General features: G+C 32.5%; 6 protein-coding genes across 10 annotated transcripts in view; 2 read left to right on the top strand and 4 right to left on the bottom strand.

Moving 5' to 3' along the window:
• The window catches only part of LOC126880004 (polyamine-transporting ATPase 13A3-like), a 107,711-nt gene extending 55,625 nt beyond the window's left edge, over positions 1-52,086 (bottom strand). For both annotated transcript variants that reach the window (XM_050643513.1, XM_050643512.1), the window contains exon 1: positions 51,926-52,086. In XM_050643513.1, coding sequence (XP_050499470.1) covers positions 51,926-51,947 — 22 coding nt within the window. In that variant the 5' untranslated portion in view covers positions 51,948-52,086. The remainder of the gene's footprint in view (positions 1-51,925) is intronic.
• A 24,202-nt stretch (positions 52,087-76,288) lies between these two features.
• LOC126880008 (neprilysin-4-like) lies at positions 76,289-158,115 on the bottom strand. Its single transcript, XM_050643519.1, has 13 exons — positions 157,902-158,115; positions 142,769-142,930; positions 136,993-137,282; positions 133,403-133,663; positions 128,938-129,051; positions 126,880-127,139; positions 122,372-122,483; positions 119,751-120,028; positions 102,799-102,857; positions 102,689-102,737; positions 100,734-100,932; positions 78,738-78,893; positions 76,289-76,618 (listed from the first exon to the last, which is right to left on the bottom strand). The coding sequence occupies exons 1-13, from the start codon at positions 157,978-157,980 to the stop codon at positions 76,445-76,447; spliced, it is 2,193 nt and encodes a 730-aa protein (XP_050499476.1). The 5' UTR covers positions 157,981-158,115; the 3' UTR covers positions 76,289-76,444.
• Positions 153,260-156,048, top strand: LOC126880009 (uncharacterized). The gene is made up of 2 exons (XM_050643520.1): positions 153,260-153,483; positions 154,071-156,048. Exon 2 carries the CDS (start codon positions 154,562-154,564, stop codon positions 155,846-155,848), a length of 1,287 nt encoding a protein of 428 aa, XP_050499477.1. The 5' UTR covers positions 153,260-153,483; positions 154,071-154,561; the 3' UTR covers positions 155,849-156,048.
• Positions 158,116-163,738: 5,623 nt separating the features above from the next.
• On the bottom strand, positions 163,739-210,198 carry LOC126880010 (neo-calmodulin-like). 4 transcript variants are annotated; one of them, XM_050643521.1, is made up of 7 exons: positions 210,042-210,198; positions 176,996-177,114; positions 172,871-173,093; positions 172,251-172,394; positions 171,935-172,147; positions 166,881-166,937; positions 163,739-164,021 (listed from the first exon to the last, which is right to left on the bottom strand). In XM_050643521.1, the coding sequence occupies exons 3-7, from the start codon at positions 173,061-173,063 to the stop codon at positions 163,939-163,941; spliced, it is 690 nt and encodes a 229-aa protein (XP_050499478.1). In that variant the 5' UTR covers positions 173,064-173,093; positions 176,996-177,114; positions 210,042-210,198; the 3' UTR covers positions 163,739-163,938. The 4 variants fall into 4 exon arrangements, with proteins under 4 accessions (XP_050499478.1, XP_050499479.1, XP_050499480.1 ...); XM_050643522.1 differs by lacking the exon at positions 210,042-210,198 and adding an exon at positions 200,607-200,796; XM_050643523.1 differs by lacking the exon at positions 210,042-210,198 and adding an exon at positions 192,672-192,699.
• A 31,674-nt stretch (positions 210,199-241,872) lies between these two features.
• On the bottom strand, positions 241,873-245,634 carry LOC126880661 (uncharacterized). Its single transcript, XM_050644714.1, has one exon. It carries the CDS (start codon positions 245,632-245,634, stop codon positions 241,873-241,875), a length of 3,762 nt encoding a protein of 1,253 aa, XP_050500671.1.
• Positions 245,635-251,682: 6,048 nt separating this feature from the next.
• Positions 251,683-255,444, top strand: LOC126880662 (uncharacterized). Its single transcript, XM_050644715.1, has one exon. It carries the CDS (start codon positions 251,683-251,685, stop codon positions 255,442-255,444), a length of 3,762 nt encoding a protein of 1,253 aa, XP_050500672.1.
• The last annotated feature ends 32,914 nt before the right edge of the window (positions 255,445-288,358 follow it).

Genomic DNA, 288,358 nt, shown 5'->3' on the forward strand with positions numbered 1-288,358 from the left:
AATTACAAAAATGCCACAAAGAAATAGCTTCAGAATAACATTTATAATTTAATTGCAAATCAAAAAATAAATAAAATCGAAAAATTGACATTTTTGGCTGTGGGGGAGGGGGAATAGGGGAAGTGGACTAAGATTTCGGTGAGTCCTAATTTTTTAAAATCATATAGAACGTAAAAAAATAAAAAAAAATATTCAGGCTGTATCGACCTCAAAAAATATAATTAGACCGGCAAAAATCCTTACAAAACTTTAAAAAAACATGGTTTTTGGGGGGTTTAAAAGTGATTCGCCCAATTTTTGAATATCCTAATATACTCAGTTATTTTAAATTATACATAATCTATTAACAAAACCTTGAGTTGATCTATGTTGCAGTCTATAAAATGGAGAAAATCCCCAAAAGCCCCCTAAAAAACAGTTTTCCTGATTTTTCAAGATGGCGCACCTGACGGAAAAATCTAAAAAAAAATCAGAGAGATAGCTTTTGATAAAATACATAAAATGCAAAAAATTAGACCTGCAGCCCCCTCCAAAAAAAAGTTATAGGTTTTAGAAAAGTTAAAAAAAATTTGAGGTTATGTAGATTCGACCTATGGGTCCCCAAAAATGGACGTGTTTTGTAAAAGCCTCATCTACACGTGTGAATTTTTTGAAATTTTTAAATTAATTGCAACCCAACTAAAAAAAATTAAATCTAAAAATCTACGTTTTTGGCTGTGGGGGAGGGGTAAGGGGGGTGGCGAGCTAAAAATCCGCGTTATCTCATTTTTTAGTGGCATAGAACGTAAAAAAATTAAAAAAATTGAATACTGGGAGTGAGGGCATTTTGCCTATCTTAACGGGGGTACCCTTTCATCTCGAATATAATTAATAGCTGTACTTTATCTGTCAAAATGAGTGTCGTTATGTGCCGTGACAACAAATGTGCTGTAACATCAGGACAATGCTTAACACCTTAACTGCCGCATGGATGGACTATGGATCACCCACGGATAAAGAACACAACAAGGTACTTGAGCTATTTTTAATTTTTGAACTCTTACGTTTTCTCGCCAATTAGTAAAATTATTGAAGGCTTTTTTTAACAACTTTGCTAAATTTTTATTTGTTTCAATAAAGTAAGAAAGTAAGAATTGTGTTTCAATAAAGTTAGAATTGTGTTTAATTATTATATTTTCTTTACCAACCCTCTTATTAGGTAATCACGCATGAAAGTAGCCTACGGTAAGTACAGATATTTCAAATAATCGGCATTCTTAGTTTTATACTTTTTTTTTAAAGTAAGCATATATTATATTTTCTTTTCTAATTATGGCGCCCCCCGAGCAATTGTATAAGTAAGCATATATTATATTTTCTTTTTTAATTATGGCGCCCCCCGAGCAATTGAGTTTCAATTTTATTTAACATCTATTAAGAATCCACACCCCTAGGTCGCTGAAGACTTAGAGCTACCGAGGTACATCAAAAAGTTAAGTAGCACCAAGTATATTTTTATAGTTTGTTTAATTTGGCATTTAACGTGTCGAGCTGTTCTTCTTTCTAATCCTTTAATGTGCTACAATGTACGTAAGTACATTTAAGCAAAAAAGTGAATCATGTGTACGCAGCAAACTGTATTAATTCAGTTTCATTCTTCTTCTTCTTCTTCTTAAGATGCCGTGAATTTCTGCGTAGGCGTCCACCGTACATTGTCTTATCAGATGAGATGATAGATAGTCAGGATTAAATTATTCTATTTTTAGCAGCATTGCGAAGCATTTCATAGTGTGGATGCCTGTCCATGGGGGAATATTACGCAACCATGACATATTTTTACATCCTGGACCTCTCTTACCCTATATATTTTCTTTGTAGTTCTTTGTAATGTATATTGAAATTAAGAGTAGTTTGGTGGCTGAAACGTAAAACTAAATTCATCAATAATAATCGCAAAATTATTCACATATAATTTTTATTTTACATTGGGTATAAAATGAATGTAGAAGGCCCTATAACTAGTTCAGGCCAATTACTGTAGTAATAGTAAAATAATAGATATGCAACTCGGTGCAATTGAGAACACATGTTTTGGGTCAGATAGGGGAAGTTGCAAGGTCATTACTTATTGCTATTATAAACAAACGAAAGTGCAATGAAAGTACGAATAAAGAGGACATTTTAATATATTAAATTAAATTATTAGAAGAATATTTTAACAAATAAAAATAAAAATTGTTTAATTTATTAAGGTTTTTTATTTTCCAATTTTTACCCTTAGGTACCTTAGAATTAGCATGAAGAATTAGCACAAGAATATGAAGATATTTAATATATGAAAAGGAATACCTGGGACATACCTGGGTATGATCATCTCAAAAAAAGGAAATGTAGACGACATGATAGAAGAAAGAAACAACCTGGGAAGAAAATCAACATCCTTCCTAAATAATATTCTTGGGACCAATCAACAACAACTAGTAGCAAATGTAGCACATGTAACACAATTATTAAAAGTCTAATAACCTTAGAGATTGGAGAGAGTTACTAACAGTAAAGTAAAAAAAATCATGAAAGTAAATCTTACAATAGTAGAAGATATTGGTACGCAATAACTAAGATGGTATGGATATGTCCAAAGAATGCCCGAAGGTCGACTTCCAAAACAAATCCTAAAACGGCAACCTCATAGTAGAAGGAAAAAAGAAAGACTTAGTTGGGGAGATAAATTGGGCATGAGAGATAGAGAAATAGAAGAAAACCTACCGGGAATACCTGCTCGGTCCTGGACAGACCGAGGAAAATTGTGATTGGGTATCGGAAGGATATTACCAGAGAATGTAATTGTTATTTTATTGTTGTTTGTTATTTTATTTTTTTTCTGAATATTTTTACCTACTAATATTTGACCGTAATAGACTTCAACAAAGTTTTTATAGTATATAAGTCACACTAAGTTCTTAATTAGTTATGCCAATTTATAAAAGTGTATCGTTATGTTATTAGCAAACAGTATTATCATATCATTAGGAACAGTAAATAATGTCATTTTATCTACATTTAAAGCGTCACATGTATAGAGTATAAACGGTTCCATGACATCTCGTAACGCGACAGTTCGTAACCGGACAAATGGTAACGGACAATTCGTAACAGCGACAGTTCGTAACGGCGACAGTTCGTAACTATACAAATTTGTAACGAACAATTCGTAACGTCCAAATTGAATTATTCTGTTTATTTTTGTTAATGTGGAAACTAACTGTTATTACAGTTAGAAGACGCAATTATCATAACAGATAATTATAATATTTCCTTTACAAAATGTTTACTTAGAAAGTTGGGAATGTCTAAAAACGGTTGTCGGCTTAAAGATTTCACGAATTACTGCATTATTCCTTTGTCTAGGTATATGCAAAATGGAACAATAAGAGGGATAAACTTTTAAAAATATTGTTAAAAGTTTGTATGTATTTAAATATTTATTAGTATTAATAAAAAATTAGTACTAATCCCCGCCAAGTATATGAAAATACTGTCTTAACAAACTCAATGATTTTATTACCTACAAATACATTTGCAATAGAAACAATAATAAATGAACTAAAGTGTAAAAAGGCAACTGGTATTGACGACGTTAATGCAGAATGTTTGAAATCAATTTCACCATACATACTCGAGCCATTGGTTCACATTATAAATATATGTATAGAAAAAGGAATATGGCCTAAAGCCTTCAAAACAACAGTAGTCATACCAATATACAAAAATGAAGACAAAACTCTTGCTGCAAACTATCGACCTATATCTCTTATTCCGCATATTTCTAAAATCATATTTGAATTATTATTGAAAAATAGGCTTACAGCATATATCAAAAAATATAATTTAATTTCCCCTCACCAATTTGGTTTTAAGCAAAATACTTCCACCCAAGATGCCATTTTGAATTTAACATCTAAAGCATATGAAGCACTTAACAAAAATAAAGGTTGCTTATACGTATTTCTTGATTTGGCCAAAGCTTTTGACACTGTTAGTCACAATAACCTCTTACAAACCTTAGAGAAAATCGGTATAAGAGACAACTGTTTACAATTATTTAGAAGTTACCTCTCTGAGAGACAACAGGTAGTAAGGGTATCCGAAGTAATAAGCGGACAAAGAAGTATAACATATGGAGTGCCACAGGGAACAGTATTAGGTCCTGTCCTGTTTAATCCATATATAAATGGATTATTTTCATTACAAAGTACAGGGCACATAATTGGGTTTGCTGATGATACAGCTATTATTTATGATGCTGAGAATTGGTATGAATTAAAAACAAAAGCAGAATGTGATCTACAACTAATAAAAGAATGGTTTGACTACAAAATACTAACAATCAATTTTAAGAAAACTGTTTATCTACCAATATTTAACTCTAACTTGACCACTGATCTTTTCAAACCCCTTCAAATATCACATAATAAACAAAATTTTTATATTAAACCCGTAACAAATGTTAAATATCTAGGAGTTTTTATAGATACACATCTAAAATGGGACTTTCACATTAAATATATCATTAAAAAGCTACAGTTTATCCTGTATACGTTTAAACATCTTAAAAACACATACCTAATATATACCTTCGCACACTATATTACGGACTAGTAGAAAGTCATCTCCGTTATGGTATACTGGCTTGGGGAAGCGCCCTAAAAATACACATTCTCCCACTGGAAATCATACAAAGAAGATTTCTGAAAATTGTTATGTCTAAACCATACACCTACTCTACAGATAGATTATATAAGGATAGTAATATATTTGACTTGAAACAGTTATACTTTCTTTGTGAGTCTTTAAAATATCACACCATGAAAACAGACAACAATTTACCATCACATGAGCATGATACAAGAGGCAAACACCTTTATATGATTCCGAAAAAAAAGTCCTTCTGTCAAAGAAGTTTTCTATTTCTAGCCCCAAAAATATATAATCATATCTCCAATGATATCAAAAATACTGAGAATGTTCTTCTATTTAAAAAGAAATTAAAATCATTCCTGATGGAACAAACAAGAAATTTTTGTGACATCATTATAGTAGCTTAAATTTACATACATAAAAAACAAAAAAAAATAAATGAAACTCTAGAGTCACTACCAATTTTTATACCTATATTTCAAATTTTATATTGTTTTAAACTGATTTATTTTGCTTATTATTTTTATCATATTTAATAAAACATGCGTATATACACCATTCTTCAAAAATATTACTAACTAATTGAGCCTTACATAATTGTTTAAAAAAAATTAATTATTCGTGCTTTATTGTTAAACTAAGGGCCGGTTGTTCGAACGTTAATCAACATTGATCACTATCAAATATTTAATTACTGTCACAACTGTCAATGTCAACTTTGGTTGGGTTGCTGAAAACATAGTTAATTATAATTATGAGATTAGTTAATCAATTAACATAACAATTATTAACATAATTGATTAACTAATTTCATAATTGTCATCAATAATTATATTTTCGGCAACCCAACCAAAGTTGACATTGACAATTGTGACAGTAATTAACTATTTGATAGTGATCAATGTTGATTAGCGTTCGAACAACCGGCCCTAAGTATTTATTTTATTGTTTTCATTATATTATTTATTCTACGTATCATATTTACTAAAACATAACTGTGTATTTACAATTAAAAAAAACGTACCTATCTATTTATTGTATTATATTATATTGTATTATGTTGCTATTTATGTTATTTATGTTATTTACGTTAATATGTTATTATTTATTATTTTATATCATATTTACCGAAACAGGTGTATCCACACCTCTCGGAGACCTTCGGGTTAATTTATTCACTTTAGCTGTAAATATCTAAAAAGATTGTACCTATTATTGTTGAATAAATTATTATTATTATTATTTGTTCGTGTTTAAAGATTTTTAATATATTCTGAAACACAAAATATAAAATGTGTTAAACATGTTTATCCCGGTATTGATTCGTTAAATTTATAAATATAAATTCAATTGCCACTGTAATAACAGTTTCCACGTTAACAAAAATAAACAGAATAATTCAATTTTGACGTTACGAATTGTCCGTTACGAATTTGTATAGTTACGAACTGTCGCCGTTACGAAGTGTCGCTGTTACGAACTGTCGCCGTTACGAGTTGTCCGTTACCACTTGTCCGGTTACGAATTGTCGCGTTACGAGCTGTCTGGTCACGAGAGTAAACACAGTATAATGCACTTTTGTTATATTGTACATCATCATTTGCTTTTATACATATCTTTTATCTTCAATTTTGTCTATAGTGGATTTTTTCGTAGATTGTTTATTTTTATGTGTATACTGTTTAGGCAATAAATGTGTGTACCGTTTCATAAAAGTGAATAGAAGTTTATTTAATAACATTAGGGATAGAATAAGACTTACAAAGAACAATGAACAAAATATTAAGATATAGTGGAGAATACGGACTCTCTCTTAACAATAATAAAAAAAAAGAATGTGTGTGTACTTTGTACACATGTACGAAGTTATACTTCTATTATATGATTTCAACGAAATTAATATACTTTAAACAGTTTATTTATATTTTATTTAAATATTAAACTCGTAAAATGTATAAAAAAAATAAAAAAAGAAAAATTTGCATGGGGGATTGAACCCGCTTATGTTAGTGTGATTTGGTTTGAAATCGAAGCGCCTTAGTCGGCAAACACAGTGGAGGCGGTTTCCGCTTACGGTTAAACCGTGCGGACCCACTTTTAAACGTTTTCAAAATGAATGCACCTCTTTAAATGTACACGAACATAGTCTAAGCAGGTTCGCGCGGGCCAACCGCTTTAACCCGCCTGACCGCTTTTACTAGAATAAAAATTTAGCTTTTCTGCGCGGTTTAAATGTTTACTCGAATGAGAATTTAGTTTATTCCCTCTTTTTGTCGCGCGAGTTCAGTGATTTTACAATGAATATGTAAATATGTATTTATGTAAATTACACCAGTTTTTAGTTAAACGATACTCCACTTTCTCCAAAATATAATTAAAAGTCTCTTGAGTCATTCTCATATACTGGAAGAATCGTTCATTATCTTCTTTTAATTTTTGAACTAGATGATGATATTCTCCATAAATTATAGACCAAGGCGCATCTGTAAAAATATTAGTACATTTGGACGTTGAGAGGTGACTCAAATTTTTTTGCAGAAATTGCTTGAAAATAATTCAAATAATAATATTTGAGTTATCCTCCCTCTCAAAAAGGTCCGGAACATTGTTTAAATAATCAAAATGTCAAAAAATGAAGGAAAAATTCGATTTTTTTTCTCCGTTTTTTGATTATAACTTTAAGAGTATTCATTTCCGAGAAAAGTTGTATTGACATAAAAGTTGTGTAATTATATTTCCTACTATATAGAGTTAGTTGAAAATTTAAAAAATAGTCACCCTTGTTGCAAAATAGCAATAATTGGGAAAAAACTATACAAAAACAAGTATTCGCATTTTACGTTTTTCAACCATTTATGATAAACTTAGGACCCTAAAATTTCACCCAGAAAAACTATATGATACAGTTAAACAATACTGTAAATTTCATTAAGATCGGTTCAATAGATTTTGCAAAATAAATTTTGCAATCCAGCTTTTGCAAAAAAAAATTCATTTTTTCGAACTGTTACAGGACTGAAAATAAAGTAGATAGCAAGTTGAAATTTTTTTTGCTTATAGAAATGTACTGTACCTTTCATTTGCAATTTGCAAAACTAAAATCGATGAACCACCACGGCGTCAGGAATTTTTTTAAATAAACATTAATTATTAGTGTTGCGCGCAGGACACCGGATAGTTTGCTCTGATTGGGCATTCCACTGACCTTTGATAATTATTGATACATTTTAATTTTTATTACATTTCGATATAAATAAATAAATTTGTTTATTGCAAAATAAAAACACATACATACTCTATCCTTTGAAATAACACTTTTTTTAGCAAAAACTTTGTTTGTTCATATATTTTAACTTGAGAATAAAAGTTTATTATTTTTAAACACATACAATTGTTTAAAAAATATTTCACAAACAATAATAAAGTTAGTTTGATTTTTGTGGAATTAAAATATTAAAATACAACAAAATATAGAGTAAGAAAATAATATATTAGATGAAGATTGGAATAAATTTTGGTGGAAATCAACTTCATGTGAATCGAACACCGCTGTCCTGCGCGTAGCACCAATAATTAATGTTTATTTAAAAGATTCCTGATGCCGTGGTAGTCAATCGATTTTAATTTTGCAAATTGCAAATGAAAGGTACAGTACACTTCTATATACAAAAAAAAATTTCAACTTGCTATCTGTTTTATTTTCAGTCCTGTAACATTTTGAAAAAATGAATTGTTTTTGCGAAAGCTGGATTGCAAAATTTATTTTGCAAAATCTATTGAACCTATCTTAATGAAATTTGCAGTATTGTTTTACTGTATCATAGAGTTTTTTTGGGTGAAATATGAAGGTCATAAGTTTAGCATAAATGGTTGAAAAACGTAAAATGCGAATACATGTTTTTGTATGGTTTTTTTTCGCAATTATTGCTATTTTGCAACAACGGTGACTATTTTTTTAACTTTTAACTAATTCTATATTATAGAAAATTTAATTACGCAACTTTTATGTCAGTACATCTTTTCCGGGAAATGAATACTTTTAAAGTTATAATCAAAAAACGGAGAAAAAAATCGAATTTTTCCTTCATTTTTTGACATTTTAATTATTTAAACAATGTTCCGGACCTTTTTAAGAGGGAGGATAACTCAAATATTATTATTTGATTTATTTTCAAGCAATTTCTGCAAAAAAATTTGAGTCACCTCTCAACGTCCATCTCAAAACAGATGGGCCCTGGACTATAATCTTTCTCGATTAATAGGATGTACACCAACACTCTTTCTTTTCAGTTTAGTCAAAACAGAATCTAAAGCAATTATATCGTCATCGGAAGACGACATTTTGCTACAAGTAGTAGACGCAACTAACAAATTTGAACGATCTCTCTCGCTTTTACCTGTCTTCACTGTGTTACCATACAAGCGCGCGAGAACCGCGCGGTTTGCCCGTAAGCGGAAACCGCTTCCAGTATGTGTGCCGCCTTAGCATTTAGCTACGCCCGTCATGTGGAAAGATAGACCAACTGAACGATTTAAACTTTTTGACAGTTTTGAATTTAATCAAATCACTTTGATTTTTGCGGAATTAAAATATTAAAATACAACAAAACATAGTGTAAGAAAACAATATATTATATGAAGATTGGTAGACATTTTGTTGGTAATCAAATAATGTAAATCAAAGCATTACCTACAAGCTAGGTACCTACTTACATTTTACATTTTCCAAATAGGTACCTATGTAATTTTTTATTACAATACTGAAACATTTACAATTCCGTACCTGTTGCTTTTAAAAACTACTTAAAAAGTCACTACAATTATAAACTTGCTTTTGTCTCTGTCCTCACAACAATAAAAACTAATATACACAACATTTGTTTACCCATAACCGACATATTGAACAACTATTGACAGGTCATTGTAATTACCCAATCAGAGCACGTATAACACTTCAGCTGCTCCCAGGACTAAGATTTTTGATGAATTCGCGCACATAAAAATTTACTCCCAACGCGCCTAAAGAAGTATAACTTCAAAAATCAAAATTTATGAAAATTAGCTAGATCGACAATACAAACGAGAGAAAGTAAAAATATACATTCCTGTGAACGATAATCATAGTCCTGTCGCCAGGGGGGGTACAACGGCCTCCTGTATTCAGATGGACTTACCCAAGTTTTTTTTATGTATTTTGACCCGTAGAACACGAATTTTTTGGGTAACAGTTGATCCGGATGTCGATAAGATTGTTATAAACAAAGAAGTTGAGGAATTACATAACAGCGATTTCTCGCAAAACAAAACATGTTTTTGTATTTTTTGGGCCATTCTAACCAAAAAGTGTTCCTACAAATTTTTTCGTAGGATGCATAGTTTTCGAGATAAACGCGGTGGAACTTTCAAAAAATCGAAAAATTGCAATTTTTGTACCCGAATAACTTTTGATTAAAAAATAAAATAGCAATTCTGCTTACCGCATTTGAAAGTTCAAGTCAAAGTATATCGGTTTTAGTTATTTGCATTGCTAAAAAGTTATTATTTTATTGTTAAACAAACGTATAAACACCTAGTGCTGGAGTGATGTTTTCAATGATTTCTCATTTAAAATCGAACGAGTAGGTAGAGTAGGTACAAGTGCAAGCGAGGCTATTTCTACGTAGCATGCATGTAAACGCATGTATTAGGCACGGGAAACACTACGTGTTTATACCTTTTTTTAGCAATAAACACATAAATTTTTAGCAATGTATATATTCGAAACCGATAGAATTTGACTTGAGCTTTCAAATGCGGTAAGCAGAATTGCTATTTTATTTTTTAATCAAAAGTTATTCGGGTTCAAAAATTGCAATTTTTCGATTTTTTGAAAGTTCAACCGCGTTTATCTCGAAAACTGTGCATCCTACGAAAAAACTTGTAGGATCATTTTTTGGTTAGAATGGCCCAAAAAATACAAAAACATGTTTTGTTTTGCGAGAAATCGCTGTTATGTAATTCCTCAACTTCTTTGTTTATAACAATCTTATCGACATCCGGATCAACTGTTACCAAAAAAATTCGTGTTCCACGGGCCAAAATACATAATAAAAACTTGGGTAAGTCCATCTGAATACAGGAGGCCGTTGTACCCCCCCTGGCGACAGGACTATCACAGAAAATACCGATTATAGGTACTGCAGAAATAAGTAGACAAGGCGAAAACTGCAGGTTCGTTGGAAAAAATATTCCCATAAGATTTTTTTGCATAATCACATTCGTGAGATACCTCAGAATCAGGTTCAAGAAGTCGCCCACGCGAAAAGTGGTCCACATTTTTTTTAACAATTTTTTTTAATCAAATTGCAAAAATCAATATTTTTGGCCCGGACAATATTTTTTTTAGATTTTTCGGACCATTCCTGACAAAAAAGGTCACTTGTAATTTTTCTCTTAAGTTGATCGTGTTCGAGTTATAAGCAATTTAAAATTTGAAAATCGCGAAAATGGTAATTTTTAGGTTAAAAATTATTATTTACTCTGGGCTAATTAGCAAAATACAAGGAAAAGTTATTTACCAGCCATTTTATTGCTGGAATCGAATCTTATTATTGTATGTATTAATAATATAGTTATGCAAAGTCCGCAGATAGTGTGCTACTTTTTTTATAAACAAAATGGCGCCAGAAAATCGTGTTTTTTCAATTTTTGCTCTATAACTCCAAAGATTTTAACTTTAGGGCAAAAACACTCAAATAAAAATTCACCACAATTAAATTCTGCATAGAGACGTCTTTTTTCCGATTTACTTCGACGAAAACTTTCCCCGGAAAAAGCGGGTTTTTCCAACAAAATCTTTAATTTTCAACTAAACTTTTAGATAAGTAGTTGTTAATCAGTAATTAAATAACTTGGTAACGTAAAAGCCCTTTCCGTATATATTATAATTCCAGAAGTCTATGGAAATTGAATGAACAGTTTAGCAACAATTAAAATGTTAATTAAAAATTTACGGTCACTATAATAACGATAATAATTATGATGCATAAGAATACCTACGATTTTTTCATAAAAAGACACTATACCTATCTAATGTACTTTACAGAATTGAAATTGGACTATTTAAGCGGCCTCAGGAATATTTTAAAATTATAAACAATTTTTTGGTTTATAAACAAATAGAATATCTCGGGAAATATTAAACTAAATTAAATTGTGAAAACGGTATTCGAAAGACAGCGACAAAAGAAAAAACGTTTAATTATGACGAGTGGTTCCTGAGATACAACCGGTCAAAATTGAACGGAATTTACGGCAAAGATATAAATAATAGGATCATAATTTTCAAAACATCACCTTTTTATTTTTATCCTCTTTCTTCACACCAATTTTCATGTCTTTAAAATAATCACAACATATATTATTATAATAAAATCTATCGATATTACGAGTGAAAATTGCCAAAAATAGCAAAATTCCAATCAAAAATCAAGTTGGAGAAAATGTAATCTCAAAGTTCAAAATCGGTATACGTTAAAAAATGCATTTTATCGGCTTCCCATGGAGCAATTTTCTTCATTCTTTTTTTTGTTCCCAAGTAACTCGAGTAGAGCCACTTAACTAACGCATTATTAAATGTCAAACTTGCTTTTGTTTTGTTATAATAGATTAATTTATTTATACGAAAAGAAAACTACATATTTTTTCCAGTTGTAGACTTTTTTAGATAAACTTAAATGTACCTTTTAACGTTAAAAACACAAATATTCTCATTTGAAAGCTGTATAATTATTTAAACAAACTTTATTTAAACAAATTAAAAATTTTGTTATAATAAATAAATACATTTATTATAACAAAACAAAAGCAACTTTGACATTTAATAATGCGTTAGTTAGATGGCTCTACTCGAGTTACTTGGGAACAAAAAAAGAATGAACAAAATTGCTACATGCGAAGCCGAGAAAGAGCTTTTTTTTTAACCTATACCGATTTTGAACTTTGAGATTACATTTTCTCCAACATAATTTTTGATTGGAATTTTGCTATTTTTGGAAATTTTCACTCGTAATATCGATAGTTTTTATTATAATAATATATGTTATCATTATTTTAAAGATATCAAAATTAGTATGAAGAAAGAGGATAAAAATAAAATGGTGATGGTTCGAAAATTGTGATCCTATTGTTTATATCTTTGCCGTAAATGCCAGTAAACTTTGACCGGTTGTATCTCAGGAACCACTCATCACGATTAAACGTTTTTTTAGAAGAAGTGTCCTACCGCTTTTTTTCCAATACCGTTTTCATGATTTAATTTAATTTAATATTTCCCGAGATATTCTATTTGTTTATAAGCCAAAAAATTGTTTATAATTTTAAAATATTCCTGAGGCCGCTTAAATAGTTCAATTTCAATTCTGTAAAGTAAATTAGATAGGTACAGTGTCTTTTATACAAAAATCGCAGTTATTCTTATGTACCACAATTATTGTGGTTATTATAACGACCGTAAATTTTTAATTAACAATTCAATTGTTGCTAAACTGTTTATTCAATTTCCATCGGCTTCTGGAATTGTAATCTATACGAAAAGAGCTTTTATGCTACCAAGTTATTTAATTATTAATAAACAATTACTTATCTAAAATTTTAGTTGAAAATTAAAGATTTTGTTGGAAAAACCGACATTTCCCGGGGAAAATTTTCGTCGAAGTAAATCAGGAAAAACACGGCTCTATACAGAATTTAATTACGGGGAATTTTTATTTGAGTGTTTTTGGTGTAAAGTTAAAATCTTTAAAGTTATATAGCAAAAATTGAAGAAAACACGATTTTCGGGCGCCATTTTGTTTATAAAAAAGTAGCACACTATCTGCGGACTTTGAATACCTATATTATTAATACATATATACAAGATTCGATTTCAGCAATAAAATTGCTGGTAAATAACTTTTCCCAAAAATGGCCTGTTCTCCGATAATCTGCCCAGACTATTATGTATTATTCAAATGGACTAATAACCGACATTTTGAACCTCTGTAACTCAGAAATAATTGATTTCTGAGTCTTGGGACACTGACAACTAGGGCTTACAATACCGAGCCAAAATCTCAATACCGGTATTTGGTATTTAAAATTTCAAATACCGGGATCCCGGTATTAAAACCGGTATTATGAATAAAAATATACACGTTATATTTATACTATCCTCAGTTGTTGTATCGACTTGTTATTTAATAATGTATGAAACCTATTAAATTTTGTTTTAAATTGAGTAGATGTTGTTTATAACATTACATAGAGAGTAGGAATAGATAGATACAAAAAATGTGCAAATAGAAAAACTATAGGTATATTTGATTCTAGGATAAATTTTGCATATAATAGGATAGTACTTTTACTTATGTAATTTGCTATTTGTAAATTAATTTAACTTTAAAATATATTAATACAAAGTTTAACTTACTATGACAAATATTTTATATGGATTACTCTGTATTTAGACCGCTATATTTATATATTTTCAATTATTATTAATAATTCAGAAAATAAGTGAGTCCAATTTATACACCACAATACACAAAAAAATGAAAAAAGATCTGAAAATGTAAAAACAATTCTGATTAATATATCTTACGGCTTATTTATAAAATAAAGTAGTCTAATTTTAAAGATTTAAGAATTTTTATATAACTCATTTTATGTATTTGTATAGACGAGATTTAATAATTTGGTTGTAGAAGCTGATACAACCCTTCGCCTTAAATTAACGACATTCACGCTTTTATAAAGCGCTATACTTGACTTGTATGTGTAATAAACGTGTTTAATAAATATTTATTACAATGATATTGGTTGTTTATCTTCAAAAATAATTTCTTGTAATAGCAAAAAATATCTTAGAAGAAATTTTATTGTGCAGCAATTCACTTTTTATAAATTTAGCTAATACCGAACTACCGGTATTTTATTATAAATACCGGTATCGAATACCGGACAAAAATCGTCCGGGATCCCGGTATTCGGTATCCCGGAATTCCGGTATTGTAAGCCCTACTGATAACTTTTGATCAGCATGGCCAAAGCTACATCTCTGCAAAGTTTCAGCCAATTTAACTGAAACCACTTTTTATATAAGAAAATGACCGGGATCATTTTTCTTAAACAAAGAAAAACAATGTGGAACAGGTAATTGACAAATACGTAAAGATAAAACTAATTCAAGTATAATTAATTTAACGTTTATTAAGCAATAGAGAAATGAATGACAGATAAGACTTCAGAATGTAATCCCTATTCTTTTATTCATTAAAAATAATTAATAATAATGTCTCCCGTTTTATACCGCTCACGTAGCTTTGGGAGTATAGCAGGGTAGTCTGCTATATCTAGGGCCTACGGTATATAAGGAAGGTAACAGGGCCAGTGCTACGCTTCAACCGCCTATTATTACCCCTGGTTTTACCCAAGGTACTCATTTTATTCAGGCTGAGTCGACCTAGGGCCTATAAACATTTTAAAAATGTCTAGTTGTTCTTGCCGGCGGTAGGATTTGAACTCCGGACCACCGGCACGCTAGCCTAGCACACTACCACTCGGCTACGCCGGCCCAAAAATAATTGCCAATAATATTTATATTTGACATAAATCTTTATTATTTTAATAGTTAGAAGTTAGAAATAAAATATAGAAGACTAGAGAACGATTAGAAGGACCAGAGAAGGAAATAGAGCATATTATTTCCTATCGGTGCTACTTCAATCGAAACAGCTCTCAAAAGCAACTAATACTCTGAGCTAATTAGCAAAATACAAGGAAAAGTTATTTACCGGCAATTTTATTGCGGGAATCGAATCTTATGATTGTATATATTAATAATATAGGTATGCAAAGTTCGCAGATAGTGTGCTACTTTTTTTATAAACAAAATGGCGCCCGAAAATCGTGTTTTTTTCGTTTTTTGCTCTATAACTCCGAAGATTTTAACTTTACGCTAAAAACACCCAAATAAAATTCACCGTAATTAAATTCTGCATAGAGACGTGTTTTTCCCAATTTACTTCGACGAAAATTTTCCCCGGAAAATGCGGGTTTTTCCAACAAAATCTTTAATTAATTTTAGATAAGTACCGTAAGGTCTCGTTTTATGCGGTGGATACGTTCTACAGAAAAACGCATATAAAAAAATCGCATTAAAAAGACTTGACTTGCATTGAACAAGTAGGGATACGTTCCGTAATTTTCTAAAATCACATAAAACCAAAACGTTTGTCCACCAAAATTTCAAATAAAACTTTAAAAAAGAAAAAAAAAATAGACTTACGATATTGAGATGGCAAAAACCTCTTCTAATGAAAGGTAAAACTTTACGACACTCATTTGAAACGTTTCATACAGAAATCAAAATGTGCTGCATATAAAGCCGCGTCCTCAGTGGTGAATTTTTACGTGCGTATTGAACTAATTTTAATTTTTACGTTTTAATTTTAATATTTTATATATGCTAGAATATTCCACAGGGTGTTCCGAACTTTAAGAAAAAAACACAGTATGATTGTAACACCCGATATAAAATGACATGTACCTGTCTAGCAACAATATTACTACACCGATATTCTTAACTAATAAGGCTATAACATACTAAAAGAATCATTCCAATCGGACAACAGGTTTAGGAAATTCGAGACATCAACCATGTCCCATTTTTAAGGTGTTCGGCTAATTTTGCCGGTGTGTGTACTTGTTGTTATTTCTGTTTCTTTTATAATTTGTTTAAATTTAGCATAATTTTAAGTGATGCATAACTTTTGAAACTATGTGTAATGTAATACCATTCGAAATAGAAACACCAATTTTTAAGAGAATGTACACAATATTTGTTGATTGTTTATTATAAGATACTAATAGCCACAATTTTTATAAAAATATCAACTATGTAACTATAAAACAAGAACAGATAAAAACAAAGAGATTTATTTCTCTTAAGAAGAACAGTTTATGACCCGTTTGCCGCTAAGTGCTCAGTGCACTAAGTCAACATAGTGTTGTTTGCCATCAGCATGCAGTTAGTAAATGTGAGGTAAAAACACCCAAGTTTACATTGCGCTTTTTGCCTCTCAAATTATTTGAACATAGTGTTCTATTTTTTTGGTAATTTCGTTTTCGTGGTCATTAGTAGTAAGTGTAGTAGTATACCTCCAGAAAGCTCTTGGAGAGCTGAGTGAGTTAAAGCAATAAAAACAAAACAACACCATGTCGACATAGTGTAGTTTACCTCCGAGATCCAGAATTGCATTCACGACCTGTCTTTCACCGTGATAATATTCTTTAGTTCCTTTTATACCCAAAAAAGTGAATAAGAATATAAACTAAAAGTAAAAGATCATTCAGATTTGATTACAGAACAGGGCCTCCACTATGTGCTTATTGTATAACGAATTACGTATTTCGAATTCAACTTATTCTCATCAGAGCACCTGTGTAGAGGCACTCTAGCGAATTCGGAATACGTACCTATAAGCACATATAGGAGGTCCTGTCCTCTAATCAAATCTGAATCATCTTTACTTTTAGCTTTTAAGAAAATTTAAATTTCTGAAAATAAATAAGTATCTATTTTATGTGATACTTATATTATGTTGTTAAGTATTATATGGAAACTCACCCATATCTGAAAATACGTATGTTTATAATATTATTCAGTTGCACTTGTTCTTTTAACAACACTGCGTTTATTACATATACATATCAATTATGCTGTTCTTTTAGTGCAGTCACTGAAAGTTTTCACCTCCGATTTCGTTGAACCTCCATCGATTTTCATGAAAATTAGTAAGTAGTTAGAGGATACCTCGAAGAACAAAGGTGACATGATGCCAACTTGCGCTTTTACCCTGGGGGTGGATGCCATCCCTTCTCGAGGGTGAAAATTAGCTTATTAAAAATAATACCATAAATCGATAGATAGTCCATGTGGTGAGACCGCTCCTGTCTGAAAAAAATTTCTGATTCGGTTTCTTTGTGGATTCCTATTCAAAAATGTCCCCTTTAAACAAATCTGAAGGGTGCCGGGCGGAATTTTCGGGCAGAAATTGTTTAAACAATTTTTTTAAACAAATACAAAAGATCATGTTTTTTTGCTCTGAAACATATATTTTTAGATTTTTTGGATCAATCTAAACAAGAAAGGTATCTTGTAATTTTTCTCAGAAATTGATAGTTTTGGAGTTATAGGCGATTTAAAATCTGAAAAATGCGAAAATACGCATTTTCGAGGCTTAAAAACTCATATTTAAATTAGTATTTTTGAGGTTGCCAGATACTTAGATTGAAGACTGAACATTCAGCTTCAAGATTCTAAAGAGTGATCGCGTCTAACTTTAATTGATACCGTTGTTTTTTAATTATTAAATATGCGTGTTTATCCGATTTTTTTGCCGGTGCGGCGCGCTCCGTTTCAAAGATCTCCTATTTTCATCCGAAAAATATTTTTTCTAGATTCTTTGGGATATTCTATATAAATAAAATAAGTTTCTTGACATTTTCCTCAAAAGTTAATAGTTTTAAAGTTATAAGCGATTTAAAATCCAAAAATGCGTTTTTGTCATTTTTCGGATTTTCAATCGCTTATAACTTAAAAACTATTCACTTTTGAGAAAAGTGTCAAGAAACTTATTTTATTTAAAATGTCTTAAAGAATCTAGAAAAAATATTTTTCGGAGAAAAAAAAAAGATTTTTGAAACGGAGCGCGCCGCACCGGCAAAAAAATCGGATAAACACGCATATTTGACAATTAAAAAACAACGGTATAAATTAAGGTTAGACGCGATCACTCTTCAGAATCTGGAAGCTGAATATTTATTCTTCAATTTAAGTATCTGGCAACCTCAAAAATACTGATTTGAATATGAGTTTTTAAGTCTCGAAAATGCGTATTTTCGCATTTTTCAGATTTTAAATCGCCTATAACTCGAAAACTATCAATTTTTGAGAAAATTTACAAGATACCTTTCTTGTTCAGAATCACCGACAAAACTCAAAAATATATGTTCCGGAGCAAAAAAACGTGATCTTTTGTATTTGTTTAAAAAAATTGTTTAAACAATTTCTGCCCAAAAATTCCGCCCGGCACCCTTCAGGTTTTTTTAAAGGGGACATTTTTGAATAGGAATCCACAAAGAAACCGAATCAGAAATTTTTCCAGACGGGAGCAGTCTCACCACATGGACTGAGACGAACAAATTCTAAGCAAAAATTTTTATATAAAGTTATTAATATAAATTAATACTTTCTGAGTTATTAAAGATCAAAGATTTTATTTTTTCGTAAAAAAAGTACATGTTTTGAAGCTGTTTACACTTCAAAAAACTGAATACACACCTCACTTAAAGAACTAAACTGATGTTAATTCAAAGTGAGTTATGGGTAATAGGGCTTTTCATTCACAGTCATTTGTTTCGAGCTTCTGTCATGTGTCACATAATATTCATATATCTACGTCGTACGTTATTGGTATATACCAATGATACAAACCAAAGACGTATGACGTAGATATATTAATATTATGTGACACATGACAGAAGCTCGAAACAAATGACAATCGATGAAAAGCCCTATTGAATGTATATTTTTTTCGACGAGTACTCTAAGTAAGTATTCAAGCTTAAATAACGGGAAAACGAAGCATTTTATAAAATATACCCGCTAAACACTTATCAAAGTACTTCGGAATACCTACCAAAAGAGCTCAAGAAGTTAATAGCATCAAAATTAAGCAAGTTGTGATTAAAATAATAAAACCCTTTCGAATTTTTTAGGAAAAAGTGAAAAATAAATCATACGCCATTTCCACAAAAATTAAAATTTATAGTAATCCTTACAAAAATTTCTTTATATTAGCCTAAGTAATATTATCAACAATTTTAAGGAATTTAGAACGCATATTATTGAAAAAAAGATATAACTAAAAAAAATCAGATTTTTTAAAATTGACGTTATTTTCATTTTCTTTTGATAATAACTCCAAAAATACTCAATATACGTAAAAACTGATACAAAACCAAATTTTAGTTTTTTCTATATCAAATATTTTACATTTTTTACTATTATTGTAGTGTAAAAAATAATCGAGATAGAAACGTTTAAAGCTTAAATTTTGCTGTTAGAACCATGTAACCGGGGCCATTTAACCTTTTATTTTTTTAAAAAATAAAGGGATAAAAAGATTAAATTCAACGTGGTTTAATAGCCCTTGGAATTACCTTTCAAATGGTTTTTAGGTGAACCTGATATCGTAAAAATTAACGGAGTTATTTAAAAAAAAATAATAACATTTTTTGGAAAAAATTTTAAACGATAAATTTGGAAAAATTGTTGGAGCATAAATTTTAATACTATTAACTTGTTCGGGGGCTCATTTGATAGATATTTCTAAGTACTTTGACCAATGTTAAATAAGTTTATGTTATAAAATGCATAATTTTCCCGTTATTTAAGCTTGAATACTTAGATTTGGGTAATCGCCGAACAAAATATATAATCAATTACCTAGAACTCACTTTTAGTTAATATTAAAAGATTTTTCTAGTAAGAAGTTTATTTCATTTTGTATTAGCTTCAATTTTGGTATTTACAACTTTTTTGTAAAAACTTATAGTTTTTGAGTTATTTATGAAAAATCAGTTAAAAACATGCATTTCTCTCACGAAAAATTAAAATTTTTGATCTTTAATAACTCAAAAAGTTTTGATTTATTTTAATAACTTTATATAACAAATTTTGCTTAGAATTTGTCTCTTTATCGAAGTATGGGGTTATTTTTAATAAAATAATTTTCATCCCAAAAAGGGATGGCATCCACCCCCAGGGTAGAAGCGAAAGTTGTCACAATGTCACCCTTGTTCCTTGAGATATCCTCTAACCACTCACCAATTTTCATGCAAATCGATGGAGGTTCAACGAAATCGGAGGCAATAGCTCATATCCACCTTCAGTTACTGCACTATTTATTAGATTCATTTAAATATTTATTCACTCCAAGACAATGTACCAAAGTTTGCAAAATCAGAATTATAATAACAATTGATATTATGTCGTTGTCAGGTTAATGAGATATCTATGTGAGATGTCACAATAAAAAATAAATAAAATACGTGATAAAACGAAGGTATAAAAGTAGACATAGTGCAGACGTATTTTGTTATTTGTACATAAGCTATTTTGTTATTTTAGCCATAAAAATAAACAAATTGGTTTATGTTTATTAACAATCTCTAAATGGAATGTTTTCCTAAAATAGCACTACTTTACCTTATTTTATTATTATTTATATATCTCTTAGTGATATTAATATAATCTTTTTTTATTTATAATTAATATGATATCTTATAATCTTTTTGTTAATATTTGGTGAAATACCAAAACACCTAAGGAGACAAATAAACTCAAAACAACCAATTTGACTTCGTAAGTCTTAGGTTTTCACCCAACGTCACCGGAAGTTGAACCGGAAGTTAATATTTGAACTATTCCTGTAACTTTGCGTCGATTGATATACGATTTCCCCAATTTTGAATTATTTTTGTAAAACTTCTGGTCATTACCTTTTAACCGGAAATGACATCAAAACCGGAACTAAATACTTGAGCTCGACTTTTCAATACGCGATTATTGATATATCACTTTTGTACTATTACATTTTGTACTATTACACCACATTTGTCATTCAATATGTTTTAGTAACAGAGGAGTTATTGACGAAGATAGCAATAGAGAAGAATACAGAGAATTGAGAAAAATCATGAAAAGAAAATTTAGAAGCAAAACGAGAAAATACAACGAGAACAAACTGAAAGAAATAGAAGAAAAATTTCAAAAAAAAAGAAATAAAATCATTCTACCAGGAAGAAAAAAATGGAAAGAGGATATCAGAAAAACAACCCGTACATGAGAGATGATAAAGGAATGCTGCTAAATGAGCCGGAAAAAATAATGGAAAACTGGCAAAACTATTTTACAGAACTGCTAAATAAGAGCGAAGTACAAAAGGAAACAAACCCATGAAATTGAAGATGATCAGATAGTAATAGAAATATGTACCCACAGAACAAGAAATAGAGAACGAAATAAAGAGCCTGAAAAATAACAAAAGCCCAGGAATAACAGAAATATCGGCCGAAATGATAAATTCAGGAGGGAAAAGACTATAAAAAAAATATATGACCTGATAAAAAGAATATGGGAAGTAGAAAAAATGCCAGAAAAGTGGACCATAGCAAGGATATGCCCTATACATAAAAAAGGTGATAGAATGCTATGCGAAAACTACAGAGGCATCGTTCTACTAGAAATAGTTTACAAAATCTTGGCACAAAGTATAAGAAAAAGGCTAAATTAATATTCGGAAAAAATATTGGGAGAATACCAGGCAGGTTTCAGAAACAACAGATCAACGACGGACCAAATATTTGCCTTAAAAGAAATACATACTACCTGTTACGAACATAAAACAGTACTATACGCTTTGTTCATCGACTTTAAGCAGGCCTACGATACAGTAAACAGACAGCAGATGTACCTACGAACTGATGAAAGAATTGAGGATACCAAATAAAATTGTCAGGATGGTAAAGATGACGATGGAAAACACAACAAATGAAATATCATGGAAAGGGTATACATCCAAAAAGTTTGAAACCAAGGAAGGATTACGACAAGGAGACCCACTATCAACAACTGCATTCAATCTAACAATGGAAGGAATAATCAGGAAAAGCAGAATAAACATGCAAGACACGGTATTTAAAAACGGACACCAATGCATAACATTTGCAGATGATCTGACGCTATTAGCAACAAGCAAAATAGAACTACAAACGTTAATGAAAAACATAATAACAGAAGCCAAAAAATTCGGACTTAAAATAAACGAAGAAAAGACAAAGTATATGATAATGGGAGAGATTCAAAAAGAAAATAACATCATAGTACAAATAGATGGAGAAAAAACATACTCGTGCAAAAGGGCCAAAGAAATTATTTACCTGGGAACCAAAATATATGAAAATAGTCATGAAGAAGGGGAGATAAAGGCAAGAATAGTTTAAGGAAATAAAAAATATGGAGCATTACGCCCATTATTGAAATCCAAATACGTATCAAGAAAAACAAAAATAATAATTTATAAGACTGTTATCAGACCTACAGTAACATACGCATGCGAAATATGGGTGTTCAAAAAGTCAGAAACATACCTTTTAGAAAGATGGGAGAGAAAGATGCAAAGAGCAATATATGGAGGTGTGAAAATAGAAGGTCAGTGGAGAAGAAGAACCAATAAAGAATTGGAAGAATAGGGAACTTGCACATAAAAATATTTTTGCATAAAACTGTTAATTTATGTTTAAAAATGATAAATTCAAAATATTACGTCTTACCAATTAATAGTGTACGTACAACAACTGATTATAATTCCGCGCCCGAAATTACCATTTCAAACAACTTTAAAAGCGCGCGCTTGGGTCTGACGTCACCAACCATGATATTTACCACTGTTCTCGTTTGGCTACTGCCTACTGCCAGACGTGCACTCTGCAGATAATATCTTGTAAATATTTTCATGCATTCATAATATTATTTTTAGTTTAGGGAAATACATTTTTATTTTACAACATAGGTATCTCAAATGCCAAATTATATTATAAAGTTTGAACAAAATTAAATACCTACATTAATATCATATTTCTTAAAAAATGTAAGTACATAGATACTACTAAAAAATTACTTACAAAAAGAGAAAGAAAGAATGTTTTATTATAATATATAAATATATATTTAGTTTAAAATATGAATTTCATTCTCACATAAAGCAATAAAAAATAATTTATGGATGAAACTTTATTTTATCAAATTTTTATTCCATTTATTTTTAATAATTATCAGATCCAGATAGATGCGGGAAAATATTTACACTCCAAAAGTCTTGTGCTATACTAATCAAACTGTCGATAAGATCTGCGTCCTATTCTATCCAAATATAAGTAAATTTTGAATTATTTTTAAAGTGTGTATCTGGTACGCAAAATCAACACTTTTTTTTCAAATAGAAACATTATTTGCAACTGTACTTTTGCATTGTACATTGTAACATTGGTTATTTGGTTGTCTATTGCTTTTTAAATGTTTTAAATATATGTACTTCTGGTCGGAATATTTTGTAATAAACAAAACTAAAACCTATAATTTATAAATATTTTAAATTCATAACAAAGAAGAAAGAAAATAAAAATAACTTAAAAATAAACAACACTTTTAGTAATAAAAGTCAGAGTAACTAAAAACTATTGTTATAAACAATTTAAACGTGTTTTTTAATAATACTTATAATAGGTACCTACTTATTTGCCTCCTCGCATTTCTCCAATAGAATAACTTTCACTGCTTTTTATAAAATTTGCCACCTTGAAGACATCAACTACTGTAGATTGTCAGATTAACTTTTTGAAAAACCCTAGTCAGTCATATGATACATTTAAAAACTCTACTTTATAAAGTAGCACTCAAAATGATCAATTTCAGTTTGAAACTAAATATACTCATTATGGAACTATACAAGAACACAAATACCTTGGAATTTCCAATTAAATAATATGATTAAAATGGAATTAATACAATCCCCAAAACAACCTTTTTTTGAACTTTTATTTACAATCAACTTCTACATGAGAGTTTTAAGTTAATGTGAATGAATTTGTAAATAATTTCGAAATATCTTAGCGGCTTTGTTGTCGACTCATAGAAATCTAGCAGGTAGACGTGGGTCGTGACGTCAGACCCGTTTACGCACCTCTGACGAAATTTGAATTTTATAGCTTTTTCAATGTCTCGTAATAAGCCTATGGGTTAACAATATTTGTTTTTTTTTGCATGCATGCGTTTTATGATCATGTTACCTTATATTTTTTAATATTATTTTAATATTTAAAAATATATGCAAGTTCCCTATTATATCAAGAGCCAACGATCACGACGACGATCAAAGCACAGAGAATACGGTATTTGGGACACATCGAGAGAATGGGAAATAATCGAATGCCAAAAATGGTACTCTCACGGAGACTGAAGTATATATTTGATGGTGAAGGAGTGTATAAAGAGACTGAAGTGTAATTAAATAAAATTTATAAGTTATGTAAGTTATATAAAGTTATTTATTATTTATGTAATCAGAAATGTAAACATTTTAGCCCTAGGCCTACAAGGCCTGTTGCGCTTAATAAATAAACAGAGGAGTTATATTCGCAGACTAAGAGATGACGTAGATACATGCACGAAATCGGAAGTATATATGTATTTGTGCTCGTCTTGTTAAGGCGCGTCGAATAATATATCGCTTATATTATTTAGGCGACTTTAATACAGTACTTCCGGTTGCAACTCTAAAACCAGAAGTCCGAAGTCAAATTTCTCAACTTTAATACCATCCTCGGGCTATAAGTTTTCAATTGACACCTCACTTGTAATCCTAGGTATTTGGTATTTGGTATAATCACGGAGGAGTTGTGTTTACAAAGTCCCTGGGACAGACGGACATGGATAATTCAAAGTTTTCACATTTGTTCAAATTGGGTGAAAACATTCTAAGTTTCGACCAATCCTCTTCTTCTTCTTCTTCTTCTTCTTCTTCTTCTTCTTCTTCTTTTTGTATAGACATGAATCTGTCTGTTTTTCGATGTGCCTCTAGTAAGTTGTCGTTCCATCGTTTTTGTGGCCTTCCCACTGATCGTCTTCCTATTGGGGAACCGTCTCTCGCTCTCCTGACTATCCTATTTGTTGGCATTCGGCTTATGTGGTCATTCCATTCTATTCTTCTGTTTCTTACCTAGTTATTAATGTTATCCACCTTGCATCTCCGTCGAATATCTGTACTTCTAGCTCTGTCCCATCGACCAATCCTGTATACCAAAATTAAATATTCCGCAATGTTACTAATTTTGGATAATAGTAGACCATTAGACCAGACAGACGAGAAGGGTTCAAAAATGTAAAATTGTATAGGGTGATGCATTAAAAAAAGATAAGTTTGTTCCACCCTGTCAATATGGGCAGGCCTGTATATTTGAAAATATTTTTAAAGTATGGTCCTATCTGTGATCCAACATTTCCTAAATAATTTTTTATTAATATTTGTTTATCCATATTAATCTTTATGACAAATAGGCAATTGGACTATGACATTAGCACTAATGCGCACCCTATATATAGGTATTGTTTTGATTCTACTTATTTTCTTTATCTAATCATTTAAAAATTGTACTTACATTTATTTTTAATTATTAATGTAACAAAACTTTTAGCTAGCTCAAATTAATCAATTATCTCAGGGTTTTACGCCATCCAATCACAGAAATGCAAAACCAATACTCAGAGGAAGCTCATGGAAAAATAAAAGTCAAAAGTAAAATATAACCGTATATTAAAAAAAATTGTTTATACCAAAGAATTAGACACAAATTTTAATAATAGAATAAATTGTAAAACAAACAATCTGAAACGATTATGTAAACAAATGTAAAAGAATATGCAAAATACCGCAAATTAATTTAAAATAGAAAGTTATCCAGTATAGGTACAATAATGAATTATAGCTAGTAAACAAAAATTAATTTAAAAAATTACAAAATTGTTTATGTAAAAGTTTATGTTAAATTACACTGGAGTCTTTATTATGTAGACGTCGATGAACCAAAGAAAACCGAAATCTACGCAACGAAGAATATTGCTACAGAAAAATATAGATCTTAATACCTGGGTACAACTGCTACCATTTATCACTGAATTTAATTTTAACTTTAAAATAATTTACTTAGTACTTTTTGTTTACGGGGCCTATAAGACTTTGATTAACGAAGACCGACACTTTTTATTTCTTTAACAACACAAACTTCTCCTTTTAGCTATCGGGAATACACTGCCTTTTTTCTCTTTGCCAAAAACTGCTTGGCTCAACATCCACTTCCATCAATGCCATACCTTCAGTTCTATTGGTTAAAACAAATATCCCTACTTCTTTTCCAAATATTCCGATAACAAAAACGTCTTTCGTATACTCGCATTCACCCGCGAATTGTTCTTAGAACCACTTTCTATGAAATCTACCCGCATCTCAAGATTATAAACATCTATCTATCTATCTAATCAGCCCTAAACATCCATCCTTGGATATAGGCCTCCTCTTCCTTCTTCCATGCCTCTCTATCTTGGGCAATTTGCATTCATTTTGACCCAGTGTGTTTCTTCAGGTCATCTGACCATCGCATCTGTGGCCTTCCCCTTTTTCGTTTGTGGTTCCATGGTCTCCAATGTATTATCATCTTAGTCCATCTTTCATCCTTCTGCCGTAGGGTGTGTCCGGCGAACTTCCATTTAAGCTTTGCTACTTGGGTAGAGACGTCTTTCACTTTTGTTTTGTTACGGATCCATTCGTTTCTTTTCCTGTCTGATAATTTAATGTTCAGCATTTGTCTTTCCATGGCTCTTTCTGTCTTTGCTATTTTTTCCATATTCTCTTTTGTAAACGTCCATGTCTGAGAGCCATATATTAAAACAGGGAGTATACATTGATTGAAGACTTTTGTTTTTAGGTATTGCGGGTATTTTCTGTTCTTTAGAATATAAGACAGTTTTCCGAATGATGCCCAGGCCAACCTTATTCTTCTCTTTATTTCTTCGGTCTGATTTTCTTTATTTAATCTAGTGATTTGTCCTAGATATATATATATATATATATATATATATATATATATATATATATATATATTGTTATATTTCTTTTTGATATGAAAATTAAATTTTGATAATTATAAATAAAATTCAATTTAATATAAAATATTTTCAATTTTCTCAACCACGGGCATATAAATTTAAAACAACCTGTATACAACAAATTGTTATATGTAATTTTAAGAAGTGATTAGAATAAGCGTACGAAACTCGGAACAATGTGCTTAGATAAACAAAGTGAATGACGCGTACCATTATCGTTCTTCTCGGAAGGTCGATCATTAGCCTATGCTCAATAAAACTCAGTGAAATAGATGATAGTTCATTATCGTTTTTCGCGGAAGGTTTCGATCATTAGCCTATGCTAAATAAGACTCATTTGAAAGAGAGAATAGGTCATTAAAATTTGTAAATAGTTAGAAAGTATTTTAGAATGGGAATTAAATATTTTCTTTTGAAATCCATTAAGCATATTTAGAAAGATTAAAAATTGGTTTTGAGGAATATTACGAATGAGAGTTGGTGGTGGAAGATTGATTTGTGAATCTGGAAGGGATATTTAGAAAGTAGGGGAATGGATGACAAAGTGAGAGCAGAATGTTTTGAGCTGACGAGAAGTGAAGTCGAGTAGTAGACGGTAGTGTACGGAGAGTGAGAAAGCCGGTAGTTCCGTGAGTGTGGAGTATCTATCGTGGAACGAGAAGTAGGCCAGGTCGAGAGTAAAAGAACCTCCTTGAGCCAAGAGTGTCCCGGTAGCTGATAGCAGTTTCGAAAAAGGTAGAACACAGCATCACGACCGAAGCAGGAACGAGAGCCATTCGAGCTAGTTTTTCAAAGGAGTACATTACTGGAAGCCAGGACAAGGTTTGATCGCAGCCAAGGATAGCAGGAACGGGTTTTGTGTGAGGACATTTTCAGTTCACCAGGAAAAGGTCAGTCTCATTTGTTTGGACATGAATGTATGGGTTTTTCGTATTAAATTCCACATAAAAATTGAATAACATAATCAATAATATCAGAAAAGCTTCATCAAACTTAAATAGAGTTGTTGCTAATAACTCCTAAGAGTTAAATGTTAATAAAAACTTTCAATTGAAAACCAAAAGGAAATAAGATTCCCATTTGTAAATGTTATGTTTTAAGAATAATAAGAAATAGCAAATATTAAGCAGTGATTGCTTTTTAAATAAAATAAAAAATATTTTGATTATAATTGTAACCCATATGTGTATTTTTTTTACTCTTTTCTTTTCTATCCCGATTAGGAACCATTAAGAAATATTTAGAATCCACGAAAGTAAGTAATTAATTTATAATTCGCCCTGAGATTGAAAACATATTGATATGTGATCTGGTTAATTAATTAGATTAGTATTAATACATTGATTAAATTAAGTGACATATAAGAATATCCTCTCATATCAATAATCAAGATCACATCAATATATATATATATATATATATATATATATATATATATATATATATATATATATATATATATATATATATATATATATATATATATATATATATATATATATATATATATATATATATATATTCTTTTACTTGTTCTATTCTTGTTTGTGCCACTGTAATTACTAGTTTTTCTTGTTGATTGGTCATGGTTTTTGTTTTACTGTAATTCATCTTCAGTCCTATCTTTGTCGATTCTCTATCTAGTTCTTCCATCATTCTTTGTAATTCTTCACTTCTTTCTGCTATTAATACAATATCATCAGCATATCGTAAGTGATTATAAACATTTGTCCAAAAATCATAGAATTATTTTACCATTGTTAAAAGAGAAACTTAATAAAATACTGGGTAATTAAATAAAGAATAAATATTTTAAAAATGAACTATTTTAACGTAATACAAATTGACAAAATTTATGCATACAAATTATTATACAATTAGATAGTTAGATTTTCTTCTTCTTCCTCTCTGCCTTTACTTATTTACTACAGTATACACATAATATAATATATGAATATTCATAAATATATTTTTTCTTCAAACGTCAAATAATGATGACATTACTTATCTAACTAGATCCCTTGATCTAACTTTATCAAAGTTGCCTCCGCCGGCAGCAGTTTTTTTTCCATTTCTTTACGGCGGAGGGAAAAATGTTGTCATGGCAACAATATGAAACATGTCACAAAGCAGCAATACAAATGTCATTAACAACAATTAAACATCATTTTTATTTATAGTAATATTAAAAGTACAATTAGTTAATGAGGCATTTTCAAAATTGAAACCGTGCAAAAATGTTCCCGACTCTTGATACGCATTGGTAATTGTTGATGATACTGAATTTTTTCTAATAACTAACTCGGATTTTATCATAGAGTATCGTGACCACATTGTAGAAGATTTCCATTTATTTTCATTTTCCATTATATTAAAATATGCCAGTAAAACGTCTTCGGTAACTTGCCGTACTCCTCTTGTATCGCACCACTCTTGGAAGTGCTTGTACGCTAACCGATACTTTATTCCGGACTTGGAGGGCCCCAAACGTGCTACTGCATCATTAGCCGCGGACTCAATTTCGTTTAGGTTTTCCATTTTCGCACTAAATTTGCGCTTGCGGTTGCAACAACAATAAGCTGTCTTTAATAATTGCAAACAACTGTCAAACAACTGTAACCAGGGAGCCGCAAATCCCACCGACGACTTAATTATTTTAATTTCTAACATCTAGACGACTTTGATAGTTGTCACAGTTAATTTCGAGTAAAAATAGCGTATGGATTGTACTATTTATGGTTGAAAATTGCTACGTTTGAAGAAAAAATAGTATACTTTATTCGGCAAAGAAGCGACTTTTCTTGACTTGCCCTCTATTACGCGCCTCACTTCGTTCGGCGCGTAATATCGGGCGCGTCAAGAAAAGTCATGCTTCTCCGCCTCATAAAGTAATATACTATTTTCTTCAAACGTCAAATAATGATGACATTACTTATCTAACTTGATCCTGTCAAAGTTTGATGTCTCCGCCGGCAGCAGTTTTTTTCCCATTTCTTTACGGCGGAGGGAAAAATGTTGTCATGGCAACAATATGAAACATGTCACAAAGCAACAATACAAATGTCATTACCAACAATTAAACATCATTTTTATTTATAGTAATATTAAAAGTACAATTAGTTAATGAGGCATTTTCAAAATTGAAACCGTGCAAAAATGTTCCCGACTCTTGATACGCATTGGTAATTGTTGATGATACTGATGGTCGAGCACAACTTTCAGCAATCATTCCCGATGTTGGCGAATCATGAGGGTTTATCCCACCGACGACTTAATTATTTTAGTTTCTAACATCTAGACGACTTTGATAGTTGTCACAGTTAATTTCGAGTAAAAATAGCGTATGAATTGTACTATTTATGGTTGAAAATTGCTACGTTTGAAGAAAAAATAGTATACTTTATTCGGCAAAGAAGCGACTTTTCTTGCCTTGCCCTCTATTACGCGCCTCACTTCGTTCGGCGCGTAATATCGGGCGCGTCAAGAAAAGTCATGCTTCTCCGCCTCATAAAGTAATATACTATTTTCTTCAAACGTCAAATAATGATGACATTACTTATCTAACTTGATCCTGTCAAAGTTTGATGTCTCCGCCGGCAGCAGTTTTTTTCCCATTTCTTTACGGCGGAGGGAAAAATGTTGTCATGGCAACAATATGAAACATGTCACAAAGCAACAATACAAATGTCATTACCAACAATTAAACATCATTTTTATTTATAGTAATATTAAAAGTACAATTAGTTAATGAGGCATTTTCAAAATTGAAACCGTGCAAAAATGTTCCCGACTCTTGATACGCATTGGTAATTGTTGATGATACTGATGGTCGAGCACAACTTTCAGCAATCATTCCCGATGTTGGCGAATCATGAGGGTTTATCCCACCGACGACTTAATTATTTTAATTTCTAACATCTAGACGACTTTGATAGTTGTCACAGTTAATTTCGAGTAAAAATAGCGTATGAATTGTACTATTTATGGTTGAAAATTGCTACGTTTGAAGAAAAAATAGTATACTTTATTCGGCAAAGAAGCAATTTTTCTTGACTTGGCCTGGGGCTTCAATATCGGGCGCGTCAAGAAAAGTCATGCTTCTCCGCCTCATAAAGTAATATACTATTCCGTGTATTAACCAATCCAATCTGTATAATAAAGTAAACATTATTAAATAATATAAATAGGTAAGCAGTCATTTTCGTGATACATTTATAATTATTTTGTTATCTAGACTTTTACATATTTTTATTTAACTATCTCAACATATTTATAAAACCGTATTTATTATTTTAAATGCAATTGGGATTCACTTGGTTGTTTATTGTTTTCACCCATTTAAAAAAAAATGTGAAAACGTTGAATTATTTATGTCCGTCCGTCCCAGGGTAAACACAACTCCTCCGCCATTATACCAGATAAAATGACAATAAATGACGAGCCGAACGAAAGCCTATATCTCAAGAATGGTATTAAAGGTGACACATTTGACCTCGGACTTCCGGTTTTAGAATTGCAACCGGAAGTGCTGTTTTAAAGTGGTCGAATTAGTACAAGCAATATATGCGGTTTCATGACTGTCTCTCTGTCCATCTGCCTATCTGTGAACACAACTCCTCCGCCATTAGAACAGATATAATGATCGACTGTGAAATGTCGACTTCTAACCGAAAAATGGTATTAAAAGTGAGAAATTTAACCTCACTTCGGACTTCCGGTTTTAGAGTTGCAATCGGAAGTACATACTGTTTTAAAGTCGCCGAAATAGTACAAGCGATATATTATTCGACGCGCCTTAGCGAGTTGAGAACAAGTATATACTTCCGGTTTCATGCCTGTCTGTCCCTTCGTCTGTCTGTTCTAACCAGTTCTAACTGGTTTTAATGGGCAGTTCTATATTATAGACGTAAAAATAGTACTTGTGTCATATCAATCGTAGTCCATTCATTAACGGTAAAATATTGCAAAACCTTTAAATTTTAAAGAACCGCTTGGATTGACATGAAATTTGGCATACACACAGCTAACAAGTCAAAGAAAAAAAGTGATATTGTGCCGATATGTGCTTCTGCCCTGGGGGTGGTTTTCACCCCCTCCTGGGGGTTAAAAAATATTCGTCCAAACAAAGTCAGGAAATGGGTAAACTGGCTAATTTAAAGTAACTTTTGTTCTATAGAGTTTTTTCACTAAGTCAATACTTTTCGAGTTATTTGGCAGTGAATATGTTCATTTTTTCAACAAAATAACCACGCTTTTAGACGGTTTTTCGCAAATAACTCAAATTTTAAGTATTTTGTCGAAAAAGCATGCTTAGCAAAAATATAGCCTATAAAAAATTTAAAAAAATAGTGAATATATCACGTTTTTTTATTTAGTAGAAGCAGAGTTATAGCTAATGAAATATAGGTTCATATTCGTCAAATTCCAAGTGGAATACTTTAACGTGAAATAACCAAAAATGAAGAATATTTCGGGGAAAACTCATTTAAACTTATTTAAAGTGTTTAAAAAAAGCTTCATTTTTGTTTTATAAAAAAAATTTCTAGCATCAAAATTAAACAAGTTACGCTCAAAATAAAGTTAGTCCCTTTTGGTTTTGGTAAAAAAATCGAGAAAATCACCCCCTAATTAGTATCTTAAATGAACTTAATCATAACGACTTCACAAGTTTCTTGACTCGTGTATATACTGTTTATATGATCTGTAAGTTTCATCGGTTTAAAGTCCTTATTATTGAAAAGGCTGTAGTTAAAAGGGGTTGAACGAGTCACTGATCACGAATGTATGCAAATTTAGAAACACCAAATCTTGATCAATTTTTGTCTAACAGAAAACCAAAAAAATACATGATATTCAGAAAAGCAAATCTGACTTTTTTTGTATTTCGAGACTTTTGGTATCTCTAACAATTTTTAAGTTATTTTGAAAAAAAGCATATTTTTCAAAATTTAAATTTTTAAAAATTTTACTTTGAAACCAAATTTTTTCAAAAATAAACACTTTGAATCGATGAAACTTACAGATCATATAAACACAATATAAGTAAAATAATTTATGGAGCGGCAACGATTAATTTCATTTAAGTTGCTAATTAGGGGGTGGTCTTCCCGATTTTTTTTTGCAAAAACAAAAGGGACCAACTTTATTTTGAGCGTAACTTGCTTAAATTTAATGCTAGAAACTTTTCGTAAAAATAAAAATAAAGCTTTTTTTAAACACTTTAAAAAAGTTAAAATGGGTTTTCCCCAAAAAGTGCTTAATTTTTTGGATATTTCACGTCGAAATATTCCATTTGAAATTTGGTGAATATGAATCTATATTTCATTGGCTATAACTCTGGTTCTACGAGATCCAGAGACCTAACGCGTACACCATTTTTTTTACTTTTTTATAGGCTATATTTTTGCTAAGAACAGTTTTTTCGACAAAATACTTACTTTTTGAGTTATTTGCGAAAAACCGTCTAAAAATGTGGTTATTTTGTTGAAAAATGAACATATTCACTCGCAAATAACTCGAAAAGTGTTGACTTGGCGAAAAAGCTCTATAGAACAAAAGTTACTTAAAATTAGTCAGTTTACCCATTTCCGGAGTTGTTTTGGACATATATTTTTTCACCCCCAAAAGGGGGTGAAAGTCACCCCCAGGGCAAAAGCACACGTCGGCACAATATCACTTTTTTTCTTTGACATGTAAGCTATGCGTATGCCAAATTTCATGTCAATCCAAGCGGTTCTTTAAAATTTAGAGCAAAAACCGTGAAAGAATGGACTATCGAAGCGTATTGAAAAGTCGAGCTTGAATCTTTAGTTCAGGTTTTGACGCCAGTCCCGTTTAAACAGTTATGACCGAAAGTTTTTTAAAAATGACTCAGAATTAGTGAACAGGTATATTAATCGACGCAAAGTTACACGGAGAGTTCAAATGTCGACTTTCAGTTCTATTTCCGGTCACGTTGGGTGAAAACCTAGGACTTACGAAGTCCAATTGCTTTATTATTATACGAATATTATTTCCTTGATGTTGATTAATAGTAGGTTATTAGTGTGGTGATAACTACCTCATTATGTTACGAATTGAGATTATATTGTTAAAACTGTGGTACACCCTTTATGAACAGATACCTACACTACAAGTTGGAACGTATAAAAAATTAAAGTATATCTTAAAAGTTAAGCAATATTATGAGTTATCTAAACATTGCATGTATGTAAATTATATTATTATCGACAAATTAACAATGCTTCGATAATTGTGCATAATGCACTTTGATAATATTCACTACTTTACAAATACGAAAAATTTACGAGTTAACAGAAAATACCTGAGCTATACCTATAATAATACGACATAAACAAAAAATAACGTTAAAAATATTTAACGATTTCAAAAATATTTATGTAAAAAATAATGTAAAATAATAATATTGTTCAACACATAGAAAATTATACACATGTTTTGAAATGCAAGATAGCTCAGTTTTTCTGGCAGAACCAGGGGTGGATTAGCCATATGGGAGATTGCGAAAATTTCCGAAGCGCTTTACTATTTTGAAAAAAAAAGCATCTGTGGAAACTTGACTCACTATGTAAAAGTTAATTTAATTTAATTTCTTTGTAACTATAAAACGTATTAGCGTGCATTTCGAGTTCACCTTTATGAGAGTGGAAAATGCTTAAGAGGCAACAGTAGCGATCAACAGGTAGCAACAAACGCGGTCCAAGATTGCGGCTGTAATTTGGAATATTTTGTCGAGATATTTGGCACACATATTCGTAATATAATAAAGAATGACAGTAGAGAGCCCAATTTGAGAAGTATGTTAGTATGTGGAAATTATTCTATAACTAAATAAAATATTGCAAAAAAGAGCCTGTACCGCCATTAAGAAGAACAAAAAAATAAACATTCTTCAAATAAACTTTTTTTATCCCATGCCTAGATTTTGTGTCACATTGGATCTACTAAAAATCGATTTTCTATAGCAAGAAATCGAACATATTATAACTAATAACTAATTAGGCAACATAGAGAAATTGTCACTGTCGTTTGGACAAACCTGCGTCAGATGTTCTGTTATCTGTTCTGTTATCTTTATCGATATCTGTTCAGTACAGTACTGTATTATTTTAAGAATTCGTTATTGTTGTTTCATAGGAAAGTAGTGTTAATTTTTAATTATTAATTTATTATAATTTTGTGTAATAGAACTAAGTTGTTGGCCTAACTGAAAAAATATATTATTGTTAAATGTGAGCAAACACAGGAGAAAATAACTCGTACCTAGTAACCCGTCCTAGCAAAGCACACAATCTACGAGGTATCTTGTCGTTGGCAGTCAACGTGTTAAAAATAGTTCTAGTTCGTCATGTAGCTTTGAAGGCATCTAAATGTTTTTTAACTGGTTTTTATACATACATACATAATCGGTTGCCTCTTTTACCATTAGGTGTCGAGGATTCCTCCTTTATATAATACTCTCTGCAAATTTACGCCACTTCTTCCTATCTGCTGCTAAAACTTTTGCTTCTTGCCACGATGTTCCTCTTTTCTTGAGTATTTCGTTTACACTAGTGTTCCAGCTTTTCCTTGGTCTGCCCCTCCTGCTTTTACCCACTGCTTTGGCCTCCCATGTCATTTTTACTTGTCTCTCACCACTCATTCTTATCATGTGTCCAGCCCATTTTAACTTCTTTTCTTCAACTTTTTCGTTGAGCGATTTTACCTGTAATTCATGTCTTATATCTTCGTTTCTTCTTTTGTCTAATCTTCTTGCTCCCACCACTTTTCTTAAGTATCTCATTTCTGTAGCTTGTAATCTTTTTCTTTGTCTGTCATTAAGTACCCAGTTTTCTGCCCCATATATTGTAATTGGCATATATACAGTTTTATATACTGTCATTTTGGTTTTCCTCGATATTTCTTTTTTGTTTAGGAAATTTTTATACAGTGAATAATAAGTTCTCGTTGCCAATTTTATTCTGTTTCCAATTTCATCTTCTTGTGTACCTTTGTTGTTTAACATTATTCCCAAATACTTAAAGAGGTCTACTTGCTCGATTTTTTGCCCTTCGATTTCAATATTTACAGTTGCTTCTTTGTTGGCTATTGTCATTACTTTAGTTTTCTCCATATTTATTATTAAGTTGTAGTTTTTTAGTTCTTCAGCCCAGATTCTAATGTTATCTGCGAGAGCCTTTTCAGTTCTTGCAACTAATACAATGTCATCAGCAAATGCACAGGCTTCAATTTTTATTTGTTGCAAATTTCTATATCCTATAGCGCATTTTTTAGTTTTTTTCCAACACTTTTTAATAACTTCATCCATAACGGAAATAAATAACAGTGGGCTCAACACTCCACCTTGTCTAACCCCGTCGTTATTAGAGAATTCGCCGGAGATTAAGTTACTTGTCCTGACCTGGTTTTTTGTGTTGACATACAAACTTTTTATTACACTTACAAGTTCTTCATCTACTTCCTTGTTTATCAGGCTTTGCCATATTCCTTCTCTATTGACCATGTCCAACGCCTTTTTCATATCTAAAAACGCCAGGTACAGTGTATCGCTTTTTAACAGTGTTTTCTCAGTAATTTGCTGTAGTGTGAATATATGATCTTGTACGCTGTGTGATGGTCTAAATCCACTTTGTATATCCGCCAGTCGAGGCTCAACTATTTCTCGTAGTTTCTTTTCTAGTATAATTTCGTAGATTTTCAACGCTGAGCAGAGAAGTGATATACCCCTATAATTACTGCACTCTTTCGTGTCTCCCTTTTTGTGTATAGGCAGTATTATTGAAATGTTCCAATCCTCTGGGATTTTTTTGTTTGTCCACGCTAAATTTAGTAGGTCATGTAATTCTTGTTTACCCTGTTGTCCAAGATATTTCAATAATTCAGCATCTATTCCGTCGATCCCTGCTGCTTTACCAACTTTTAGTTTTTCTAGTGCATCTTCAACTTCTTCCATCTTTATTTTAGTTTCATAAACGTCTTCTTGCCCTCTTTCAGGTGTTTCGTCTGTTATCTGTGTGCAATTCTCTGCTGTTGTATTTTCATTGTTTAAAAGCTCCTTGAAATATTCTCTCCACCTTTCTATAATGGGCTCATCCTCAGTTATTATATTTCCGTTTCTATCTTTTATCTGCTGTAGTTTAATTTCCGTTTTACTTCTCATATTCTTTAATACTCTATAAAATAATTTTGTATTTTGGGTACTATTTTCTTCCATAGTTCTTCCAAATTCTTCCCAGGCGTTCTGCTTTTCTTGTTTTATCCTTGCTTTAACTTTGTTGCGCTGTTCCTTGTATTTATCGTACGCCTCTTGATTTCTTTTTTGTATGTACATTTTCCATAGCCTTTTCTTTTCTCTGACTTCTTTTTTAATATCGTTGTTCCACCAGCTTGTCTGCTTTTTATGATTATTTCTTCTGGTATACCCGCAAACTTGCCCTGCTGTTTCTAATAGTATTGCCTTAAATCTGATCCACTTTTCTTCCACATTTCTACTTTGTCTTCTCTTTTCAATCCTTGCAAACTGTTTTTCTGTTTTTTCTATATACTCATTTCTTGTTTGCAAGTTTCTCAGCTTATAGGTTCTTATTCTTCCGCTATAGTTTTTGTTTTGTATCTGTTTTCGGTCCTCGACTTTGTTGTTATTCTTGAATACTCCTTCTAGTAGATAATGGTCACTACCTATATCATAGCTTCTTTTCACTCTGACATCTTTAACTTTACTCCTTTTTTCTCGAGGAACAATTATGAAGTCTATTATTGATTTTTCATTTCGCTGGGGCATTGCTCTTGTTATCTTGTGTATTTCCTTGTGTTCAAAGAAAGTGTTGGCTATAACTAAATCATTATCTATACAAAACTCTAGCAATCTTTTCCCGTTTTTATTAATTGTGTGTTCTCCGTGCCTACCTATAGCTCCTTGCCATTTCATGTTTTCGTTTCCCACTCTAGCATTGAAGTCTCCCAATATTATGAGTGTTCCCTCATAATCTTCTACTGTCTGCTGTAGTTGTTCCCAAAATTGATTTTTGTCATTTGCTTTGTCACTTTCGCCAGGTGCGTATATTACAATCAAAGTTATAATATCGCTTTTACTACAATTCATTGATACTTTCAATAGTCTCTCATTGATGAACTCCCAATTTCTTATACCTTTTACTTTATCTTTGGGTATCAAACAGGCTACTCCTGCTCTGGCCCATTCAGTTTCCTTTACACCACTGTATATTAATAGATTTCCATCTCCTATTATTTGTGTCCCAGCTCCCTTTTTTTTGTCTCAGTGATGGCTATTGCAGCATAGTTTGTGTTGCTAAGGGTTTCTACTAATTCTAACTCTTTTCCACTTATTCCTCTAACATTCCATGTCGCTGTTCTCCATACTTCTCCTTTCTTATCTATAACTTTCAGTTCCATTTCTTTTTCCGTTTTCATTGCCGAATTTGTCGTCGTTTTGTCCGCCTCTGCTTTTATTAGTTTTTTGGATTAGCTCTGTTGCTCTCTTTTTCAATTGTGCCAGTTTCCATATTCCATTTCCATATTTCATCATTTATAATGATCTTCTGGTATTTAACTTTTACAACATTACCTTTTTGCCTCTGTTCATTTGCATATTCTCTTAGTTGTTTTTGAATCTCTCTTTCTTGGATCGTATAGTCATCATCAATAAAAAGTTTTCTTCCTTTAATATGTCTTAACTTGTTCTTATTTTTCATTATGTCTGCTTTATCACCATATGTACTCAATTCTAACTTGCACATTCTCTTATTCAGTTTCGTTATCTCTTTTATCTCACACTTTGTTCCAAGAAAAGTTTGCAACTGATTCTCTATATCTTCTTTTAGCTCTATAGTATCTCCTGCAGTTTCAAATCCGGTGATAATAATGTTATTTCGACGTTCTTTCTTTTCCATAGCTTCAAGTTTATATTCTAGCACCCTGATTTTAGTTTTCATTACTTCATTTTCTCTTCTAATCTCTTTTACTTCTTCCAAACTCTGCTTCCATTCACTTGTTAAATCTTTGACAATTTTTATTAATTCTTTACGCTCAGTTCTCATTTCTTTCATTTCATTTGCTATCTCTCTCATTCCGTTTGTTACTTCTTTAACCATCTCGCTCATTTCATCCATTCCGTATTCCTCTGATACGCCTATGGAATGTGTAATATGTGTTGCCTATCTGCTAGCGCCAACGATCATCTACAATTCAACCTTGCGGATAGATAAATCGCTACCCACAGATAAGACGCCACGTTATTTTGATTTCAGCCTACCTCGAATATTATTAGTCCTATTGTGTCACTAACACTCTCAGCACTTTGTTGTAGTATATTATTTGCTCACAGTTCACTCTTACAATTTCTAATTCTCGATATTTCCGAAATTCGGATGAAATATCAGAGCACTCAAAATTGCGTTGTTTATCAACACAGTGGCGTAACAGTCCTGATCAGATGTTCTGTTATCTGTTCTGTTATCTTTATCGATATCTGTTCAGTACAGTACTGTATTATTTTAAGAATTCGTTATTGTTGTTTCATAGGAAAGTAGTGTTAATTTTTAATTATTAATTTATTATAATTTTGTGTAATAGAACTAAGTTGTTGACCTAATTGAAAAAATATATTATTGTTAAATGTGAGCAAACACAGGAGAAGATAACTCGTACCTAGTAACCCGTCCTAGCAAAGCACCCAATCTACGAGGTATCTTGTCGTTGGCAGTCAACGTGTTAAAAAATAGTTCTAGTTCGTCATGTAGCTTTGAAGGCATCTAAATGTTTTTTAACTGGTTTTTATATTAGGGGTAATATAAAAAAGATAAATGGGTAAAGACAACAGGCAGACACAAAGAGCAAGAATACTACACATAATCGATCTAATGACCCAATGAACAAAGTTTAATGGTGGACTGTAAATCGAATATAGATAATATATTTTTAATTGTAATAAATCTAAAAATATCCTCATCTAAAATGTTTAACACATTTATAGGCCCAAAAATAATTTAATGTATGCTAAGTGTATTCAAATATTGCACTGACCTCAAGAACTCTATTCAGTTACTTAAGATATTTGTAGCCTTTAAAAATGCACTAAAATGGCAGATTTGCAAACTTTTTGTAATTTATTGCTTAATAATCCTTCTGCTTCGTTAATTTTTAAAATGCATAGATAGTTTCTAGGCGAGAAGAGATACATTTTTGCATATAGTCCAGGTAATGAAGCTTAAAATAGGACAAATCCTCGCAATTTTTACAGAATGGATCGATTTGCTTGAAAATTTAAGAATAAGTAGTGGAAAGTCCAAGGATCAAAATTTATATGGGGCGAAAAGGCGCTTTTACCATGGGGGTGGTTGCCACCCCATATCGGGGGTGGAAATTTTTTATTTTATTTTGACCACAAAAGCTGGTAAAAACGTTCATTCTAAACAAAAAACGTTTTATACATTTTTTTGATAAAATTTATAGTTTTCGATTTATTCACTATCGAAAGTGTTAATTTTATATCGAAAAAATCAATGTTTTTAATCAGTTTTCTGCTAATAACTCAAAAACTTTTCGTTTTATCAAAAAAACTTTGCTTAACAAAAATGTACCTTTTGGAAAAATATAGGTCTGGATCCCGCGTATGAAAAAAAAGTTGATTAATAGCAAGCTGAAAATTTGTTAATAGGTTAAGGGTGTCTAGTCGGATAAAGTGTGATATATGGGAACACTGAAACAGGGGCAGTTTTAATTGTGGAACAGGTTAAAAATTTGGAACGGTCAGACCACGAAAACGGCACATTTATTTTGTCCGACAGAATAGACTTAAACTCTCCGAACAGAGATTAAACTCTCATGCAAAAATCAGACTCCTATTTATCACCTGTCATAATTCCTGTCATTTGAAATATTCTACATGTTCCACTCATCAAAACGCCCATTTGGTGATAAATAACAGCCTGATTTGTGCATGAGAGTTTAATCTCTGTTCGGAGAGTTTCAAGTCTATTCTGTCGGACAAAATAAATGTGCCGTTTTCGTGGTCTGACCGTTCCAAATTTTTAACCTGTTCCACAATTAAAACTGCGCTGTTCCAGTGTTCCCATATATCAAAGTTTATCCGACTAGACACCCTTAAGCTATTAACAAATTTTCAGCTTGCTATTAATCAACTTTTTTTTCATACGCGGGATCCAGACCTAATAAACAAAACCGTTTTGTTTCAATTTTCTTTAAGACCAATAGTAATCGAGCTATACTGTATTATTTGCTAGCTCTTCATCGTCAAATGCTAAATATTGTAGTTTCAAAGTCAAAAGACGGGAAAACTGCATTTTCGAGGAAAACTGGTTTAAACTAATTTAAAGTATTTAAAAATATCTGTATATTTGTATGTCTACAAAAGTTAAAAAATAGTGTCTAGCTCAAAAATTAAGTGACATAATAAAAATAATGTCAGTTCCTATTTTTTTCAGCGCAAAAGTGATCGGAAACTTCCCCCTACTTACCACCCTAATTAAAATTAGTCATTGACCTTATTTGGTCTTCTTTATTTATGTATTATTAATAGGTTCTAAAGGTTTGACCGGCTTTGAATGATTAGTTTAAAAAAAGGAGTTAAAAGCGAACAACGAATTTTTGTAGATTGGTAAAAAATGCCTTTTTCTTCAGAATAGAAAGATTAGCATCAGAGATAGGAAAAAATAGTTAAATATAAAATTGTAGCTTATTTAATTCCCAAGAAACTGATTTGCAAAAATATTTTCTACGGCAAAAATTGAGTGAGGTATTGACAATTAAAACTTGTAATAACATGCAACAACCACCTTTACCAACCCTTTCAAAGTCACCTCTTTTTGCGACTGGGGATTTTAAAAGGACTTAGTACTAGTAGCTTTATAGATCTTGTAAAAACGTACAAAATTCTTTTTACTAAACTTTCTAGGATAAAAAATAAAGAAGTTACGTTTAAAAAATCAATATATTTTTTTGAAAAAAAAAAGAAGAAATCCAACTGGAAGTATAATAATGTAAGTTAGCGGTGTTTTTAGTCATTGGCTTTATTCACTCTTCTTTATTTATGTATTATTAATAGATTCCAGAAGTTTTACTGGCTTACAATGATCAGTTTTAAAAAAAACTGGAGTTAAAAGCGAATAACGAATTTTTGTAGTTTGGAAAAAAATGGCCTCTTCTTCAGAATAGCAAAATTAATATCAGAGATACAAAAAAATGTTTCAATATGAAATGGCAGGTTATTTAATTCTCAAGAACTTCGTTTGAAAAAAAAAATTCTGCGGAAAAAATTGAGTGAAACGCAAATGAGTATAACATCGAAAAACATTGATTTTTTCGATATAAAACACTTTTGATAGAGAATAAATCGAAAACTATTAATTTTATTAAAAAAAATGTATAGAACATTTCTGACTTAAAATGAATGTTTTTATCAACTTTTGTGGTCAAAATAAAATAAAAAATTTCCACCCCCGAGATGGGGTGAAAGCCCCCCCCCCCCCCGCATGGTAAAAGCGCCTTTCGGCATCATATAGATTTTGATCTTTGGACTATCCACTACTTATTCTCAAATTTTTAAGCAAATCGATCAATTCTGTAAAAAGTGCGAGGTGAAAAGTCCTGGACTAATATTATGATTTTAATTAGGATTTGTTTTTGATTTTTGAGTTTTATGGATCTCGATAATCGAAAAAGTACCTGGGACCGAAAAAAGTTTTAAGTACCTGGGGCCGTAATCACAGGTGACAACGATGTTACTGAAGAAATAAAAGACAGAATCCAATCGACAAATCGCTGTCTATTCGCACTGGATAAGCTTATAAAATCAAAAAAATCTTACTAGACAAGGCAAAAACAGCGGGTTCTCTGGAGAAAATACTCCCACGAGACTTTTTTGCATAATCACATTCGTGAGACATTCCAGGATAAGATTCAAGACGTCGCCCACGCGAAAAGTGGTCCAAACTTTTTTTAACAATTTTTTTTAATCAAATTGCAAAAATCAATATTTTTGGCCCAGACAATTTTTTTAGGTTATTTGGACTATTTTGGATAAAAAAGGTCTCTTATAATTTTTCTCAAAAGTTGATTAAAAAGCATTTTAAAATTGAATAAAAACGAAAAATGGCGATTTTCAAGGCTTAATAACTCGGTTAAAAGTTATTACTATGAAAGTCAGAAAGTGACTATATCAAAGTTTAAAGTCCCCCTACAAGATCCTGAAGAAATTTTTGTTATTATTTTAATACTAAGCTGCTATTTTTATGTAATTATATTGCCATGCACGTATTAGGCGGCCGTCCTTGATGAGTGCGAAATAGATGCCATTCAGGCAGTCCAATGGCGAATCTCACTCGCACTCACATTTACAGCCGCGTCAATACGATCTTACCGCTCAATATTAATAAATAAAAATAACAGCTTAGTAATAAATTATTGACACCAATTTCTTCAGGATCATGAAGGGGGGCTTGAAATTTGATTTAGTCACTTTCTGACTTTCATAATAATAATCTTTAACCGAGTTATTAAGTCTTAAAAATGGCCATTTTTGCGTTTTTCAAATTTTAAATTGCTTACCTCGAACACGATCAACTTTAGAGAAAAATAGATGCTAACTTAAAAAAAAATTTGTCCGGGCCAAAAACATTAATTTTTGCAATTTGATTAAAAAAATTGTTAAAAAAAATTGGAACACTTTTCGCGTGGGCGACTTCTTGAACCTTATTCTGGGGTGTCTCACGAATGTGATTATGCAAAAAAATCTCATGGGAATATTTCTTCCAACGAACCCGCCGTTTTCGCTTTGTCTATACAAGAAATTCAAAGATGAAAATCTATAAATTTATCATCAGACCTGTACTAACTTATGGATAAGAAACGTGGACCATGACCAAAGCAGAAGAAAAGCTCAGACATTTTGAACGAAAAAATACTTAGTAGTGCGGCAGATTCGTGCAAATATTTATAAGAATTGCACATTTAATGATAGAAGCATATAAATTGGGCCACATATACTGCACATATAAAGGTTCAAATTTAGATATGAGGCCATCTCAGATTTTGCCTTTAACAAAAATGGCGGACATTCAAAATGGGCGACTATACATATGTGACTAATTTCAACCAAATTTGGTACATAGGTTCTTTTTGTGATTTACAATGTCTATGTCGTGAACTGGAAGAATCGGTTTACCAGAAGTTGTGTTTTTCCTGGTTTTTCATTTAAAACTATTTTATATTATGTAAATAATTTATTTTCAATGTTTTTACCCTGTATATATTAATTTTTCATAATGGTAATACAGTAGAACCCCGCAAATCCGAACCCCGCAAATCCGAACTTTCGGCAAATCCGAACCAACGGAAAGTGAAAAAAAAATTTAAAAATTCAAAATAAAAATTTAAAAACATGTTTATTATGTGAGAAAATAATTACGTAAGATGCTAGCTACAGTATTAAACACTGGAACACTAATCGGCTGTTCCAAGTAGAAACACTGTAAGCGCCAATTCGAAAAATGTTCACCAGAGTAGAAAACGTAAAGTGGTGAAGTGAAGATTGAATGTGATATAATGTGTTTCATAGCAATGTTAAATTGCGGTTCTACTCATTTTTTATTTTTTTTCCTTGGTAAATGGTAGATAACAACACCCTAAATCCAAAAATGCAATAAAAGTGGTTTTGAAAAGAATGGATATACAGTGTTTCTACTTGGGGCAGCCGTAATGGGTGAATAAAAGCGTCGAGTTAGACTAAACACAATCAATAAAGGAATGTGCATAATACACATTTTTCATGGTATACTATGAACATAAACATTGAAAAAGATAAGAAACATGAGAAACATAGTGTAATCAATATCCAGATTACAAATTAAATGAATCATTTACATGGCTGAATTCCCATGTCCCGTGACGAAACAAAACTACTGGCGTTAGCGATTTAATATTTCAGTGATCTAAATATTTTTCAGCTTTAGAATATTGGAGGCATAAACGTGCGGATAGAGTTTCATAAAGGGATCGGTGGCAGTCCAAATCTTTTAAAAATCATCTTCGTTAGCTTCTTAGGCTAACTTTCGGATAATCCGAACTTTTCGGAATCCGAACAGGCTGTCCCCCCAATTAGTTCGGATTTGCGGGGTTCTACTGTACCATCATTGAAAAGAGCGTAAGAATATGTTTTAGAAAATATTTTGAACTTTTTAGTTATGTTAATTACCATTTAATAAATGCATAACGTATCTTCACATGTACCTTTGTGTGGCAGATTCGTGCGAATATTATAAGAATTATTGTGAATTTAACGGTAGAAGCATATAATTTGGACCACATATACTACACATACAAAAGTTCAAATTCAGATATGAGGCCATCTCAGATTTTGCCTTTTACAAAAATGGCGAGTATTCAAAATGGCGGCTATACATATGTGAATAATAGCACGATAGCTTTTCAACGAAAAGTCCGATTTCAGCCAAATTTGTCATCAAGGTTGTTTTTTGGATGAATAAGATCGAGGTTTTGAACCGGAAGAATCGGTTCACCAGAAGTTGTGTTTTTACTGTTTTTTTTTATGTAAAAATCTGTTGTTTTTTTCAATTCTTTAACCCTGTATATATTAATTTTTCAAAAAGTTAATACCGCCATTGAAAAGAGTGTAAACATAATTTTTACGAGAGATTTTGAACTTTTTAGTTATTTTAATTACAATTTAATAAATGCATAACGTATCTTCAGATGTACCTGTGTGCGTCAGATTCATTTTGAATGCCCGCCATTTTTGTAAAAGATAAAATCTGAGATGGCCTCATATCTAAATTTGAATCTTTTTATGTGTAGTGTGTGTGGTCCAAATTATATGATATAACCATTAAATGCACAATAATTCTTATATTATTTGCACGAATCTGCCGCACATAGGTTTATAGGTACATGTGAAGATAAATTATGCATTTATTAATTGGTAATTAACGTAACTAAAGAGTTCAAAATATTGCCTAAAAATATTTTTACGCTCTTTTCAACGCCGGTATTAACTTTTTGAAAAATTAATATATATAGGGTGAAAGAATTATTAGAAAAACAACATGTAATTACATAAAAATCAGGAAAAACACAACTTCTTGTAAATCGATTCTTCCGGTTCAAGACTTTGGTCTTGCACATCAAAAGAAGAACCTATATACCAAATTTGGTTGAAATCGGACTTTTCGTTCAAAAGTTATCGTGCTATTAGTCACATATGTATAGTCGCCATTTTGAATGCCCGCCATTTTTGTAAAAAGTAAAATCTGAGATGGCCTTTTATCTAAATTTGAACCTTGATGTGTGTAATATATGTCGTCCAAATTATATGCTTCTACGATTAAATTCACAATAATTCTTATAATATTTGTACGAATCTGTCACACATAGGTACATGTGAAGATACATTATGCATTTATTAAATGGTAATTAACATAACTAAAATTTTCAAAATATTTTCTACAAAATAATTTTATGCTCTATTCAATTGCGGTATTACCTTTTTGAAAAATTAATATATACAGAGGGAAAAAATTGAAAAAAAAAAACATATTTTTTACATGAACAACCATAAAAACACAACTTCTGGTAAACCGATTCTTCTGGTTCACCACATCCATCTTGTAAATCAAAAAAAGAACCTATATACCAAATTTGGTTGAAATCTGAAGTCTCGTTCAAAAGTTATCGTGCTATTAGTCACATATGTATAGTAGCCATTTTGAATCCCCGCCATTTTTGTAAAAGGTAAAATCTGAGATGGCCTCATATCTAAATTTGAACCTTTATATGTGTAGTATATGTGGTCCAAATTATATGCTTGTATTATTAAATGTGCAATTGTATCACATATCGGCCGCACTATAGAAAAATTTTCGGATCTCTCCACGACATCACCACAAACTAGTATACGATCAGAACTAATATCGAATTAAAATCACTCTACAATCTACAATGACGCCGATATTGTCCAAGAAATTAAATCACAGCGACTAAGATGGGCAGGCCACGTGCAGACTTCAGACTGCAGGCTTCATAACGAGAGACCTGTAAGACTGGTATGGGAGGTTATTCCTACAGTCAAAAGACCACTCGGACGTCCCAGAATGCGATGGAGAGATAACATCAAAGCAGATCTCCGGAAAATGAACATTACATTTGACCCTAGCAGTGGCGACGCGTGACTTTTTCCAAAGTGTTACCTAAACCAGATGCAAAAAATCTTATTTAAAAAAAAATGAAGATATGGCTAAATGTATATTTTATATAGCTTCAATAATATCATTTTGTATATCACTTGAAACTCTCGAAAAAACAGTTGATGTTTCTAGATGTTGGCAAAATTTTTGATCTTTTTTGGCAATTAATGTTAACAATTCCCTGTAATTGCATCTATTGTCAGAGTCGTCACCCTCAAAATGACCACGAAACGCTAATTCTTGTTTGGTCAAAAAACATACGATACCTATTATAAGTGTGCTAAGGATATACCTATCTATTTTTTTAACAAACTCATTATGTTTAGCAATATTTGCTTTAAAAGCTTTCTTGATTTCTTTTTTAAATTGTTTAAAATACGTCTTTCATTTTCAATAATCTCGTTTTTTTTTCTTCAAAATTATACAAGTAGAATTACTTTTCAAGTAGTTGATCGATTACGCAGCGGGCAGCTACACTCATCCATGGTTAACTGCACGCACACTTTTTATAGGTACTGTAACCAATTTTAAATCTGGTAACAGGGCTACTGATATACACAGCGGGCTTACGCCGTCGTGTGCAGTCGCTCTTTCAAAATTTTCAGACACTAGCCGGTCCCGAGCGATAGCGAGGATATAACTATTGTCACCACAAATGAGACTGGTAACAGAGTCCAATAAAGTGCAACTGAGTCACATAAACTCGCCAATATTTTGGTGTGTTACGAGTAGTTGGCTATTTACTGAATTAGGTAGGTACTATTATAACACATAATATAATAATATATTTTTCTATTGGTAAAAATATTGGTAAATGGAATTATTCATCGTCATAAAATATTTATTTGCAAGATTTTTAACTGTTACCAATGGTAATAGTGGTTACATGGACGCTTCGCCAGTGGACCCTAGGTGGATGGAAGACCGACCAAATTGGAAAAAAGTTGTACAGTCAGCCAGGACCCACCCATTAGGGATGGCGGTTGTTGACAAAACACCGGTTTTCGGTTATACCGGTTTTTTTCACCTACGGTTTAATCTGGCGGTTATAACCGGTTACCGGTTTTTTAGTCAATACCCAAGAGGTTACATTTACATTGAGCTTTAGGGTCGATTTCTCATACCTGCGGTAATCTAACAGTTGAACCAGGTTCACCGGTGATCTTCGGTTTTGTTCGGAATGCATTTCTCATGGCCCGTTCATGTCAGCGCTCGTTCTACAGCTTACGAGAAATGCCAATAAATGGCAAAAGGTAAAAAACTGTCGCCATTTTGAACTACCTTTTTTATGCAGTTTTTGAATAAAGTTAAATTTAAGTATTTATAGTCAAATAGTCATTTTAATAATTATAAATAAATATTATAAAAACAAAGATAATGTTATCATTTATCGTTAGGCTTAATATAATAAAATAGGATATATTTATATTATAACAGCGTTTCGTGTTAATACAACGCATGCGTAGTCCATGAAATCATCTGAACTGAGTTCTGAAATCTTTGAACGGCCGAATTCCACCGTTCAAGCATCGTTCAAGTTTAAACTGCCATCGGTTGAACGTGCGAATTGAGAAAGACGATTTTGACTTTAAACTGACGTTTACTAGAAGTTCAGGTTAAACTGGAGTTGAACTCGATATGAGAAATTGGCCCTTTTGTTTGCGATACTCCATTCTAATCGATGTCAATCCTTATCAGTAAAGAAATCAGTCATCAATGTTGTCAAATCGGTTTCTTCAGCTTAAAATTTCACATTCGCGCGCAGGTGGGTAAACATTTTCTCATTTTTTTCTGAATTCATTATTTTTTCAACTTATCGGGTTTTTCACCGGTTATAACATTAAAATAAAAAAACCGGTTATAACCGGGACAAAAAAATCAACCGGTAAAACCGATTATTGGGGAGTAAAAAATCCGGTTTTAGGTTATAACCGGTAGGTTTTTCCCATCCCTACCACCCATGGTTGTAGCGCTGATAATGATAACCAAAACTTCTATGTTTCCTGCAATGGATTCTGAGGACTTTTTACATATTAACAATTTTAGAATAAAAATGCACGGTTTTAAAGAACTTTCGTCTACCAGTAAAAAGTATAATACCATTTTGAATGAACTTTGAGGTAATTATTTTATAAAACCAGGTTTAAAGCTTTAAAATGGCGATTTATGAATATTATATAATTTACTAATTCGTTTCTTAGATCTGTAAAAATCTAGAAATGTTTCAGTTTTGATAAATGTTACAACCACACAAATAATACAACCACTTTTCTTCTGACAGGTGTTTTTAACTGAACTTTTATTTAATGTATCCATTTTAGGTATTATTTTTGATGGGAATATTCCACAATTTTACTTTAAAATAAGTTTAAGTTTCAATGTATCAGCTATAATGGAATTATTGACATTACGTAGTGATAATACCTATTGTCAACTAAATAATGAACTCTACAAACAAAATTTTGGTCTATCTTAGGGCTCGGATTATTTATCTTCAATATTAGGGAATGTATTTATGGAATATTTTGAAATAAATATTATTTTTAAACAAAATGTAAAACCCATAGTGTGGGGAAGATAAAAGTGTATGTCGATGATGTGTTCTTGATATGGCAATAAATTCCAAAATAAATGTTCCAACTAAAATTGGTTCTAAGAAGAAAATCAATTGTTAAAATCTGTTTAATTAACAAATGATTGATATACCGAATGGAACAGAATAATTTAGAACAGGATCCTATAACATATTTCCTTTAACAAAAAATAATACGAGGAAAATAACAATACCACACATAAAAAGGTTATCGGAAAAAATTAAGACGATAGGAAATAAATTCAACATTAAACGTTCTTGAAGTTTTCAAGAACGTTCAAAACAACAAACACATTGAGATCTATTTTATCTAAAACTAACAATGAACAAAAAAAGAACAAAGAATTGTATTTATAAAATACCTTGTGAATGCGAACATTTTTATTTAGATGAAACATCAAGACCAATAAAGTTTGATCAATTTGTTTTCAAATTGATCAAAGTGATCAAATCAATGTTATCAAAAATATAAAATTGAATATGTAAACACGCATGGGAAAATTAACTTAAGAGTTCAATGAAAAGATTCAAGTATATAGAAAAAATTCAAGTATTGATAGAAACAGATAAAACAGAGAAACATCAAAAAACGGTTCTTATTACGTTTAATTAAACCGATTGAGTCGCAAATTACTCGACAGAAGGAAGTAGGATCTGGGTACTTATATTAAAAGAGGAAATCAATAGAAAGAAAATACCACTATTAGCAAGTGAATAACATATCGAGGATTCAAGGATACATAATTTATGTTTTAAAATAACATACATACAAATCAGAGTTGGTGTTAATATTGAGAGTAAACTAAATGTAACACCAGATATTTAGAATGACTTACTATATGATCACTAACAGGAGCATTATACTGTCATCATTGTATGTGTTTGTCTTTTTAAAGACAAATCACAAGCTATGATTTTTTGACGAGTATTCTTTAGTTACATTTGATTTCATATACATAATATAATAAACTATCTTCCAATAAAGTCATCCCAGAAATGTACCTCAAAAATATTGACAATATAATTTTAAAGTCATTTTCTTTAAAATGTAGAATATAAGTATGCCTGAATTGTCAATAATATGTATATGAGTCAGATAAAATTAAATTATTAGAATAATTTTTTACCAAGTAACACAAACAAAATTTGTTTAATTTATTTATAATTTGTATTTTGAGAGCGATTTCCGAAGTGGAAATCAAAACGTCGAAGAAATTTAATTTCAAACTTAAACTGGTTTATTCACAACTAAAATGGTAAATTGCATTAAGATTCCACAAAAAAATACCTTCAGAACAATATGATGTAACGAGATGCTCCAATAAAGTCGACTCAGGAACGCACTTCAAGAATACCTTTCTATTTTCAAGTAAAAGAAAACAAAATAATTTTTATTTTGACAATAATCCCACAAGCAGGTAGCTACATAACCGCATCGAAAATATTAAATAATAAAATTACAAAACTTTATGGCCTACCATAACAAACAAAGAAAAGAGGGAGTGCATATTTTTATAAATTGGAATTTGTTTATAAACAAAGAAATAACGAACCACGAAATAATTTAAAATATTATGAGGAAATGTAACAATCTACCTTGAACTTGACAGTTTTTCATTCTCCGGACACCACGTGTGAAATCAGAATCAAAATTTAATTTGTAATTATCGCACCCCACTGCAATTCGAGCTTCACGATGTTGATGTTGAACTAACAGCTACCGCACCGAACACTGGTCGCAAAATAGCAAAAACCATATATATTAACATAATCATCTACTTACCTACTCGTTATGTCGAGGTAAACAAACAACGCAAACTGCTCTATACACGGAGTTATTCAATTAACTAATTTTTTTGAGGATAATATTGGTATACTATCTTTGTTAGGAAATTCCAAACCTAGTACCTACTAATGTTAAACAAACTGATAACTGATTATAATGAGTTTCAAAGGGTAAAACTTATGCAAGAAATTTGGTTTGAAAATTAGATGTTTTATCAATTTTAAAAATATAATTGCTCTATATAATGTTTGGAACCTTCGCTACAATAATCTGGAAAAAGCGGTTATTTTTCCTCCTTCCAAATTTTTCGCTATCAGGAATTCACTATGTCTGTCTTATAGGTCTCCGGACAAATAATCCTTGGACAAATAATCCCGGACAAAAAATCCCCACAAATTATCCCTGGACAAATAATCCCCGGACAAAAAATCCCCACAAAAGATCCCGGACAAATAATCCCCACAATTTTTTTTGACAAAATATCCCCACAAAAATCCCGGACAAAAAATCCCCAAGAAACATTTGCTGCCGAATAGTGCCCTAAAAGTTTTCCCGAAATTTTACCAAATTTCGAATTCCAATTCCATGCCGAAAACTTTAAATTTTAATGACAAAAAATGTGAGTTTTTTTCAAAAATCTTTCATAGCTGCTCTGGGAGCGGTCAGGTGGGAGGTCTGTAGGTCTAGAAAAAGATGGAAAGATGCAGTCAGAGAAGATCTGAAAAAAATGGGAGTGAGACCATGGGAAATAGTAGCACAGGACCGACAAACATGGAAGGCAATAGTAAAAACAATAGTAACGAGTTATAACGACATTGATAACGATGATGACTAAATATTTTTGACGTTAAATTTACAAAAAGAACAGGTTTTTTTGCATTACAATCAAGATTATCTATTTCAAGACCAGCAGTTATCATCACGAATACGCAATGTTTTGAACATAGTTATTCAAAGCAGAGTGAGCAAAAGATTTAAGTGAATAATTACAATATGATTCCCACAGCCTTAGCTCATTCCCCATATCTTCCACGACTTCTGAAAACACTCTTCTGTCATGTAAAATTTGAAGTTTTCGACGTGAAATTGGAATTCAAAATTTGGTAATCGAAATTACAATTCATGCTTAATCTTAATTGCTATTAATTATTTTCGTACCGAAAAGCGGTTTCATGGCGATTGCTATCTATTACTTTCATGCACTGAGGTTGAAAAACATTTATGTCGATTGCGTTCACAGGAAAATTTCTAGAGAATTATTCGGTAGCAAATATTTCTTGGGGATATTTTGTCCGGGATTTTTTGTGGGGATATTTTGTCCAAAAAAATTTGTGGGGATTATTTGTCCGGGATTATTTGTGGGGTTTTTTTTTCCGGGATTTTTTATGGGTTTTTTTTGTCCGGGGATTATTTTTCCGGGGATTTTTGTCCTGGGATTTTTTGTCCAGGGATAATTAGTGGGGATTTTTGTCCGGGATTATTTGTCCGGGGATTATTTGTCCGGGGATTATTTGTCCGGGGATTATTTGTCCTAGCTTCGCCTTATGCCTGCGGTTACACCAACAGATCTTAAGCTTAAGACGTGCCTGAAGCTCAGCTTACAACATACACGTTGCACCATTGAGTCTTAGATAAATTTTCAGCTTGCCACAATGGATTGCCACGTGGATTGCACCTTAAACTTCGTCTCCGTTAAGACTTGCTTAGATAAGAATCGAAAATTATGGTGCAACGTAAGTGAGACAAAGCGTCAAAGCGGCCCTATCTATAAGCTGAGCTGGGCTAAGCTGGAGCTCAAGGTTTGTGCAACTAAGCATTACTTACTTTTTACAAGGTGGCGTTACAACCCTTTATGAGTTGTATCTGAATCAACAACATGTCTTCATTCTTCTTTATCTTCAGCAATCACCATCCAATTCTCCACATCTATGGCTTTAAAGTCTCCTGCTATATTATATCTAAACCCGTGTTGAGCTGCCCCCCCCCCACTTGCAAAAATTAAAAAACAAATAGCCCTGATTTATGAGCTATTTATAAGCTCTCATATTCCGCAAATTAAAAATTTTGAATTCGTTCTACTGAGCAGGAATTTAATATTTTCGTGGGGAAAAAAATTTTTACTTAAAAATGTATTTTTACTTAAAAATAGGAATATTGAAACAATTTTTGCGGCAGAATTACGAGCTATTTATGAGCTTTTGAAATGATATAGTTTCGATTTTTGAGCTCATCCCCTTCACCCCCAAACAACTCATTAATTGATTTAACTTAAGAGAAAAATGCTGAGAAAACTTAAAATATATCGTATTGCGGATATAATTCCTATAGCTTATATATTCTAAGAATAAACTATTAAATCACGTGCATTTTGATTATTGAGCTACAACCCCTTCGCAAGAAAACTACCCCATCTTCCCGGCTTAAGAGAGAGTTGTACTTAAAATGCAATAAATTAATTATTTGGCGACTACATATTTAATAATTTATGAGCTCCCAAATTACGCGCATTTAGATAAGTAAATTGCAATTTATTTTGTATAGTGCAGTCACTGAAAGTAAAAATCAACGATTGCCTTCAATTTCAGTGAACCTTCATCGATTTTCACGAAAATTGGTCAGTGGTTAGAGGATACCTCAAGAAACAAAGGTGACATGGTGCCACCTTGTGCCTTTACCCTGAGGGTGGATACCGCCCCTTCTCGGGGGTGAAAATTATTTTATAAAAAATAACTGCACAAATCATTAAAAGGACAAATTATAAGCAACATTTGTTATACAAAGTTATTAAAATAAGTCAATACTTTTTAAGTTAATAAAGATCAAAAATTTTAATTATTCGTGAAAAAAATGCATGTTTTGAAGCGGTTTTTCGTAAATTACTGAAAAATTATGTTTTTACAAAACAGTTAATAGTAGTTTAATTCGTATAGCTTACATTCTAAGAATAAACTCTTAAATCACGCGCATTTCGACTATTGAGCTACAACCCCTTCGCAAGAAAACCATCCCATATTCCCGGCTTAAGAGAGAGTAGTACTTAAAATAATTTAAATTATTTATTTGGCGACTACATATCGTTTAATAATTTATGAGCTCGCAAAATATACGCATCTCAATTATTGAATTGCAATTTTCTTTCTATAGTGCAGTCACTGAAGGTAAATATCAACTATGACCTTCGATTTCGGTAAATCTCCATTCATTTTCACGAAAATTGGTGAGCGGATAGAGGATACCTCAAGAAACAAAATTAACAATAACAACTTGCGGTTTTAGCCTGGGGTATATGTCACCCCTTCTCGGGGGTTAAAATTACTTTATTAAAAATAACCCCACAAATCGAGAGAGGGGCAAATTCTAAGCAAAATTTGTTATATAATGTTATTAAAATAAATCAATACTTTTTGAGTAATTAAAGATCAAATATTTTAATTTTTGTGAAAGAAAATGCATGCTTTAAAGCGATTTTTCATAAATAACTCAAAAACTGTAAGTTTTTACAAAAAAGTTTTCATCACTAAAATTGAAGCTAATAAACAATATAATAAATTGCTTACTTAAAAATAATGTTAATTTAATAGTTATTTATGATATCTGTTAAAAGTACACGTTTAAGGCACGCATGTGAAAGTTTGCAGAATGAGCGATAGCGAGTTCTGCAATTCACATGAGTGCCTTAAAAATGTACTTTTTAACACGCATATCATACATTATTTTTTCTACAAACGTAATTACAGGACAATATCTACAAAAACTTTTTTACTTGAACTTGACTGACATTCCATTTTTATATTTTTTTGACATTACATCAAAATTGCCTATACCGTCAATACGAACTGCAGTGCCTTAAAAATATTTTAAAGCACTAGTGCCTTTAAGTAGCATTTTTAACGCACTTATGGAGTGCTAAAAATTGCATTTTTAACACGGTTGTAGAAAAAGTAAGTTAAATTTATATTTTTTCTGCGACTATTCAAATCTAAGGATTCAAGCTTAAATAACGGGAAAGAGATGCATTTTATGTAACACTTACTAAATACTTTTCAAAGTACTTAGAAATACCTATCAAATGAGCTCCAGAAAAAGTTGATAGCATCAAAATTTATACTCCAAAATTTTTTCCAAAAAAATGATTTTTCTTTGAATAACTCTGTTAATTTTTATGATATCGGTCACATCCAACTATTTGAAATGTAATTTCAAGAGCTTTAAAACTGTATTACATTTAATCTTTCAAATACTTTATTTTTTTAGGATAATAGTAAAGGGCTCCTGTTACATTGTTCTCGTAGTAAAATTTAGGCTTAAACGTTTCTATCTTCGTTATTTTGATTCATACAGAAATCAAAAGACAAGTAAAATCTTTGCTAATAAAAAAAACTCGAATTTCATTATCTGTCATTTTTTACGTGTATCGAGTATTGTTGGAGTTATTACCAAAAGCAAATAATTTACGAAAATTTGAAAAATTTTGATTTTTTTAAATCATATTTACAATAATAACTCCAACAATACTTTACTTTACTTTAAGTACAACTCTCTCTTAAACCGGGAATATGGGATGGTTTTCTTGCGAAGGGGTTGTAGCTCAATACTCGAAATTCGAAATGCGCGTGATTTAAGAGTTTATTCTTAGAATATAAGCTATACGAATTAAACTACTATTAACTTTTTGTAAAAATTTACAGTTTTTCAGTGATTTACGAAAAACCGCTTCAAAACATTCATTTTTTCACGAATAATTAAAATTTTTGACCTTTAATAACTTGAAAAGTATGGACTCATTTTAATAACTTTATATAACAAATGTTGCTTATAATTTGTCCTTTTATTGATTTGTGCAGTTATTTTTTATAAAATAATTTTCACCCACGAGAAGGGGCGGTATTCACCCTCAGGGTAAAGGCGCAAGGTGGCACCATGTCACTTCTGCTTCTTGAGGTATCCTTTAACCACTGACCAATTTTCGTGAAAATCTATGAAGATTCACCGAAATTGAAGGTAATCGTTGATTTTTACCTTCAGTGACTGCACTATACAAAATAAATTGCAATTTATTGATCTAAATGCGCGTAATTTGGGAGCTCATAAATTATTAAATGATATGTAGTCTCCAAATAATTAATTTAATGCATTTTAAGTACAACTCTCTCTTAAGCCGGGAAGCTGGGGTAGTTTTCTTGCGAAGAGGTTGTAGCTCAATAATCGAAATGCACGTGATTTAATAGTTTATTCTTAGAATATATAATCTATAGGAATTATATCCGCAATACGATATATTTTAAGTTTTCTCAGCATTTTTCTCTTAAATCAATTAAAGGATTGTTTGGGGGTGAAGGGGATGAGCTCAAAAATCGAAACTATATCATTTCAAGAGCTCATAAATAGCTCGTAATTCCGCCGCAAAAATCGATTCAATATTCCTATTTTTAAGTTGTGGGGGGGGGGGGAGCCTCCCCCTCAACAAAAAGCAAAAAAAAATTTTTCAACCCCCCTTTATTTATTTTTTTTTTGGCTACAGGGGTTGCATTAAGACATCGATTTTGGTGTCCATGCATGGGTAATAAGAACGTGCACAAAATGATATATGAAGCATTTTAATATTTCTTTATTAATTCTCCTTTTTTTGGGGTGGTTCCTGAAAAAAAAATGGGTGTGCATTATAGAAATTTGTAAATAGCACCAGTACATGGATAATCGCTGAATGTTTGTTTACTCTAGCATAGGCGGTACAGATGGTATAAAAAGGGGTATTTTAAAACGTAACACCCTATAATTAAAAAACGGGCCATTGCCCTTAAATGAAACTTTTACCAAAAAATCAGCCACTTCTATGTGAATAATCTCCCCACGGTTTCTTCTTAATTTTCGTAACAGTTAGGAAAAAATAATTTTTTTAAAAACATTTTTTTGTAAAAACCTGTCAACTTTGAGGTTCCACCCCCGCTAAACGGTGGGTGATAAAGATATGCTGTCGGGAAATAAATAGTAAGAAATATAGTCCTCTTCATTTTACTTATCGTTTTACGTCCTTATCGTAAATTTTTTGCAAAACGTACAGGAAGGGCTACGTTTCGCAAAAACCACAAATACTCCCTTTAAAGGAATGAAAAGGAGGTTCCGGGGCGAAATTTTTTAAGAAAAAGTTAGTCTTATAATAAGTACCCCTTGATATATCAGAAAGAAAAAGTAAAACCGGACTTGTGTCCCTTTTGCGAGGTTCAACCTCTGTTTCCTACACTAAGCCGAATAGAACCACTTTTCTATACTCGTAAACTTCGTTTCCAGTTCAAATATGTGGGGGGCAGTAAGAAGTAATTAGTCTGGGCGCCAGAGGGGTCATCGTGACCTTTTTAATTCTGATGGGCAAACTAAACGGTTTCTTATGGATTTTTGGCTGCTGATTACGAATTTCGAGGGTGGATTTCGATACGAGTGGTCAAAAAATTGTTATAAATAATTCAATTGTTCATAAGGCTCTGGCTCATAAACTAAAAGAGATAAAAAAATGTTTCAAATAAAATTTGTTCCTTAGTAAAAAAAAAAGAAAAAACGTTTACTAAACTTATATCCAACAATTATAACCCAAGATATTGTAAAATTAGTGAACAATGCAAATTGCAAAATAAGTATTTTTCGAAGCTTTATCGATCGTAACTCGGCTTCTACGCATACAAATGAGCCTTAGAAGGTCTCATTTTAAAGGTTAATTAATAGGTTTCCAAATAGTGTTTGTTAAATTACTTTATCTTCATTTGTTTTAAAGTTATACCCGTTTGAAATTATAATTCTCTTAAAAATATTGTACATTAATTTGTTTATAAGGATTTCAAGCAAATTTGAGCTATAAACATTTATACTTTAACTAACAATAATGATGAAGAAATCAAAAGGAACAATTTGAGCGTTGAAAATGTTCGTAAGCTTATTTTTGGCCAAGACATCGATATTATAATGGCGCGCTATGAGGCGCAAGATCGGCTCACAGTCAAGTAAGTATTTTTCGACGCCTTATCGATCGTAACTCAGCTTCTACGCATGAAAATAAGCTTTTCAAGGTCTCATTTTAAAGCTTAATTAATAGACTTCCAAACAAAGTTTGTCAAATTACTTTATCTTCATTTGTTTTAAAGTTATACTCACCACATTTTATGTGGTGTACACACAATTAACGTGCTTCAAAGATACTGCAAAAGGAGTTTATCCACTTGTATATGGATGTCATATAGATAACGAAATTCTGAAGCCCCAAAAAGTTTTAATTTTAATGCCTTCAAGATTAGATTTAGTACCACCTCGTATCTGTAAAAATTGCTCTAAGAACTTATGCAAATTAAAAAAGGCTGAGATTCCCTGTATATCTCGATGCAGATGCATCAAAGAAAATGTTTGTAAAAATAGTATGGTCCTTTTCATAGGCCTTTTTTATGAATAAATAATATTATTAACTTAGTTTTTAGTTATATTTCTGAAATATTAGTTTTTAATGTTTTTTTTTCTCATTTAGTACAAAAAATAGAAGACAAAGTAAATAGAATGAAATGTGATACGAGGTAGAGTATGATGATTTAATTATAAGAATTATATGATAAAATTTTATTAGGATCTTCAAAAATGAAAAATGAAGATAACGTATATACTGTTATATTTCTATTGGATATGAAAATTAAAATTAGATAATTATAAACAGAATTCAATTTAATATAAAATATTTTCAATTTTCTCAACCACGGGCATATAAATTTAGAACAACCTGTATACAACAAATTGTTATATTTAATTTTAAGAAGTGATTAAACGATACTCGGAACAATGCGCTTAAAATAAAACTAAAGTGAAATCGATAATAGGTCATTATCGTTGTTCGCGGAAGGTTCAATCATTAGCCGATGCTAAAGAAGACTTAGTGAAAGTAGATAATAGATCATTAAATTTTGTAATTAGTAGAAAGTAATTTTAGAATGGGAATTAACTATTTTTTTTGGAAATCCATTAAGCATATTTAGAAAGTTTAAAAATTGGTTTTGAGGAATACTGCGAATGAGAGTTGGTGGTGGAATTTTGATTTGTGAATCTGGAAGGGATATTTAGAAAGTAGGGGAATGAATGAGAAATGGAGGGCAGAATGTTTTGAGCTGTCGAGAAGTGAAGTCGAGTAGTAGACGGTAGTGTACGGAGAGTGAGAAAGCCTGTGTAGTTCCGTGAGTGTGAAGTATCTATCGTAGAAAGAGAGGTAGGCCAGGTTGAGAGTAAAAGAACCTCCTTGAGCCAAGAGTTCCCGGTAGCTGATTGCAGTTTCGAAAAAGGTAGAACACAGCATCACGACAGAAGCAGGAAACGAGAGCTATACGAGCTAGTTTCAGAGGAGAACATTACTGGAAGCCAGGACGAGGTTTGGATTGCAGCCAAGGATAGCAGGAAACGGGTCTTGTGTGAAGACATTCTCAGTGCACCAGAAAAAGGTCAGTCTCATTTGTTTGGACATGAATGTATGGGTTTTTCGTAGTAAATACCACATTTAAAATTGAAGAAACATAATCAATAATATCAGAAAAGCTTCATCAAACTTAAATAGAATTGTTGCTAATAAATCATAATAGTTAAATGTTAATAAAAACTTTCAATTGGAAATCAAAAGAAAATAAGATTCCCATGTGTAAATGTTATGTTTAAGAAAAATAAGATATAGCAAATATTAAGCAGTGATTGCCATTTAAATAAAATAAACAATATTTTGATTACAATTGTAACCCATATGTGTTATTATTTTACTCTTTTCTTTCCTATCCCGATTAGGAACCATTAAGAAATACTTAGAAGCCACGTATGTAAGTAATTAATTTTATAAAAAGCCCTGAGATTGAAAACATATTGATATGTGATCTGGTAAATTAATTAGATTATTATTAATGCATTGATTAAATTAAATGACATATAAAAATATTATCTCATATCAATAATCAAGATCACAACAACTGTCGTCCAACGTGGAAAGCATTGTTAAGTATTTCTAGTGGCAAATTTGAAGGATAGAAAGAGTAAAGCCGGTATTTGAAAATTTATATGCCTGTGGTAAAAAGTGAGATACTTACATTTGATAACATAAAATTTTAGATCTCTTTAGGTACAAATTTTACATAACTGATTTAATATTTTATTTTTACGATATTTACATTTGATATATTTATTGACAATTTATAATATTTGGGTGAGAAAAAGTCGTCTTGGTAACATACTAGTAAAATTTCATATTTGGCGGGGACAGTACTTCTTGAAAACAAATGTCTGTGACAAGAAGCCAAAGCAAAGACAACAAAAAACAAAAAGAACATTCAAATCAAGAGAATAATTCAGACCAAGAAGATATTTTAGACACGACAATCATGGCATCAGAACAGCAAGAATTATCAGGAATAGATAAATTATTACAAATGATGCAACTCCAGTCACAAAGAATAGAACAAAAAATGGATAAAAATCAGGAAGAAACATCAAAGAAAATGGATAAAGTGGATCAAAAAATGGATGAATCACAACAAAAAATGGATCAAAAAATGGAGGAAACACAACGAAAAATGGATGAAACACAACAAAAATTGGATCAAAAAATGGATGAAACACAACAGAAAATGGATGAAACACAACAAAAAATGGATGAAACACAACAAAAATTGGATAAAAAAATGGATGAAACACAACAAAAAATGAAACAAGCAATAGAAGAGAACAACAAGAAAATGGAGGAACGCATAGAAAAGGAAGTAAAAGGATGTTTAACAACAATGAAAAACGAGATGAAAGAACAAGAAATGAAAATTCAAAATAAAATAAAGGAGATAACGAATTGCCAGAAAAAAGAAATGGAAAGTTTGGAAAACAAGTTGCAAAACGCTATTCAAGCAGACATAGAAGAAGTGGAAAGAAAGATTGCGGAAATCAATACCCAACAAAATGTCGGAGAAAGAAGAGAAATGGTTATACATAGCACAGATGACGTGAAGATAAGGTTTGGCGGGGATGTAAGAAGATTACACCCAGTGCCGTTCATAAATAGCCTGAAAAAGAAAATACAGCACATCGAAAATTTCGAAACAGCAAAAGAAACTATCAGAAACCATCTAAAATATGAAGCAAGCCTATGGTTCGATTGCAAAGAAGAAGAATTTGACAGTTGGCAACAATTTGAACAAAAATTTTTGAATTATTTCTGGGGAAAAGTCCAACAATTGGAAATTAACAAGGAATTGCAAAATGGGAAATACAATGATAGGATGGGTATATCAGAAAGGACATATGCATTACAAATTTACTATAACGCAAAACATTTACAATATAATTACTCATCGGAACAATTAGTCGAACTGATTGCAAGACATTTCGAAGAAACGCTGGAAGACCATATCACATTGCAAAACTACAAAGACATAGATAGTTTATGCCAATTCCTACAAATAAGAGAATCACGTTTAAGGGAAAGAAAATCAAGAAGGTCGCGAGAAGATTACAGGCCCCGAGAAACACAGGATTACAGAGATAGAAATCAAAATAGGAGGGACTATACAAGACGAGATTTTAATCCCAGAAGGGAAAACGAAAATAGAGACAACGGAAGAGGAAATTATGAACAAAGAAATAAGAAATGGAATGAGAACAGAAATCGAGAATACCAGAATAGAAACACCACACGCTCAAATCAAGAAAACAGAAATAATGGTAGACAAAATGAACAGGGATATCGAGAAAACCGAAACAGATCCGACAGACCAAGAGAAAATAGAAGAGAAGTAAATAATACCCAGACAGATGAATATGACGGAGAGAGACATTATGACGAAAATATAAACTACGATGAGCAACCGGCGTTTTTTCACGACGGCGCTCACTAAAAACCAAAAATCAAACAGGAATCTTTTGTAACCCCAAGGAGTTTATTAAATTGGCAAGGAACAACGAAAAGAAAAATGGAGTTAATTTAAAATTTGTGGATGGATTTATCAACGAGAAACCAATTAAAATTATGATAGACACTGGATCTGAAATAACATTGGTCAACAGAAAACTAATAGAAGAAGTTAACTTAACAAATTTAATTTACAAAATACCTAGGGTAAATTTAGTGGGCGCAAACAAACGGACATTGGCAACTATAAATGAAGGCATACGAGTAATGGTACGACTGGGTAAGAAGATGTATGCACTACAATGTGTAATAATGCCAAACATGTCACATGACATGATAGTAGGAGTTGACGAATTGGCAGAAAAACATGTAGTGATAGATTTTAAAAATAATACGATGAATCTAACAGAAGAAAAAGAAGAAGAACAGGACAAGGAACAGGAGAAACAAAATACGGACGAATCAGGTAAAGAACAAACAGTGGAAATGAATTTGGCAACGAAGCAAGGACAAAGAAGAAAAGGGAGAAAAAGTCAGAAAAAGACAAAAGAAAATGAAACCTGTGGCTCCTCAAAAGAAGAGTTGAGCCCAGAAGAAGAAAAATTGAGAGTATCAAAAGCAAAAGAAAACTGGGATTCCTCAAAAGAAGAGATGAGCTCAGGAGAAGGAGAAATAAAGCTAACAAATGAAAGCGAAAAAGATATAATCGAAACAGTGGCATTTGAAGAGGAGGCATATGAAAACGAGGATGCAGAATGCACGGTAAAAGTATGTGAAAAATCTGAGGAAAAAGACAGAAGATTGATATGGGAAAAAGGGAAAGACAACATAATAGCCGACACTCTAACACAGGATGAGGACACTGAAAATAAGGAAACAATTACTCTACAGGTGGGACTAATTAGAGTAATACAAGAAGAAGGGGTATAAGACGTAGATTAAAGTAAGGAAATATACAGAGAGTTGGTTTTGCCCTCGAGAAAATTTATTTAAAAATGCAGATAAATTTTATCGAATACAAGGCGGGGATTTGTTATATTTCTATTGGATATGAAAATTAAAATTAGATAATTATAAACAGAATTCAATTTAATATAAAATATTTTCAATTTTCTCAACCACGGGCATATAAATTTAGAACAACCTGTATACAACAAATTGTTATATTTAATTTTAAGAAGTGATTAAACGATACTCGGAACAATGCGCTTAAAATAAAACTAAAGTGAAATCGATAATAGGTCATTATCGTTGTTCGCGGAAGGTTCAATCATTAGCCGATGCTAAAGAAGACTTAGTGAAAGTAGATAATAGATCATTAAATTTTGTAATTAGTAGAAAGTAATTTTAGAATGGGAATTAACTATTTTTTTTGGAAATCCATTAAGCATATTTAGAAAGTTTAAAAATTGGTTTTGAGGAATACTGCGAATGAGAGTTGGTGGTGGAATTTTGATTTGTGAATCTGGAAGGGATATTTAGAAAGTAGGGGAATGAATGAGAAATGGAGGGCAGAATGTTTTGAGCTGTCGAGAAGTGAAGTCGAGTAGTAGACGGTAGTGTACGGAGAGTGAGAAAGCCTGTGTAGTTCCGTGAGTGTGAAGTATCTATCGTAGAAAGAGAGGTAGGCCAGGTTGAGAGTAAAAGAACCTCCTTGAGCCAAGAGTTCCCGGTAGCTGATTGCAGTTTCGAAAAAGGTAGAACACAGCATCACGACAGAAGCAGGAAACGAGAGCTATACGAGCTAGTTTCAGAGGAGAACATTACTGGAAGCCAGGACGAGGTTTGGATTGCAGCCAAGGATAGCAGGAAACGGGTCTTGTGTGAAGACATTCTCAGTGCACCAGAAAAAGGTCAGTCTCATTTGTTTGGACATGAATGTATGGGTTTTTCGTAGTAAATACCACATTTAAAATTGAAGAAACATAATCAATAATATCAGAAAAGCTTCATCAAACTTAAATAGAATTGTTGCTAATAAATCATAATAGTTAAATGTTAATAAAAACTTTCAATTGGAAATCAAAAGAAAATAAGATTCCCATGTGTAAATGTTATGTTTAAGAAAAATAAGATATAGCAAATATTAAGCAGTGATTGCCATTTAAATAAAATAAACAATATTTTGATTACAATTGTAACCCATATGTGTTATTATTTTACTCTTTTCTTTCCTATCCCGATTAGGAACCATTAAGAAATACTTAGAAGCCACGTATGTAAGTAATTAATTTTATAAAAAGCCCTGAGATTGAAAACATATTGATATGTGATCTGGTAAATTAATTAGATTATTATTAATGCATTGATTAAATTAAATGACATATAAAAATATTATCTCATATCAATAATCAAGATCACAACAATACATAGAAATTATAATTTGCATCGAGAAGTTGGCGTGTGAACCTTTACGCTGTGAGATCTTGCGCATCATAGCGCGCCCTTAAAATATCGATGTCTTGACCAAAAATAAACTTACGAATATTTTCATAAGCTCAAAATTGTTCCTTTTCAGTTCTTCTATCATTATTGTTAGTTAAAGTATAGATGTTTATAGCTCAAATTGGCTTGAAACCCTTATAACAAAATAATGTCCAATTTTTTAAAGAAAATTAAACTTTAAACGGGTGTAACTTTAAAACAAATGAAGATAAGGTAATCTAACAAACACTGTTTGGAAGCCTATTAATTAACCTTTAAAATGAGATCCTCTAAGGCTCATTCACATGCGTAAAAGCCGAGTTACGATCGATAAAGCTACGAAAAATACTTATTTTGCGATTTGCAATTTGCATTGTGCACTAATTTTACAATATCTTGAGTTGTAATTGCTGGATTTAAGTTTAGTAAACGGTTTTTTCTTCGTTTTTTATTAAGGAATAAATTTTATTTAAAACATTTTTTTATTTCTTGTTTATGAGCCAGAGCCTTATAAATAATTAAATTGTTAAATCCATCCTCGAAATTCGTAATCAGCAGCCAAAAATCCAAAAGAAACCGTTGAGATTGTCCATCAGAATTGAATATGACACGGTGACCTCTATTTGGAGCCTAGACTAAATTACAGAGTAAGTATCCTTTTAACGTTAATTTTTTCTAGTGTGCTTAAATACATTGGTGTAGGGGGCGGCAGGGGCGGTGCGCCCATTTTTAGGGGGCGGCAAAATTTAACAATAAAGAATAAAAATATTTTGTAAATTTCTGAACCATTTTATATTTTTATCGCAACTACCAATTCGGACCGATTGAAAGGAACACGAAATTTTTCATTACTTATTTTGGGACGAATTCGGGGAATTCCTTTTCTTTGAATGATATTTTGTAGCGACTGGCAACAACGTCTATACTGGCTTGTGGGAATTACCCGTTTATGACTAACAATCAGCGGGAATGACTTCTATACATACATCGGCAATTATTTTACTACCCTATATGTTATTCAGTGTGTGGAAGAAAGAAAACACTTAGTTGTTTGAATACGAGTGAGACACAATCCACTCATGTTGTGGATCGTCTCTTTAGAACACTTCTGTTTTCGGCACTTTATTACGTTGCTATTATTATTTTTCTTCATCGACACATCGTTGGGAAGATCTGATAGCAGCTACAGGCAAACTTAAAAAGGGTTCAAGACACGCGGTGGAGTGCAAGAGGCGATGCCCTAAATATGTCATGGCCATGGCATCATTACAAAGACTCTCGTCACTTTGGAAAAACTGACAGATGCAGGTGCTTTACTAGTTTCGATGCAGTCATTTTCCTTTCTTTGTGGAAGTGAATAATGCACAAAAATATTTACAAACAAGGGGACTTTACATAAGATTTTGCGCTCAGAAAGTAAATGCTTTGCAGATGATATTGACAGAGAAAAAGAGGAATGGGCAAATGGCGCTGTAGGTTGTGCAAAAAATATGTGTGAAGAACTTGGAATTTCCATAAAACCTCGGAGGAGCATATCAAGAAAGCATATTTTTGATGACGGAACTAGAGATGCTAACTTGTCTTGTGAAAATGAGTTGAGACGAAAGCTGTTTTCTTCATTAGATAGAGTTATTGTAGAAATTTGTGAGCGTTTTCAACACAGAGTTTAACGGATAAGTTTGCTTATCTAACGCCGCGCCGGCTATATTATTAGATCCAGACAACACTGAATGTAATCTAGACTACGCGTCTGACGAAATTGACGAGCAGGATTTCAACCTGGAAAGACTTCGACTGTGGACTTTCGTTGCTGCTATAGACAAAGAAAATAAATTGGTGTGAAAGACTCACCTCTTTAGGATTCACTTATTGAAGTTATACTTCTTTAGGCGCGATTGAGATTGAGGGTGAATTTATATTGATCTGCGCGCATGCGCACACCGACAGTTTGGTATTAGTCTTTATACGGGCTCTGATTGGGTGTTGAAATGATCTGTCAATAATTGTTCAATATGGAGGTTATCGGTAAACAAAAATGTTGTATAATATATTAGTTTTTATTGTTGTGAGGACAGAAATAAAATCAAATTTATAATTATAGTGACTTTTTAAATAGTTTTGAAAAGCCACAGGTACGTAATTCTAAATGTTTCAGTTGTATTCCAATAAAAAATTACCTTCATACCTATTTGGAAAATGTAAAAAAAAATAATGTACTTACCTAGTACTTGCTATGCTATACCCCTAGTAGGCAATGCTTTAATTTACATAATCTGATTACGAACAAACTTTCTACAAATTTTCATCTAATGTATCGTTTTCTTACTCTATATATTGTTGTATTTTAATTCGACAAAAATCAAACTAATAAAAATTCATATCAACAAAATGTCAAAAAGTTGTTCAGTTTGTGTATATTCCCACATGACGTATACGCGAAGGTGGTGCAGTTTGAAATCGCTTCGACTCTCGTACGGCGGGATACACGGGAAGTAGGTTCAAGCCCAATGCAAGTTATATAATTTTTTTATTTTTTTTATAGATTTTATGATTGTAAGTATATTATTATAAAATTTTTTTCAGAAAATACGTATTTAATTAAAATTTTTGGCAACAATTATTGTTCAGAAATCATTTGTGGCATTTTTCAATGTGTTTGTGTGTGTTTTATTCTTTTATTTTTTTAATTTTTGGTATTGTTTTAATAAAAATTTTTGGAAAGTAGTAGAGAAACTCTTTAAAGTATATTGATTTCGTTGAAATCATATAATAGAAGTATAACTTCTTACGTGCGTACAAAGTACACACATTCTTTTTTTTAATTTATTGTTAAAGCCACCATCTTCCACATGGAAGATACTCTGCCCAATATTTTAATAATGTTCCGAATATTTTTCACAGTTGCTATAGTGTTGAAGTTTTGTTTTTAATTCTAACTAATACTCATATTACTTTTCAATAAAAATAAAAATATGACATTATAGTATCGTTCTAGTTTTAATTAAAAATTAATTTTAGTTAATATTGTCGATCGTCAAATATCAATGTATCAAATTGGTTAAAGTCAAAGAATTTTTGTATTAATAAACGTGATTGTAAAACTTAGATAAACTTTTTTATTTAAAATCTAACCTGTATAATGCAAAATAATGATGACTGTTCTCACCGAAAAGTTCTCTATAATTAATGTATACATATAATTTATAGTATACATTAAATTAAAATACCTATGTAAATAAGAGGGCGGCAAAATTGCCTTCCGCCCCGGGCAGCCTACACTCACGCTACGCCACTGCTTAAATAACTTTGTTTTGTTTCTTCTTCTTCATCTTTTTAATTAATTTTCATATGGACTAGGTGAATATCTTTGGAAATTAGATTAACGAGTATTTAAATATACTTAGCAATATTTTATATTATTGAACTATATTTATTTAATCAAACGATAAATTTACAATAACTATACGGTTACAAATTTTTAACAAGGCACGAACTTTATCAATAATGTTCTAATAATGTAATTTTAAAATAAATATTATATAATGGAATTTTTTATGTACCAAACTTGTTTTAAAACAATTATTTGTTACAATTACTATTTCGCTCGAAGTGTTTATCATTAAATGATAAAGTAAAGTACATTTTATTATATAGGATGGCGCAAATTTTTGGTCTTAGAAAATGGGCAAAGATGGTAAAGCTATTATAAGAGTGCTTTCTTACTTACTTACTTACTTAGCCCTAAGCCTTTCTTTCTGTAGGTGTAAGGCTGGTGGAATTGAGTTTGGTATTGTAGTTCCCATGCTTTCTGATCTTGTGTCAGGTTTCTTGCACTTTCCAATGTCAATCCTTTCTTCTCGACTTCTTTTCTGATTTCGTCTACCCACATAACTCTTCGTCTTCCTCTTTTTCTTTTCCCCTGCACTCTCGTTTCGAACACTCGTTTTGTTAGGCTCTCGTTCGACATTCTACACACGTGTCCAAATCATCTATGTCCTAAGTTGTCCCTCCACCTCTACTATTGTTTCATTGATTGGTTCTAGATTTAGGTTTTGTCTGATTGTTTCGTTTCGTATTTTGTCTGTCCTCTTTCTGTTTGCTATTTTCCTCAGGAACCTTATTTCTATAGCATTGACTCTGGATTTTTTCTTCCGTCAATGTCCATGTCTCGCTGCTATACATGATTGTTGGTCTAACTACTGATCCAGCGACTGCCGTTTTTACTTTCTCCAGTATCTCCTTTCCCCAAAAATGTTGTTTTCATAGTGTTAAATAAGCTTCCTGTCCATGCGATTCTCTCGTTTATTTCCATGTCTTTATTATTATTATTATTATTATTATTATAAATCAAATAAGGGCAGAGGAGCGAGCTCCTATTATGCCCAAAAACAAAGAGAAATATAATTTTACAACTAATACAAATTAAGAATAAAGTTAAAAATTAACAAACATCAAATAAAAATATTGAAACAATAAAACAATGTCGCCCTAAAACAATTCAATCCTGTAAAGCTCCCATAATGTTCAAAACAAAGAAAAATATCGTTATAAAACTAATAAAAATTTTAAAGATTACCATTTCAAACAAAATTTTGAAACAATAAATAAAAATTCCTAAAATTATTCAGTCTTGCAAAGAAAATAAAGAATTATCAAGTCTATTTTTAAAAATGTTAACACTAGTTGCCGATATGGTGTCTTCATCTAAGTTATTCCAGATGTTAAATATTCTGTTTGGTAAAAAGTTCATTCTGGATCTTGTTGTCGTCTGTTCTCTCTTTAATTTATAACGATGACCTCTTAATCGTTCGTCTAGATTTAGCGTAAATATTGTGTTAAGGTTTCCAAAATTATATTTTAAAATACGGAAGGATATAATTAGGTCACCTCGAAGACGTCGATGTTCAAATGTTGTTAGATGAGCCAAGGATAGTCTGTCTTCATAATTAGGTCTTACACGGCCAAATGCCAGTCTTGTGGCTTTACGTTGAACATTTTCAAGTAAGACTTTATCACGGTTAAGATCTGGACTCCACACTGGTCCTGCAAACTCAAGAATAGGTCTGACGTATATAGAGTAAAGTTTACTCATTGAGGTTAGAGATATTCGTGTAAAACATTTGTGGATTAGAAACAGTTTGGAATTTGCACGTTTACACACGGACACTATATGGTCAGACCAATTTAAGTTACTATTAACTATCACTCCAAGATCTTTGTGGGAGGTTACTGACTCTATGGGATGCCCATTAATAAAGTACGGTAGTAATGGGTTATTTTTGCCAATATGTAGTATGACGCATTTTTCAATATTCAGTGGAAGTAACCACTCTGAGGACCATTTGAATATTGCGTCAAGGTCGGTTTGAAGAACATGTTGGTCAATAATTGGATTCACATATAATTTAGTATCATCTGCGTAAATGGAAATCTTACTGGATACAACAAGAGGAAGATCACTAGTGTATATACAAAATAGTAGTGGTCCAAGTACTGATCCTTGTGGAATTCCACTCTTGACTGGTTTGTCCAGTGAATAAGCTTCCCCAACACGAACTCGGAAGTACCTGTCTGATAGAAAATTTTGAATCCAAAAGCTTAACTTTCCGCGGATACCATAGTGATCCAATTTAGCTAGTAATCGACGTTTGGGAACACGATCGAAAGCTTTGGAGAAATCTAAATAGACTACATCAACAGGATGTCGATTGTTTAAAGATGAAGACCAGTCACTTATACAATGAAGTAAGTTTGTGATCGTTGAATGACCCTTGATAAAACCATGCTGCTGGTGAGGGATGACATTTTCTTGAAGGAGGAATTCAGACATAGCTTCAGAAATAATGGATTCCATGACCTTGCCGACAATAGGAACTAGGCTGATTGGACGATAATTATTGCAGTCAAGTTTATTTCCTTTCTTGAATATAGGAGTAACCGAAGCCAATTTCCATGACGAGGGAAGAGAACCCTGATTAAAAGAAGTATTCATTATAAAGGATATAGGTATGGCTACAGACTCTGCACACTGTTTAAGGAAAAAGGAAGTTAGTCCATCTAATCCAGGTGATGAATTATTGCGTAGTTTCGACAAATGTTGTTTAATAACATCTGGAGTGAAAGAGATATTATCAAGAGTTGTAAGGAGACGTGGACTCATTATTTGAGGAATGGTGTCATTTGGTTCGTCTGTAAAAACCTGAGAAAAAAATAAGGATAAACATTCCGAAGATTCATTATTAGAAGAACATATGGACCCATCATCTTTTTGAAGTAATGGTATGGAGACTTTAGAAGATAAAGATGTGCGAATGTACCGATAAATTTTTTTACTGTTACCACTAGATATGATAGATTCTTCATATTCTGTTCTTAGTTTTAGCAACGATTGTTTGACTCTGTTAGAAAAATTACGGTGAGCGAGAAAATCATGCAGAGAACCAGTAAGTTTATACGTTCGCCAAAGCTTTCGTTTATGTCGAATTAAGCGAATAGATGAGAGGTTAATCCAAGGTTTTAATCGATTTTTGTATATTTGTCGTTCAGTTGTATTATCAGAAATTGTTTTAATAGCAGTATGAAGAAAAGAGTCCCACATTGACGATGGATCTGGGTGATTAAGAAAAATAGATTGCCAGTCTATCTGGGACAAAACAAAATTAACAGTAAAGAAATCAGTAGTGGCATACGTTACGAGATTATTTTTGCAAAGTGGTGTTAGATTAAATTGAATGTGAGCAGTAATAAGTGAGTGGTCAGAAATACCCACAGGAGAGGACACATCAAGTGTAGAAACTAATTGATCATCATTTGTAAAAAATAAATCTAAAATTGAAGGATGATTATTAACTCTAAACCTTGTAGGTTCATTTATTAGTTGGATTAAGTTTGAGTTCATGACAAAGTTTTTAAACAAATTTTGGGAGTTAATAGTGTCAGTTTTGGAAATAATGGGCCAGCTAATTGGCCGGCACAGGAAAATTGAAATCTCCAACGACAATGAGATTTTCAAGGGATGATAATTCCTCAAGTTTGTCAATAAGCATATTGTCCTCAGTAAGTACTGTATCCGGAGGTCGGTATATGCAAACTATATTAAATGTAAAAGAATTGTTAGTAACAAGTAAATGGATAATTTCTATACCTGGCAAGTCTATTGTTTTATTAGTTATTGAAAAAATATTAGTAATTTCATTTGCTAAATAGATGCATACTCCTCCCCCCCGACGAGTACCTCTGTCTCTGCGAAATATAGTAAAATTATTAATGTTTACAATAGTATCGGGGATTGAAGAATTAAGCCATGTTTCTGTTAGGAGAATAATATGAGGATTTAAAAGTTGAACAGTACTTATAAATTCATTAAATTTGGATAAAAGAGAGTTTAGATTTGTATACATAAGAAGCCAATCTGTAAATTTTGGTGCAAGAGAATTATGAACGAAATGTCACGATCTTTGGACTGCCATTCATATATTTAATCGTAAGGTCATTTTCTCCATTACTTTTACGGGTTTCAAGTTCAGTTCGAAGTTCCTTTAATCGAAGTTGCTGCATAGGTGTCTTGTCATCAATAAAGGAATAAGTTTCGGTGGATTTGTTTTCTAAAAGTTTATTTTTGTTACGAAGAATTTGTCGAGTGTGGTGTTCAGAACCCATTATCACCTTTATCATGCGAGGATAACGTCCATTTTGACTGGGTTTACCTACTCTATAAAATGTTACAGGGCTTTCTAGGCATCCGATAACTTTCAGGGCCAAATTAATTTTATTTTTATCATGATCTTTCTTACTCTGTGCGTCTCCTGTAGTTTCAGGAACTCCCCTAATCAAAAAATTTTTTGAACGTGACATGCGGTCAGTGGCTTCATTGACAATGCTGTCAGTAAATTCAGGTTTTGCAATCGAATCAAGTGTATTTAATTTATTATTTAGTTGAGATAATTTAGTATCGAAATCTTCAATTTTCTTGTTAATATTCGCTGTAAACTCCACTAGAAGACTCTTGATTTCAGCAATACTTCCAATGCTTGAACTACATGCATTACAAAGTATACATATACCACGTACTTTCTGTCTTGTTACTCGATCATCAATTGACAAATCTGTACAAGAGATATGTATTGGTTTCTTACAGCCATCACACTGGAGTTTTCCATCGGAGCTGGAAGTTAGTTTAGAACAATTTGCACAGAATGATGTATTGGGCATGTTTCACTTTGTGTTAGTTTTAGATATATTTTTATTATTAGGTTGATAATATAACAGTAAATCTACCGTTATCAATTACTTAAATGTTTCCAGTTAAACACAAACTTATTGAAAATTGATTTCTTTTGGGAGCACTTTGAAATATCTGATTCTTATTTGACGTTTTTTTGACGTATTTTGAAAAAAAAAAAAAAAAAAAAACGTATTCTTGTTTGCCATATGATTCTTATTACTCCTAGCTAGGTATTTAAAATATTCCACTTGTTCTAGTTGTTTCCCGTCTAATTATATTGCGTGTGTCTTCCTCGTATTTGAAATTATCATTGCTTTTGTTTTCTCTGTATTAATTTTCATATTACTTACTTACTTTCCGTGTCCGAAACACCAACAACTTTAAATTCTGTATTTCCAATGGTTGGCCACATAGATGGCCCTGTCATTTGCTAAAATTAAGTCTTCTTCTGTGCAGGTCTTTCTCATCTCTGTGCATGATAGTAGATGCCGGCTGGTCTGAACCGCGCCACAGTCGCAAGTATATCGTCCTCCTGGTATCCCCATTTTTTCAGGTTACTAGCACAACGTGAAACGCCGTTCTTGATCTGTTTAGCGCTTTGCAAGTCGGATACGATAAACTGTGTCCAGCAGCCATTTCCTCTGAGGGAGGAAAATATATCGCGGTATCTGACGCTTGCCATAGGTGTATTCGGCGCATTTCTGGCGTTTCGGGGATGGATCTTGATGTTTTCAGGAAGCTTTTCCGAGATCTTAGTCTGCTTGGCTGAGTTTGGTGGTCATATAAGGGGTGTCTTCGGTCCGTCTCCTACTTTTTTCGTTCTACCTCTGATGTGACCTTCCTCCTGATAGGTGGTGGAGCAATCCCAGCTATGGGGTATACCACTTCGATATACCAAACTCCGCGGCCGAAAAACATAATGCTAAGGCAGAAGTGCGAAGAGTGTGTGGTTGTGCTCCCCATTTTGTATTAGTTAGCTTGCGGATGATATTATTTCTGGCACTTACTTTCTTCTTGACATCTTGACAGTGGTATCGGTAAGACAGAGTTCTATCCAGACGTACGCCAAGGTATTTTGACGTCTCGTTGTGTTCCAGCATTTGACCACGCCATTCCACTCCAGCGGCTTTCGGGCATGCTTGTTTCTAAGGTGGAAAGCACATACCTGGGTTTTTGTAGGATTGGGTTTCAGATGGTTTTCATCGTAGTATAGAGCTAAGTCTCCCAGGACATCTGTCAGTTTCACTTGGACTTCATTGAAGGTTCTTCCCTGAGCTGCCACAGCTGTATCATCAGCGTAAATAAATTGCCTTGTTTGTTGGTGTATGGGTTGGTGGTTGCTGTATATGTTGTAAAGAATCGGCGCGAGGACACTTCCTTGTGGTAGCCTATTTTTTTGGTCACTCCACCGACTGTTCTTGGACTGGAGCGTTACGTAGAAGCGTCTATTCTGGAAGAGACATTTCACTTACCTTGTTAGTCGGAAATCCTTTGTGGTTCATAGAGTTTTGCGAGTAGCCGTTGATGGTTAACTGTGTCATAGGCGGCAGTTAGGTCTATGAACTCTACTCATGTTATTTCTTCCGTTCAAAACCATCTTCAATATGTTGGGTAATTTTCATATTTATGTTTGATCGTTCTTCTTCTTGGATTTTAAGATTCTTCTGTAAGTCTTCTCTGTTTTCTGCAATTAATACCAGTTCGTCTACAAATAGTAGCTCCGAGCTACCACAGAGTGCTTTCATTTTTACAAAAGTTCATTATTTGGGAAGAATCTTTCAAAATATTTATTAATATAATATAGAACGTGCCCCAAAAATTCAAGAAAGACTTGAACTCGCCGCCAGTTGTGCAGTAAAAAATGTTACTTACTTATTCCTCTTCACTCCATGCGGAGTCTGCCTCTATTCTCTCTTCCATTCTGACAGTACAGTGTTAACAATAATAATAATAAAGCAGTTTGTAGCAGCATTTACTTTATCTCTATATATACTTACAACTTCGTGATAAAACTACATATAATATTTAGTCATAGGTTCTTATTTAAGACTTATAAAATATCGGTAACAATTATTATTGGGACCGTGCAAGTTCGGCAAAGCGACCTCTGTTTCTACGCTCTGTACTTTTATTCGCACTTTTAATCATATTGGCCAATTATATTAGCCCTGGTTGCTGGATAATTGTCAAGACCATAGTCCAAAAAAATAATAAGAAGAAAAAATAAGATGCAGGTTATGTTTAGCAAACGTAAACAATTGTAAGTAGTAAATAAAATCAGTTATTAAAATGCAGTACTGCAAGCAAAATACAATTAATTAAATTTACCTTTACATAATAATTGCATATCATATCAATATTGTGGAGCAATATATAATTTTTCTGCATCAATGACAGAAGGTATGAAATATACGTCAATTTGACAATTTCAATTGACAATATGAATTATTTAAGATAGATGCAATATTTCTCCGCGACTCGCGCACGGTCGTTTCTCGTTTCCCTTTCCAAGTACTTGCACACCGCGAATAGTAATAATATATCCTTATTGGCAGATATACAATAATGTTTATGTTAGCGGTCATTGCAGCTGAGACAAATTAATTAAAATAAAAGAAAAATAGGTTAACACATTTTGCAAAATTTTTATTTTATCAATCATATTTTCACAATTTTTTAGACCAAAACTTTAAGACGCTCTGTACATTTTTTATTTACATTACGTGCAACACATGGATTTACTTATTATTTTAGTAATTAAGACTTACATTTGTTGAACCTTTACCAGATTCTGCATTTATTGGAAGGATTCATCTTGCTGCCAACAGGGCAGTTGAAGGCTTCAGCAAATTCCTCCATATTTGAAACTACTCCATTTACTCTATATTTCGAATGAGCGTGTTCGTTAGTGGACATTTGTTGGAGATAGCTAATGGAGGGATTGTTACACCATAGCTTAAATAAAAATTTAAAATATATTAAAGTAAGTGTATGTATGTTTAAACGATAGTCCTATGACAATTCAGATTAAAATATTTTAAAATAAAAAAACTTTAAATTACCATTATTCACATAGAAAGTATTGGTTTGCTCTTTAAGTATAGGGCTTTTCATTCACAGTCATTTGTTTTGACCTTCTGATTTTTGTCGGATAATATTAAGATATCTACGTCATACGTCTTTAGTTTGTATCATTGGTATATACCAATACCGTATGACGTAGATATATTAATATTAGACGACACATGACAGAAGCTCGAAACAAATGACAATCGATCAAAAGCCCTATTATTAGTGCTGATAGAAAAATAGTTGTAGCCTTAGAGATATTTCTAGACATGCTCACTCTACATATAGAGTGCGCTGGAATAAGTGTTACCCCCCCCTCTTATTAACTTATTTATTTTTAGCACATAAGCAAAACGCTCGGACAGGTCGATTTTTAAAATAATCATATTATAGCATCAATGTTTCGAACTTTACGCGATCCCTCTTCAGGGGACAGGCATAACTTTGAATTTTTTAAATGGGAAAGCACATCAGGTGACACCTCATTTAAAAGCATTTAAATGCTGATTACAAAAATGTATATGGGCTATTCCACGAATATACGACTGTCTTGGATTATCGCGACAACGCATATTTTAGTGTGCAACATAAGAAGTGCGAAAGTAAATGGCTCTAATAATAATTGTTCCAATAAACAGCAATGTATTTTGCAATTTACTTTCGTTCTTCATAATTTGCACAATAAAATATTCGTTGTCGAGATAATCCACAACAGACGTATGTTCGTGGAATAGGGTATAATACTTTAATCCTATTTGAGAGCGTAAGCGCAAAATTTCGGTCGAATTATTTTTAAATGCATTCATTTATTTCGAATCCTGAGAAAACTAATAAGTATTTTTGAAAAATTTAAACGTAGAATGAAATATTACAGTATTATCGAGGGTCGAGAGTCCCTAAGAACTTCTATAATGTTTATTTTAATAAGTCACAGAGGTAAAAAAAGAAGAAAATTTAGTCTGATTTTTAATTTCAAATATATCATTCAAAATAAACTTTTTGTTCAGTCTAAGGGACTTTTAGTCCTCCGTTAAAATGTAGTCTTTCATTCTGCGTTTAAATTTTTCACAAATACTTATTAGTTTTCTCAGAATTCGAAAAACATTAAAGCGTTTAAAAAGAATGCATCCGAAATCTTGCGCCTACGCTCTCAAATAGGAGTAAAGTATTATACATTTTTGTAATCAGCATTTCAAAAGCTTTTAGATGAGGTGTTACATGATGTACTTTCCTATTTAAAAAAGTCAAAGTTATACCTGTCACCTGAAGAGGGCTCGCGTAAAGTTCGAAACATTGATGCTATAATATACTATGATAATTTTAAAAATCGACCTGTCCGAGCGTTTTGCTAATGTGCTAAAAATAAATAAGTTAATAAGGGGGGGGGGGGGGTAACACTTATTCCAGAGCGCACTGTATGTAAATACATGTACAAGGTGTCCCAATAAGAATGGTTCTCGGCCATATCTCAGAAACCGTTTATAGTACAGTTTTGAGAAAAAAATATATAACAAAAGTTACATCGGTAAAAATTATTTTTTACCTGGAAATTATTTTCATAAAATTGTAAGTCCACCGCTAGACGGTGCATTTGAATATCAAAAATTAAAAAATCAAAATTTTACAAAATTTGCCTAACGAAAGGGCACTGAAAATCCGATCATCGTATTCTTCATAAAATTCTGCGCATATTTGATTTGACAAGTTTAAGTCTACCTTTGGAAATAAGAGGTGGGGGTGAGTGGGAACCTTGTTATGACAAAATGCCTGAAGTCCGGTTTTGCTAAACCGATTTTTGCAAACTTGGTCTTTTTGAAAACAGCTCTTTTTCGTCAATGCAATAGTTATAATTTCGTATATACCTACTATAATTTTCTTATAGAACTAAAATATCATTTCAATTTGATCAAACTTGTCCCTTTATTCGAATATTTTTCTAGTTACTAGAATTTCATGAAAAATATCGATAAAAGGTTTATAAACTTTCTACGATGATCATACTTACTGTCCCAAATCCAATGAAAAATTCTTGTTCCGGAGTAAAATCATTTATTCCTTTAGTAATATTTTTTCTCAGCATCATTTTTTTCAGTGCTCGATATGCTTCCCTTGCTCCACCATTGTCTGCTATATTTTCATTTAAAGTAGCCGTTCCATTAACCTAAAAATGTAAAATTAATTAAACGTTTTAGTAATAAATTTCACAAAATTAGTTGCATGTGTTCGTAGATATGTGATGTTGTATAGAAGCTCTTTACTGGAATCAAACAGCTGTCGTCAAGGTGGATAATGAAACAACGCAAGCTTAAAAAATTCTCAGAGGTGTAAGACAGGGATGCATTCTCTCCCCACTACTGTACAATTTATATTCAGAAAGTATCTTCCAAGAAGCTCTTGAGGAATGCGAAAGCGGCATCAAAGTAAATGGTAACTGGGTCAATAATATACGGTATGCGGATGACTCGGTCTTAATAGCAGACAATATAGAAGACCTCCAAAACCTTCTTAATAAAATTGGAGAGCATTGTACCTGGGAAATTTAAGTACCTGGGAACCTTGTTATGTGAAGACTGGATGTCGGATATGGAAATTAAATGTCGGATAGAAAGGGCCAGAAGTGCATTCATGAAATTCAGAAACGTCTTTACGAACTCTGACTTTGACCTGAATCTAAGACTAAGATTCACGAAATGCTATATATGGTCGGTGCTCCTATATGGCATGGAAGCATGTACTTTAAAAATAAACACAATGAATAAGCTAGAGGCGTTTGAGATGTGGATTTATCGACGAATCCTTAAAGTTCCCTGGACCGCACGAATAACAAATGAAGAAATCCTGAGAAGAATTGGTACAGAACGACAACTCCTATGCACAATTAAACACAGAAAAACGGCATACCTGGGGCACCTAATTAGAAATGAAAGATACCAGTTTCTGCAAACCTTAATTGAAGGAAAGACCGAAGAAAGAAGCGGAGTGGGCAGGAAGAAAATGTCATGGCTCCGTAATTTCAAACAATGGACAGGGCTAAAAAACATAGGAGACCTAATACGTACTGCAAGGGATAGAGAAAAATGGTCAAACGTGATCGCGAACATCCATTAGTGGATTGCATAAGAAGAAGAAGAAGAATAAGTTCGTAGATAACATCTGGAAAATTCTAAAAAGATATTAAATATGAGACAAAAATGTAATAATGGGTACTGTAACGATTCTTTGTAATTTACAGGGTTTTATTTTTATATCTCAGTATATTTAGGTAAGGTCTGTAAGTAAACGAGGCAACGAAGCATTAAACCTAGGAATTTTGTGCAGTAAGATGAATCGTCATGCAACTTTTTGCATTCGATTCGTGAGAGTGTCAGGCAATTTTATGAACTAAATTGATCTCCGGCAAAAAATTTTGTGCATGAGAAAAAGCATCTTTAAAGTGCATCTCGAAGAGATGGAAAATAAAAAATTTAGGACTCAAGAAATATTGACGGAAATGAGTTCAATATTTATACTTGGGGGTTTTGGAGGTCACCGAACACAAATTTCATGACGGCGATGGTCTCTGAGGTACCTGCTGCCCAAGGTGGAACTCGCCGCCTGGGACGACCGAATAATTCGCGGGACGGTCGAATAATTCGCGAAATGAAGATTGGATCGAAAAATTGAAAAATGCGTGTTCAATATTTTTCAGAAATCTATCGAATGACACTAAACACGACCACCCACTCCACCCCCTGGAGGTGGGGTGGGGATAACTTTAAAATCTTAAATAGAAACCCTATTTGTTATTGCAGATTTGGATTGCTTACGTAAAAGTAAGCAACTCTTATTCGAGACATTTTTTATAATTGTGAATAGATGGCGCTTTAATCGAAAAAAAAAACGATTTTTTCGTGATACCATAGATAAATTATAGAAACGGTCTAATATCTCGATAAGTACACTTCCAAATAAAAAACCAAAAAATACTGCTTTTATATTTTTTAAGAACCTATCAAATATAATAAAACACGACCCTCCACTCCACCCCCTGGAGGTGGGGTGGAGTGTAACTTTAAAATCTTAAATAGGAACTCCCATTTTTTATTGCATATTTGCCGACAAAATATACATTTTTCATTTTTTTGCATTATCTTTAAATGTTTAAAAAAATAGTTATAAACAAATTAACATTTCTCAGAAATTGTTTATTATGTTATAATTCTAAAAAATACTTAAAATGCGTATTTCAATGGTCTTGAAAATGAATGCTTTAAAATTTTTTTCCAACCATTTGCAAAAAAGTTATGAAACAGCAAAGTAAACATACGATTACTCCGTTGTTTATAATTTGTTTTAATTGTTTCAAAGCTTAAAAGTGAGTTTATGGTACAAACTAATTACTCTCAAAAAATCTCAAACATTAGTTCAATGGTTACATTTTAATCAAAGATTAAAAATGTTTTTTTGTAATTTTAAGCGCGAAAGTAGCCTTGATACAGAGCTGGAGCTAAAATGTTCACTCGAAGCGACTGATACGCTTTAAACTCGCGCGAGTTGTGTATGCGGACGGGTTTTAATACATAATTTTATTTATTAACTACTGTACGTCGCGCGGCGGTCGTCGCTTCGAGTGAAAATTTTAGCTACGGTACTGTATTAGTCTACTTTCGCGCGTGTAAATTACAAAAAAAATATGTATAATCTTTAATTAAAATATAACCATTAAACCAATAATCGATATTTTTTGTAAGTAATTAGCTTGTACTTTAAACTCACTTTTACGCTTTGAAAGAATTAAAAAAATTATAAACAACGTAGTAATCGTATGTTTACTTTGCCGTTTCATTACTTTTTTGCAAATGGTTGCAAAAAAGTTTTAATGCATTTATTTTGAACATCTTTGAAATCCCCTTTTTTGCCTATTTTTTAAAATTAGAATATAATAAAAACTTTCTGAGAAACGTTAATTTGTTTATAACTATTTTTTTAAACATTTAACGATTATTCAAAAAAATTAAAAATTTATATTTTGTCGACAAAATATTAAATAGGCATTTCATCTTTATAAGATTTCAAAGTTTGATCAGTGTATCATAATTATTTTGGTTATTATTGCGACCGTAAATTATTAATTAACAATTGAATTGTTGCTAAAATATTCGTTTAATTTTCACCGGCTTCTGGAACTATAATCTAAACCAAGAAAGCTTTTGTGTCACCGAGTTATTTAATTATTGGTAGATAATTACTTATCTAAAACTTTATTTATAATTTAAAGATTTTGTTGGGAAAACCCGCATTTTCCGAGGAAAATTTTCTTCGGAGCAGATCGGGAAAAACATGTCTTTATGCAGAATTTAATTTCGGTGAATTTTTATTAGAGTATTTTTGGTATAAAATTAAAATGTTCGGAGTTATGGAGCAAAAATTGAAAAAACACGATTTCTGGGCGCCATTTTGTTAATAAAAAAAGTACACCACTATCTGCGGACTTTGAATACCTATATTATTAATATATATAATCATAAGCTTCGCTCCAGCAATAAAATTGCTGGTACTTAAATAACTTTCTTAAAAATGGCCTATTCTCCGATAATCAGCCCAGACTAATCCTAAGTATTGACAAAGCACCTATAGAGCCTTTTGAAAATAACCTTTTTTCGCTCTCAAATGGGATAAACAAAAAGAATTGTTTAAGGACGTAGGAGCAAAATGTCGCCTGTTAAAATGTTCAATGTGTTTTAAATGTAGTAATTTTTGTCGAATCCTGAGAAAACTAATAAGTATTTTTGAAAAATTTAAACCCAGAATCAAAGATTGCATTATTACCGAGGGTCGAAAGTCCTTTAGAACAACCAAAAAGTTTCTTTTGAATGAGATATTTGAAATTAAAAGTCACACTAAATTTTCTCTTTTCTTTTCACCCCTGTAATTTATTAAAATATAGAAGCTCTCGCTCTCAGCGACTTTCATTCTGAGTTAAAATTTTTCAAAAATACTTTTTAATTTTCTCAGGGTTCGAAAAAAATGAATACATTTAAAATACATAGAACGTTTTGACAGGCGACATTTTGCCCATATGCCCTTAAAAACTACTCAATAGTAGTACTCAACCGATCGGACCCATTTTTTGCATAGGTAGGTATGCAGGGGTGGTCAAGAGAATTGACAGTCCGAGCCATTTTTAAAATTTGAAGTTTTTCACGAGCCGCAACTAAACAATTATTTAAAAAGTGTAAAAAAGGTATTAAATTCTTCTCTCACTCTTTGGATTTCACGAATTTTAAAGTGAAATAACATGGTTCACATCGTTTTTTTCAAATATGCAAATAATTCTACAAGCAGCCTTTACTAATAATTCAGGATACTTCGATTCTTCATCATCCTTCCATCTTTTTCTGGGACGGCCTACTGATCTACCGTCTCTCAAAAAACCTTATCTTTAATACTCTGTCTTCCTCTGATATTACTACATGACCTGTCGATCTTATCTTAGCCAATATATACAGTCACCAATTCAGCTTTGCGGCGCCTTCTCCACTCTTCTGCAAATTCATCTCTTTGAGGGTCAAATGTCATTCTGACAACTTTCCTTTCAAATACCAGCAGCTTATTTATTTTCCACTTAATTTAGATTGTCTTTTTAACAGCTTAGATCTTAATAATGATGGTAGGGAGTAAAATGCTCTATTCCACGCAGCATGCAGCTATCCTTGCTGAGACCTCTTTATATGTCATCTGTGATTACCACCCCTAGATTTTTAAACTCTTTCACTAGGTACTTCAAATTTGTGGTCATTAATATTTTATGTTCTGTCTCACATTTGTTTTTGGATTTCTGGTTACTAGCATGTATTTCGTCTTCTCTTCATGTATTCGAAGACTACCTATTTCTTCCTTGAGTTGTGAAAACACATCGGCCAAATTGAATAGCAACGGTTAAGGGGTCTCCTTGTCTAAGTCCTTATGTTACACTTAGTTATTTATTTGTTGTCAATAATTTAAGACATTTTGAAACACAAGAATTTAAAGTAATTCAGGTCATTATTTATTGAGAGCTACAAATTAATAATCCTTCAAAGAGCCACATGTGGCTCGCGAGCCACATTTTGGCCACCCCTTTTATATAGTAACTACATAAAAACTTGAATTATGAAATGCGCTTTAAATATTTTTTTACTTATTTTAATAATTATAAACAATTGAAAAACTGCTTATTTTCGGGTTTAATTTGGAATAACTTTTTTTATTTATAAATTATTTTTAATTTAAAGTCTCATTTTAAAGTGCAAGTAATTTTAAGAAAGTCGTCTGTTGAAAATTCCTTCTATAATGCGTAGTTTTTTTACAATATTAAAACGAATGAAAAAGTCACTTTTTTGCTTAAATGTTAATAAAAAACCATGACGAAGTACTCCAGTTGAAAAATAGCGAGCAGTAATTTTTCAATTTTTAAATTAATGCTTTGTTTCCTGGGGTAAATATTTATACAACAGCTTAAAAAGTGTCTTGGAGCATATCGCCAAAAAAAATATAAGAAGTGTTAATGATTTAGCTAAATTTTAGTTTATTTTTATAACAATCATATTTTTGTAGTTAGGTAATTGACCATAAAACGACGTGCAAACTATTGTCACACAGACTAGAAAATATCTTCCAATTAACTAATATTTGGAAAATATTTATTATTTTAGTTATTTATTTATGTATTTTATTTGGCAATTTGAAATAAATGTATACAAAGAATATCACAGGTATAATAATAATTAAGGACACATAGTATTGTAGTCTATGTTTTATGACCTCTACTTGTGCGAAAAATATCTAGAATTATATTGACAGAACGTGTTATTAGCATTCAACCGCAACTGTAAAATTATGCACAGGTACTCATCCCTACTAATGATTTAATCATTTATAATGACTATTTTTATTATATGGTTTGTCCCACATAGTGGAGTCACTGAAGGTGGATATGAGATATTACCTCCGATTTCGTTCAAACTCAATCGATTTGCATGGAAATTGGTGAGTGGTTAGAGGATACCTCAAGAAACAAAGGTGACATGGTGCCAACTTGGGCTTTTATCCTGGGGGTGAATGCCACCCCTTCTCGGAGTGAAAGTTATTTTATTAAAAATAACCCCATAATTAGATATGGAGACAAATTTTAAGCAAAATTTGTTATATAAAGTTATTAAAATAAATCAAAACTTTTTGAGTTATTAAAGATCAAACATTTTAATTTTTCGTAGGAAAAATGCAAGTTTTTAACCGATTTTTCATAGATAACTCAAAAACTAGGTACTTATATGCTTTTACAAAAAAGTTGTTATTACTAAAATTGAAGCTAATAAAAATTTAATAATATTACTAAAAAAACCTCTTAATATTAACTAAAAGTGAGTTATAGGTAATTGAATGCATATTTTTTTTCGGCAAGTACCCAAATCTAAGTATTCAAGCTTAAATTACGGGAAAATGATGCATTTTATAACATAAACTTATTAACCATTTGTGAAAGTACTTAGAAATATCTATCAAATGAGATCCCGAACAAGTTAATAGCATTAAAATTTATGCTCCAAAAATTTTTCAAACTTAAATCAAATCAAAGATTAAATGGCCACGGTTACATGGTTCTCGCAGCAAAATCTAAGCTTTAAACGTTTCTATCTCGGTTATTTTTTACCCTACAGAAATGGCAAAAAGGTAAAATATTTTATATGGAAAAAACTAAAATTTAGTTTTTTACCATTTTTTACGTATATTGAGTATTTTTATAGTTATTATCAAAAGAAAATGAAAATGACGATAATTTTAAAAAATATTATTTTTCTTCTTCTTTTTCAAATCTTCTTTTTTTTTCAAAAATATGCATTCTAAACCGGTGAAAATTGTTAAAATCATTAATTATGCTAATACAAAAAAAGTTTTGTAAGGATTACTATAAATTTTAATTTTTGTGGAAATGGCGTATGTTTCATTTTTCACTTTCCTAAAAAATTCGAAAGGGTTCTCTTAGTTTCATCATAACTTGCTTAATGTTGATGCTATTAACTTCTTCTGGAGCTCATTTGTTAGATATTCTAAAGTACTTTGATAAGTGTTTAGCAGGTATATTTTATAAAATGCATCGTTTTCCCGTCATTTAAGCTTGAATACTTAGATTTGAGTACTCGTCGAAAAAAATATACATTCAATTACCCATAACTCACTTTGAATTAACATTAGTTTAGTACTTTGAATGAACAGTATATTCAATTTTTTATTGTCTTCAATTTTGGTAATAATAGCTGTTTTGTTAAACCTAATAGTGTTTTAGTTTTACGTGAAAAACAGCTTTAAAACATGCATTTTTTTTACGAAAAAATAAAATCTTTGATCTTTAATAACTCAAAAAGTATTGATTTATGTTAATAACTTAATATAACAAATTTTGCTTAGAATTTGATCCTCTATCGATTTATGGTATTATTTTTAATAAAATAATTTTCACCCCAGAAAAGGGGTGGCATCCACCTCCAGGGCAAAAGCACAAGTTGGCATCATGTCACCTTTGTTCCTTGAGGTAACCTCTAATTACTCACCAATTTTCATGAAAATCGATGAAGGTTCAACGAAATCGTAGGTGAAAACCTTCAGTGACTGCACTAACAGTTTATACGGAGATCTTATATTATACGCTCTGAGCTTCGCTGGTGTCGCTCCTAGCGGACTACTAATTCAACTTTCACCGGTAATTTTTAAATTTATTATTTAATTATTATCGCTTAATATTTACAACGCAAAAAGTAATTAAATTGTAATGGATTTTTTTAAGATTTTACTAATCATTTTGACGTTCTATTGATAAAATATGAATTTCTTACTTCGGATACTTTCACAATTATCGTGTAGATGGCGCTAAGATTAATAATAATTACATATTACGGAACATTAAAAAAACTTAAATTTAGTATTTAAAACGTAAGTATATTTAAGGTAAAGATATATACCACAGCTTTGACCAACTAATATTTTTTATAATTAATGTTTTTAATTTTAAATTTAAATTAATCACTTTGACATTTATGTCAAATTTCCGGTAAACGTTTACAGACTTGCCACTACTGGCGCTCGCGAATTTGTAAATATCCCCTCTACGTACGAGCTCACAGCATATAGGTATCTACAGTCCATCTAATTTACTTACCGTTGCACGTCATTATCTACGTTAGAGATCTAAGTTGACATTGTTGCCCAATTACAAAAAATTCTGGAATTCATTTTAAATCAAATACATCACACAATTTTTACGAAGTGGATTATACAACAAAACAAATTAATATTCAATGTAAATAAATAAAAACTTTAGAAATCGAAAACAAGAATTAAGTTATAATCTTACGTTTAAGTACATAATAAAAACAGTAAATATAACGAAACAAATACTTATAGTAAAGAATATAAACAAATATGAAGTGTCATCACCGCAACTGTCAAATAAATGTTACCAATTTATGCCAAAATATCACCTGCGTTCGATTATAGTTACAGTGTATTCCGAACAAATGTGCTTCATAAAAACGCTTTATAATCCATTTATACAAATTAAATGAAACATATTATTGTGTATTTCTTTAAGTTGACTTTAATAGAAATCTTTAAATATTATTTCTACGCGTATATAATAAAATATGTCTACTGGCTGTAATGCCAGTGTACTCGGCAAAGTGATTCTAAAAAAGAACACACCTACCGCCTAAATATTTCGTGTTGGTATCATGTGACGTCTCGGGCTATGACGCGGATGACGTGCAACGGTAAGTAAATTAGATGGAGTATACAAAATTCTAGTTAAAAAGTATTTATATAAAAAAATAATTAAAATCCGTTATAAAAGATGTACAGTCGGTCCAATATACTTACCGTTGCACGTCATTATCTACATCAGAGATCTAAGTTGACATTGTTGCCAAAGTATAAAAAATTCTTAAATTCATTTTAAATCAAATACCTATATCACATAATTTTTACGGAAGTGGATTATACAACAAAAAAAAATTAATATTCAATGTAAATAAATAAAAACTTTAGAAATAGAAAACAAGAATTAAGTTATAAACTTACGTTAAAGTAAATAATAAAAACAGTAAAAAAAATAAAACAAATACTTATAGTAAAGAATAAAAACAAATATGAAGTGTCATCACCGCAACTGTCAAATAAATGTTACCAATTTGTTGCCAAAATATCACCTTTGTTAGAATTCAGTTAGAGTGTAATCCGAACAAGTGTGATTTATAAAAACGCTTTATATTCCACTTATGCTTTTTCTCATGAGGATCTTTCAGTGCGTCACAGTTTTCGATTTCTTTCTAACGCATTAAATTGCATGTGAAAGAAAAAACGCACGTCGGTGATTACATTTCGTCGGTGACATTTATAACATTTATTCTAGTTGTCAATAGATGGCGCTAAAATCGAAAAAGAATTATTTACGAATTATGTAATATATCTACGAATATAATCTGTTCAATTTATAGGACTATATAAATCACAGAAAATACCATTTTATAAATGCAATAAACACAATTGATTTGATTTTATGCCAAATTTCAAATAAAATTTGACAACTGTCAGATTTAACTAAAATGTCATGTCACTAAAATGTATATTATCACGAACTTACCTTTTTTTCTATCATTTGTGACGCACTGAAAATTGCTCATGAAAAGAAGCATATACAAATTAAATGAAACAAGTTAGGGTACGTTTCTTCAAATGTACATTAATAGAAATCTTCCAATATTATCTCTACGCGTATATTATAATAAAATATGTCTAGTGGCTGTAATTCCCGTGTACTCTGCTAAATGATTCTAAAAAGGAACAGACCTACCGCCTAAATATTTCGTGTTAGTATAATGTGACAACATAAAAACTAGACTCAGCACAACTATCAACCAAAATATACTGAGATATTTTGGACATATAACTAGAAGAAGGGAAGGAATGATAGTTGAAGGCAACGTAGAGGGCAGAAGATCCAGAGGAAGATCTCCAATAGGATGGTCGGACCAAATAAAACACATTGCTGATTACTCATTCTCCGCAGCAAAACAACACGCACAGGAGAGAGAGGATTGGATAAGTCAAACGACTTACATGACGCCACTACATCCTTACGAAGGAGAGCAGATAGAGGAGGATATTGTGACATCACGGGCTATGACGCGGATGACGTGCAACGGTAAGTATATTGGACGGACTGTATTTATATTAAAAAGACCCTTTCAGGGTATCTCACAGAACGTTTTAGAAATAACAATTTCATCATCAATGCTGCTTACAGGTGTACATGCTTGAGCCACCGAAATATATGGGAGAAAATACTTTAAATGTTATAAATAATAGTTGCTATTTATAGTCCATAATGCGAGGTTCTTATCCTCATGACCAGCAACTCACGATGTGGGGAGTCCTACGTTGTCTGATGTAAAATTAAGGAATAGTTTAAACATCACATATTATTTTATATTCTTCTTCTTCTCCCTTCTTGTATGTAGACTTTAAAGCCTATTTCTTCTTCAGTATTAGCCTCCTAAATTGTTTAAGTTATCGCACCATCTTTTTCTTGGTCTGCCAATACTTCTTCGTCCATTTGGTAACTTATCTCTTGCTATTCGTACTATCCTATCTTCTGCCATTCTACTAATGTGTTGCTTCCACTCCTGTTTCCGTTTTGTCACCCATCCATTTATGTCTTCTACATTGCATGATCTTTTTATGTTTTCGCTTCTCTCCCTATTCAACAGACTTTTCCCTGATATTCGTCAGAGTATTTTCATCTTTGTTGTTTCTAGTAGTCGTCTCGTTTTAGATGTGTCAGGTCTTGTCTCCGCCTTGTATGTCAATATAGGTCTAATTGCTGCTTTATAGATTCTTGCTTTTGTGTCTTGTCTTATGTGTTTGTTCTTCCAGATTGTGTCATTAAGAGATACCGCCGCTTAACTTGCTTTTAAGCTTTGTTGTCGTACTTCCTCTTCAACATCTCCGTAACTGGTTATATCTATTCCCAGATATCTAAACCTTGCTTCCTGCTTTATTATTTTCCCATCAATTTCGATTTTACATCGTAGTGGGTATTTAGATGTTGTCATACATTTGGATTTTTCTGCTGATATTATCATATTGTATTTCTTGGCTGTTATATTGAAGATGTGTGTTAATCTTTGGAGATCGTCTTCTGTCTCGGCGATTAATGCGGCGTCGTCTGCATAACATAATATTTGGATTTCTTTGTTCCCCATTCTGTAACCATGACCTTTACGTACTGCTTCTATTATTTCGTCCATTATATTATACTAAAGAGCAGGGGGCTTAACGAGTCACCTTGTCTGACTCCGCTTTGTACTGGTATAAACTGCGTTAGTTTTCCATTTATCTTTGCCTGTATTCGATTATGAAAGTAGATGTTTTCGATGATTTCTATAATATGGATTGGTATGTTTCTTCTATACAGTAAATGTAAGACGTCTTCGACTTGGATGCGATCGAAAACCTTTGTCAGGTCTATAAAACATAGATATGCTGGTTTATTGTACTCAATAGCCTTTTCTGTGATTTGTCTCAGTACAAATACGGCGTCTACGCAGGATCTTCCGGATCTGAATCCTTGTTGTTCACCTGATAAAGTTGTTAGTTTATTGATTTTGTTGGTTATTGCTTTTGTTGGTTATTGGTTATTTTGTTGCTATTTCAACGATGTAGTAAATTGCGATATTTATGCATGCTTCATTGATTACCATAAAGCGTTTGATATAGTAAAGCACGACAAGCTGATGGAGATACTAAACAATATTGGAATAAACACCTGTGATTTAAGAATTATCAGCAATCTGTACTGGAATCAAACATCAACTATCCGGACAGAGGCAGGAGAATCAAACGATATCAAAATCAAACGTGGGGTCCGTCAGGGATGTATATTATCACCACTGCTGTTTAACATCTACTCTGAGCAAATTTTTAAAGAAGCAGTGGATGATGTTGAAGCCGGAATTAGAATTAACGGATAATGTATCAATAACATAAGATACGCAGACGACACGGTGGTATTCGCTGACAGTTCTGAAGCCCTCCAGGAGTTAATGAACAGAATCACAGAAGTCAGCCACAGATACGGACTTTCACTAAACACTAAGAAAACAAAATGTATGATGATATCTAAGAAGGAACAGCAATTTGGACGAATCAGTGTGAACGGTCAACAAATAGAAAGAGTAAAAACATACACCTACCCTTAGTACGAACTTCAATGAAAACTGGGACCATTCCATAGAAATTAAATGTAGGATAGAGAAAGCAAGATCTGCATTTCAAAAAATGGCTAAGTTATTCAAATGTCATGATTTATCATTGCCCATAAAAGTCAGGTTACTGCGATGTTATATCTTTCCTATACTGTTGTACGGAGTTGAGTCGTGGACTCTCACAGACGCCACCTGCAAGAAAATTGAGGCTTTTGAGATGTAGCTTTATCGTCGAATCCTGAAGGTATCTTATACCGACCACGTTACTAATGAGGGTGTTTTGCTGAGAATGCAAAAATAAAAAGAGCTGTTAACCACAATAAAAGCAGCCAAAATCGAATACCTCGGTCACATCATGAGAAACAGCGAAAGATATGGACAACTGCAACTAATCTTGCAAGGACAAGTGGAGGGAAAACGAGGACCAGGAAGGCGAAGGATTTCCTGGCTGAAGAATCTACGCACATGGTTCAACACAACAACCACAAGTCTTTTTAGAGCAGCAGTGTGCAAAGTACAGATTGCCATGATGGTCGCCAACATCCGAAACGAATAGGCACTACAAGAAGAAGAAGAAGTTGGTTAGGACTTTCGTGGTTAGCTTAAGTGCGGTGTTCAGTAGATTTATACCTCTATAATTGTTAGGATCTTCTTTGTCTCCTTTTTCGAACGTTGGTATCATTATGTTGTTTCTCCATGTGTCTGGTATCTTGCAGTGCAATATTAGTTTTTGTATAAGTTTTATCATCTCTAGGGTTATACTTTCTCCTCCGTATTTTAAAAGCTCGTTGGTTATTCCGTCTGGTCCTGGCGACTTTCTATTTTTGAGTGAATTTATGGCTATCTCTACTTCCTGAAAACTGAAAACATGTAATTTTATTCTTCTTTTTCTTCACGTGCCTCATCCTTTAAGGACATTGGCGATCATCATGGCCCATTTTACTCTGTCTGCAGCAGTTCTTAAGAGTTCTATCGTTGTTTTTCCACTACACTGCTTTAAATTTATCAACCAGGACGTTCATCGTCTCCCCAGTCCTCTTTTCCTTCCACTTTCCCTTGTATAGCTAATCGCATTAACTCTTATTTTTCATTTAAAGGAGTTTAACATATTTTGGTGTCTTCAAGCATGTATACCTCTAAGCAGCACTGATTATGATATGACTTTTTCGAAAACGTTCTGTAATGTAGACCGAAAGGGTCTTCTTAATAAAATATAACTTATAAAGGATCTTAATTACTTTTTTGCGGTTAATGGTATACAGCCGACTCCAGAAAATTCTTTTTCGGATTGATAACGATTTTCGAAGAGGAAATGATCTATAGCAGGGGTCACCAATTAGCGGACCGCGGTCCGCATCCAGACCGTCAGCTAGTTTTGTGCGGACCTTCAATAAATTCAGAATATACCGAGTGTTTGGCAATTTTGAAAATGTTTGGCCATGAAATTTTGTACTATTTTTGACTCAACTTATGTGTGCGAAGCCGCTTTATCAAGAATAAACTTTATTAAAAATCGGTAGAGATCTCAATTAACAGATGAATATCTCAACTCCCTAATGAGACTCAGTTGCACTAAACTCACTCCAAATTTCAGACAGGCTGTACATAAAAAAATGTCATTTTTCTCTCCGATAATTTAATTTTGTATAAAGTTCCCTTATTGTTATACTTACCAATCATTAATTTTGAAATTAAGTAAGCTGTAATATAAAATTGTCATGAGGATTTTTTTATATTCATTTCCTCTCTACGTCTCTACTATATTTTAAATAGGAGTACTTATCAGATGTGCATTTAATTAAAATAATTTTCAGATTTAATAAGTTTTCAACAAACACCTTGCATTGAAACTAATGTAGAAAAGATAACATGTTAATTAACATTTTGTACTATTATTATTTATTTTAAATTCCTCAGTTTCTTTTCTACAAAATTGAAGATGTCTAAAAACTTCATTAGCATTCAAAATATAAATTTCTAATTTTTAAAATATTCTCAGTAACAATTTACAATACTGATGTTTTTAAAATATATTGATAATAACATCAAAACAATACACAATGAATTTATATTTTTATTTATTTTACCAGGAAAACTTACAGAAAAGTATACAGTAACCAAAAAACAGTCAGATATTATTAGTTTTCCTTTCCATATTAGTCCATGTGTGAGGCCACTTTCGTATGAAAAATGTTTCTGACTTGATTTCTTTGCGGATTCCTGTTAAAAAATGTCCCCTTTAAACAAATCAGAAGGGTGCCGGGTAAAACAATTTTTAAGCAAATTCAAAATTACTTTTTTGCCTCGAAAAATGTATTCTCAGGTTTCTTGGGTAATTATAAACAATAAAGGTCTCTTGTCATATTTCTGAAAAGTTGACAGTCTTCGAGTTATAAGCGATTTAAAATCTAAAAAATGCGACAATATGCATTTGCGATGCTTGAAAACTCCTAAGTTTTAATAAAATGACAGATCTTTTTTATTTAAGATGACCCAAAAATGCTAAAAACATATTTTCGCTGTCAAAAAAGTGATGTTTTTTTGAATTTGTTTAAAAATATATTAAACAATTTCTGCCCAAAAATTTCGCCTGGCACCCTTCTGATTTGTTTATAGGGGATTTTTTTTAACAAGAATCCACAAAAAAACCAAATCAGAACAGTCAGACACAGGCAGCATAAATCCGGACCCCGGAAGTGTCATAGGTTTTCGAAACGGACCCTCAGGGAAACTAATTGGTGACCCCTGCTCTATAGGGTGTCTAGCTCTCCATGCCATGCCATAGAGCAGGGGTCACCAATTAGTTTCCTTGAGGGTCCGTTTCGAAAACCTATGACACTTCCGGGGTCCGGATTTATGCTGCCTGTGTCTGACTGTTCTGATTTGGTTTTTTTGTGGATTCTTGTTAAAAAAAATCCCCTATAAACAAATCAGAAGGGTGCCAGGCGAAATTTTTGGGCAGAAATTGTTTAATATATTTTTAAACAAATTCAAAAAAACATCACTTTTTTGACAGCGAAAATATGTTTTTAGCATTTTTCGATCATATTAAATAAAAAAGATCTCTCATTTTATTAAAATAAAGAGTTATCAAGCATTGCAAATGCATATTTTCGCATTTTTCAGATTTTAAATCACTTATAACTCGAAAACTATCAACTTCTAAGAAATATGACAAGAGACCTTTATTGTTTATAATTACGCAAGAAACCTAAAAATACATTTTTCGAGGCAAAAAAGTAATTTTGAATTTGCTTAAAAAATTGTTTCACCCGGCACCCTTCTGATTTGTTTAAAGGAGACCTTTTTGAACAGGAATCCGCAAAGAAATCGAGTCAGAAACATTTTTCATACGAAAGCGGCCTCACACATGGACTAATATGGAAAGGAAAACTAATAATATCTAATTGTTTTTTGGTTACTGTATAATTTTTTGTAAGTTTTCCTGGTACAATAAATAAAATATAAATTCATTGTGTATTGTTTTGATGTTATTATCAGTATATTTTGAAAACAGCAGTATTGTAAATTGTTACTGAGAATATTTTAAAAATTAGGAATTTATATTTTGAATGCTAATGAAGTTTTTAGACATCTTCAATTTTGTAGAAAGGAAACTGAGGAATTTAAGCTAAATAATCATATTACAAAATGCTATTAACATGTTATCTTTTCTACATTAGTTTCAATGCAAGGTGTTTGTTGCATTGTTGCAAATTTATTAAATCTGAAAATTATTTTTCCACCTACCTCTACCGAAAGTATACTTTTCCGGACCTGATTGTAGGGAGCAAAGTTGTACTTTTCCTCCCTAGGGAGGAAAAGTAAAAGTGACGTCATGGTATTTCATTCATGAAATATAACTTATTGACGCCCTGTACAATATCTATTTTCTATTACGTAAGTATCTATACATTTTAACGTTTATTTATAAAACACCCTGTATTTTGCAGAATGGCAAAAAACAGTAAATTGTTATTTTGATTTAACAATGTTTACATTAATAATTTGACTTAAATTTGACAGTTGACAGTTATATTTATACAGATAGTTTTAGTTTTAGTAAATTTTGTTGGTTAGTTACATAAATAAATTGAGTAAAAATGAAAAAATTACTTGTTATTTGAGGAAGGTGGAAAAACCATATGTATAACATGGGAGTAAAGTGCCTTTTCCTCCCTTGAATGATTACTAAACTTCATTCTCGGGAGGAAAAGTAGCACTTTCCTCCCTTGTTATACAAATAGCTACTAATTAAATACACATCTAAAAAGTACTCCTACTTACATAGTAGAGAGGAAATGAATATAAAAAAATGCACATGACAATTTTATATTACAGCTTACTTAATTTCAAAATTAATTATTAGTAAGTATAACAATAAGGGGGACAACTCTTTACAAAATTAAATTATCACAGAGAACAATGACATTTTCTATGTAAAACCTGTCTGAAGTTTGGAGTGAGTTTAGTGCAACTGAGTCTCATTAGGGAGTTGAGATATTCATCTGTTAAGTGAGATCTCTACCGATTTTTAATAAAGTTCATTCTTGATAAAGCGACTTCGCACACATAAGTTGAGCCAAACATAGTAGGTACACAATTTCATGGCCAAACATTTTCAAAATTGCCAAACACTAGGTATATTCTGAATTTATTGACGGTCCGCACAAAACTAGCTCGCGGTCCGGATGCGGACCGCGGTCCGCTAATTGGTGACCCCTGCCATAGAGCAATGTGAAGAAGTCAGCTCTGGATTTTTCAATGCGTATTCTTATTGTTTTGTTCATGTTTGAAATGTAACTTACAGATTTAATACAACTAGAGCAGTGGCGGCTCGTGACCTCAGTATGCGGGTAGGCTACACATATACTTCGGGTAGGCGACAAGAAATATCCTACAATTTGTAATACATTTTGAGCCGTCTTGCAATACTAAATGTAACCTATGAGCGCAACAATGTTTAAAAATTGCTTTTGGAGCATCTACTTTAATTTTTGATTGTAATCCGTTTAAAGAGCCAGCCATTACACTTGCACCATCGTAAAATTGAGCAATTAATTTATTTTTGTAATCATATGGCTCAAGCACGTTTGAAATTAAACTATATAGAGCGTCTGCAGATCTATTCTCGCTAACATCAAAAAACCCTAAAAATCTTTCTGTTACCTGACCAACTTTGTTAACAAAACGGATTGTTAAAGTATACTGTGATTTTTCGGTTATATCAGTAGTATTGTCCGCTAGTATAGAAAAAAATTGACTTTCATTAATTTCTGTTGAAATTTCATTTTTTACGTAATCGGCAAGGCAATCTATTAAATCATTTTGTATTGTTTTTGACAAACCCGTGAACACCCCTTCTATTTTTTAACATGATCCTGGATTTCCTGATCGCGTTTAACTACTAAATTAAAAATTTCTTTAAAATTACCCATGTTTGAAGAATTATGGCTCTCATCACGACCGCGAAATGCAAGTTCTTGTTTTATTAACAGAATTGTAACATCAATTTCTTCAACTGCTTCAATCTTTTTCAACTTCTTCATTATATATCTTATTAGATAGAGAAATTTGTCCAGCTAAAGCACTGTCAATAGTTTGTTTATTTTTTTCTAACCGTTTTAAACCTAAGCAATTGTTTAAATGTTCTTTCGAAGATTCATGTTTCTTTACACTAGCTGATAAATTTTTCAAATCTGAATATCCCTGATTCACCCAAACATTTTGCTTCAAATTTGAGAGCAACAGACAAGGCCAACAGAAAAGTGAATTTTTAAAATAACTTCCGCTTAGCCATTTATGATTTTCATACCATATTGTTTTAAACGATCTCGAAAATGGTCGATTGTCTTTTGTCTTATCTGTGGATAAATTTGTTAAATTTGGTAAAGGCCGGCCCATTGAAATAATTTCTGATCTTTCTTGATTTTGGCGCCTTGAAAAAGGCGTCTCGATCAAACTGCATATTACATCGTTTAAAATATTCATATTCGATGACTAAAGTTCTTCCACCAATAAAACTAACACACCTACGTTTGAATAACGTCAAATATTACTTATTTTATTTATGTATCAAATAATAATTTACTCTTCGAATAAATTGATAAGTTAACAATTAACTTCTCTTTAAATTTTTAATTATCTATATAATCTAATAACACAATTCGTCAGTTTAACTTCAAATTATCCAAATTGTATTGAAACACAATAAAAATATAATGGACGACTGACAAATAACTATTCACAGATTTATTTGTCGTTAGTGAATTATGTATTACTAAATTAATATAAAATTAAAATGCCCTTCAATAGACCGATCTCAAATTTACCTGTTTATTATTCAGTTTTCATAAATAAATTTAAATTGTCCTACCTAGTTTTATTCAATACTTAACCTACTAATAACAGCCAAAATCAAAAAAACAATTATTTAAAACAGTTTCACAAGACACAAGAGAAGCAACTGATAAAATTTTGTAGGTCCGGCTATAAGACTCTGTGCCTATCCGCCCTTTCAAAATCGTAGAATACGGTCGCTACCAGCAGACCTGCAGCAGGCCTGCTCGCGTAAACAGAGAGAGATCGCACGTCAATTCGGTGTTGGCGTCGTTCTATTTCAGGCTACGTTTTCAAGTGCCTGACCAAGGAAGAATATAGAATCTTATACCGTACTACTGATACTACAAGGAGCGTACAATAATTATAACTACGGAGAAAATTTTTTGGATATTTTTAAAAATAATTTGGATAATTTTTGCTATTTTATTGTAGGTATTGTGTCAAAATTTATAAATTACAATTTTGAAATAAGTAATTTATATTAATAATTTATATTATTGTACTACATTTGAAAAGGTAGGCGGCGCCTACCTTGCCTACCCCGACGGGCCGCCCTGAACTAGAGACTTCTCGACTTCTGTATGTACGATGAAAGCCACGCCATTCCGGTGGTTATTGTTTTCTTCTCCCGAATAAAATACGCCGGAGTAGAATGCATCTCGCTTATCCCAAGAACAAGACAACATTGAGCCTTATCATCTCACCTATGATGTTTTATGTCTTACCGGGATTGTACAAACTTTTCACATTCCACGTGCCTATTCTTATGCATGATTATATTCACGAGGGTGAATATCACGAGGGTGAATTTTTACATTCCCTGGCGCATGCGCATACCGACAGTATGGTATTAGTCGCTACATCTTTTAAGTTATGTAGCGCAAATAAGGTGTACGTGAAAAGAATATATTATTAGATTGTAATCGATTTTTTTAAGATTTTGCTAATCATTTTAACGTTCTATTAATGAAACATTAATTTCTTACTTCGGATACTTTCACAATTATCGTGTAGATGGCGCTTAGATTAATTTTTAATTACATATTACGAAATATTAAAAAAACTTAAATTCAGTATTTAAAACGTAAGTATATTTAAGGTAAAAATATACACCACAGCTTTGACCAACTAATATTATTTCCTATTAATGCTTTTAATTTCAATGTTTTAAATTAATCACTTTGACATTTATATCAAATTTCAAGTAAAAGCTTACAGACTTGTCACTACTGGCACTCGCGAATTTTTAATTATCCCCTCTACCTACGAGCTCATAGCGTATAGCTAATATGTGGCTTTAATGATAATCAGCAGCAGTACCGGCGCAAATTGATCCTAAGCAGACACAACCTGGCGCCGGCGAGTTGCGTAGACCGTTCTGCGCATCCTACTATCAGTTCATGCGTTCGCAGGTCGAGCTTGGGAAGCCTTGTCATCGACGTACAGTTTTCTTGGGCTTGGGACGGGTGACTCAGCGGCAGATGTTAATTTTTACGTGTTTTTGTTTTGCGAGATGGAAATATCTGAAATGAATAAGCGGCGATATATTTTACACTATCTTGAACGAATAACATTTTATTGCTCTGTTGTATCAATCAGCACTACTCTACGAGTTTTCGTTTATTTGTTTTAATATGTATTTTATTATATAATATAGTAGGCGCAATAGTAGGGAATATAATATATCTGATTAAAACAGTGAATTTTTTACATGTTAAGTATTTTTAATTTCTTGTGAAGTATCTAGTTAGTGTGGCTTTAGCCAATAAATCAAAGTTATGCGTTTACAAGAGCATATTATTTGAAAAATAAGGAGTACCATAATGTGTCATAATTATAATCTCCTTTATACAGATCAAAAAATTGTTTAGTATGTATTTCTAAATCCACACAATCATTGGAAAATGATTCATGGTAAAAAATATTTATTAATGACACTGTTATCGACAAAGTCGCTCAATTTTAAACTTGTCATCAGATATTTATTAGACTTTTGTTTATCGTTAAAAATTAAATGATGGTTGGGAATTGTATTTTTTGTGTGATTTAATATTTTATCAAAAACATAATCAGCAAAAGAACCGTTTTTGCAATCACAATCAATGCAGTGTTTAACTTATGCTTGTTATTATAAAGGTATGTAGAAATAGAATACTCAGTGTAAGATATCTTTTTATGCACCCGCTTATGATCAAATTCGATGTTTTCGAAAGTCATACCGCTACGACTACTAGGGACATGTAAGATATTTTTAAAACGTTACTGTGACTCGCTTAGGTTCAATATGCGCCGCGGCCGCGGCTACACAATTCATCATCCCATCCTACACAACACAAATTAGCAGCGTACCATAGCATGATACATAGACTGACAGAAATTCCCATGACAAAAAATAACTTCGAGATAGAACTAAACATCATTAAACAAATAGCAGTAAACAACGGCTATAACGAACAAACAGTTAACAAAATTTTAAATCAAAAACTCCATAAAAAAGCCCTGAAATTAGTGTATCCACCACCACAGAAAGAACTCAGTACCTTCTGCTCTCTCACATATACTGGCAAGATAACAACAAAAATATCCAGATACATAAAAAATAAAGGAATAATACCAGCTTTCAGAACTAACAACAACTTAAGCAAATATATTAAGAACAATAAAAGCCGAAAGAGAAAGCAACTACAGAGTGGTGTGTACAAACTAACTTGTGGTGACTGTCTGAAAACGTACATCGGTCAAACTGGCAGAACTTTTGACAAACGGATAGCAGAACACAAAAGGGCTTTCAACAATAGAAAAACAGACACTTCTACATACGCACTTCACCTTCTAGATCATAATCATTCTTTCAATGAAGAGTTTCAAATTCTGCATATCCAAAATAAAAGCCTTAAGCTATCTTTTTTAGAATCTATGGAAATTAATAAACTGAAAAATACAGATATAATTCTGAATGACCAACTCGAGACAAACAGCTCCCCACTCCTCAACCTCTTCAGTTAGAGACTTAAAAAGGCAAACTCATTGTAAATTATATCACTTGAGAAAGGCACTCTGCCGAAACAGCTGTAGTCACATAGTTGTAAATAATAAATTTTGTGGAAGTATAGAAAACAAAAGTTTTCAGTGTTTTATTGTGAGATAAAATGAACTTCCATCAAGTAACGGTGGAATCCATCAATTATTTAATCAGCAAATAGTTGATGCTGTTACCTATTTCATAAAAAAACTGAGGCATGCAACTGTACATCCTATTAATTCCTATCTTCACAAGGTTTATTGCTTTTCAAAGGTTAAATAACATTTCTTGCTATATTGTAATTTCACTCAATTAATAACAATGTTTTTTTTATCTAAAAGCAATATAAATATGTACTTACATATTGTTGGATCTCAGGTACATAAAATTTGTTGTATTCATCTATAAAACAGTTTGCTTTATTAGCGAATTCTGTTTTGGTTTCGTTAGTCCACCACGGATGCATAGTACCATCTGCAGCATATGTTCTACCATCATTATCAAACCCATGAGTCATTTCATGGCCTATTATACTTCCAATTCTTCCATAATCTAATATACTGAAATCAAAGTTAATAAACTCACATCTTAATTTAGATTTTTTTTAATATCATGGTAATTGAGGAGTTACAAGCAAAACACGACAGCTTTAACGTATACAAGAAAGTCAAAGAACTTGTTGGCATTAATAGACAAAAAAAGTTTGATGTATTATACGATAGCAAAAATAGGAATAAATATACGATAGGAAAAATAATCACAGAAACAGATCAGAAGCTAGAAATATAGAAGAAATACATTGCACAACTCTTGATGATACAGATAACCTGATATGCGCTGATGATGCAATTCTTTTAGCCGAATCACATGAAAACCTACAGATACTGCTTAATAAAGTGACCACGGTAAGTGAAGAATATGGCCTATAACACAAGCAAGACGAAATATGTGATAATAACAAAGACAACTCAGTATATTCGTGAGATACATGTGTAGAATCAGCCTATTGAAAGAGTGAGAATTCAAATACCTAGGTACAACCATTAATGAACAGACCAGAACCACATTTACAGGAAAGAAGAGGCTTATCTGCTGTCGAGACTTAAACCTTAAGTTAAAAACACGACTGCTGCGGTGCTATGTGCTACTCGTATTACACTACGGGATGGAAGCGTAGACGCTGAAGAAAATTGACGTGAGGAGACTGGAGGAATTCGAGATGTGGATGTACCGAAGAGTACTACTGTAAGAGTACCATGGGTAGATAGAATAGCCAACGTAGAGGTACTGAGACTATGAATAAGGAAAGGGAAGCGTTTCTAACAATTAAGAGAAGAAGACTGCGAGATATGTTACATGTGATGAGAGGAGATGAATATCTAATACTCCAGGTTATTATGCAAGGAAAATCCAGGGAAAAAGATCCATAGGAAGGAGGCTTAACTCATGGCTGAAGAACCTTAAGGGATGGTTTGGATATAGTAACAACGAATTACTTAGAGCCGCGGTCTCAAAAGGAAAAATCGCTCTGATGATCGCCAACCTTCGAAATGTAGACAGCACCTATAGAAAAAAGAAGAATGTAATTGAATACACGGACAAATGAGGCACTCTATCACTTCTCCTCGACTTTAATCTCCTTGAAAGCATTCCCTAATGTTTTTGGTATTCTTGAAGTATGATATTGAAACTCTTGATAGTAAAGCGTTTACTTCTCTTAAGGGACTACTTTCTAAATTTTCAAAAAATCGATTTTTGTTTTTTTTACAAAAATATTCCTTATTATCGCAGAAATACTGTTCTAAAATGTTATCAAAAAATCGAAATAGAAACGAAGTTTTAGCTGTATTTATAACAGTACCTACCCTATTTAAAACTTGTTTGTATACAACACGGCGCCAGACGCCTAACCTGTGTACGTGCAACTCGTCAGTTGCTTATAAGGGAAGCACGTTTCTTATAATATTGATGTTTATAGAAACTTTTTAAAAAATCTAAAAAAATTCCTGGATCTGGGGATGATTTAAAACGCAGTCAATTTTGTGTCAAAGATGTGGTAAAGATAGTCTCCTATATAGCAGCCTGTGCCTTTAATGGAGCTAAAATCAACATGACAGTAATGGATCGTAAGGAGATAAAAATTGGCGAAATAGCAACGAGTTGGTCGGAAAATATCGACGAAGCTCGTATTAATTGAGCCAATAGAAAGAACAGCGAGATATCAAGGCTGCTAAAGAAACAGAGCTGCAATGTTTTAAATATGTTACTAAATACTAAATATATTACTAAATATATTATAATTTTTATCTTACATACCTGCTACCGCTACCAAAAAACAGTGGATTCAGCATAGCTATGGGAAAAACTGCAATAAAAATAAACTTTTGAAACCAAAATAAAAACATTTTACAGATCGTCATACTTACTCATTTTGTTATTGGCTTTATTATAATAAGCATTTACTTCAAATGGTGATTTATCCCAACTAAAAGAGGAATGTGATCAGTAATTAAGGTTTATTAATTAATGAGTTTATGTTTTAAAAACGTTATAGGTATTCACTGAAATATACACAGATAAAAACACAAGGCTCATTCAGTTGAAACCCATTTATGGTCTAAAAAAATGTATTGGCAAATATGTTTGCAAATAGTCACCACTACAATTAGGGCACATATCCCATTGTTTCACCATTCGATGTACATACATATTATATTCTACCCAAAGATGTGAAAATCGCTAAAATTTGTAATATCCTAAATTTATTCAGTTGTTTCTTCTTTCCCGATTTTCTTTTTGTGATTTTCTTTCACTACTTTGGTAAACATAAGACCGACCATTGTTGTGCAGAATACTGACACCACTTGAGAGCTTTCATGGGCAAAAAAGTGTTAAAATGATCTTGCATGTAGAAGGATGAACTTTAAACTTTTTTGGTGGAGGAAAATTTTCGTATTTCTCCTGCATCCATGACAGCTGCATGGTTTAAAATAATGGCACCAAAATCATTACCGTTTCGCTTGTATTCTTCTTCTTTCGTATTTTTTGTTCATTTAAAAAAAGCGAGGAACTCATTGCGCACAAACTTTGCTGTAATCTAGTTTGTATTCGACATGATCGACAGATCCTATACTCACACCAACATTTTCTAAAATTGCTGATTAAAATTCGATGATTTTCTCTGATCAAGCTTTCCACACATGTCATGTTCCTGTCTGTTGATAGTCTAAGAGCTTGTGAACCCTTCGACTAACGGTCGTCCTGTAAGGCTTGAAATTTGTCTAGTGATAATTCATAGCACACCAAGGCTAAAAACCATGACCTGGCAGGCATCGGCCCTACACGTGTATCTACCAGTTGAATCGAAAAGTGGATAGTTTAGGGGTAAAATAAAATTTCTCCTGTAAGGTTTAAATTTAAGTATGTGTTTGAGTAAGTCATTTAGAAGAACTGTGTACAATGACACGCGATTCTGAAGAGCATAAGACCTTGCCAGACGAGGGGAAAGATTAGGGGTTTTTCCTAAAATTATTTTTTTTGCATCGAACAATTTTTTTTAGGTTTTTTGAATCATTCCAAACAGAAAAGGTCTTTAGTGATTTTTCTCTTAAGTTAATAGTTTTTGTTATATAAGCGATTGAAAATTTTGAAAATTGCGAAATCGGCCATTTTTAACCCTAAATCGGACATTTATCTTAAAATTTCAAAGTTGCCAAGGTAGGTAGATATTCTTTAAACAATGATTGATGAAATCCCAAAGAGTTTTTTGCAATACAATATCGGAAACCCCTTTGTTTTTTAATTGCTAATCAAGCGGGCGCGACACTGTAGTATAAGTGAGGACGTTTGAGTTGGCATAAATTCATTATCTCGAGAATGGGCAAATTTCAAGAGAAATCCTCAGACAGGTCGATTTTTATTTTTAAATTAGGACTTTTTGGCGTATATATAATACTAGTGACGTCATCCATCTGAGCGTGATGACGTAATCGATGATTTTTTTAAATGAGAGTAGGAGTTGTGTGATAGCTCATTTGAAAGGTTATTTAATTCTCTATTCACTAATATAAACATTAACATAATTATTTATACAGGGTGTACAAAAAATTTTTTTTATTAAATTAACCTTGATTAAATTTGACAAATAGAAGAAAAAATTTTTTTGTACACCCTGTATAAATAATTATGTCAATGTTTATATTACTGAATAGAGAATTAAATAGCTTTTCAAATAAGCTATCACACAATCACTACTCTTATTTAAAAAAATCATCGATTACGTCATCACGCCCAGATGGATGACGTCACTAAAATTATATATATGCCTAATTTAAAAATAAAAATCGACCTGTCTGAGGATTTCTCTTCAAATTTGCTCATTCTCGAGATACTGAATTTATGCAAACTCAAACGTCCTCACTTATACTACAGTGTGATCGCCCGCTTGATTAGAAATTAAAAAACTAAGGGGTTTTCGATATTGTAATGCAAAAAACTCTTTCGGATTTCATCAATCATTGTTTAAAGAATATCTACCTACCTTGGCAACTTTGAAATTTTTAGATAAATGTCCGATTTAGGGTTAAAAATGGCCGATTTCGCAATTTTCAAAGTTTTCAATCGCTTATATAACAAAAACTATTAACTTAAGAGAAAAATCACTAAAGACCTTTTCTGTTTGGAATGATTCAAAAAACCTAAAAAAAATTTGTTCGATGCAAAAAAATAATTTTAGGAAAAACCCCTAATCTTTCCCCTGGCCTGGCAAGGTCTTATGCTCTTCAGAATCGCCTGTCATTGTAAGCATTTCTTCTAAATGACTTACTCAAACACATACTTAAATTTAAACCTTACAGGAGAATGTTTGTTTTACCCCTAAACTATGCACTTTTCGATTCACCTGGTAGATACACGTGCACGGCTGATGCCTGCCAGGTCATGATTTTTAGCCTTGGTGTGCTATGAATTATCACTAGACAAATTTCTAGCCTTACAGGACGACCGTTAGTCGGAGGGTTCACTAGCTCTTAGACTATGATGCAATATTCAATGCACTTGGTTGCGATTTATCTTTCAAAATATTAAATCCCAATGTCTAATGCCGCGTCCGCATTGGTAAATTTTTCGTACGTACCAGCTGTTCGTCGCAAATATTTGCGTGTTCGAAGTAAATTGTGCTCAGTGTTCCCAGACCTACTGAAAAATCAGTAGACCTACTGATCTCGATCCTCGTCTACTGATCTACTGATGGCATCCTTAAACCTACTGAAATACTAAAAATTACTAAAATACTCAAAATCATCGTATTTTAATAGAGGGATTCGGTAAATTTAACGAAAAATCGGTTGAATCAACCGATTTTTTGAGGCATCTGGTTGCCTTCCCCCCTAATTCTACTGATTTTTCGGAGCGACATCTAGTTGTCTATGTATAAACTGATAGATTTTTGAGGCGAGTTGATACTACTGATCTTTTGAAGCGACACCTACTGATCATCAAAAAAGTCATCTGGGAACACTACTAGTGTGGACGTGTTCGTCGCATAAATCGGACGCCAGAATTTTCGACTCACACAACGCACACGCTCCATCGGTTATCGTTTACCAGCGAAGATCAAATGATTTGAGCACCACGTCCTCACTGGTAAAAATTTGCGACGCAAATTCTTGTGACGAACCATTAGTTCATTACGCACGAAAAATTTACCAATGCGGTCGCGCCATAAGATGGGCTGGTCTGTCCATAACCTTCCTAATTTACCGCCTTACTAATTTAATTTGGGAGAAAGGCCCAACAGTAAGAAGTCGTTTAGAAGGTCCGCGAATTTGATGGAGAAATAACTTATGGTCAGATTCATGGGGTCAGATTTAAGACAATGTGGCTACCGACTGACCTAACTATCGTGGACGACTAGACGAGGGCATTTAGCACAAAATAAATAAATTTTTAAATACAGCACCTAGAGACTTGCAGTTTTTTGCATTATGTTCAGGATGACGTCAGGAAAAAAGTCTACTATTCAAAAATGGGTGGAAATGCATAATTGCACTGTAAAGTGCATAAAATGCATCCAAAATTGCATAAATATAAAAATAAAGTCAAAATCAGTATACTAAGGAACAAAATTAATTATTTGGGGTTTTTGGGGCCACTGAATACGATTACGCCATCAGAACTGACCCACGGATTACCTGGTGCCCAAGGTCAGTGCAAGAAACGTCATCTTCTGAGGTTTCAATGGTTTTCGGCATTAAATCAACTCAAACAGATTACTCACGGGTTTTAGGGGTCACTAAGTACTAATATGCCATCAGAATTGACCTACGAAGTACCTGGTGCCCAGGGTCGCTACTAAGGCACGTCATCTCCTGGAGTTTCGAGACCTTTCGGCACTAAATTGATGCAACTGGACTATTCAGGGGGTTTTTGAGGTGGTTAAACACGAATATGCCATCATAATTGAACTCCGGAGTACCTGGTGCCCAGGGTCGCTACTAAGGCACGTCATCTTCAGGAGTTTCGAAGACTTTCGGTATTAAATTGGTGCAAACGGATTACTCGGGGGGTTTTTGAGGTAGCCAAACACGAATATGCCATCAGAATAGACCATTGGATAACCTGGCGCCCAAGGTCACTGCAAGGGACGTCATCTTCTGGAGTTTGGACTGTTTTCGGCATTAAATTGATGTAAACGGACTACTCACGGGTTTTTTGGGGTCGGTAAACACGAATGTGTCATCGGAACTAAACTCCGGAGTATCCGGTGCCCAGGGTCGCTACTAGGGCACGTCATCTTCTGAGGTTTCGAAGGTTTTTGGCATTTAATTGATGCAAATGGATTACTGGAGGGTTTTTAAGGTCGCTGAACACGAATTTGCCATCAGAACCGACATCCTGTGCACCTGGTACCCAAGGTAACTGCAAGAGACGTCATCTTCTTAAGTTTTGAGGGATTTCGGCATTAAATTGATGAAAATGGATTACTTGGGGGTTTTTAAATTGATTAAATACGAACATGCGATCAAAACAGACCATCGTAGCACCTGGTGGTCGCGGTCACTGCAAGGAGCGTTATCTTCTGGGGAGGTTTTTCGGTACTATATTGACGCAAACCGATTACTTATAGGTTTCCTATAAGACACGCCATCTTCTGGAGTTTCGAAAGTTTTCGATACTAAATTGATTCAAATGGATTACTCATGGCTTTTTGGGGTTGATGAATACGAATACACCTTTAGACCACACATTTTAGCACCTGGTGCCTAAGGCATGTTAGTGCCCAAGGCACGTTATCTTCTGAGGTTGCGTGAGTTTTCGGTACCAAATTCATGCAAACAAATTACTTTTGGGTTTTTGGGGTTGTTGAACACGAGTATGACTTAGATGAAGGATTCAAGAGTACCTAGTGATTACGATGATCAATAATAACGCCAATGCATAATAACATTGTCATAATAGAATATAGTAAATCGATCTGGAAATAAATAAAGGAAAAACATTGTCAGATATAAGTAAAGTTTATATAAATTTTATATATACATGAGTAGGAAAATTTAATAGCACAGTGACGTCCCTTGAAGTGACCATGGTAACCAGGTGCACCGTGAGTTTGTTCTAATGGCCTATTCGTGTTTGCTGACCCCACAAACCCCCTGAGTAGTCCATTTGCATCCATTATGCCGAAAACGCTCGAAACTCCAGAAGATGACGTGCCTTAGTAGCGATCCAGGGCAACACGTGCTCCGGAATTAAATTATGATGTCATATTCGTGATTAGCGACCGCAAAAACCCACAAGTAATCCGTTTGCATCAATTTAATTCCGAAAGCCCCCGAAACTCCAAAAGATGACGTCCCTTGCAGTGACCTTGGGCACCAGGTGATCCGGTGTTCTGTTCTGATGGCATATTTGTATTTGACGACTCAAACACCCCCGAGTAATCCATTTTTATCAATTTAATGCCGAAATCTCTCAAACTCCAGAAGAGGACGCCCCTTGCAGTGAGCTTGGGCTCCAGGTGCACAGAGGGTCGGTTTTGATGGCATATTCGTATTTAGCGATCTCAAAAACCCGTAAGTAATCTATTTGCATCAATTTGACACCGAAATCCCTCGAAACTCCAGACGATGACGCGCCTTTGTAGCAACCCTGGGCACTAGGTACTCGGGAGGTCAATTCTGATGGCATATTCGTGCTTAGCGACCCCAAAAAAACCCGTGAGTAATCCATTTGCATCAATTAAATGACCAATACCCACGAAACCACAGAAGATGAAGTGCCTTAGTAGAGACCCTTGGCACCAAAAACCTGTAAGTAATCCATTTGCATCAATTTGATACCGAAATCCCTCGAAACTCCAGAAGATGACGTCCCTTGCAGTGACCTTGGACACCAGGTGATCCAGAGGTCTGTTCTGATAGCATATTCGTGTTAAACACATCAAAAACCCCACGAATAGTCCAGTTGCATCAATTTAGTGCCGAAATCCCTCGAAACTCCAGAAAATAACGTGCCTTAGTAGCGACCCTGGGCACCAGGTACTCCGGAGTTCCATTCTGATGGCATATTCGTATTTAGCGACCCCTAAAAGCCGTAAGTAATCCGTTTGAATCGATTTAATGCCGAAAACTATCGAAACTCCAGAAGATGACGTCTCTTGCCGTGACCTTGGGCACCAGGTGATCCGGGGGTCAGTTCTGATGGCGTAATCGTATTCAGTGACCCCAAAAACCGCCCAAAGAATAAATTTTGTTCCTTAGTATAGGTAGTGATTTTGACTTTATTTTTATATAATGCAAAAAACTGCAAGTCTCTAGGTGCTGTATTTAATAATTTATTTATTCGGGTGCTTTTAGTGATAATTGCCCTGGTCTAGACCGTATGTGATGAACGCGGATTCTGCTTGCACAGTCAGCCAAGACCCACTCCGAGTTGTATTGCTACGAGAAGAAGAATAAATTATACTTCTTCTTTACGTACCATCTCCGCGATGGAGGTTGGCAATCATCACGGCTATTCTGATCTTAAGAATAATTTGCGATTGATTAATTTTGATTTAGAAAATATATTTCTATATATTGGTACTTTGGTATTAACTGCAACCAACTGCCATTGGTAATTTGGTTGACAGTTTCATTTTACTCGAATGGTTTTCAATATTAAATCAGCAAAAAAGGACAATATATGATTTTATACAATTTAGCAATTTTAATTGGTAGTCCTGTCGCCAGGGGGGTACAACGGCCTTCTTAATTCAGATGGACTTACCCAAGTTTTTTTATGTATTTTAGCCCATAGAACACGAATTTTTTGGGTAACAGTTGATCCGGATGTCGATAAGATTGTTATAAACAAAGAAGTTGAGGAATTACATAACAGCGATTTCTCGCAAAACAAAACATTTTTTTGTATTTTTTGGGTCATTCTAACCAAAAAATGTTCATACAAGTTTTTTCGTAGGATGCATAGTTTTCGAGATAAACGCGGTTGAACTTTCAAGAAATCGAAAAATTGCAATTTTTGAACCCGAATAACCTTTGATTAAGAAATAAAATAGCAATTCTGCTTACCGCCTTTAAAAGTTTGAGTCAAATTATATCTGTTTTGAATATTTGCATTGCTAAAAATTTATTTTTTGATTGTTAAAAAAGCTATAAACACATAGTGTTTCCCGTGCCTAATACATGCGTTTTAATGCATGCTACGTAGAAATAGCCTCGCTTGAAATTTTACCTCTTCTACCTACTCGTTCGATTTTAAATGAGAAATCATTAAAACAAACCATCACTCAAGCACTAGGTGTTTATAGCTTTTTTTAACAATAAAATAATAAATTTTTAGCAATACAAATAATTAAAACCGATATAATTTGACTTGAACTTTCAAAGGCGGTAAGCAGAATTGCTATTTTATTTTTTAATCAAAAGTTATTCGGGTTCAAAAGTTGCAATTTTTCGATTTTTTTAAAGTTCAACCGCGTTTATCTCGAAAACTATGCATCCTACGAAAAAATTTGTAGGAACATTTTTTTGTTAGAATGGCCCAAAAAATACAAAAAAATGTTTTGTTTTGCGAGAAATCGCTGTTATGTGATTCCTCAACTTCTTGGTTTATAACAATCTTATCGACATCCGGATCAACTGTTACCCAAAAAATTCGTGTTCTACAGGTCAAAATACATAAAAAAACTTGGGTAAGTCCATCTGAATACAGGAGACCGTTGTACCCCCCTGGCGACAGGACTATGGAGGGCGTTAATTAAAACTAAGCATTTTAGTGCAATTATATTTGCTTTTATTGTTTGTACTCCTTATACGCTAATAAGATTTTTCATCTGACTCGCTAATTTTCCTGATGTGTACATTACAATACTTTTAACTCTGAATGAATGGGACTGAAATGTTGTCTGTTGTCATACAATGTAATGCATAATAATTGCATATGTTTACTTATAAAATAATTGTAGGTACTTCATTCAAATGTAGAGTCTAATATCTTTCTCCATTATTTGAACGTATTCAACAAATATATAATATTTTCCTCAACTTTTATTATCTTTCGAATTTATTAATTTTCTGAATATGTTATTATTACTTGTTTTTATTTTACCTACATTAGTTTTACAGTTATAATTAATAAAAATGTTCTGAAATTACAATTTCTTTTTCACTTATATTAGTGCTTTGGAATTTTGGAGTATTTTTTTAAATTCGTAGTTTATAAGGCGTGGTTTAGTTCGATGACATCATTGAGTAGGTATAGGGAATGACATGAGGTTATGTCTTCGTCCATTTCCTCCGCAAATTTGGTAATTCATGCCGCAGTTGCCGAAAAAAATCAGGAAAAAATAATAGTAAATCCTGATATAATGTACTAACAACGTCAGCGAAATCTTACACCCGTTTTTTTTATACAGTGATGAGCGCGCTAATAACCGGCAAAATAGCACAAAAGGTGAAAAACGTATTGAGTTGTGAGATAAAAAGAAATGCAACTAGTCGAGCTGGGAAATTTAGCGATATTAACCTAAAAATGTACATTATATTGATTGTTCCCACCTTTAGACGTATCGGACGAGTTTGGCAACTGCTACTGTCACAGTGACGGTTTTAGTTGACATACTCCTCTGATACGTGTAAATGTGGGAAACGATCCCACCCCATTCACGATAATGTGAATTTATATGTTAATATCGCTAAATCTCCCAGCTCGACTAGTTTTATTTCTTTTTAACTCACCACTTAATAAGTTTTCCATCTTTTGCGCTATTTTGCCGGTTATTAGCACGCTCATCACTGTATATTAATATTTGTTTCTGTAACTTTTCCTTGTTCCTGTTTTTATTTTTCTCACAAACAAGTTCTCCATTTCTTCAGTATTAGAGTTCTATTCTTTAACTTATTCGTCATAAATTATCAACAGTGGCGGCTGAAAGAGGGCTGCGTTATCTAGGATAGGCTAGGCCGCCCATTATAAACAATTAATGTTATTGTATATTCTTCATATTTGATATTCACACCTTTCAAATGCAACAAACAAACATTTTTTCATTAAAATACATTAATCTAACTGAAATAAACTTTAGAATAATTAATAAATATAAAAACTAATACATTTGTTTTAAGCGTCCGTATTCTATTCGGGTCTGATTTCATAAAGTCTGATAAAGGCATGCGGATACCATGGAAATGACACGCAGTACATTGTAGTAATGCAGATATGTATATATCAAAATTTTCGAAGTACAGGGTGATCAGTTAAGGGTAGCGAGCGGCCATATCTCATAAGATATTGGTCGTATAGATTTGAGGAAAAAAAAAAAAGAATGTGTGTGTACTTTGTACGCACGTAAGAAGTTATTCTTCTATTATATAATTTCAACGAAGTAAATATACTTAACAGGTTATTTGTATTTTATTTAAATATTAAACTAACTTTCTTATCTACCACTTTCAAAAATTTTTTATTAAAACAACGAAAAATTAAAAAAAAGTATGAATCGTCCAGCATTGGAACCCGCGACCGGTGTGACCTTCCAATCACTGACCCAACGCTCTACCAACTACGCCACCGAGCTTCTTTAAATGACACGTAAGTTTCGGATATAATTACACAACACGGTGACATATAGACAATATAAAAATGATATACAGTGGAACCTCGATAAGTCGGATTAATCGGGACCGCGGCCGATCCGGGTTATCGAAAATCCGGGTTAGCCGGAGAATATGGTAAAAATTAATAAAATACGGTACTCTTACAGATAAACTTAATTATAATTGCCAAAAAAATGAAATACTTATGTCCAGTACATCTAAATTACGTACAGTTGTATACATTATTGTCTATTTCTTGGTAAAAAAACTCAGTCAAAGTGAAAACATTTTTATTTTATCTGATGAAAATCGATCCGGGTTAGCCGGACTTCCGGGTTATCTTATTAATTATTATAATTATTAATTATTATTAATTATATATAATCCGGTATTATCTTGAAAGATTAGCAACGAACTATTACTGTCTGTGCGCATGCGCGCAGATTTATGAAATTTTACTCTCAATCGCATCGCGCCTAAGGAAGAATAACTTCAAAAATCATCATAAAAGTCGCCAAGAGAAATTGCTGGAAATTTCTTTCGAGTTTGTCAAACGTCCGCTAGAGGGAGTAACAACCAACACAAAGTAGAAAAATGGGATTTTTATAGAATTTTGTCTAATGAAAGTTTATCGATGGATATCATTTTCATATTTACAGACCATTTCCCTACATTTTTTGTCCAAAAACGTTTTGTTCTATCTATCAGCGGTGGGGGAAGTTCAATTGTTTTTTTTTTAAACAAACCAAGATTTCTTCCGTTTCTTTTGACCAATTTTAGCAAACTTAGACTCGTATGAAAGAGCATAATTTGCACTACAAAACGCTTATTTGGTTTTGAATTTTTGACGTTTGCTGTCGCCGCTAGATGGCGTTAACTGAAATGGTAGCAAATTTTTGAGTTAAAAAAAAACATATAATGGTATATTGATTTTTATATTTTAAAAGAGGATAAATTTCTCTATAATTTAATGAAAAGAATTTATTATCTACCTTTTTTTGAACCGTTGATATTGACCAAAATATAATTTTATTACATTAAAAAATGGCACTCCACTGTTTTTTGTAATCTCTTATTAGTTGCTAACAAAAAGAACCTCTTGACTTTTTTTCGTTAGACAAACGATTTTAGATTGAAAAAAAAAAGTAAATTATGTAGTATGTTTCGAGATATGGGCGCCCCATGTAAATATATCTTATTTTTCAATCCAAAACTGTTTGTCTAACGAAAAAAAGTCAAGAGGTTCTTTTTGTTAGCAACTAATAAGAGATTACAAAACTGATTTTTATTTTTGATAAAAACAGTGGCGTGCCATTTTTTAATGTAATAAAATTATATTTTGGTCAATATCAACGGTTCAAAAAAAGGTAGATAATAAATTCTTTTCATTAAGTTATAGAGAAATTTATCCTCTTTTAAAATATATAAAAATTAATATACCATTACATTTATTTTTTTTTGAAAAAAACTCAAAAATTTGCTACCATTTCAGTTAACGCTATCTAGGGGCGACAGCAAACGTCAAAAATTCAAAACAAAATAAGCGTTTTGTAGTGCAAATTATGCTCTTTCATATGAGCCTAAGTTTGCTAAAATCGGTCAAAAGAAACGGAAGAAATCTTGGTTTGTTTAAAAAACAATTGATTTACCACCGCTTTATTTGGATAGATAGAACAAAACGTTTTAGACAAAAAATGTAGGGAAGTGGTTTGTAAATATGAAAATGATATCATCGATAAACTTTTATTAGACAAAATTCTATAAAAATCCCATTTTTCTACTTTGTGTTGGTTGTTACGCCCTCTAGCGGACGTTTGACAAACTCGAAAATAATTTCCAGCAATTTCTCTTGGCGACTTTTATCACGATTTTTTTTCTCAAATCTATACGACCAATATCTTATGAGATATGGCCGCTCGCTACCCTTAACTGATCACCCTGTACATCGCTCTACAGATACGGAGCTCAGCCGATAATACGAGCATGTAGAAAGCATCCCCGAGATAAAACCCTGAGTCAACCCCCGGGTGTTAATGCAATAAAAATGCAATAAATTTCCTAATAAAAACTTTTGATGTGACTCTTGATAGACTTGTAAGCATTGCAACTGATGGAGCTCCAGCAAGGCTTGGAGAAGTAGTCGGTCTTATTGGGTCTAGGACATTTCGCCGTCGCCGTTTCGCCGTCGCCATTTCGCCGTCGCCGTTTCGCCGTCGAGCCATTTCGCCGTCGCCGTTTCGCCGTCAAGCCATTTCGCCGTCGCCATTTCGTTGTTAGCATTCGTACTTATAATTTCGGGATGATCATTACTTGTATATAAGTTTTGAATGGCTTTCGAACGATTATATACTATCACTTTTGCATAATGAAGTTTTTTATTTTTGATACAGTAACAACAATTGAAATTGAAATCCCTTTTCTCAATATTGTTTATTTCCGGGAATCTGATAATAGTCATATTTATCTATTTAATGATATATTCTAATTATACTCTTGTTTATTAATTGTCCTTAATTTCCTAGAAATAATAGGTTAAACTTAAAATTACAAACAATATTTTTAATACTGTAAATATTTTATTTTTCAGACGAAAACAATGTATAGTTGAATACGAAAATATAACTTGGTTTTACTAGCAACATCAGCATTTTATTTACACTGACATTTAGTATAAAAAAAGTTAGTATGTTATCACGTTCTTGCGACATTTAGTATAAAAAAAGTTAGTATGTTATCACGTTCTTGTAAACTTAACCAATGCCGGGATGGCGACGGCGAAACGGCCGACGGCGAACTGGCTCGACGGCGAAACGGCCGACGGCGAAGTGGCTCGACGGCGAAACGGCGACGGCGAAATGGCGACGGCGAAACGGCGACGTCGAAACGTCCCAGTCCGGGTCTTATTGGGCTTTATAGAAATGATTCTCAAATTCCATAATTCATACCGTTTCACTGTATAATTCACCGAGAACATCTCGTTACTAAAATATTTATGTACATATTATAAGTTACATTCGGACAAATAAAAAGTAAAAAATCATCGACAATTAAAAAATTTCCTTGAGGAAGTACTTCTAAACGACATTAATTTCTTATTTTTCCTCAAATCGATTCGTAGGTTTGTTTGATACGTTAGCTGTATTTCTAAATGAAAAGGAAATAACCCATTCTCAATTGGAACGAATTCGTCATGGAACATTTACAAAACAATTAATTTATAATTGCAAGGGAAAAAATTCGTGAGAACAATTATTGTGTTTGTTATTTTAGCTAAGTAAGTACCTAAATTATGTAATGTCCGTTATTTTCCTGATTATTTCTTGATATTTTATTTTTTTATTTTTTTTTACGGCAAAATTGTTGAAACTTCTATTGTTTCTGTCGATTTATAGAAAAAAATATTGTATTATGCATGGGATTTTAGCGCTCTCATGACTACATCCCTCCGCTCGTGAAGTAACTTTCATGTATCGCGCTAAAATCTGCTAGTTTTGCCCATTACATATGTTACTATCATACTATACTATATTACTATAATAAATAACTATTAAAATATAAAAGTCAAAGTTTTCAACCTAATAAAATATTTAAAAATATTTAAAATAATATCAAATTAAAAACTATTGGACCATTTTCCTGGTAACACCTCCACGGCTTCTAAAAATTGCAAGCCAGATGGATGCTGCAAAAAAGACAAGAGGGAATTCTAAAATTATCAATTCACAACCCCGTCTGTTCAGCGTGGTAAATTCTAATGAAAAGTGGACCTAGTTACTGAATAGTAGTAATACTAATAGAAAATAAAATGTATACGCTCTGAGCTTAGCTGGTGTCGCTCCTGGCGGATTACTAATTCAACTTTCACCGGTCGGTAATTTTTAAATTTATTATTTAATTGTTATCGCTTAATATTTACAACGCTAAAAAGTAATTAAAATGTAATAGATTTTTTAAAGATTTTGCTAATCATTTTGACGTTCTATTGATAAAATATTAATTTCTTACTTTGGATACTTTCACAATTATCGTGTAGATGGCGCTAAGAATTTATAATTACATATTACGGAACATTAAAAAAACGTAAATTCAGTATTTAAAACGTAAGTATACGCTGTGAGCTCGTAGGTAGAGGGGATAATTACAAATTCGCGAGCGCCAGTAGTGACAAGTCTGTAAACGATTACTGGAAATTTGACATAAATGTCAAAGTGATTAATTTAAAATTAAAATTAAAAACATTAAATATAAACAATATTAGTTTGTCAAAGCTGTGTTATATATCTTTAACTTAAATATATTTACGTTATAAATACTGAATTTAAGTTTTTTTAATGTTCCATAATATCTAATTATAAATTAATATATTAATCTTACCGCCATCTACACGATAATTGTGAAAGTATCCGAAGTAAGAAATTCATATTTTATCAATAGAACGTCAAAATGATTAGCAAAATCTTAAAAAAATCGATTATAATTTAATTACTTTTTTGCGTTGTAAATATTAATCGATATCAATTAAATAATAAATTTAAAAATTACCAGTAAAAGTTGATTAGTAATCCGCTAGGAGCGACACCAGCGAAGCTCACAGCGTATATGCTCTGAGCTTCGCTGGTGTCGCTCCTAGCGGTTACTAATTCAACTTTTACTGGTAATTTTTAAATTTATTATTTAATTGTTATCGCTTAATATTTACAACGCAAAAAAGTAATTAAATTGTAATCGATTTTTTAAAGATTTTTATAATCATTTTGACGTTCTATTGATAAAATATCAATTTCTTACTTCGGATACTTTGACAATAATCGTGTAGATGGCGCTAAGATTATAATAGATTATTTATAATTAGATATTACGGAACATTAAAAAAACTTAAATTTAGTATTTAAAACGTAAGTATATTTAAGGTAAAAATATATACCACAGCTTTGACCAACTAATATTGTTTATAATTAATGTTTTTAATTTTAATTTTAAATTAATCACTTTGACATTTATGTCAAATTTCCGGTAAACGTTTACAAACTTGTCACTACTGGCGTTCGCGAATTTGTAAATATCCCCTCTACGTACGAGCTCACAGCGTACATTTAAGGTAAAAATATATACCACAGCTTTGACCAACTAATATTTTTTATAATTAATGTTTTTAATTTTAATTTTAAATAAATCACTTTGACATTTATGTCAAATTTCCGGAAAACGTTTACAGACTTGCCACTACTGGCGCTTGCGAATTTATAAATATCCCTTCTACGTACGAGCTCACAGCGTATACCATTTTTATTCAGTTGCAATGCGAAGCCCAAACTGTCTTAATTTTCACTTAGTTAAGCGCAGTGGCGGCTGGTCAGAGGAGGCAAGGGAGGCTTAGCCTCCCCATAATTTTTTTACACACGCTACACTGTTTTGTTTACTTTGCTATTTTGCTTCGCGTTAGAGATACCGCAAAAAGTTATTTGAACAAGTTGTTCCAAATAATATTCTAACCCCACATGCCAAATTTCAGTACAAAATTCGCACTTTTAGTTTTTTCATTATTTGTAGTCGGAATCCTAAAATCGCAGAGGAGGCTGCTGGCCGGAAAATCTCACTTGCTAATGCTCCGCGTAGCCTAGCAGCGCTTAAGGATGGTTTAGTTTAAGGTCTCCTGCACCTTAAGGTCTCCTTAGAGCTGCACATTGCACATCGCTTAACGCACACGCTGCCCGGAGATCGGGCAAGGGAGATTTTTCGGCCAGCAGCCTCCTCTGCGGATTTTAGGATCCTGACTAAAAATAATGAAAAAACTAAAAGTGCGAATTTTGTGATGAAATTTGGTATGTGGGATTAGAATAATATTTGGAACAACTTGTTTAAATAACTTTTTCCGATATCTGTAATGCAAAACGAAATATCGGTAATTTACCGTGTTTTTGCATTCGCAGAGTAAGCCGCTTTTAGAATTAAAAAAAATCAGTTGAGTATCTTAAACAATATAAATCTTCAACCTGTATGGACTGCAAAACTTCAAATCTGTATTTATTTTGATATGCATATCTACTTAAAGAGATAGAATTGTTAACAAATAAACGACACAAACTTTGGTAATACACTTTTACAATTATACTAATAGGTCTGGATCCCGCGTATGAAAAAAAGTTGATTAATAGCAAGCTGAAAATTTGTTAATAGCTTAAGGGTGTCTAGTCGGATAAACTTTGATATATGGGAACACTGAAACAGAGGCAGTTTTAATTGTGGAACAGGTTAAAAATTTGGAACGGTCACACCACGAAAACGGCACATTTATTTTGTCCGACAGAACAGACTTAAACTCTTCGAACAGAGATTAAACTCTCATGCAAAAATCAGACTGCTATTTATCACCAAATGGGCGTTTTAATGAGTGGAACATGTAGAATATGTCAAATGACAGAAATTATGACAGGTGCTAAATAGCAGTCTGATTTTTGCATGAGAGTTAAATCTCTGTTCGGAGAGTTTAAGTCTGTTCTGTCGGACAAAATAAATGTGCCGTTTTCGTGGTCTGACCGTTCCAAATTTTTAACCTATTCAACAATTAAAACTGCCCCTGTTCCAGTGTTCCCATATATCAAAGTTTATTCGACTAGACACCCTTAAGCTATTAACAAATTTTCAGCTTGCTATTAATCAACTTTTTTTTCATACGCGGGATCCAGACCTATAACTATTTTTGAAATAATATGATATTATGAAATAATTATGAATTATGATGATATTATAAAATGTAAATAAAAAATGGTCAAAAAAATGGGGCCATAAATTAGATTTTTTTGGCGTATTTTTTTTTGCTATTGCAAATTTGTCTAGATAATTTACAGTTAGGTATAGCCTCCCTATTGAAAAAATCACGAGCCGCCACTGGTTAAGAGAGTGCAAACCAGCACTCTAATCGACGATTTCGCCTCTTGTTAGAGGCTCATCAGAGAATGCATAGGTTGCTATCTCTGACCCAAGTTAAAATGCAGTCTATTAGCCCCGCATTGCAACTAACGTGATGGTAGAAGGTGCCAAGCGCCATCTGCCAAATAAAAGGCAAAGTTGCAATGCGGGGACTAATAGACTGGATGATTTTAACTTGGGTCAGAGACAACAACCTGTGCATTCTCTGATAAGCCTCTAACAAGAGGCGAAATCGTCGATTAGAGTGCTGGTTTGCGCTCTCTGAACTAAATGAAAATTAAGACAGTTTTGGCTTCGCATGGCAACTGAATAAAAATGGTATACATTTTTATTGATTATTAAAATATACTTACAAATCTCTTTCCCTTTTAGATATTTGTGATATTTGATAAGCGTTTTTAAAAGCTTTTATTCTTATTGAATTCCCGTAATGATTCCATTTGCAGATTTTCAGATTCTCGTAAAATTTATCCAAGTTCTCCTTGTCGTAAGAAATGTCTGGATGTCCCAATATCATTATCATGCGTTGTAATTTAGCAACAGCATCTTCCTTTGATTGTGTATCCATCCAGGTAGTATTTTGTATTAATTCTCTAAATGAATCTGTTAGGTCTTCTATCAACTGGATCACCTGCAGCCAAGAGAATTAATATGTTTAGCACCTTTATAGAATAAGAATTAGTCAAATGAATATTCATACTTGAGGACTGGAAAGAACAGAATACCGAATGAACTCCTATAAAGTGCGGCATGCCAGATCTGAATAAACATATATTAAAACTATTCAAAAAAATAATGGAACAAAACAGAATACCACAAGAATGGAGATAAAGCATCCTAACATCCCTCTTCAAAAAAGGGAGACAAATCGGACCCGGAGAACTACAGAGGAATTAATTTATTAACACAACACTAAATTAACAACTAAAGTGGTAATAAATAAATTGAATGTAATTATAACACTGTCAGAAGAACAACAAGGTTTTAGGTAATAAAGAGCAGACACCGACGGTATATTTATAATGAGGCAAGTGCAAAAGAAATCATTAGAAGACAACAAGCCGACCTATTTATGTTTCGTGGATTTTAAGAAGGCATATGACAGGGTCAAAATAAAGGACGTTATCTACTTATTGTACGTAATAGAGATATCTCTAGGAATAATAAAATCGATCGAAAATATCTACCAGAGCATAGCCACCTTTACTTTACAAGCCATGAAAAGAAAAAGGCAACGTCGCAATTGATGACGTCCGTAGTCCGACTTTCAGACTACCGCTTTCGAAACTACGATTTTAAAGTACAAATTCTGGTAAAATTTATAGTATTTTTTGAGTCGAACAAGAAAATATTATTAATTAGAAGTTTGTACAAAATAATATTAAAAGTAATTCCTTGTAAGTAACGTTTATTATACAAAAAAAAAACCAATAACAAGAATATAAACGGGATTCATTTTTTTCGAATCCTAAGAAAACTAATAAGTATTTTTGAAAAATTTAAACGCAGAATGAAAGATTACTTTAGGACCAAGGGCCGAAAGTTCCTGAAAACTTCTATGTTTATTTTAATAAGTTACAGGGGTGAAAAATTAAGAAAATTTAGTGTGATTTTTAGTTTCAAATATGTCATTACAAAAAACTTTTTATTCATTTTAAGGGACTTTCTGCCCTCGGTAATAAAGTAATCTTTCATTCTGCGTTTAAATTTTTCAAAAATACTTATTAGTTTTCTCAGGATTCGAAAAAAATGATTACATTTAAAATACAGGCGTCAAAATTTTGCATTTTGTTCCTTTCCACTTAAAGTTTGTCGCACTTATTTAGAAACACCCTGAATTGATAAAGAACAAATCTAGTTGTTAAACATAAGCGAATTAATCAAAAAAACAGAATGTTAAGAAAACCGGAGTCTATAGTTGGGTTTTAATTTCAGTATTTTATAAATGTCCGGTACACCATAAAAATTTAACTGGTTAGCAACAATATTATTACAGCTGTATTGTAAAAGAATTAGGCTATAACATATTAAAAATATCACTTAAATCTGTCAACAGGTTTAGGAAATATAAGACAATAAAAATGACAAAATTTTTAAGTGGACGGATGTATATATGCACGCAGGTTTATATAAAAATATATTATATTGAACTAAAATCATCTTAATAACATACCTTTTAATGTTCTTTATAATTTGGAGCACGAAATATTGTAAAATATTTCAGTTTCTCTGTAAATACAGTGAAAATTATTTAAAAACAAATGAGAACTGTCAGAATTAATCGGTCTACCAATAGATGTTGCCAAATTTCAACTTCATGGCTTGTTAAGTAAAGGTGGCTATGACCAGAGCAACACAATAAGAGTAAAAATATAAAAAGAACTAACTGACCCAATTAAAGCTGGCAATGGAATAAGACAAAGGGATTTCCTGAATATTTTATTGTTCACTTGATCATGGATCAAATAATAAAAAAATAAGAACTAAAAAATCTTTCAAAGTGAAGATTATTTACAACGTATGCTTTGCCAATTTATTATTAGAATTAATAGAAATCTTTAATAAATATAAATAAAACCGTTAAGTATATAATATATAACATCACAATTTGTATTTCTTCAAACAAACAAAATATCAAGCACGGATTTGTTGGCTGCCTTTCGCCACTTCCCCCACCTCAAGAACTTGCCCAAAGATTTGCTAACTTATGCAGGCAGCATAATCCATCCTTCCTATCAGTACCCTTTTAGCAGAAATTGAGCACGAAGGTATGATAGTGAAGACTTTAGAGATCATTCCTGATATCGTCATCATCTAGTATACTTGTAACTGTGACCTAATGATGCTCTGCAATTTATAGACAGCGAAACCGGTCGTCGGGTAATACAATAAATTATTGCGAGTAGGTCGCTCTTTTATTTAAATTAAAATAATTTACATGGTTTTAAAAGATTTTTTTTTAAATTGTGCTTACCTCTTGATAATTATTAACATTAAAATGATTTAGTTGATATCCATATGCTACTGCAAAAGCCAAACCTGCTGTTCCCGTAGAGTCCATTATTTTTCTTGCACAGTATTCTTTTCTAAAAAAAATGGTAGATATTATGAAGCTGTAATTCTAGAAGTAATTTTGTATATTATTTGGATATTTTACCCAAACTAGGAACCTGGAACGTTAAATAAAAACACTTTTGAAGATCCTTATTCCTATTTAAAACAAATTGGGCTAATAATTTTTAAGCTGAAATCATCGACATCTTTTCCTCGCTATCATAATCATCATCATCTAGCCGTTATGTTCCACTACTGAACATGGGCCTCCTTCAAGTTTCTCCATGTCTCTCTGTCTTGAGCTAACATCATCCAGTTCTCGGCAATTCTTTTTAGATCGTTACTCCAGCTCATTGGTGGTCGACCTCTGCTTCGTTTGTTCTCCCACGGTCGCTACTCCAATAATCTTTTAGTCCACTTATCGTTCGGTTTTCTTGCCACATGACCTGCCCATTTCCATTTCCTTTTAGCTACATGTTCTACTATGGCTTTGATTTTTGTTCTTTGACTGATGATATTATTTGGTATACTGTCTCTCCTTGTGATTCCTAGCATGGCTCTCTCATAGGCCCTCTGGGTCACTCTTAGATTTACTGCTGACCTTTTCGTTAGGTTCTCTTCTGCTCCGTATGTTATCACCGGCAATACGCACTAGTCAGACGCTTTTCTCTTAAGGTATATGGGCATATCATTTTTAAATATTTCCTGTAGCTTACCGAAGGCAGCCTAGCCCAAATCTATTGTGCGCTGTTAGTCCAGGGTAATAAGGTTTTTTCCATGACACTTGAACAGCCAGGGTACTGATTCGTTTTTTCGGCAGGTAATACCTATAAGAGAAGATTGTAACTAATTCCTGCGTAGGATCTGGCGGCCATTTTTATTTATAAACAATTAACTGTCAAAAAATGTCATTTTTCACTTTTTTCAAATCAATGGAAAACAGGGAAACTTATGGTTTTTTTAGTACAAATATCTTCGAGATTATGGAAAATGCTTTAAAATGACGTATTACAAAGTTTGATATACTCATTTATTGTTAATATAATTACGAAAAAAGGTCGGAATTGCCAAAAACATTATTTTCGCAATAACTGTTGTAAAAATTAGTGTACAGCTTTGAAATTTTTGTCAAATAAGGGTTCTTTGGTGCTTAATATGTGATAAAAATTTCAAAGCGATTCATTCAATTGTTTAAATTTTATTCAAATTGTTTATGCCAGAGAGCATTTTTTTGCAATAAGATAAGTCAGAAGAAAATGACGTTAGAACCATTTCACAGATGTTAAATGAAAGGGCATGAGCTATATTTTCAACTTGGTTTAAAAAAAGTGAATAAAAAAAAACATTTATTAGTAATAAATAATTATGCAAAAGTATCGTAAACCTTTCCTTATAAATTTTTATTTTGTTATATAAGAAATTATACTATTTATTACAATTTTCTATCAATTATGATATAGATAACATTACTTGGTAGTTGTGCACTTAAAATAGGTTAAAAAACTTAATTTTTTTGGAAAAAGTTATTCAAAAAGTTTATAAAGAAAAATTGACGATAATTTTGCATTATTATTTATTACTAATAAATGCATTTTTATTCACTTTTTTAAACCATGTTGAAAATGTAGTTCATGGTCTTTCATTTTACACCTGTGGAATGCTTCTAAGGTCATTTTTTTCTGACTTATGTTATTGCAAAAAAAAATGCTCTCTGGGACAAACGATTACAATAAAATTTAAACAATTGAATGAATCGCTTTGAAATTTTTACCACATATTAAGCACCAAAGAACCCACATTTGACAAAAATTTCAAAGCTGTACACTAATTTTTACAACAGTTATTGAGAAAATATGTTTTTTTGCAATTCCGACCTTTTTTCGCAATTATAATAACAATAAATGAGTATATCAAACTTTGTAATACGTCATTTTAAAGCCTTTTCCATAATATTGAAGATATTTGTATTTCATAAGTTTTTCGTTGATTTAAAAAGAAAAAGGGGGAGATGCCATTTTTTGACAGTTCATTGTTTATAAATAAAAATGGCCGCCAGATCCTACGCAGGAAATAGTTATAATTTGTTCCTATAGGTATTACCTGTCGAAAAAATGCTTCAGTACCCTGGCTGCTGAAGTGTCACGAACAGGGTATATTTTTGTCTTATTACCCTGGCCTATGTATCTCGTGCGTTTGGTTATTCTTTCCAATTTGTATGTCGTGTCAAGGTATTTATACACATGTGTTTGTGTTATTGTCTAAGTCGTCTATTCTGATGTTTTGTGCAAGCACTAAATTTGTCATTATTTGAGTTTTCTTTACACGCTTATTCGGAGGCCTACTGCTGATGCAGCTTGTGCCATTTCTTCAAGCATTTGTTTTGCCTCGTCGATGTTATCCTTGATTAGAACGATGTCATCTGCGAATCTAGGTGCGTCAATCTTTCGCCATCAATATTAATGCTCTATGATCCCAGGACAATATCTTCATTGCGTATTCAAGGACAGCTGTGAAAAGTTTAGTCGAAATGATGGCACCCCGTCGAACTCATCTGGTCACTTTTATTTGTACCCGTCATGTTGTAAAGTTTCATAGTTGTGGTGATATTGTTGTATATGTATTTTATCAACCTAGTGTATCTATAATACACTCTACATTGTATTGTTCCAGTGCTGCTATTATTGATTAATTTCACCGAATCAAATGGGTCAGGACGGGCAGACAGTCATGAAACCGAAAATTTATATTTATTCTCGCCTTGCTAAGGCGCGTCAAATAATATATCGCTTGTACTATTCCAGTGACTAAACCAGTACTTATATTTGCATTTCTTAAACTGGAAGTCCGAGATCAAATTTCTCATCTTTAATACCATCATTGGGTTATAAGCTTTCATTCGACACCTCATTTGTCATTTTATCTTCTTCTTCTTCTTCAGGTGCCGTCCTCGTTCCGAAGTTTGGCTATCATAAAGGCTATGCGTATTTTTGATACCGTAGATCTAAATACTTGGCAGCTGCTGCACTTGTACCAATCTCTTAAATTCTTCAACCATGAATGTTTTCTTCTGCCAATGGATCTTTTACCTATTATTTTTCCCTGAATAATTAATTGTAGTAGCTGGTACTTTTGTCCCCTCATTATATGTCCCAAGTATTGCAGTTTGCGCTTTTTAATAGTAAGCGCAAGTTCTTTTTCTTTCTGCATCCTTCGCAACACTTCCATGTTTGTCACTCTCTCTGTCCACGATATTCTCAGTATCCTGCGGTACATCCACATCTCGAATGCTTCTATTTTCCTTGTATCGATCTTTTTCAGTGTCCAAGCTTCCATTCCATAGAAAAGAACTGACAGCACGTAACATCTCATGAGGCGAATTTTAAGATTTAAACTTAGCTCTCTTCCGCATAAAACTGTTTTCATTTTGGTAAAAGTAGCTCTAGCTTTTTCTATTCTGATCTTGATTTCTTCAGAGTTGTCGTTGTTTTCATTAATAACAGTTCCCAGGTAATTATATTTTCTAACACGCTCAATTCTTTGATCATGTACGGTTATTCAGAAAAATTTTGTGGAGATTTCGACACCATCATTATTTTATGTGTATTAATAAAGGAGAAGATATATTCGCGGACGGATATATATACGGAGAGACATTCCTGAATCCGGAAATATATATATATTTGTTCTCGTCTTGCTAAGGCGCCTCGAATAATATATCACTTGTACTATTCCAGTAACTTAACAGTACTTTCGGTTGTGCTTCTGAAACCGGAAGTCCTAGGTCAAATTTCTCACCTTTAGTACCATCCTTGGATTATAACCTTTCATTCGACACCTCATTTGTCATTCTAACTGGTATAATGACGGAGGAGTTGTGTTTACGGACAGATAGACAGACAGACAGACGGGCGGAAGCACAGACGGACGTGGATAATTCAAAGTTTTCACATTTTTTCAAAATTTGGTGAAAACAATAATAATAAAAATTAACAAATAGGGTAAGGGTCTGTTGTATTCCACATACTTTTCTATCAGGACTTTATTGCTTGCAGATGATCATTTGTCCCGTAATTTTCACTAAAACCGGCTTGTTCTCTTTCCTCGCTATAATGCCTTCACATAATATACCTTTTTGATATGCCACACACTATAAGTTGAATGTTGTTTATTGGTTAATGTTTTTGGTCATGCCTATTTGTTTCTTTATTTTTGAAATGCTGTACAGTATCAGAAAAGCCAAGGTAGTTTTTAATAATTATTTTGATTTAAAATCTATTGGAATTGGAGCATGGAGAAGAGTTGCCAGAGACAGGGGCGAATGCAAGATTGTTCTGCAGAAGGTTTGGCTCATAAAGAGCTGTAACGCCACTGATGATGATGATGAATAATTATTTTAAATTAATTATATTAAGAGATAGATTTTCGTACCTAGGGTAAATTTGAACATTTATTCCAGCGAAATAATCCTCCATGAGTTTTCTTGAATGTGCATCACCGTCAAGTGCCAAATGTGTAAAGATTCGCATCATTACATAACTTTTAACCACATGATCTTGAGTTGATTTCACCAGGTTCAATATTCCGTATAAAATTTTGTCCAACCCTGAATAATTCAGCAGCCTGGTGTCTGCTGTTATGTCTATACCAGCGTTTGCAAAGTAATGTTGGAAGAATTCAATCCAATTTAGCTAGAAAAACAATTAAAACATTTACCAGTATATGCCATATTTGTTTTGACAGTAAAATTCTCGCGCTAGAGATTCCATAGTAAATCACGAGGGAAAGCCAGGAAAAAACCTCGTGATACTATCCCGACATCGTAAGTAGGTCTTACTTTAGTTTACTCTCAAAACTAATACCAAATTCTGACCTTAATATGTACATATGATATTTTACATTATAAATAATATTAATAATACGTAGATATATTACTAAAATATAAAATATGTACTAACTCGATATGTTATTGACTTACTAATCCTGGTATTTTCTTTCTATTGACTTCCTTTTTAGTATGGGTAACTACATCCTACTGCACTCTGCCAAGAAATTTGCGACACAATTGGTTTCATTTAGCATAATTAAAGCCGCTTCTTTGATTTTTCTCTTTTTACTATCTGTTTCTTTTAGGACTATACTTGAATCTCTCCACTAAACTCTATGTTTATTATCCCATGCGTGTTGACATATTTGAGATCTATCAAATTCTCTATTTTTAATATAAGACTGATTATCATAGAGTTCAGTGGAGAGATTCAAGTATAGTCTTGAAAGAAACAGATAGCACAGAAGAACTAACGATACAGAAGCGAAACTCAGGTCCAAAACGGTAACATAAATTTTATGCTCATGCGTCACGTAACTGGTGCAACCTCACTTTTGCGACTGACAGTGACGTTTTTAATTAAATTTTATATTTATATATGTTTTATTTTATGTTTTATTTATTTTTATAGTTAAATTTTATATTTCATATTTATTTAATAACTATTTGTCAAAAATATTACATCATCTGGAATGCTCTATTCCTTAGAATTTAGAACATCAAGTTGTATTATGTAACTGGTGCACAAGGTCAAATATTTCGGTCCCAACAAAATCAATTGAAACGACAGTCAGATTCGCTTCTGTATAGTTAGTTATTCTGTGCAGATAGTAAAAAGATAAAAATAAAAGAAGCGGCTTTAATTATGCTAAATGAAACCAATTGTTTCACAAATTGCTCGGTAGAATGCAGTAGGATGTGGTTACCACACTAAAAGAGGAAGTCAATAGAAAGAAAATACCAGGATTAGTAAGTCAATAACATATCGAGTTAGTACATATGTATTTTATATTTTAGTATTATTAATATTATTTATAATTTAAAATAACATACGTACCTACATATTAAGGTCAGAATAGGGTATTAGTTTTGAGAGTAAACTAAAGTAAGACCTAAAACTTACGATGTCGGGATAGTATCACGAGGTTTTTCCTGGTTTTCCCTGTGATTTACTATGGAATCTCTAGTGCGAGAATTTTACTGCCACCATTACATGTGGTTGTCTTTTTAAAGACAGATCACATGTTATGATTTTTTTGTCACGGATATTCTTGAGTTGGGTTGATTTCATGTAATCGAATGAACTATCTTTCAATAAAGTCGTCCCAGGAACGCAACTCATAAATATTGGCAATATCATTTTAAAATCTTCTACTTTAAAATGTATAATATATGTCTGAATTGCCGATATAAATGAGTCAGATTAAATAAATTATTAGAAGAATTTTTTTACTAAGCAACAACATTTTTGTTTAATTCATTAATATTTTTTGTATTTAGACAACGACACCCGATTTGGGCGTCGAAACGTTAATAAAATAATTTTTTTAGTAAAATTGTGGCTTATTTCCCATCAAAACTATTTAATTGCAAAAATGCCACAAGAAAATAGCTTCAGAACAACATTGTTTAGTATGTATAAATATAAAAAATCAACTTACTTTAACAGTATCATTAAATTGTTTTTCAGTCCAAGTATTTATATCCTCAAGAGTTACTGTATATACGTCATCTCCCAATATAGGCAATATTGCAGCGTTACTATAATCCACGTTCTGAAAGGTTTTATAAACATGTTAAATTATCAGTAGTAATTGCACAAGAGCTCTGAAATTATTGAATTTTTCCCGAGTGACACTTTGACAGTTTTAATTTCACGAGCCGAAGGCGAGTGAAATTATGTCAAAGTGTCACGAGAGCAAAAATTCTATATTAATTTCAGAGGTCGAGTGCAATTTGTTGCGGTTATTTCATGAATAAAACTGTTCAAATCCAAAATTTTATTGTAATTTATTTATGTAAGTACCATTAAACACACAGTTTTTATAAATATTTGACGATTGAAAGTCATCACTTTTATAATTTTTAAAACATTAATTGTCGTTAATGTCACTGAATGTATTTTTTCGTAACAACGAAGGGCATCTGACGTAATATACTTAACGACGGGAGATTATCAAAAATTATCGATTTAATTCAGATTTCTGTAGCTTTCTCTTGGTCAGAATCTCCTATGAATGAAATAATCATATTTATATCATACACATATTTTCCTAATATTTAAAAATATAATTTTATTTTATGTAATGTGGAATAGCCAAATTTCTCTCAAAATTTGTTGTTTATGATCCTTAAGCTAATATCGAACCCTAATTTATGGCATCTGTGTCCTATTTTTATTGTCTTGAGGAGCGTTGCGAATTTTTCCGTGAATTGTCGGTAAAATAACATGGTTCAAAGGAATTTTAACATACACGTATTAAAGCGTGCCTCTTTCGATGGAGTTAGAGCGCTGATACGATCCGTGCCGTGGTAATTTTACTATGTAGTGGTCTAACTACATTGTGTTAAGATTTTTATAAATGGATGAATTAACTATCTTGATAAAATTACTACCGCCCACACTGGCGGTGTACCTTGATATACTTGGGGACATGATAGTCCTACTGATTTTATCATAAAAGTAAATATTTATTAATTTTACAGTACTTTGGGGTGCCTGCCAGCTGTGTTCTCTTTCCTTTGCACTATTATTATATTTTCTATCTCTCTTTGCCGACGTTTAAATTGGTAAACTGGTGAAGCGCTTAGCGCACTTCAACAAGCGCTTCAACGTGTCGTCGGTTCGAATCTTTATATAAGGTTTGTTCCAAAACAACTAGAAACCGTCCATGTAACGATCACCGTCCTGCGCAGTACCATGAAACGTATTATTTCGTTCCCATGGAACCCACGAAACGTTAATTATCTAGTAAGGAGATCGTTACATGACGGTTCTTCGTCGTGTTTTTAACAAACCTATAGTTTGTTTAATGTATCTATACTTGCTCAATATCGGCTGGGAATTTCAAAGCAAGAGGGATAACTATTTGTTCATTACGCCTTTGCCTTTATAAGAATGTAGTTATTTTTATACATGGTTACTTATTGTTATTATAGTACCTATTTATAATATGTGATCTTATTGTTCCCACCTGTGACAGTACTGTGTGGTACTGGTTACTGAGTAAAAAGGTAAATAGATTTTAAAAAACAGTAAAATCCTGTATAAAAGGTATATTTAAAAACCCTCAAAAGGGCCACATCAAAATCACATAACTAGTTTTCGACTGGTTTACCAGTCATCATCAGTGCTTACCTAAAATGAATATAACCTGATAAAATAATACAAAGATATAAGATATTGAAATTTTTACTACGGTTAAAAAAATTATCAGTTATTCTCACGTGCAATGTACATGCTAACCACCAAGATAGTATTTAACAAAAATATGTGGGTCAAAGCCCAGTAAAAGAAGTCCGTCAAGGAAACATTGGTTTAAAAAGCTACATTAAATATGGATGTTTAAAATATTTAGCTAATCTGCCCTAGGTAACATCTGAGCTGCGGATTTGACTTGTTTACATGTTGAAAGAATGACGGCAAGTGACAATGAGATGGATAGGACCTCTGAACTATGACAAGACAGAAATTACAGTTCCACAGGAAGTTAAAAATTAACCTGTCATATTTAAGACTAAGGTGTACAGCATGTTAGAATTAGAAATGATGTAACAATACACTCCATTGTGAAAATTTTCATTTAAAATTCATTAAGTTAGTTGTTATAAATAAAAATGTATTCACGTACACTGTAAGTGCAGTTAGGCAAACCACATTACACAAAAGTTTCGTATTCGATAACTAAATTTAGTAAACAAATCTTATTATCAAGAGATCTAAGATTAAAAAAACAATTTTGTTGATTTAAAGTTATCGAATTTATTTAACTTATTGGTAGCTGTTGGAATTTGTGTGGGTAAGTGTGTAAGAGATCATAATGGGTGTGGCTGAGGTGTAAAAATGTCTTAAATAATCTGGGAAGTGTATCATTAAGAAAGCACAAGCTCAAATTTAGGCGACTAATTCCTAAAGACCTCGAAGGCTGCCCGGATCCCTAAGGGTCCAAAAACCAAAACCGTAATAGGATGATGACAGTAGGGCTGGGGGTATGAGATGTCTGTGAGGGAATTAGTGAGAAAGGAACATGAACGAGACCCAGAAAGAAACTTAGACTATTGAATTTGGTTTTACTAAAGATGAGTGTTATATTTTGGTAATGACAGATTGAATAGGTACGGTGAGCATATCCATATGTAGAAATATGATAGTGGGTTGTATGTAGATGAAAATTTATATAATATGGATCTCTGTGGATGATGATAGGCTATCTGGGGATATTTCGAACATTATCAAAAGATCAGTAGACAACATCCGAATTTGATTTAAAGTATCCAACAACTTAGGACATTATCTATCCAATTCCAAAGATAGCATCAATTACATGAATCGTAGTGGTGTTTATAGACTACAATGTTCTGACTGTGATGCTACTTACATCATAGGAAGAACTTGTAGATCACTTGCTTCTCGCTCTCTTGAACACACCAAAAGAGAGAACACCTCTACCTTTTCTCAACATCTCACAAAAAAATCATACGTTGAATATCCCAGATGATGTCGCTCTACTTCACAACATCCCACAGAAAGGCTTCTTAAAATTAGACTTGTACGAGGACCTAGAAATAACAAAAGAAAAACAGAAAAGTCCGAATTGTGTCAACCGCCATGTTTCGTTCAATCGGGACTTCCAACCACTCCATCGACAACTTTTTTCTTAACACATTTTCAATATCACTTTTCACCCCCCTTCTACTGCTTAGTTCACATTCACACTTATAATTTATCTGGTACTAACCACAATAATCCTTTTGTCATCTTCAGCCAGCTAACCACTCTTGTCTATTCATAACTACATATAAATTACTAATATCATCATCCACAGACATCCACATTATATAAATTTTCATCTACATACAACCCACTATCATATTTCTACATATGGATATGCTCACCGTACCTATTCAATCTGTCATTACCAAAATATAACACTCATCTTTAGTAAAACCAAATTCAATAGTCTAAGTTTCTTTCTGGGTCTCGTTCATGTTCCTTTCCCACTAATTCCCTCACAGACATCTCATATCCCCAGCCCCTACTGTCATCATCCTATTACGGTTTTGGTTTTTGGACCCTTAGGGATCCGGGCAGCCTTCGAGGTCTTTAGGAATTAGTCGCCTAAGTTTGAGCTTGTGCTTTCTTAATGATACATCCCCAGATTATTTAAGACATTTTTACACCTCAGTCGCCCCCATTGTGATCTCTTACACACTTACCCACACAAATTCCAACAGCTACCAATAAGTTAAATAAATTCGATAACTTCAAATCAACAAAATTGTTTTTTTAATCTTAGGTTTACTAAATTTAGTTATCAAATACGAAACTTTTGTGTAATGTGGTTTGCCTAACTGCACTTACAGTATACGTAAATACATTTTTATTTATAACAACTAGCTTAATGAATTTTAAATGATAATTTTCACAATGGAGTGTGCTGTACATCATTTCTAATTCTAAAATGCTGTACACCTTAGTCTTAAATAAGACAGGTTAATTTTTAACTTCCTGTGGAACTGTCATTTCTGTCTTGTCGTCGTTCAGAGGTCCTAAATATTTTAAACATCCATATTTAATGTAGCTTTTTAAACCAATGTTTCCTTGACGGACTTCTTTTGCACGTGAGTGTAACTGATATTTTTTTAACCGTAGTCAAAATTTCAATATCTTTGTATTATTTTATCAGGTTATATTCATTTTAGGTAAGCACTGATGATGACTGGTAAAATAGTAGAAAACTAATTATGTGATTTTGATGTGGCTCCTTTGAGGGTTTTTAAATATACCTCTTATACAGAATTTTACTGTTTTTTGTATTACATGGTATACAGCCAACCACAGGAAAATTTTTCCTTGTGAATTTTGGTAAATAGATTCGTTCACCCTTAATAGATTTTAATACTTACAGCGACGCTAAACACAGCTCTTGTAAACTGGACGACATCGTCCAAGTTAGTAAAAACCTCGGTATCAGTTAGAAAACTTTCAGTGGCATTCCTCAATTTTAAAGACATTTGCCTCAGGAAAATGTCAAATGGTTTTAAACTCTGTGAACTTTTTCTATCAGATCCATCTGTTGTTACAAAACCTTCTTCAATTATATTTTCGTATGACGTACCATGGTTGTGTCGAATTTGTGCAGCGGTCAAACTATCTACCTTAGATATCTAAAAACAAAGTTTTGTTTTAGATTAAAATTATATATAGTATATACTAGATCGCCTACAACTTAATAGGCAGATTAGAAAGGGAATCAGAAAACAAAAAAGAAAAGAAGAAGAAAAATTAATAACAATAACTATTGAAAAAAATAAGAGTATGAAATGCCTCAGACCGACACTAGGACGACGTCAGATAATATCATTAATGGGAAAAGACGAAAATGAAATCACAACTAGAGAAAACATACTGAAACGAATAGAAGAATTTTACATGGAACTCTACAGAACACATAAACAAGACGATGAAATGAGACCAGCACGGAAATTAATAAAAAATGTTGGATCGGAAATAATGCCAAAAGTAACAATTTCAGAGGTAACTCAGCATTGGAAAACGTGAAGAGAAATAAAGCTTCAGGAGAAGATAGGATTACCACAGATATGATATTAGAAGGAGGTAAAGAACTCATTGCAATTGTAACTAAGCTTATAGACAGTTGTTTACACCAGGGCAAAGTCCCTAAGAGCTGGAACAACTCTAAAGTAATCTTATTACACAAGAAAGGTGATAATCGATAGTTGAAAAACTATAGGCCCATCAGTCTATTGTCACACCTATTTAAAATACTCACCAGTCATAACTACCCGACTAACAAGAAAATTAGATGAATACCAACCATATGAACAGGCAGAATTTAGAAAAGGCTATTCAACTTCCGATCACCTGTTAACTACAAAAATATTAATAGAAAAATGTAACGAATACAAGTTTCCAGTTTTTATAGCATTTGTAGACTACGAAAAAGCTTTCGACAATATAGAACACACGGCCGTAAAAACCTTAATGCAAAATTGTAGAATAGACAGCAGATATATTAACTTAATAAAAGAAACTATGAACCAAGCTACAGCTACATACCACCTAAATGAAAATGAATACACGAACCCTGTACCATTAAACAGGGGAGTCCAACAGGGAGACACTCTATTACCCAAACTGTTCACCTTAGTTTTGGAGGACGTTTTTAAAAATCTAAGTTGGAAATATAAGGGAATAAACATCAATGGCCGCTATGATTTGCGATGCAATATGATTTGCGGATGACATAATCCTGATAGCTACTGACCTACAAGAACTGCAAAAAATGAATTTAAACAAAACAAAAGTCATGCACTCCGAAGAAACGATGACAATAATAAACAACAAAGTTATAGAAAAAGTTGAAGAATATACTCGTATATACTTAGGACAAAAAATAATACAAAATAGGGAAATTCAAACGGAAGAAATAAAAAGAAGAAGAAAGTTAGCATGGGCAGCATTCGGCAAACTGAACTATAATATACTCAGAAATCAGCAAATTCAACTACATCTTAGATCTAAAAGTTTTTGATGCATGTATTATTCCGATATTAACATATGGGGCACAAACATGCACAATCACAAAAAAGAATATGACCATACTCAGAGTCACTAAACACGCGATGGAAAGAGCAATGCTTGGCATATCACTTAAGGACAGGAAAACAAACACATGGATAAGACAGAAAACCAAAGTCACCGATGTTTTACAAAAATCACTAAAATTGAAATGGGAATACGCTGGACATTTAGCTAGGAGCGATCTTAACAAATGGCACAGAACAATTCTAACCTGGAGACCATACGAACACAAAAGACCCTGAGGCAGACCTCCTATGAGATGGACAGATGATCTGAAACGAACTGCCGGGAAAAATTGGCTACAAGTAGCGTACAACAAAAAACAATGGAAAGGAAGACTTGAAGAGGCTTATGTTCAGATGTGGACGTGAATGGCTAGACGAAGAAGAAGAAGAAGAATACTAGACTGACGTATATCGAGATATAGTCATTACAAATGAAGCCTACTAGAGATTAGACGGGTAAAAAAGAAACGTTTGGGAAAGAAAAAGGAAACAGCAGTATGAAAACGCTCTAAACCATCAAGAAGTCAACCATCATAGAAAAAATCTAGGCCTAGCAAAGGGGCAGATTCACTCACGGAGTCCCTATTCCCTATTCCCAAACTTCGTCAAACAGTTTGAAGTTTGAATATCATATCGCGCAACGTGTTTATTTCCAATTCTAATTTTGAGAGCGTACCGACACTTTTGTTTTGACTTATTTGGATAGGTCTGAATCTGTACTCTACTCCATTTTCCATTGGAATTTACGAGCTGAACAGAGGGGGTCGTGAATTATAAGTTTTTGAATGGCCTCTTGTCTTCTTCGCTTCAGAATCCACCTGACTTGCAATTTTTAGAAGCCATGTAGGTGTTTTATGCCAATAAGTTTTCAATTAAATATATTTTAAGAATATTTTTAATATTATTAAATATTTTTAATATTCCTATTAGGTTGAAAACTTTGACTTTCAGTTGCCAGATGTCGCTAGACAGCTACTCCATAAACGACAGTTACAATGCGGGGATAAGCTCTCGGAGTTTCGTCGCTTGGGGCAGAGAGCAGCAAGCCTACGCCTCTCTGATGATGACTCCAATTAGAGTCGAAAATCGCCGATTTAGAGTGCTGGTTTGCGCTCTCTGTTTTGAGTGAAAAATAAGACAGTTTTGTTTTCGCATTGCAACTGAATAAAAATGGTATACATTTTTATTTCATTTTATATTAGTTTTGCTCCTTTGAGTAAACTAGGTCCATTTTCCGTTGGAATTTACCAGCTCAACAGACGGGGTCATGAATTGTAAGTTTTTGAATTCCCTCTTGTCTTCTTCGCTTCAGCATCCACCTGGTTTGCAATTTTTAGAAGCCATGGAGGTGTTACCAGGAAAATGGTTTAATAAGTTTTCAATTAAATATCTTTTAGGAATATTTTTAATATTTTTCAATATTTTTAATATTTCTATTAGGATGAAAACTTTGACTTTGACTTTCAGTTGCCAGATGTCGCTAGAAACCTACTCCATAAACGTCAGTTGCAATGCGGGGATATGCTCTCGGAGTTTCGTCACTTGGGGCATAGAGCAGAAAACCTGTTTCTCTCTGATATTGACTCCAATTAGAGTCGAAAATCGTCGATGTAGAGTGCTGGTTTACGCTCTCTGTTCTGAGTGAAAAATAAGACAGTTTTGCCTTCGGATTGCAACTGAATAAAAATGGTATACCTTTTTATTTAATTCTATTTTAACATGTTTATGCACTTTAAAATGCAATCATGGAGTTCCACCCATTTTTCTATATTAGACTTTCTGCCTAACGATAACATCATCCTGAACACGTTGTTTTTAGTGCCAAATGCCCTGGTCTAAAAAGTCTGCTGCTAAAAAAGAACATAGAAGATATAAAATTTACTTACAAAGAGTATATTACTGGAAGCGTTTCCTGGATTTGATGTAGTTATCACGTTAAACAGCATCGGGATACCATACTTGCTTACAGCATCAGCAATATCTAGAAAACTGTAGTTTGTGGCTTGTTGTTGACATGGTAGCTGCGTTAACGGAAACCCTTGTTCGTTGACTACAATTATTGTTTCAGGATTTTTCCTTTTCGCTAGATAGTCTTCATCTATACATGCGCTGTAAGCAGCTTTTGCTTTTCTCAAAGCTACTGGATCCTCGTCACGTTCATTCTCTGAGAGGATTACTAAAGCATATGTATAATTTGTCAAGAAAAAATATGTATATAAAAATTAAAAAAAAATATATTAGAAAAAATAATATTCACAATCAAAATGATTATTCGTTCCAAAATATTAATTGCAGCTTAATTATTTCTTGACTATAGGGAACTAATAGAAAAAAGAATAGTCAAAAATAGATCTGTTTATCTGGCTTTTGTATATATTAAGAGGCCTATGACTTAAGAAACAAAGGCAGACCCTGAATAACCTTTTTTTAGAATAAAGAAAACATTTACAGGAAAGGGACTGGAGAAACAGAAGAGAACTGGAGAGAACGGTTGAGAGAAGGAATACAGTGAACTGTGGAAATCCTTAGCATATATACTCAAAAGTCATGTTAATGACTGATATCTAATAATATGAGGTGTTTTGAAGACAAACGCCTCACATAATCCCAAAAATTTTATGAAATATCAAGAAATATCCAGAAGATTGAAAGTTAAAGAACTCACAGGTGGACTAAGACGGAGACAGAGAGGAAATCTAACTGATTCTGACGGAAACATCATCTTAGATAAACAGAATAAAATTAGAACGTGGAAAGAATATCTAGAAAAACTATTTGAATACCAAAGAGATAACACCTTTGAGCTAGAAGAAGAGGCAAATGATGGACCAAGAATATTACAGCAGGAAGTTTATTCTGCCATAACACAGTTAAAGGATGGCAAAGCAGCAGGTCCCGATAATATACAAGCAGAACTACTCAAACTGATGGACAACGAATTACATAATAGCAATAATCACAAAGATATTCAACAACACATACAACTCTGGACAAATACCAACAGAAGGGCTGAAGTCTGAGTTTATTGCACTTCCAAAAAAACCAGGAGCCAAAAGTACGAAGAATACCGTACGATAAGCCTGATGAGTCATCTCCTAAAATTGTCCCTAAAGGTAATCCATACGAGAATTTACAAGCTATGTGAAAGTCAAATTTCGCCCAATCAGTTCGGGTTCATAAATGCTGTTGGTACGAGAGAGGCTTTGTTTTCAATACAAGTCTTATTCCAGAGATGCAGAGACGTAAATTGCGACATATACGCATGTTTGGTTAATTACGAGAAGGCGTTTGATCGAGTGCAACACACCAAGATGATGCAAATACTAAAACAAGCAGGAATTAACAACCAAGATCTGAAAATAATTAGAAACTTTTACTGGAATCAGACTGCAAACAGTTGACGGTGAACTCATTGATATGTCAAAATCATGCGTGGAGTGAGGCAAGGCTGCATTTTCCTACCATAATTTTCAATCTTTACTCTGAAATAATATTTATCGAAGCTTTGCACGAAACTAAAAAAGGTATTCTACTAAACGGGTACCGGCTAAATAATATCAGGTATGCAGATGACACCATAGTATTTGCGGACAACCTAGAAGACCTACAAGTCCTAATGGACAAAATAACGTATTACAGTCAACAATATGGACTCAATATAAACGTAAAGAAAACAAAGCTTATGATCATCAGCAAGAAAAAGATAACAGAAGGTCAACTCTATATCAACCAAACCCCTGTAGAAAGAGTGAGGCACTACACCTACCTCGGCACCATAATAAATGAAGAATGGACCAACAACGCAGAAATAAGAGCGCGCATCGGAAAAGCAAGATCAATCTTCAACCGTATGGGGGCGTTTTTCAAAAGCCACAACCTTTCTCTTGGTATAAAAGTAAGAATGCTGAGATGTTACGTCTTCTCTGTGCTGAATCATGGATCTTGAACGAGGATATGTGTCAAAAATTGGAAGCATTTGAGATGTGGCTATATCGGAGAATTCTTAAAATCCCATGTACTGATCGGGTCACAAATGAGGAGGTCCTTAGAAGAATGGGGAAGAACCGAGTAGTACTGACCACCATCAAATCTCGAAAGTTCGAATACTTTGGACACAATATGCGAAATGAATCCAGATATGTCCTGCTACAAGCCATCCTGCAAGGAAAAATATTTGGAAAGCGAGGTCCAGGAAGATGAAGAACATCCTGATTAAAAAGCCTCAGAACCAGGTTCAACACAACATCTGTGCAGCTTTTCCGCGTTGCTGCAGATAAAGTAAAGATTGCCATGATGATCGCCAACATTCGTCATGGATAGGGACATCAAGAAGAAGAATCCAGAGGACTAGTCAATATTAAATGGAATCTTGTGTGAAACTCAAATTACAGAATGTTACTCATATTTGAGGAAAAGACGCAAGCACAGAGCACGATTAAGGATCAGGTGGACGACGACTTGCAAGTGTTAACAGTAGGAAATTGGAAAACCAAGGCGAATGATAGAAAGGAGTGGAAGTTGATTCTTGAACTAGTTCGACCAAGAGCCTTGGAAATCATATGGAAATAAAAGACGAAGACTACGAAAAAGGACGATGGAACTGTTCACATAGAATATTCAAGGTTTAAGGACCAAGCAAACGGAGGTCTTTCAAGAACTGAAACGACATAATACAAAAATGTAATATGTATCCTCACAGAAACAAAAAAGAAATAGTCCAAGTAATGAATAAGCTTAAAATAGGACAAAAACTCGCAATTTTTACAGAATGGATCGATTTGCTTAAAAATTTGAGAATAAGTAGTGGATAGTCCAAGGATCAAAATTTACATCATGCCGAAAGGCGCTTTTACCATGGGGGTGGTTGCCACCCCATGTCGGGGGTGGAAATTTTTCATTCTATTTTAGCCGCAAAAGTTGGTAAAAACGTTCATTCTAAGGAAAAAACGTTCTATACATTTTTTTGATAAAATTAATAGTTTTCGATTTATTCGCTATCGAAAGTGTTAGTTTTATATCGAAAAAATCAATGATTTTAGGTTTTCTGCTAATAACTCCAAAAGTTTTCGTTTCATCAAAACAACTTTTATTAACAAAAATGTACCTTTTAAAAAAATAAACAAACCCGTTTTTTTTAATTTCCTTTAAGACCAATAGTAATCGAGCTATACTTTATCATGTTGGCTCTTCTTCGCCAAATGCTAAATATTGTATGTAGTTTCAAAGTCAAAATACGGGAAAACTATGCATTTTTCGAGGACAATTTGTTCAAACTAATTTAAAGTACTTTAAACTATCTATCTCCAGAAATAAAAAAAGTCTAGCTCAAAAATCAAGTGACTTACAATGAAAAAAATGTCAGTCCCTATTTTTTTCAGCGAAAAAGTGATCGCAAGCAGCCCCCTAATCACCACCCTAATTAAAATTAGTCATTGACCTTACTTGGTCTTTTTTTATTTATGTATTATTAATAGGTTCTAGAAGTTTGACCGGCTTAGAGTGATTAGTTTTTAAAAAAATGGAGTTAAAAGCGAATAACGAATTTTTGTAGTTTGGAAAAAAATAGCTTTTTCTTCAGAATAGCAAGATTAGCATCAGAGATGCGAAAAAATGTTTAAATATAATATTGTAGCTTATTTAATTCTCAAAAACCTGGTTTGCAAAAATGTTTTATACGGCAGAAATTGAGTGAGCTATTGACAATTAAAACTTGTAATAACATTCTAAACCACCTTTACCAACCCTTTCACAGTCACCTCTTTTTGTCACTGAGGATTTTAAAAATATTTAATATTAATAGGCTTATAAAAACCTACAACATTATTTTTTACCAAACTTTCTAAGATAAAAAATAAAAAAGTTACGGTTAAAAAATCAATATATTTTTTTGAAAAAAAAAAGGAGAAATCCAATAGGAAGCATAATAATGTAAGTTAGCGGTGTTTTTAGTCATTGACCTTATTCATTATTATTTATTTGTGTATTATTAATAGATTCTAGAAGTTTGACTGGCTTAGAATGATTAGTTTTTAAAGAACTGGAGTTAAAAGCGAATAACGAATTTCTGTAGTTTGGTAAAAAATGCCATTTTCTTTAGAACAGAAAGATTAGCATCAGAGATACGAAAAAATGTTTCAATATAAAATTGTAGGTTATTTAATTCCCAAGAACTTGGTTTGAAAAAATGTTTTCTACGGCAAAAATTGAGTGAATCGTAAATGAGTATATCGAAAAACATTGATTTTTGAAGATATTCTTCTTTAGCGGCGAATCGATTGAGGGTAAAATTTGATTGATCCGCGCGCATGCGCCCACCGACAGTATGGTATTAGTTGTTATACGGGCTCTGATTGGGTGTTGAAATTTTGAAATGATCTGTCAATAATTGTTCAATATGGAGGTTATCGGTAAACAAAAATATTGTATAATATTAGTTTTTATTGATGTTTGGACAGAAATAAAATCAAATTTATAATTATAGTGACTTTTTAAATAGTTTTGAAAAGCCGCAGGTACGTAATTCTAAATGTTTCAGTTGGAAATACCTAATAGTTTCAATACCTATCTCTTTGGAAAATGTAAACAAAATAGTGTAGTTACCTATTAGTAGGCAATGCTTTAATTTACATAATCTGATTACGAACAAACTTTCTACAAATCTTCATCTCATATATCGTTTTCTTACTCTATATTTTGTTGTATTTTATTTCGACAAAAATCAAACTAATAATTTTATTAAATTCATATAAATTTATGGTGTAAACGTTTAGTTTGTGTATATTCTCACATGACGTATACGAGAGTTTGGTGCAGTTTGAAATGGCGTCAAGTTTCGTACGGCGCGGTAGACGTGAAGTGGGTTCAAGCCCCAAGCAAGTTATTATTTTTTTTATAGATTTTATGATTGTAAGTATATTATTATATAATTTTTGAAGATATTCTTCTTTTTTGAAAGTGGTAGATAAGAAAGTTAGTTTGATTTTTAAATAAAATAAGTACAAATAACCTTTTAAGTATATTTACTTCGTTTAAATTACCTATTATATAATAGAAGAATATCTTCGTGCGTACAAAGTACACATACATTCTTTTTTTCTATACAAACTATCACTTTCGATAGCGAATAAATCAAAAACTATTAATTTTATTAAAAACATGTATAGAACATGTTTTGCTTAGAATGAATATTTTTATCAACTTTTGCAGTCAAAATATAATAAAAAATTTCCACTCCGAGATGGGGTGGCAACCACCCCCATGATAAAAGCGCCTTTCGGAATCATATAGATTTTGATCCTTGGACTATCCACTATTTATTCTCAAATTTTCAAGCAAATCGATGCATTCTGTAAAAATTGCGAGGTGAAAAGCTTTGGTTCCTGGCCTAAAAAGGGAGTGAGGAAATAGATGAGTTCGTTCATTTATGCAACGACGCTGAAAAAGATATGAAAGCAAAAAGAGGAGTTTCCATCGTTGTTTACAAGAGACTCTTGTTTTGTAAAATCAGTATGCATATTCAGCAGTTATCGAAATAATAAAATGTAATGGTCTTTGAATCTGTAGTTTCTAAATCGTTCGATAATTAATTGTTTTTTATTTTAGATTTTGTCGATTCTTTTTGTTGAAGAACATGATGACTATAAAAATTTATAAGGTACTTACATCTTACAGTTTCTGTGAGTTTTTCATCTAAAAGTGTAAATTGGTCGATGGTTAATACTCCTTCACTTAGTGGATATAATTTTTTAAAATTTCCGCAGGTGTATTCAAAAAAGTCTTCACATGGGTCTGAACTTAGATTCATATAATTGTATCCTGGAAAATCTAAAAGAAAATGTTAAGAGAAATTAGAAATTTATAAAATTCTTAAAATGTTTGTTTGATTCAGCTGCAGGTGTGGATTACATAATGTCATGAAAAAATAGAGCACATAGACCAAGGATCAAAATATGGATCTTGTAGTTCTATAACACGTGTTATAAAGCCTGTGAAATTCCAAAATCATGGAGAAAATCTAAAATGATAGCCTTGTTAAAACCAGGGAAGGACCCTGAAAATACCAGCAGCTGCAGACCTATTTTCCTGTTTTTTCACTTTTCTCACTTTTGTCACTTTTGTCACTTTGTTCAAGAATTACGAGAACTCCCGGCAAAACTTGCACTGGCCGAGTCCTCGCAATAAGAGAACACATTAAAAATGGCTTCGAAGGAAAAAATATAACAGGGCTGCTTTCGCAGATCTAACAGCAGTCTATGACACAGTAAAGAATTGGACATTGCTCCACAAATTGTACGATACTTACAATGACTACTAAGTAGTTAGGGTCGTGAATTCTTAGGGGTTATTAAAACTTTCTTTTAATTTATCAAGTGTTATTGAAGTGTTTAGTCGGTAAACAATATCTTCCAAAATTTCTGTTCATTGTTTATATTCTAAAAAAGTTGGGTGATCAGTCGCATGATCAGAATATTGGTGATCAGTCTTGATCTTTATTTTGTCCACAGCTGACCTAAATAGTGTCGTGGTGCTCACTCCATACCACTGGCGAAGGTTCCTAAGCCAGGATGTTTTTCTGCGTCCGCAGAAAGATCCTGCACTTTCCCTCTATCTTTCCTTGGATAATTACATGTAGCATTTCATATTTTGGATTTCTCATCACGTGGGCAAAGCACTCTAGTTTTCTTTTTTTTATATAATATTCAGTACATCTCTTTCTTTGTTTAGCCGCTGCATTACCGCTTGATTTGTTACTTTGTTCATCCACGATATCCTTAATATTCTGCAATAAGCCCACATTTCAAAAGCCTCAATCCTCTTGCACATTGTTTCCGTGAGGCTCCATGCTTCCCTTCCATAGATCAAAATGCTGAACACATAGCAGCATAGTAAGCGTATTCTTAGCATAATTTTTAGCTCTCCGTTGGTTAGTACCTTCTGCATTTTCCTAAATTATGTTCTCGCTTGCTCTATTCTGCATTTGACTTCCTGTGATGTCCCTTTTTTTATTCACCCAGCAGCCTCAATATTTGTATTCTTGTACTCTCTGAACCATGTCTCCATTTATTCTATCTGCCAAGTTATTAGCTATGTTTTTGGTTTGTGCTATTGACCATCCATTGGGGTTTCTTTATGTTTATTTTCAGACTATGGTTCGTCGTTGAATGAAGGACTGCCTGCAAATCATCCCTGCCCATTGCTAGTAGAACTGTGTCATCAGTGTATCATCAGGTTGTTGATGATTATTCCATTGGCAATTATACCCTCTGTTCTTGCTTCTACTGCTTCTCTGGAGATCTTTTCTGCATACAAATTAAACAGAAGCCGGTAGAGCACGCAACCTTGTCTAACTCCTCTCAGAATAGAAACTTCTTCAGGTAACTGGTTGTTAATTCTGATGTCAGCTGTTTGATTCCAGTACAAATTGGCTATTATTCGAATGTCTCCTCCATCCAGGCCTATCTATTTTAATATACCCATTAACTTATCGTGTCAAACAGTGTCGAATGCCTTCTTATAGTCAAAAAAGGTGGCATATACATCAACATTCACATCCCGACATCTCTGTATAAGAAACTGAACACTAAACAGTTGACTGTTAACTGCTTGAATAAAATTGATAGTTTTCCACTATTTCTGAGATTTTTAAATGTTTAAAACGTTTTAAATGTTTTTGAACCTTTTATTTTTCTTATTTTTTGTCTACCTACCTAATTTAAGTCTACCTAAATTAGATTTCTATCTTGCGTTTATGTATAATTAATAAAACTAACAAAATTAGGAATGATCATAATATGCGTACCTATAAAGTTAGTGTGTATAGTTAAATTATAATTTAATTTGCAAATACAATTGAAGACACGAGTGGATGAAGGTGCTATGTTACAAAATTTAGATTTTGAGAAAATTAAGGTTAAAGTTTTTCATTGTAAACTTTTCTCACATTCACTTTTATTAGGTAAAAACTTTTCTATGTCGTTACTAGTATATGGAATATGTTATTCACGGAAAAAAATATCAACAAAAAAAATGTGTCTTACCAAAATTTGAAAAAAACAGTACATAACACCTTCATCCACTGTATAATTCTAAAGAAATTAAAACAACTACTGTTTTATGGAAGAATCATGTATTAAAGAAAAACTTATCTAATCAGCTAACAAGATGTTATTGCTTAATATAAGGTAATAACAGTAATATAACGTAATACATTATTTTTTTTCTAAGATTGGTTCATAGAAATATCGATATTCTGGTTTTACAAACTTAAGCTGTTCTTGGAGATTTTTTCTTTTTTCTTCAGAGATAGTTCCATATTTCTCCCGAATTCTTTCGATTTCAATATTCTCTGGCGCTGCTGTTCTATTCTTATTTTGAAGAATATTTACTTTTCTAAAAGGAACTGTTTCGTCATATGATTCTTTATACAAATAGGAACCATACTCTTCCACTCTTATCCATTTAATACCGTCTCTAAATCTGACTGTTTCATTTAGTTCGTCCTTTTTTCTGTTAGTAAGATGAAGTTTTTGCGGTAGATCAGCAATCCTTCTAAAGTGTTGAGCCATGTCGATGACTTGATTTTTTCGGCTAGCCTTTGAAATTATTTCCCGGTACGTATCTGGTACATATACCGTGTCGTGTTTTCGTAAAACCTTCTCGATTCTTCCGAAGTCTCTGTCACAATCTAAGTAAGTATGGCCAACCTCAGGAAACTTGTGGTCAATACAACGGAAGTATCCCTTCAAAATAAGATACTGATAAAGGCAAATCATGTGGAAGTTCTTATTCTGGCCCGCACATGAATCGGACCAGATGATCAGATAATCCTTTTTGGTGATGCTTTTGTCGACTTCAATATATCTGAGTAGAGAACTGCATATTTCTGCACTTCCTCTGTTTGCAAGATCTTCGGTCCAGGTACAAAAACATGCTTTGTCTAGGCCTTTTGTAGTAATATGCACCCCAAAATTATAAAACCACATTTGCCTAAGGTAAAATGCTTTGGACGTTGTTATTTTTGGCAGTGGCATTGTTTGTTGCATATCGATTGTAATATAGACCAAGTTGTCTGAATCTTTTGCTTTTTCCTTGTCAACTTTGAGCGCTTTAGTTGATGCTGTGTAGTTTTCTTTATGTCCATCGTTAGATTCACCTCCATCACAGATACTACACGTATCACTTTTCGGATACCCAAATGATAAATTAAACTCTCGCGAAAAAATGTTGGAATATGAACATTTTTTAATTCTAAATTTTCCAGGAAGTTGTGCCAGATTACATTCCTCAAGATAGAACTCATACATTTTGCTCACATTTAGTAGGGGAGAAAGATATTTTTTATGAGGATTTCTATTTCTGGAATAGTGCGACTCTTCGACAGGAAATTTATTTATGTGCTCTATCACAAAATCCCTAACATCTTGGCCTATTTTGTGTGGCCTATTGGAGTGCTTACCTCTGCGATCTGGAGGAGGTGCTGCTACACTACTATTTATACGATTCTTTATAACATCAAGTTTTTTTCTGCCTATTTGGTATAGAGCACATAACGCTTCTTTGCACACCTTTACGGTAAATCCATTTTTTGTAACGTTATACGTATATGACGCAGTTTTATGTTTAACAGCATCTTTTCTTTCCCTCAACACTGGTTTTTTAATGATTGATTTAAATAGTAAAGCATTTTTTGCATCAATATCAAGTCTATAAAATTCATCCAAAAATGCCTTCCTGTCATCTGCTGAAAATTTAGTGCTACAAGAAAATCTACAGCCTTGTCTACAAAGAATACCTTTTTCTGGCTCCTTTCTTGGAACGGGAATGTTTTTGTAAGACAAATATTCTTCACCTTTTGCTCTATCTAAAGCTGCTTTGTGTTTCTTCCACGTATTTGGATCTCGTTTTCGTTTTTTGGAAACTTTTGCTGTCGTTGAAAAAATCTTTTGCTTTCTTTGTTTTTCATTTTCTTGGTCAACCTCGTTAGACCCGTTAGAAGGATTAATTATAGGCTTTTGAATAATCCCGCTTCCTTCTTTGTCTCCAGAAATGAATGTACCTCCAACAAGGTTTTTTACATGACTGTGGTCCGCTCTTTCTTCGTCCTCCGTGACACTAGTTCCTGAAGAACTGCTTCCTTCATTACTCGGAAAGTATTCAGCATCACCACTGCTGTCTGACAAGAATGGTTGGGTCCCCTCCAAATCTGAAAATAAAAACAGCTATTTACTTCTTACAGCTCCTTCTTTGTCTCCAGAAATGAATGTACCTCCAACAAGGTTTTTTACATGACTGTGGTCCGCTCTTTCTTCGTCCTCCGTGACACTAGTTCCTGAAGAACTGCTTCCTTCATTACTCGGAAAGTATTCAGCATCACCACTGCTGTCTGACAAGAATGGTTGGGTCCCCTCCAAATCTGAAAATAAAAACAGCTATTTACTTATACTTATATTTTAATTCTTCCTAATTATTATTGTTTAAAAATTACTTTTGAAAAGATAGGGGAATCCCCGGAGCAATCAAGTGTAAATATTTATAACAGATGATAGTTGGGTTATGTATTTCAACCAGCTCATTTACACTTTTATATAAATATTATGATCTAAATACCTATTGCCCAAAATATAATAAAACTTAATTATTTCATAACAACAGGATTGCACTTACCTGTTACATTTGAAATTTCAATGTTGAGGTTAGAACTTGCTGTGAATTCATTTTCATCATTTGGCAAATTTTGTTCACAGTTTATTTGTTCCTGCACTAGTTTTAACATTTGTTTACCTCTGGAACTCATTATAAATGTTAACTAGCATTAATATTATGATATTACTGCAAAAAACTGTAACAATGACACAGAACACGTGCGCGCAATACCAACTCACCAAGTAAAACAAAATGGCCAGTGAGTGGATGAAGGGGTTATGTGTGTCACTTAACACCATCATTCATATGACGAAGGTATACAAAATATTACATGAATGTGGATGAAGGTATTTTGTGCCTATAACACCTTCTTCCATTATTCACTGGAAAATAATGTAACATAACTCCTTCATCCTTTAAAAAACCTAGACTTCTGTTACGAATCTTAGAATTCTAATGTGGCCACGTGATAAACAGGTACATAACACCTTCATCCATACAAAAAAACCGTTTTTAGAAAAATGTTACATAGCACCTTCATCCACTCGTGTCTTCAATTATATGTTATGATTTGATAAATCCTTTATATTCAGCAACTACTGTTTGCCATTTAATTTGCAGTGTTACCTTAAGATATTAAAAAAACAATATTTCTTAGTACTTATTACAAAACTGCGCAATACGTATATCAAATTTATATAAATCCGTATATAATGTAGATATTTATAACACAAAAAAGAATCCGAGGAATAATAAATATTTTAAGAACATGTACTTAGTTATCGAAAATCAAAATCTTCAGAAGTCGATACAACAACGAGCTTTATCAACTTTATAAGGAAACACCCCTGTTAGACTTCATTAGAATACATTGCAATGGGCCGGACATGTGATAGGAATGGGAGAGGATACAGAGGATAAGAATGGGAGAGGAAAAAGAGCACTCAATGCTAGAATGCAGGGAAAGAGACCGGTTGGAAAGCCAAGAAAGCACTTAGAAGACACAGTAAACAGAGACGCATAAGCCCTTTTAAGAGTCCGTATATGGAGAATAGCAACCACAGACAAACACAAGTATAGGCAAACAATAAAGGAGGCCAAGGATCAATTTGGGCTGTAGTGGCGTAGAAGAAGAAGATGTACTTAATTAAAAAAAAATTAGACTTAAAAAATAAACAATTTAAACACTCTTTTGATAGTGTGAAATGAGACAGAATGCTGGGAGACCTTTGTAGTCTAGGTATATCTAAAAAAAATATATCAGCTTTATAAAAATAACGTTGCAGGGCGTAAAAGCCACAGTTATAGATAGAGAGGCAGCGCTGAAAAATCTATTTGAATTTACTAAAGCTAGATTTTTCACAGTTGATTACTGTGAGTGTGTAGAGAAACATACTGCGGTCGGTCAAGCGAAACGTAGAATAGGGGTTACTGAGAGGGTATCAAAGTTGCTTTCCTACGAATGTAATTATTTCCATTTACTAAGGCTAAAAATTAGTACACACATTCTAAATTAAATATAAATAAAAGTTATTATAGTCGGTCAGCTGTATGACGGGACAGAGCCGGTCGGTCGGCCCCAATAGTCGATTGAGGAAATGAAGCATTTTGGCTCTCAATTTTTTCGTCCAGCATGGATTTACTTGAAATTTTCACAGAAGGTAGGAAATAGTCCAAGGATCATTTTCTGTATCATGCCGGTATCATACGCTAAAACCTTGGTGGAAAATGCAAAAACATTTTTTTTCTTAGAATCACCTTTTACATCGAATTACATGGTTAAAATGTAATAAAAAATTCCCACCCCCGAGATGGAGTGGCAACCACACCCAAGGTTTTAGCGTATGATAGCGGCATGATACAGAAAATGATCCTTGGACTATTCCCTACCTTCTGTGAAAATTTCTAGTAAATCCATGCTGGACGAAAAGATTGCGAGCCAAAATGCTTAATTTCCTCAATCGACTATTGAGACCGACCGACCGCCTCTGTCCCGTCATATAGCTGACCGACTATAATAACTTTTATTTAAATTTATTTTAGAATGTGTGTACTGATTTTCAGCCTTAGTAAATGGAAATAATTACCTTCGTAGGAAAGCAACTTTGATACCCTCTCAGTAGCCCCTTTTCTACGTTTCGCTTGACCGACCGCAGTATGTTTCTCTACACACTCACAGTAATCAACTGGGAAAAATCTAGCTTTAGTAAATTCAAATAGATTTTTCAGCGCTGCCTCTTGGTCTATTAGAGAACTACTGACTCTTGACATTAATGTGGGAGTGAGACAGAGATACGCACTATCAACTATGCTGTTCAACCTAGTTTTTGAGGCAGTCATCAGAAAAACCAACGTAACCGGCCATATAAATACCAAAACAGTACAAATTACTGCATATGCAGACGATGTAGCTATCATTAGTAGGAGCAAGCCACGACTAATGGAAGCGTTCAAGGAAATTGATCCTGAAGCACGAAAAAGAAAGCTTAAAATAAACGAAACAAAAACTAAGTAAACTTCTTATGCCCCTCAGGGGCGTTGGAGGTTTTATTCATCCTCAATCCATATCTTCCATTTCTTGCGGTCCTTTGCTAACTCTCATTTGTTGATGTATTTTTCTTTGTTCCCGTCTAATTTCTATAATCTGATCGATCCATCTCTTCCTCGGCCTCCCTTTCCTTCTTTTACCATATCTTTTTGATTCCTTCACCTGCTTTGGTAGTACTCCTTGGTACATTCTGTTAATGTGTCCATACTATTTAAATTTTCTTTTTTGGATCTTGGTTATTATCGATTCCTGTTTCAGTCTTTGTCTAATATCTTCATTTTTTATTCTGTCCAATTTCGTTTTTCCTGCTATTTTTCTCAGCTGCTTCATCTCCGCTGCGTTTATTGTACTGTCGATTTTTGCATTGTTTACCCATGTCTCATTTGCATATATTAAAGTCAGTACAGATATTGCATTGTATACCTTCAGTTTTATTTCTTTATATATTTCTTGCTTTCCAAATATTGTTTTATTTAGTGCATAGTAGATCTTATTTGCTTTTTTCGCCCTGTATGAGATTTCTTGATCTAGCTTTCCATCCTCTGATATTATTACTCCCAGGTATTCAAACATCGAGACTGTTTCTATTATTTCGTTTTTGCACCTAAATATCGTTTGGATTATTTCTTCCCTTTTCTTTTGGGCTACTATCATGGTCTTCGTTTTCTTTACATTTACCTCCATTTTCAAATTTTCTATTTCTTCCACCCAGATATCGATTAATTTTTGCATTTTCTCTTTATTGCCTGCTATTATTACTAGGTCACCTGCATATAGCAATCCCTCAATTCTCAGTGGTACTAAATTTCTGTACCCTATTGTTGACTGAAATTGCCTTGACCTTCTTTTAGCGCTCTTCATTACTCTATCCATTACTAATATAAACAAAACTGGGCTGAGACTGTCCCCTTGTTTTATTTGTACTTTAGCAAGTACGTTTCTATATGTACTTTTTACCACGCTTACTATTTTTGCGGGATTTGCAGGTCTTCCATTACTGACCATATTACTTCTCTATTTATAGAATCAAAAGCAGCTTTAATATCTATTATAAACGTAATATATAAGTCTTCTCCCATTTCGTTTTTCCTTTCCATTATATTTCTCAGTATGTATATATTACCTGTTGTTCCTCTTTCCTTCCTAAAATCAGCTTGTTCTTCTTCTAGTTTTCCTTCCAGTTCTTTCCCGAGCTTCCTTTCTATTATCCCGGTGTATACTTTATATGCCACTGATAGCCCTATAGTTATCACATTCCGCTTCATCTCCTTTCTTGTGTATTGGTATCAATAAATTTTCTTCCCAGTCTTTCGGTATCTTTTCTGTTCTCCAAGCTTCCCTCATTATTTCCAGTAGTCAAAGCTTGCCTCGTTCTCCCACGTACTTCATCTTCTCCGGATCTATGTCATCTGCACCTCCCGCTTTTCCAATCTTTATTCTTGCCAATCTTTCTTCAATATCTTTGATATGAATTTCGTCTACTCGATTGTCCCTATCCTCTTCTCTTTCCTGCTGTCCTCTCTCCTCATTTTGTTGGTTGCTTGCCTCGAATTTTTCTTTATAGTGCTTATTCCATATAGTTAGTATGTCATGTATGTTTCTTTTCAATTCATTTCGCTCATTTCTAATTCCTCTTATTTGTTTACTTTTTGTTCCTTTCATGCTTCTTATTTTATTCCAAAACTGTTTATTGTTATTCCCAAAACCTTCGATCAATTCTTCACCGAATTCCTTCCAGCTCTTCTTCTTCGCATCTTTTACTAGTTCTTTCACTATATTTCTCTGTCTCCTGTATTCGTCTCTGTCTTTCTCTTCATTTGTGTTTATGTATCGCTTCCACATTTCTTTCTTCTTTTTTACTGCTTGCTTTATTTCCTTATTCCACCATCCATTTCTTTTATTATTCTTCCCATTCCACACACTTGTTTTGCAGTGTTCCATGACGTGGCTCTCAATTTTTTCCATCTCTCTTCCATATTCCATATTTCCTCATTATTTTCATGCTGTTCCAGTATTTTATCTGTCTCTGTTTGGTATAACTTCCTCACTTTCATATTTTTCATCTTATGTATTGCTATTCTTGTATATTGAGGACTCTCTATTATTTCCATTAGTTTCATGTTTATCTCTGCTGTCACTAGTCTGTGTTGGGTACCGAGTTCGGCTTCGTTCTCTGTTTTTATATTTTGTATCGTTAGGTCTGCGTCACGAGGATATACTATGTAGTCAATTATGCTTCTCGCATTTCTTTCTTCTGCTACGTATGTATATTTTTCGCTTCTCGGTTGATACCAGAAAGAATTACGTATTAACAAGTCATTTATTTGGCAGAAACTGATCATTCTTCTACCATTCCTGTTTATCGTCTCTTCATACCTTCCCAAGCAGCCTTATGCCATATTTTCATAATTTCCTATTCTTGCATTCCAGTCTCCTAGTAAAATGATGTTTTTGCTTTCCTCTTGTACCTCATCAATAAGTTTCTGTATCTCATCATAGAATAGTTCTGTTTTTTCATGCTCTGTTCCTTCTACCGGTGCATATACCTGTATTATGTGACATTCTTCTTCTTCTAACTCTATTTTTATGTATATGGTTCTTGATGATACTGGTTTGAATTTGGTTATTCTTCTATTCATTTCTTTCGTTACAACTATTCCCACGCCTTCTTTTGCCCTTTGTCCTATCTGGACTCCGGAATAGTATAGTATGTGTTGCCCTCCGATATCGACAATTCCATTTCCTACTTTTTCGTCTCGCTTATTCCTATCAACTGCAGCTCAAATCTTTCCATTTCCTCTGTTAATTCACGTTCCTTTCCTGTGACTAAGTACATCACCGACAAAAGAACACCTGACAATGAAAATAATATCGCAATAGACAAGTGTACCATTGGACGTGTGGATACCTTCACATATCTAAGCACAGAAATCAATTGGAAGAATTCTGTATGCAGCAAAATTAATAAGTAGGGTAAGGTGGGGTAATACCGGACAGCGGGGTAATACCGGACTGCGTTGTTTGTGCACGTATCGGCATATTATTGAATTTCGCGCTCATCACAGGCTGACCGTTAGACATCTGAATCTCAGTTCTCAGTTTAGTCGCTGCCACGTGCTTGCAAAGAGAGTTATCACAAAAATTACAAAATTTAGTGTGTGATTATATGAATTAACTGATTTTAAAGGTGAGTATTGACCATTTCTATTATAAGAAATTGATGAGATTACGTGCAAAGTCATAGCTTACGCAGTGTATTTTACGTATCTTTAAGTAGTTTTATTCATTACTTCCTCTAATAATTACTACCGAACATATGCATAAATATGTCGTTTAGGGGTAATGCCGGACACTGTGTCCGGCATTACCCCAGCTCCGGTTTGAACTATTTATTGTATTGGGAGATAGGTACATGCAAATACCTGCTGTTGTTTTATTATGATGGAATATTGGAAAGTGGATATAAATATAGTTAATAGGTAATAATTCATAATTACCTACATTTATAATTATTTGTCAACATTTTTTATAAATTTTTGTAGTTTTTGTTTCCCATTACAATTAAAACAAAATCTAATATAGTTTATGACATGTATGTGACATTTACATATTAATTCTTTGTAGACCTGAAGAAGATCCCATTCGTGATCAAAACATTGGCAATAAAAATAACTCAACAAACATACCTACAGTATTTATATCCAGTTTCTGCGATTCCATCATAATATTTATTATTGGATACAAAACAGTAAACACTGTTATTTTAATTTACAGATGCCGCGGAATTATAAAAGAGTCACCGAAAAAGCTTCGTGGAGAGAGGAGGAGTTGCAAGGAGCACTCCGTGCTATACAGAATGGTATGTCGTTAAGAAAAGCTGCAATAAAATTTTCAATTCCAAAATCTACGTTACACGAACGACTTAAAAATGGCACTGCCCCTTCTGGACCTTCCTTGGGCCGAAAGCCAGTTTTTTCAGTTGAAGCCGAAAATGCACTTGCTGTTCAAATTAAGAAGCTGGCAAAAGTTTTTTATGGAATAACTCCCCAGGAAGTACGAAGATGTGCTTTTGGATTTGCACAATCAAACAACATCCGAGTCCCCTTTAATCAAGAAAGAAAAATGGCTGGTAAAGACTGGGAAAGGGGCTTCATATCTCGTCACAATATTACGTTAAGGAAACCAGAAGCAACCAGCATTAACAGAATTACAGCTTTTAGTCGCAATGAAGTTACCATTTTTTTTTTAACAATTTATCCAGACTTATGGAAAAATATGCATTTTCACCCAATAAAATTTATAATTGCGATGAAACTGGGGTCACTACTGTACAACGCCCACCAAAAATATATGCAGAAAAAGGTCAGAAGCGTGTTGGATTTGTTACAAGCTGGGAAAGGGGGAAAACAACCACAGCGATGTGTGCCGTCAACGCTACAGGAACCTATATACCTCCCATGTTTATATTTGCACGCCAAAGAATGGCGTCCCATCTTCAACGAAACGGTCCCCCAGGTGCCCTTTACACATGCTCAAAAAATGGGTGGATTACAGAGGACATATTTCTTACTTGGTTACAACATTTTCAAGCATTTGTAAAAGCATCCAAAGAAGATCCAGTTCTTTTAATCATGGACAATCATAGCACTCACTGCACGTTACAAACATATAATTTTTGTAGAGATAACGGTATTGCTGTTCTGACAATCCCTCCACATTCATCACATCGCCTTCAGCCACTCGATGTGAGCTTTTACTTTCCTCTAAAGACCGCATTCAACTCTGAATGTTCCAAATATTTGACCAGCCATCCAGGGGAGAAAATCACGCCTAGTGAGATTGCTGAATTATTTAATTTAGCATTTAGTAGAGTGGCAACCCCGGAAAAGGCTATCAAGGGATTTAAAGAGACAGGTATTTTCCCCTACAACCCTGACGTATTCACAGATGAAGATTTTGCTCCTGCAGAAGCCTTTCAATCCACTGTTTCTGATGCACTTCAAGAACCTACCCAAGCAGAAAAACTACTCAAAACAAATGAGACTACCCCTGAAAAAAATAGTAGTGTGAATGAGACAGAATTAAAAAATGTTTCCTTTGCCGAGATAATTCCTCTACCATCTTGTTCTCACGAAAATGTTGTAAAGAGACAAAATAAGGCAAACAAGCAACACTCTATTGTATTTACGTCAACACCGCTAAAAGAAGAGCTAGAAAAAAAAGAAGAGAAGAAAAATAAAAAGACAACAATCAAATCAGATAAGGCTAAAAGAAATGTATTTATGACACAGGAGGGGTCTACATTAAGACAAAAATCAAAGCGAACAAAAATTGCCTTAAACTATAAAATATGTGAAGAAGGAGAAAGTGAGATAGAGGATGATGACGATGTTAGGGACAAGAACATTACCGAAGACATTTGCATTTTGTGTGGAGAATTTGGCAAGAACAGTGAACTTTGGCTAAGATGTGTGTATTGTGGTCATTGGGCACACAAGGCATGTTCTAACTCTCCAAAAGACAAAAAATTTATTTGCGACTTTTGTTTGTAAAAGGTGTCCGTCATTACCCCAACATAGAGGGTAATACCGGACAGTGACAACTTTTTTTATATGTATATTTTTAATTTTGTATTGTAATTTTAAAAAGTTTTTTTAATCAAAATTTGTAGACTAACATGTGTTCTTCATTTTTGCTTAGGTTTCAAATTTTAATGTCGTCTAATAATAAAATAAATTCTAATTATCTTTAAGTGTACGCCATTACCCCACCTTACCCTATACATATTTTCAATTGGAATTGTACATACTATGCTAATAAAACATTGATGACATCGAAATCATTACACAAAAGAACCAAGATCCACAGAACATTGATTAGACCCTTAATAACCTATTAACCTAAAAGTCTGAAAGTCCTGAAAAGACGGCTAAAGAATGTAAAATGCGAAATACATAAACTAAAGAACAAAGAAGGAGTCTTCACATCAAATAGAAAACAACTACTACACATAGTTGAAGACTTCTATCAAGAACTATACACAAGCCAAAGAGAAGACCAAAGGAATTTGGAAGCCTCTGCATCACGCAAAATTATCAACCAGGGTTCAGAGCTCATGCCAGAGATCACACTAAGCGAAATCCAGGACGCAATGAAAAAGATGAAAAACAACAAAGTGCCAGGAGAAGATGGAGTCGTAATAGAAGCTATAAAGATGGCTGGACGTGCCCTTCTCAACCGAATAAAAATTTTGTTTAACCTTTGTCTAACAGATTGTTGCATACCGGGAACATGGAACAATGCAGTAACAATTTTACTACACAAGAAAGGAGACAAGGCGCACCTAGAAACCTATAGACCAATCAGCTTATTGAACCACATCTATAAAATGTTTACCCGAATAATTACGACAAGACTAGAAAAAAAGTTAGATTTCTACCAACCCCGAGAACAAGCTGGATTCCGCTCAAAATTCGGAACAAACGATCACCTACAAATAGTAAAGACCTTAATAGAAAAGTCGATAGAATATAACAGACCACTGGTACTTATCTTCTTAGACTTTCATAAAGCCTTCGACACTGTGGAATTAGACAGCATTATAACTGCTCTGAACAATAGTAGAATAGATTACCGGTTTACAAAGTTAGTGCAAACATTATACCAAAACGTCACAATGCGTGTAAAACTACATGATACTACCAGAGAAATTCATATCAAGCGAGGTGTGAGACAGGGCGACACTCTCTCACCTAAATTATTGATAGCGGTCCTCGAATACGCCTTTAAAATGCTAAAGTGGGAAAATAAACGAATAAAAATAGATAGAGAAATGCTCAATCATCTGCGTTTTGCCGACGATATAGTACTTATTACCGAAGATCTGGGTGAAGCACAACAAATGCTACTAGAATTAGAAAACGTATCTTCAACAATAGGTCTAAAAATGAACATCAGTAAGACCAAATTTATGACAAATTTAGTTCCCAGCGAACACCTAACCATCCAAAATCAAGTGGTAAAATTAACAGAAAAGTACATATATCTCGGTCATGAAATCAGAATAGGCCAATACAATCAGACTTGCGAATTTCAACGACGAATAACACTTGCTTGATAACTTGCTAAGAGTGGCGAAGAATGGGAGATACCTATGTCCAGCAGTGGACAGAAGAGGTTGCATGATGATGATGATGATGATGATGTAATAACCTATTGTTGTGAAAACTGGGTAATGACAAAAAAGATGAATCCCAACTCGGAACATTTTTGAGAAAAAGATACCGAGAAATGTGTATGGCCCTGTGCAACAGGAAGGTGGTACATGGAGGATCATGAAAAACTACGAGGTTAATGAACTGAATGGAGCATATGATATTGTAAGATTTGTGAAAAGTCAAAGACTGTCATGGCTGGTATATGTCCAAAGACAAGAAGATGCAAAAACAGGAAAGAAAATATTGCAATAGAAGCCGATAGGAAGATGAAAAAAGGAAGGCTTAGAACGAAATGGTTGGATGACATGTTGGATCTCATATTGAATACTGAATAGATATTCTCTATATTGTTTATAAGTAAAACAAATACAAGAGATTTTAGACTTACCATCATTATCATCTGTGTTAAGTCCTTTTAAAGACGACACTATTGTTACTATCAATAAAACTATGGGTAATTTCATCATATTGAAAATTAGACAGTCACCACATACTTTTTATGGTCTTAATACATATACCTATGTATACTATAGAAAAATCAATGTGAGATTTCAATAAGATACGATAAGATAATCAAGATTTAAGCCATACTTGTAAACATAAGCGCAGTACAAAAAGATTTTAATAGTCTTATCATTATTGATATCTTAGAATTTGAAAATGTTAACATAAAATTTAAATAAGTAGATATACATTCTCAGTATTTTTTGTTTTTGAGATATAAAATCATATCTATAGTACTTCAGTAACGGATGACATATGATAACAAAAGTATTTATAAGGTTCGCTATTCAATTTTTGTATGGGAAATGACAAATCAGCATCATCATTATCATCAACATCATCATCATCATCATCATCATCATCATCATCATCATCATCATCATCATCATCATCATCATCATCATCATCATCATCATCATCATCATCATCACCATTTCCTTTGCGGTCGGCTTCTTAATTACATTTCTCCATAAGCTTCTATCTCGGGTCATACCAATATAGATTCTCTTTATAGAAATGAAAGGCAGAATTTACAAAACCGTTATCAGACCAATAATAACATACGCGGAAGAAACACGATCTGACACGGGGAGGACAAAAAGAATGCTAGACACAGCTGAGATGAAAACTCTCCAAAAATCTGTGGTAAGACACTATGGGACAGAGCTAGATATACAGATATACGACGGAGATGCAAAGTGGAGAACGTTATAAACTGGGTAAGAAACAGAAAAGTAAAATGGAACGACCACATAAGCCGAATGTCAATAAATAAGGTAGTAAGGATGGCGAGAGACGGTTATCAATAGAAAAACGATCAGTGGGAAGGCTACAAAACGATAGAACGACAACTTACTGGAAGCACATTGAAAAATAGACAGTAATGTCTACACAAACAGAAGAAGAAGAAGATATCGAGAAATGCATCTAGTAACACCTATCGGTTTTCTAGTACGTAATCAATCCACTGAATCCTTCTCTATACGCTTATTGTCTCTGATGTATCGCACTTTCAATCAGATTTTCGTCGAGCAGTTTTTCTAGGGTCTTAGGTATGAATTAGGTACGCCAGACTATTGGTTTCAGGATTTAACATTTTTCTGTCCAGTTTTGCTAGGCCTAAGCATTGAAGGTACCCCTACGAGCCTCCATGCTCCTGTTATATACCCCAATACATGTAAGGGTTTCATTTTGCTCATTTAAATATAAATAAAAATATCTTAAAGTTCTTGTTAACAAAAATGTTTGCAATCCTAATTATTACGGTGAAGGTACGTATTTTTATTTTTAAAAAGAGTTAAAACTACAGAATTTGAGAGATACTGTATGGGTGGTTGCCTATAGAATAGATATAGCTTTGATATATTATTTTATTAGCCTTCCTTTAAAAATGTTTCTTCTTAATTTCTTGAATTAAAATTCTAATACTTTTGTACAATCCACAACGAAACAATTTCGTGTAGTTAGCTGTATCCCATTAATCACAAAAAACGTTTAACGAAATAATTCTTTATGAAAGGTACCAATACTTAAAAAAACCTCAAAGGGCCACACCTATCACAGAACGTTTATGATCTACATAGATCATCATCAGTGTTGTTATAGGCAAATCACATGCTGAGCCACCAAAAATAAATGAGTAAATCCCTTAACAAAATATGTTACAGTTACATTATTATTATGAAATCCAAGTGATGGATAAAAATCCGTAAGGATATGGCGTTTGGCATCCTATGACTCCGTACAAGGCACGTAGGATGCTTGTTTGCAAGTATGTAGGTATGTCTTTAACATTAAGGACAGTGAGTAGTTGCTACTCATGATAGGCACTTAAAAACAAAAGAACCATCATTAATCTGCTCCAGCTGCTCCGATTCCCCGATCAACTGAATGTCAAACATACTCGTATCCTCTTGACAGTTAGATCAGGGCATTTAGCACTAATATCACCGAAAGGCATCAGAAAGTACATCAAAGAAACATGAAACGTAAATTACGTTTCATGGAAATAAAACACTGCTAAACAAATATACGTCCGCCCATTTACGAAACTCTCCGAAAATACAAATGTATCATGAGCATGAATCACACTCGTTTCATTGGTAGGCGGACTTTGAGATTTGTTTAGCAGTGTTTTAGTTTCATGAAACATGTTTTTCGTTGCATGTTTCATGTGTTTCGTTTCATGTTTCTTTAGTGTGCGGCTTGCCTAATAAATCGCTTTTTAAATACAGCACCTAGATACTGACAACTTTTTGCATTGTGTTCAGGATGATGGCAGGAAAAAAGTTTACTATAGAAAAATTGGTGGAAATACATTATTGCATTTTAAAGTGCGTAAAATGCATCCAAAAATGCATGAACATGTCAAAATAAGCATATTAAGGGTCAGCTTTTGTTACTCGGGGGTTTTTGGGTCGCTGAACACGACTATGCCATCAGAACAGACCCCGGAGGTGCCTAGGGTCACTGCTAAGGCACGTCATCTGAGGTTATCGGCACTACATTGATGAAAATAGATTACTTGGAGGTTTTTGGAGTCGCTGAACACGAATACGACATCAGAACCAACTTCCGGAGCACCTGGTGCCCACGATCACTGCTAATGACGTCATCTTCTGGCAAGGGCGGATCTAGGACCGATTTTCGGGAGGACCATAAACTTTTTTTGGTGGTGGATACCCGTGAGTCTGGGGGAAATTTTTTAAAAATCAGGGTTAAAATAGTGAGTTTTAAGGCACTTCTCTTCACATACTTTTGAGTGCCTTAAAAATATTTGCGTCACAAACGTCAAGCACCTTTGTTACTTAATTTGGCAATAGAAGAATGTTTGTATATCACCAATGTCCATGATAGGTGAAAACTGTTCAACTGCTTTCTTCAAAGGTTTTAATAGTTCCACTTCTTTTTATTCTTAGGAATCAGCAAAGAGTGTGGAAATAATTCCCCGTAGCCACAAACAACTCAGTGAAGTGACATGTAGTCTTGACGTTAAATCGGTATAACATTGTCTAGAAGAGGTATGTAAATTGTACGTCTGTAATATTTTTCTGGGCCACATGGATGATTGGCTATCTTAGTCTGTCTATCCAATATTAACGTCCAATTCGTCTGCCAATTCTTTAACTTCGGTAAAGATCTTACTAACATTTTCTTCGCAGTTAGATCTTCTGTCTTTCAAAGTCAACATGGTATTAGAAACAGCCTTAGTCGCCAGGTTAGCATCAAGAGATTTTGTTTATAGAAGTCGGCTTAGTGGTAATATTAATTTTAGTATGTCAGTCAGTGACATCATTGACTCTAGAAACTCAGATGTACATGCATAAAGATTCAGCAACGTTAATGCAAGTATAGCAGTCTTGAATCCTTCCATGATCTTGTTGAGATAGATGTTAGTGCTTCAGTTATATGTAAAATGCCAGATCTGAACTGGATTACGCTTTCATGGCGCTCAACCCATCCTGTATGCATAAACTTGTTAAATTTTGTGCGAGTTTAAGTTCTCTTGGTTGACATGTTAAAAAATTACTGACTTCATTGTTTCCACCGTGTTTCTGATGGACGATACATTAATAGGAGTTGAAAGGGAATTGTTTAAAATATGATTCAGGCAAGGACATATAACCAGTGGCGGATCTAGACATTTGCCTTGAGAGGGGAAATTTGTCTAAGAGGAGAAATTCCAATGAAACATCAACCAAAAGACATAAAAAGATAAACCAAACTACATAAAAGACACAAACAATAACTTACATCATTGTTTATATATGTTTTATCCCTATATAAACAATGCTTATATGTATTAAAGTTGCCTTAATTTTACTAACTAGCGTATTTATTGAATGGAATTGGTCTGTCTGTAGTTTGAGTTGCATGTCAGCTAATATATTTTTATGTGCAACAATTTTTTTTCTATAATTTTGGACCTTGTTAGGGGGGGAATTTCCCCTTTTTCCCTCCCCGTAGATCCGCCACTGCATCTAACTGAATTTATTATGACCATTTTTATTTCTGTTATTGCACCGACCATTATTTCAGAGCTCCATTACTCTACAACTGTCAGTACAGATTTCTACCTATATCTTCATATCCAAGTGCAGTTCTGTCAACAAGTTTAACGCTTTTTCCTTCAATTCTTCTCCTGTCAGGCCTTGTTCTTTCCCTCTTTCTTGATTTTCACTAATTATTTTTATATTCTCATCATAAGCGTCAATGGACTTGACAAATCTTCACGAATGTTGTTATTATCTATCAATGTATCTCAAATTTAGGGAAAGCTGTTCCACGTGGGATGTGTCAGTCCTTTCGTCAAATTTGACTGAGTGATAATTTGCACTTTGAACCTGATTCGTTGTGAACGTGGCAAACGGAATATGCGTTTGAAATTAGAAACATTTGAACTGCAAATAGTAAATATTTAATTTTATATTTTTTTTAATTCTCGAAGGGGGCAATGGCCCCCATGGCCTCCTCTCTGCATCCGGCCTTGTTTTCTAGAGTCTCGAAGGTTTTCGGCAGTAAGTGCATGAAAATAAATTACTAGGCGGTTTTTGGGGTCGCTGAATACGAATACGCCATCAGAACTGAACCCCCGAACCACCTGGTACCCAAGGTCGCTGCTAAGGCATGTAATATTCTATAGTTTGGAGGGTTTTGGGCGCCAGGTGCCACCGGGGCTCGGGTAGTATTCTTATCAAGCAGCCCCAAAAACCCCCGAGTAATCTTTTTGCATCAATTTAGTGCCAGAAACCCTCGAAATTAAAGATCATGTGCCTTAACAGTGAACCTGGGCACCAGGTGCTCCGGTGGTTGGTTCGAATGGCGTATTCGTCTTCAACAACCGCAAAAACTCACGAGTAACAAAATCTGGGCCTTAATACAGCTCTTTTGCCATGTTTATGCACTTTTGGATCCATTTTATGCACTTTAAAATGCAACTATGCATTTCTACCCTTTTTGCATCAATTTAGTGCCAAAAACCCTCGAAATTAAAGATCATTTGCCTTAACAGTGAACCTGGGCACCAGGTGCTCCGGTGGTTGGTTCTAATGGCGTATTCGTCTTCAGCAACCGCAAAAACTCACGAGTAACACAATCTGGGCCTTAATACAGCTCTTTTGCCATGTTTATGCACTTTTGGATCCATTTTATGCACTTTAAAATGCAACTATGCATTTCTACCCATTTTTATATACTTTAAAAATTTTTTTTCTTGAAATCATCCTGAATATAAGGCAAAAAGTTGCAAGAGTCTAGGTGCTGTAACTAGTGTAACTGCTTTTAACTATTTATGATGGGAAATAAGCCACAATATTATTAAAAAATGATTTTTATTAACGTTTCGTCGATTTGGGCGTCGAAACGTTAATAAAAATCATTTTTTAATAATATTGTGGCTTATTTCCCATCATAAATAGTTAAAATTGTAAAAATGCCACAAGAAAATAGCTCAGAACAACATTAGTGTAACTGCTGTATCTAAAAATCGATTGATTTTGTGCTAAATGCCCTGCCCTGGTCTAGGTCCGCAATTCCTGGAAGAAAGAAGATCTCACAGAATCGCAGAAGATGGTTTCAAAGACATTTCTCGCTAGAAAAATCTCAACAGTTACCTATACAATTTAATAACCTAATCCTAATTTTTCTTGTATTATTATATCCACTAATAACAAATTAACAATAAAAAAAAAACAAAAAAGATAAATAATTACACATTAGAAGCTAGCAGATAAATTTTAATTATATTCGTACATGTCGATAGATTTATATATCTTTAGTGATAGAAACAATGGGTTTTAGTAGCAGGCATAGGTATATTTAAACTTTATAATTAGGTTAATTATTTATTAGGCAGCTTATTTGATTATGGATGAAGTTCTCTGGAAACACAGGTACATAAAAACCATATATCTTAATGTTCTCTAGTTATAAAATGATAAGTAATCGTCGTCGTCATCATCGTAGCTATCCTCATTGCCTGGTTCACCCAAAGCGTTAACGAATTCTGAAATAAAATAATAATAATAATGAATCGGTTGTATATGTGAGCCCATTTCAACAAGGTTAAAGAAATAAATATTAGACGTAGTCACAATCAGTTTATTGCACCTTGGACGACCGGTTTCGAGCACTAAACATTCGAGCATTATCGGGTCTCTGGACAAGTTACTTTAATGATACCGATGCAAGAAATGTTCTTGGCTGAGTGAATGTAGATTTTTGAGAGTTAAGTATGCTTCTATATAACTGCATTCCTTGCATCGGCATCACTAAAGCAACCTGTCCGGAGACCTGATGATGAACAGCAAAGTTTAGTGCTCTAAACCAGTCGTCGAAGTTACAATAACTGATTATGAGTACCTAAGTCTAATATTTACTTCTTTAAACCTGTTAAAAAAATAATATTTTAAAATGAAAATGAGAAACATCTTATTTTTCAATTCGTTCATAGAAAACCATTATCCTCTTACGTACATTTCACCATCTTTAGGGACAATCGGAGGCTTTACGGTCTGCTTTCAACGAAAAGAGAAATAAGTCAGTCTGAATACAGTGAACCAAGATTCCTTGGAATTTTTACCTATACCTATGAATAGACAGGCAGTGGAATGCAATTTTAGATTTTCCCTGGTCTTCTTTTAAGTCATCGTTCATGTGCTTTGCAAGTATTAGAAAGCACAAATACATGAGTAACCAGAACTTGGTTCCAGTAGAAGTCCTTAGTTCCTCGGAACTAAAGCTTTGAACTTTTTAATAATATTTTAATTTTAATATAATCTAATTTAATATAATGATTTATACTATTACCGCATGTAAGAATATTTACGGTAAAAAAATTAGCTCAATGTTTCACTCGTCCAAATAGGGAACTTGCATAAATTTTTAAATATTAAAATAATATTAAAAAACATAAGGTAACATGATCTTAAAACGCTTGCATGCGAAAAAAACAAATATTTTTAACCCGTACGCTAATTACGGCGCTTTGAAAATGCTATAAAATTCAAATATCTTAGGAGGCTCTTGAACGTCCTTCTATTGGTCTGACGTCAGAGGCCACAGTCATCTACGTCTACGATTAGGTATTACGGGTGTATTACATTTTAATCGTATTTAAATGGATATTACCAGCTATTATTTGTATTCTTGCATAGTTCTACAATCAGTTTATTTACTTTAAAGTCAAATTTATAAATCTTTAGAAATTACTAATGTGTTTATAACGTATAAGTATTATTACTCACGAGGGGTTTTCAAAAGAAAGCGATTAAGTACAACAGTTCATTTTAATCGTCTTTAATTGAAAATTCCTACGTATTATTTATGTTCATCTTATAAATTGTAAGTAGTTCCCCAATCAGCTTAGTTTCAAACTGAAATTGGTACCATTATATGTATTATAGTAAACGGTTTTCCCCGTGGGTTTCATCTACCTAACTCTAATCGAAGAATTTCGTATATCCTGGAAAAGATTACGGTGTAATTTGCATAATAATAAAGAAACTAAATTTTTATGAAGTTTATTATATTTGATAGTAATGTTTATTAGTACCTACTGGAGCCTTTCATTATTGTGTTCAAAGCCTTCTGAGAAAAGATTATGGTGATTAGCAGACGTACCGATAGCCAACAAAACCCTTCTTTACAAAGTTAATAATACGCATAAATAAGAAGAATCATTATTGTAATTTTACAAGTTAATATCTTTATCATCTCAGCTTATAATACTCACACAGCATCCCTCGGTAGACCGCAAGCTATAGTAGAAACATGACTGTAGACCGCATACTATAGTAGCACCAATACTTTTTAGTTACTCTTACTTTTATTACCAAGTTTTGTTTATTTTTAAGTTACTTGTTTCTTTTTTCAACACAAGAAACGACAAAAGTAATTTCATAAAAAAGAACTTTTTGATGCATCCAGGTGCATCCAGGCACTATACAGTACTTATATTGCGCAGATTTGTTTTCTATTTTGATAAAGTATATTACACACTAAATACACTAAACTACACTAAATACAATAACATAAATACCGAGCAAACGTCACAGTTATTCGACACGCACAACTGGCAATGGCAAACTGCATTCAAAGCAAACGGGCGAAAACGATGAATGTGGCCTGTGACGTCAGACCCAAGCTCGCGCTTTTGAAGTTGTTTGAAACGGAAATTTTAGGCGCGGAACTTTGATCAGATGTTGTACGTACGCTATTCATTGTTAAGACGTACTATTTTGAATATAACATTTTTAAACATAAATTAACAATTTTATGCAAAAAAATTTTTTAGTGCAAGTTCCCTAGAAGTTCAATCCAATTCATTATCAAAAGGAGAGGAACGCACATATTTAATTTCTTGTTGTCATTCATAAAACTTTCGTTGAACCACTATTGGAGAATTCTTCGAATGCTTTAATCTTCTTCTTTTTGATTCTTGATTTTCATCCAGTTGCCTGTTTTATTCTAGGGTCCCGTGCTGGGGTCATCCGTTCACCTCTTTCATGGTCGGTCATTGCTGCATTGTACTATTGAAGTTTCATCGCCAGCGATTCTACGCACTGTTTTCTAATTTATTAATACATTAATGTCTTCGCGTTGCATGAGTTTCTTTGTTTCTTGCATTTTCGCTTCGTCTCGCTAGCTATCTATTTCCAGATTGCATTTCAGAAGTATATTTTATGTTCAGCCTTTTTATCTTAATGGCTCAAATCATTATGTTAAAAGATTTAGCTCTTCTATTACCATAATGCAGATGTCTTTGCATATCGCTTTCGTAATAATTTCTAATCAAAAATAAATAATCTGTTATCTACCAAAAAATATAATCATACACTTAAATCATATAGTAAAATATTCTTACCATAAAAGTCTATTCGTCCGTCTCCATCTACATCAACTTCTTTAATCATTTCTTCAACTAAAAGTAAAATATTAACGTTAGGATAATACTGTTAATTTCATCGATCAGTTCAAATTACACTATATTGAAGAATGCGACAAGATAGATCCTAACAACACAAAACATTCCAGGAATGTACTATCAAAATTCTATTAATGTTTAAATGTCCTGGACATTCAAGGAACATTCGGTGAACATCTGATTAAATTATTGGTGGAATGTTACCACAAGACATTCTATGAACATATTACCAATGCCCTATATTTTAAGTGAGGCCATTTACTATTCAATTTGCGTTCATTTTCAAATTTGCCGCGCGTGTTCTATGTAAGTAGTGTCGCGTGCCGCGTGGTCATCACATTTTCACATTTCATGATAACAACCTAAAAATTTATGATTGGATGTAAAATGGACATTAGAATTAGTGGCTTTTTTTTGCTGTTCTGTATGTTAGTTTTGCCATTTTGCTCTGGCTGGATCTCTTTTGTTTAGACAATTATGTAAGTATTATAAAATCCGTTTTCAATTTTCTTTATTTTTTATGAAACGAAAAACGAATTATTTATGCATATTATAACCTGTAAATAGTACCTATTTCTTTTGATTTTTAATTGTAAAGAATAGAAAAATTACCATTCATTTTAAGTTTTTTTAGAATCAGCTGAAAGTATTCTACAAAAAAACCAGGAAGGAAACGTAGCCTTGTGGCTAGAAAGGCAAAAGAAAGATATATGTAAAAAGTGTATTGGCTAGTTGAAAGAAACTCCACATTGTCGATGCATAATAAGTTATTACTTTATAAACAAATATTAAGACCTGTATGGACTTATGGATGCCCAGTATGGGGGTGTACTTACTAGACCAAGTAATATAAAAATTATACAAAGATTCCAGAACAAAATACTGAGAAATATTGTAGATGCTCCTTGGTATGTGACAAACAGTGATCTCCATAAGGACCTAGAAATGGAACCTGGATATAATCATCAAGAAAATGACAGAAAGTCACGAGCCACAACTTCATAAGTACGAGAATATTGATGAAATCCAGCTCCTCGATACTACTGGGCAAACTAGAAGATTGAAGAGGACAAAGCCTTTTAAACTAGTTTGGGTGATAGGTGATAGTGAAAAGCAGAGTATAGTGCTTGTGTGCCTGTGTATGTTAAAATAGTGCACGATCTTGTTAGATTAGATAAGAGACGCTATGGGGTAAGCTCTTCATTTTAAGGAACAGTAGTAATTTAGGTTAAATTAAAATTGCTCATTGGTCAGTTATGACCAGATTGTAATTGTAATGTACAATTCAATACAATGAATCATCATCTTAGTGATGATTATGGAAAAAAATATATGACAAGATTTTGTGCAATAAAAATGTTTATATTTATCAAGGATGTATTATTTAGTATGGCCACATATACTTCTGGTATATCGTCGGTGATGTGACAATACCTCCTATCTGCTTTTTCATGAATTTTGTAGGAGACGAAAAACCATTTTTAGGGTCATCTGTTTTCACATGTAAATTTTGACATGTTTAGTAGTAAATAGATAGTTGAATTTACTACAAAACATGTTGAAAAATATCATATGAAAACAGGAGGTGACTGTAAAAAAAAGCTTTTAGTCTCTCTTACAAAACTCATGAAAAAACAAATCGGAGGTATTATGTCACATCAGCGACTATATTCAGGGAATGTCTAAAAATATACTGTAAATGTCCAAAGAACATTCGTAGACATTCATGGAATGTTCCAACAAGACATTCAAGGAATGTTTAAAATGCTGACACAGGACTTTCCTGGCACATTTAGGGGACATTCTTGTGCTTTTGAGGATATTCCAGGAATGTTTTCGATGTCCTGTGTGTACATTCTAGGAAAATACATGGAATGTTTGGTGTTATTAGGGGAGTAGCAACTAAACCTATATCAGTAACTACATATTGGTGCATCAAGAAGAGAAGTGTCAAATGATATCCAAAAACTTAAAATATAAATTAAGCACCATGTACCAACGAAGTTTGCTCTGAAATTTATAAGGAAGGTGGTGGCCATCTTTTGGGAGTAATCCATGAACTGAGAGTAGGTACTACAGCAGAACGAATTAATAGCAGACGAGTGGCTGAAGGTAATAAATATGTACGCTAGGTGATGAACTTGATTGCAAAAACTAAAGAGCCATTACTCTGTTAGTATCTACATATAAAATATTCGAAAAGTTAGTTGAATTGACAAAACTAACAATGCAAAACATAAGCACGTGCGCCAGAATTCAAGGAGAAAACTCTATGTTCTTTAATATTAATAATGGTCTAAGACAGGAAGACACGCTAGCCTGCCTCATCTTTAATATTGCCTTGGAAAAGGCAGTCAGGTAAATAAATATTAGATTGGATCATATCTTGGATCGCTAGTAAACTCAACTCTCTATGGTCTTCAAAAATATCTGAGAAATAAAAACCTAGCTTGTGCGCTAAACATTTACAAGCTAAATAAGACATGTTGGATATATGAGAATTAAACATGGACTGTATCCCAAAGAAATGAGACAAGAATAACTACTTGTAGTCCATTAAAATGTTACATTTAGGTTGCATTTCTTAGAGGAGTCAATTTTATTTTTTTAATGTGTAGGGGGTTTCAGTAGAAGCTTAAGTTCAAGTTTTTGGGGTCGCCACCCTTGTCCCCCGGCCGCCATATTGGAAAAAAGGGTGCAAAGGGTTTTCGCGCTGTATCTTCTAAACTAGCAACCTTACATAAAATTGAATTACACATAAAATGTAGCAAATTAAATTTTCTACAATTTTATATTTATTACTTTTTATCGTCAAGTGACCAAACAAAAAGTTATAAATGAAAATATGAGAAAATTTTGTAAGAAGTTTCCTTTTGGAGGTTATAACTTTTTTTCCGTTAATTTCACAATACAATAACATCATAGCGATTTTGTAGAGGATTTTTCAATGAACAATTTTTTCGCTATAAAGTTGTTTAATTTTATTTATTATCTAGGTTTTACAGCTCTCCAATCTTGACCTGATTCTCGAATTCTCATAGGAATACAATAAAAAAAAATACTTTTCTATCTATATATTAGTCGAGCGGCAGCAATCTTTATGCCGACCAAGAAAATCAAATTTAAGGTGAATGACCAATTTTGGTCTATTTTTATGTTTTCGAGGTCGCTGAATCCGAATATGAAGTTTATTTTTATCTAGATTTGGTGGAACATGTTCAAAAATCAAATTTTATACAAAAATGCCGAAAATCAATTTTGATGATTTTTCAAATTTACCTCGCTGTATCTTTGGTCGCTGTAAATATTTCCTTTTGAAAATTTTACTGTTTAATCTCTGAAGTATGTAGATAACAATGGGATTTGTCCTAAATATTTAAACACATTAAAAAAGGAGTTGTTAGTTTTTAAACATTTTGTTATCATATTTCGTTAGTTTCATGTTTACTTAAAAAAGTTGAGTGACAAACTTTTTAGTTTATAATTTTAACCAACACAACAATAAAACATAATTCATGAACAAGTTTTTTGGAAAATTTTAAGTCAAAATATACAATAGGAAAAAAGTTATGTTACTTCATAAACAAGCGGTACACCCCAAAAAACGCTTATAACTCGAGATCCTGACCAGGGTGTGGTGAATGGCTAATTTTGATCATACTTTATGATTTTGATAACAAAAATTCGTTTTTTGCTCATCTTAAGAATTTTGCAATATGCGGTTGCGTCATTCTTCTTCTGAACCGGCGAATTTGTCCTCAAACAACTTCTTGGGCCGTTTCTATATATGCTTCGGGTTATAAGTTTTATAGTGGGGAGAAAGGTCAAAAACAGATTAATAATAGCATAGGAATGTTAAAATCATAATAAATTGTACGAATAAAAAATATATATATAGATAGAAAAGTAAGCCTAACTTTTGTTTTTATTATATCCCTATGAGCATTCGAGAATCTGGTCAAGTTTGGAGCGCTGTAACACCTACATAAATAAATAGAATTAAACAAATTTATAGTGAAAATTGTTCGCTGAAAAAGCCTCTACAAAATTGCTAAAATGTTATTTTATTTTAAAATGAATTGAAAAAAGTTATAACCTCCAAAAGGAATCTTGTTAAAAATTTTTTACATATTTTTGTTTATATCTTTTTTGTTGGCCACTTGACGATAAAAAGTAATAGAAATAAAATTGTATAAAATTTAATTTGCTACATTTTATGTTTAATTAGATATTCCGTAGGGTTGATAGTTTACGAGATATAGCGCGAAACCCCTTTGTACACCATTTCCAAGATGGCGGCCGGGGGACAAGGGTGGCGACCCCAAAAACTTGAACTTAAGCTTCTACTGATCCCCTCTACACATTAAAGAAATAAAATTGACTCCTCTAACAAATGCAAGGTACGGCTTAAAAAATGTAACATTTTAATGGAGTATTGGTATCTTTGAGAGAAAAATACTTCCAAAGATTTTTGGGCCGTAAATGAAAATGGTCTATGGCGTCGAAGATATAACTTTGAATTATACCAGCTATACCATCTTGTGAAATTTCTTAAGGTCCAGACACTACAATGGGCTGGACACATTACTAGGCTGTCAGAAAATGAGTACGTACACGAAGAGATTGTCATTCTGAAACCCAGAGGGTAGAAGAAGTAAAGGACACCCGCGTAGAAAATTAATTGATGATATAAACGAAGACTTGACGATTCTAAGGGTTAAAAGATAGTATAGTATAGATAGTATAGAGGCAAACTGCTAGGAATCAACAGGAGTGGCTACTTTTCTGCGAGCGGGTCAAAATCCACAAGAGTTTGTAGAGCCAATTATGATGATGATAATATTGTTAAACCAGCAATCAAAATTTGCGTCTGTAATTGCTGGTCTCTACAGCCAAGAGGGCCAATATAAATAAAATTCTTGATATTGTGCAAAGTTTGTACATTTTTTCAAAAGCTTGCAAATTTATGAAACACTTTTTAGTTGTATACTTACTTTCTTCATCAGACAAGTCTTCTCCTAGACAATGCAAAACGGCTCGGAGATCTGACGAGACAATATATCCTCTGTTGTGTTTATCAAATACACGGAAGGCATCTCTTAGCTCTTTTTCTTCTTCCTCCAAAGACATAGTGTGATCGGGATCACGCCCTGAGCTTGCTGACCAAGCTATATCTACGAATTCTTCAAAACTAACATTACCATCACCTAAAAAAGACTTGTTTTAAAAAATCGATCATTTATTGATTAATTTCAAACTTAATTGACAACAACCACAAATATAACTTATTATTAACATTATTGTTGTTACCGTCGATATCTATTTCTTGAAGCATTTGTTTAAGCTCTTCAGTGCGAGCGAATTGTCCTAACGACCTCATCACCTTGCCTAATTCTTCTTTTGTTATACTGCCATCACCGTCTTTGTCGAACAGTCTAAAGGCTTCTCTGTATTCTGAAAAATATATTAATCGATAAAAATGAAGATCGATGAGAAATGAATTAATCGAAATGATCGATTTAAGGTGGGTAGGTATTCACATTGGAACTATATTTCTTATAGTGGTAGTTATTTCGTATACATCGTAGAATCCAGAAACTACAAAGATTGCGTTGGGCAGGTCACCCCGTCCGAATAGACAATGACAGAACACCTAGTAGAAGGCTTAACGGAACTATGGTGGGACGTCTGCCAGTAGAAAGATCAAGAAAGAGATGAAAATCGCCGCTAAAGAGATATTGAGGTTAGCTATTGGACTGTAGCGCCATAAGAGAGAGAGAGAGAGAGAGAGAGAGAGAGAGAGAGAGAGAGAGAGAGAGAGAGAGTCATTCCCTCATTTCAGAGAAAGATTGTTAAAATTTAGTAATGTAGAGGAAATGTAAACAAGATGAAGTAACCAGATATAGGTATAAATAAAAATAAGTATTTACCCTTCATTTGGCTTCTGGACACCTGCATATTTCTGATAGAAAAGCTCTGATTTCTTGAGCGGTCCTCTGGTCTTAGTTTACTAAGTTCATCAGATGGTGATCTGGAAGGGACTCCATCAGATTTCTCAGTGGTTTCAATTAGCATTGGAGGAGGTGATGTAGCATCCACAGATTCACTTTCTTTCTGTGACATTTCGGTATCTGATGAACTTACTTGTTTAGTCTAAAAAAATTAAAACTATATATATGTATCTAGAGTATCTGGACATTCTACATTCTTAGTTTAAATTTGAATTTTAAAGTAATTTCTTAATTATAACTTTAAACCATCTTAGATAAGCTGACGATACTGTTGATGCGACAGTCCTCAGGGACTTCGAGAGATATTGGATTGCGTAAACATGACAGGAAGAGAAATGGGTCTAAAAATTAATGCTTCTAAGTCAAAATTTTTGATTTTTAGTCGCCAGAATCACGACATAGTATGATAAAATCGATCCAAATAATGGCATAACCCAGACATCCAAAGTGAAAGTTATCCTCCAACACCAAATTGTTCTATATGGTCCACATAATGTTCAGAAAAATGTCACACCATTTTTAGGGTCGGGTTTGGAGGGGGGGGGGGAGGGGGAGTAATCGGTAAATTCGTAGTTTTCGTCAATATTTCTAAAACTATGCGGTTTAGCATGAACAATCTTCTATACAAAAATGTTCTATATTAAATTTGAAATAAAAAAGGCTCTATGCATAATCCTTCTAAAATGAACGGTTTTAATGTTACGGAGGTAGTATATTATAATTGGTCCAAAAAAGGCCTAACACAGACATTCAAACTAAAAGTTTTCCTTTAACACCAAATTGTTCTATATGGTCCACATATTGTTTAGTAAAAAGTTACACCATTTTGAGCGTCCGGTTTGGGGGGGTGGGGAGATGGGGGAGAAGTCGGTAAATTAGTAGTTTTTTTACGTTTTTCGTCAATATTTCTAAAACTATGCTTAAGCGTAAACAATGTTCTATACAAAAATATTCTACATGAAATTTAAAACAAAAAGGTTTTATACATAGTTGTTATAAAATCAACGGTTTCAGAGTTACAGAGGGTGAAAAGTGGAGATTTTCGATACATTTTATCTTATTTGGGCAATTAATGATGATTTTGGGTGGGGAGGTTGACATATCTTCAAGGGCTTATCACTAACATACCATCGGCCACTAAAATAGATTATTTACAAAACCCAAACCTGTTAAAGAAAATTTCTATAAATTGCCCAAAGAATATAAAAAGTATCGAAAACCTCCAATTTTCACCCTTCATAAGTCTGGAACCGTTGATTTTATAACAATTATGTATAGGATCTTTTTTGTTTTCAATTCCATGTAGAACATTTTTGTATAGAACTTTGTTTAGGCTAAAGTATAGTTTTAGAAATATTGACGAAAAACGTAAAAAAAACTACTAAATTACCGACTTTTACCCCATCTCGCCCCCAAACCGGACGCTCAAAATGGTGTAACTTTTTACTGAACAATCTTCTTCTTTAAGGACCGTGCCCAAATTTTTAGGCGTGGGTAGCTTCCATAACAATTTGCCGATATCATTCTCGATCTTGTGCGGCATGTAACAATAATTGATCTGCTGATAAGCCAGTCCATTGACGAAGGTTTCGGAGCCATGAATATTTCTTTCGACCAACAATATGTGGACCATATAGAACAATTTGGTGTTAAAGGAAAACTTTTGCTTTGGATGTCTGGGTTAGGCCTTTTTTTGGACCTATTATACTATACTACCTCCGTAACTTTGGAACTGTTCACTTTAGAAGGATTATGCATAGGGCCTTTTTTATTTCAAATTAATGGAGAACATTTTTGTATAGAAGGTTGTTCATGCTAAACCGCACAGTTTTAGAAATATTGACGAAAAACCTAGAAAACTACGAATTTACCGATTTCTCCCCCTCTCCCCCCCAAACCCGACGCTCAAATTGGTGTGACTTTTTTCTGAACATTATGTGGACCATTTAGAACAATTTGGTGTTGGAGGATAACTTTCACTTTGGATGTCTGGGTTTGGGTCTAGTTATACCATACTAACAGTGCTTCCCTACAGATAGATCGACAAAACATTGAGAGAGTTACTCACTTTAAATATCTAGGATTCTACGTTATAGACCAACTAGTCCCAAGTAAACACAAACACAAGAGCTGGAAATGTTCACAAACACAAAGACTATAAGAATAACACATAAGGAGAAATAAAAAGGCGAATAATTGCAAACAGGTGTTATCATGGTCTATCAAAGTACTTAGCTAATAAATGTCTGTCTGAAAAAAACTCGTACAAGGCTTTGTAGAACTTTGATAGTTCCCGTTCTCAAATATGGATCAGAGGCATGGACGCTAACTAAAACAGATGAATCCGCTCTATAGATTTTTGAAAGGAAGGTGCTACGCAAGATATTCGGAGCGGTCTTTCAGAACGGAATATGGAGGCGTAGATATAACTTTGAACTGCAGAATATCTACAAGCATACGTTTGGTGGAAAAGATATTACCACTATAATTAAGCGAAACCGCCTGCAGTGGGCAGGACATGTAGCCCGGGCCCCTGAATCGAACATGATAAAAAAGATTCTAACAGCGCAACCCGTAGGAATGAGGAGCTGAGGAGGATGGACGGGGTAACACAAGATGCCGAGAAGATCGGAGTCGGCAACTGGAAAATGCAAGCAAGGGACAGAACAGAATGGCGTAGAAAGCTTGAGAAGGTCGAGGCGCTCTAAGGGCTGTAGCATCAGGATGATGATGAGTCCCAAGTACAGATAACAAATTCAGAATTGAAGCAGCTCGCGTAATGTTTCTAAAAATGAAATCGTTTTTCTGTAACCACAGCTTAAACTTAAAATTACGTCAAAGAATGATCAAATGCTATATTTGTTATATTTGATCAGTGTTGTTACATGGCACCAAGACCTGGAATATAAAAGCTAATGCAATAAATCTTCTAGAGATGTTTGAGATGTGGTTGCATATAAGGCAAGACGCTCACCAACGTGACAACCAAATGGCGTGGCAATGGCGTTGAAGTGATGTAGTGACTCACTGGAAGGTAGAATTGCTAAACCTGTATAAACGTATGTAGTCGCACGTATCGAAAGGTCGCACGTTTAGCAATATACAGGTTTAGCAATTCTATCTTCCACTGAGTCACCACATCACTTCAACGCCATTGCCACGCCATTTGGTTGTCACGTTGGTGAGCACCTTGCCCTAGAATGCTACGAATACCTTGGATAGCGATGCAAACCAACGAAGCTGTATTAAATAGAGTAAATGTCGTTCGTGAGTTACTGAAACGTTCTTAGAGGGGATCGGTACATAATCTTTTAGCTTATCATGAAAGGTAAAATAGAGCGTCGCAGAGGAATTGGAAGGAAGCAGATGTCATGGCTCTATAATATTTGTGATTCAACAAGCAGTACAATATACAGTACCAAACAACTATTTCCATTAGCTGAAGACCGTGAACCACTCCCCAATGTAATTTCCAAAGTTAGGGGGACCTAATATGGCCCCATAAGAATACTTTTATGATCTGAAAACCAGTTTTATGTAACAGAAACTTGCCGCAAGGAGGCTGAACTGTTATGTGTTGTCTATTCTTTTGAATGGTTGTGAGCCATAGTCGTTAAAAACTACAATGCTAAACAAATTAGAAGCATTCGAATTGTAATGGTATCGACGGATCCTAAAGATATCGTGGATTTGGCATACTACCAATGAAGATGTTCTTCAAATGATAAAGTTAGAACGTCTACTCATAAACAGCACAAAGAGGAGAAAAACAGAATACTTTGGCCATATAATTAGAGGATCTAAATACCATCTACCTCGCCTTATAATACAAGGAAAAGTGGAGAGAAGGAGATAGATTGGTCGAAAGAAACTTTCATGGCTGCGTAATATTAGACAATGTTGTGGTTCCACTGTAGAAGAATTATTTCGCGCAGCAGCCGATAGAAGAGAAAAGCTTCAGGAAATTGTAAACACAATGACGGCCAACGTCTGAACACGGACACGGCACCTAAAGAAGAATAATACTTTATAAATTATACTTACAACTAAGTCCTTAATTTGGTTCACCAAGGGTGAACTAGAAAAAAAATTATTGACGGCAGAAAAAAATTTTCCCTCGAACCTCGCCACTTTCTTGAATTTCTTCTCACTGGGCTAGAAATCTAAAACAAAAAAAAAGATTATAAAATTAGATTTAAAACAATATAATAACATTGAGGCTTTCACTAAATATGTACCTACATAATTATAATAGACGAATCAAATTAAAATATTTTTTAAGAAACAAGAAATTTACGCTATTATTTCAAATTAAAATTTTATGCTATTAAACATTTGTTTATTTTGACGATTATATCTGTAACATAAGAACATACGTAAAACATACGATGATCACATTATTTGTTATTGTTACTACTAAAAAGGAAACAATAGAACGAATTTGTTCACACCAGATGTTGAATTTTAAAGAAATTTTAACGTACTATTCTAACGATGATGAAATGAACCATGATGTAACTAACACTAGACAAGTGTACTAGAAATCTTGCCATGCTTATTGACTTTTTATAATAGGAATTTAAAATTGTGTATTTATATTAGGTATGGATCCCGCGTATGAAAAAAAAGTTAATTAATACCAAGCTGAAAATTTGTTAATAGCTTAAGGGTGTATAGTCGGACAAACTTTGATATATGGGAACACTGGAACAGGGGAAGTTTTAATTGTGCAACAGGTTAAAAATTTGGAATGGTCAGACCACAAAAACGTCACATGTATTTTGTCCGACAGAACTTTATGTGCTATTAGATTGAAAACTTAGTCTTTTGCTAGCAGTTGCCGCTAGAGTATCCCTGCCATTTCGTTCGTTGCAATCCGTGACTGCACGCCGGGATTTGTCCTGGTTGGGTCAGAGAGAGCAGCATATGTGCCTCCTGGTGAGAGACTAATAAGTTTCGAAGCCGGTAGAGGTGCTTGCTGCACTCTCTGATTGAACTGGAATAATGATGCGGCTCTAGTTTCGTGTTGCAACGAAATTGAAAACGGTTATTTATTTTCAAAACATTTATGTTTCCTGCAGTGGGTTTGGTGCACCAGAGGACTGAATGGCCACAAGAGTAAAACAAGCTATTGTGAGAAAACTAGCAGAATTCATCCCATCTGAATGCGAATGAGATAGAAAACCAAATCCTACGAAAAAGAAGCGGTTTTAATAAAAGCAGGAGGAAATACCTACTCCGAAGTCATCAAAGACAAAACATAAAGTAGATGTTGCTCTTTTTCACCTAGCTCTTTCATTGCTCTGAACAGTTCTCTTCTAATTACAGAACAGTAGGCTTTCTTGAAGTCTATAAATATGTGGTGAGTACCTATGCCATATTCTAGTGTTTCTCTAAAATCTATCTCGGGGTGGCAGGTGGCATTCTTATGTGTTGTTGATTTATCACCTCTGAAACCAGTCTATCCTATTCTTGCATTCATGTCACCTAACACTATCTTAGTGCCATTTCTGGGACATCTTCTCCAATCTTGCTCAAGGTCCTCGAAGAATAAAATTCTTCTTATTTCTTCATATTTGTCATCAATCACCAATATACAAACACGAGAACTGGAATACCTGGGTCACGAAATGAGTGGACCAATATATTATGAAATATTAAGGCTCAAAATACAGGAAAAGATCCAAAGAAGATCTATAAGCCGAATACAGAATTTGTGGTTGAAAATCTACGTAGGTAGGCAATTGTTATCAAACCAAATCGATGGGTTTGCTTAGAGCGGCAATTTCTAAGACAAAACCAACCAATTATGAATACCAACCTCCCAAGGGAGAAGAAATCTAGCACTCTAAATAATTCACATCACAAAAGACTAAAATTAAGAATTTTTTATCATTATGTATCTCAAAGAACGTCTGTTGAAGAATAGTTGTCCGTTGTAAATAGATATTTCATACAAGTTTATAAACTTAACTAAATAATCATTCTTCTATTAAAAAAATCTACAACCCAAAAAAATGTTACAACTTAAAATGTCGAAACATGAATTATTATTGAAAACCAATGACATGACACTAATGGAACATCGCGACGGCATATCTTATTACCTACTTTTCAAAGATTATTCTATAAAGAAAGAAAACTGAAAAATGTTTCACTCTTTTACAATTAAATGATAAAAGGCGGACAAGATTTTTACGACATTGTATTATTAGTCACATACTATAGTGGGAAACTATATTGACCTGTTTTTCTTTTATTTTTCCATTTTAAAACTCTAATGGAATTCCACTATTCCACGTTACTTTACTGTGCTTAAAAGGCTAAGTGCTTCAATGTACGAACAATGAAGAACAATAATTTGATTGGCACACATCTTTTAAAAGACATATATTATGTATTATATTTCGTACAGTAAAATAATGTTTTTGTCCGCTTATATCAAATAGGATTTTTGTTAATATTTTTTCTTTTTTAAATAAGTGAAGGCTTCTATAATTACTTGATGGAAGTTCATTTTATCTAACAATAAAACACTGAAATCTTTGGTTTATTACACTTCCATAAAATTTATTACAATTTATTTTCGCTACAGCTGTTTCGACAGAGTGCCTTTCTCAAATGATAGGTTTTTACCATGCTTCTACAGTTTACATGTAGTATTTAAATGAATACCTGGGTAGGGTAGAGTTGTTTGTCTTAAGTTGGTCATTCAGAATTATATCTGTAAGTTTTAATTTATTAAGTTCCATAAATTCTAATAAAGATAGCTTACAGCCTTTATTTTGAACATAGAGGATTTAAAATTGGTCATTAAAAGAATAATTATGATCTAGAAGGTGAAGTACGCACGGAGAATATGTGTTTCTATTATCGAAAGGCGTTTTGTGTTCTGATATACGTTTTGTTAAAGGTTCTACCACTTTAACCGATGTAATTCGTTGGGCAGCCACCACATGTAAATTTGTATAGGTGCAGCACTGTGTAAATGTATTATATTCTTTTAGATGTTGTTGTTCTTAATACACAGGGTGTAACAAAAATACAGGTCATAAATTAAATCACATTCTGGGACCAAAAATAGTTCGAATGAACCTAACTTACCTTAGTACAAATATGCACATAAAAAAAGTTATAGCTCTTTGAAGTTACAAAGTGAAAATCGATTTTTTCGAATATGTCGAAAACTATTAGAGGTATTTTATTGAAAATGGACTTGTGGCATTGTTATGGCAGGAACATATTAAAGAAAAATTATACTGAAATTTGTGCATCCCATAAAAATTTTGTGGGGGTTTTGTTCCCTTAAACCCCCCCCCCATACTTTTGTGTACGCCTCAATGAAACTATTATTGTGGTACCATTAGTTAAATTCAATATTCTTAAAACTTTTTTGCCTCTTAGTATTTTTTCGATAAGGCAGTTGTTATCGAGTTGAGGCTTATTTTTTAATCCCCCCAAAATATTTGTGTACGTTCCAATTAAAATATTACTGCGGTGCCATTAGTTAAACACAGTGTTTTTAAAACTTTTTTGCCTCCTTCGATTTTTTCGAGAAGGCACCTTTTATCGAGATGTGGCTTCTTTTTTAATATGGTGCAAAATATACCTAAAAATGTAAATCATACATAAATTTTCATATTATTACCAAGTCTCCATAATCGTACAAACCGTATACAAATTTGTGGTGGATTTGAAAAATACTCTTGATAATCTTGATACTCTTGATAATATCTTGATAAAAACTGATTTTTCGAAAAAGTGCTAGGAGCCAAAAAAGTTTTAAAAACATTCTGTTCAACTAATGGTACTACAATAATAATTTACTTGGAACGTACACAAAAGTTTGGAGGGGGGGGGGGTTAAAGGAACAAAACCCCCATAAAATTTTTATGGGGTATCCAATCACTATAATTTTTTCTTAAGATGCTACTGCCATAAGAATACCACATGTCCAATTTCAATAAAAAATATCTAATAGTTTTCGATATATTGGAAAAAATCGATTTTCATTTTGTAACTTCAAAGGGTTGTAACTTTTTTTATATGCACATTTGTAACTAAGGTAAGTTAGGTTCAATCGAACTATTTTTGGTCCCAGAATACGTGATTAAATTTATGACCTGTATTTTTGTTACACCCTGTATATATTTAATATATTTGCTTAGGTTATTGTTTGTTCTGAAACCTGCTGTTATTCCTTTCTTTTTTAAATGTTTGGCTATTTTTGTTGTTATCTTGGCTGTATTGTTTGATTACATATTATGGTTAAGATTATTTAATCTAATCCATTTTAATCAAGGTAAAAGCCAGGAACAAAAATATGAACGACCTAATTTTCATCATATTTTAGGCGGAATGAGTGGGGTGTTCTGATCATACTATATAAGAAATGAAATTTAAATCGTAACATAAATGTTAGGGGTATTCTACATTTGTCATATAATTAGTGAATTGACAACTGTAAGATTGGAACTATTGTATAGACGTTTAGATTTCAGTGACCAAAGCGGTTTTTAACATACTCTTCTTCTTCTTCTTCTTCTTCTTCTTCTTCTTCTTCTTCTTCTTCTTCTTCTTCTTCTTCTTCTTCTTCTTCTTCTTCTTCTTCTTCTTCTTCTTCTTCTTCTTCTTCTTCTTCTTCTTCTTCTTCTTCTTCTTCTTCTTCTTCTTCTTCTTCTTCTTCTTCTTCTTCTTCTTCTTCTTCTTCTTCTTCTTCTTCTTCTTCTTCTTCTTCTTCTTCTTCTTCTTCTTCTTCTTCTTCTTCTTCTTCTTATTCTTCTTATTCTTCTTCTTCTTATTCTTCTTCTTCTTCTTCTTCTTCTTCTTCTTCTTCTTCTTCTTATTCTTCTTCTTCTTCTTCTTCTTCTTTTTCTTCTACTCTTCTTCTTCCTCTTCTTCTTCTTCTCTTTCTTCTTCTTCTTCTTCTTCTTCTCCTTATTTTAATATCATTTTGCCTTATCTGTTGCCGGATTGGGATTCCGGTTCTTCCTTTACCCATTTTTTCTATGATTTTCTATTTTTGGCCAGTCTTTAATTGTTCAATAGTTTTCCCCTTATTCCTTCCTATTTGTTGGATCTGATCTATCCATTTCCTTCTGGTTCTTGTCCTTCCTTTTCCTTCTACTTTCCAATTCTAATATTTGCCATGTAATTCTTGCTGGTTTCATTATATTCTATGTCCGAATCAGAGCATGTGCTTCTCAGTAATAGCTTTCGTCTTTGTTATTTGTCTGATATCTTCATTTTTTATTCTGTCCCATTAATTGTTTCGCACATTTATCTCAATGTTTTATTTCGATTACGTTGATTTTGATTCATGTTTTTTCTGAATTGTCTAGTTTTGTCTTGCATATGTTATTATTGGTACTGTTATCGTATTGTGAATTTTTCTCTTGATTTCAATGTTTACATTTTTGTGTCCATTTCCGCGTTTATGCTGTTAACACAATGCTGCCAAAATATTCGTACGTCGTACGTTGTTATTTTCTCTAATATTGTTCAATGAAATTAATCTCCCTGTTGTTTTGGTCTTCTTTTTGATCAACTATCATCGTTTTTGTTTTATTTATATTTAGCTCCATTTTCATTTTAAGTCCATGAATTCACCTTTGCATTTTATGTTTACTGTTCGCTACCGTTTTCAAAATACAAGGTTTGAAAAATTAAACAAATTATTTTATTTTGGTACCTTGGAAATAATATTCTTCTAATCATTTAATTATATCTCCCTCACTTACAACATTTTAGATGTGTTATATAAATGTTAAAGTAGAAGACATTCTTAAGACTATTTGAAATAATCTTAAGAATATCTCTACTGTCACCTGCCACGTACAAAAATGACAAGATTGGATTAGTATTTAGTAATATCACACAGACAATATTTAATTATAACAGCAAAATGGCTAGAAGTAATTTTAGCGTAAATCAACCGATAAAAAGGGGTGTTGAGCGACCCGACCGACTTCTTGAATGAACAAAAACCTTTACTGAACATCTGACGATTACACCCTATCCCCCATCCTTTAATACGAACAAAGTTACAGAGTCGTCTAGATAAAAGTGGTAGTGGCTAACCTAATTTGTGACCAATCTAACTATTTGAACTAAACATCTTTAGAGAAATAACGTCATCTCTATTTTGGAGATATCCGTAACTTTGCTAATCTTTCACCCGTTGACCCAAAATTCAATAGGTATATTCCTTGAACCACATGAAACCTATGTGAAGAAAGTTCACATATTTGTAATGCCTTCAGTATACTAAGGCCTTTTGAAAATGAGGGTGGAGTAATAAAATATTTCCTCCTTAAAAATCTTCTACTGTTGAAAATTTGTGAGTTATCAGGACAGATTTAAATCCTAATTAAATAATTCTGTAAATTTGAAGATTCTCAATTTTAAGAATTCTCAGCAAAAAATGGTCTTAGGAAAACTTTAGGAAAAATTTTCAGGAACACGAATATCGAAACGGCATTTCAAAATTTTTAAACCCAGCGACATTAGTGTAAAAACAAATTAGAACAATATATTTTCAAACGCCATTTTGGAGGAGAGTAAATGAAATTTAGAAATGAAGAAATCAAGATCAGAATAGCAAAAGCTAGAGCTACTTTTACCAAAATGAAAACAGTTTTATGCGGAAGAGAGCTAAGTTTAAATCTTAAAATTCGCCTGATGAGATGTTACGTGCTGTCAGTTCTTTTCTATGGAATGGAAGCTTGGACACTGAAAAAGATCGATACAAGGAAAATAGAAGCATTCGAGATGTGGATGTACCGCAGGATACTGAGAATATCGTGGACAGAGAGAGTGACAAACATGGAAGTGTTGCGAAGGATGCAGAAAGAAAAAGAACTTGCGCTTACTATTAAAAAGCGCAAACTGCAATACTTGGGACATATAATGAGGGGACAAAAGTACCAGCTACTACAATTAATTATTCAGGGAAAAATAATAGGTAAAAGATCCATTGGCAGAAGAAAACATTCATGGTTGAAGAATTTAAGAGATTGGTACAAGTGCAGCAGCTGCCAATTATTTAGATCTACGGTATCAAAAATACGCATAGCCTTGATGATAGCCAAACTTCGGAACGAGGACGGCACCTGAAGAAGAAGAAGAAATGAAATTTGGATTTCCCAATGGATTTGTCGAAAATATCCATCGAAACATAAAAAACAGACCGTTTTAAAAGATTATACTCTATCGTCTATCGGCAACAATCGCGTACTTGCAATTGAAAAATAGTAACATTTACAAAACAAATTAAATATCTCATAAACTATTGAATATTTTTCAACCAATGTGTTTTGCTCCACAGACCCTTTTAAAAGCATTTATACTTTATCGTCTATCGGCAACAATCGCGTATTTGCAATTGAAAATAGTAACATTTACAAAACAAATTAAATATCTTATAAATTATTGAATATTTTTCAACCAATTTTTTTTATCTATATTGGAAGCACAACTCAACTTTTCCTGCAAAATAAAATATTTATAGTGCCTATTTATAATGCAAATAACAATTTTTTTCAAATTTGTTTTTAAAGCTTAAATTATAAATATTTAAATAAATTAAGGGTCAAATTTAATTTAGAAAATCTTAAATGAAAGCTTTTCTCTTCAACTTTGCAGAAGAAAGTCCTACAAACCTTCATAAAAACATGAATTACCGCAGCAGTTAAAAAAGTAAATTGTGTGCAAAAATTACCCCTTTTTCATTATGAAACAATGATCCCCTTATATAAATTATACACTTTTTTGAAAAACATTTTTGTTTTCATCTAAAGTTTGATATAAAATGTTTTCCAACATATAGGCTATTGATTATGTATTACATATAGAAAGAAACTACAACGTTAACGGAGTTTTATTGTTTAATATAGTCAATGGACCTCTAAATATGAAAAAACCGCGGAGTGATAGCATTTTAAGGGGTGCGTTTTTGAGAAAGGGGTGAATTAGTCACTAGGCACAGGGCGAATTAGGGTGAGTTCTATGCACTTTTGGTACAAACACGTATACATGAAAATTGTTCCAGGTTAAATTTACTATTGAAATATCACATTTCAAAGTGAAAAATATTTTTTTTACAAAAATATATTCAGAAGAAAAGAAAGAAAACAACACGAAAGATAGTAATTTTGTTTTTTGCCGCATAACTTTTTCCATGGGGATATAGGTATAGGCATTGCTTCACGGAAGAAACTTCCATCTTTCCTCTTTAAAATGTTGTTTGGTAGAATTCTCTATAATTTATAGTTTTCAAAATATGATTTTTCAAACTTCGTTAATCACAGCGATTTTGGCTCATTTTCCTTGTCACTTCGCAAACATTGTTCTATAACTTTTTTCTACGTAGCTTTAGGTATATGCAATGGTACATTTTGTATGAATAAAAGTAAATTACCTTTAAAATGGTCTATTGGAGAAGGCCATATGACTATTTCTAAGCAAGATATGATTTTTGAAAACTGTATACTTTTAATGATTTTTGATATATTTTTCGATTATTTTTAAATTTCTCATTACAACTTTTTTTATTGTATATTTATGTATATGAGCAATATTTTTACTTTTTCGAAAATTTTGGGGGTAGGTCTACCGATTTTCCCCAAATTTTAGTATGTTATTGTACTACATACGAAAAGACACTCTGAATCTTTTCAGATTTTTCTAAGCCCTGGCGGCCATTTTGTGAGCCTTAAAAGGTCAAGACATAGCCCTTTTTAAAGCTTTTTTGAAAAAAATTTTTCTCGGCTCCCTCTTCACAGAAAATAATTTTGAGAACGTCATATTATAGTTAGTGATGTCTACTTTTAAGTGAATTTTTTAAACTTTTAGCAAATATCAATACGCCTTTTTGGTAAACATTAAAATAGGTCCACTTTTTACCAAAAATGGCCATATTCAAACAGCAATAAAATAACTTTTAAGTAATGCATCCATATTTAGCAAGTAACAGATTAAAAGAGCTCTAAAAGATCTTCAATTCGACATGTAAAGTTTTTTTAGACTTTACAACTTTTTGAGCTATGGACGTTTTAAAAATGGCCGTTTTACACAAAACGCGTTTTTTCGCATTTTCAAAAAGGTGGTACTTTTTTCTGCCAACTATATTTTCTGTATACTACAGGTTCCCAAAGGATTTTGTTTGGCTATTTGCTTTTAAACCTCTCATCTGAACCCCCAAAAATCGAGAACTTGTGATTCTTTCGTGAGCTAATGTACCTTGCCCTGTTGACCTTCCTCGCTAAAGCAGGGGCTACGTAGCCCTTTTATACATTATAAATTGTGAAAGTAGAAAAAAGACCTTTAATTTAAGCTCTGAAAGAAGTCCATAGCATTTACGGAACCAAAACTATGACAATTTTAACATTTAAGTGAATTGAAAATACCAAATCTGTGAGAGCGCGTTTTAGCGGTTTTCAGTTTTTTTCTTAAAATTTCAATATCATCGATCCTACAGTTCACCTTTTTTTTTTTCAAAATACTAATTGAAGATAAAAGCGTTTTGGAAAACATTCATAATATGTAATCAAAATCCTTTTTTAGAAAAACTACTGTATGGAAAGAGCTTTAATTGACGATTTATATAATTGTGTTTGTGTTTGTTATTGTTTTTTTATGACTCTTTGTAAGCTTTGTCTATAAAATTGTACAATTTTCCATGACAATAAGCATATTTCTAGTCAATCGATAAAACTAATTCTCATTCAATAACAAAGGCGCGATGTACCTTTTCCTGGGGCGAAAAATATGGGAAATTGTAAAAAAATTTCAAACGTTAAAGAGACAAGTTATGCGTCACAGCATTAGATCATTCAATGAAGGGCAACTCACAAATGCTCGTGAGATGTTTGAATACGCGTTCAATAAGGACGAAGCGATAAAGTAATTTTATAAAATTAAGATTGATTTACGAGAAAGAAATATATTTTAATTCTTTCTTATTACTCATAGTCCTGTCGCCAGTAGGGGTACAACGGCCTCCTTAATTCAGATGGACTTACCCAAGTTTTCTTTATGTATTTTGACCCGTAGAACACGAATTTTTTGGGTAACAGTCGATCCGAATGTCGACAAGATTGTTATAAACAAAGAACTTGAGGAATCACATAACAGCGATTTTTCGCAAAACAAAACATTTTTTTGTATATTTTGAGTTATTCTAAGCAAAAAATGTTTTTACAAGTTTTTTCGTAGGATGCATAGTTTTCGACATAAACGAGGTTGAACTTTTAAAAAATCGAAACATTGCAATTTTTGAACCCGAATAACTTTTGATTGAAAAATAAAATAGCAATTCTGCTTACTGCATTTGAAAGTTCAAGTCAAATACTATCGGCTTTGATTATTTTCATTGCTAGAAAATAATTTTTTTATTGTTAAACAAAGCTATAAACACATAGTGATTGAATGGTGTTTTCAATGCATTTCTAATTTGAAATCGAACGAGTAGGCGCGCATTCCGAATTTCTACGTATATTACGTACATTAAAACGCATGCATTTGGCACGGGAAACACTATGTGTTTATAGCTTTGTTTGACAAATAAAAACTTAATTTTTAGCAATGCAAATAATCAAAACCGATGTAATTTGACTTGAACTTTGAAATGCAGTAAGCAGAATTGCTATTTTATTTTTTAATCAAAAGTTATTCCGGTTCAAAAATTGCACTTTTTCGATTTTTTGAAAGTTCAACCGCGTTTATCTCGAAAACTATGCATCCTACGAAAAAAACTTGTAAGATCATTTTTTGCTGAGAATCACCCAAAAAATACAAAAAAAGTTTTGATTTGCGAAAAATCGCTGCTATGTAATTCCTCAAGTTCTTTGTTTATAACAATCTTATCGACATCCGGATCAACTGTTACCCAAAAAATTCGTGTTCTAGGGTTCAAAATACATAAAAAAAAACTTGGGTCAGTCCATCTGAATTAAGGAGGCCGTTGTACCCCCCCTGGCGACAGGACTATCATTTCAAAGTCTTGTGGGTACCTCAGTTAAAATAGACAAGCACAAAAACGCTTATGTAAACGTTTTAATGAAGTTAAAACACTCCCAAACACTAGGACGAACCACTGCTACATTCCCTTAGGATATAACAAATTGGCAATGAAAATAACTTCGTTTTCAACACAACAAAAAGTAATTTAAGTTAATTTACCTTGAAATAAAATTCATATGTTAAATAAATATATTTAAAATAAAATAATGAGTTGAATTTTTTTTAGAATATAATTGTTTTAATGAAAGTAACTCTGCTACTTTCGACGTCCAGATAGGGCTTGTGATACATACATAGCTACCTGGGATGAGTGAGTTCTTCCCTTTGTATCCCTCAAGAGTGGATGGAATGAATTGGATGCAAGAGGCATAAGACTGAAATATATTAAAAATTATGAGGGAGATCTATGTCCAGCAGTGGTCAAGCGAAGACTGAATGATGAGCCGTATGGCTAAATCTGGATAATAAAATTAATTCGATAAACCGTTTTTATTAAAATTTTCATCTTTGAGGGAGTGTGAGCCGTATGGCTAAATCTGGAAAAGTGCTAAGATAAGTATTGGATAAGTACTAAATCTGTATAAGAAGAAAAAAAAGTAAATACTCTAACTTGTATTTAAAAAAATATATATATTCGTACTGTGTAATCTAAAATACAGCAGTGTAAAGATTAAAATTAACTTTAAGAAAAAATAAGCCTACATAGATTTAATTGGTACCTTTAATTCACTTAAATGTTAAAAGTGTCATAACTTTGGTTCCGTAAACGCTATGGACTTCTTTCAGAGCTTAAATTAAAGGTCTTCTTTTCTACTTTCACAATTTATAATTTATAAAAGGCTACATAGCCCCTGCTTTAGCGAGGAAGGTCAACAGGGCAAGGTACATTAGCTCACGAAAGAATCACAATTTCTCGATTTTTGGGGGTTCAGATGAGAGGTTTAAAAGCAAATAGCCAAACAAAATCCTTTGGGAACCTGTAGTATACATAAAAAACTACCTCCAAAAATTTTTTTGTGCAATTCGAAGTTGGCAGAAAAAAGTTCCAATTCTTTGAAAATGCGAAAAAACGCGTTTATCGTAAAACGGCCATTTTTAAAACGTCCATAGCTCAAAAAGTTGTAAAGTCTAAAAAAAACTTTACATGTCGAATTGAAGATCTTTCAGAGATCTTTTAATCTGTTACTTGCTAAATATGGATTCATTACCTAAAAGTTACTTTATTGCTGTTTGAATATGGCCATTTTTGGTAAAAAGTGGACCTATTTTAATGTTTGCCAAAAAGGCGCATTGATATTTGCCAAAAGTTTAAAAATTCACGTTAAAAGTAGACATTACTAGCTATAATATGACGTTCTCATTATTATTCTCTGTGAAGAAGGAGCCGAGAAAAATTTTTTTCAAAAAAGCGTTAAATAGGGCTATTATGACTTTTAAAGCTCACAAAATGGCCGCCAGGGCTTAGAAAAATCTGAAAAAATTCAGAGTGTCTTTTTGTATGTAGTACAATAACATACTAAAATTTGGGGAAAATCGGTAGACCTCCCCCCAAAATTTTCGAAAACGTAAAAATATTGCTCATATACATTGTGCAATAAAAAGAAAGCCTAATTTCTTTACTTTAAAATGGTGTACTGTAAAAAATTCTAGGACTATTTTTAAACAAGATATGCGTTCTCAAAATGTGTCATATACACATCCCACAGGTCCCACTAAGCTGGAACCATATGGAAACTTTTTTATTATTAACTTTATGAAAAAAAATTATTCTTTATAAAATGCTCTGCATAATCTAAAACCTGAGATGCAATCATCAGATATAAAATTTTATCAATAGTGTACAAGGTATGTTAATAGTTATTTATGTACCAAGTCAGTAAAGTGACTCTTTATCGAACGAGTCTGATATTACGAGCAGAGGGAGCGAAGCGAGCGAGGCGAGTAACAGACGAGTTCGATAAAGAGTCTTTACTGACGTGGTGCATACAAAATTTTATCGCCAATCATAAAAAACATTAACACTTAGTACTTAAGCCTTACTTAATTATATCCTTCTAATGAAAAAAGAGTGTGTGTACTTTGTACGCACGTAAGAAGTTATACTTCTATTATTATGATTTCAATGAAATAAATATATTTTAAACAGTTTAATCGTATGTTTATTTAAATATTTAACTAATTTTAATACTTAAAATAAAATACCAAAATTTAAAAATACCGTTAGTAGTTATTGGTTATGTCATTGTTTATGAAATGTAGCCTCCCGCAGCGCAGTTGCTTTTCCCTTGATTAATAGTAGAAAATCTAAATATATTTGCCAACAAATTATCAGTAAATATATATCACCGTCCTACATATAATCGAATTAACAAAAACACCATTTCATACTATATTAGCATTAATACAAAACTTAAAAGATTTAAGAATTTTTTTAAATTTTAGACGAAATAAAAATTTCGTATGACAGTAATGACAGTGACAGAATGCTTTGGCATGATGGCCGATTTCGATGTTTAATCGATAGTTGTTATCAATATTGAATACCTAATTACTAAATCTGTAAAGTTTTGATTTATGTTTTATGAATATAATTGGAAAATACTACAGAATTTCACTTTCTGACATAAATTTAATGAACAATCACGTAAATTTTGTACAATATTTTTAATAAGTAAAGTATCTAAATAAATTTTAAGTTCACTCAAATAAATAATCGATTACTGCCATCGACCACTTACATTCAATCTCAGTTAATTTGATTAATCGCGGCAGGTAAAGTAAAATTCTTCTTTCAGTACAATAAAGTGTTACTTTACTGCCGCAAATGGCGGCAAATGAGTACAATAATGAATGACTTTAGTGACGGTTGGCGATAAAAAATATGAATTTCGCTCATGAGTGAAGTACCTTTATATTTCACAATATCGAAAAGTGTTATTAAGAAAAGTTATTTGTAACTAAAAATTATGTTATAATATGCAACTATATTCTTCTAATTGCAAAAAATAAAAAAAAATTAAAATTTTTCTCAAGTTACGGATACCCTTGGACATCCTACGGATATCTTGTTTAAAAATAGTCCTAGAATTTTCGCAATACACGCATATTATGCATATTTGCAATACATGCATTAAAGTAAAGAAAATAAGTTTTTTTATTGCACAATGTATTCGCTCTGAGCGTTAACAAAGTGTCAAAGCAAAATCGACCGACCTGCTCATGGTGGCGGTTTTTTGAAATTCTATCAGGACGCTTTGTGTATGTTTAAATGAGACATTTAAAAAAAATGCCGTGTCCCGCTAGTGATATTATGTATTAATATAAACAGAAAATAAAAACGCACTTAATCTGATATAAATTCTTCTATTTTCAATATTGATTATCAGTTTGATTTTGTATACATAACCTCACTATCGCAGTTTATGTCAATAAATCTTTATTAACGAAAAAGAAAATATTTTTGTTGCACTATAAATTACAGTATAAATTAATAACTAATGAATTCTAACAATTGTATTCGGTTATTATCACTACAAAATAAAATATTCAAGTTTAACAAAATAATCCCATAAGACTCAATGTTAAAACGTCCTGACAAAATCTGACAGCGTGTCACGTGACTGTAAGTAGAGGGGAGACGCACGGAGCCAATATACCTAAATGTACAAGAAAAAAGTCAGAATATGAAATTTAAACAATAATCATAAAAAATATCAAAATTCATTAAAAGTATAAAACCTTGAAAAAGCATAACTTGCTTAAAAATAGTTGCACAATTTTATAAAATAGACCATTTTAAAGGTGATTGACTTCTATTTTTACTAAATGTACCATTACATATACCTAGAGATACGTAGAAAGAAGTTACAGAACAATGTTGGCGAAATAATGGGGAAAATGGCCCTAAAAATGCTGTGAGCGGCAAACTTTGAAAAATCCTATTTCGGAAAATATAAATCCTGGTGACTTCTACTAAACGTCATTTTAAAGAGAAAGGACTGAAGTTATTTTTCGGTGAAGCAATACCTATATCTATATCCCTGAGGAAAAAAGTTATGGGGCCAAAAACAAAATTGCTTTTTTTGGTGTTTTTTTCTTGCTTTTCTTTTGAATATATTTTTGTAAAAAAATAGTTTTTGACTCTAAAATGTGATATTTCGATAGTAAATTTAACCTGAACACTTTTCCTGTAGACGTGTTTGTACCAAAAGTTCATAGAACTCACCCTAATTCACCCTGAGCCTAGGAACTAATTCGCCCCTTTCTCACAAACGCACCTATTTAAATGGTAGCACTCCGCGGTTTTTCCAAACGAGGTTCGTTGATTATATGAGACAATAAAATCTCATTAACGTTGTAGTTCCTTTTAGCTCTCTTATTTTGAACATAATCAATAGCCTAATATACCGAATTACAATTTGATTTTATTTTATTTGATCAAGCTATTCATCAATAATTCACACAGACACACAATACATTTTCAAAATAGATCATTAAACAACATTAACCTGTAGCGAGTTTGTTAATAGCTTTTCCAAAAATTAGACTTTATAAAGTTGGCACCTAATTATTTCCAATGTGCAAAATTCTAACGTTACAACAAGCTTTTTACAAAAAAATCCCGATCCGAAAAATTGACCGTCTAAAGTATCGTTTTCAAGCTCAACTTTTATTTAATTAATTACTTTTAATTACTTACAGTTGGATAATTACATACGAAACAGCTTAAACAACGGTAAACTTCACTCTGGAGACCTAATTCACAGTTTATTGTAAATTTTTTAATACAAAAATTTGTTTCGCGGTTACCTTTTGTGCCAATTTTTATCTATCACAATATTAGAGAAAAAATGTTTTTGAAAAATTTTTTTTATAAAAATTAATCAATATTTATTGCAAAAAAGCCCATGCAGATGTTATTATTTTTTATATGTTATCCAAAATTAAAAAAAAACATTGAAATTTGTTTATTATTAACGAATATATTGCAAAATACCCGATATACCCACCAGTTTTCAGGCAAAAAGTTTCTATTTAAGGTCTTTTATGAAAATATTTTCATTGAATAGATCACTCTTCAAAACCACTTTATTCCGATTTTCATAATCCTGTTGCCTTTAGTTCTCGAGATATTTCTAATAGGACTTTTATCTGCCTCACCCTGCATAATATACCGGGTGTCCACTTATATTTTCCCCCATTTTAACTGCCTATAACTTCTAAACGGCTCAAGATAAAGTTTGATTTTAGTAAAAGTTTTGTCTGAATGGATTGAATTTTTTATATCGCTTTTAAATACGAAATAAAAAATGGCAGATTTTTGAAAAAAACTTTGTTGACTTTTTTTAATGGAACCCAGTATATTATTTTGTAAATTGAAAGAAAGGTCATTCACCTATCTAGCAATATAAAATTTTTCAAAATCGGTTGTCAAATCACTGAGTAATTAATTTTTAAAATGGGAGGTGCAACGTGGATATCACATACCTAAATAACATAACTAAGCAAGTTATGTGAATTCCTCATTGCAACTTTCATTTTAAAAATTAATTGCTCAATCATTTGACAATCGTTTTTAAAATTTTTTATATCGCTGGATAGATAAATGACCGTTTTTCAATTTTTTAGGTAAATGACCATTTTTATATCGCTTTTAAATAAAAAATGGCGGATTTAAAAAAAAAAAATGTTGACTTTTTTTATTAAAACACCCAGTATATTTTTTTTTATCTTGAAAAAACGGTCATTTACCTATCCAGCGATATAAAATTTGTTAAAATCGGTTGCCAAATGACTGAGCAATTAATTTTTAAAATGAGAGATGCAATGTGGAAATCACATAACATAATATCATTTTGCTCAGTTATGTTATTTAGTTATGTGATATCCACGTTGCAATTTTAAAAATTAATTACTCAGTGATTTGACAACCGATTTTGAAAACCTTTATATCGCTGGATAGGTGAATGACCTTTCTTTCAATTTACAAAAAAATATACTGGGTGTTCCATTAAAAAAAAAGTCAACAACTTTTTTTTCAAAAATCTGCCACTTTTTTTCGTATTTGAAAGCGATATAAAAAATTCAATCCATTCAGACAAAACTTTTACTAAAATAAAACATTTCAGCGAAAACCGCATATTTCTATCTTGAGCCGTTTAGAAGTTATAGGCAGTTAAAATGGGTGAAAATATAAGTGGACACCCGGTATAGTACATTATTGGTACATTATAGATAACAATAATAGTTATTTATGTATCAAGGGCGTAAAATAGGCGTTTATGGACCGCGACGTGTAAGTAAGAGCCCAAGCCGATAGGCGAGGGCTATTAACACGTAAGGTCCATAAATGCTGTTGACGCCCGAAATACATACAAATTTTTATGTACGACTGTTTTAGTGATCATTTATTAATAAAGATACAAAATTCCTTGCACGATCGTCTTAGTGATTATTTTTTAATGCTTCTTTTTCTTTCCACCTTTTGCGAGCAATTTATTATAAATACCGTTTCAAAAGTTGCATGAATTTTATAGCTCAATTTATTAAATCTCATCCTGTATAACAATTCACCGAATCATTTGTATTGGTTAGTTAATAAAAAATGTCATATTGAAAGAAATATGTGTAAGAAATAATAATATGATAGAACAGTAATCTCTATAGCTATGTTCGCCAATAACAAATTGCAGTCCAAATTTATATGGTGATTCTTTTAGACATGCACCTTCCACAAATCATACGGAGTTATTGGAAGTTCATAGCAACTTACAACAGAGCAAAGTAGCAAATCCTAACATTTCTATAAATAGTTGTTCAAATTGTGTTATAAATATTATTAATTGTGTTATAAATTATAGATGTAGGAAACTTATGTTTGATTGCTAAAGTTATAACTCCTTTATTAAAATAAAATACAATAAATAAAAACTTTGTGTTTCACTAACCACGCCCGCCATCTAACATTACCGCCCGGCGGGCGATAAAGAAGCCCACGGGCGCAAAAGTGGCACTTTACGCCCGCCAAATGTATACATAATAATATGGACTTTACCGCCCGGTCGTGCATAAAAAAATGTAATTAACTTAAAAAAAAAATTAATCAAAAAGGTCATCATACTTTGCAGATTTTTTAAGATATTAGATGTGCTGCAAAGTTCTTTAAAATGTGCCACTTCTTCCACTAAATCATCAACATCGATATCGTTCTCATAATAGTCGGTAATAGTTTTAAGTCTACTGGTTGACTATTGGCTGTGAACAATATGTTAAAAACATCGTTTACAGAATTATAAGCATATTTTCGTAAAGATAGTTGCGCAATTAAAGTGTCACAAATAGGTAAAAAACTATTTATTTTAAAATTTGCATGTCCTTTATTTAAAAAGATCGTTTTGGGAACACTTGAATTTTCATGAAAAATTGTTTTCTTTATCGTCCTCAGGAAAGCTCATCTTTATATGAAACGTTTATCGGCGATAAATTTTTAAGAACTGTTCATGGTTTATGAATATAACTCTTATTGTTATCACTTCCTGTTCGTAAAATGAAAGAATTTTGAAAATTTATTTTGTTATTGCAATAAAATTTTTTTTGGTGATCTTTCCGGGCCCCGTTAAAATGCGGGCCCGAGACAGGTGCCTCACGGGCCTAGTGGTAAAATAGGCCCTGGCCACAATACAACATTGGAAACCTTACGAAAGTAAACGACCAAGAGGAAGACCACAGATGGGTTGGTATTATAAAAGGAATAGCCGGAACAAATAATTGGAAGTAAATATATCAGGATAGAGACTAATGGAAGGAGTTGGGATTGGCATATGTCCAAGGGTGGACAATAGAAGACTGGGAAGAAATATTTTATACCAAACTAATGGATATTTATTGCAAAAGGATCATGCAGATGTTATTAATTTTATATGCTACCCCAAATTAAAAAAAACATTGAAACTAGAACATTATTAACGGAGATATTGCAAACCATTTCTCCCACCACTTTTCAGGCCAAAAGTATTTCATTTAATTAATTAACATTCTACAATTTTTATTATATTATGTATATTTTTTAATAATAATAATTTGTAATATTTTTTGTTAAGTAATAGGGTTGATAGATGTACTCACGCAGTTTAAATGTTGATAATTGATAAAAAATCGAATTTTGAATTTTTAAAATTGGAGAAGCTATCTCGGCAAAAAATTGTCCTAAAAAACTAATAATAATTTTTTGCAAAATTGTTTTTAAGCGTTATTTATAATTATTTAAATAAATTAAGTGGCAAATTTAATTTAACAAGACTTAAACGAAAGCTTTTTCCTTCGACTTGCAGAAAAAAATCGTAAAAACCTTCATAAAAATATGAATGTTATATATAAATCATGTAATTTCTTGAACATATCTTATTTCACCTAAAATTTTGATATAAAATTTGTTCGAATTACATTTTGATTTTGTTACTTAATTAGGCTACAGTTCAAATCTATTCATCAATAATTCACAAATAGTACATACAATACATGCCCAGAATAGATCATTAAACAACAATGGTTGTCATCAATTAAGCTCTCGTGAATTTGTTAATAACTTTTACAAAAATTAGACTATCAAGTAAGTATTTCCAATGCACAATATTATAATGTGATAACAATAATTTTAAGCTTTTTGCCAAAAAATCCCGGCCCGAAAAATTTACGGTTTTAAAAATATCGTTTCCAAGCTCAGCTTTTATTTAATTAATTAATTTTAATTAATTACAGTTGGATAATTACATACGAATCAGCTTTAACAACGTTAAACTTTACTGTGGAGACCTCGTACACAGTTTTCTGCAAATTTTTTAATATAATTTTTTTTAATACTGTGTCGTAGTTATCTTTTGTGCCAATTTATCTCAATATTAAAAAAAAATTTTTGAAAAATAAATTGTTTACAACAAATTAACGATTATTTATTGCAAAAAGGGTCATACATATGTTATTATTTTTATATGCTACCCCAAATTAAAAAATATATATTGAAATTGACCCATTATTAACGGAGATACTGACTGCAAACTACTTCCTCCAACACTTTTCAGGCAAATTGATTTCATTTATGGTCGCTACAAAAATCATTACTTTTAAAATATTTTACAATTTTTACTATATATGTACAGGGTATAACAAAAATACAGGTCATAAATGTAATCACATATTCTGGGACCAAAAATAGTTCGATTGAACCTAACTTACCTTAGTACAAATGTGCACATAAAAAAAGTTACAGCCCTTTGAAGTTACAAAATGAAAATCGATTTTTTCCAATATATCGAAAACGAGTAAAGATTTTTTATTGAAAATGGACATGTGGCATTCTTACGGCAGTAGCATCTTAAGAAAAAATTATAGTGAAATTTGGACACCCCTAAAAATTTTATGGGGGTTTTGTTCCTTTAAACCCCCCCCCCTCCAAAACTTTTGTGTACGTTCCAATTAAATTATTATTGCAGTATCATTAGTTAAACACATGCTTTTTAAGATTTTTTGCCTCTTAGTACTTTTTCGAAAAGTCAGTTTTTATCGAGATATTTTGAATATTTGTCAAATCCACCACATATTTGTATATGGTTAAGTACGATTATGGAGACTAGGTAATAATATAAAAATTTATTTATGATTTACATTTTTAGGTATATTTTGAACCATATTAAAAAAGAAGCCACATCTCAATAAAAGGTGCCTTCTCGAAAAAATACAAAGAGTCAAAAAATGTTAAAAACACTGTGTTTAGCTAATGGTATCACAGTAATATTTTAATTGGAACGTACACAAACATTTGGGGGATTTAAAAGAACAAAACCACCATAAAATTTGTATGTAAAAATATTTAAAAATAAGCCTCAACTCGATAAAAACTGTCTTATCGAAAAAATACTAAGAGGTAAAAAAGTTTTAAGAATATTGAATTTAACTAATGGTACCACCATAATTTGGGGGGGTTTAAGGGACAAAATCCCCATAAAATTTTTATGGGGTGCACAAATTTCACTATAATTTTTCTTTAAGATGTTCCTGCCATAAAAATGCCACATGTCCATTTTCAATAAAAAAGCTCCAATAGTTTTCGATACATTCGAAATAATCGATTTTCATTTTGTAACTTCAAAGGGCTGTAACTTTTTTTATGTGCATATTTGTACGAAGGTAAGTTAGGTTCATTCGAACTATTTTTGGTCCCAGAATATGTGATTTAATTTATGACCTGTATTTTTGTTACATCCTGTATATTGTTAAGTAGTAGGGTTGATATATGTATCTACTCACGCAGTTTAAAATGTTAATATTGATAAATAAATAAATTATGAATTTTTAACGTTGAAACAGTTATCTCAGCAAAAAATGGTCATACAAAAATGTTTTTAATGTGTGAAAAATTGTCAGGCACACGATTATCGAAATGGCAGTTCAAAATTTTTAATCACCGTGATGTTATTAAAAAACAAGTTATAAACAAATTAGAACAATTTTCAATCGTCATTTTGAAGGGGAACTTAAGTGAAATTTTGATTTATCAATGCATTTGTTGAAAATAAAAGTCGACCTTATAAAAGTGTATGCTATATCTGCAACAAGCTCCTTTTTGCAATTAAAAAAACTATTGAATCATTTTCAACCAAATTTTGTTTTCTTTATACATACAGTCCCTGGCCATATTATTATGACCACCTATGAATTTTTATAAAAATCAACTATTCCACTAGGTACGTTTTGTTTAAAACATGATTTTTAAATTTAATTATGTTATCTAATGTTTAATGTTGTACATTAACACCAATAAAACATTTGAAAATATTACATGTTTATTTCCTTTTTAATAATTTGTTGAACCTCTGACCTTAATCAGATTGAAAATATTTGGGAGCTGTTAGAACGAGAAATTTCCGATGAAAAGGTCACTAACGAAATTGTTTTGATTAAAGGACTAATATATCATTGAAAAGACAATGACAAATTGAAGCAAAAAAAAATTTAACTGCATTCAAAGTATGGCAAGACGGATACAAGCGCTATATGGCTCCCTGGCCATATTATTATGACCACCTATGAATTTTTATAAAAATCAACTATTCCACTAGGTACGTTTTGTTTAAAACATGATTTTTAAATTTAATTTTGTTATGTAAGGTTAATGTTGTACATTAACTATATTATATTTAATAATAAACACCAATAAAACATTTGAAAATATTACATGTTTATTTCCCTTTTTAATAATTTGTTGAACTTCTGACCTTAATCAGATTGAAAATATTTGGGAGCTGTTAGATCGAGAAATTTCCAATGAAAAGGTCACTAACGAAATTGTTTTGATTAAAGTACTAATATATCATTGAAAACACAATGACAAATTGAAGCAAAAAAAAAATGTAACTACATTCAAAGTAAGATAAGACGGATACAAGCGCTAATCAAAGTTAAAGGTGGCTCAACAAAATATTGGAAAAATAAAAATATGTGATATTTTTAAATGTTTTAATGGTGTTTATTATTAAATATAATACATTTAATAATAAACAGCAATAAACCATTTGTAAGTATCACATATTTGTATTTTCTTAATATTTTGCTGAGCCCCCTCTAACTTTGATTACCGCTAGTACCCGTCTTGGCATATTTTGAATGCCGTTATTTTTTTTGTTTCAATTTGTTATTGTGGTTTCAACGATATATTAGTTCTTTAATCAAAACAATTTCGTTAGTGACCTTTTCATCGGAAATTTCTCGTTTTAAAAGCTTCCAAATATTTTCCATCTGATTAAGGTCAGAAGTTCAACAAAATATTAAAAAAATATAAATAATGTAATATTTTCAAATATTTTATTGCTGTTTATTATTAAATATATTATAGTTAATGCATAACAATAACATTGCATAACAAAATTAAATTTAAAAATCATATTTTAAACAAAACGTACCTAGTGGAATAGTTGATTTTTATAAAAATTCATAGGTGGTCATAATAATATGGCCAGGGACTGTATAACGAAACTTTACATAACGAAACTTTTACTGCAAAATAAAATATTTATATTGCTTATTTATAATGCAAATAATAATTCTTTGCACATTTGTTTTTCAAGCTTTATTTATAATCATTTAAATAAATTAAGAGTCAAGTTTAAATGAAACCTTCAACTTTGCAGAAAAAAATTATAAAAACCTTCATAAAAACATGAATTACCACAGCAGTTAAAAAAGAAAATTGTATGAAATTTTTCGTCATTTAAACAATGATCCCGTTATATAAATCATATACCTACTTTTTTGAAAATATGTTTTGTTTTCACTTAAACTTTGATATAAAATATGTTTCAACCTGTACAGAATTACATTTGATTTACGTGTATTGTAATTTTATTTGATGAGACTAATCAATAAACAACCGTAGTTGTCATCAATTAAGCTGTCTTGGGTTTATTAATAACTTTTTTTCATAAAAATGAGACTTTATTAAGTAACTATTTCTAATGTACAAAATTCTACGTTATAAAAATTTTAAGCTTTTTGCAAAAAGAAAATTCCGAAAAATTTTGCCTCTTTAAAATATTGTTCCTAAGCTCAACTTTTATTTAATTAATTACTTTTAATTACTTACAGTTGGATAATTACATACGAAACAGCTTTTACAACGTTAAACTTCACTCTGGAGACCTCATTCACAAGTTGCTGGTAAACACTGCAGAGAGGTGTGTCAGATTTTCGTTGATTTTCCCTCCCCCACCACCTGCTCACAGATTTTCCATTTATGTGTTATATATTTTTTTTATTTTTTATCAGTCGCCGAATTTGTTTTGATTGGCACAGCTGATGAGAGTGATTCTTGGGGTTCCTTTGTTTATTTTGAATGAGTTTTTTACTGGAAGATTAAAGGGAGGACAGGGTTGGATTTTAGCTCGGAGGAAATCAATATAGCGGACACCTACGTAGTTTTCGAAACTATTCGTAACTTCTATTTTAGTGTGATAGAGAAGGAAATGTTCTAATTTTATCGAATGATTGAATTTTTTTCTTCAAAAAACTTTGATTTACCTAATTGCATTTTTTGATTTTACAGGTTGTTTTTAGATCATGTTGGTCTGGATGATTATTATGTGAATGAAACTTTCTTAAATACTAGATAGTTTTCCTCGTTTCCTCGTTTTCAACGAAAACTTTTCGTTTATAAATTCGCAAAGCCTCTGTGTTATTGCGTTGCCACTCCTGCAATATATAGAGCAGATTTATCGATGGTTTCTTTGTAGTTTTGTCTTCTGAATCCAAATCTGAAAACGACATTTCGATATCTCTAACCGTCTTCGAGATAATCGCCCTCAAAGTCTAAAATGTGACGTCACAATCCATTTATTTTCTTCCTACACACTACACCTCAGCTGAAATCGTTGATAGTAAGTAGGCTAGTTTTTGAATCTCGATTTGTTAAGCAAAGCATAGGTTATTTACATTATTTGAGTTTGACACTTCGTGAATTTTAAACTAAATTTTAAATTAAGTATTAATAAAATATCAATGACATTTGATAGTGAATTTAATTAGGTATTATATAAAATAAATAAGATGTACAAAAATACAATTTGAGTATATTTTAAAAGCAATAATTTTTTTTAACAGCTTTAAAAAGGTTTATACGAGTATACGCCCTCCCCTTTAATGATAAATGGACTGTTCCATTCGTTATGAAATGAAAATTGTTATTATAGTCGGTTCGCTAAACTCCACACAACTGGCTAGTGATAGTAGATAATTTTTTGTTTTTTGCGAATTTTGCCAAAATTGGCAAAATTACTAATTATTTAGTACTTATTAACTATTTAGTAATTATTCTTTTTGCCCAATTGGCAAAATTATTTAATAAAATGACTAGCCAGTTGTGTCTGAGTTTAGCGAACCGACTACATGAAATAATTTTGTTTGGAATAAAAAATTATGTTCTGATATGTGCAATTACAGCCTTCTAATGGAAAAAAATATTTGAAGATTTTTATCAAATTATGGATACCAACAACATTTTCATTTATAACTCTTTTATTTTTAATTTGACGAAGAAAGTTATTCTTCATAAAAAGCTCTTCGTGGTCTAAGATTTATGATATCATATATAAAATTTTATTAATTTTATACGAGAAATATAAAAAATATGAAGATCAAGAGTAAAGTGCCTTTATAGTTCATCATCATCATCATCATCATCATCATCATCATCATCATCATCATCATCATCATCATCATCATCATCATCATCATCATCATCATCATCATCATCATCATCATCATCATCATCATCATCATCATCATCATCATCATCATCATCATCATCATCATCATCATCAATGGCGCTACAACTCTTCGTGAGTCTTTGCCGCATTTACTATTGCCTTGCGTTTGTCGGTCCTGTGCCACTAATTCCTATTGTCGCACTCCCATTTTCTCTAGATCTTCTTTGACTGCATCTTTCCACCTTTTTCTAGGCCGCCCTACAGACCTTCTTCATCTGGCCTTTCCCAGAACACATTGTTTATAATGCGATTGTCGTTACTGCTTATCACATGCCCTGCCCATCTGAGTCTATTGGCCTTTATATATCTGACTAGATTTTCTTTTCCGAATAGAGACTCTAGCTCGTTATTGTATCTGCGCCTCCATACGTTTTTAACGCTGTCTCTGCAAGGGCCATATATCATTCGAAGGATTTTACATTCCCACACCAGCAATTAATTTACTTCTCTTCCTTTATAGTTCATAACATTTAAATTAGAATGATATAATTGCACATTAACCTTCGGATGACCCAGCGGGGAAAATTGTGACCCCAGCGTATGTTTTTCTTTAATAAATTCAAAAGCATTTTCATATTTTAACTCATTATTTTTTTATTTGACTTTAATATCATTCTAGATATCCTCATATTTTGAAATAAAAAAAAATTTCTTATATTTTACGAATAAAAAATATATTCTGAAGTTGATGTTTAGTAAAATACCGTCTATTATGTGTAATTCCAAGTAGTTTTACGCTAATGACATCGACTTTGCAAAGTAACAAGACACTTACTCACACTACACATGACACTAATACTCATGTTGTGACTGACTGAATGACATAAAATCCATGCCATAAAAAAAAACTTCATTTTTTTGTTAATTGACATTTTTGACATTTTTGACCTGGGGTCATTTTTCCCCCTCGGTCACCCGTGTAACAAAAAAAGGTTGGTCATCGGAAGGTTAAAACATAATTATTAATTCTAAACAACTTTTCATAATAGCAATTTTCCATATTATGAATTTAAATACGTAAATAAATAAAGTTTTCGTTATGATAATGCTCGCATTTTCTGAATTTGTCAAGCAAAGCATGGGTTATTTACATTTGAGTTTGACACTTCGTGAATGTCAAACTAAATTTTAAATGAAGTATTAATAAAATATCAATGACATTAATTTGATAGTGAATTTAATTATTATATAAAATAAATAAGATGTTCAAAAATACAATTTGAGTATATTTTGAAAGTAATAATATTATTTATTAAAAACTTTAAAAAGGTTTATACGAGTATACGGCTTCCCCTTTAATGGGAGTACCTAATGATAAATTGACTGTTTCATTTGTTATGAAATGAAAATTGTTATTATAGTCGGTTCGCTAAACTCAGGCACAACTAACTAGTGACTTTAGTAGGTAATTTTTTAGTTTTTTCCAATTTTGCCAAAATTGTCAAAATTACAAATTATTTAGTAATTATTAACTATTTAGTAGTTGTATAGTAGTTTAGTAGTTGATTTAGCAGTTGTGTCTGAGTTTAGCGAACCGACTATATGAAATGTTGTTTGGAATAAAAAATTATGGTCTGATATGTGAATCCTTCTAATGGAAAAATATTTGAAAATTTTTCTCAAATTATGGATACCAACAACATTTTCATTTATAAACTCTTTTATTTTTAATTTGACGAAGAAAAGCTATTCTTCATAAAAAGCTCTTTATGGTCTAAGATTTATGATGCAACCATCATATATCAAATTTTATTAGTTTTATATGAGGTATATAAAAAATATGAATTTCGATCAAGAGTAAAGTACCTTTATAGTTCAAAATATTTAAATTAGAATGATATAATTGCACATTAAAACATAATTTTTAATTCTAAACAACTTTTTATGATAGCAATTTTTCATATTATGCATTAAAATACGCAAATAAACAAAGTTTTCGTTATGATAATGTTCGCATTTTCAGCTTGTTACTTCTATACTCTGCTTCTAATGGTTATTGGTCAAGATACAATAAAGGCGAGGATGCTGGGTATCGCCAATATTATTCAACAAGGGAGATCTTGAATATATGGCAAGGAAACTAATAAAAAAATACAGAAAGTAGGAGCTGGAGGTAAATACCAAAAAACACAATATCTATGCGTAGGAAAGGAAGGAACGGAGAACCTGGTCCTGTAATAGGAGACAATTATTGCAAGCTACAATGAATACCTATACCTGGGAATCACTAACGAGCACATGACGAAACATAAGAAAATATTAAAGAAAGGATAGTAAAGGGAAGACAGATGATAGGATCCCTGAGTTTGGTACTGTGGTAAAAAAATATAAGAACAGAAAATAAAAAACGAATTGACTACACAATATTAAAACCAGTATTAACCTATGGAGCTGAAGTCTGGCCATTAAGCAAGAGGTACAACGCTAAATTATTAGCCACTTAGATGGATTTTTGGAGGAAGTCAGCAAGAAGATCGCTACTAGAACACATAAGAAATAACGTCATTAGAATACAAATGGAAATAGAAAGAACAATCATAGATGTGTTCCGTTGTTCGTTAACGGAATCAATTAACTTAAATTCAAATAAGTGTAAAAACAACAACTTATCAATATTATATTTATTTGTGTCGGTAAAATAGCGTGAATATTTCTCAAAAGAGGGTTTGTTATTCTTTGCAAGTGTGGTGGCGAAAAGTGGAGTGGCGCCGGGTGGTTGCTGTGACTATACTGAAAAAAACACATGTGTGTGGTTTTACGTTGAAGACAAATTTATCAACATAAAGAGGCTGGTCCTTTATCTGATGTTTTAAAAACTGAAAATATTTCTGTCAAGAAGCGTCCTCGAATGCATTCAAAAAGTGATTCATTGACATAAGGTCTGATAATGTTTACTATTTAATAGGGAATTTTTAAACTGAGACTGAACCGGCCATTAGCATCTGGTTTCGTATAGAAAGAATTGTGAATTTTAAATGACCCATATTATTTTCGTTTAGAAAAGAAAGTTAATATTTAAAATTAGCAATTAAAAAAGATAATAAATGAAGCATGCCGCTATAGATGACCTCGCAAGACAACAGCTAGTATGGTACGGATAGGTAAGAAAAATGCAGAAATTAAAAATTCCCAAAAAAGTGTTACAATAACAATATACCCCCACAGAAAAACGAAAACGAGAAAGACCAGAAACCATGTGGATGAAGGGCATCTTCAAGGCGATGTCGGAAAGAAATTTAAAGAGATGAAGACTGCCACAATAGAAATGTGTGGAGATTAGGAATAGAAAGGCGTATAACACTATAAAACCTTTTTAATAGATATGTAAATACAAAAATCTGAATCTAAAGGACCATAGTCGAAAGCATTGCAACTTATGGAGCTGTCTTGCAAATGACAGAATGTTAAAAAAAGAAGCTAGTGTCAATGGAAATCGGGTTTTAGAAAAGTTGGTGTAGACTAACACTTTAGGTCAAAATAAGGAAGGACAAGGCATGAAAAAATGGGTATTGAAATAACAATAATTGATAGCATTGAAGCCAAAAGTTTGAGATGGTACGGACATGTAAGAGGTATGAATGGAGACAGGTGGCCAAAGAAAGTGATGGACTGGAGATCAGTGTAGAGAAAGGGGAGGGGATGCCTGAGAAAGATATGGTAGGAATGCATCTGACAAGCCATGACTAAAAGGCATATACAGTAGGGAGCATCGAAAAAGGCGAAAAAAAAAATGTTTTTTGTGGTGGAAAAGTAATACCTTACAAAAGTTGCCCAATCAACTGTTAAGTAGTTTGGTAAAAATTTTTCGAAATTGTAAAATATCTTCTGCCCCCCCAATACAATTAACAATTTTGAAAAAATGTTAGGAGACGAAAAAAAAAATTATTTCGAAACGAAAATGTAATAGCTCACAAAAGTTGCCTAACACACTATTTAGTATTTTACTAAAATTGCGTTGAAATAAAAAAATATTTTCTGCCCCCCACGGCAACTAAAAATTGGAAAAAATACATTAATATGCGAATTTCTTTTGTAATCGAAATGTAATACCTTTAGTCCAGAAAGCCACTGCGCATCCGCTAGGGAAAATATTCTGATTAGGATTTTTTGCACGATCTTACTCAAAAAGGACTCCTTTTAACAAATTTGCATGTTGCCAGGACCAAAAGGTGGTCAAAAATTTTTTAAACGTTTTTTTTTTTTTGTTTTTTTACCAAAATTATTTTTTTGCATGGAAAAAAGTTTTTTTTTAAGTTTTTTGGATCATTCCAAACAGAAAAGGTATTTAGTGACTTTTTTCTAAAAATGATAGTTTTTTACATATAAGCGATTAAAAATTAAAAAATTGCGAAATCGGCCATTTTTAACCCTCAAAAACTATGTGAAAAACTGAAAATTTGAATGTTGCCAAGGTAGGTAGATATTTTTTCAACATCGGTTGATGAAATTCCGAAGAGTTTTTTGCAATACAATATTTAAAACTCTTTTGTTTTTTAATTGCTAATCAAGCGTGCGCGACACTATTTTCCACCGACAGTATGGTGAAAATGAAAGGAATAAATTTGTTATTTCGTAAACCGGCGACTTTAAGAAAAAATCCCGAAATAGGTCGATTTTTATTTTTAAGTTATGATATTGTGGCATATATGGTATACTAGTGACGTCATCCATCTGGGCGTGATGACGTAATCGATGATTTCTTTAAATGAGAATAGGGGTCGCTTGCTAGCTCATTTGAAAGGTTTTTTAATTCTCTATTCAGTAATATAAACATTTACATAATTATTTATACAGAGTGTCCAAAAACTTTTTATTAAATTAAATTATTTGACAAAAAAAGAAGTAGAAGGACACCCTGTATAAATAATAATGTAAATGTTTACATTACTGAATAGAGAATTGAAGGACCTTTCAAATGAGCAACCACACGACCCCTATTCTCATTTAAAAAAATCATCGGTTACGTCATCGCGCCCAGACGGATGACGTCACTAGTATACCATATATGCCGCAATATCATAGCTTAAAAATAAAAATCAACCTGTTTCGGGATTTTTCTTTAAAGTCGCCGGTTTACGAAATAACGAATTTATTCCTTTCATTTGCACCATACTGTCGGTGGAAAATAGTGTCGCGCAAGCTTGATTAGCAATTAAAAAACAAAGGAGTTTTTAATAGAGGATTGCAAAAAACTCTTCGGGATTTCATCAATAGATGTTTAAAGAATATCCACTTACCTTGGTAGCATTCAAATTTTCAGTTTTTCACATAGTTTTGAGTGTTAAAAATGGCCGATTTCGCAATTTTTCAATTTTTAATTGCTTATATGTCAAAAACTATCATTTTTAGAGAAAAGTTACTAAAGACCTTTTCTGTTTGGAATGATCCAAAAATCCTAAAAAAAACTTTTTTCCATGCAAAAAAAATTATTTTAGGAAAAAAACAAAAAAAACGTTTAAAAAATTTTTGATCACCTTTTGGTCCTGGCAACATGCAAATTTGTTAAAAGGAGTCCTTTTTGAGTAAGTTTGTGCAAAAAATCCGAATTAGAATATTTTTCCTAGCGGATGCGCAGTGGCTTTCTGGACTACTTATATAACTTGAATAAATAAATTCGGTTTAAATTGGAAAAAAATTCTGGTTTCACAAGGCAATTAAAAATTTTACTTAAGAAAAGTATACTATAACATTCTTTTTATAACAAAATAGCCTAACTTATCCTTCTCCCTGACATCACCCAAATTTTTTAATACTAAAATAAATATAAAGCAAAGTACAAAATTAGGTATATAAATATTACAAAAAAATATGTTAAAAGCATACTATTCGAAGATGTCTTTCGATTTAGCGTTAAAGTGAGGCATAGTTTTTCTGGAATCAATTCAAGTTTTTATAAATCCATCCCTCGAATACGCTCCACAAACTGCTAGCGAAGCTTGTGTCACAACCTTGACAAATCGTTCTACACATTGTTTGTAGCAGTGATATTTCTTAGTCCCAATGTTAAAAGAGTCTAAGTTAGGATTCTTAATAAAATCTTGCAGATTGTCACTCGAAAATCTAGAGAATATAGGTGGTTCTGTAAGGTGATATTCTTGTTAGTTAATTAACTCAAAGTAGTCGATTGAATCAAAATTGTTACAGCAGAAAGTTTTAAGACCCTCACGTTTTTTGATTTGGTCACTGGCAAACTTCTTTTGATGTCCAAGGGGTAGATCATGTGAATGTCACAGACATACAAACCACCGAAGTGGTTTTTTGGAGATGTTCTTCTAACAGCCGTATTACATCACCTTTAATGCCAGTATTTACGACTGTTTCGTCACATGCAATAGCTGGATTTGATATTTTCTGATATACCAGACAGCGGATACCCATATCCGAAATATTAGCACCCTGGCTCACGCACAAGTGTTATGTGTTCTTTCACGATCGATTGACCATAAAACTTGGGCTTATCACCATTTTTCTGGGACCTCTTTGATTTAATAGAAATTCGCGCTCATCCAGAGGCACTTTTTGAGATTTGCTACAAAGACAATTAATCAGAGTGTCACATTTGCATGCTGCAAGATCGAAACGTGTAGTTTTACTTTTGTTCTTAAAGCATTGAATTTTATTTTTGTAAAATTCACTGTTTTGCCTGTTCCTAAATGGTTTAATAAGTTTCATATATTTGTCATGATAGGCTTTTAAAAGCTGAATAATTCTTGTATGTTAAATTATTGGAATTAAAGCCTGTTTCCATATTTCCTCCAATTTAATTGCAGCCTCTTCGGCAATACCAGAAAATTCTGGCTCTTTCTGACTGAGTTTTTTATCCTCTTGCAACCACAAAACTTCATCGCTTGTTTGTATTTGGGTAAAACATTTGCAGGTATATTTGGTGGTTCCCCAAAAATGGGGCGGTCCACAGCACATCTTGATTTTATTCCTCATGGTCCTGGTTTATCTATTTTAAAAAATTTTAATATACAAACAACAATAATAACAAAGTAAGGCATCGCACCAAACAAGTGAAAATTACACGCACGGACTCACGAAGCGGGACATTTCAAAAGAAATTGGGGAGACTGGAAAAACAAAATAAAACTTTAAATATCGTTTAAATTTGTAATTGACAACATTTTAAGTTTTTTTAATTGATCTTAGATCGAGTTAGCACATATTTTATTCCAAATAATATAAATTTAAGTTTCCATAAAAATCAGATATTTAATAAAATTCAAGGTCGTTGGGGGGGGGGGGGGTCAGAAAATTCGCTTAGAAAAAAATTTAAAATACTAATATGCTGAAAAATAACACTAGCAACTTTTTCATGCTATTAGATATAACATTTCCAACTTTTATTTTTTAGATGCACCCTAATATACAGGATGATGACAGGTGAAGTAGATAGCGGTGGACACTAGGGTGCCAGAAACGACTATGATGTAAATATTAGAACGATTGCCGAACTGTTGGTCTAAATTTTTCATAGAATCATAAATAAAACGTGGATAAAATCGATCGTATCTTTGATAACATTCATAACTCAATATAAAACGATGAAAGCTAACATTTCACATAGTTACTAATGTTTTATAAAATTAGTTTTATTTGGTGCAAAAATCCACAAATATGGTGTTTTATATTTTTTTGTTATTATTTTTTTTTTATTTTTATCTTCTCCCAACATAAAAAAATTGGAGTATGCCAAACATTAACCAACAATTTAAGCTTTTGGAAGACTAAATAAAAGGAAATGATTTACATACCTCTTTAATAAATCCTAATATACTGAATGACACGTTTTTAAATAGTTTAACCGTTTACAGTTTAGTTTATTGTTATCAACAAAACAAGAAATATATAACATTTTAAATCACCACATGTCTGTTCATAGGTCATCTAAACAAGATGTAGATTGCCTCGTCTGCCGTTCAAATTTTTTGCCTTTCTTAGTAATTTCTACTCATTAACACAACAATAATATGTAGTAAATTAAGAAAATAATTACTAAATATTTTTTTAAATTAAATAACCATAACACAATTATTATCAAATGATATCGCTAGAAATTTTTATTTACTCTTAAATATTGTTTTCTGTGAACTCTGCATCATAGAAAATCGCTAGAACAATTTATTACATTTAAAAAAATGTGTAATTAGAAACTAAAAATATTTTCAATGTGCCTTTAAGAAAAATGCTACACATAAATTACAACAAAAAAATTTCGGTCATTAGAAAAGAATGGAAAGAAATTAAGGAGGGGAAATTTCAAAGATCAGGACACAACAGTACACAAAATGATAGACAAAAATATCAACACCTTTTTGTCTATCCTTTCTCAATTATCTCCTATCTCAATTATCGAATAGCTAAAGGTACGTATCCATTAGGTTGGTGTTCCGTGCTCCGTGTAGCTGCTCCACATAGTGAATACGTTGGTGCTCCCGCTCGGCGCCCACTCTCGGTGATTCAAACTGTTTGCGGTTTATAGTAGAGGAGAGCATGCCGTATCCATTGAAGCAGCTACATGGAGCACGGATAACCAACGTAATGGATACATACCTTAAGGTTACATGGCTAAGAGAACAATGTATGGAAATACAGCATACACACAACATAAACACGATTCATTCAATATGCACAAAAAAGTTAAAGAAACTGCAAGCTTATACAATCCTAGAAGAGTTGGTTGTTTGGCAGACAACCAATGCAAATCACCATTAAGTATGGAAGAGAGACTAGATACTTGATACTAGATACTAGAAAGAAATAGTGGAAGTAACTTTTGCAGATGAAATGCAGAATACCATGAAAGACAAAAAGATACCACAAAACCTTCGAACAAAAGTGTTCGATTCTTGTATCTTTCTGGTTGTCACTTTACGGAGCTCAAATCTGGATATTCACAAACATGAACATGGACAAGATTCGAAAAACTCAGCGAGTCATGGAACGACAGGCGCTTGGTATCTCACTCATAGATCGGCAAACAAACGGAGCAACCCGGAACAAAACAAAAGTAATGGACGTCGTCGAACAAGCAGCTAAATTGAAATGGAAATGGGCTGACACAACGAAAGTCTCTAAAATGGTAGATGGAACAAAGAAGTTGGAAACAGGCTACCGTACGAAGCGAAGAGACCAAGAGAAAGACCTTAAATGCGCTGGTCCGATGATCAAAATGGTCTCAGGACCAATGTGGAAACGCCTCACACACAATAGGAATGAATGGCGAGAAATGGGAGAGGCCACTTAATGACGAAAAAATAGACTGGGAAATAACAAATAGAGCCAAGAAGTCAAACAAGTTATACTATGCGTTAGCCCCAATACTGGGAAAAGAGAACTTACATGAGAGACAAGGTTAAAAATATATGTACATACATATAAGTAACACAATAGTGATCGGTACCGACTGTGCTCTATGCAAGTGAAAACTGGAGAATTCTGGAAAAAGATACAAGCAGGTTAAATGCAATGGAGATGAGGCACCTAAGAAGGATAGTTGGAAAGATAAAATGGAATAGATTAAGCAACGAGACTGTTAGGAGAATGGCCAACCAAAAATTGATAATGAATAAAATAGCAAAGAGACAAATGAACTGGTTTTGGCATTTGCTGAGGATGCAACCTGCTAGAATTATAAGGACAGTTCACGAAGCAAAGAACATTGTAAAAAGGGAAAGAGGCAGACCAAGAAAAAATGGATACAGCAAGTAGTAAAAGCGGAAAAAAACAAAAATAACCCAATAAATTGAAAATATTGACAGGAAATAGAAAAGGATGGAAGATATAGGTTAATGAAAATTAAAATAGCTAGCCCAAATCCGACACCCTGGTAAGGTAAATGGAGAGGGAAAGAAAGAAAGAAAGAAAGAAAGAAAAAAAGAAAGAAAGAAAGAAAGAAACACAAAAAGTGTAAAAGAGGGACTTTCAATTTCATTTAAAATAATAATATTTTTTTATTTACCGTACCTACAACGAAAAATTTATAATAAAATGAGTTTAAGTTAGTAAAATAAACCAAACCAATAAATAAAGTGGCTAAAGGTTCTGAACCAAGGCCAGAATAAAATAAAAAAAAAATAAAAAGTACCTTATTGCCTTTTTTTGTCATTTTTCGGATTTTAAAGCGCCTATAACTTTAAAACTATTAACTTTTGAGAAAAATGTCAAGAAACTTATTTTATTTAGAATATCGCCAAAGAATCTAGAAAAAATATTTTTCCGCAAATCGCCAGGAAATTTTGACATTCCTGTCAAAATTTCTTGAAGAAAAAGTCAGGACTTCCTTACTGTAAGGAAATGTCATTTCCTTACTGTAAGGAAATGATATTTCCGTACAGTTGTTAGTGTTCTATTTATAAGCGTCAAGTTTGACAATTCAACCTCAATACGTTTTCCTTTCAAATTACCTTTCAATTTTATTAGGAATTTCAAAGCACCATTTATTTGGGAATAAAATTATCGCGTTTTTTTTAAATCAATCAATATCTGTCGAATTTTAAACGATTTGCGGAAAAATAGTATGTTTACCTCGTAGGAAAAGCCACATTCCTGGACTCTGTGTTGCTAAGTCTCGGCTTGCGCCTCGACTTAGCAATCTTCACAGTCGTCCAGGAATGTTAAGCTTTTCCTACCCGGTAAACAATGTACTATTTCCACCTACCTCTACCGAAAGTATACTTTTCCGGACCTGATTGTAGGGAGCAAAGTTGTACTTTTCCTCCCTAGGGAGAGAAAGAAAAAGGGACGTCATGGTATTTCGTTCATGAAATATAACTTATTGACGCCCTGTACAATATCTATTTTCTATTACGTAAGTATCTATACATTTTAACGTTTATTTATAAAACACCCTGTATTTTGCAGAATGGTAAAAAACAGTAAATTGTTATTTTGATTTAACAATGTTTACATTCATAATTTGATTTATATTTGACAGTTAACAGTTATATTGTACCTACTTGTTAGTTTTAGTTTTAATAAATTTTGTTGGTTAGTTACATAAATAAATTAAGTAAAAATGAAAAATGACTTGTTATTCATTTGAAGAAAATGGAAAAACCATATAATATATAACATGGGAGTAAAATGCCTTTTCCTCCCTTGAATGATCACTGCCCTCCGCTACGCGTCAGGCAATAAATTTCATTCCCGGGAGGAAAAGTAGCACTTTCCTCCTTTGTTATACAAATTTCGAAGGAAATAGGAGATTTTTGAAATAGAGCGCGCCGCACCGGCAAAAAAATCGGATAAACACGCATATTAAACAATTAAAAACAACGGTAAAAATTAAGGTTAGACGCGATCACTCTTCAGAATCTTGAAGTGGAATATTTAATCTTCAATTTAAGTATCTGGCAACCATGGGCGCCCATACCCATGGGCAGGGGGGTCGTGCCCCCCCCTAGCTTTTCGGGTGCTGTAAACTATATATGGTTATCCAAAGTATACAGAATATAATGTGCAACATCTTCACGTCTGCGCCCCCCCTGAAAATTTTTGTATGGGCGCCGCTGCTGGCAACCTCAAAAGTACTAATTTAAATATGAGTTTTTAAGCCTCGAAAATGCGTATTTTCGCATTTTTCAGATTTTAAATCGCCTATAACTCGAAAACTATCAATTTTTAAGAAAAATTACGAGATACCTTTCTTGTTTAGAGACCCAAAAATCCTAACAATATATGTTACAGAGCAAAAAACGTGATCTTCTGTATTTGTTTAAAAAAAATGTTTAAACAATTTCTGCCCAAAAATTCCGCCCTTAACCTTCAGATTTGTTTAAAGGGGACATTTTTGAATATATATCCACAAAAAAACCGAATCAGAAATTTTTTCAGACGGGAGCGGTCTCACCACATGGACTGACTACATTTGTTTGACTTCGCCATTTTTTTTCATTCGGTATCGGTTAGTAATCGGGTCGTCACAGGATCCAAAGATTCTTTTGAGGATTTTTCTCTCAAAATATCTTAGTTGCCTTTCCATTGCTTTTGTCGACTTTTTTGCTCCACGTCTCCCACTTAATATAATAAGTCACTTCCGTTTCTGATTGTGCTAATTATAAAATAAGATACAGGATATGCAACTAAAGTCCACAGAAAACCAACCTACACTAGCAGATATTTAAATTACCATTCCAACCACTCCAAGGAAGGAATTATCAAATTTCTATATGATAGAGTTCTATATGCCCTTGTATTCTCAATATTTCTATACGGAGCAGAGACTTGGACTCTTCGCGCATGCGAAATTGATGCCTTTGAGATGTGGTGCTGGAGATAAATGCTGCGCATACCTTGGACAGCTCATAGGACAAAGGTTTCCATTCTAAACCAACTCAATATTAAAAAAAGGCTGTCCACAATATGTCTGCAACGAATTCTGCAATTCTTTGATCACGTGGTTCGCAGAGGTGACGACAGTTTGGAGAGATTAATTGTTTCTGGAAACGTTCCGGGGACAAGATCAAGAGGACGATCACCAACTAGATGGTTTGTCTCATTGTGGCCCACCCTCCCCTACATATGCAACACACAATACCCGACCAAACATATATGGACAAAATTTGAAAAACTTAATTTACACAATCACATTTACGATACAGATTATACAAATTAACACAAAATATCACACAAAAATTCACACAAAATCAGAATTTGATATTCGTAGGGTACCTAATAACATAACCCACAAACAATTTCTTCAACCACACACAAGCTGTGGCCTATAAGATCTAGGCCAAGAATGTCAATTTTTGAAAAGACATACATAACCTAATAAATCTAGGTTATACAATCTTCCCAGAATTTTTAGAATATTTTTTTTGAGAACGATTTCCGGGAGGAAATCGGATCGTCAAACATTACTTAATTAAAAATGTAATTTTCATTACACCAATAATACGTATATTATGGCTTAATCCCATGTAAACGTACGTACCTACTTAAATTAGACATTCCACAAGGTAGCAGTTTGAGAACCTTGCTATTTATCCTATTAGCATTAAGCAACAAAAATAAACCAAATAATAGTAATTATGGAAATCATTTACTTATTTTTTAAAGTGGATTTAATTTGTAGGTAGGTTTTTTTCTATTGTACTGCACATTCGGTTTCCCTATTAAAGGAAACATGCTCGCAAGTTGTTTGTACACGAAGGTTACGAAATTTTTTCAATTTAGTAATTACTTCAAAATGTTTTTTGGACCGTTATTAAGTCGTTAACCAATGGTTAAAAGGTGCACTTATGAACAAATTACACAAAAACCAAAGCGATAATAAAATCTATAGAATTATTTAAAAGATGGTTTAAACTGCAACTAATACACTATGGTGCAACAAATTCTATCCACAGATATTTTATAGAGAAAAAGACACTTATTGGAGATGCCACATATGATTGAGCATAGCTCATAGGTTTAGGGAGGAAGATTAAATGCAACTAAGACACATAATTTATGGGGAAAATTATTTGTTTATACATATAAGTATGCCATTATTCGGAAATTGAAAAAATTAAAAGTAGCTTTGTTAAAAAAAACTTTGAAAAATGATATATATATATATATATATATATATATATATATATACACATTACTCTATTAATACCAAGCCCACTATATTAGTCAGACAACCGGAAGCCCACCCTTAATACGCCCGATAGAGGAGTGTATTTTATGTAGTTATATAGGAAATTCTAAAGTTAGTAAAGGCAACCTTTGAGGGGTAAGTTATTTTAATACACAAATAGTAGATATATGGTTTAGGTCTTTCGAAGCCCAAACATTTGAAGGCAATACGAAGCCAATTGTATAAAATGTTTATATTTACCAGACTATATGAAGCCCGACAGGGTTGTCAGATTTCTCAACTTTCACTATTTTATATTGCGTACCTGATCATATTTAAAAATGATCTTTTCGTACAAAAATCGGATTTGTTTAGGTTTAAACATTTTTGAAAATAAAATATATATTATTTAAAAGTAATTTATTGGAACTAAAAATAATCTATGTGGTTCAGTAAAAATAAAAATAAGTAATCACTTCCTTTCACGGAATGTATTATACACATATGTTTTTATTCGGACCCAGTCCTTATTTTCGAACACGTGTGGATGTAGTTTCAGTAGTTCGTCACATTCATGTTTCCGAGGGGTAATTTTTTTTTTCAATATGTTTTTCAAAGTACTGAAGTAAAACTTGTTTTTCATTATCTGACCATTTGGCTCTGAATCTCTGGATGGATTTCGTGGATGATTCTAAAAACGTCAAAACGTTAAAAAAATACAAAAAAAATCACGTATGAATATATTTTAACTAAATATTTTAATATCTAATATTATTATTTCTTATTTTTTCCAGGGACGGATCCACAGGAATAATCCAAATTTTAAGCGCAGAAAAGTAAAGTGGTCGTTTAAAAAGTTATGACCTATATTCATTTAAAGTTTTATTTTAATATTAAAATTTCTAACCGCCAAAAATATTTTCTATGTTAACCTGGTAATAACGGTGGTGATTTTGAAAAAACCAAAGTAGGGAAAAATCTCAGGTATTCCCGTTTTTTCTTTCTTTTATCTTTTTACTTTTATATTTATTCATTAATAACGTAACTTTAAACAAAATATGGCGGAATATCAAAAAATTTTGTTTTGTGATGATCGTAGACACTTTTACTTATTCATACCTTTAGTTTTTTTTGTTGGTGGTTCTTCACTATTTGCTTCGTTAGATTCGTGAAACGGCTTAGTCGCCTTTTTAAAATAATTTCTTGATAATGTGTTTTCATTATGTTGATCACGTTCCGTTGACTGATGCACATATCTGTCAGAATCTCCAGTATCTAATTCGTCTTCAGGTTTTTTCCCCTTGTAACCCGCTTTAGCACCTTCTGCATAATCGGTTCTTCATCGCCTTCGTATTCAGAGCTATAGTATTCGTTATCATCTATATTGATTTCACTTAATTTTTTTCCTCGGTACCGATTTCCCTTGCCTTTTTCCATAAGTAAAAGAATCTTGGCTACTTTAGCAGTCTGGTAGATATCTTGCGGTAGTCTAAAAGTATTTTATTAATTTTAAAACGATTTAAATGTCTATGTAGATACATGGTTTAGGTATCCATCGAATTTACCTTATCGGAAACAGTGAGAGTCTAATAGAACAATAATTTATTTTAAATACGGATTTATGAAGCATACATTCTAACAACGATTTTCGAATATTAAAGGGGAAATAACGATTTTTCATATATCGCATTCAAATATATCGGAAAGGCTGAAAGAAAATATGCTGGTAAATTTTAAAAAGAAATGTTTATTCATTAAACAAATTTAGACTCAACACGCGTTTTGCTAAGTTCGGACAAGGAACAATTAAAACCCGGTTTTAACTATTTTTCAAAGAAAGCTTTTTGAAATATTTTGTGTACGAGATACCTTTAAAGTAAACTTTTCGAAACTTAACCATTGTTGCTAATTCTATTACATTATGTATGATATATCATATCAAGCATAAAAAGTTTAAAAAAATCCTAACCAAAATTAACAGTGCATGCATACTCTTAAAGTTGACATTACCTGTTAAACTCGATATGTGTCTTCTTTGTATGTCCCATAAAAGTGGCGATTTGTTCCATTTCGTCATCATCGAGGGCTAATAATTGCAGAGTCGTGGCAATTTGTTTCCTAAATCTAGTTGATGTCAATAGTTCTGGATGTTTGGCTCCACAATTAATAGCTATCTTTCTAATTGTGTTTGCGCCAGACATCCAGCGATCTTCGGAATCAGGATTTGCAAAAAGATATGGATTGGTTTCTGGTACAACATTGGTTTCTTGTCTGACTTTTAGTAAAAGGCTAATGTATTTTTGCGTCTGGAATGAAAATAAAATTGGAACAGGTTTTGAGCCTTTACCTCCAGTTACAAAACGCCTATGATTTTTATATATAATCTTTTCAACTTCAGTGAGTGCCTCTGTAAAACTTTCTTGATTAAGTGTATCGTAGTTCCTCCCGTAGGTTTCTACTGTTAAATACTGCACGTCCCCTACTCTTTTACGGTTAAAAATCACCGTCTTAGCCAAAATACATTCTGTCAATTTGTTATAATTACTTCTAATATTGGTATTTTCCTGAAGTAGTTTAAACAATTCAGCTGATAGCGCATTTAAGTAGTCATTAAAAAGCTTTATACAGGGTGTTTCATTGGGAAACGGAAATACTTTAATGATGAATAGAGGTCACCAAGGCGGTTCTAGGTATACTAAATTTTTTGCCCTACCGACTTTTATATCCGAGTTACAGGGTGTTTTATCGATTTTGCTCATTTCTTTCCTAAGCCATAATTTTAGAACCACCCTGTATATTTTTTTAATATTTGGTACACATATCTCTAATATAAAACCCAAACGACCGACATACTAACCACAAGAAAAATCCAGGTCCGTATTAACAAAAAATTATAAAATTATTGTGACCTTAAAACAACACCCTGTATATTGAAATTTTAAAAATCTGTTTGCATATTTGAAAAGAGCACAAAAAACTAAGTCTAATAGTTCGCTTCGATGTTTCGGCCAGACAATTTTTTGGTTTTAATTTTGAAATTATATTGAATTTTTTTAAGAACTCCACATTAAGAAGCAGGTATTATTAACTTTTAATTATAAATTATTAAATTCATTGAATAAATACTCATTTTAAAATGAATCAATATTTATTTACCACATTGGAAAGACCCAATTATTAATCACAAGAAAAATCCAGGTCCGGATTAGCAAAAAAACATAAAGTAATTTTGACCTTGAAACAACGCCCTGTATATTGACATTTTTAAAAATTGTTTGCACATTTGAAAGGACCACAAAAATCCGAGTTTATAGATTCACTTTGATTTTTTGTGCAAATATTTATTAACTTTAATTTTGAAATTAAAAATATTAAAATTTTCAAGAACCCTGAAATTAATAAGCAGGTTTTTAAAGCACTTTTATTAATAAATCATTCAAGTTAATGAATAAATACTAATTTTAAAAATAATCAGTTATTATTTACAGCATTAGAAGGACTTACTTACTAATCACAGAAAAATCCAGGGCCGTATTAACAACAAAATACAAAGTAATTCTGACCTTGAAAAAACACCCTGTATATTGAAATTTTTAAAATACGTTTGCACACCTGAAGAGAGCACGAAAAACTAAGTTTAATGTCCCGCTTTAATTTTTTGTGCAGACAATTTAATGACATTACTTTTGAAATTATATCGAAGTTTTTATTATGAGTTCCCAGAGTTCTTAAAAATTTCGACATAATTTCAAAATTAAATTTATTAAATTGTCTGGCCAAAAAATTGAAGCTAACGATTAAACGTAGTTTTTTGTGCTCTTTTCATACCTATGTGCAAACGGATTTTGAAAATTTCAATATACAGGGTGTTGTTTCAAGGTTACAATTACTTTATATTGTTTTGTTAATCCGGACCTGGATTTTTGTTGTGATTTGTAAGTGGGTCATTCGAATGTCGTAAATACTTATTGAATATTTTTAAAATGGGTATTTATTTAATAACTTTAATAATTTATTGTTAAAAGTGCTTTAAAAATCTGCTTTTTAATTTCAGTGTTCTTAAAATTATCAATATATTTAATTTCAAAATTAAAGTCATTAAATTTCCTTCACGAAAAATTTAAGCAAACCGATAAACTCAGATTTTTGTGGTCTTTTCAAATGTGCAAACAAATTTTAAAAATTTCAATATACAGGGTGTTGTTTCAAGATCACAATTACTTTACTTTTTTTTTGTTAATCCGGACCTGGATTTTTCTTGTGATTAATAGGGTCGTTCCAATGTGGTAAATAAGTATTGATTAATTTTAAAATGAGTATTTATTCAATAGCTTTAATAATTTATAATTAAAAGTTAACAATAGCTTCATTTTAATGTCAGAGTTCTTAAAAAATTCAATATAATTTTAAAATTAAAGTCATAAAATTGTCTGGCCGAAAAATGGAAGCGAACAATTAGATTTAGTTTTTTGTGCTCTTTTCAAATATGCAAACAGATTTTCAGAATTTCAATATACAGGGTGTTGTTTTAAGGTCACAATTACATTATAATTTTTTGTTAATCCGGACCTGGATTTTTCTTGTGATTAGTTTGTCGGTCGTTTGGGTTTTGGATGATACACATGTGTACCAAATATCAAAAAAATATACAGGGTGGTTCCAAAGTTATTACTTAGGAAAGAAATTGGCAAAATCGATAAAACACCCTGTAACTCGGTTATAAAAGCCGGTAGGGCAAAAAATGTAGTATACCTAGAACCGCCTCGGTGACCTCTATTTACAATTAAAGTATTTCCGTTTCCCAATGAAACACCCTGTATCACTTGCTAGTGGCAATTGCAAAGGCTTTTCCCAGTGTTTCTCTTTAAGGGTTTTCAAAGCTAAACTAGACAGTTCGTTACACCAGTGACCCTCAATTAACTTTCTTAGATCTTTAATTTCGATTTTTTTAATTTTCTGATCGATCCATTCTATACCAGGAAGACGTTTTTTTTTCTAGAACTAGTTTGTATGCTACATCACAAACCGTTTTTAAGTTGGATCCCATATGCAACGCTAGTGATGGTGATTTGAAGCTTTTACTCTCTACACTATAACCACTTATTTCTTTGGTAGCAAGTATTAGGTAATTAAATAGTTCTGGTTTCAAGGCATCAAATAAATTTTTAATATCATATGATTTTTTTAATGTAATAAGTAAACGGCCCAACTCTCTCATTTTATTCGAAATAACATTAATTATTTGTTTTCTTTTATGTTTTGAGAGAAGAGTTTCGCCGTACATACAGATTAGGGTGTCATTCTTTACTGCTTCACTTTTGTCATCAGGACGCATGATACTGAATACTTCGTCTTTAATTCAAGCATTTTGTAAAAAAGTTGAGTTTTTCACATTAACCATCGCCATAAAAGTTTGTGAAGCAGATAAACAATTCTTTGGGTTTGACGATGACCTATTTTTACAGCTTTTAACGTGTTTGCTTAAAAACTCTTTAGTGTAATGTCCCAGACAATGACTACAAACAAAGTATTTTGGATCTAGTTTTTTTGAAGATTTAACAGGGCGTGTAATATTTTTTTCTGTTTGTAGAATAAAATATCCTTGTTTTCTTAAAGCAGCTACAAGTTCCATACGTTTCTTACTTTTGGGCTTTAGGGATTTGATTAACTGAACTTTCTTATTATCTGGATGGTGCCTGAAAAGGTGTCTGGTAAAATGAGTAAAAACGTCTTTGAAGCAAATGGCACATATTGTTGGCCGCTCTCTTGCTGAAGGTTTTCTTTCGTAGTTAAAAAATATCTGTTTTACGGACGAATGTACTTTCACTCTGAACAATGAACCCAATATACAAAATTGTAGGATATGGGCTACTGAAAAACCGCAGCTTTTTCTAGAAACACGCACCCAGTACCCGAAGAAGACAAAGTCTGGTTGGGAATAATAGGTCATCACTTAATTGGGCCCTTTTTCTACGAGGAAAATCTAACTGCAGAACGTTTTATAATGTTATTAGATAAAGACATTTTGCCTGCTTTGGCAGAGGTTGTCCGAGAAGACCACGAGGTGCTGGTTCCAAATGAACGGATGTCCTGCCCATAATAGCCAGACTGTAAAAGAATTTCTCAACAATTGTTTTAATGATTGTATTATTGGACCAAATTGCCAAATTAAGAGGCCCCCTAGGTCTGGAGATCTTGCCCCAAACGATTTTTTTTGGGGGCATTTGAAAACCAGGATTTATTCCGAAAAAAAGTTAAATTCACTAGAAGAACTTAAAAATAGTATATGCGAAGAATGTAGAAAAACTTCTCCTAGAATATTGGCTAACGTTCATAGAGAATTTTACAATAGATTAAGGTATTGTTTAGTTCAAAATGGTGGAATATTCGAGCACTTGCTTTAATTAAATATTAAAACTGTGTTGTATGTTAAATTTTATGATTAGTGTATTAAGTATTAGTATTATTATAGTATTAAATCATTTAAAATAAATAAATCATTTTGCCGTTATTTTAGTGTGATAAATTGACGATAATCTTGTGCCAACAAATATGACAGATCTTTGAAATTTTTAAAAAAAGGTGTTGATTGTTCCTTAATAACTCAAATAGGTGATGGAAAGGGGAAGATATTTTCGACAATTTTCACTCCACGACGAAAATAATTCGTTTTTTGAGAATGCCATCTGATATAAAAAGTAATTTGCTACAAAAAAAGTCTTATGGACTTTTAGCTAAAACAATTAGGGAAGCAGGAATATGTATTTCTTTATTTTTGCATTGTAATTCCTATGGTGCGTAATGAGATGCAGCACCCGGTATATATTTTTGATATACTTCTATAAAAAACACCATTACAATTTAGAAAGCTGGCTCATTAAATCCGCACAAGGTGTCTCGAGTATTAAAAACAATCGCCAATACTTTGAAGCAATGTTGCCAATTCAACGGGACTCGTACTGTATGTGAATCAACTCGGGCTTCGAATACGCTGTAAATATATTAAATGTGTATATAAATATACACCTAATGTTCGAGACGCCCCCTACCCATCAAATCGATGAACTAAATGGCGTATGTTTGGAGATACTCCCTGACAATTCGAAGCCCAAAAAAAAAATGTGTTATTGATAGCGTTGTGCAGCGTACAGTTTAGGCTCAAACATATACACGTTAATCTTTAGGAAGCCCGGAGTCGGGCCTCGTATTGTCGATGCGGGCTTCATATTAATAGGGCAATATGGAACTTTTGGCTTCGTATTATCGGTTAATGAGTATATATATATATATATATATATATTGCTTAAAATTAATCCTAGAACCTTCTGCAGTATCTACCTATATATTTTTAATAGTTATTTAATTTTTCTTTCTATTAAATGCATTGCATATACCTAAAACTGTACAAAAAAGTTATAGAACTTGTTCTTCTTCTTCTTGTGCCACTCCTATCGGAGATTGGAAATCGTCAAGGCTACCCTGACTTTGTTTACAGCTGACCTAAAAAGTTCATTAGTGGTGCAGCTAAAGCACTCTCTCAAATTCCGCAACCATGACATTCTTCTACGGCCTGGATTCCGTTTTCCTTCTATTTTTCCTTGCATTATATTTTGAAGTAATGCGTATTTATGACCTCTCATCAGGTGACCCAAATACTCGAGTTTTCTTCGTTTTATCGTTAACCAAATTTCTGGGTCTCTTCCTATCCTTCGTATTACTTCAAGATTTGTGATTCTTTCAACCCAACTTATCTTCAGCATTCGACGGTAGCACCACATCTCGAAACTTTCAATATTTTTTATGTTGTTCTGTTTGAGAGTCCAGGCCTCTACACCGTATAATAGCGTGTTAAATACGTAGCCTCTTAGCATTCTTAATCGTAGAGGGATGCTTATATCTCTGTTGCAGAAGAATTTTCTCATCTTTATGAAGGTGGCCCTGGCAATTTCGATACGTCTTTTTATTTCATTGTTTTGGTCTCCAGTTTCATTTATTAAAGTTCCCAAGTATTTGTAACTTGATACTTTTTCAATTTGAATGCCGTTTATACTAATATGTGCTGGTTGTGTCATGATTTTACTGAAGACCATATACTTGGTTTTTTTGATATTAATGTTTATGCCATAATTGTTGCAAGCAATATTTATGTTTGTAAGTAATCGTTGTAATTCTTCTAATGTTCTTGCAACTAGTACAGTGTCGTCTGCGTATCGAATATTATTTACAACCTCTCCATTGATTACGATTCCTTCATTTGCTTGCAAAAGGGCTTCCTGACAGATGCTTTCACTATATACATTAAATAGCAGTGGTGACGTATCTCTACGTATTTCTATTGCTTTTTGATATCTCATTTTCTATTTTGATATTAGCTTTCTGGTTCCAATATAAGTTGAGAATTATTCGCAGATCTTTATTGTCTATGTCTTTTCGTTCAAGAATGTCTCTTAGCCTATCGTGGCGTACTCTGTCAAACGCTTTTTCAAAATCGATAAAACATGCATGTACTTCTTGATTAACGTCTAGGCATCTTTGTGTAAGAACATTCAAACCGAAGAGAGCTTCTCAAGTACCTAGTCCTTTATAGAACAATGTTTGCTAAAAAAGAGAGAAAATTTCCCCAAAAAGGTGTGAGTTGTTAAATACCTATACCTGTTTAGGTATTATAAATCCTAAAGACCTCTACCAAACGTCATTTTGAAAAGGAAGAATAGCATTTTGCTCCGTTTTTTTTTTGAATATATTTTGGTAAAAAAAATATTTTTGACTTTGGAAGGTGAAATTTTGATATGAAATTTAATTTTGAACAACTTCTCTGTAGAAGGATATGTACGAAAAGTGCACAGAATTCACCCAACTGCACCTTAGTGCATAGGGACTAATTTACTCCTTTCTCAAAAACGCAACCCTTTAAATAGCAGTAGCACTCCGCGGTTTTTTCATATTTGATGGTTCATTGACCATATGAAACAATAAAATACCTTTACCGTTGTATTTCCTGTGTAACGGGCATAATCAATTGCCTATTATTTTTATATTCAACAAATATAATATATTTTATATCAACAAAACCGTTTTTATGATAATATTTACAGAAGATAAGATTTATGGTGTACATAATATGCTTTTAAATAATAAAACATGCCCAACAGATATGCAGCACATAATACAATTTAACACTTATTAGGATTCAGATATACCTACATATATATCGCGGTGTGCAAGTACTTGGAAAGGGAAACGAGAAACGACCGTGCGCGAGTCGCGGAGAAATATTGCAACTATCTTAAATAATTCACATTGTCAATTGAAATTGTCAAATTGACGTATATTTCATACCTTCTGTCATTGACACAGAAAAATTATATATTGCTCCACAATATTGATATGATATGCAATTATTATATAAAGGTAAATTTAATTAATTGTATTTTGCTTGCAGTACTGCATTTTAATAACTGATTTTATTTACTACATACAATTGTTTACGTTTGCTAAACATAACCTGCATCTTATTTTTTCTTCTTATTATTTTTTTGGACTATGGTCTTGACAATTATCCAGCAACCAGGACTAATATAATTGGCCAATATAATTAAAAGTGCGAATAAAAGTACAGAGCGTAGAAATAGAGGTCGCTTTGCCGAACTTGCACGGTCCCAACTCGGTTCGCTAAACTCAGACACAACTAGCTGGTGATTTTAGTAGGTAATATTTTTGTTTTTGGCCAATTTTGCCAAAATTGGCAAAATTACTAACTATTTAGAAATTATTAACTATTTAGTAATTATTTTTTTGCCAATTTTACGAAATTGGCAAAATTACTTAGGTACTAAAATCACTACCCAGTTGTGTCTGAGTTTAGCGAACCGACTGTATATCCAATTTAGATTATGTAAAGTAGATTATTTAACATCTCATTAAAAGTCACTTTATCTAGCCAAACAACAATGCCTAAATGCAAAAAATCAATAAATACTTGTACACCTGCCTTTCTTAACTTTATATGGTACAGAAGGCCTGTAGAATAACGATATAAAAAATACTCCTTAGAATAGCATGGACACAGAAAAAATGGAACACGAAAGTATTGCTAGAAAAACTGCAAAGAATATGAAATAATCAACGCAATAAAAATAAAAACGTTAAAATATCTGGGAGATGTAATGATGGGACAAAATAAGAGGAGGAAGGCGAAGAGGAAGGAGTCTCATGGTTGAAAAATTTAATGGACTGGTTTAATAGCAGTTCCATAGAACTTTTCAGAGCATCGGTAAATAGAGTAAAGATAATGATGATGATCTCCAACCTCCAATTGAGAAACAGCATTTAAAGAAGAAGAAGAAACTATATTAATCTACCATAGTATTAATAAGGTAAACAAAGTAAGTTATCAATCGAAGTAGCACAGAAAACGACAATAAATATCGTTACCATACTACCAGATTGACAACAGGTGGAATACTTTCTTTGGCTACAACCTCCCGAGATTTTCAAAATTTATAAATCATACAGGATGCAGAGGAAATTAAGATGAGAGAATTTGAAATAATTCACAACTCATTTACTCAGCGTGGTAAAAGCTCCAACAAGAAAGATTCCTTAATACTCAAACAAAAGAGTAAATGAATTAAAAATGTATAGTCTGGGCTGATTATCGGAGAATAGGCCATTTTTGGGAAAAGTTATTTACCAGCAATTTTATTGCTGGAATCGAATCTTATGATTGTATATATTAATAATATAGATATGCAAAGTCCGCAGATAGTGTGCTACTTTTTTTATAAACAAAATGGCGCCCGAAAATCGTGTTTTTTTCAATTTTTGCTCTATAACTCCAAAGATTTTAACTTTAGACCAAAAACACCCAATTAAAAATTCACCGCAATTAAATTCTGCATAGAGACGTGTTTTTTCTGATTTACTTCGACGAAAACTTTCCCCGAAAAAAGCGGGTTTTTCCAACAATATCTTTAATTGTCAACTAAACTTTTAGATAAGTAGTTGTTAATTAATAATTAAATAACTTGGTAACGTAAAAGCCCTTTCCATATATATTATAATTCCAGAAGCCGATGGAAATTGAATGAACAGTTTAGCAACAATTGAAATGTTAATTAAAAATTTACGGTCGCTATAATAACGACAATAATTATGATGCATAAGAATAACTATGATTTTTTCATAAAAAGACACTCTACCTATCTAATGTACTTAACCGGATGGAAATTGGACTATTTAAGCGGCCTCAGGAATATTTTAAAATTATAAACAATTTTTTGGCTTATAAACAAATAGAATATCTCGGGAAATATTAAACTAAATTAAATCGTGAAAACGGTATTCGAAAGACAGTGGCAGGACGCTTCTTTTAAAAGAAAAAACGTTTAATTATGACGAGTGGTTCCCGAGATACAACCGGTCAAAATTGACCGAAATTTACGGCAAAATATAAAATAGGATCATAATTTTCAAACCATCACCTTTTTATTTTTGTCCTCTTTCTCCACACCAATTTTCATATCTTTAAAATCCTCATAACATATATTATTATAATAAAAACTATCGATAATACGTGTGAAAATTGCCAAAAATAGCAAAATTCCAATCAAAAATTAGGTTGGAGAAAATGTAACCCTAAAAGTTCAAAATCGGTATACGTTAAAAAAAATGCATTTTCTCGGCTTCCCATGGAGCAATTTCCTTCATTCTTTTTTTGTTCCCAAGTAACTCGAGTAGAGCCATCGAACTAACGCATTATTAAATGTCAAACTTGCTTTTGTTTTGTTATAATAAATTAATTAATTTATTATAACACAATATCTTAATTTGTTTAAATAAAAATTGTTTAAATAATTATACAGCTTTCAAATGAGAATATTTATGTTTTTAACTTTAAAAGGTACACTTGTAGTAAGTTTATCTAAAAAAAAAACCTACAACTGGAAAAAATATGTAATTTTCTCTTCTTATAAATAAATTAATCTATTATAACAAAACAAAAGCATGTTTGACATTTAATAGTTCGATGTTAGTTAGTTCGATGGCTCTACTCGAGTTATTAGGGAACAAAAAAAGAATGAAGGAAATTGCTCCATGGGAAGCCGAGAAAATGCATTTTGTTAACGTATACCGATTTTGAACTTTGAGGGTTACATTTTCTCCAACCTAATTTTTGATGGGAATTTTGCTATTTTTGGCAATTTTATTTTGCTATTGTTTATATCTTTGCCGTAAATTCCGGTCAACTTTCACCGGTTGTATCTCAGGAACCACTCATCATAAGTAAACGTTTTTTCTTTTAGAAGAAGCGTACTGCCGCTGTCTTTCGAATACCATTTTCACAATTTAATTTAGTTTAATATTTCCCGAGATATTCTATTTGTTTATAAACCAAAAAATTGTTTATAATTTTAAAATATTCCTGAGGCCGCTTAAATAGTCCAATTTCAATTCTGTAAAGTACATTAGATAGGTATAGTGTCTTTTTATGAAAAAATCATAGTTATTCTTATGCATCATAATTATTGTCGTTATTATAGCGACCGTAAATTTTTAATTAACATTTTAATTGTTGGTAAACTGTTTAGTCAATTTCAATAGGCTTCTGGAATTATAATATGTACGGAAAGGGCTTTTACGTTACCAAGTTATTTAATTATTGATTAACAACTACTTATCTAAAAGTTTAGTTGAAAATTAAAGATTTTGTTGAAAAAACCCGCTTTTTCCGGGGAAAGTTTTCGTCGAAGTAAATCGAAAAAAACACGTCTCTATGCAGAATTTAATTGCGGTGAATTTTTGTTTGAGTATTTTTGGTCTAAAGTTAAAATCTTTGGAGTTATAGAGCAAAGATTGAAAAAAACACGATTTTCCGGCGCCATTTTGTATATAAAAAAAGTAGCACACTATCTGCGGACTTTGCATATCTATATTATTAATACATACAATAATAAGATTCGATTCCAGCAATAAAATTGCTAGTAAATAACTTTTCCTTGTATTTTGCTAATTAGCCCAGAGTAGTATAAATATTCTCAATTTCTTTGCAACACAAAAATGCAGCAGCTGCATTATACTATGGTCAAATCTGAGAGTGCAGGAAGAGTCTATACCGCTTTCGGGGGTTGTTTTCCCCTCATCAGTAGTCCCATATCAGATTTGGCCATAGTATTATGCAGCTGCTGCATTTTCGTGTTGCAAAGAAATTGAGAATGTTTATACGTTATTAATAAGGTAATTATTAATAATAGGCTTAAACCTGCTCACGAAAAATTGTTTAGCGTATCCATAACTAGTTGTCGAAGATAACTTTTTATATCAAATTTTACAAAACAAAGTTTATTTAGTACTTAACTATTTCCGCCAATCCTCAAAAACAAATCCAGCCCTGTGTCCTTTAAGCAGATATTGACGCATTCTGGACCAGGATGTCTGGAGCAAGCGCGTGCGTTACGGGGCTTTAAAATTATTATTTTCATTCTCGTTTATTTGTTGATCCCACCAGTGATGCCAGATTGTTAGATATAATATCAAGCTCCAGAAAATTGTTACCGTAAGATTATGAGGCGAACAATTGTTTAAAGCTTCTCAAATTGTCCTAATCGATGCTAAAAAACTAAACAAAAAGCTTATTAAAAATGAAAACCATTTTCAATTTCGTTGCAACACGAAACTACAGCCGCATCATATTCTAGTTAAATCAGAGAGTGCTGCAAGCACCTCTACCGGTTTCGAAACTTATTAGTCTCTCATCAGGAGACACATATGCTGCTCTCTCTGACCCAACCAGGACAAACCCCGGAGTGCAGTCACGAACTGCAACGAACGAAATGGCATGGATGCCCTAGTGGCAACTGCTAGCAAAAGACTAAGTTTTCAATCTAAGACAATCAAGACTAAGTTTTTGTGTGCTGTTAGATTGAAAACTAAGTCTTTTGCTAGCAGTTGCCGCTAGGGCATCCATGCCATTTCGTTCGTTGCAGTTCGTGACTGCACGCCGGGGTTTGTCCTGGTTGGGTCAGAGAGAGCAGCATATGTGTCTCCTGATGAGAGACTAATAAGTTTCGAAACCGGTAGAGGTGCTTGCAGCACTCTCTGATTTAACTAGAATATGATACGGCTGTAGTTTCGTGTTGCAACGAAATTGAAAATGGTTTTCATTTTTGATTACATATTTACTCCGATTTGAATACGAAGGGAACCATTCTCGTTGGAACTTTAGCGCCCTGAGCAGATGGGACATGAATTATAAATTGTAAAATTCCCTCATCTTCCTTAGTCTCAGCATTCCTTATGTCTTTCAAATTTTAGAAGCCTCGGAGGTGTAACCAGAGAAGGTACCCATTGTTTTCAATGTGGTAGGATGTGGAACAACATTTTTGATGTTGTTTTGTGTGCTGTTAGATTGAAAACTTAGTCAAAAGCTAATTATTTGTAAATTAAATATATTTTTATCAATTTATTACTAACTTGTAGTTTATTACTAACTATAAATTTAAATAAAAAGATAACAGATGGACAAAGAGGATACTAGAAGAGAGACCAAGAGATGATGCCTACCGAACCAGAGGTCGTCCACCAACACATTGGACTGATGAGCTAAAATGTTGCAATAGGAATTGGATGCAAGACGCACGAGATCGAAACAGATGGAAAATAATGAGTTTACAACAGTTACGTGTGTTTGGTATGGTAGAAACGCAAAATAAAATTAGTCCGTTTATGCTCTGTTTATGGGGGTAAACCGTCCGCCCAAATATAGGACCTGATGGAATACCTGTGGAGCTTTGGAAGGCTTTAGGAGAGGAAGCTGTATTGATGTTTTGTGGCAAATGATGAGTAGGATACATACATGATGATTGCAGTTGATTTTTAGTGACGACTACACAATTAGTTTTATTTGAAATAAGAATTGCGAAATTTTGATTTTTCTCGGCAAAAATTAAAGCCTGATTGAAATACCTATGAGGCACCATTTTCGAGATAATTCCATTTTAACTTTTCATGTTCCTATCGATTAAAAACATTTTGTTGTTGGAATTGACGTTTATGGAAAAAACCAGGTTTAGAACACCAGTCAACTAATATGACTATTGACTATCAACACATTATTATTTGTGTTGTTTATTTTAGTCATGTATCATTATTAGGTATCATTATTATCATGTATTATGTTTATTATTACAATTATTAAAAATTAATTATTTGTTAGTCATTGGAGCTCACATCGATTTTACTGGAAAACCGTGCGTCATATAAACTTCAGATAAGAGAACTATTTCACTTAATTAAAGAAATAATGTTAATTTGTTAATAGATAATTAAACAGATAGCCTTTTCGAAAATATCTTAATTAACGAATGTTATAGGTCTGGCTAAAATACTAAATATATATGATAATATATAAACAACAATACATTTGGAAAATGTAAACCGATAGAAAGGGTGGATAAATACAAATACCTGGATTTCAGAAAATAATTATCAAACAATAGAAATAAGGGCTAGGAAGCCCAAGAAATATTGCCTGCACGCCGGGGTTTGTTTTGGTTGGATCAGAGAAATCATCATAATATGTGCCTAACTAAGTTTTCAATTTAAGACAATCAAGACTAAGTTTTTGTGTGCTGTTAGATTGAAACTAAGTCTTTTGCTAGCAGTTGCCGCTAGGGCGTCCATGCCATTTCGTTCGTTGTAGTTCGTGACTGCACGCCGGGGTTTGTCCTGGTTGGGTCAGAGAGAGCAGCATATGTGCCTCCTGATGAGAGACTAATAAGTTTCGAAACCGGTAGAGGTGCTTGCTGCACTCTCTGATTGGACTAGAATATGATGCGGCTGTATTTTAGTTTTGCAACGGAATTGAAAATGGTTATTCATTTTTGATTTAAATGTTTACTCTGATTGGAGTATGAAGGGAACCATTCTCGTTGGAACTTTACCGCGCTGAGTAGATGGGACGTCAATTATAAATTGTAAAATTCCCTCATCTTCCTTAGTCTCAGCATCCGTTATGGCTTGCAAATTGTAGAAGCCTCGGAGGTGTAACCAGAGAAGGTTCCCATTGTTTTCAGTCTGGTAGGATGTAGAGTAACATTATTTTGTTTTATATGCCATTAGATTGAAAACTTAGTGTTTTACCAGCAGTTGCCGCTAGGGCATCTATGCCATTTCGTTTGTTGCAATCCGTGACTGCACGCCGAGGTTTGTTTTGGTTGGATCAGGGAGAGCAGCATATGTGCCTCCTGATGAGAGACTAATAAGTTTCGAAACCGGTAGAGGTGCTTGCTGCACTCTCTGATTGGACTAGAATATGATGCGGCTGTATTTTCGTTTTGCAACGGAATTGAAAATGGTTATTCATTTTTGACCCAAGAAATATGTTTGTAAAAATGAAAACAATTATCTGCAATAAAGACCTTGGATTAGAATAAAGAGCTCTGAGATGCTACGTGTTTTCGATACGGCAATATGGACTTGAAACTTAAAAGTTGGACATTGAAGCAAGAGCCATTAATAAGCTACAGTCATTTGAAATGTGGTGTTACAGAAGAATGCTTAGAATAGCATGGACACAGAATAGAAGAAAACGAACACGGAAGCATTGCGTGATATGGGCAAAGAATACGAAATATCAAACACGATAAAAATAAGAAAATTGCAATATCTGGAACACGTAATGAGGGGACAACGATATAAAATAAATACGATAAAACGATAAGAATGATAATACAGGAAGTGATAAGAGAAGGAAGGAGTATAGAAAGAAGGAGAGTGTATTTGCATAGATGGATAGTATTTGCATATCATGCAAGAGCATTATGCAAATGAGAAAATAAATAATAATTTCATCTAGAAACGAAACAAAAAAGAAAACTAGAAGCAGCAAAAGCATCACAGATTGTATAAGTAATGAAGATTTGCGGCTTGTAGATAGAACTGAAACATTACATAGATAGAGACACTATTTTGAAGAAGGTCTTCTTATTCTTCTTCTTTTTCTATAGAAATGACTAGCTGTTTTCGCCGTGCTTCCAGTAAATTGTCATTCCATTGCTTTCGTGGTCTTCCCAATTATTATCGTCTTCCTATTGGGGAACCGTCTCTGGCCGTTTGAAGTACTCTATTTGTTATAATTGTTATGATCGTTTCATTCTATAGTCTGGGCTGATTATCGGAGAATAGGCCATTTTTGGGAAAAGTTATTTACCAGCAATTTTATTGCTGTAATCGAAGCTTATGGTTATATATATTAATAATATAGGTATGCAAAGTCCGCAGATAGTGTGCTACTGTTTTTATTAACAAAATGGCGCCCCCAAATCGTATTTTTTTCAATTTTTGCTTCGTAACTCCGAACATTTTAATTTTATACCAAAAACACTCTAATAAAAATTCACCGAAATTAAATTCTGCATAAAGACATGTTTTTCCCGATCTGCTCCGACGAAAATTTTCCTCGGAAAATGCGGGTTTTCCCAACAAAATCTTTAAATTTCAAATAAAGTTTTAGGTAAGTAATTATCTACCAATAATTAAATAACTCGGTGACATAAAAGCTTTCTTGATTTTGATTATAGTTCCAGAAGCCGGTAAAAATTAAACGAATATTTAAGCAACAATTCAGTTGTTAATTAATAATTTACGGTCGCAATAATAACCAAAATAATTATGATACCCTGATCAAACTTTGAAATCTTATAAAGATGAGATGCCTATTTAATATTTTATTGACAAAATATAAATTTTTAATTTTTTTGAATAATCTTTAAATGTTTAAAAAAGTAGTTATAAACAAATTAACGTTTCTCAGAGAGTTTTTATTAAATTCTAATTTTAAAAAATGGGTAAAATGCGTATTTAAAAGGTCTTGAAAATAAATGCTTCAAAACTTTTTTGTAACCATTTGCAAAAAAGTTATGAAACAGCATAATAAACATACGATTACTACGTTATTTATAATTTTTTTAAATTATTTCAAAGCATAAAAGTTAGTTTAAAGTACAAGCTAATTACTTTCAAAAAATATCGATTATTAGTTTAATGGTTATATTTTAATTAAAGATTATAAATATTTTTTTTTTGTAATTTACACGCGCGAAAGTAGACTAACACAGTACCGTAGCTAAAATTTTCACTCGAAGCGACGACCGCCGCGCAACCTACACCGTCCACATACACAACTCGAGCGAGTTTAAAGCGTGTCAGTCGCTTCGAGTGAACATTAATTTTATCTCCGGCTCTGTATTAAGCCTAGTTTCGCGCTAAAAATTACAAAAAAAAACATTTTTAATCATTGATTAAAATATAACCATTGAACTAATGTTTGATATTTTTTGAGAGTAATTAGTTTGTACCATAAACTCACTTTTAAGCTTTGAAACAATTAAAACAAATTATAAACAACGGAGTAATCGTATGTTTACTTTGCTGTTTCATACCTTTTTTGCAAATGGTTGGAAAAATTTTTTAAAGCATTCATTTTCAAGACCTTTGAAATACGCATTTTAAGTATTTTTTAAAATTATAATATAATAAACAATTCCTGAGAAATGTTAATTTGTTTATAACTATTTTTTTTTAACATTTAAAGATTATGCAAAAAAAAGAAAAATTTATATTTGTCGATAAAATATTAAATAAGCATCTCATCTTTATAATCTTTATAAGTTTGATCAATGTATCATGATTACTTTGTTTGTTATTGCGACTGTAAATTGTTAATTAACAATTGCATTGTTGCTAAAATATTCGTTTAATTTTCACCGTTTTCTGCAGTTCAAATTCAAGACAAAAACTTAAAAGCATGTTTATTATATGTACAGAGTAAAACCAAAAAATTTAACAATATAGGATTAATAGCACTTTGACATTTAAAATTTCTTAAAAATAAATAAATACTTTATACGTAGTGCTTATAAAGGTTAAATACAAACTTACTTCAGTTCTCTTGCAGTCAACTTTAGTCCAAAAATATTGTCCACACTCTTTCGTGAACGTTTTGCAACTCAAAATCAACGACAACGAAAGCTTTGAATTATTAGTTTGGGATAACTTTCGGATAATCCGAACTTTTCGGAATCCGAACAGGCTGTACCCCCAATTAGTTCGGATTTGCGGGGTTCTACTTTATTCATAAATAATTACTTGCCCAAAAAAATTATTTGAAAATTCGAGATTTTGTTGGGAAAACCCACATTTTCTGAGGAAAATTTTCGTCGGAGCAAATCGGGAAAAACATGCCTCTATGTAGAATTAAATTGGGGTGAATTTTTATTTGAGTGTTTTTGGTGTAAAGTTAAAATCTTCGGAATTATAGACCAATAATTGAAAAAACAGGACTTGGAGGCGCCATTTTGTTAATAAAAAAATTAGCACACTATCTGCGGACTTTGCATACCTATATTATTAATATATAGGATCATAATATTCGATTCCAGCAATAAAATTGTTCGTAAAAAACTTTTCTTTGTACTTTACTAATTAGACCAGCGTATTATAACTATTTTTTTTTCAAAATTTAAAGACTATGCAAAAAACGAAAAATTTATATTTTGTCGATAAAACATTAAATAAGCATCTCATCTTTATAATCTTTATAAGTTTGATCAATGTATCATGATTATTTTGGTTATTATTGCGATCGTAAATTGTTAATTAATAATTGAATTGTTGCTAAAATATTCGTTTAATTTTCACCGGCTTCTGGAATTACAATCTATACCAAGAAAGCTTTGATGTTACTAAGTTATTTAATTATTGATTAATAATTACTTACCTAAAACTTTATTTGAAAATTAGAGATTTTATTTAGAAAACCCTCATTTTCCGAGGAAAATTTTCGTCGGAGCAAATCGGGAAAAACATATCTCTATGCATAATTTAATTGCGGTGAATTTTATTTGAGTGTTTTTGGTGTAAAGTTAAAATCTTCGGAGTTATAGAGCAATAACTGAAAAAAAATACGATTTGTCGGCGCCATTTTGTTTATAAAAAAAGTAGCACACTATCTGCGGACTTTGCATACCTATATTATTAATATATAGGATCTTATAATTCGATTCCAGCAATAAAATTGCTGGTAAATAACTTTTCCATGAATTTTGCTAATTAGCCCAGAGTACTATTCTTCTATTTTTTACCTAGTCCTTGATGTTCTTCATCTTGCGGGTTCCTGGAAAGAGTAGGAGAGGCAGGCCAAGGAAAACCTAGACCTGGGAGGGATACGATTAGGCAGGACATGTCGGTAAAGGAGATTGCTATTGATATGGCCTAAGATAGAAACTTATGGAGAAGTGTAATTAGGGAAGCCGTCTTCTTCTTCTTCTTCATGTACCATGTCCTTTCAAAACGTTGGTTACCATCATAGGTATCTTAATTTTATTCACTGCCACCCTAAATAGCATGCTTGAATCAACACCATACCAATCTCGCAAGTTCTTCAACCATGAGGTTCTTCTTCGTCCTGAACTGCGTTTGCCTGCTATTTTCCCGTGCATAATATTTTGTAGCAACCTATATTTGGGACCTCTCATTACATGTCCGAAGTACTCCAGCTTTCACTGCTTGATGCTTTTTATGATCTCAGTAGTCTTGCTGAGACGTTCTAGTATTGTGGAGTTTCGAATCTTCTCCACCCAGGAAACTATTAAAATTCTTTTATAGCACCACATTTCGAAAGCCTCAAGGCGGTTTAGATCGATTTTATTCATAGTCCAGGACTCGACACCATAAAGTAAGACCGAGGACACGCAGCAGCGAAGTAGGCGGATCCTCAATGCGAATTTTAGGTCTCAGTTACATAACACCTTGGACATCCTTCTAAAAGCGGCTCTAGCCTGCTCTATCCTAGATCTAATTTCGCCGTGACTTTCTGCGTTACAATTTAGTTCCTGTCCAAGGTAAACGATTTTATCAACTTGCTCAAGTTTGGTATTATTTATATATACACGGTTTTATATGCTGCTGTTTACTTATTACGAGTATTTTGGTTTTCCGTATGTTCAGATCCAGACCTGCCTCCCTACAACTCTCAACGACACTATCAAGTAGTGTTTGCAGATCTTCTTGACTAGAAGCTAGGAGTACTGTATCATCCGCATATCACAAATTATCGATGACTTCACCGTTCACAAGTATTCCTTCTTGTTTTTCAGAAAGAGCTTTTCTGAAAATTCTTTCGGAGTAAACGTTGAAAAGCAGTGGTGACAAGAGGCATCCCTGCCGTACTCCTCTTTTAATTTTAAGAGCCTATGATTCCACACCATCTACTAAAACTGATGTTGTTTGATTCCAATATAAATTTGCAATTATTCGAACATCTCTGCCGTCCAAGCCTATGTCTTTCAGAGCTTCGATCAATATAGAGTTCTTAACACGATCAAATGCCTTTTGGAAGTCAATGAAACAACAGTATATATCTACGGATATATCTCGACATCTTTGAGCAAGTACGTTCATTCCAAACAATACCTCTCTCATTCCAAACCCGTTACGGAAACCAAACTGTGTGTCATCCAGGTATTCCTCGCATGTATTGTAGATACGACCATGTATTACCTTCAGAAAAATTTTCAATAAATGGTTTAACAAACTGATGGTTCTATAATCAGCACAGGTTTTTGCTGTTGTCTTCTTAGGTAGAGCTACAAACAGTGAATTAGACCAGCCATTAGGAAGTTGTCCGCTGGTATAAATGGTATTGAAAAACGAAGTTATAGCCTCTAAAACATTGCTATCATTTATAAGCTTGTATATTTCAGTTGGAATTTCATCAGGACCAGTCGCTCTGCCATATTTTGATGATTGTATGGCTTTTATTACCTCAGAGCGTGTTATTAGGTGTCCGTCGCAGTTAGTAATATCGGGTGGTGAACTACTCCTATCGTCTTCGAATAGGTTCGTAACGTAATTTTCCCATTCTTTAAGTTTGTCCTCTACTTCAAATATTACTTTACCATGTTCATCTTGTAGCAATGCAGTTTGTTTCTTATTGAAGATACCAGCCGCTTCTTTCACTTTTTTATACATGTTAAACGTGTCATATTTGTTTTTAAGTTCTTCAATGTCTTGACACTTTTTGGCTAGATGTTGACTCTTTGCTTCTCGTATTTTACGACGAATTTCTTTTTGTATGCTGTTATAAAGTGTTTCGTTGTTTTTCGCTAATCGCCGTTGTTCCATCAAATCCTATATGTCTTCTGTCATCCAAGCCTGCTTTTTAGCTTTGACCTGCCTTGTAAATTTCTCACACAGATTTATTTTACTGTTGTTACGATTTTATTTAAGCCCTCATCGATATTTTTCCAAATTAAATTTTCGTTCAGTTGTCTTTGAACTGATTCCTTAACTTTCTCGTCTTGTAATTGGGCTGTATCAATATTTTTGCGAGACTTCTTTTTGATCACCTTTTTTAATTTTAATTGGGTTACAGCTACTATGGGATTGTGATCAGATCCAATGTCAGCACCTGGATAAGTTTTAACTGATTTGATGCAGTTTCTAAATCGATTTTTTATTAGAATGAAGTAAATTTGGTTCCTAATAATTTTGTCCTCTGATTCTGCATTTGACTTCCAGGTGTAGAGTCTTCTCGGTGGTAGTTTAAAGTGAGTATTTGATATAATGAAATCGTGTTCTTGACAGAACTGAACAAGTCTATCTCCACGTTCGTTTCTGTTTCCCAAGCCATAATCCCCCACAATGTTTAAACAGCGTCCTTTGCCGACTTTAGAGTTAAAATCTCCAAGGACTATGGTATTTTCTGCTGCTTTGACAACATCTAGAGCATCAGTAAGATCTTTGTAAAATGCTTCTAATTTGTCTAGCCGTCCCTATCATCATAAAGTTGCTCCGATTGTTCCTTGTAATTATGCCTCAAGTGCTTTAACGTCGCGTATAACTCTTTTTAAGTCTGCAGTATCGCTTTGCTATGCTCAACGCTAACGACGCAAATACTAGGTGGCAGAAACATAATTTTCTGAAAAAATGGATCCTTAAATTTTTTTCTGTTAACTCTCAAATGTTGTACGTTAAATCACCAAAAAATGTGTTGGGATAGGTAACAAAGGAACAATACAAGAAAAATCATAAGGAATATTTCAGGGGTTTTGTAATAATTAACTCTATAAACATGTAGGAATACTTTTTAAATATCCCTTCGTATTCAACATGTTGGCAACGCAGCAATAATGTTATCGAGATGATGAGATTTATCTTGAAGAGGCAACAATCTGGAAGAATGAAATACAAGGAGGCATGAAATGTGAATTTCAAATCTCGAATGCTCTCGGCACGTTTCTAAATTGCTTTATATTCCACTTATGCAAAAATTTCTTAAGGATGCTGTCAATGTTAACAGCATTTTCTAAAATTGTTCGAGAGCAATAAGCTTTTTTTTAAGCAAATTGTAGGCAGCAAAATAGATTTTTAAAATGTAGGTACTAAAAAATATTAGATTATTTATATTTTGTATATACGTCTAGACGAATAGACGGAGTGTGACTACATATTGTAGAATCCTTTTTACTCCAGGGTAATAAGCTACAAATATACCAGTAATAGTACTGTAACAGTTCGGCCTATTTCCCCGTGTTAAATCCCATAAGAAATCGCTAAGGTCCAACGTGGTCATTTTTGACGCGTATAGTGGTGGAGGCGCCACGGCTCGTAGGATCGTCTCGTGTGGCGGCTTGCAGGAAAGGGGAGGGGTAACGAATATGGGGTAAGCGCAAAGACATGGCATCGCATACGCTGTTATTTGTGTCTTCTTTTCGAATCTAAATTTATAATACCACGCTCGTTTATGAATATTTCTAGGCAGCATATGTCTCTCATAAATTTAATAAGGTAATGTTTTGCCATACTTCATTATGTCTGTATTTGTTAAAGCGTGATGAGGAAGGATTAGTTTGTGTGAAATAAAGACATCTGCATGTCTTAATAATAACCGCCAAGATTTTTTAATATCTAAAAATAACTTAACCATCTGGCAGTCTAATCAGCATCCGGTACTTCAGGGCAGATGAGGGGACCATCGACCAACAGTGATAGTAAACATTCGGTCTAAAAAATTGCATTAAATCATTAACATATTTAAAGCATAGGCCTCTTCTTTCCATCTCTCGCAAAGTATAATATACAGGGTGTAGTCAGAAAGTCAAACCAATTTTTCTTTCCGTCTGTCACAGAGTATAATATACAGGGTTTAGTCAGAAAGTCAAACCAATTTAATATATACCATTCTTACGGCCAAACCAACAAATATCCACCGTCTTCTACGATTGAATACTACTATACATGAATCTCCAGCCAATCACACACCTGTTCCTTACAAAGAACATATACCATTCTTGCAGTATGGCCAAACCAACACACATCCACAGTCTTCTCTGATTCCCTGGATCGCCCTCCAATCATACACCTGCTCCTTATAAAGAGCATATACCATTCTTCCAGTATGGCCAAACCAACACACATCCACCGTCTTCTCTGATTCCCTGGATCGCCCTCCAATCATACACCTGTTCCTAGAGACATATACCATCCTTACGGCCAAACCAACAAACACCCACCGTCTTCTATGATTGAACACTACTATACATAAATCTCCATCCAATCGTGATTGTGAGTTGCATACTTTAGTTTATCTAAGGCAAGTCGGGTAATACTATGTAGGTAGAGATTGTACTTCTCAGGTAAAAATGGGATTATCTGTTTTATTATAAAAACCGTTTAACAATATAGCATAGTACAAACAATTGTTTGATATATAGATATGATGTTTATGTTGACATAGAAAAGGCATTTAATATAGTAAAAATAAGTTGTATTATTGAAATAGAAAAATACATGTACTGTATTTTACCTATGACCATAAACAAATTTAGACTACATAGACTGAAAAAAGGTTAGCAAGGACAGTCAAGCAGTAAATAATGGTTAAATATAATATGTAAACGTTAATAAAATAATGTTAGTATCTAACCGATAGAATGTGTGTAAAGCGATTTATAAAATTTTATAAGCATGCAATGAAGGAAAGGTAGTCATTTCGGTCGAACATAAATTTGTTGAAAAAACAAAAATATATTCTTAACAGCAGCCACCAACGTGAAGGTACGACTACATAGACCGCCATGTTAGTAGGGAAGATGGTTAGTAGGAATGAAATATTTTACATTATATGATAATATATTTAATAACGGCAATATACTTAACTTACTTACTAAGGTCACTCTATTACTTGGTTTAGTAGACATCTTTTTATTGATCTGTTGGACATCTTTTATCTATTCTTATTAATGTTAAAACACCGATACTTTGGTATCAATTCATTCGTTACTAAGTTCTATAGTATTCAAAAATGAATTATTAGGGGAAAATAACTCTAGGTTATCTAATCTTAAAACTAGGGATTTTCCGACTCCTGTTTTGTGACAGGCTATCGAAGACTTAAAACTAAATCGGGGAAAGAAGACCATTAAGTTATCGATTGTCTTAATTTGGAGGCTACACGAGCAACGGTTCCAGAGTTAACTAGAACGGCTCATTAATTTGCCAGTGGTCCATATCAGATATCTTTTTAGTGGTCATAACTAAACATCTTTTTATATGGGTTAATCTTAATAATTATACTTCATTTAGAGATAATATATACAAAACTACGATCTACTAGAATCATCATATGTTAAAAAAACGATGAGTGCAGGAAAGGTTGAGGAATGTAGTAAAAAGGGTCTGTTCCTGATATCAGTATGTTAGCTGTAATAAATAAAGTTTTAAAAATTACAATATTCAATCATCTAAATAATCTTAGTGGCGTAAAAACGATTAGTGATAGGGTGATAAGAGGATTATATTATTAAAAAAATGTCTAATTCTGATGTATTTATCAATATTGCAGTTGTAATAGATAAAGTTTTAAGAAATGACTATATTCAATCAGCATCCATCTTAAAGTCAATCGAATCATCAATGGTAAATGTTAAAATAAGTTTATTAAAATTTTTGTCTTAAATCTAATCAACATCCATCTCAAGAGTATCAATTAAATAGTGCCCAAAGGGAAGCGTATCATAAGAACCCTGAATGTGTTGTCTTTTATCATCATTGGAGCTGAGCGCAATCTTGCTTTGAGTTATAGAATAAACTTGGTGTTTATCAGAGCGTATAAGATTTTGCGTGGCAGTCTTTGTTGTGAAGGTATCTAAACATTCTACGTAGTCCTCAAAAGTAATTTTAGTATTTACTACAGATTTCTTTACCCCCTTCGCCTTCTTTGTAACACCATAATTTCGTATAATATTATCAATTTCATCATCCTCATACTCTTGTTCTTTCAACTTCCCCCTCAGCTTTTCAATGTCATTATCTGTGGTAGCTGCTTTTGTCGTGTATAATTTCGATCGGAGTCCTATGTAATCGGTCATAATGCAGCCATTATTCTCATCTTTCATTATGCCCAATACCTTCTTATTAACCAGAGGGATGTTGTAAATGTTATCTTTAGGATAGTCTGAGGTATCAAAATATTTATAGCAATCATATATCATTGCTTCATACGGGTCTTTTTCCCGTATCTCCACAATCACCGAATCTGTATCTGTATAGCAGGTCGAAAAGTTTTCTCCGAACCTGCTAGCTAAGTAGCCATATTGGAAATCATATATGGTTGTTTTCGCCAAATCTAAAATACTCATCCCAACATAAATCGGTTTAACTAACCATATTTCCGCTCTATGCATCTCAACAGCAATCAAATTTTCATTAAAGATAGTGGCGTTTTTAAACAGGGGGCTACTTATTCTAGCTTCAGCTCCATAACGACCCTCCCACTCTGTCAGCAATTTAATATCAACGCGCCTGCGCACACACTCTAAAGTCTTACCGAACACTGCATTGTTCATAAGCTTAAACAGATTCTTTTCAAACTCATTTTTTGCTGCCTTCCGGAGATTTGTATTCAAGTCGATGTATGACTTTAACCAAGGAGACTGCTTAAATTTCAGGACTCGATGAATCTTTTTTAGTATTAATCCATGAGCTAGCGCTTGCTTCAAGGCCCTGTAATGAATTACATATCTTTCTTTATCATGAAGGGTAGCCATTAATTTGGTCAGCTCTCGCGGACGTTTAGGAGGTTTCATAGTTTTCGGGTTCAAGGATTGGGGACAGAATGGGATGTCTTTATGACGATCATGGAGATGTTGAGGATACTCCAGATCGACCTCGAGAATGCACCCTTCAGAAGAATCGTCCGGAATACTAAGAACGTCGATGTTAGTATCAGTCCACTCGAAACCTCCAAATGGAAGATATTGCGACATTGCCCACCCATATTGATTATTGACATCGAAATACATCAGATAGGAGTCGGTCTTAGATGGGTCGTAAGATACCATGTACTTGTTATTAGCATGAACACGACGTTTCGAGCAAACTTGACTCAAACCACCACGAATGCCACGCTCCACAAACAAATGCATATCTGGATCAGTTAAAAGTTCAAGTTCCTGTTTTGTATACTTAAGCATTGCATCCCACGTGAATCCAGGTAGAGTAAAGTAATGAGCGGGGTCAAGATTATATGTTTCGAGACAACTGGAGCGGAACCGCTCAAAAACATCGGCAAGAAGAAGAATATCTGTTTTCATGTAGAGATCGACGTAATCTCCGAGAGAAGAACAAGAGAATGAGGACCAGACTTGGAGGGCGCGATGATAATGGCGGCGAGGACAAGGTTTATCCTCAAGTTTATTATAAAAAGACTCGATAGACGGCAGACATGTTTCAATAAAGCGATCAAAAGAATCAATATAATCATAAGGCATGATACCTTTCGCAGTAAGAAGATTGAACTGCTCCTCGGGAAGGAAAACATATTGAGAGCGGAGATTAGGATATTCGGTCAAATAAGAAGAGAGCTTATCGAGAGAAGACGCCATAAATCGAAAACTATCGATGAAACGAAATTTAATTCGAGCATCATTAATGTGTTTAGTGAAAGATATATATTTTTCCTTTGTAATAGGAAGAAGATCTACGGGACCTTTGATGTGAGTAGCAATATCAGTAACAATGAAGTGGGCATCATATCCGCTGAGGTTATGAAATATCACAGGGATAGTGTGAGCATCTTTGTAATTAATGTTACACCCTTCATGAGCTGCAAATCTATAATTATTTTCTGGGATCAGGTGATTATGATCTCGAATTTTCTTATCGCTGGGGGAGAAGCGCTGCTCACAAATATGACAATGAGTGGCTGATTGAAAATCACTCTCTTGCTGAAATGTCATATTAATATCAAATGGACACATAAACACCGTAGAAACATCCTCAGCAAGCTGATTTAGTTCATCTGCGAACCATTTCATGCAATCTTTTCCACGATATGATTTGTAAAATGACAGAGAATTATCATAGGAACATTTAAAGTAATACCCAACGGCAGCAGGTATATGTTTTTGATAGGTAGTCTTTTCAGCACTATGTTCCAGAACGCTTTCGAGATCTGCGTATACGGCGAAGGGGGCTTTTAGTTTATTCCTGAAATTCTTAAATTTTAACATTTTTTGGCTTTCTTCAGGCATTTTAATGGCTGTTTCATTTATTCTTTCACAATCGTTGATGTGAGCTTCTAACTGTGTATACGATGAAAATGGTTGTAAACACCTATCACAGATAACATCTGATCGCCCATTGCAGCATGTCTTATGAACATTCATCTTTTCTTGTGATCGGAAGTAATGGAGGCAGCCATCACAGAAATATTTTGTTCCATCACATTTGCTAAGCTGCTTGGAAAGGAGGCGAGATAGATTTTTTATCCAAACGTAATGATATCTAACGGGACCTTGGTCGTCATAATTATCTTGTATCAAAAGCATATTCACATGTTTATCCTTCTTGTTTTTTGTTAGGAAGGTTGGGAGGGTCGTATAGTTCTTTTTCTCCTTTTTCAAAATGTATACATTGATCGATATATTATTCTGCTTTTCAAAATTCGGAATCTGTTTGAAGGTCATTGACCACTGAATACCTTTAAGTTTCAACACTTGGGAGTAGTGTGGGTAAGATGACATTAAATCAGAGTTACTCCGACAAGGATATAACGCCGATATGACAGCCCATGCAAAGCATGCCTCGTCATCGTTCTTAACATTAATGCATGCCTGTTTTCTTTTTATCTGAGGGGGAAGTTCAATGTATGAGGAGCCAAGCTGTGGTGTAAATTTGTTTATATTAACCCCCAGGTTAACAACCGCTTTTAGTGCCCAGCCACTATCTCTCTCTTGGAATTCTTCCAAGTCTCTGCTGATGGGTTCCACTACTTTTTTCTTGAACCATTCATCAAGATTGGTGTCTCTATAAATGGCTGAGTTTGAAGTAGTGAAGTACTTGGTTTCATTTATCATCTTTTCACCTTGAGCAATCTCGAACTCTCCTCCAAATGCTATGTTAACTTTCACTGCAGCGTTATTTTTTAAGACATTATGGATTCGTCGCTTGAACAGAGCTTTGCAATCAACCAGGAAACTTCCCGGGTCCTTGTGTTTCAGGTTCGAAATGACTCCAGTCTGAATTCTTGAATTAAATGTAGATACAGAGTCATCCCATTGTACCCTACGCTTTGCAGTCTCCGGTAGAGTTTTTAGTCCCGCCCCCTTCTTCTGTTCGGCTTTTAGTTGGTTTCTTAATGTTTTCACCTGCCGCATCTGGGCTTCGAGGTGGTGCTTTTCGCCAATCGTCTTTGCAAACCTCATTCTATCATGAATCATTTTAATCGCTTTTTTACACTCTACCAACCCTTTTCTTAACTTTTCAACATTATAATTGTCAGATATTAACCCCAAGATGGTTCCAATTAAATGAATTAGTTTAGCCAACATGTTTAAACAAAAAAGCCAATATTCAAAGATAGATTAAAAAAAATTCAAAATTTTCAAAAATTGTCAATTTAAATCAAAAAATTATGAAAAAGTCGAAAATTATTAAAAATAATCAATAATTATTTTAAAAAAATCAAAATTTTCAAAATATACCACTCAGCAGAGCACACGTAAATGATTAACCAAAGCACTAAAGGAAGATCTGAAACGGAACAAGAAAATACAAGCTGCGTCAAGTATTTATTAAACTTTGGTCGGACGGAAAACTGAACGGTGATACGTTATGCTCAAAAGGCCTCTGAAATGAGTAGATTTGTGCGTGTTTTCTCATAAGAATCAATGTAAAAGTGCTGTATTTAACATATTTATTGAAATCATCAAATACTTCATCCAGTTCAGTGCTGATAGTTATAATTTTATTGCATGTGTTCATGGACTTGATATCTGATAGGTTAGTGTCAGGTTTTAGATAAATACCAAATATTTCAAAATTTACCTTTATGCTATTGAACTGGTGTAGATATTCACTCAAAATGTTCAAAACTTTGGGTTTAACATGTTTTAAAAATCAATTATAATCCAGTTTTTTATCACTACTAAAACGATAAGATGCGATTCTGATTTAAACGCATGCGTCAATTTTAAAACACATCCATATATCACTTCCAATTTAAGCGGTCTTAATCTTTTTTCGGGAATATAATAATCACCATTAAGCTTATTATCACTATTTACATTTCCGTATTTACATATGTTCCTACGTCGCGACAGCTTATCCGAGCGCGAAAACGATTTATTACACTTACTACACGTATTATAATTCCCGATAAACTATTGAGGAGCTCCACTAATTTGCCTTAAATAGGATAAAGATACGAGAATATTAACCCCACCATATCATTTTTGACAATGTTGATCGATAGCTATTTTTAGACCGAACACCGGGTAGTCTAGTCTGCATCCTGTTTGAATCTGTGTGCGAAATGAGGAACATCTGGCAATTGTGATAAATTAAGAAAGATGATATTGTGGGAACTCATTTCTTGGTTTTTCTCATGCAAAGTTGTCGTAAAGCGGACATTAAAACATAATTAAAAAAAATTAACTGAACCTCCACACACACTGTGAGAAACACAGTTGGTATTTTTTGCGAAGAATATAACTATGCAGAAACCGTCGTGTGAAATGAGGACATCTGCTTGTCATCTGCCGATCTAAGCACCGAGGTTTTAATATCTAAAAATAACTTAAGCATCTAGTCTACTCAACATCCGGGCATGCCAGATGAGGTACCAACAACCAACAGTGGTAGTGATGATTCGGTATAAAAATAGCATTAAATCATTAACATATTTAAAGCAAAGGCCTCTTCTTCTCGTCTGGCGAAAAGTGTAATATACAGTGGGTAGTCAGAAAGTCAAACCAATTCTTCTTTCCGTCTATCGCAAAGTATAATATACAGGGTGTAGTCTGAAAGTCAAACCAATTTTTCTTCTTTACATGTGTCGCAAAGTATAATATACAGGGTGTAGTCAAAAAGTCAAACCAATTCTTCTTTCCGTCTGTCGAAAAGTGTAATATACAGGGTGTACTCATAAAGTCAAACCAATTCTTCTTTCCGTCTGTAACAAAGTATAATATACATGGTGTAGGTAGAAAGTCAAACCAAGAACCAGGAATTAAATTAAAAATATAAGAGCACACGAGTTATGAAACAACCATCTTACAAGCAAAAACGACACAGCATATAATGAAATCAGTAAAATAGCGAAAAGGCAAGACGTCATAATCAGGATAAAACCTCCATATATATTTGTGAATGGAAGAAACAACACAAGATATAAAATTAAAGTGTTGGAAAACTCATACAAAAGTAATATGTATACGTGTGTTCAATATTTCTATAAACCTTGTTATTTAATCTAATCATGAATTAAAATTTCTAGTGTAAATCTTAAGATACAGTTTGAGATAGGATTTCAATGTTCCTTTTTATTTTTTCAAAAATTTTAAGATACCGCTTATTTGGTTATATGTATACCTACAGTTGCAGCATCAATAATATTACTTATTTTGTAATTACCCACCATCCAGATAATTATTGATAAATAAAATATGTATGATTAGCAGCAGAGTCCCAGGTATTTGTCACATTTTCCGGGCATTTTTTGTATTTGCCAGATATTTTTCTGAACTCTCTTATTATCCATTTATTTTTTGAATTTTGCAAGTATTTTTAACATTTTTCGTAATTTTTCGGGTATTTTTCATATTTTCCAGATATTTTTCTGAACTCTCTAATAATCCATTTATTTTATGAATTTTGCAAGTATTTTTAACATTTTTCGTAATTTTTCGGGTATTTTTCATATTTTCCAGATATTTTTCTGAACTCTCTTATTATCCATCTATTTTTTGAATTTTGCAAGTATTTTTAACATGTTTCGTAATTTTTCGGGTATTTTTCATATTTTCCGAGGTATTTTTTAACATTTTGTCATCCACTTTCAAAAAAAAAAACGACAACAACGAAAATCTTCTATGTTAACCATTTTCAGTTGTACTGTTACAAATACACCACATTATTCTTAAAGATTTTGCAAGGTCGGTTGAATGTCTCCGGAGCTGCGTATAATTTGTCTCCTTTTCATTACTGAGAAACTGCAACGAATTTGTCTATTTGGTGAAAAATATCTAATTGACACAATTTTATAGGAAAACTTTACCGTTGTACCGTTTTATTCACTGTTTTCATTTGTTGAGTAACATATTTAAATTATTTTGATTTTAAGTAGTTTCATAGTCTTCTCTAATTATCATTCTTTATAGCTTATTTATCCTCCGCAAGACTTCCGCATTTGTTATATGGCTCATGTAATATATCGTCGTCATCAGACCCAAAACTTCGTATGTAAACTTTTTGACGAAATCTACTTTTGTGGTATGGCCATTCATCTTGTCGACTTTTATTGTAAGACCTCGTAATAAAATTATCGGTAGATATGAGGTTTGGATTGTCATTATATTTCTTTCGATCTGTACAATGTCAGGTTACTCGTTTTTATACAAACTTTCTACTATATAACTAATAATTCTAGTAACTATATAACTAGTAATTTGAAAATATTAAACATACATACTTAAATAAAATGAGTAGTGTAATTATGTCCTAGCAAACCGGATGCAGGTGTTCACTGCCAGATGTTCCAACTCATTTTGCTAGTACAATATCATATATTCCCTCACCCTATTTTTAGACCGGATGTCGAGACTGCCACATGGCCAGGTCGTTGACCCTGCTCATTTCTGCTCATTTTGAAAGTGGATGACAAAATGTTAAAAAATACCTCGGAAAATATGAAAAATACCCGAAAAATTACGAAACATGTTAAAAATACTTGCAAAATTCAAAAAATAGATGGATAATAAGAGAGTTCAGAAAAATATCTGGAAAATATGAAAAATACCCGAAAAATTACGAAAAATGTTAAAAATACTTGCAAAATTCATAAAATAAATGGATTATTAGAGAGTTCAGAAAAATATCTGGAAAATATGAAAAATACCCGAAAAATTACGAAAAATGTTAAAAATACTTGCAAAATTCAAAAAATAAATGGATAATAAGAGAGTTCAGAAAAATATCTGGCAAATACAAAAAATGCCCGGAAAATGTGACAAATACCTGGGACTCTGCTGCTAATCATACATATTTTATTTATCAATAATTATCTGGATGGTGGGTAATTACAAAATAAGTAATATTATTGATGCTGCAACTGTAGGTATACATATAACCAAATAAGCGGTATCTTAAAATTTTTGAAAAAATAAAAAGGAACATTGAAATCCTATCTCAAACTGTATCTTAAGATTTACACTAGAAATTTTAATTCATGATTAGATTAAATAACAAGGTTTATAGAAATATTGAACACACGTATACATATTACTTTTGTATGAGTTTTCCAACACTTTAATTTTATATCTTGTGTTGTTTCTTCCATTCACAAATATATATGGAGGTTTTATCCTGATTATGACGTCTTGCCTTTTCGCTATTTTACTGATTTCATTATATGCTGTGTCGTTTTTGCTTGTAAGATGGTTGTTTCATAACTCGTGTGCTCTTATATTTTTAATTTAATTCCTGGTTCTTGGTTTGACTTTCTACCTACACCATGTATATTATACTTTGTTACAGACGGAAAGAAGAATTGGTTTGACTTTATGAGTACACCCTGTATATTACACTTTTCGACAGACGGAAAGAAGAATTGGTTTGACTTTTTGACTACACCCTGTATATTATACTTTGCGACACATGTAAAGAAGAAAAATTGGTTTGACTTTCAGACTACACCCTGTATATTATACTTTGCGATAGACGGAAAGAAGAATTGGTTTGACTTTCTGACTACCCACTGTATATTACACTTTTCGCCAGACGAGAAGAAGAGGCCTTTGCTTTAAATATGTTAATGATTTAATGCTATTTTTATACCGAATCATCACTACCACTGTTGGTTGTTGGTACCTCATCTGGCATGCCCGGATGTTGAGTAGACTAGATGCTTAAGTTATTTTTAGATATTAAAACCTCGGTGCTTAGATCGGCAGATGACAAGCAGATGTCCTCATTTCACACGACGGTTTCTGCATAGTTATATTCTTCGCAAAAAATACCAACTGTGTTTCTCACAGTGTGTGTGGAGGTTCAGTTAATTTTTTTTAATTATGTTTTAATGTCCGCTTTACGACAACTTTGCATGAGAAAAACCAAGAAATGAGTTCCCACAATATCATCTTTCTTAATTTATCACAATTGCCAGATGTTCCTCATTTCGCACACAGATTCAAACAGGATGCAGACTAGACTACCCGGTGTTCGGTCTAAAAATAGCTATCGATCAACATTGTCAAAAATGATATGGTGGGGTTAATATTCTCGTATCTTTATCCTATTTAAGGCAAATTAGTGGAGCTCCTCAATAGTTTATCGGGAATTATAATACGTGTAGTAAGTGTAATAAATCGTTTTCGCGCTCGGATAAGCTGTCGCGACGTAGGAACATATGTAAATACGGAAATGTAAATAGTGATAATAAGCTTAATGGTGATTATTATATTCCCGAAAAAAGATTAAGACCGCTTAAATTGGAAGTGATATATGGATGTGTTTTAAAATTGACGCATGCGTTTAAATCAGAATCGCATCTTATCGTTTTAGTAGTGATAAAAAACTGGATTATAATTGATTTTTAAAACATGTTAAACCCAAAGTTTTGAACATTTTGAGTGAATATCTACACCAGTTCAATAGCATAAAGGTAAATTTTGAAATATTTGGTATTTATCTAAAACCTGACACTAACCTATCAGATATCAAGTCCATGAACACATGCAATAAAATTATAACTATCAGCACTGAACTGGATGAAGTATTTGATGATTTCAATAAATATGTTAAATACAGCACTTTTACATTGATTCTTATGAGAAAACACGCACAAATCTACTCATTTCAGAGGCCTTTTGAGCATAACGTATCACCGTTCAGTTTTCCGTCCGACCAAAGTTTAATAAATACTTGACGCAGCTTGTATTTTCTCGTTCCGTTTCAGATCTTCCTTTAGTGCTTTGGTTAATCATTTACGTGTGCTCTGCTGAGTGGTATATTTTGAAAATTTTGATTTTTTTAAAATAATTATTGATTATTTTTAATAATTTTCGACTTTTTCATAATTTTTTGATTTAAATTGACAATTTTTGAAAATTTTGAATTTTTTTTAATCTATCTTTGAATATTGGCTTTTTTGTTTAAACATGTTGGCTAAACTAATTCATTTAATTGGAACCATCTTGGGGTTAATATCTGACAATTATAATGTTGAAAAGTTAAGAAAAGGGTTGGTAGAGTGTAAAAAAGCGATTAAAATGATTCATGATAGAATGAGGTTTGCAAAGACGATTGGCGAAAAGCACCACCTCGAAGCCCAGATGCGGCAGGTGAAAACATTAAGAAACCAACTAAAAGCCGAACAGAAGAAGGGGGCGGGACTAAAAACTCTACCGGAGACTGCAAAGCGTAGGGTACAATGGGATGACTCTGTATCTACATTTAATTCAAGAATTCAGACTGGAGTCATTTCGAACCTGAAACACAAGGACCCGGGAAGTTTCCTGGTTGATTGCAAAGCTCTGTTCAAGCGACGAATCCATAATGTCTTAAAAAATAACGCTGCAGTGAAAGTTAACATAGCATTTGGAGGAGAGTTCGAGATTGCTCAAGGTGAAAAGATGATAAATGAAACCAAGTACTTCACTACTTCAAACTCAGCCATTTATAGAGACACCAATCTTGATGAATGGTTCAAGAAAAAAGTAGTGGAACCCATCAGCAGAGACTTGGAAGAATTCCAAGAGAGAGATAGTGGCTGGGCACTAAAAGCGGTTGTTAACCTGGGGGTTAATATAAACAAATTTACACCACAGCTTGGCTCCTCATACATTGAACTTCCCCCTCAGATAAAAAGAAAACAGGCATGCATTAATGTTAAGAACGATGACGAGGCATGCTTTGCATGGGCTGTCATATCGGCGTTATATCCTTGTCGGAGTAACTCTGATTTAATGTCATCTTACCCACACTACTCCCAAGTGTTGAAACTTAAAGGTATTCAGTGGTCAATGACCTTCAAACAGATTCCGAATTTTGAAAAGCAGAATAATATATCGATCAATGTATACATTTTGAAAAAGGAGAAAAAGAACTATACGACCCTCCCAACCTTCCTAACAAAAAACAAGAAGGATAAACATGTGAATATGCTTTTGATACAAGATAATTATGACGACCAAGGTCCCGTTAGATATCATTACGTTTGGATAAAAAATCTATCTCGCCTCCTTTCCAAGCAGCTTAGCAAATGTGATGGAACAAAATATTTCTGTGATGGCTGCCTCCATTACTTCCGATCACAAGAAAAGATGAATGTTCATAAGACATGCTGCAATGGGCGATCAGATGTTATCTGTGATAGGTGTTTACAACCATTTTCATCGTATACACAGTTAGAAGCTCACATCAACGATTGTGAAAGAATAAATGAAACAGCCATTAAAATGCCTGAAGAAAGCCAAAAAATGTTAAAATTTAAGAATTTCAGGAATAAACTAAAAGCCCCCTTCGCCGTATACGCAGATCTCGAAAGCGTTCTGGAACATAGTGCTGAAAAGACTACCTATCAAAAACATATACCTGCTGCCGTTGGGTATTACTTTAAATGTTCCTATGATAATTCTCTGTCATTTTACAAATCATATCGTGGAAAAGATTGCATGAAATGGTTCGCAGATGAACTAAATCAGCTTGCTGAGGATGTTTCTACGGTGTTTATGTGTCCATTTGATATTAATATGACATTTCAGCAAGAGAGTGATTTTCAATCAGCCACTCATTGTCATATTTGTGAGCAGCGCTTCTCCCCCAGCGATAAGAAAATTCGAGATCATAATCACCTGATCCCAGAAAATAATTGTAGATTTGCAGCTCATGAAGGGTGTAACATTAATTACAAAGATGCTCACACTATCCCTGTGATATTTCATAACCTCAGCGGATATGATGCCCACTTCATTGTTACTGATATTGCTACTCACATCAAAGGTCCCGTAGATCTTCTTCCTATTACAAAGGAAAAATATATATCTTTCACTAAACACATTAATGATGCTCGAATTAAATTTCGTTTCATCGATAGTTTTCGATTTATGGCGTCTTCTCTCGATAAGCTCTCTTCTTATTTGACCGAATATCCTAATCTCCGCTCTCAATATGTTTTCCTTCCCGAGGAGCAGTTCAATCTTCTTACTGCGAAAGGTATCATGCCTTATGATTATATTGATTCTTTTGATCGCTTTATTGAAACATGTCTGCCGTCTATCGAGTCTTTTTATAATAAACTTGAGGATAAACCTTGTCCTCGCCGCCATTATCATCGCGCCCTCCAAGTCTGGTCCTCATTCTCTTGTTCTTCTCTCGGAGATTACGTCGATCTCTACATGAAAACAGATATTCTTCTTCTTGCCGATGTTTTTGAGCGGTTCCGCTCCAGTTGTCTCGAAACATATAATCTTGACCCCGCTCATTACTTTACTCTACCTGGATTCACGTGGGATGCAATGCTTAAGTATACAAAACAGGAACTTGAACTTTTAACTGATCCAGATATGCATTTGTTTGTGGAGCGTGGCATTCGTGGTGGTTTGAGTCAAGTTTGCTCGAAACGTCGTGTTCATGCTAATAACAAGTACATGGTATCTTACGACCCATCTAAGACCGACTCCTATCTGATGTATTTCGATGTCAATAATCAATATGGGTGGGCAATGTCGCAATATCTTCCATTTGGAGGTTTCGAGTGGACTGATACTAACATCGACGTTCTTAGTATTCCGGACGATTCTTCTGAAGGGTGCATTCTCGAGGTCGATCTGGAGTATCCTCAACATCTCCATGATCGTCATAAAGACATCCCATTCTGTCCCCAATCCTTGAACCCGAAAACTATGAAACCTCCTAAACGTCCGCGAGAGCTGACCAAATTAATGGCTACCCTTCATGATAAAGAAAGATATGTAATTCATTACAGGGCCTTGAAGCAAGCGCTAGCTCATGGATTAATACTAAAAAAGATTCATCGAGTCCTGAAATTTAAGCAGTCTCCTTGGTTAAAGTCATACATCGACTTGAATACAAATCTCCGGAAGGCAGCAAAAAATGAGTTTGAAAAGAATCTGTTTAAGCTTATGAACAATGCAGTGTTCGGTAAGACTTTAGAGTGTGTGCGCAGGCGCGTTGATATTAAATTGCTGACAGAGTGGGAGGGTCGTTATGGAGCTGAAGCTAGAATAAGTAGCCCCCTGTTTAAAAACGCCACTATCTTTAATGAAAATTTGATTGCTGTTGAGATGCATAGAGCGGAAATATGGTTAGTTAAACCGATTTATGTTGGGATGAGTATTTTAGATTTGGCGAAAACAACCATATATGATTTCCAATATGGCTACTTAGCTAGCAGGTTCGGAGAAAACTTTTCGACCTGCTATACAGATACAGATTCGGTGATTGTGGAGATACGGGAAAAAGACCCGTATGAAGCAATGATATATGATTGCTATAAATATTTTGATACCTCAGACTATCCTAAAGATAACATTTACAACATCCCTCTGGTTAATAAGAAGGTATTGGGCATAATGAAAGATGAGAATAATGGCTGCATTATGACCGATTACATAGGACTCCGATCGAAATTATACACGACAAAAGCAGCTACCACAGATAATGACATTGAAAAGCTGAGGGGGAAGTTGAAAGAACAAGAGTATGAGGATGATGAAATTGATAATATTATACGAAATTATGGTGTTACAAAGAAGGCGAAGGGGGTAAAGAAATCTGTAGTAAATACTAAAATTACTTTTGAGGACTACGTAGAATGTTTAGATACCTTCACAACAAAGACTGCCACGCAAAATCTTATACGCTCTGATAAACACCAAGTTTATTCTATAACTCAAAGCAAGATTGCGCTCAGCTCCAATGATGATAAAAGACAACACATTCAGGGTTCTTATGATACGCTTCCCTTTGGGCACTATTTAATTGATACTCTTGAGATGGATGTTGATTAGATTTAAGACAAAAATTTTAATAAACTTATTTTAACATTTACCATTGATGATTCGATTGACTTTAAGATGGATGCTGATTGAATATAGTCATTTCTTAAAACTTTATCTATTACAACTGCAATATTGATAAATACATCAGAATTAGACATTTTTTTAATAATATAATCCTCTTATCACCCTATCACTAATCGTTTTTACGCCACTAAGATTATTTAGATGATTGAATATTGTAATTTTTAAAACTTTATTTATTACAGCTAACATACTGATATCAGGAACAGACCCTTTTTACTACATTCCTCAACCTTTCCTGCACTCATCGTTTTTTTAACATATGATGATTCTAGTAGATCGTAGTTTTGTATATATTATCTCTAAATGAAGTATAATTATTAAGATTAACCCATATAAAAAGATGTTTAGTTATGACCACTAAAAAGATATCTGATATGGACCACTGGCAAATTAATGAGCCGTTCTAGTTAACTCTGGAACCGTTGCTCGTGTAGCCTCCAAATTAAGACAATCGATAACTTAATGGTCTTCTTTCCCCGATTTAGTTTTAAGTCTTCGATAGCCTGTCACAAAACAGGAGTCGGAAAATCCCTAGTTTTAAGATTAGATAACCTAGAGTTATTTTCCCCTAATAATTCATTTTTGAATACTATAGAACTTAGTAACGAATGAATTGATACCAAAGTATCGGTGTTTTAACATTAATAAGAATAGATAAAAGATGTCCAACAGATCAATAAAAAGATGTCTACTAAACCAAGTAATAGAGTGACCTTAGTAAGTAAGTTAAGTATATTGCCGTTATTAAATATATTATCATATAATGTAAAATATTTCATTCCTACTAACCATCTTCCCTACTAACATGGCGGTCTATGTAGTCGTACCTTCACGTTGGTGGCTGCTGTTAAGAATATATTTTTGTTTTTTCAACAAATTTATGTTCGACCGAAATGACTACCTTTCCTTCATTGCATGCTTATAAAATTTTATAAATCGCTTTACACACATTCTATCGGTTAGATACTAACATTATTTTATTAACGTTTACATATTATATTTAACCATTATTTACTGCTTGACTGTCCTTGCTAACCTTTTTTCAGTCTATGTAGTCTAAATTTGTTTATGGTCATAGGTAAAATACAGTACATGTATTTTTCTATTTCAATAATACAACTTATTTTTACTATATTAAATGCCTTTTCTATGTCAACATAAACATCATATCTATATATCAAACAATTGTTTGTACTATGCTATATTGTTAAACGGTTTTTATAATAAAACAGATAATCCCATTTTTACCTGAGAAGTACAATCTCTACCTACATAGTATTACCCGACTTGCCTTAGATAAACTAAAGTATGCAACTCACAATCACGATTGGATGGAGATTTATGTATAGTAGTGTTCAATCATAGAAGACGGTGGGTGTTTGTTGGTTTGACCGTAAGGATGGTATATGTCTCTAGGAACAGGTGTATGATTGGAGGGCGATCCAGGGAATCAGAGAAGACGGTGGATGTGTGTTGGTTTGGCCATACTGGAAGAATGGTATATGCTCTTTATAAGGAGCAGGTGTATGATTGGAGGGCGATCCAGGGAATCAGAGAAGACTGTGGATGTGTGTTGGTTTGGCCATACTGCAAGAATGGTATATGTTCTTTGTAAGGAACAGGTGTGTGATTGGCTGGAGATTCATGTATAGTAGTATTCAATCGTAGAAGACGGTGGATATTTGTTGGTTTGGCCGTAAGAATGGTATATATTAAATTGGTTTGACTTTCTGACTAAACCCTGTATATTATACTCTGTGACAGACGGAAAGAAAAATTGGTTTGACTTTCTGACTACACCCTGTATATTATACTTTGCGAGAGATGGAAAGAAGAGGCCTATGCTTTAAATATGTTAATGATTTAATGCAATTTTTTAGACCGAATGTTTACTATCACTGTTGGTCGATGGTCCCCTCATCTGCCCTGAAGTACCGGATGCTGATTAGACTGCCAGATGGTTAAGTTATTTTTAGATATTAAAAAATCTTGGCGGTTATTATTAAGACATGCAGATGTCTTTATTTCACACAAACTAATCCTTCCTCATCACGCTTTAACAAATACAGACATAATGAAGTATGGCAAAACATTACCTTATTAAATTTATGAGAGACATATGCTGCCTAGAAATATTCATAAACGAGCGTGGTATTATAAATTTAGATTCGAAAAGAAGACACAAATAACAGCGTATGCGATGCCATGTCTTTGCGCTTACCCCATATTCGTTACCCCTCCCCTTTCCTGCAAGCCGCCACACGAGACGATCCTACGAGCCGTGGCGCCTCCACCACTATACGCGTCAAAAATGACCACGTTGGACCTTAGCGATTTCTTATGGGATTTAACACGGGGAAATAGGCCGAACTGTTACAGTACTATTACTTATACCATGTTCGGGACACTCAAAGATCCAGGTGGCTGACTACTTTTTTAGTTATTGTAGACCTATAGGAAGAAAACACCTCTTTCCTGCCTAGATTTCGCGTCCGTTTTTTAATTATTAACAATTTAGTGCAAAAATCCCGATTTTTTCGATTTTTTGCACCCCATTCAAAAGGTAAACAGTTGACATAAAATTGCAAAATTCAATTTTTTAGAACATTGAAAAACCTTCAAAATGTCGATTTTTGAAAGTTAAAAAGTTAATTTGTTGCTAAGCAAAGTGCAAAATAAGTGAAAATCGTTATTTGTTGATAACTTTTACTCAAACTAATTTAGAACTTTAGTGTTTCACCTAAAGTTGTGTATTGGGTTACTTAACAAGCCCTCAAAATTTGAAACCGATCCATTAATTAGTTTAAAAGTTATTCTATTTGTTTATCCCAGAGACTTTTATTTTGCAATATCATAAGACAGAAAATAATGAAGATAAGGTAATTCTGCGTATGTTAAATGAAAGTAGAAAAGTGATACTATCAAAATGTACTAAAAAAAAAATTATCTAAATTAGTCAAAAATACTAATGCCCAATGTTTGAAATTTTGTAGTTTATAAACATTTAGAACAACTTTAAAAATATTGTCCTTAGAAAAAATCATTTTACATATTCGAAAAGTTGGTATTTTACACGAATTTTTAAAAATTTTGTTCAGTTGGTGACTAGTCGTGGTAAGTGAAGGGGGAGCTGGGAGCCGACAAATGCACGAGTTCAAAAACTAAAAAGGGCAACTTAAAACTACTATCATTTTCTACATCTCGGGATCGACTGAATATATTTTGATCTTTCTTTTTTTAATTTGTATGTAATTTTTCTCGTAGGTAATGTGTCTATTTGCAATTTGACATTTTTTGTTAATTAATAAAAAGTTTAATTTGTTTAAACGATTTTTGAAAAAATAATTTTTTCCCAAAAATTCATGTTTTTAATCAGACTAACATTATTAATCATACAAAAAGTTAAGGTATACTTTAATAAATAAATTATTTTCAATAAATAATTATCTAATAAAAATAATTTATTTATTAAAGTGAACTGTAACTTTTTGTATGATCATTAATGATTAAAAAAATATATTTTTGTAAAAAAATATTTTTTCAAGAAATGTTTAAACAAATTAGACTGATTATTAATTAATAAATTTATAAACAACTTGCATATTTGTAATGTACGTAGAAATTACATACAAATTAAAAAAAGAAAGATGAAAATCCATTGAGTTGATACGGAGATACAGAAAATTGTATTAGTTCGAAATTACTTTTTCGGTATTTTAACTCGGTGGATTCGTAGGTTCTCCCTAGTAACCGTTTGAACTACAATTTTGAAAAATCGTACAGGGTGCTGTGAAGATACAATGTTTATGCAAATTTTTTAACAAAAAATACAAATCCCATCATTTAAAATGGCATCAATGAAATTCCTTAATTACTATAAACAAATTAGATGTGAATTAAAAAAAACACATGGCTAACTTTGTCCCTAATGAACCCAGTCTAAATTTTTTTATTTGAAAATTCGAAGTTATTCTAAATGTTTATAAACTACAAAATGTCAAAAATTTGGCATTAGGATTTTTGATTATATTGATTAATTTTTTTATCTTTTTTTTTAATACATTTTAACACTCTTCATTATTTAATCACTCTTCTACTTTTATTTGGCATACTCATAATTGCTCTATCTTCATTATTTTCTGTCTTATGTTATTGCAAAATAAAGGTCTCTGGGATAAACAAATAAAATAACTCTTAAACTAATTAATGGATCGGTCTCAAATTTTAAAGGTTTGTTAAGTACCCAAATTCCCAACTTTGGGTGAAACACTAAAGTTCTAAGGTAGTTTTAGTAATAGTTATTAACAAATAACGATTTTCACTTATTTTGCAGTTTGCGTAGCAACAAATTAACTTTTAACTTTCAAAAATCGGCATTTTAAAGGTTTTTCAATGTTCTAAAAAATTAAATTTTGTAGTTTTATGTTAATTGTTTAGCTTTTGAATAGGGTGCAAAAAATCGAAAAAATGGCGATTTTTGCACTAAATTGTTAATAATTAAAAAACGGACGAGAACTCTAGGCAGGAAACAGGTAGGTTTTCTTCCTATAGGTCTACAATAAAATAACTAAAAAAGTAGTCAGCTACCTGGATCTTTGAGTGTCCCGAGAAAATCCCTATTACTCTGGACTATTTCGTCTCCTTTATAGGGCTTTTCATTCACAGTCATTTGTTTCGAGCTTCTGTCATACGTCGTATAATCCGTGTATATTAATATTATACACAGATTATACAAAATATGACAGAAACTCGAAACAAATGACAATCGATGAAAAGCCCTATTCGTCGTCCTTGCCTTATAAATTGTAATACGCAGAGATTAAGGATGTTACCAGCAAATGGTTTAAATCATGGATCATCTAACTGAAATGAAACGTAAACCTGTTTTTAAAATGTTATAATGGAAGTGGATAGGAAAAGACGAATGTAAAGAAGACTCTAAACGAGATGGTTGGATGATGTGGAAGACGCGCAGACTGCCTGAAAACTATGAAAAAGAAGAAGAATTGTTTGTTTAGAATCAAAACCACAGAAAAACGTGGTGATATTCTAACATAACTCCATTTTTAATGTGGCATTATCATGTTACAAAATTTGTAAAATATTTCATAAACTTTTTTAAATTCTTATAAAAAATGATATCTAGTAATTTTTGTATGTTACCTAATGATAATGTATTCCATAAATAGTTGTGTATAAATGAAAATAACCATAAACCTTTTTTAAAGACTGGTTTTAGGTGATCCCCAACAAACAATAGACATGATACTAACCTAATAGTAAACCAAAACAATGCATATTATTAGCATATTTATTTTATATTTTTAGTTCCCACTGGAAGCGATTAATCTATTGATAAGATTTGTATTGTGTCATATTATTATTTTCTTTCTATTTGTATTATGTAATGTCACGTATAGTTTTAGTTTCAATAACACATTTTGTGACACATATTGTTAAGTCTTTAACTTTTATTAAACAGTTAAATTAAACAGTGTTTAAAATTTTACAAGGTGCGGTATTAATGCGGGGAGTCCATTTGTCGAAAGAGATACGAAAAAAATTTATTTAGGTAAAAGTTGGGGCATAGATATGACCATAATTTAAGAATAATTTCAAATGTACAGGGCCATCTATATTACAGGGTCACACAAACTTATGTTTTTTATGGTATGGAATACGGTGTATATTTTTACATTTTTGGATTTTCCTCGATGTCTTCATTCTTAAAATATAAGATTTTGTAATGTTATATGAGGTAGTTTAAAAGATAATTACGTTTTACATAATTGAAATAAAAATATACGAACACCCTGTATATTTTTACATTTTTGGATTCTCCTCGATTTCTTCTTTCTTAAAATATAACGTTTTGCAATGAGGTAATTTAAAAGATAATTACGTTTTTTTCTTGGTTTCGTAGCAGCATTCAAACTCTGTAGAATTGTGTATATTGTAATTGTGTAATGTAATATATATTGTAATATGTATTGTAATTGTGTATATGTAGTGATTTGACATCAAAAAATCTATTTATGTTTAAATGATTTTTTATAGTCTATACAGGATTTGTCGAAACTCGGAGTGAATATTTTCTGAGTTTCTTAAATGGACTGCCCTGTATTTTAGTATTGTAATGTACGTACTGTAAGTATTTAAATTTTTTGATACTTTTATGTCTTAAATAATTAACCATTTCCTTTACCTAGCTGTTTTAGTTTGTGAGTTATTCGTAATTATTTAAGATAAACATTTATTGCAACAAAAATTGCGTGAAATTTTGGTTGGCCGTGAAAATATTCAATTAAAAATAATTTTTCGAAAATACATAATAATCTAGACTGATCCTTAATTTATTAATATTGGATGATCTATCAAAATACCTACGTAGTTAATATAAGATAATATAATATAAGATTGTTGGTGTGTAAAATATTAAGAAAAAAAATCAATAGTCTACCTAATTGGCTATAACTTCGACATTAAATTTGCTTAAAACTTAAAAACTTTGTATAGTTCTAATTGTTTCTTAGGTACCATTACTAGTATGAAATTTTCTAATGAGAAACTGATTGATATGGTTTTTGTTCTAAAACTACGAGAACAAAAATGTGCTACTACTTACTAGCAATAAGAATTTATTATCAGTAATTCCCTGGTAGATGACAACCAAGAACCGAAACTTTTAAAAGTTTTAAAACTAATTAGAACGGTTTCGGCGGACTAGACACCTAGATTACGAGAACGGTTGCACTAATATGCAGATTCTCAGTGACACTAAGTATTACATTTAATTCATTTTACTCATTTACAATAGTTTTTGTTCAATCAGATTTCAAAATTTCTTTGTAAATTCATTTTTTGGTTTCCATTCTAGTGTGTTTGTTCTCTATATTGTATCGTATAGACATCCTGCTGCTCTATTGGCTTTCTGTATTTGTTTTTTTACATTTGCTTCTACAACACTGTAATTGGATAGTGTTGTTGTTTATTTGGGTTTATATGACTGCGGACACTAAATCCATTCGCCAAATTGGATAGTGGGATACCTACATAAATAGTTGATTTTCATAACATAATCTATTCAATGCTGGTTCGTCAATAATTATTGCTGATTTACATCTGGTCAGATCTCTGCTGATGAGCATTGTTTTTGTTTCCTAGGCTGAAATTTTCATGTTTAGCTTCTTTGAGATATATTTCCAATAGGTCAAAGAAGCATTAGATGACCTAACAAAAGTTGGAATGACTGTTAGAAAATAAGGAAGATAGTAAACACATTTTGCTTATAAAAAATTAAGGAGAAAAAAAAATGTATTAAAAAAATGTTTCTTAATACCCCTTTTATAGCCGTCTATGAGTCAAAATACTATAAATAGATATATTAAGCCGGATTTACGGAATAAAAAGCCGTTTTTATTATATAATTATAATTAAGCGATTCACAGTCTATTGTCAGTAATCATTTGAACTCCTCATTTATTTCGAACATGCGAGTAGGCCTATACCCTGTAATCATCCTATTCTCCCTCACAACAAAAGTTTATTTGTGTTTATTGAAACTCACGCTATGTTCCGTAAAAATGATTCATACTATTATTTTTATTATTACGCCATCAATTGTACTCGTATGATGTTTTTTTTTGTTTACCGGTATTAATATTAATACATACTAGATTAAAAGGTAGGGGAATTTTTAAGTTGTACGCTGGTAAATACAGTGATAAACGCTCTAATAACCGGCAAAATAACGCAAAAGATGGAAAACATTAAGTTGTGAGATAAAAAGAGATGAAACTAGTAGAGGTGCCAAATTTGGCGATAGGAACCTATAAATCTACATTATATTGATTGTTTCCCACCTTTAGACGTATCAGAGGAGTATGTCAACTAAAACTGTCACTGTCACAGTGGTAGTTGCTAAACTCGTCCGATACGTTTAAAGGTGGGCGACAATCAATATAATAAAAATGTATAGGTTTATCGCTAAATTTCCCACCTCTGATAGTTTCATCCCTTTTTATCTCACTTAACTTAATATATTTTCCGTCTTTTACGTTATTTTGCCGGTTATTAACGCACTCTTCACTATATAATTATTATTTATTTACAGTGAAAATAAAAGTCAAATGAAAAATAATTATAAGATGGTTTGAATTGTTTAATAGGCTAGAGAAGCCATCTAAAAAAAATTCTATCATAAATTACATTATTAATAAATTTTTACAAACTTAATAATAGAAGTAGATATATATTAATCACAAATATCTACACCTTTATTATCTTTAAAAATAATAAATATAAATATTTATTATCTTTATATTTATATGAAAAATTTTACTACAAAAATTTAAAATAAAAAGAAAAATTATGAAACAAATTAGATATTTTATTTTAATACTTTATTTAACAATGCATATTCGTAATGTACGCAAAAAGTACATACAAAAAAGAAACGTCGAAATCCATAAAGAAGAACAAGAACCAGAGTTACAATTTACAGATTCCATCGTTCCGGCCGATTTTGAGGACCACATTTTTAAGCTTTGTGGACAATTTCGTTGAAAGGAAATCTTTCATTCATACTATAAGAATGTTCTTTCAAATACCGTTAATTAGATTTCTTAATTGTTCTAAACAAAGCTGCTGTTAAAAAAATGGACTAATTTTTTCCCAAATTGTGATAGGAAAATTATTTTTTTAATTTGTGAAAAAATGCAAGCTTTCCAAATATGGAAAAATATTTTTCCTGTAGGCAATGGTTGCAAAGTTATTCTAAATGTTTATAAACAAAAAATCACATGTTTGGCAAAATAATTTTGCAATATTTAAAATTGTTTTTCTTTAATTAAACTTTTTTTCTTTCAAATGTTACCCATAGAATCATTGTAGCTTCATTATGTCCTGATTTTATTGTTGCGAAAAAAATTTATTTGGAAAAAAAATAAAATAACTTTTAAACCGTTTAACCGATCACTTTGAAATTTTGAGCATATTTAAAGCAACACAAGACCCAACATTGCATACATATACATATTATAAATGTTTTTTTATTTTTAAAAAAGTTAACATTTATAAAAAATCGAATTTCTGACTTATTTTGCAATTTTATGAGCAACAAATAAAGGTAGAAACATTAAAAACCATTTTGAAGGTTTGTATATAACTTATAAATGTCTTACTCTCTTTGTTTCAAATTCTTCACTTTTTGCTAATAGAAGAAAAAAGCGAAAATTGGTCCTTTTTGACCTTAATTTGTTAAAAACCTATTAAGTCCAAAAAATCTACTGCTGAAAACATAGAATTTCTTATTGTAGAGGTCCATCCTACTCAAAACAACTGTGTTTGCCTAGCTGGGTCAGTGTCACGAGAAAAATCTTATTTTCCTGACTAACGAAAATGATGAATATTAAAGACCCGAACTTGCATTTTCCTTTTGTAAAAAGAGTATAGAACGTTCTTTACCTCCTGTATATTTAATAATTATGTTGAAGTCAATATCTACTTATAATTATATAATTTTGTAAATTACACCTGTTATTAAATATGAATATCATGTAACAAGACACAATTATTAACAGTGTATCAAACCAATTACACAATTTGGCATTATTATTGCAATGCATACTTGAAAGTTATGATTGAAGTCAATATTTAATATTAACAAATTGATTAAAGTAATTATTCTAAATATGAATATCAACAATAACGACAGGATACCTAAAGGATGGCTTTAGAAGGATAGGTAAGAGTACCGGTGGCTGATAGAAAAATCTCCAATTTAAGATTTGCTGATAACTGCTGATGGTGATAACTAAATATATACAATACACACACCCAAAATTATATGGAACCACCATGTATTTCAAAGTAATATTTATTTCTTTTGAAAAAACTTGTTATTGTTGCGAAGATTAAAGGTTTTTATTGAAAATAAACAAATATATAAGACACTCGGATAGTACAGCCCGGTACGGTATAGATAGATTATTTGCTTGAGTTGCAAGTTGAACGAAAATAAATAAACTAAATTTTGCGTCCAAAAACGAAAGTATGCCTCATGTGGGGTTATAGAACTTACAACGAGGAAAGATTATTGGTCTTGTGGAGAAAGTAATGTTCTCAGATGGACATAGCTGCAGAGCCAGGCGTATTACAGGGCATTCTGTCCAAAACACTTGCTAGGTAACAAGAACTAGGAAAGCTCAAAAATAAAGCAAGGAAAAGTAGTCAAAGGTAATAACGGCTCTCCACAATCGTTTAATTGTCCAATCAGCTGGAAGACACCCAACCATTTCTCACCTGCAGCTCCAAAGGCAGCTTTTGGAAGCTACAGGAGTAACTGTTTCAGCTGAAACGATAAGAAGAAGAGTTCGTACCAAGAAGTATAAAGCAGGAGACAGTTATGGGTTCCCGAGTTATCCAGGCAGCACAAGATTGATTGCCTAAATTGGTGTCTTCACCACCAAAACTGGAACATTGGAAATTGACGAAATGTGCTATTTTCAAAAACAGTCAGGATTTAACTTAATCAGATGGAAAATCAGATGACCCACGAAATCGTGTACTTAGAGGTGGAGGAAGACAAGCAAAAACGAAAACTGTCAGATCTGTTCACAAATATTCAAGGGGAAGTGTAATGTTCTGGAGAGGAATTGTGATCCGTAAAAGAACTCCTTTAATTTTCATCCAATCAACTTTAACTGCTCACAGGTATGTTGATAACCTGTAGTCAGGCTCTGGAGAGGTGAAACAGGAGAAAATTTAATTTTAATGCATGATAATCGACCTCTACAAACCATTACATTGACTACAGACATCATTGAAGCAGAAGGTATCCCTTGTTTGGAGTGGCCTGCTTGCTCACCCGAGCTTAATCCTATAGAGTATTTGTGGGATATACTTAAAAGAAAAATTAGAGCTCGCGGGGATAATCCACAAAACACCGCACGGCTAGTACAAGCTGCTTTTATAGGATGGAGCAACCTACCACAACAAAATGTTGATGTGGTACCACGCAAACTAAAGCTTGCATAAGGACTAGAGGTGATAACACTGACTACCACGAAATACAAAAAAAAATAAATAAAAACAAGTTAAACATTATTCGTTTTACATTGAAATTTTGTATGCTATTGACTTTAAAACAACTACTTTGAATTTGTTTGTTAAATACTTTATTGTTTTATTTAATTGTTATGTATTTGTTATTAAATTGCTTTAAAATAAATATTGTTTGACTTCGTATATTCGTTTTTTTAAATTCGCACGGAATAGTAAGAAATATCAGATGATTCCATATAAGTTATAGAAATAGAAATAGAAATAGAAATATGCTTTATTGTCATGAAAAATTGTACAATTTTATCGACAAAGCTTATAAAAAGTCAAGAAAACAAAACAATAACAATACAATTTACTGAAATTACATAAATCGTCAATATATTTACAATAATAACAATAATAATGAAGTTAAACAGAAGTAATCATATTAAAGTTAAGCTGCTGCATATGACACCCAAATATAGACAAAAAAATGATAATAAAAATACTACTTGTGCAAAGGGTACTGTAATTTCTTAGTTATTGATTAAGAAAATCTTCTACTGAATAATATGGTCTTTCAGATAGGTAGGCTTTTGTCAGTTTACGGAATTTGGGGAAAGATGCTGCAGATTTAAGTTGTAGAGGGAGATGGTTGCAAAGTTTTTTGCGGAATATAATATAGATTTCTTTACTAACTCAGAGGACGGGGTCGGCATATAGACGTCAAACGTAGAATTTCTCGTGAAGTAGTCATGATTAGGTCTTGGTGGAAAGACATGTAGATGTTTACGAATTAAGCAAACAGTTTCTAAAATATACAAAGATGGAAGGGTTAAAATTCTGTGATCTTTGAAGTAACTTCTGCAATGTGTTGTTCTTCTGAGGCCAAACAGATATCTATTTGCTCTTTTTTGTAATCTGAAAATAACATCGAATTGGGCAGCTGTACCAGAACTCCAAAAAGGAAGACCATAACGAAGATGTGACTCGAACAAAGAAAAATATGTTATTTTGGAAGATGCTAAATTGAGTTCATTCGAAACAGATCTTATAGCATAGCAAGCTGAAGATAGTTTCTTCCTTAACAAATCGATATGGTGGGACCATTTAAGGTTCCTGTCTAAAAAAATATCAAGAAATTTTACAGAATCAACGGTACTGATCTGGCTGTTATTAAGAGGTAAGGGTTGAAGGACTCCTTTATAAGACAATGCTACTGTTTTATCTACATTAAACGAGAGTAAATTAGAGTCAGACCAGGTTTTTATTGTAAGTAGATCAGAAGTTATAGTAGCATGAAGAGTTGCAATATTTGAGTTGCTCCAAGTGATACTGGTATCATCAGCAAAAAGAAAGACTTTTCCATCGATTTTTAAACTAGTGATGTCATTAATAAAGATAAGTAAAAGTAGAGGACCCAATACTGAACCTTGAGGTACCCCACATACAATGTTTTTGAGACTAGAGTCTGTATCATTTGCTCTAACCAGTTGTTTCCTATCATCCAAGTAAGATTGGAACCAATCTAAAGAAATACCTCGAATTCCGTAGAAATTTAGTTTTCTTATCAAAATGTTATGATTTACACAATCAAAAGCGTTGGCGTAGTCACAAAAAACGGTGGCAGTGTGAAGATTATTGTTCAGTGCTTGATAAACCTCATGTAGTACAGAAAAGATGGCATCAGTGGTGCATTTATTATTTAAAAAGCCGAACTGATTTTGTGATAAAATGTTGTTTTTAACTAGAAAGGACATAAATCAGGCTTTTATGAGTCTCTCAATAATTTTGGAGAGTACCGGTAGTAGTGCAATAGGTCTATAATTGCAGGTATTAGATATTTCACCACCCTTATGAAGAGGAATAATGATGGCTGTCTTCAGTCACTCTGGAAATTTACCTTTCTCAAAGGAATCATTAGTTAGTGAGATGAGGGCTTCTAACACATTTTCTGGGAGATTAGAAAAAATTTTTATCGATAGACCATCAGTACTACAGGAGGATTTGCTTTTGATACTATTGATTGTTTGGATCAGTTCAGATTTATCGACTGGTTTTATAAAGAATGAATTCGAGACCTTTCTTGAATTAGGGAGATAATCAATGGGATCTTGTTGTGGCAAAATAGTTGATGTAATATTTTTACTCACATTAACAAAGTATTCATTTAGATTTTCAGGGTCTGGAAGGGAAATTGTTTTAGCAGTGTGGGTTTTATTTCGAAGATCGTTTATTATGGACCAAGTTTCTTTTGCAACACTTTTTGAGCTTCCCAAACGGTTATGATAGTAGTCTTTTTTAGCTGATTTTATAAGTTTAAGATAGGTCGCCCTATACTTGGTGATATATTCAGTGATAGAGACGTTGGTAGTAAATTTCCTGATATAGAGAAGAGGACGCATATTCTTGGAAGATATTCGGATACCTTTAGTAGTCCAGGGTTTGCGATGTTTTGGCTTAATTGCAATTAAAGGAAATGCTTTATTGAAGATACAGACAAGCTTATCCAAAAAAGCACTGAAATTATTATCCACGTCCATAGCAGGAAAGCTAAGGGATGTGCAACACAAGTTTGGGTGTGTGTATACATTGTATTATAAAACAAAGCTTATACTTATTTCTGAAAAATGAATAATAATCCAACTGAATATTACTTTGGTAAAATTAAATGCTTTAATGAAAGAGTCATTTTATGAGTTGTTGATAAATTCACTTAAACGACTTAAAAAGAAGATATAAGAAGATATTATGGATGACTTGAATTGGTAAATTGAAAATTGATAAATTAGTAAAGGAAAAAAACGGTGAATTCATTGGTGATTTTGGTTTAAGAAGGAGAATAATGAAAGAGGAGAAAGATTAAAACTGTTTGTAGAGAAAGAAGAATTTGAAATACTATTATCAATACGCATAAAAATCAAGTTACCACGTTCCCTACACTGTTGTACGGAGTTGAGGCGTGGACTCTCAGAGACGCTACCTGCAAGAAAATTGAGCCCTTAGGAGGGTGGCTTTATCTTCGAATACTAAAGGTATCTGATACCGATCACGTTACTAATCAGGACCTCTTATTAAGAATGCAAAAAATAGCTATTAATGAATTAAAAACAGCCAAAATCGAATACCTCGGTCATACACCATGAGGAACAGCGAAAGATGGAATGCTGGAACGAATTTGACAGCGAAAAGAAGAAAGAAAACAAGGACCAGGAAGAAGAAGGTTGAGCACAACAATCACAAATATTTTCAGAGCTGTAGTGTGCAAAGTACAGATTGCTATGATGATCGCCCACATCCAAAACGGATAGGCACTACTAGAAGAGGACTTTCGAAATGAGCCCCTTCTTCTTCTTCCAGTGCCGACTTCCACTAATGAATGTTGGCTATAACCATTGTAGTCCTGTCGCCAGGGGGGGTACAAAGGCCTCCATAATTCAGATGGACTTACCCAAGTTTTTTTTATGTATTTTGACCCGTAGAACACGAATTTTTTGGGTAACAGTTGATCCGGATGTCGATAAGATTGTTATAAACAAAGAACTTGAGGAATTACATAGCAGCGATTTTTCGCAAAACAAAATATTTTTTTGTATTTTTTGGGTGATTCTCAGCAAAAAATGGTCTTACAAGTTTTTTCGTAGGACGCGTAGTTTTCGAGATAAATGCGGTTAAACTTTCAAAAAATCGAAAAAGTGCAATTTTTGAACCGGAATAACTTTTGATTAAAAAATAAAATAGCAATTCTGATTACTGCATTTGAAAGTTCAAGTCAAATTCTATCGGTTTTGTTTGTTTGCATTGCTAAAAAATAAGTTTTTATTTGTTAAATAAAGGTATAAACACATAGTGTTTCCCGGGCCCAATGCATGCGTTTTAATGGACGTAATGTACGTAGAAATTCTGTATGCGCGCCCACTCGTTCGATTTGAAATTAGAAATGCATTGAAAACATCATTCAATCACTATGTGTTTATAGCTTTGTTTAACAATAGAAAAATTAATTTCTAGCAATGAAAATAATCAAAACCGATAGAATTTTACTTGAACTTTCAAATGCGGTAAGCAGAATTGCTATTTTATTTTTCAATCAAAAGTTATTCGGGTTCAACAATTGCAATTTTTCGATTTTTTGAAAGTTCAACCCCGTTTATGCCGAGAACTATGCATCCTACCAAAAACTTGTAAAATAATTTTTTGCTTAGAAGCTTGCCCAAAGAATACAAAAACATGTTTTGTTTTGCGAAAAATCGCGGTTATGTGATTCCTCAAGTTCTTTGTTTATAACAATCTTATCGACATCCGGATCGACTGTTACCCAAAAAATTCGTGTTTTACGGGTCAAAATACATAAAGAAAACTTGGGTAAGTCCATCTGAATTAAGGAGGCCGTTGTACCCCTACTGGCGACAGGACTATTGCAAATTCGTCTCTACCTTCTGTTTTTTAAAGGCATATGTGTGTAACCCGGTCCAGTCTCGACCAGTATACTCTTATTATTTATTATACCAACGTCTATTAAGGCTATGGGTACATAATTCGCAAATATTTTACGTGTATTTCTACTTTTTCTGTCTTTACACGGCAAATTACGTGTAGTAAAATTCACACTGGTATGGATATGTAAATATTATTAGAATGTCATTCTACCTGAAAATGTCATCATTAATTTAAAGAGATGGCTTTTGAATGTTCTTGGATGACTGTTATTTTTATAATTGCAAATTATTAATTCAGTTAATAAATGTGATAATTTTTTCACTAACTATGTATTCAGTGATTGTAATAATTTATTTGTACAACAAAAACTAATACTCAATCGAGAAAAGAGGAAAAGTGTTAAAGTGATTTTTTAATAATATATTGTTATGGAACGCTTACAATTTTGAACATCTTTAACAACAAAATACTTGGATCACAGAATATATTATCCTGATGTATTCTCTGCTTGGATCTTCTACAAATAGTACACAATAAATAACTTTTTATTAAGTTCACGTCTTAAATCAATTATTTATCAAATACACTATATATCAATAATATTTAATCAATAATACAAAATATTCCTGATGCAATGTCAAATATTTAAAATTGTCACTGATTGTCAGTGTCTGACTGACAATATATGCCGGCAATATTATATTCGGCTGAGTACGTTGTAAGACAAAGATAGATTTGGAAAATATTACCACGGAATTGTGTTTATTTTTCTCGAATCCTGAGAAAACCAATAAATATTTTTGAAAAATTTAAACGCAGAATGAAAGACTAAATTATTACCGAGGGCCGAAAGTCCCTCAGAATAAATAAAAAGTTTATTTTGAATGAGATATTTGAAAATAAAAATCACACTAAATTTTCTCTTAGTTGTTCACCCCTGTAACTTATTAAAATAAACATTATAGAAGTTCTCAGGGTCTTTCGGCCCTCGCTAATAACGTAATCTTTCATTCTGCGTTTAAATTTTTCAAAAATATGTATTAGTTTTCTCAGGATTCGAAAAAAATGAATCCCCATTTGAATAGCATTGCAGCCGAAAAGACGTACCGATCCTCTTAACGTATATCCTGGAGCGAGCATAATATGACCAACGAGAAGGTACTACGTCTGATAGGTAAGAAATAACTATAAAAAAAGAAAGTTTGAATACTTGGGCCACATTATGAGGCACAGTGGATATGTTACGGTAAGTATGATTAATTGGAAATTATTAATAATTACCAGTTACTATTAATACAAACCGAATAGCTAGTAGTCCAGGGCGCATCTGTTTTGAGATGAACGTTGAGAGGTGACTCAAATTTTTTTGCAGAAATTGCTTGAAAATAAATCAAATAATAATATTTGAGTTATCCTCCCTCTCAAAAAGGTCCGGAACATTGTTTAAATAATCAAAATGTCAAAAAATGAAGGAAAAATTCGATTTTTTTGTTTGTTTTTTGATTATAACTTTAAAAGTATTCATTTTCGAGAAAAGTTGTATTGACATAAAAGTTGCGTAATTAAATTTCCTACAATATAAATTTGGTTAAAAATTTAAAAAATAGTCACCCTAGTTGCAAAATAACAATAATTGCGAAAAAAACATACAAAAACAAGTATTCGCATTTTACGTTTTTTAACCATTTATGCTAAACTTATTACCTTCATATTTCACCCAGAAAAACTTTATGATACAGTATAACAATACTGTAAATGTTATTAAGATCTTTGCAAAATAAATTTTGCAATCCAGCTTTCGCAAAAAAAATTCATTTTTTCAAAATGTTACAGCACTGAAAATAAAGCAGATAGCAAGTTGAATTTTTTTTGCTTATAGAAGTGTACTGTACCTTTCATTTGCAATTTGCAAAATTAAAATCGATTAATTACCACGGCGTCCGAAAAATTTTTAAATAAACATTCATTTTTGGTGCTACGCGCAGGACAGCGGTGTTCGATTCACAAAAGTTGATTTCCACCAAATTTCTTCCAATCTTTATCTAATATATTATTTTCTTACTCTATATTTTGTTGTATTTTAATATTTTAATTCCATAAAAATCAAACTAATTTTATTATTGTTTGTGAAATATTGTTTAAACAATTGCATATGTTTAAAAATAATAAACTTTTATTCTCTATGTTAAAATATATGAACAAAGAAAGTTTTTGCTAATAAAAGTGTTATTTCAAAGGATAGAGTATGTGTTTTTATTTTGCAATAAACAAATTTATTTATTTATATCGAAATGTAATAAAAATTAAAATGTATCAATCATTATCAAAGATCATTGGATGGCAAGTTGAAATTTTTTTTGCATATAGAACAATACTGTACCTTTCATTTGCAATTTTTAAAACTAAAATCCATTAACTTCCACGGCGTCAGTAATTTTGTTAAATAAAAATTAATTTTTGGTGCTACGCGCAGGACAGCGGTGTTCGATTCACACAAGTTGATTTCCACCAAAATTTCCTCCAATTTTTATCTAATATATCATTTTCTTACTCTATATTTTGTTGTATTTTAATATTATAATTCCACAAAAATCAAACTAATTTAATTATTGTTTGTGAAATATTGTTTAAACAATTGCATATGTTTAAAAATAATAAACTTTTATTCTCTAACTTAAAATATATAAACAAAGAAAGTTTTTTCCAAAAAAAGTGTTATTTCAAAGGACAGAGTATGTGTTTTTATTTTGCAATAAACAAATTTATTTATTTATATCGAAATGTACTAATAACTAAAATTTATCAATCATTATCAAAGGTCATTGGAATGCCCAATCAGAGCAAACTATCCGCTGTCCTGCGCGTAGCACCAATAATTAATGTTTATTTAAAAAAATTCCTGACGGCGTGGTGTTAATCGATTTTAATTTTGCAAAATTTCAAATGAAAGGTACAGTACACTTCTATATGCAAAATAAAATTCAACTTGCTGTCTGCTTTATTTTCAGTCCTGTAACATTTTGAAAAAATGAATTTTTTTGAGAAAGCTAGATTGCAAAATTTATTTTGCAGAATCTATTGAACCGATCTTAATGAAATCTACAGTATTATTTTACAATATCATAAAGTTTTTCTGAGTGAAATATGAAGGTCCTAAGTGTAGCATAAATGGTTAAAAAACGTAAAATGCGAATACTTGTTTTTGTATGGTTTTTTCGCAATCATTGCTATTTTGCAACAAGGGTGACTATTTTTTAAATTTTTAACCAATTCTATATTGTAGGAAATTTAATTACGCAAGTTTTATGTTAGTACAACTTTTCTCGAAAATAAATACTTTTAAAGTTATAAACAAAAAACGAAGAAAAAAATCGAACTTTTCCTTAATTTTTTGACATTTTGATTATTTAAACAATGTTCCGGAACTTTTTGAGAGGGAGGATAACTTCAATATTATTATTTGATTTATTTTCAAGCAATTTCTGCAAAAAAATTTGAGTCACCTCTCAACGTCCAAATGTACTATTATTTTTACAGATGCGCCCTGGTCTATAGGTAAAAGTAATAAATATGTCAGAATTAATCGCATCGGCCGGTAATTATTAATAAATCCCGAATTAGAACGGTAAATATGATAAATTTCAACAGGGCCGCGCCGTCCATAAGGGCGAAGAGGGGCGGTGCCCCCCGGCGCCGTATTAAAAAGGCGCCGGTAGGTGACGAAAAAATTTTTTGACAAAAAAATAAATAAAAGTAATGATGCTGACTAAGGACGAGAAGGATTTTACCCACTGGTAAAATCAAGCCAAAAATATGAGCAATATTTTATTGTAAAATTGAAAACTACCAATCGTAGGTAAATAAAAATAGCAGCTAGTATTACTTTGATCCCATAAGTGTACCAAACCTTATTTATCTCAACTGAACTATATGTTTGAACTATATGTATATCTGAACTATACTGTCTGAACTATATGCTGAACTATATATCTGAACTATATGTTTGTTATGTGATAGTGTAATCATTGTTTTTTGTAAATAACGAAGAAGTGAAGTCAAACACTTCAAGAATAATGAAAGGAAAAGCAGTTGGAAAAGATGATATTTCTGGGGAAGTGTGAAGAGCGTTACGAGAGACAGGAACAAGATGACTAACAGGTATATTTAATATAATTATGGACTTTGGACAAATGCCAGACGAATGGAGAAGCAGTATGTTAATACCTGTTTACAAAAACTTGGGAGATACAACAATGTACAAACTACAGAGCCATAAAACTACTTAGTCACATCATGAAAATATGGTAGAGATTAATTGATAGACGGATACGTGCAGAAACCAAAATATGCGATAATCAATTTGGGTTTATGCAGTGCAGATCAACAACAGATGCAATTTTCATTATAAGGCAGCTGATGGAAAATACAGGAATAATGAAACAAACCCTTATAATATGATGGTAAATCTTCAGAAAGCATAATGATGATAGAATTCCTTGAAAGGAATCCCTTCTGTGGTGGGCACTCAATAACAAAGGAGTTGCGGATGAATATGTAAATATTGTGAGGGATATGTATGAGGGAGCAACAACTAGTGTTAGGACAGGTGTGGAAGAGACTGATAAATTTCATGTAAAGGTAGGATTGCACTTGTACCAAGCCTCTTAGTATTACCGGTATTCTTATTAGTTTTGGATCAGGTAACAGCGAAATTGCGGGGTAACATTCCCTGATTCTTGATGTATGCTGTTGGTGTAGTGTTAGTATGAAATAGTAAAAGCGACTTAGAACAAAAACTGGAACAGTGGAGACAAGCTCTTGAGGAAAAGGATTTAAGACTTTATGAAAAGTAATAGTTTTAACTACCTACGATCGGTATTATATTACAGAGTAATGGGGAAATAGATGGAGATGCATGTAGTGGAATTAGAGTTGGATGAATGATGGATGAAGTGAAATGAAGCGAGTGGTTTGTTGTGTGACAGAAAAATTCCAGAGAAGCTGAAGGGAAAATTCTAGAAAACAGCTATAAGGGCAGCTATGATGTACGGAAGTGAAGATTGGACGGTTAAAAAGAAAGAAGAATAACCAATTCATGTGGCAGAAATGAGAATGCTTAGATGGATGACTGGAGTGACAAAGAAGGATGAGCTTGGGAATGAGTATATTAGGGGAGGTCAAGGGTTGACACCAATCGATGCCAAAATGAGAGAGCATAGGTTAAGATGGTTTGGTCATGTTCAATGTCGAGACGTCAGTCACCCAGTACGAAGAATTCTTGAACTGCAGGTTCCTGGAAGGAGTAAGAGAGGAACACAAAAGAATACCTGGGGGAGAGGCTTAGGCAGGACATGTCGGTATAGCGGATTTTTATCGATATGATCCAAGACAGAAATTTATGGAGAAATACAAATAGGAAAACTGACCCCCCATAGAGATAAAGGCAAAGAGAATGATGATAATACAAATAGTTTGTAAGTTTTCGCTTTGTGCACAACTGACGCGACATCACCTAGCGCTTTCATCTGACTTTTTGGATCTCACAATTTGACGTTAAGCATATGATAAATTGGTATCAGTAATGTACCATTTTTGACAAAAATTTTTATAGAAATCATGACAATGACATTACAAAGATAGCTCCAATATTGTCATATTTCGCCAGTACTCACGTTGGCATCGTTTCAAGGTACCCTCACCATAGTCACGCACGGAGCGAATACGGTATATCGATTCACCAAGTTGCAAAAAACTACTTACAAATGGAAGAGGAAAGGGCGCCTAAAATTTCTCGCCCCGGGGCGCTTGAATACCTTGGCGCGTCCCTGAATTTCAATACCGTTAAGTGCGTAGAAGCTTGCGGAGTGTAGGGAGGTTTATTAGTCACTGCGACATACTAGAGCTAAATACAGCACATAGCGCATACCACAGTGTTAGTAAATCTGTAGTCGGAAGCGGCCACTGTGTAATACACTATTTAATGTATTAAATACATAAGGCTAAAGTAGGATTGAAAACATCCTTACCTCCTGGTACTTTATCCGAAATCGGAAAAAGATTTAGAAGCGATAATATTGTCATTTTCATGAGCATTTTTCAGTGCGTAACAAATGATAGGAAAAAGGGTAAGTCCGTGATAATACACATTTATGACATTTATTCTAACATGACATTTTAGTTCAATCTGACAGTTGTCACATTTTATTTTCAATTTGGAATAAAAACAAATGAAATGTGTTTCTTGCATTTATAAAATGGTATTTTCTTTGATTTGTATACTCTTATAAATTATACAGATTATATTTGTAATATTATTATCTAATTAAAAAATATATTTTTTTATTATGGCGCCATCTATCGACAACTAGAATAACTAGAATAAATGTTGTAATCACGGACGTGCCTTTTTTTCTGTCACATACAATTTAATGCGTTAGAAAGAAATCGAAAAACTGTGACGCACTGAAAGATGATCATGAGAAAAAGAATAGCAGTTCATTCTGATGACGCTGATGATGGAGCACAGCACCTTGGTGATATGGAACTCAACATTACAACTGAGGATTCACAGTTAGCAAATGTTGAAGATACAGTTAACACTGAGAGCCTCAGCCAATGAGGAAGACAATACCAGTATTGGCGTTAAAGAAAATGAGGGAGACACAACTTCAAAAGAAAATTCAGGAGATTCGGGATCTTGCTAAACAGTCACTTGTAAAAGAATCTGACAGAATGTTAAAGCATTCTAATGATAGATTCCCTGTTGAAAAAGTAGGTCAAAGTGTTAGAGTGTGAATTCCAGAACTTGATAGAGCTAAGGCCGATAGCCGAAACATTATTGCCATTATTATTTCTGTTATAGATGAAAAGCTATAAAAGCTAGGCAATAAGCATGGTATTTTAAACCAACTTCATGCAAGAAACGAATTTACCACCTGCAAGGAAACACTTATTTCAGTCAATGAAGCGCCTGATACTGAGATAAGTCTCAGTGAATGCGTTCGTAAAGATTCGAATTTAGGCAGTCAAGAATCCCGCCACTGCAATTGTAGTGGCCAATGCAATCAAAAACGCTGCAAACGCAAAAAATTAAGCGCTCTTTATAATTATTCTAAGTGCCACCAGTAGTCCAGAGAAATAAGGTTTTTCTCGTGACACATCCCCCTCCAGGCCGAAACCAAATTTTTTGAGTAGTATGGACATCTATATTATTAACCTATATGTTTCCTGCAGCCGATTTTGATGATATACATAGTTATAAACAAATGAAGATCGAAAAACGGTAAATTATCGCTTTTTTCGTCTATTACCAAAAAGTTAAGCACTTTAAACAAATTTGAGAGTAAGAAACTCATAAATCGTATAAAAAACTTCAATATGGCATTCGCTGAATATGTCCAACCTTATTGGTTGCTTAGAAAATTGCAAAATAAATCATAAATATTGAGTTTTTATAAATATTCGTAACTTAGGTAAAAATTAACTTAAAATCTTCTTATTACGCGGAATGCCGAGACTTCTTGTACTTAAATTACATTTTAAATTTCAAAGCAATTGGTCAAATAGTTTAAAAGTTATTTAATTTATTTTTCCCAAATTCATTTTTTTTGCAACACTATAAGTCAGAAAATTATGAGGTTACAATAATACTTCGGACAGTTTATGAAAGAAGAACATTTATACTATTACCTTAATTGAAAATAAATGACAAAAAATAATTTTAAACAGTGTAAAATTATTTTGCAAAAACATGTCCATTTTTTGCTTACTTAAACAATTAGAATAACTTTTTAACCGTTACCCGTAGAAAAATTATTTTTTCATATTTAGAAAGACTGAATTTTTATACACATTTAGAAAGAAAAACAACTGTTCTAGGACATTTAGGGACAAAGTTAGCCCCCCCATTTTTTTAATTCACATGTTTTTGCAAAATTATTTTGCAATATTTATAATTATTTTTTGTCATTTTTTTTAAATTAAATTAATACTGTAAATTTTCTTCTTTCATAAACTATCCAAAATATTACTGTAACTTCATCATTTTCTGACTTACAGTGTTGCAAAAAAAATTAATTTTGGAAAAACAAATTAAATAACTTTTAAACTATTTGACCAATTGCTTTGGAATTTAGGGTGTAATTTAAGCACCATAAGTCTCAGCATTCCATGTAATAAGAAGGTTCTAAGTTAATTTTTACATAAGTTATGAATATTTATAAAAACTCAAAATTTATGATTTATTTGGCAATTTTCTAAGTAACCAATAAGGATAGACATATTCAGCGAACGTCATATTGAAGTTTTTTATACGGTTTATGAGTTTATTACTCTCAAATTTGTTTAAAATGCCCAATTTTATCGTTATAGACGAAAAAAGCGAAAATTTACCATTTTTTGATCTTCATTTGTTTATAACTATGTATATCATCAAAATCGGCTGCAGGAAACATATAGGTTATTATTATAGATGACCATATTACTCGAAAAATTTGGTTTCAGCCTGGAGGGGGATGTGTCACCAACACGATATATTTTTTCCTTATTTCTCTGAACTACAGAGCCTGTCCTATAAAAACAAGTAATTATAGTCTAGTAAGCCTTATGCGTGTGTATGAAATTGTTTTTACTTATAAGATGTCTAGTTTTTTATTGATAAATTCTGTTTAGGTGTTGAACTTTATTATCAAATTTTATAAATAAACAATAGTGAAGCCCAAAATGCGTTTTTATTACATTTTCCAGAATTGTTAGTAAAGTATTAATAATAGCCGGTAAATCTAATTATAAAGTCATTAATAATCACACTGACTAGTTGCTACGGTTACTATTAATATTTACCGGTAATTTCCTTTAATTCCTATTAAGCCAAAACATCGGAAACCTTGGGTTACGAAAGGTATTCGCATATCAGCTAAGAATATGCGTTCGCTACTATACATCAAGAAATTTACTACCAATGTTGCTGTCACTGAATATATCATGAAGTACAGGACAACATATCTAAAACTTGTCAGGTCAGCTAAAAAAGCCTATTATCAAAATCGTCTGAGAAGCTCTAAAAGTGTTGCAAAAGAGACTTGGTCTATAATAAACGATCTTCGAAATAAAACTCACACAGCTCAATCATTTTCCCTTCCAAATCCTGAAAGTCTAAACGACTACTTCGTTAATGTGAGTAAAAATATAACATCAACAATTTTGCCGCAACAAGATCCTATTTCCTATCTTCCTAATTCAAGACAGGTCTCGAATTCATTCTTTTTACGATCAGTCGATAACTCTGAACTTATCCAAACAATCAATTATATCAAAAGCAAATCATCCTGTAGTACTGATGGACTATCTATAAAAATTTTCTCTAATCTCACAGAAAATGTGTTGGAAATCCTCCTCTCACTAATTAATGATTCCTTCGAAAAAGGTAAATTTCCAGAGTGCCTAAAGACAGCCATTATTATTCCTCTTCATAAGGGTGGCGAAAAATCTGATGCCTGCAACTATAGACCTATTGCCTTACTACCGGTACTCTCCAAAATTATTGAGAGACTCATTAAAACTCGACTTATGTCCTTTATCGTTGATAACAACATTTTATCACAAAATCAGTTCGGCTTTTTAACAAATAAATGTACCACTGATGCCATGTTTTCTGTACTACATGAGGTTTACCAAGCACTAAACAATAATCTTTATACTGCCACTGTTTTCTGCGACTATGCCAAAGCTTTTGATTGTGTAAATCACGACATCTTGATTACAAAACTAAATTTCTATGGAATTCGAGGTATTTCTTTGAATTGGTTCCAATCCTACTTGAATAATCGGAAACAACTAGTTAGAGCAAATGATACTGACTCTAGTCTCAAAAACATCGTCTGTGGAGTACCACAAGGTTCAGTATTGGGTCCTATACTGTTCCTTATCTTTATAAATGACATTACTAATTTAAAAATCAATGGGAAAATTTTTCTTTTTGCTGATGATACCAGTATCACTTGGAGCAACTCAACTATTGCATCTCTTCATGAAACTATAACTTCGGATCTACTGACGATAAAGACCTGGTCTGACTCTAATTTACTCTCTTTTAACGTAAATAAAACAGTAGCATTATCCTATAAAGGAGCTCTTCAACCTTTGCCACTTCATAACAGCCAGATCAGTACCGTTGATTCTGTAAAATTTCTTGGTATTTTTTTAGACAGCAACCTCAAATGGTCCCTTCATATCGATTCGTTAAGTAGGAAACTCGCCTCAGCTTGCTATGCAATACGATCTGTCTCTAGGGAACTCAATTTAGCATCTTCTAAAATAACATATTTTTCGTTGTTCGAGTCTCATCTTCGATATGGTCTTCCTTTTTGGGGTTCTAGTACATCTGCTCAATTTGATGTCATTTTTAGATTGCAAAAAAGAGCAATAAGATATTTGTTTGGCCTCAGAAGATCTACACATTGCAGAAGTTACTTCAGAGATCACGAAATTTTAACACTTCCATCTTTATATATTCTAGAAACGGTTTGTTTAATTCGTAAACACCATCATGTCTTTCCATCTAGGCCCAATCATCTTTACTCCACCAGAAATTCAATCTTTGATATTTATTTACCGATTCCATCCACTGAGTTAGTAAAGAAATCTATATTATATTCCGCAAAGAAACTGTACAATCATCTTCCGTTACAACTTAAATCTGCAACATCTTTCCCTAAGTTCCGAAAAATGACAAAAGCCTATCTATCCAAAAGACCATATTATTCAATAGAAGAATTTCTTAATGAATAACTAAGAAAATTGGGTTCCATGCGCAGTAGCATAAACTTGTCAGTTCCTTATGTTGTACCTATTTTATTTTATTTGTTGTATGTTCAATTTGCAATTTATATATGTTTTGCAATAAATTGTTTTTGTCTTGGCTTTTATATCTTATACTGTACATTGTTGACGATTTATCTAATTTTAGTAAATTGTAGTTGTTATTTGTTATTTATATTATGTTTTTCTTTTGACTGTATGTAAGCTTTGTCCATAAAATTGTAAAAATTTTCAGTGGCAATAAAGCATATTTCTATTCTATTCTAATTATTAATACAGACCGGATTTATCACATCAACCGTAACAGATATACATAACTTCAGCTAATTATCCAACAGAAAATAGACAGCAGAAGGGGTCCAGAGAGGAAAAAACATATTGGTTCGGATTGTCATCAGCCGAACTATTTAGAACTGTCGTAAAAAAAGGTAGGGTAGCCATGTTAATTGCCAACGTTCGGAACAGACAAGGCACGTGAAGAAGAAGAAGAAGAAAAGGAAATATATATTAATGGAACTTTATTTTTATAAATAGTTGCGTTAAAAAAATTCTGTTGGTATTGAACTCCAAATTTTTAATACTTCGGTAATACTAATAACATAACAATCCTTCTTCACAAATTGAGATTCACAGACATGGGGTGACCGGGTTCAGCCAATGCTAGTGACCCTGTCGTATCTTAGTGTTTGCTTTTACTAATACAAAATTGTCGAAGGGACAACGACAAAGCTCTAATTTAGATCTATAAATACGTAACCATTCATTGTTAATTGAACTTAATTTGGATGTCTTATTATTCAATTAGAATGATGAATGCACGAAGCTATTTTTCAGCGCATGAGAAATATTCCTTATTAAGCTAGTTAAATTATTGGATTGGATTTTTTATTTGGATTCATTTGCGTCAACGCGTTTTCGAATAATTGCAAATTGAGCCGGTCTTCTATTATTCTTCTTTTTTATATTGCTCTAATATGCCTGTCTGTCAAAAAAACATCTACGAGAACGCTACATTAAGTATACGACTACATGAAAACACAGAAAAATTCAGCTTAGCTCGAGGTGTAAGACAAGGAGACAATTATTTCACTAAAAACCTAAATAAATGATTGAAAAGCGCTATGATATGGTTAAAATAACTTGTCGTCGAGTTTTCTCCTTGTTGTTTTATGTTCGTAATTAAACGCTGGTTATGTCTTCTACTCACAATGGTAATATTTTAACATCATTGTGTTTTATTTTTACCACTGACGCAAGATATGAAGCACATTTTCATTTGCATTGCGCGTTCTATATTCCTTTAGTGTCCATTTTCATATCTTTTAATGAAGCCTCCTGGGTAAAAGCATGCGACGAAATTCATAAACTTTAGAAATTAAATAATACCGCTCTAGACAAAAAAGTATAATTATTTTGTATAAAAAGACTATGCAGAGTTGGTTCTTTAGCAGAAAATTGAAACTGATAGCAAATAAAACAACCCTGGCATACAGTCACTACAGTTAATTTAAAATTGTACGTCTTCGCTTAAATTAGGTCACAAAAAATATTTTTTTAGAAAAAATCAGATGCACTATTGTCAATATCATCTTTTGATACCATTTTACCGTTTTAACCCCATATTGCACAGCGTTGCTTTCACGCATTGATTATAAACTACCCTGTGTAGTTATTAATCAATATTTCAGGTAATACCGAAGTTAAATCCAGTTAGAAAACTAATCTTTTGCCATTTAGTGATTACATATACAAAATGGTACACTTATTTTCACCTAGATAATGATTTCTACACCGAGAGAAAAAAATTCTTGACATAAAGAAACTTTTAGGCATATTGCCTAAGAAATATATCTTTGTATGTAAGATATAATTTTTTAAAATATTTCAAATAAATTCTTCTATAGCCAAAGAAATACCTATATCTTAAACATGATTGAACTATCACTTTCTGGCAAACTTCAAACCCATTTATCAGAAAGAAATTACACTTGATGTTAATTAATTTTATTAGTCATAAAAATATATTTTCTACACATTACAACATTATTCTTTCTGAGCAATAATATTTCTTAGTAAGGAATATTATTATTTTACTATTAATAATTAGTGTATTTAATGTTAAGAAATATATTTCGCAGAGATAAACGTATATTTAGAGTTAAGTTAATATTTCTTGAAAATAAAGTGATATTACATACGGCGAAATAAATCATTGTGTTAAGGTAAAATCATTATTTATTAATAAAACAAGATATAAAACGTTATTATTACATACAAATATTTTCTCCACTCTTAAAACCACTGGCTTCTACACAACAATAAAAGGATGGAGAGGCAAATCCAACTTCCTCAAATTTTCCTTCTTTTGTTAACAGCACTTTGTATATCAGAAATTCACTAAAACAAAATCGTTATGTAGAAAGAGTAAACTTACTTTAATAAAAAAATTTTTATAAATATATCTATAGATATTTATTTTGACAAATTTAGGAAATACAAAAAAAAACAAATACACGGCCCCACATAAGAACTATTATACTAATAATAATCAATCATATTTAGTTCAAACATGGCATTATTTTACCTACACATCTTTGTTTATTTTTTTCTTTTTGTTAATGAAATATTAATTATTTATCTGTATAATATTAAGTCACACAATAAACATTGTTTAGCTAAAACAAGATGGAAAATACAACCAATGTAAAACATTGAAGCAGACATAATAATATGTAATTTTCTTATAATCTAAAAGAGACAGCATACCTAATCATTAAGAAATTTTATTACCGGAAAGTATTATTAGTTTACATCTAACTCATTTAATACATATTAACTAATTCACGGTTTTCGGCAATAACATTTCTTAACCATAAACATATATTTCTTTTAGACTAACTTATTTCTTTATCTCAAATAAATTAACAGAAAACATCCTCAGCGTTGCAACCGCCATGTTTGATATAGCGTTGTATTGTATATTTTTATAGAAGGCGATACATTCAAGAAACCTATTATAGTTGATACATAAGTATACACATTTTTAAAAAGGTACTTACATGTATGAAGTTCTACCATTTCTGGAAGGCCTCGCAGTTGGTTAATAACTCCTTTCTTAATATTGTTCTGAAGCTATATATTATATCATTCTGTCCCAGCTTTAAATTGTGGCATATTTCCCAGTTAGAATAATAAGCTCCTTTATTTCAGAGTCGTCCTATTACGTCCTAGTCGTACTATTATGTTTCTTTTTTAACCATTCGGATACGCAACAATATTATTATTACATCTTATATTACTCAATTTACTTTTATTTAATACCTATATGTACGTACCTTCAAAATATCCGTTAATTTTTAAAGAACAACAATAAATCCAACATCCATCTATATGAACATGAACATATCACGCTATCTTGACAAACACTGACGACTAAATCATAAATAGTTAATCTGCGCAATTCTTTTGTGGAAGAAAATCTCTTTGCAAGTAACATTTCGGCATTAATGACAAAGTTTTTATTTTATAACCACAGTTACTACAGAGGGTATTTCTGCAGAATTATTTCTTGTGGTTTAAAATATTTATTTGATTGCAAGAAAATTTCTTGTTCACAAATATAATTATGGATTAACTTAACATTATATTTCTTATACTGCAAAATATTTGTAGTTTTCAATTTAAGAAATAAAAACTTTAGGATAAGAAAATTAAATGTACCCATTAATGCATTTCTTAGTATTGAAGAAATTATCTGTAAGAAATTATTGAGTTGTGTTTAAAAAACTCGTTTCTTTATATGTGAACCGGTATGTTTAAGTTAATAGGATATGTTAACTTTTAAGAAATATTGCTCAAAGAAATCGGTGTTTTACGAGAAAAGAAATTGTTCTCTCGGTGTATAAACAAAATTTCGGATTAGTTATGAGCTCACCTTTATCTCCACTCTTCTTTTTCTTCTTCTTCTTCTTCTTCTTCTTCTTCTTCTTCTTTTTGTATAGACATGACTCTGTCTGTTTTTTCAATGTGCCTCTAGTAAGTTGTCGTTTCATCATTTTCGTGGTCTTCCCACTGATCGTCTTCCTATTAGGGAACCGTCTCTCGCTGTGCTTACTACCCTATTTGTTATCATTCGGCTTATGTGGTCATTCCATTCTATTCTTCTGTTTCTTACCCAGTTATTAATGTTATCCATCTTGCATCTCCGTCGTATATCTCTACTTCTAGCTCTGTCCCATAGAGTCTTACCATCGATTTTTCGAAGGGTTTTCATCTCCAGCCATCTTTTTGTCCTCTCTGTGTCGGGTCGTGTTTCTGCCGCGTATGTCATTATTGGTCGGATGACTGTTTTGTAAATTCTTCCTTTCATTTCTTTTCCGATATTTTTATTTCCCCATATTGTGTCATTCAGGCAACCTGCGGCTCTGCTTGATCTATTCACTTGATCTTCCACTTCTGTTTCGAGCCTTCCGTAGCTAGATAGTGTGATGCCTAGGTATTTAAACTTCATCACTTATTCTATTATCTGACTTTCCAGCTCCAATTTACATCTTATTGGATCTGCTGTTATAACCATGCATTTTGTCTTTTTGAGGAAATTAACATGTTACATTTTCTGACATTTATATTAAATTAGTGCAGCATACGTTATAAATCATCTTCACTTTGAAAGATTAGTATTGCATCGTCCGAATAGCAGATTATTTTAAGTTGTTTTTCTCCCATTTGGTATCCTTTTTTAGTTCTTACTTTTTTATTATTCCGTCCATGATCAGGTTGAACAATAAAGGACTCAAGAAATCCCCCTGTCTTATCCCATTGCCGGCATCAATTGGGTCAGTTAGTTCATCTTCCACTTTTACTTTTATTGTGTTGTTCTGGTAGATGTTTTCTATCGTTTTAATTATTCCCAGAGGTACCTCTCTCGAATATAACAAGTGGATAACGTCCTTAAATGCGACCCTGTCAAATGCTTTCTTAAGGTCCACGAAACATAAATATGCCGGTTTGTTGTATTCCAACGATTTCTCTTGAACTTGTCTCATTATAAATATAGCATCAGTGCATGACCTTCCCGACCTAAAACCTTATTGTTATTCTGCTAATGTTATAATTTCATTCAATTTGTTTGTTATCTCCATTTATCTCCATTATTGGATGATATATTCATGGAGGATTTCGAACACAACACAGTATATACTGTATGGTATAGACAGCTTAGAGTATGGTGGAGATATGTAGATGAGGTGTTCTTCATTTGGCCCCACGGACAAGAGGCATTGAATAAATTGCTGATGGATATCAACAATAAAGAAGAATTTATCAAATTCTCCATAGAACAAGAAAATAATAATTCGCTTCCTTTTCTGGATGTGCTAACTACAAAAGAAGACACAAAGTATGCAACCAAACTCTACAGAAAACCACCCCAACCAACAGCAACAGATCTTTAAATTAACACTCCAACCACAATGTAAACATCAACAAAGGAATGATCAAATCCCTAAAGACAAAAGTTTTGACTAAAAATGACTACTTCTTTTCATTTATAAACAAGGAATTCCACAAAATTGAAGAAAAGAAACAACAAAACATCAGAAACATTCCAGAGACACTCACATGAAGGGACTGAAAGATGACAGCAATGCCATTATGTCTTATTAGAAAAATTGAAAAGGATAGGAAACAAGTACAACATCACAACAACATTCAAAACAACCAACACTCTAAGATCTATCCTGTCTAAAACCAAACACAGTATCACACAAGAAAGATTCAAAAACTGCATCTATAAAATACCCTGTGAATGCAACAATATCTACGTGACAGCAAGACCTATTTTACCACTAGGCCTGTGAGGCACTTGCCTCGGGCCCGTTATTTTAATGGGGGCCGGAAAGATCACGAAAAAAAAATTATATCAGGTACAATATCAAAATAAATTTGCAAAATTCTTTCATTTTAACAACAGGAAATGATAAATGATAACTATAACAATAAGGGCCGGTTGTTCGAACGCTAATCAACAATGATCACTATCAAATATTTAATTACTGTCACAACTGTCAATGTCAACTTTGCTTGGGTTGCTGAAAACGCATATGATTATACATTATGAGATTAGTTAATCAATTAACATAACAATTATTGACATAATTGATTAACTAATTTCATAATTGTTCATCAATAATTATGTTTTCAGCAATCCAATCAAAGTTGACATTGACAGTTGTGACAGTAATTAAATATTTGATAATGATCATTTTTGATTAGCGTTCGAACAACCGGCCCTAAGAGTTATAATTAAACTAGTCTAGGTGCCAAATAGAGGTCACCGTGTCATTTTCAATTCTGATAAACAAACTCAACGGTTTCTTATGGATTTTTGACTACTGATTACGAATTTCGAGGGGGGATTTCGATCCGAGTGGTCAAAAAATTGTTATGAACAATTTAATTGTTTATAAATTGTTTATAATACTCTGGCTCATAAACTAAAAGAAATAGAAAAAAATATTTCAAATAAAATTTGTTCCTT

This window comes from Diabrotica virgifera, chromosome 2 (assembly GCF_917563875.1).
Source record: "Diabrotica virgifera virgifera chromosome 2, PGI_DIABVI_V3a".
Classification (NCBI taxonomy): Eukaryota; Metazoa; Arthropoda; class Insecta; order Coleoptera; family Chrysomelidae; genus Diabrotica; species Diabrotica virgifera.

What these genes read in the sequence shown, in the direction of transcription:
- LOC126880009 (XM_050643520.1), top strand. Translation starts at nt 154,562, where the DNA reads ATGGAAAAATATGCATTTTCACCCAATAAAATTTATAATTGCGATGAA.
- LOC126880008 (XM_050643519.1), bottom strand. Translation starts at nt 157,980, where the DNA reads ATGATGAAATTACCCATAGTTTTATTGATAGTAACAATAGTGTCGTCT. An exon ending in CTTCCAGTAATATACTCTTT is followed by an intron (nt 133,664 to 136,992) that starts GTAAGTAAATTT and finishes CTTTGTTTTTAG; the next exon opens with ATATCTAAGGTAGATAGTTT. An exon ending in ATGTTAATAATTATCAAGAG is followed by an intron (nt 120,029 to 122,371) that starts GTAAGCACAATT and finishes TCTTGGCTGCAG; the next exon opens with GTGATCCAGTTGATAGAAGA.
- LOC126880010 (XM_050643521.1), bottom strand. Translation starts at nt 173,063, where the DNA reads ATGTCACAGAAAGAAAGTGAATCTGTGGATGCTACATCACCTCCTCCA. An exon ending in GTCCAGAAGCCAAATGAAGG is followed by an intron (nt 172,395 to 172,870) that starts GTAAATACTTAT and finishes TATATTTTTCAG; the next exon opens with AATACAGAGAAGCCTTTAGA. An exon ending in AGACTTGTCTGATGAAGAAA is followed by an intron (nt 166,938 to 171,934) that starts GTAAGTATACAA and finishes TTTTACTTTTAG; the next exon opens with TTGAAGAAATGATTAAAGAA.
- LOC126880661 (XM_050644714.1), bottom strand. Translation starts at nt 245,634, where the DNA reads ATGATTCATGATAGAATGAGGTTTGCAAAGACGATTGGCGAAAAGCAC.
- LOC126880662 (XM_050644715.1), top strand. Translation starts at nt 251,683, where the DNA reads ATGATTCATGATAGAATGAGGTTTGCAAAGACGATTGGCGAAAAGCAC.